This window comes from Eleutherodactylus coqui, chromosome 6 (assembly GCF_035609145.1).
Source record: "Eleutherodactylus coqui strain aEleCoq1 chromosome 6, aEleCoq1.hap1, whole genome shotgun sequence".
NCBI lineage: Eukaryota > Metazoa > Chordata > Amphibia > Anura > Eleutherodactylidae > Eleutherodactylus > Eleutherodactylus coqui.
In genome coordinates this window covers 119316511-119550584 of record NC_089842.1, presented here as the reverse complement: position 1 = coordinate 119550584, position 234074 = coordinate 119316511, and the positions used below count along the sequence as shown (strand labels likewise).

At 45.4% G+C, this 234074-nt stretch overlaps 2 protein-coding genes across 5 annotated transcripts; one reads left to right on the top strand and one right to left on the bottom strand.

Annotated features, from left to right (window-relative positions):
- The first annotated feature begins 73111 nt into the window (after positions 1–73111).
- On the top strand, positions 73112–155344 carry CDC42BPB (CDC42 binding protein kinase beta). 2 transcript variants are annotated; one of them, XM_066607488.1, is made up of 38 exons: positions 73112–73521; positions 94789–94880; positions 96412–96495; positions 97168–97263; positions 98621–98769; positions 103780–103873; positions 104684–104884; positions 106594–106842; positions 108332–108411; positions 108562–108728; positions 110324–110443; positions 110528–110661; positions 112979–113221; positions 113391–113501; positions 116867–117111; positions 117518–117623; positions 118416–118540; positions 118794–118899; positions 119983–120033; positions 122762–122910; positions 124619–124713; positions 124796–124869; positions 128957–129040; positions 130277–130339; positions 133615–133720; positions 135129–135265; positions 137130–137269; positions 138687–138768; positions 139348–139567; positions 140943–141005; positions 143312–143908; positions 147823–147920; positions 148006–148090; positions 148260–148380; positions 148457–148574; positions 150623–150740; positions 151107–151162; positions 152197–155344. In XM_066607488.1, the coding sequence occupies exons 1-38, from the start codon at positions 73347–73349 to the stop codon at positions 152326–152328; spliced, it is 5166 nt and encodes a 1721-aa protein (XP_066463585.1). In that variant the 5' UTR covers positions 73112–73346; the 3' UTR covers positions 152329–155344. The 2 variants fall into 2 exon arrangements, with proteins under 2 accessions (XP_066463585.1, XP_066463586.1); XM_066607489.1 differs by lacking the exon at positions 119983–120033.
- Positions 155345–156998: 1654 nt separating this feature from the next.
- AMN (amnion associated transmembrane protein) lies at positions 156999–219304 on the bottom strand. 3 transcript variants are annotated; one of them, XM_066605727.1, is made up of 13 exons: positions 219254–219304; positions 211613–211734; positions 210212–210256; positions 188115–188199; positions 186524–186759; positions 174981–175118; positions 174749–174857; positions 172832–172914; positions 164608–164794; positions 164265–164436; positions 161338–161458; positions 160791–160878; positions 156999–157912 (listed from the first exon to the last, which is right to left on the bottom strand). In XM_066605727.1, exons 1-12 carry the CDS (start codon positions 219291–219293, stop codon positions 160792–160794), a joined length of 1425 nt encoding a protein of 474 aa, XP_066461824.1. In that variant the 5' UTR covers positions 219294–219304; the 3' UTR covers positions 156999–157912; position 160791. The 3 variants fall into 3 exon arrangements, with proteins under 3 accessions (XP_066461824.1, XP_066461825.1, XP_066461826.1); XM_066605728.1 differs by lacking the exons at positions 210212–210256; positions 211613–211734; positions 219254–219304 and adding an exon at positions 190704–190739; XM_066605729.1 differs by lacking the exons at positions 210212–210256; positions 211613–211734; positions 219254–219304 and adding an exon at positions 190531–190642.
- Positions 219305–234074: the final 14770 nt, after the last annotated feature.

Below are 234074 nucleotides of genomic sequence, written 5' to 3'. Positions count from 1 at the left end.
CCTGCTCCGTTGCTGGCGTCCCCGTCGCCATGGTTCCGTCTAATTTCGGTGTCTTCTTGCTTTTTTAGACGTGCTTGCGCAGTCCGGTCTTCTCCCTTCGGCTCCGCTCGGCAGCATCGGCGTTTTGGCTCCGCCCCCTTGTACGCGTCATCGCGTAGCTCCGCCCCCGTCACGTGCCGATTCCAGCCAATCAGGAGGCTGGAACCGGCACACGTCATGGGGCGGAGCTACGCGATGACGCGTACAAGGGGGCGGAGCCAAAACGCCGATGCTGCCGAGCGGAGCCGAAGGGAGAAGACCGGACTGCGCAAGCACGTCTAAAAAAGCAAGAAGACACCGAAATTAGACGGAACCATGGCGACGGGGACGCCAGCAACGGAGCAGGTAAGTGAATAACTTCTGTGTGGCTCATATTTAATGCACGATGTATATTACAAAGTGCATTAATATGGCCATACAGAAGTGTATAACCCCACTTGATTTCGCGAGACAACCCCTTTAAGGACAAGCGTACAAACTAACAACTACTTTCATGCAGGCTGAAAGTCAGCAATAAACGACAAGTGAATGAATAGTACATGATGGATTCACATTTACATGTAATGGTTATCACTGACTTTCGCTAATTTAAATGAACCTTGAGCAAATCATTGCGTGTAAATGGGCCTTTAGCGAAAATACAGAAATTCTAAGTTACAATAACTTGTTTGTCAGTGTCTCTCCTTACAAGTGTTTCCATTATGTATTCAGTAACATAGTAACATGGTATGCTAGGCTGAATGAAGACAATGTCCATTTGGTTCAGCCTGTTTCAACCCCTAGTTGATCCAAAGGAAGGCAAAAAGAACCCAAGCAGCCATGTTGCTCATTTGGAGGAAATATTCCTTCCTGACTACATAATGACAGCCAGGGTAATCCCTGGATCAACATTTGAGATCAACAACCCGCTGGTTATTTAGTGGCTATATCCTGTAATATATTGCGCTCTAGAAAGGCATTTAGTCCCCTCTTACATTCCTCTATGGATTTTGCCATCACCACGTCCTCAGGCAGAAAGTTCCACAGTCTCGCTGCTCTTACAGTAAAGAATCCCCTTCTATGTTAGTGATGAAACCTGCTTTCTTCTACATGTAGCGGATGCCCTCTTGTTACCGTTGCAGTCCTGGGTATAAACAGATCCTGGGAGAGATCCTTGTATTGTCCCCTCATGTACTTATACATGGTTATTTGGTCGCCCATTAGTCATCTTTTTTCCAGGGTAAATAATCCCAGTTTTGATAGCCTCTCTGCGTATTCCAGTCCCGTCATTCCATGTATTACTTTAGTTGCCCTTCTTTGAACCCCTCCAGCACTGTAACATCCTTCCTGAGCATCGGTGCCCAGACCTGTACACAGTATCCATATGAGGCCTGACAAGTGCCTTATATAGTGGGAGGATAATGTTCTCATCCTTCGCCCCTATACCTCTTTTAATGCACCCCAAGACTTTATTAGCTTTTGCAGCAGCTGACTAGCAGTAGGTGCTCATCTAGCTTTTACTTATCTCGTTATATATTTATCACTTGCGTTTATTTCACAAATAACCCCCCCCCCCCCCCCCAAAAAAAAAGAAAAAAATATACAAACAAACCCTTCATGTAGTGTTCAGAGTTTACAATAGTGGCATTGAACCTGTGTGCCAGATGCTGAGAATGGTAATTTCAAGCAGCATTGTGATGTAAATGTAACCTTTCCCATAAATAAAGCCCGTTCCTTACAGTGACACTGTATCCGTCTTCACACTTCTGTAACTCGACAAGAATATATCAATTAACGGAATTGTGTAGCTTTAGTCATTAGAACAGTTAAACCAAAGCGGTTCATTTAAAGGGAACTGTCACCTGCCTAAAGCACCGTAGAGTAATGCAGCTGGTAGAAAGCCCACCACTGAAGTTTGCACGCGGGACGAAAATCTTAAGGCCCATTTAGACACAACGAATATCGCTCAAACTTTTTAAGCGATAATCATTGTGTCTAACTGCGCTGACATTGTGCAGCTTTCATTAACCAGTCACTGATCTTCTCTTTCAGCATGCTGAAAGACAACGATGAGCCTTATCAGGCTTTACAGCCTTTACAGCGGGATACAGATGATACTATAGTTTCAGTTTTATCCCACTCCCTGATGACAGATGGGTATGAAGAACAGAGCGGTCCAACTGTATTCTTCATACTCCACACGGAGCGCACAGCTGTATACCAGACGAGCGCTCTATGAACAGCCGGGGTATGAAGAACACAGCACTCCAGCTGTGTTCTGCATACCCCGCTCAGAGCACTTAACTGTATAACAGCCAGGTGCTCCGAGCAGAGAACAGCTGGATGCAGAAAACAAGTGGCCTTGCTTGTCTTCTGCATACCCCGCTCGGAGCGCTCTGCTGCATAACAGCTGAGCGCTCTGAGCAGAGAACACCTGGATGCAGAAGACAAGCGGACCCATTTGTCTTCTGCATTCCCCCGCTTGGAGCACAAAGTGATCGCTCAACATTTGAGCGATCACCTTGCCCTCTAAATGCACACAACAATTATTGCTCAAAAGTCATCTTTTGAGCGATAATCAACGTGTCTAAACCAGGTCTAACTCTTTTCAGAGTTCCATGTGCGCTCTCACATAGACTTGTATAGGACAGTGCGCGCACTGGACTCTGAAAAGAGTCAGATTTTCATCCAGCGCACGGACTTCAGTGGTGGGCATTGTGGGAATTTGGGAGAAGTTGAGTATTAAAAAAAAAAATCGCACAACATGGGCCGATCACGATATCACTTCGGCAAAATTGCGTCTTTTTTCCCTTGATTTTTGAACATCAGCACTGGTTTTTTTTTTGTTGCATAAACAACGCTGCTGTTTGCAATTCGATTTTGCCACGATTTTTTGGCGCAAAAATAAATAGGACTAATAGCACACTAGCTCCCGCCCCTCCCATTGCTGGCTGCAACAAGGGGCGGAGAGGAGGTGGGAGCTCAGCACACTAGCTCCCGCCCCATCCCGCCTCCTCCCCTTGCAGAGAGCCGGCGAGGGAGGGGGAAAGGGGAGACAGTTAAGCAGAACTAAACTGTCTCCCCCGCTGAACAGCATTGCAGGCTCGGTCTATATGCGCGGGGCACCTGCTGTCTGAACAGGCGCACAAACGTTAGCTTTGTGTGCCCTTTCACACGTTTTTACACTACCAGCAGGCGCACATAAAAACACCAACGGCCGAGTGAATAAGCCCTTATAAAGTATCAGGAAAGAGAATAGATTTGTGGAGATCATATCTTTAGCTCACAGAAGGTCACCTAGATTGTATGACATTGTAGCAAACCCTCAGCTGTCAAATACATCAGATCTGCACAGGTGTTCAGCTTTTATCTTACAATGATAGAATTTTGTTGACATAAGATGGAATGCTCCTTTAGGTTCCGTTCATATATTGCAGACTTTGGTGCTGCGGTTTTTGGTGTTGATCTGCACCAAAATCTGCACAATTTCTTATGGGTTTGATGTAGATTTGCAACCAATTGCACCCTTTCAATTGAAGGGATGAAGTCTGCTGTGGATCCGCATCATAATCAGGATCATCGGATTTTGATGCAGATTTTCCGCTGTAGAAAATCCAAACCAATTCTACTACATGTGAAAATACCCTTCAACTTCATTGAAGGTGGTTTTTGGACAATCACACGGGCGTATTTGTGTATGTTTTTGCACATGTAAAATTTATGTGCACAATATACATTTTTTTGAGCGCGTGCAAAAAATAGACCATAGAAGGTCCCCAAATAAGTCTATGTGCACAAATGTGCATACAATAAAAAACACATATAGAACTAAATAGCCATTTAAATCTGGGCACATTCATCTAGGTAAAGTGCCCTGGTGCAAGCGCCAAGTCATGACAGACTCCTTGGGTAATGTCACATTGTGACATTTTCTAGACACTGTTTTTTTTGTGGGGTGGTTTGCCATTGCCTTCCCCAGCAAGCCAGGTATTTTACTAACCTCAGAAGGATGAGTCAACCTTGAGCCAGCTAACCTGAACCAAGCAGGGATCGAACCCGCAACCTTCAGGTCATGAGTGAGAGCTTAGAACTGCATTTCTGCAGCCTTAACACTCTTCGCCACATGAGGTTCATCTACTATACACAAATGAACATGCCTGCACAAAAAGTACATTAAAATACACCACTACACACACAAAAATGATTAGTTTATAATGCAAATATGTTAGGTTGAGTTGTGCGCAAAGCCACATACGCCTGTGTGAAGGAGCCCTTAATCTGTGCAATGTGCTTACCTTACTGACGCCACTCCCCATCACCATTCTAGTGGGTCTTCTAACACCCTTATTGTTCCCCTCTGCCCATTGCTGCGCTTTCCATTGCGAAAAAACATGCGGTGACTGTGGCTGCCAATCAGCTCCAGCGGTAATAATACCACGGACTGCGTGTTGTCACTACGGGTGGTGCATCAGTGTGCACAAAGGAACTACAGGAGTGGCGGGGGGAATCGGCAAGGTAACTACTATTGCAAATCCAGGCTTTTAAGATCCTGGAAAAACCCTTGAAAAGTCAGTTCTACCCCATAACTTGCAGAGAACTGCAGCCTCCAAGCCCCGCACAGCGTCAGCCGGAGGAGATCACGAGTCGTGGGGGATTGCTGCCATTCTACCCAGATGGACTTTGCATAAAGCAGAACCTTTTGTGACTAATGTAAATCTTGGAGCTTGGCACATCGCTGCCTCATTGTTCCTTGCCATTTGTTGACACTTTCACCTCGGAAGAAATAACAGCCTGCTTAAAATACCAGCCTGGAAATGGCATAGCCAGGTATTATCATATCCCCTCCGAAAAAATCGTGTCAGCTCTGAGTGACGCTCCGGCCGCCAAGAATGGAACACATTGTCAGCAGCGAGGAACAAAGCTGTGATTAGAGAGCGAACCAATCTGGGTAATTGCAGCGAATTGAGAGCAGCTTCAAAAATCCACAAAACAAAAAGAAACACTTATTTCCTCTGCTTTTAAAATTGCTAATATAAGGCCGCTAGCACTTGTGCTTTCCTGGCAACTGCTGGGCTGAACCTGCAAGTGCAGCCCGGCAATTAATGCACTCCTGTAATAGCAATCTAAGGGCTTCTTTAGAAGAGTGTATGTACAAATACGCTCACCTTAGCGCAATTGGCGTATTTGCGCGTGTCTGCACACAGAACTGTACTTTTTTGTGCACACTAGGCATGTTTATATGCACGAGCAATGCCCCCCTGCCCTGATTTAAAAGACGATTTAGCCTAATAGGGTGCAGAGGTGTTCTATACTTCATGGAATTCGGCAGTGCATTGTGGATTTGCATGTTTTTGTCCACCTTTTATTAGGACCTTTGGTGCACAAATATGCAGAAAAAGCAGGTCTGAAAAAAATCATGCATGTGAAAGAACCAATCAATAAGGGAAAACATAAGCTTTTTGAATTGGGTTTGCAACTTGTCCCCAAGAAGGAAACATGAAAGTTGCATAACAGCCGGGGTAACTTGCAATTCTCGCACAATAGTCACATAGTGCATTCTCCGATGTTGGAAAAAGCAGAACTCTTGACACTAACACACAACTTATAGAAACAATAAGGTCCCATGATGGTCATGGTTACATGACCTTAAGGTTTCCCTATGGACAGCAAAAATGCATACCATGTTCTTATCGCCAATACAGAAGCGCTGAGTCTGCGTTACAGTCACAGCGGAATCCTGCAGATTGCTGCACTACTTTGTTGTTTCCCTATGGGAGGAAAATTTATGCAAATTTGCTTTAATTGAAAGAACTGCAACTACGTCGGCCTGCAATCCGCAGAGAGCTGTATAAAACAGTCTTCACTTACCTCCCCCTTCTGTTGCTGCAAACCAAGCTGAGAACCTTGGAGGTAAGTGTACAGGTAGCAGAAGTTTGCAGATTTTCCGAAGCAGAGGCATTAGTGTGGATTAGGATCTGCAGCTGATTTCCAGCCAAAATCTGCACCCATAGTGCAGATTTTGACTGTTTTGAAAGTAGAATGCTATGGAATTTGACGCAGAATGTTATGCTGCAGAAAGTCTACAGCATTTCCAATATGTATAAACGTACCCTAGAGAGGCGTTTCCATCTTGGTCCATCGTTGCCAAAATGAGAATAATCTTTTCTCTTCCGCAGCCAAGGTGGCCAGGAGTACAAACACGGCCAAGTGGGATGTGCTACACCCTATCACTAACTCTTAGGTCTCATGTCCACGAGCGTCGTGGGATATGCCCGCGGATTTACCCCGCAGGAGTACCGCAATTAAAAACAATAAGTGCCTGCAAATGATTGTGGATTTCCGCAGACTTTATTAATGCCATATAAATGAAGACCTCCCGCAATGTAAATCTGCGGCAAATAGAACATGCCGTGTTTGATTTTCCGCTGCGGAAATCTGCGTTAGAATTCTGCATATGAGCATTGGCAGGCAGAAAAGCTATTAGGTTCAATAGAACCTAATAGCTGTGGATTTCCGCCAGGGGAAATGTGTAAGAAATCCGTTTGTGGGCATTCACCCATATAGAAGTGAATGAGAATTACAGAAACAGAGTAGCACAGCAAGCTATGCAGTTTTCGTAACTTGGGAGTTGTGAATCAGCGTGGCTCTGTGCTATTTCAGTAACACACCTTTAGTGCTTATTCCGACATGCGTATATCGGGTTTTCACGCCCGGCCGATATACGCTGTCCCTCTCTGCAGGGGGAGGAGGCAGACCGGGCCAGGAATCAGTGCATTGAGCTCCCGCCCTCTTCTCCGCCCCTCGCCAATGTTTGCAATGGGAGTCGGGGTCGGGTCTAAGTTCTGCCCCCGTCCCGCCCCTTCCATTGCAAACAGTGGTAGGGGGCCGGAGAGGGGCGGGAGCTCAGTGCACTGATTCCTGGGCCGGTCTGCCTCCTCCACCTGCTGAGAGAGAGAGCGTATATCGGCCAGGTGTGAAAACCCGACCAATATACTCACGTCAGAATAAGCCCTTACTTCTATGGGAGTTACAAAATCAGCAAAAGACAGTCTGCTTGGCTGTTTCTGTAATTCTTGACCTGTCCCAGTTACAACATATAGCCAGATCAGAGGAGGTTGGGCCCATTCTTGAGATAGACTCAGGTCTCAGAGGTGGATATGCCATAAAAGTCTGAAATTGGAATACACCTTTAGGGCTTATTTATATGGGTGTTGGTGTTTTTACGTTCACCCACCAGCGACATAAAAATGCATGAATGGGCGCACAGATATGACGTTTGTGCGCCTTTTCAGACGGCTCAAGCCTGGTACATTTATATGTCGAGCCTGCAATGCCGTTGCGCAGAGGGGGGGAGACAGTTTAGCTCTCTCAGCAAGGGGAGGAGGCAGGACGGGGCAGGAGCTAGTGTGCTAAGCTCCCACCTTCTCTTCACCTCTTTTCAGCAGCCAGCAATCGGAGGGGCAGGAGTTTATCAACTAGCTCCGCCCCTGTCCCTCCCAACAGCCGACAAGGGGTGGAGAGGAGGAGAGAAGGTGGAGGGAGTTTAGCAGTCACGCTGCTAAACTCCCTTTCACCTCCCTTCTCTTGCAGCTGTCATAGACTCCCATAGGAGCCCATGCAGCGTCCAACATATTCCGGCCAAGAAGATAGTTCCAGGACTATCTTTCCTGGCCGACATAAAAGCGCCCGGCCAAAACGTGCTATCTTGGCCGGGCAGAGCACTTTTACACGGCGGAAAATCGCCTGTCTGATCTGATGCATTGAAATCCACTGCATCAGATGGTACCGTATATCAGCCGGCCAATATACACTCGTGTGAATAAAGCCTTAAAGGGTAGGTCCAGATGATGACAGGTGGATTTAACTCTACTGCATTGTAAATGGTAAAATCCACAAAGGCAATCTGTGGCCAAGAATGAGTATGCCCTGATTTTCGTGCATATTCTTCCACTATACACGGCCTCTTTACATGGCAGTATGTGAGTTATTATTACCGTATGCATCAATATTGCTAATCCAAAACCAAGAGTAGAACAAAACACGAAGAAAGAGTATAATGGGAAGATTTGCGCTCCTTCTGTACTTTGGACCCACTCCTGGTTTTGGAAACTGCTGTGAGTTTGGGTGGTTTTACACCTGCATCAGAGCCTCCGGCTGGAGGTTCCATCACTGAAGTGAAATTCCCCTTTGTAAAGACACCTCAGCTGGGAGAAGAATGGTCTTTTGTTGATTGGCACCACTGTTGGTCCAGGTTGGATCATATTCCTCATCTTCGCCTATTATTTGTTTATGGCCTTCAGCTGTTCCAGTAAAATAGAATTTTGCATTGCAAACCAGGAACGAGCTTCAAGAGAAAGAGAAGAGTCATAAAGACAAACCCGATCATGCAATGTTTAATGATATGTTCAGTTTAACCGCAGGTGTACACACTATTTGCATATCGCTTCCATCCGTTTACCTTGATGCCAAACTGTCCCTAGTTGCCGCGGCACTACAAGCATCAGCCATACTGATGAAAATATAATAGCTCTATCCATAAGTGGAGGCAGAGGAGGAACGGATTTTATAGAAATGATAGAATATGCTTCTGCTAACTTTGAATGCATCAATTTATTGACAGGAAACAGTGATCTGGAGATAGCATAGGACTGAAATACTTTCGAACCCCTTTATAGGTGCAGATGTACAAGTCATCAAAGGAATATCTGTCACTCCATGAACATCCGTACACAATTTGTGCAGTGCAACCCCCTACAATACAAAGTAAATGGGTGATTGTGCTATGCAGTATGTAAGCTGTCAGCTACAGGGGAGTCATCCCCTACGACTCACCATTGGCCCTCCATGACATGATCATGGGGTGCTGATTCGTGCGATGGTAACCCTGGGCCTACTGAAGGCTCACAGGGCCGCCATGTATTTAATCATATTAAAAGTTAAAAATACAATACACTGTAATACTTTAGTATTGCAGTACATTATAGAAACAATCTCAAGTTCAGGTCTCCTATGGGGACGAAAAAAAATGTATGAATAAGTCAGCTTTTTAAAAAATAAAAAAGGAAAAAAATATATATTTTTTTTCCTACAAAACAATGGAATTACTAAAAAGATAAACTAAGGCCGCCTGCAGACGACCGGGTCGGATCCCTCAGCGATAATTTTTGGAGCGGGATGCGGACCCGTGCCCCTGCAGAGACCTGCGGCTCACCCACTCTCCGCCTTCTTCAGTCTGTGCTATGCGCCGGCTGCCAGCCTGTCACTACTGACATGCGAGGCTGGCACAGAACTAGAGCATGCCGCGATTTGTTTTCCGCGCGTGTTTTCACGCGGACAAATCGCGGCTGTGTGCATAGGATTGCATTTTCTAATGCAATCCTATGGCAGCGAGCACGTGCGGAAATTCTGCAGGAAATCCCGCCGCAGAATTTCCGCCCGTGAGCAGGGGGCCATAATTGGCATCTCCATATCTGAAAAAGACAGGTGAATGCAGAAAAAAAGTATATAATGCCAGAGTTGCGGGTTTTGCTGAATCGCACCGTTTCTCAATAAAAATGGAATAAAAAGGTGATCAAAACTTTGTATGTACCTAAAAATGAAATAAAAACTACTGTTCACTCAGCAAAAAAGAGCACTGCCACATCTATAGAAACATAGGGCTACACTGACAGGAAAAAAAGTTATGCTTTTCAAAAGACGAGGATGAAAAAAACACAACGACTGGTAGATGAACATGGATCATTTTGGCCTTTTTTACCTATATAGGTTAGTTAGCATGAAAATGCCAACTCTAGAAAGAAATGTACATGGCACTATGGCATCCATATACAGTACCTTCAGAGGGCATATGGAAAGTAGTTTCATTATAATGCAAAAAGGGGTGCCCTATTCGGGATCCCCCTTTATTAGCTAAACCTAGGAGATGGCACAGCTCTTGAAGCTAGAGGATCACAGTTGTATGGACATCTATTTGATGTGCCACTCACAGCTGACTGGTGACTAGTGGAGATCATAGGGTGCTGAACAACTGTGCGGCGTCTGTAGAACTACAAGTCTCAGAATGCATTGTTGGAGCTTCCAGCTGCACGCATCACTGGAAAACACTGTCACACATCGGCCCCATTTCTCCTATAATAAGCTGCTTGCAGTTTTAGGTCAGATCACGGGGACGAGCGGCTTTCTAAATGTAATTTCCTCCCCCACTTTCCTGCCACCGCGAGTTGCCCAACATATATTTAGGCATCACATCCCGCTGGCAGCAGGCAGGTGCATGCAAGGTATTTATATCCCACCGGCCACGGACCACTACCTATTATCCGCATGTGTCACCTTGTCCCCAGACATTTGTGGTCCATCCAAGGAGCTTTTTTTTTAGGAGATTGCAGCTGCACCCAGCAACGGAAGAGAAGTTATGTAATTTTTCACCTCAAATGACCATTTTCGTATAAAACAAAGGTTTTTAAAAATAGCATGTGAAGCTGAGTAGATAGGAGTGTCCATACACAGATGTTCAATGCAGGCACGGGTCTGTAAGATGAACCACATAATATGCAGCTTGTGTGGGTTACATCAGACAGACTGTACTGGGCACTGACATGGGATGTCATATATACATGAAGCTTCATCATTGTGACAAGAGAACATCGGCAATCTTCCAATATACTGTGCATTTCAATTTCTCACCATTTACAAGGTTTCCGCTTGCTGTCAGTGAATGGGGGACCTTCTTGTTCATATCTAGAGGATGAAAGCCTATCTTAACACAATATTTCTTCCCACCGGCCATGCATCAAACCTAAGAGGAATTCCACTCACCTCGCCTGCAGCTCCGGTCTGGTGACCGCTGACCTCTCCCTCCCAGCTGTAGTGTCCCATAGGGACACCCCGGATACCTGACAAATGTGGGGAGCTGGGAGGGTATAGTGCTGGCTTGTCATGGCGGCACTTACCAGACTCCTTCCCGGAGGGACACACGCAGCCAAGGCCAAAGTATCACTGCAGGCCACCTGGGGCACCCTTAGGATAGGGAGATGCCCAACACGCAGGATAACAGGGGTAGTAGTTGTCACGGGTGATGCCATCGTTCTTTCACACACCGGTATGACCCTCAGCGGAGAATAAATAGAGCCACAGACAGTTTTTGAGTACCACAGGTCTCTGGGAATGTCTAGAGCCCAGTATAACTGTACGTGAACTTGAACAGATAATACAAGGCAGTTCAATTAAAGACTTTGCAGTGCAGGCAAATGACTTCAAAACGTAATACCTCCACACGGCTCTCATAAGCTTAAAGATGTACATGTGTGACCAAAGACTATTTTCTTGCAGTACCTCCACATCGACTTGAAGACATGTGGGTGTGACAGTTTGGGTGTACCTCTATGTGGTGATCCTGGCTCTGGATGGCCGCGTAGGAAACTTAAGACGATTAGATAGTACCACTGCACTGGCCTTAAGAAGAAATAGTTACTTACAAATGCTCTCTCACACTTGGGGGGGGCTCATTCCACTTGCATCCAGAACACAAGCAACCCGGGAAATCTCTCCTCTTCTTCCAGCTGAAGGTGCCTCCATGTGGCTCTGTGTTAAGTGGCACTCAGGTGACAGACAAGATGGAAGACCCTTTCCCGCTCTGAATCACTCCTATTTATACCTTCTCTCCTACCACGTGACATGACAAACTTGGTAAATTTACATGCAGGCTATGGATTTTATTGAACACTTAACCCTTCTAGCGCCGCAGCTGTGCAATACACACACTAGAAATAACAAGACAGCTTTGCACAGTCCATCAACATAAGACATACATGTATGACATTTATGGAGGGGACCAGGATGATGTACTGGGTCACTACACAGCATCTGTGGGGGCCATCCTGTACACAGCAGAGATACTGAGAAGAGAGGTCAGCAGTCACAGACTGCAGCGGCTGCTGTCAGTGGACTAGAGCTGCAGGCTGGTGAGTGGAAAACCTGTACAGGGGTTGCTATTACTTCTGGGACCACCATGGGAGACCCTATTGGTACTATTGTGTCTTGTCTCCACCAGAATTATGGGTGGAGACCTTGAGTGACAGCTAAGGGATTATTAACACCCCCAAAGGTCCTGATTGGCTGCAGGAGATTTCTACAGCAGGTCCTCCAGCGGTGGTGATGTGTGGCTGCCAGAGACACAGAGATCTGTGTTAGAAGCAGCAGAGCTGGAATTGCAGCCGCTAGGAGAATTGCGATCAGCCGCCAGACAAAGTTTCTGAGATCGGGTGGCGGCGGAGACGGTACTCACAGTGCCTCAGCAACCACAGATGGTAGGGGCACTGAGACCACAAACAAAAACATTGCCTCAGGGAGCTAAGATGGGACGTCACCGGGGCAAGCAGGGAGAACACAGCAGCAGCGTTCAGTCTCCCCGTCTGACGCAGCATGCACCACTGTAAGCAGTCCCATTGCAGAGCACCCGGTCACTGTGCCCTAGAGCAAGGTCCTCGCAGCATGGGGGCTGAGGCTTGCCTTGGTTGCAGGGTTAGGGTTAGTTTAAGTCTTAGGCTTACAATATTAGCTGATAAGGCTTCGATATGAATAAAGTAAGCCTAACACTGAAACTAACCCTAACCCTCAATCCCAGCCATAAGTAAATCCCCACGCTGCTAGGACCTTGCTACAGCCAGCCAATCAGTAGCTTGTAGGCATACACTGGGAGGATACAGCCCATCACTAAGTCTCCACCCATACTTGTGGTGGAGACATAATACAATAGTACCAACACTATTACTACTGGGGTCACTCAATTTGAGACACTATTACAACCAGGACCACTCTATGGGAGACACTATTACTACTGGGCCCACTCTATGGGAGACACTATTACTACTGTGACCACTATGGGTGGGGGTCACTATTACTACTGGGGCCACTATGGGAGACACTATTACTACTGGGGCCACTATGGTGGAGGGGGATCACTATTACTACTGGGACCACTGTGGGGTCGTAAGTGGTTACTATTACTACTGGGGTCACTATGGGGAGTCACTATTACTACTGGGGCCACTATGGGAGACACTATTACTACTGGGGCTACTATGGGAGTCACTATTACTACTGGGGCCACTGTGGGGGAGTCACTATTACTACTGGGGCCACTGTGGGGGGGTCACTATTATTACTGTGGCCACTATAGGGGCGTCACTAGTACTATTGGGGCCACTATGTGGAGTCACTATTACTAATGGGGCCAATATAGGAGTTGTTAATACGGCTCATTCACATGCTCTCATTCTTTAGGCTGCTCCAAGCCTGTGTGGGGAAAAAAAAACCGCACACAGGCCCATTAAAATGTTGCACAAATGTACAGTGAAAATGTGGATTCTCTGAGTGTTTATGGACAATTGCGTTGTATAATATGCACCAAAGCAGGTAATGTGGCAGGTTTTTTCATGCAGTTGCACATCGCACGAAAAGTATGCTCATTTAAATGAACCCATTGAAATCAATGGATTCTATTCACTGAATTTTCCACGTACAAAAATTGTACACGTAATGTGCCGCGCAAATAGTCTCATGTAAACAGGCCCTTACTTTACAATTAAAGTCTGCCCTTTCAAGGCAACCATAAGGCTGATGTGTCCCTCACAGTTTGACATTTCTCTGTAAACTAGACAGACAGGACTGTAGCCTGGTACTGGTTGGGGCTCATTCACATTAGTGTCACAGGTTCCGTTTAGAACCCCCATCATTGAATCCCGTAAAAAAAGAGGATGAAACAGCGCGGTATGCTGCGTTATTTCACTTAAGATATTGGAAGCAAGGCAGGTAACCAAAATGACCCCATTATAGTCAATCGGGTCGCACTGCACTATTTGGCCACTGGATGCTGTTTTCCTGCTCCCATAACAGAGCAGGAAAACGGAACACAAAAGTACCAATGTGAACAAGCCCTTACTTGAACTGGTACATTGTACATGACTACAGACAAAAAAAAATTACTTAGGTGCCATTAGCTCCTAAACTGAAAAATGTAGAGGCCCAAAAAAATCCTGGTCACCAAATTTCAATATATATATATATATATATATATATATATATATATATATATATATATATATTTAATGTTCTAATAAAAAAAATTAAGACTTACTGTACGGTAATATATATATATATACATACAGAGTGCCGTCCTTAATAGTATAATTTTCACAGATCATCCAAAAAAAAAAACACTCCTCCCTGTAATCCTCTACACATCCAGGTGCCTCGGCCTCAGTATAATCTGCATAGTGCCCTAGTATACACAACTCCAGCATGCCCCCTCACGGTATAATAATCACATCCTCTTGTAGTATAATTACATTCAAAACTCCCCTCTCCCCCACTAACAGCAGCCATGCCCACTTCTAGCAGCAGCCTATCTCCCTCCCCTACCATCCACACAGTATCACCAAGCAGCCAAGGAAGATGCAACAATACCTCTGCAGCGCCACCTATTGGATGGAAACATTCCTGCAAATGAATGTCTGACGCATTATACAGGTCTTTGCAACACTGATTGGGAATTGGAAACCAAGTCAGAATCCATACACAGACAGCTGTTTCGGGGTATTTGCCCCTCAAGTGTGCAGTAGGATCTGACTTGGCTAGTGAGAGGCCTGTGACGTGGGTCGGGAGGTGTTCTTCTTAAGGAGCGATGATACCCTCCCTGACTCAGCAAGCAGCCAGGCACCTGCATCATCCCTCTATCCCCCCTGTACACAGCTGTACTGTAGACCCTTCTTTTCCTGCCAAGGGAATACACAGTGCATCACGACAAGTATCTGACATCCTTGAGGACGCTTTTCTGGGCAGCCCTTCTTCTGTGCCTGTCTTTTTTGCTGCTGTCCTCCCATCTTCAGGGTGGGTTTCAGCAGTATCTTCAGTCCACACCATGTGTGGGTTATCTGCGCCGACAGCAGAAATGTTTGTAAATGTCAGTGGAGCAGGACTTTCAATTCCTGTTCCTCTTCGGCAGGCATCGGTTGGAAGCAGAAGCAAAAGGAAGAGCCAGTTGGGGTGAGAAGCAGGTCAGCTAGATCCAGGAGAGAAATGATTCATATTTTTCCTTAAAATTACAGCCGCAGCAGTGAAATAGTGGACCTAGTCACAAATGGCAACAAGACTGTAAGGGCTCCTTCACACTGGTGATCGCAATATCACTGTGAGGAAATTGTGTGAAAACAGCCTCACATCAATTCAGGGATGAGGGGAATCCCCACAGTGGCTGTCACAGCCGCAGCAGTGGATCGCAGAGTTCTCCCATTGAAAACAATGGGCGATCTCACAGAAACATGGAACATGCTGTGATCACACAACACACAAATCTCACACGATTTTAATGTCCGTGTGAAGGCCCCCTAAACGTTGCAAATTCTAGAGCTTATTGGCAACCATTCATAGCCGTCAAACTGCATGAGGATGGATGGAGTGCGTATGGAGCAGGTATCATTTCTCTTTGAAAGCGAGCTATAGCCATGATCAGAGATAGAATTGACCGTGGGATTTAAAGGGTTAATAGCCATGATCAAAGTTGAAGGCGGCATTTAATAAGTTAAGATTGATGGGGTCAGGTCCGGGTGTCATGGTAGCATGGGGACTTCTAAAGGGCTGCCATTATTGTTTGCCTATTAAAGATTTGCCTGGGGCACATCTTTAATAGGAAGCCTGTTAAAATATAGTATAATGCAATACTATAGTATTGCATTATATTATATAAGCAATCAAATGACTGCAAGTTCAAATCCCCTGTGGGCATTAATGAAAAAAAAAAAGATAAAATAAAGATTTTTTTTATTATAAAAAAATATATACATTCCTTTATATATTAGAAGTAAAAAAAAACTCCCAGTCATCGCATCGAAAAAATAATTTAAAAATAAAAAATGGGAGCATCAATCCAATATACCCCCTGCAATCCTAATATTACATGGAATATTTACAACTATCCTCTTTCCTAAAACCATCCCTGAACTTTACCCCACTCTTCATCTGCAGCAACTGGCAGTTCTCTGCAGTGAGCCTATCTGATAGATAGACTCACCGCGGAGAATCGCAGCAAATCGCAGCATGTCGTGATTTAAGTCCCGCGAGCGGTGAATTACTATGATTCTCCACTCTTGGACAGGGGGCTGCGCTTTGCATAGCGATAACTATGGAAAGTGCAGCATGATGTACACGAGAGGAAATCCGCTGTGATTTACCGCTTGCGATTTGCCGCAATTTTTCTCGATGAACCTATCATAATGATGGGTTCATCGCAGAAAATCGTGGTGACCTTAAGTGTTCTCCGTCGCAGAAATCCGCTTGCGTTACAACACAACGCTCGTGGACAGGTGGCCTTAGGCCTCCCTCACACAGCAGCGCTCCAAAGCGCCGCAACTTTACTTTTACTTTCATTGATGAGGTGCGCTAAAAGCCGAAAATAGAACAGACTCCGCTCGAAAATCGCGGTGTTGGAAAGTGCCACGATCGAGCGGCTGGCTGAGAGGCTCCATAAAAAAAATGGGAGCATTATATCGCGATTGACACGGCAAAAAGCGTCTGTGTGTGGGAGGCCCTATGGTTGCAGGGATTTGTCTAATGAAGAGAAAAGGGGCCAGTAATATCTTCACGTGACACAGAGGAGATCAGATCGCAGTGCCAACACACAATACACACAGAGATGCTGAGGGTCACATGACAAACGTATGTGGCCAACGACGGGTACTTGTTCAGTCATACTGGTCAGATTACACTTTTTTGTAGAGAATAAATGTTGTATTATGGAGTAAATCAGGAAATTGTAGACTATGCAAAAATACTATGAAATAATGAAAAATGCATGAAAAAACACTTTACAATATTAAATAAACATAAAATAATTGATAAAATACAGGAAAATGGATAAATAAGGTCTTTTAAGAAAAGAGGAGAGATCCATATTCCGTCAGGTCGATTCAGGCTTATATTTCACACATTGCACAGGAGTGTAAAGAAGGGGAGTCTCACTAACACCACAAGAGGCGAGATGTCTGCACACCCCATTTATAGAAGACACTCGTCAGTGTGAAGTAGGGCTCAGTGTCTGCCAAAGGTCCTGGTACCTGGAATAATTGTGCTTCTGTTTCCCACTATAGCCAATTTATTGGCTTGCTGTCAGTGAATGAAATAAATACCTAGTTCCTAGAACTGGAACTCTGTCACAATTGTATCTTATCCTGACAATCCTCAAGATTAAAGGGATTGTCCGAGTTATATATTTTTTTTAGTAAAAGTCTGCTCTGCATGCAGTAAAATTACAAGCGGCATATCCTTGTCCTCCCCTACAACTATTTGCAGGCTGCAGTCCCGCCCAGTTTACAGGATGTCACAGGCACTGAGCTCTGTCATTGGCTGCAGTGCTTGTGACATCCCATAAACAGGCTGGGACAGCCTGTAAACATGACATCAGAGGGGAGACCCGGAGCGGTGGCGCAGGACATAGCAGGTAGAGGCGAATATATGCCTATTTGTTATTTTACTGTATGGAGAACAGACTTTTACTAAAAAATATATAACTCGGACCACCCCTTTAAGTCTCTGTCCTAATACTTTGCTACAATGTATCTCTGGTCCTGATAGTTTGCTACAATGCATCAGTGTATGTAAAAATCTATCAACTTGAATACCAACCTGTACACTCACATAGGACTAGGTGATATTAGGCAGTTCCAATGACAGATCATCACTTCGCTCTGCAGATAAGGAAGATGTAATAATACCTCTGCAATGCCACCACTCATTGCTTTTTAAAGACCTGTATAAAGGGTCGGACATTGATTTGCAGGAGTGCTGCCATCCAATAGGTGGCGCTGCAGACGTATTGTTCCATCTTCCTTATTTGCATATTACACAGAGGAGCATGGATGGCCTTATAAGTCTCCTCCCTCAGCTTCTTGGTGCTCTTCTTAAGGAGTGATGATACCCATCTTGGCTCTGCAGGCCACCTCCTGCCTCTATAGATTCACTTTCTACAAGTTGTTCAGCAGCAGACGCCTTCTGTCAGGAAGTGACAATCTGCATGTACGGAGAGGCTCAGTTTCAGCTCTACTCGCTCCTTTGTTTCTGCAGAGAACCTGGTGTATTCTGGTTCGTAACAATGGAATTGGCCTTGATAAAAGAACACTGTACTGAACCTCGCTGCCTGGGGGACATTGCAGAAAAACAGCACAAACATCAGCTGAGCCACACATTCCTGTATGGAACGCTTTTAGAATCAATGAAAACAGGTTTTTAAAGGGGAAATGCACACAAAAAAACCCCAAAGCATCTTCTGCTACATCGTAGATCCTATCAGGGGCCACTGTCTGTAGAGCACTCAGGCCCCTTGGCTCTGCCCAGAGCTTTCAGTTACAGTCCCTGATGCAGACTTTAATAAATAGCCCTGCATTGTTGCAAGCAACTTGAAGTAGAAGCCATGAAAGACCATATGCTAGGCCTATTCTCGCAGGTCAGGATGGCCCGAAAACCTTTCTTGGCACGCAACAGCACAATCAAAGGCAAAATTGGGAAGGAACTGAACGGCCAACAGAGTATCAAGGATAGGTGTAGTGAATACTCAGAGGAACTATATGCCTGCAACCACATACCTGGACCATTGCCTGAGGTGGAGCCTGTGGACTTGGAGACCTCCAGTATGGAGTCAGAAGTGGTTATGGCAATGTAACAACTAGCCAAAAATATATAACGCCAAAGCTATTGCTGCCAGTACCAGTGAAAACCATCACAGTGCTGTGCCAGGCAGTATGGGCATCCACACAATGGCCCCAGAACTGGAAAAGATCTGTTTTCATCCCTCTACCAAAGAAAGACGACTCCCAGAATTGCTCCAACTACCGTACAATAGCCCTCATTCCACATGCAAGCAAGATCCTTCTCAAAATTATACAGGAAAGACTGAGATCAGTAGTTGAAGCGGCACTCCTTAATGCACAGGCAGAATTCCGTCGAGGACGCGGCACCTATGACCATATAGCAAACTTGCGATGAACCATGGAAAAAGCTTGAGAATACTAAAAGAACATTTACATGTGCTTCATCAACTACGTCAAGGCCTTTGTCTGCATTGACCATGACAAGCTATGGTAGGCCCTACAAGAGCTGGGTGTATCGGCACATCTAGTCAAGCTGATAAAATCACTGTATACCAATCAAGAAGCCACTGTGAGAACACAGTATGGGGACACAGATTGGTTTGGGATCGGCAAAGGTGTCCGACAGGGCTGCATCCTCTCACCCTTCTTGTTTAACCTATATGCGTAAATCATGATCATGCGTAAAATGGAATCGGAAATTGGGGTGAAAATAGGTGGAAGAAACATCAACAATCTCCGTTATGCAGATAACTCTGCTTGCCAAAACAGAAGCAGGTCTGAAGCAGCTGATATGGAAGATTAAAAATGAAAATGAAAAAATGGGCCTCTACCTGAATTTAAGGAAGACTACATTTATGACTATTCGAGAATGAGATCACAAAATGTATGCAAGACTTCATCCTCCTTGGTCTGAAGATTGACAAGGCTGGAGAATCTATGCCAGAGATAAAACGTAGGATAGCATTGGGGCGAAGCGCAATACTAAACATGGACAACATCTGGAAAAGTTGGGATATTGCTATAGTAACTAAATGCAGGATAGTGCAAACCACCGTTTACCCCATTGCCATGTATGTATGGGAAGGTGAACTGTGGAAAAAGCTGATAGAAGGAGGATTAATGCGTTTGAGCTGTGGTGCTGGGGAAAGCTGCTGTGTATGCCCTGGGCAGCGAGAGTAACAAACAGAGAAGTCCTGATCAGACCCGATATATCACTGGAGGTCAAGATGACCGGACTCAGGCTCACATATTTTGGCCATGTAATGTGAGCAGAGTCATTAGAAAAATCTATAATGCTTGGACAGATCAGTGGCAAAAGAAGACCTGGCCCCCAAAAGACACGATGGCTGATACTGTCAGAGCTGATACTGGCATGGATATCACACAACTGAAAGAAGCAGTGCAAAACAAAAGGAGCTCGCCTTTAGGGTCGCCGAGGGTTGTGAATTACTAACGGCTAACAACAACAACAACAAGCACGTGTAAACTGATCGCATTTTAAAGCAAAGGACTCTGTGATTGTTCGCTCAATCCAATGATTTTTACCTGTGTATAAAAGGACCCATAGTCTTGAAAATTGAAAGATGTGATTTTCTGATATGTTATAACGTGGCATTACATTTGGGGGAAATTCCTGAGTAATAAAGAAAATAGTATTGGTGGAAATTTTCATGGTATAAGATTTAACGCTTGATTAACTTTTTTGAAAAGCTTTGTTTTTACTCTATGTAGAAAAATGTGTTGATGAATGGAAACTGTGAGCAAGCAGGCTAGCTGTTGCTGACTGATCATATTGTGGCTTCTGATTATTCTTATTAACCTCCTCAAATGTTCTATTATTTAGACACAGAATATTTGTATGTTATTCTCCTGGGTTAACGCACCAGGATGCAACAGATATTATGTTATTTATGAATATCAGCTGCACAGCCGATTCACAGCAGGACACCATTATACACTCAACATATATCTAGAGACATAAGAATCAGTTAACATCATCATGTTGATTGTTTCCAGGTAGAAACAAATTATTTTACTGTCAGTAAAAGGTGAAGTTTCACTGCAACCAGCAGAGATTAGCTGGTTAACTCCATGACCAAAACCAAGGATTCATCTATAAACCTTGTAAAGTCTGACTAATATAAGAAATCTATTCCTTCAGGTCCTGTGGGAAAACATTTTTGTGGTCACAAACACAACATAGAACAGATCAGAGTTATCATACTGAAGGGCAACTTCAAGTCACAGCGTCACAGAAGAATTTGGGAGTATAAATTTATGCCATTTTTTTATACCCTCAAGAATGGAATGAACCTCGGAGCGGGGTTCTTGCATCAGTGGAGAATATGAAGGGTCTGAAGGAGGTCAAGAGGGGTGTCCTTAAGGAGAGCACCCAGGGAGTGTGTGAAGACACCTGGGGGTGAGTGGGTAGGGGGATGGCATCCTCTCTCTCCAAGCAGATCACCTAGGAGGGGTGCTATTCCCAATCATTGTTTTATAGACTTGGTAGAAATTCATACATTGATTTGAAGGAATGCTGCCATCCAATAGGTGGTGCTGCAGAGGTATTATACCATCTTCCTTGTTTGCAGGTCTGAAGGAGAGATTTCACATTCCTTGTCACTGGACTAATTATTTACTGTTATGGTCATCCCTCCCTGTTATTTATCTAAATGCTATTCATCCCACCATGTCTGTGTCCACTGTCTCTTGTATTTATATAGTGCAAATGAAGTTCACCATGTTCCTGCCCTCCCATGTGAACATGTGTATTTATTACATACGTCTGTAGTTATCTTCCATTATGCCTGAGGAAGAACCCTGAGACGTCCGAAAGCTTGCTATAACCTCATGTATTTTTGTTAGCCATTAAAAGGTATCAAGAACAATTACATTCAGGACCTAATGAATGGAAAAGAGATCCTAAACTACCATGAAGCTTGTTCTTACGTCATTTACAAATAGATATGAGGGTGGATAGATAGTTGCTATGAATATTTTCCATGTTATCACTAGATATAGCAGCAGCACACCCTGCACAGACCTTGTATATCTATGCATACAGTAATTAAATATCTCGCTTTCCTAGTTTAAAATCCCACTGAATTAACCCACAGCTTCCTCCCTCGGTGCAGCACTCAGTACAACAGTGCCCTCTTGTGGATTTCTGCTGCATTACACACATACTGTGGTCTACAAAATATTAGTTTACAATCAGAGGCTGAAAATCAGATTACTAAGCATCCATACAGAAAATCCTCTGCAAGCTAAAATATCACTTTTGTTCTAGACTCCAGACTGATAGCTCTTAGGATCCTTTCACACAGAGCAATTAATTGTTGGAATGCTTGCACGAGTCATTTACTTTAAAATGACGTTTATACACACAAATGATTGCTTACATTTTTTCAGAATTTTTTTTGCTCAGCTCGTCTGTCGGGGGAGTCAAGAATGATGAGCTTTTATGCCTGCAAAAAATGAAGACGGGTGATAGGCTAACGAATTATCATTTACTGTCCTATCATTGGCCAGGTTTACGCTGATTATTATCATTCATTTTCACAAGTTTCAAGGATTATTTGAATGATGTAAAAAGGCTCTTACCTACACTGATAGGGCTTATTCAGATGTGCGTATATCGGCAGGGTTTTCTCGCCCGGCCGATATACGCTGTCCCTCTCTGCAGGGGGAGGGGCTGGGAGTGGTGCACTGAGCTCCCGCCCCCTCTCCACCCTCTCTCCGCCCCTCAACACTATATGCAATGGGAGGGGGCGGGATGGGGGCAGAACGTAGCTCCTCCCTGTTCTGCCCCTCACATTGAAAACAGTGCTCAGTGTGCTGCTCCCGGCCTGTTCCGCCTCCTTCCCCTGCAGAAAGAGACATATATATATATATATATATAAAATCGGCCGGGTGTGAAAACCCGGCCGATATACGCATGTCTGAATAAGCCCATAGACGGAGAGACTATAGCAGTGTAAGCAGGCCTAGATCAATGTGGGTCACATTAGATCCTTCCATAAGGGACCTTTCACATGGGCAGATTTTGGCTTCAGGCTGCACTGCGACATGCAGAAAATTCCACACCGCTCCACGCCAATTTTGATGCAGAATTCAAAATGCCTTAATTTTACTGCAATGCTGCATCAAAATCCTCATGTAGCTGTGTGGAAATTTGGTGTGGATTTCTGTAACAGCTGCCTTAGCAAGTCAAAATCTGCCCATGTGAAACGTCCCTAAGGCCTCATGTCCACGGGGGAAATAAGAATTAAAATCCGCAGGATAAGTAATGTAATGTATGTGCACAGTGACTTCACCAGCAGAATAGTGAGTGCAGCTCTGGAGTATAATACAGGATGTAACTCAGGATCAGTACAGGATAAGTAATGTATGTACACAGTGGCCCCACCAGCAGAATAGTAAGTGCAGCTCTGGACTATAATACAGGATGTAACTCAGGATCAGTATAGGATAAGTAATGTAATATATGTACACAGTGACTCCATCAGCAGAATAGTGAGTGCAGCTCTGGAGTATCACACACGATATATCTCAGGATCAGTGCAGAATAAAGGGAAAAACAAATTTGCACCATAATCGTTGCGTCTGAGTGCACAACCATCATGCACTTTTTGCTTAAAGTTCGCTGGTCGCTCACTTTCAACCAGCATAAAATTTATTGCTGGTTCTCGCTGAGTGTAAACACTCCCCGCTCAGCGCTTCTCATAGATCTGCTGTCTGCACATGTATTAACAACCTTAGCGGTGACGTCAGCACTCATGCAGTCATTTAGCTGACTGCTGTTCTGTCTAAATGGGACATAAGTAATATATGTACACTGTGACTCCACCAGCGAGGAAGTATGTAGGTTCAGGATGCCTTATGTCAGCTTTTGACTATAGTGTACCCTCAAGAGGATCGTGGCTGGCTGACACTGTTAGGAACTCAGAAATTCCTGTAGCCCTATACATTGTAAGGGCAAGTGCTCCAGCTGCATTATCATTTAATCTGTGAATTGTTATTTGTGCATTTGTCTTTAGCAGGGTCCTATCAGTGATTGACAGCTTCCCTATTATGTACGGTCATACACAGCTGTCAATCACTGATAGCTCCGCCCATTGGACTGTTCAGCTCAGAATGAGAAGGGATGTAAGTGAGTAAATGACAAGTTATACTGAATCGTTCCCTATAAACTATATATCAGTCTGCTCGGCTCTTCCTGCTCTATAACATGATGCCTGCAGTTTGGACAGCATGTTCCAGCTGACAGACTCCCTTTACAAACAGTCTTCCCAAAATTCTCGGAGGCAAAGGTCAGGGGTAGAATTTTTGTTGGTTCCCAGGTGAGAAAAATAATGCAAAACTCCGAATTCATAACGGGACTGCTACAAATTGAAAGAGAAGCATGGATGAGTTTCATTAACCTAACAAATGGTTTTCGGGGAATCACACGGCAAGATAATTACAAGGAAGGAGAAACCAAAAATGGTAACAGCACGCAAAATAAATTTACTATCAGAAGTATACATACCTATAATCTAACCACATTAAATAATGCAAGGTTCTTAGTATATAATTTGATCAAATTACATTGGCCCATCTACCAACGTCCAGGTGACGAAGCTCTCAGATGGGTCCTAACATTAATACCAGGTGGTGTATCTTAACCTGGGAAAGCTGAGTTCCTACCTCTCAAAATGCTCCTCTCCCGGGACCAAGCCTACAAATAAAACCAAGGGAGGGTAGGATACCATATAGATGTTCCAATAGGAAGATACACCACCTGGTATTAATGTTAGGACCATCTGAGAGCTTGGTCACCTGGACGTTGGTAGATGGGCCAATGTAATTTGATCAAATTATATACTAAGAACCTTGCATTATTTAATGTGGTTTCATTATAGATATGTATACCTCTGATAGTAAACTTACTTTGCGTGCTGTTACCATTATTGGTTTCTGCTTCTACTGTATGTTGCAGCCATGGTTTAACGTGCACCTATTCATTTCTATTGGGATATGTTTCCAATGGGTAGTGCTGACCCCCTTTTTCCCTTTCTGTACAATTACAAGGAAGGGGTTCAGCATCTTCTTGAGACCTACAAGATGATGGGATGCAGAAGGTCATCCACTCGCATCTAGAAGTGTTCAAGTGAAATCTGGCCGTATGCTCAGAAGAGAATGGGGAAAGAGTCCACCAGGATGTTCAAGAGCAGCACAAAGAGTGGATACTTGGCGGCCACATCTGGAGATTAAACCAGGGAAAGTGAGCTCACCTACAGCAGGACGGTTAGGAAAACTGGGCATTTTTAAGATGGAATGATTATGTTTTCTATGCCATTGAAAGTGTTCTTGTGTGGTTTTACATTAATAAATGGAATAGCCCATCCACAGTAACTGTATGCAACAATGTAATCCCATTTATGTGTAAAACAAAGGCATTTTCAGAAACTTCAATAAGCTGATGTTTTATCACTAAAAATGATCTATCAGATGAAATGTAGTGTTTTTTTGCTGTTTTGAAGTCTACTAAATTAGAAACTGCTAACAAAATCCTTGTTACATAGTGTAAATATGTGAAGGGAACATTTACCAACTACTGGTATTATATATACTGTATGTGTGTGTATTTTATATATAGAGAGAGAGAGAGAGAGAGAGAGAGAAAGAGAGAGAGATATACTGTATCTTCGTGACTGGTAGTGTGACACAGGCCACCGGTGGGTGTCAGTAATATGGGGACTATGTTATTATTGGAGAAGAGCGGCTGTCTATGTTATAGGGTCACTATAGCTGACATAATGTGGTACTGGAGCTTTCATTATGGGGGCACTGTTCAGTAACATGGGAATAACCAGGGATTATGTGGGTAGTACTACACACCACATTGACATTACCTAAACTGTATCTATAAAGAACATAAGAATGACATAAAAGGGTTGTAATGGGGTCGGCATTGACCGTACTGCCCACCGTATACCATCAGTAAGTGAGTGCATGCTCATCTATATAGACAGGAAGGTGAAAGAAGTTCTGTAGTGCATATAATGCAGTGTGTGCACAATGACCGCCAGACGTGATATACTCCATTAGTGACCTGTGGAAAGAAGGCTCCAAACCACCCACAAAAAATAAAGGAGCAATATGCAGCTATGAACACAATGTATCAGAAGAGTCCCCTGGAAGGCTTCTATATGTTCCCATGGTTACAAATTACTCCATGTAATAATTTCTAACATACTGAGGCTTTCACAATGCTGAATGTTTTTCATCAGAGATAACAGCTAGAACACAACCCTACATATAATATAAAAATGCAAAAAAATATGCACAGAATGGCTATATACACTGAAGGATCAATGCATTAGGAAACCTACTCAATACTAATCAGTTGGTCAGCTTTTTAGACATTGGGGAACATCCTGCATACTCAACCCGCCGCGCGCCCGCTGCAGCAGCTCCGTCACTGGTGCACATTTTGCAGATAAGTGAGAGTAGATCTTACAACCCTTTCCAGTAGATCCCAAGCATGTGCAATGGAGTTACAGTCCAGTGAGTTTGAGGGACAAAGCAGTGTGGAGAATTCACTGTTGTGCTTATCAAAGCACTCCCTAGTGATCTGAACTCAATGACATGGAGCCTTGTCCTATTAAGAGATGGCACTCTAGTTGGGGAAGACTTGCTGACGATATGGGTGAAGATGGTCAGCTAACAGGTCCCTGTAGGGTTCATCATTCAAGGATTGTGGTATGACCAATGGTGCTGGGCCGTGCCAGAAAAATGCTCAACAGACCATGATACTGCCCCCACTGGCCTAACACTACACGCATGGGATACGGCTTCATGATGTTTACGCCAGATGTGAACTCAGCCATCCGCATAGTTCAGCAGGAAACTGTGACTAATCACTCCAGACAACCCTATGCTATGTGTCCAAGGTACATTGATGTCTTTTCTCAACCCATGTGAGACACTGTTAGCAGCAACGCAAGGGCATCAGGGTCATCTTTGTCAATGTTCAGCTACTGAGACAAGGTATACTGCATGGTCATTGTGAAAGTTTCCTTAACTTTCACACTATTGTACTGCTCAGTCAGTTGGTCCACTGTGGCACCGCGTTGCTGAGATGCCAGATGTGTCACCTAACATTTGCCTCCAGGACCAATCACAAGTGGCCTGCCGCTATGTGATCTTCTGTTGGATGTCTGTCCATGGTTCAACCTCTCTTGGTACACGCTTGATAACATGACTATTTCAGAAATACTGGCACCACACATCCGGGAGCAACAATCTGCAGTCAAAGTCACTCAAGTCACCATGTTTACCCATGACTGTCCAATGTTGCCTTCTGCCCTGCTCTGCCCAGAAAGCCACAAAAAACACTTCTATAAGGGTATACTTGAATAATTCCCGGCCAGAGAGGATTAGAATTGTTGAAAAGCAGACATGTGGATTACATGTAGGGCATATAGACTTCATAAGTCATACGTGTCTGTTCTGTGAGAACCTCGCCAATCCTGAAAATAGGAGTGCCTGTCCCCATGTTCCTACTAGACAGGTCGCTATCTATTGCAATTGCAGTCACTTTCTATTGAACGTCTTTTAGAGTTATGGACATTTCTAGTTATCAAATATCTTACAAATATCCAATTTTGAGAAATGGGAGAACAGACTTGCTGCCATAATATGCTGCCCTCACATAGCACAACAATATGATTGACACATCAGCATTAGGCTGCCTGTCCACGGGCGAGTTTGAATTGCGTTCCCTGCGGCGATAATCTGGCCGCGGGGAACGCAGTTCAAGCTCTTCATAGCGTTGCTATGGAGAGCGCTCCCCCACCCCCCGTCCACAATTCTCCGCTCGCAGACGGCAAATCACAGCGCTTTTCCCGCACGCGGACCCGCGCCTCATAGGGATGCATTGGACACCTGCAGGTAGTTAAATACCTGCAGATGTCATTTTCCCTTTAGGCGCGGATTGCGTGTGCAGGAAAACACCCGCAGCATGCTCCATTTTAGTGCCGGTGTCCCGCGGGGACGGCTCCCGCAGGCTTCTATTGAAGCCTATGGTATCCGTCCGGATCCGCAGCACACCCGCGCCTGAATTTCTGCTCTCCGTGCGCGGGAGAGCAGGAGTTCAAAAAGAAAAATGGAGTGCCCGACGTATGCACGTGGCACGTTGCCGGCGTGCCGAGCACATCCGCCGGGCCGAAGAAAGAAGATCCGGCCGCGACGGAGGGCAGGTCCACAGCGTCCGGACAGGTAAGTAAATTCTTATTTTTGAGCATCATGTCCGCGGGAAAGGAGGGACCCGCTGTGGGATTCTCCATGAAGAATCCGCAGCGAGCCTGATTTTCCCCGTGGACACGAGGCCTAAAAGTTACTAGCCTACAGTAAAATATTCAGAAGTTCTGAACATTCTAGAGAGCACCAGCAGGGGGCGCACTGAGATTTACAAATGCACAACAATGCACTTCAGATGCCACAATATGTCTAATACACTTAGTGTATATATATATATATACATACAGAGGCGTAACTTAAAGCTGCTGGGCCCCAGTGCAAAATCTGAAACTGGACATGCCACTATAAAGCTTCATTGATAGTATTGGTTTGCAATGTGGGAAGGAGAGACTTTATGGGCCCCCTAGATCCTAGATCTCCTGCAGCCTCTACACCCCTTGTACTTACACTCCTATGCAGCATACACACACACATATATATATATATATATATATATATATACTGTACATACGCACACTTTTTTATTATTATATATACTATTATTATATTATACACATACTAATTGTCAAAAAATAAAAGAAATCCCCAATCTAGAAGGAGTTGTCAAAATCAAATGATATTTTCTCTGTGTGACGTTGATATAATAAAAAAATCTTTATTTGTATAGCACCAACATATTCCGCAGCGCTTACATAGACAGGGGAATACAGAGAGACAAAAGTACAAAAATTACAGAACCACGGTTACATAGTAATCAGTTGATGGAAACAATAGGGGTGCGGGTCCTGCTCCAACGAGCTTACATACTACAAATAGTGGGGTGATACAGAAGGTAAAGGGCTGGAGATGTGCACGGTATGGCGAGGTGGAGAGTAAGGGATTCTATACACAGACAACTGTCGGACATTTAGCCATGTGACAGCAGAATCGTTATGGCTTCAGGAGCGGTTTATGGTGGCTAGCAGGGATTGCAGTCAGTAGGTCAGGGAGCATGTTATCAGGCGGAGTACAGAGGGGTTTGTTTTGGGTATGCGGTATGCCTCCCTGAAGAGGTGCGTTTTTAGAGCACGCCTGAAGTTCTGCGAGTCCTGGATTGCTCGGGTAGCCTTTGGTAGTGAGTTACAGAGGACTGGTGCTGCTCTGGAGAAGTCTTGGAGGCGGGAATGAAAAGTTCGAGTTAGACGAGTGCGCAGTCTAGTTTCGTTAGCAGATGGATTAAGATGAAGGAGGCAATATAGGGTGGCTCTGCGCTGTAGAGGGCTTTGTGGATGAAGGTAGTGAGTTTAAATTGGATTCTGTATTTAACGGGCAGCCAGTGCAGTGACTGGCACAGGGCAGAGTCATCCGAGTAGCAGCTGGACAGGAAGATGAGCCTGGCTGCCGCATTCAGGATGGATTGGAGAGGGTAGGGTCTGGTGCAGGGGAGGCCGATCAGCAATGAGTTCAATAATCGAGCCGGGAGTGGATGAGGGCAACAATAAGCGTTTTTAGCGTGTCCACAGTGAGAAAAGAGCGTATTCTTGCGATGTTCTTGAGGTGTAGCTGACATGTTTGGGCAAGAGATTGGATGTAGGGGGTAAATGATAGATCAGAGTCGAATATGACCCCAAGGCAGCGGGCATGTTGTCTGGGAGTTATGGTGGCGCCACACACTGAGATGGAGATGTCAGGATGAGGTCGGTTAGTGGAGGGTGGAAACACCAGCAGGTTTAGTTTTAGGTAGAGAGAGGACATAGTGTTAGAGAAAGTAGACAGACAGTCGGTGATGTTTTGGAGGAAAGGTGCAGAGATGTCACGGGAAGAGGTGTATAGCTGGGTGTCGTCAGCATACAGGTGGTATTGGAGGCCAAATCTCCTGATGGTTTGTCCAATAGGGGCTCTGTAGATGGAGAAAAGGAGGGGGCTGAGGACCGAGCACTAGGGGACCCCAACAGCAAGGGGAAGAGGAAGAGAGGTAGACGCTGAAAGAGTGGTCAGATAGGAGGAGAACCAGGAGAGAGCAGTGTCCTATAGGCCGATGGAGCGAAGCATACTGAGGAGGGGTTTGTGGTCAACAGTGTCAAATGCTGCAGAGAGGTCGAGGAGGATCAGTAGGGAGTAATCGCCCCTCGATTTGGTTGTCAGTAGGTCGTTGGACACCCTTGTAAGGGCAGTTTCTGTCGAGTGTTGGGGTCAGAAGCCAGACTGAGACTGTAGGGGGTCGAGGAGAGAGTTCTCTGATAGATAGCTTACAAGGCGGGAGTAAACTAGGCGTTCTAGTAGTTTGGAGATGAAAGGGAGGTTAGGGATGGGTCGGTAGTTGACTGCATCAGTCACGTCAAGAGTTGGCTTCTTTAGCAGTGGGGATATGATACCCTGTTTGAAAGAAGAGGGAAAGATGCCAGAGGTCAGAGAGAGGTTGAATATAGTGGTGAGGTGGGAGATAACCACCGGGGAGAGGGATCGGAGGAGGTGTAAGGGGAAAGGGTCACTAGCGCAGGTGGTGGGGCGAGCAGAGAAGAGCAATTTAGGTAAGTGATTACAATATCACAGCAAAAGGTGAATTTATGTGGAAATCTGAATTAAAGGGAAGCTCTAGTACCCTGTTGGGCCGCCTCTAGCTTGGATACAAGATATCATACGGGCAGTCATGGAGGCTCTAGTACCCTGTTGGACCACCTCTAGCTTGGATGAAAGATATCATACGGGCGGGCATGGAGGCTCTAGTACCCTGTTGGGATGCCACAAGCTTGGATACAAAATGTAATACAGGCAGGCATGGAGGCTCTAGCACCCTTTTGGGATGCCTATAGCTTAGATACAAGATGTGATACGGGCAGTCATGGAGGCTCTAGTACCCTGTTGTACTACCTCAACCTTGGATAAAAGATGTGATACGGGGGGACATGGAGGCTCTAGTGTTGTACTGCCTCTAGCTTGGATACAAGATGTGATATGGGCAGTCATGGAGGCTCTACTACCCTGTTGTACCGCTTCTAGCTTGAATACCAGATGTGATATGGGCAGTCATGGAGGCTCTACTACCCTGATGTACCGCTTCTAGCTTGGATACAAGATGTGATATAGGCAGGCATGGAGGCTCTAGTACACTGTTGTACTACCTTAAAGGGGTTGTCTCGCGAAAGCAAGTGGGGTTCAGCACTTCTGTATGGCCATACTAATGCACTTTGTAATATACATCGTGCATTAAATATGAGCCATACAGAAGTTATTCACTTACCTGCTCCGTTGCTGGCGTCCCCGTCTCCATGGCTCCGTCTAATTTCGGGGTCTTCTTGCTTTTTTAGACGCGCTTGCGCAGAAGGGTCCTCTCCTTCTGGTCGGTCCGGGCATGAGCAGCGTTCTGGCTCCGCCACCTTCTACGCGTCATCGCATAGCTCCGCCCCGTCACGTGTGCCGATTCCAGCCAATCAGGAGGCTGGAATCAGCAATGGACCGCACGGAGCCCACGCTGCACCATGGGAGAAGACCCGCGGTGCATCGTGGGTGAAGATCCCGGTGGCCATCTTGGAGAAGGAAGAAGTAGGAAGAAGGAAGAAGTCGCAGAGCGGGGATTCGGGTAAGTAATATTTTTGTTTTTATTTTAACACATCCCTTGGGTTTGTCCTGCGCCAAATGGGGGGGCCTATGCAAAAAAAAAAAAAAACGTTTTGGCGCGAGACAACCCCTTTAAGCTTGGATACAAGATGTGATACGGGGGGACATGAAGGCTCTAGTACCCTGTTGTACTGCCTCTAGCTTGGATACAAGCTGTAATACAGGCACGCATGGAGGTTCTAGTACTCTGTTGTACTGGCTCTAGCTTGGATACAAGATGTGATACGAGTGGGCATAGAGGCTCTAGTACCCTGTTGTACCGCCTCTAGCTTGGATACAAGATGTGATACGAGTGGGCATGGAGGCTCTAGTACCCTGTTGTACTCCCTCTAGCTTGTATACAAGCTATAATACAGGCGCGCATGGAGGTTCTAGTACCCTGTTGTACCGCCTCTAGCTTGGATACAAGATGTGATACGAGTGGGCATACAGGCTCTAGTACCCTGTTGTACCGCCTCTAGCTTGGATACAAGATGTGATACGAGTGGGAATGGAGGCTCTAGTACCCTGTTGTACTCCCTCTAGCTTGGATGTAAGATGTGATACGAGTGGGCATGGAGGCTCTAGTACCCTGTTGGACCGCCTCTAGCTTGGATGTAAGATGTGATACGGGCGGGCACGGAGGCATACAAGTTCTGTATGCTATCCTGCATCATATCTGTCTACATTTACTGTGTATTATTTTCAGTAAGAGAAACCAAGTAATCTTGTAGATATAGTACCTTTAAATGGCTAACAAAATTACATGATGTTACAGCAAGCTTTCGGGGATATCTCGCCCCCATCATCAGGTTAATGAATTAAACTAGTTTGGATGGCACATAATTATAACATACAGATATGCCATCTAAACTAGTTTAATTCATTAGCCTGACGAAGGGGGCGAGATATCCCCGAAAGCTTGCTGTAACATCATTTATTTTTGTTAGTTATTAAAAGGTATCAAATCTACAAGGTTACATGGTTTCTTTCACTGAGAACAATCACACATTGCTCTACTGGCTAACACCATACCAAATCTTTTTTTCGTTCTACATTTACTATAATTGAGCCTCTGGATCATGCAAACCTGTAGGCTTTTGAAGTTGGCGTCCCAGATGGTCCCATACTTGTTCTATTGGTGATAAATCTGCTGACTGGGCAGCCTCAGAAGTGTGCCAATGTTGGGGGACATTCCTGTGACCCCCTTGTGTGTGCGGCCGAGTATTTTCCTGCTAGATGCCTCTTGGAAGCCGCCATGAGAGGAAAACATGTGGCTCTCATTGTCCCTCGCACCACTACTAGGGGAGACCGACTGTTGTATGCGATGGCCACCCAGACCATCACACCAGCAGGGGGCAGTGTGGCACGCAACAGCAAAGGCAGGATGGAGGCGCTCACCCCTAGGTCTCCAGACACGAACACGGCTATTATAGTAGTTATATTCTTGTATATAGGGTACAGTATTGTAGTAGTTATATTCTTGTACATAGGAGGCAGTATTATAGTAGTTATATTCTTGTACATAGGAGCAGAATTATGGTAGTTATATTCTTGTACATAGGGGCAGTATTATAGTAGTTATATTCTTGTACATAGGGGACAGTATTATAGTAGTTATATTGTTGTACATAGGGAGCAGTATTATAGTAGTTATATTCTTGTACATAGGAGGCAGTATTATAGTAGTTATATTCTTGTACATAGGGGGCAGTATTATAGCAGTTATATTCTTGTACATAGGGGGCAGTATTATAGTAGTTATATTCTTGTACATAGGGGGCAGTAATATAGTAGTTATATTCTTGTACATAGGGGGCAGTATTATAGTAGCTATATTCTTGTATATAGGGGGCAGTATTATAGTAGTTTCATTCTTGTATATAGGAGGCAGTATAATGGTAGTTATATTCTTGTACATAGGGTGGCAGTATTATAGCAGTTATATTCTTGCACATAGGATTGCAGTAATATAGCAGTTATATTCTTGTACATGTGGCGCTCTACAGCAAAGGCAGGATGGAGGCGCTCACCCCTAGGTCTCCAGACACAAACACGGCTATTATAGTAGTTACATTCTTGCACATAGGAGGCAGTACTATAGTAGTTATATTCTTGTACATAGGAGGCAGTACTATAGTAGTTATATTCTTGTACATAGGGGACAGTATTATAGTAATTATATTCTTGTACATAGGAGGCAGTATTATAGTAATTATATTCTTGTACATAGGGGCAGTATTATAGTAGTTATATTCTTGTACATATGGAGCAGTATTTTAGTAGTTATATTCTTGTACATAGGGGCAGTATTATAGCAGTTATATTCTTGTACATAGGTGGCAGTATTATAGTAGTTATATTCTTGTACATAGGGGCAGTATTATAGCAGTTATATTCTTGTACATAGGTGGCAGTATTATAGTAGTTATATTCTTGTACATAGGGTCAGTATTATAATAGTTATATTCTTGTACATTGGGGCAGTATTATACTACTTATATTCTTGTACATAGGGGGCAGTATTATAGTAGTTATGTTCTTGTACATAGGGAACATTATTAAAGTAGTTATATTCTTGTACATAGAAGCAGTATTATAGTAGTTATATTCTTGCACATAGGGGCAGTATTATAGTAGTTATATTCTTGTACATAGGGGCAGTATTATAGTAGTTATATTCTTGTACATAGGGGCAGTATTATAGTAGTTATATTCTTGTACATAGGGGCAGTATTATAGTAGTTATATTCTTGTACATAGGGGCAGTATTATAGTAGTTATATTCTTGTACATAGGGAGCAGTATTATAGCAGTTATATTCTTGTACATAGGGAGCAGTATTATAGTAGTTATATTCTTGTACATAGGGGCAGTATTATAGCAGTTATATTCTTGTACATAGGTGGCAGTATTATAGTAGTTATATTCTTGTACATAAGGGCAGTATTATAGTAGTTATATTCTTGTACATAGGGGGCAGTATTATAGTAGTTATATTCTTGTACATAGGGTCAGTATTATAGTAGTTATATTCTTGTACATAGGGGGCAGTATTATAATAGTTATATTCTTGTACATTGGGGCAGTATTATACTACTTATATTCTTGTACATAGGGGGCAGTATTATAGTAGTTATGTTCTTGTACATAGGGAACATTATTAAAGTAGTTATATTCTTGTACATAGAAGCAGTATTATAGTAGTTATATTCTAGCACATAGGGGCAGTATTATAGTAGTTATATTCTTGTACATAGGGGCAGTATTATAGTAGTTATATTCTTGTACATAGGGGCAGTATTATAGTAGTTATATTCTTGTACATAGGGGCAGTATTATAGTAGTTATATTCTTGTACATAGGGGCAGTATTATAGTAGTTATATTCTTGTACATAGGGAGCAGTATTATAGCAGTTATATTCTTGTACATAGGGAGCAGTATTATAGTAGTTATATTCTTGTACATAGGGGCAGTATTATAGCAGTTATATTCTTGTACATAGGTGGCAGTATTATAGTAGTTATATTCTTGTACATAAGGGCAGTATTATAGTAGTTATATTCTTGTACATAGGGGGCAGTATTATAGTAGTTATATTCTTGTACATTGGGGCAGTATTATACTACTTATATTCTTGTACATAGGAGCCAGTATTATACTACTTATATTCTTGTACATAGGTGGCAGTATTATTGTTGTTATGTTCTTGTACATAGGGAACATTATTATAGTAGTTATATTCTTGTTGATAGAAGCAGTATTATAGTAGTTATATTCTTGTACATAGGGGCAGTATTATAGTAGTTATATTCTTGTACATAGGGGCAGTATTATAGTAGTTATATTCTTGTACATAGGGGCAGTATTATAGTAGTTATATTCTTGTACATAGGGAGCAGTATTATAGTAATTATATTCTTGTACATAGGGAGCAGTATTATAGTAGTTATATTCTTGTACATAGGGGCAGTATTATAGCAGTTATATTCTTGTACATAGGTGGCAGTATTATAGTAGTTATATTCTTGTACATAAGGGCAGTATTATAGTAGTTATATTCTTGTACATAGGGGGCAGTATTATAGTAGTTATATTCTTGTACATTGGGGCAGTATTATACTACTTATATTCTTGTACATAGGAGCCAGTATTATACTACTTATATTCTTGTACATAGGTGGCAGTATTATTGTAGTTATGTTCTTGTACATAGGGAACATTATTATAGTAGTTATATTCTTGTTGATAGAAGCAGTATTATAGTAGTTATATTCTTGCACATAGGGGCAGTATTATAGTAGTTATATTCTTGTACATAGGGGCAGTATTATAGTAGTTATATTCTTCTACACAGAGGGTGTATTACAGTAGTTATATTCTTGTACATAGGAGGCAGTATTATAGTAGTTATATTCTTGTACATAGGGAGCAGTATTATAGTAGTTATATTCTTGCACATAGGGGCAGTATTATAGTAGTTATATTCTTGTACATAGGGGGCAGTATTATAGCAGTTATATTCTTGTACATAGGGGGCAGTATTATAGTAGTTATATTCTTGTACATAGGGGCAGTATTATAGTAGTTATATTCTTGTACATAGGGGCAGTATTATAGTAGTTATATTCTTGTACATAGGGGCAGTATTATAGTAGTTATATTCTTGTACATAGGGAGCAGTATTATAGTAGTTATATTCTTGTACATAGGGAGCAGTATTATAGTAGTTATATTCTTGTACATAGGGGCAGTATTATAGCAGTTATATTCTTGTACATAGGTGGCAGTATTATAGTAGTTATATTCTTGTACATAAGGGCAGTATTATAGTAGTTATATTCTTGTACATAGGGGGCAGTATTATAGTAGTTATATTCTTGTACATTGGGGCAGTATTATACTACTTATATTCTTGTACATAGGAGCCAGTATTATACTACTTATATACTTGTACATAGTTGGCAGTATTATTGTAGTTATGTTCTTGTAAATAGGGAACATTATTATAGTAGTTATTGTCTTGTTGATAGAAGCAGTATTATAGTAGTTATATTCTTGCACATAGGGGCAGTATTATAGTAGTTATATTCTTGTACATAGGGGCAGTATTATAGTAGTTATATTCTTGTACACAGAGGGTGTATTACAGTAGTTATATTCTTGTACATAGGAGGCAGTATTATAGTAGTTATGTTCTTGTACATAGGGAGCAGTATTATAGTAGTTATATTCTTGCACATAGGGGAGGTATTATAGTAGTTATATTCTTGTACATAGGGGCAGTATTATAGTAGTTATATTCTTGTACATAGGGGCAGTATTATAGTAGTTATATTCTTGTACATAGGGGCAGTATTATAGTAGTTATATTCTTGTACATAGGGAGCAGTATTATAGTAGTTATATTCTTGTACATAGGGGCAGTATTATAGCAGTTATATTCTTGTACATAGGTGGCAGTATTATAGTAGTTATATTCTTGTACATAGGGGCAGTATTATAGTAGTTATATTCTTGTACATAGGGGGCAGTATTATAGTAGTTATATTCTTGTACATTGGGGCAGTATTATACTACTTATATTCTTGTACATAGGGGCAGTATTATACTACTTATATTCTTGTACATAGGAGCCAGTATTATACTACTTATATTCCTGTACATAGGTGGCAGTATTATAGTAGCTATATTCTTGTACATAGGGGGGCAGCATTATTGTAGTTATATTCTTCTACATGGGAGGCAGTATTATAATAGTTATACTCTTGTACATAGGAAGCAGTATTATAGTAGTTATATTCTTGTACATAGGGAGCAGTATATTAGTAGTTATATTCTTGTACATAGAAGGCAGTATTATAGTAGTTATATACTTGTACATGGGAGGCAGTGTTATAGTAGTTATACTCTTGTACATAAGAGGAAGTATTATAATAGTTATATTTTCTGTACATATGGGACAGTATTATAGTAGTTATATTCTTGTACATAGGGGGCAGTATTATAGTAGTTATATTCTTGTACATAGGGGCAGTATTATAGTAGTTCTATTCTTGTACACAGGGGGCAATATTATAGTAGTTATATTCTTGCACATAGGAGTCAGTATTACAGTAGTTATATTCTTGTACATAGGGTGCAATATTATAGTAGTTATATTCTTGTACATAGGGGACAGTATTATAGTAGTTATGTTCTTGCACATAGGGGACAGTATTATAGTAGTTATATTCTTGTACATAGGAGGCAGTATTATAGTCGTTATATTCTTGTACATAGGAGCAGTATTATAGTAGTTATATTCTTGTACTTGTACCAAAGCCGCCCTCTCCAAAAGTATCAAATGACCTGACGACAGCATAGTCAAAAGCCAACTTCTTCCTGTTAATCCTCCTTCTCCTCTGCATTTGACACTGTCGACCATAACCTCCTTCTCACTATGCTCCGCTCTATTAGCCTAAAGGACACTGCTCTCTCCGGGTTCTCCTCCTATCTCTCTGACTGCTCTTTCAGCGTCTCCTTCACTGGCTCTCTCTCGTCTCCACTTCCTCTTGTTGTCGGAGTCACCCAGGGCTCAGTCCTTGGTCCTCTTCTCTTCTTTATCTACACAGCCCCAATTGGACAATCCATCCGCAAATTCGGCATCCAATATAACTTCTACGCTGATGACACTCATCTTTACACCTCCTCTCATGACATCTCTGCACCCTTCCTCCAAAATATCAATGATTGTCCGCTGTCTCTAACACCATGTCCCCCTTCTTTCTCAAACTTAACCTCTCAAAAACTGGCCTCCTTGTCTTTCCGCCCTCAACCAGCCGACCTCCCCACAACATCTCCATATCAGTGTCTGGTACCACCATAACACCCAGACAGCACGCCCGCTGCCTTGGGGTCACACTGGACTCTGACCTCTCCTTAACCCCCCATATCTAATCTCTGGCCTGAACATGCCACCTGCACCTAAGGAATATTGCTAAAAACCATCTGTTCCTAATGACGGACACGCTAAAAACACTCGTGGTTGCCCTCATCCACTCCTGTCTTGACTACTGCAACTCCTGCTCATTGGCCTCCCCCGCACCAGACTCGCTCCACTCCAATCCATACTAAATGCAGCAGCTAGGCTCATTTTTCTATCCAGCCGTTACTCAGATGCCTCTGCACTATGTCAGCTGCTGAATTGGCTGCCCATACACCGCGGAACTAAATTTAAACTCCTCCCCCTCACCCACAAAGGTCTCCACGGCACCGCACCACCGTACTCTGCCTCCCTTCTGTCTGTACACCACCCAGCCCGCATACTCCGATCCGCTAACACACTCAGACTAAACACCCCTCCAACACGAACCTCACACGCTCGCCTCCAGACTTAACCAGAGCAGCACCGATCCTCTGGAACGCTCTACCCCAAAACATCTGGACAATCCCCGATGCACGAAATTTCAGCCACACCTTAAAAACACACCTCTTCAGGGAGGCATACCAAATCTCCTGACTTAGTCCCCCTGCCTCTCCCTTTGGCTCCCCACACCTTTCACCCTGCATATCGCATACGACCCCTAACCCTGCACCTCCTTACCGCCCCACGCCATTTGCTTCCTAATAACTAATTTCCACATGTATTTCCCGTACTGCCTGTGTCCCCCATACCTCATCTCCCCCCTTGTACCTCCTATATCGCCCCCCCCCCCCGTTTGTTTCAAACTGATTGTATATCACATGTAATTGTTGTATTTGTCAGTCTTCTCCCATGCTTGAAAGCGCTGCGCAATAAGCATTGCCCTTTTTTTTTTCACCATTTTTGTTTTTTCCTCTCCCCTTTAAAAAAATCGTAACTCCTTTATTTATCCATCAGCGTAGCTGTATTAGGGCTTGTTTTTTTGCTGGATGAGTTGTATTTTTCAATGATTCATCATTGCGGGGTAAATAATGTGTTACTTTGATATATCAGACTCTTCCAGACGCAGCAATACCACATATGTATTATGATTTAAATGCTTTTATTATAGATATGGCAAAAAGGGGGCAATTTAAACTTTTATTACTTTTTTTTTTTTGCAATTAGTAATCTTGTTTTTACTTTATTTTTTAGTCCTCCTGGGGGACCACAACTAGCGATGATTTGATTGCTCCTGCAGCATGATATAATGCCATAGCATTATGTCATACTGCGATCTGACAGGCAGTCTATCAAGGCACCCCACAGGGATGGCTTGATAGACAGTCTGCCAAGACAGTCCTGGGGTCTTACAGAACACCCCCGCTGCCATGACACCCACACACCTCCCTGAGATCTCATCACGGGTGGGGGGGCGTACAGGACCCCCGAACATAGTTCGGGGAATTTAAATGCCGCTGTCAGAAGTGTCAGTGGCATTTAAAGGGTTACTAGTGCCAATTAGCCGCGCAGTGTCAGCTGTAATAAACTGCTGGCGCCCACGCTGTATGACGAGAGGTTGCCTCTCTTTATACGTACTCCAACTTCGCAGGACATAACTGTATGTCCTGGAGCGGGAAGGGGTTAAATCCTACTAAAAATTTTCAGTGAGATTCCAGAACTTTCAAGGCTTCTTCTGCCACTAAGCCTTGCTGGACTTGGAGGTATGCTTGGGAGGTCCAATGACACTTACGCTTTATCTTCCTCACTGAAGGTTTCAAGCCTTCTTCAAGGATTTCCTGATACTTGATTGAATCTATCTTGCCCTCCAGGTGCTGCAGGTTTCCACTCTCAGAGGAAGCAAAGCAGCCCCGGGGTGTTATTTTCAGCGCATGCTTCATTCTTCCTCCTCCAGACATATTAATGCAAAACTACCAGTTTTGTTTCATCGCTCCACAGAATTAAATCCCCAAACTTCTGTAGCTTATTTACAGGGTTTTGGGCATATTAAAATAGACTTTTCTTGTGTTTTTCAATCCGTAGAGGTGCGTATCTTAGAGTTCAGCATGAATATCTTCTCGTTTAGTACCCAATGGAAAGCCCGGTGCCTGCTGCCACCAAAACATGCCGCAGGTTTTTCGCAGTCACTTGAGGGTTTCTGACCATCTGCCTCCTCAGGAGTCTGGTGGCACCTGGTGATAGCTTCCTCTTTCTGCCACATCCAGGTAGTGTAGCCAGTGTTTCTTTCACTTTGCTCTTACAAACTTTGCTTCCAACAGTAGCTCTAGGAACATTCAGTAACTTTGCTATCCTTTTGTATCCTTCTCCTTGTTTGTCCAAGGCAATGATCTCTTATCTTTTTGAGCTAGTCTCTTGACTTTGCCATATTCTGAACAGGCAATCAAATGTCACAGTCAACAAAACCCTAGCAAGTCCAGGTATTTGATATTTTATCTCAAGCACACCTGATGCCACTAATGAAGCCCTTGATTAGTGGAACCTGGTTTGCTTGAGACAACACCTGATTTGCAAATATGTGCTCTTAGGAGAGACTCTACTAAGGAGGTTGAATAATTCTGAGACTACAGGGGTCTTTAACCCATTCCGGCTATAGGACTTAGGGCTTATTTAGACGACCATATATAGGCTCGGTTTTCACGCCGAGCCGATATACGGTGTCCTTGTCTGCAGAGGGGGGAGGATGGAAGAGCCAGGAGCAGGAACTGAGCTCTTGCCCCTTGTCACTATTTGCAATGGGAGGGGCAGGACGGGGGGGGGGGTGCGGCGCTAAGCGCCGGTACTTAGCTCTGCTAATTCTGACAGCGACATTTAAATCTCCTGAATGATGTTCGGGGTCCCGTACTGCCCCCCCACGATGAAATCTTAGGGAGCCGTGTGGGTGTCATGGCAGCTATGACATTACATTATATTGCAGGAGCGATCAAAGCATCGCATGTTATGGTCCCCTGTGGGGACTAAAAAAAAAGTAAAAATAAAAACAATAACGTTTTACCAATTGAAGTAATAAAAGTTAAAAAAAAAACCTTTTGCCATTTTTACAATAAAAGAATCTAAATACTAAAATAAAAATACATATTTCATATCGCTGTATCTGTAAAAGTCCGAACTATCAAATTAATGCAATATTTACCCCGCACCGTGAATGTGTCCAAAAAAAAACAACTTTTTTGGTCACCCTGTCTCCAAGAAAAAAATGCAATAAAAAGTAGTATGTATTCACAAAATGGTACCAAAGGAAACTACAGGACGTACCGCACAAGATGAGCCCTCGCACAACTATGTCGACGGGAAAATAAAAAAGTTATTGCGTGCAGAAGATGGCGACATAAAAAAAATGTAAGTAGTACAGCGAAAAAAAGATATGTTTGGTATCGTAGTAATCGTACTGTCTGACCCATAAAATAAAGTTATCAGGTCATTGTTGTTGCAGCTTGTGTGCCGTAGAAACAATATGCACCGAAAGATGGTGGAATGTCGTTTTTTTTTTCATTTTACTGTACTTAGAATTTTTTAAAGTTTTTTTAGTACATTAAATAGCACCATTGAAAAATACAACTCGACCCGCAAAAAAAAGCCTTCATACAGCGACGTCGATGGATAAATAAAGCAATTACGATTTTTTAAAAGGGGTGAGGAAAAAATAAAAATGGGAAAAAAAGGGCCGCATCATTAAGGGGTTAAAGTGGCATTTTGTATTGAATTTGGAGAAATCACTTCTTATATTAGTTGTGTTGAGCCATTTAAATTGTTTAATTGCAGAAAAAAACAAAACAAAGAGCCGAACGTTTGTAAATTTGACAAATGAACCTAATTTGCTATTTTCTTTGCATCTGTATATTCTTGTACATAGGAGGCATTATTATAGTACCATGCCCCCCTCCCGAAAATAAGACATTGTCTTATATTAATTTTTCCCCAAAAGAGGCACTAGGTCTTATTTTACTTACCTAGCAGACTCAGTCCACGTTCCTCCTACTGTGCTATGGAACTTCGCCTCACTTCTTGCAGTCCTCGGCTGGCAACAGAAGATTCATAAATCCCGCCTTCAAGAAGCGATAGCTCTGATTGGTTCTTGAGCGCTACTCAGCCATTCAATGCAGTGCTCGCTGAACCAACGTGACGGCTGTGATTGGTTTTTTTAACTGCTGCATTGATTGGCTGAGCAGTGGTCGAAGGACAAATCATAGCCATTGCATTGTGGAGATGGAATTTATGAATTGGCCAATCAATGCCATGGCTCAGCCAATTCATAAATGCCGCCTCCACAACGCGACAACTGTGATTGGTTCTTCGACCACTGCTCAGCCAATCAATGCAGCAGTCGAAAAACTAATCACAGCCGTCACATTCGTTCAGCGAGCACTGCAGGAAGCGCGACGAAGCGGAAGGGACGTGGACTGAGCGTGCTAGGTAATATATTCCTTTTTTATGTAATGTAGCCAGGGCTTATTTTCAGGGTAGGGCATATATTTTAAGCCTCCCCCAAAGATACGGGTAGGTCTTATTTTTAGGGTAGGTCTTATTTTCTAGGGAACACGGTAGTTATAGTCTTCTCCATTGGAACTATTATAATAGTATACTCTTCTACGTCGAAGCAGGATTATAGTAGCTATATTCCTGTACATATGAGGAATTATTATAGTAGTTATATTCTTACTCATTGTTATCAAAATGATTGAACCTCAAAAATGACAATCATTGGTGTAAGGCAGAAATGTACTGAGCAGTTGTCAATTCCCCACCCCCATTCCATTGGGCAGTTTATAGAAAATACATAACTCAACAGGGGACATCAGTGAGTGCAGATGAAATGTCTTCCAAGGCCATGGAGAATATGGAACCTGTGACATGATGACGATCCCTTAAAGGGGTTGTCCCGTGCCGAAACGGGGTTTTTTTTTTTCAATAGCCCCCCCGTTCGGTGCGAGACAAACCCGATGCAGGTGTTGAAAAAAAAAACCGGATAGTACTTACCCGAATCCCCGCGCTCCGGTGACTTCTTACTTACCTTGCGAAGATGGCCGCCGGGATCTTCACCCTCGGTGGACCGCAGGTCTTCTGTGCGGTCCATTGCCGATTCCAGCCTCCTGATTGGCTGGAATCGGCATACGTGACGGGGCGGAGCTACGAGGAGCGGCTCTCCAGCACGAGCAGCCCCATTCAACACGGAGAAGACCGGACTGCGCAAGCGCGTCTAATCGGGCGATTAGACGCTGAAAATTAGACGGCACCATGGAGACGGGGACGCTAGCAACGGAACAGGTAAGTGAATAACTTCTGTATGGCTCATAATTAATGCACAATGTACATTACAAAGTGCATTAATATGGCCATACAGAAGTGTATACCCCCACTTTGTTTCGCGGGACAACCCCTTTAAGAGGTAATCCTGGTAACCCTGGAACAGCTATAACCCTATTTTTGGAATCATATTTGCTCCACTGTAAAAGCTAAGAGAGCACTTTAAGAGCAGATGACGGCTTTTACTGAACTGTCTTAATGCAATTACAAGTCTTCCAGGATAAATGGATTTTAGCGGACGGCGTTTCCTGTCAGCTGAGCACAAGAGGATTTCTTATCATTTAAAAAGGACCTAGACACATTTCATTTTGTAACTCCATCGCAAATTGACTAATCATTTTTTGGAAATTAAGACCTGATGGTTAATGAGCGACTAGTGATGTCTGGTCTGCACATATAATCTTCTCCCTTTGTCAGTAAAGTGGCAGATGCCCCATTACACGGGACGGCTCTCGTTTAAAAGAGCACACGAGCGAGTGACGTCACCGCTGGTTGTTCGCACTTGTGCAGAATGTTTAGACAGGCACACTGTTGATGAATATCGGTTACTTCTCACTCAGTGCTTCACATTCCTATGTGACACACTGAGCGGGGAGCGTTTAGACGTCACGAGAAGTGAGCGAACCAGCGGTTATTTTTATGCAGGCAGTAACTGAGCGGCAAACGAAAAGCGAATGAAAAGTGCACGATGGCTTTGCATTTAGACATAATGATTATTGCACATTTTCTTCACTTAATGAATTTTGTGCGACAATCGTTCCATGGGCCATAAGATTCACTGTTGGGCACAGAAAGACTAGAAAATTATCTTGAGTTGGCTTCATGAAAATTTTACTCCCCTGACACCAACACCCAGCCCATCAGTTGTGCTAGTGACCAGAGCCATTGTACGGCAGAAATACACAACTCCACACACTGCGCTGCTGCCCGAAATAGTACTGCAGGCTCCGCACCATTCAACTGAACCCAGGCTGCAGTACCATTCCAGGCCACTGCACAGTGTACATGGCAGTGCAGATCTGGGCACTAGCACAGCAGCTCTGCTAACTGGTGTAACTATGGGGAATGTAGAGGATGCAGTCGCACCCGGGCCCAGGAGCCTTAGGGGGCCCATAAGGCCTCTCTTCTCCATATAGGTCGTCAGTACTATGAATAAAGCATTATAGTTGGGGGCCCTGTTATAGGTTTTGCATTGGGGCCCAGGAGCTTCAAGTTACGCCTCTGGCTCTACCTTTTAATAATGATATTAATAACCTATCCTGAGGTCATCAATAGTATGTCGGGAATCCCCCTTTAGCCCCTTCAGCAGCAGAATATTTTTTTGTATTTTTCCTCCTTACATTCTAGTGGATTAAGTTGTTTATTTTTTGTTTGTATGAGGTTTTGTTTTATGGTAGGACAAGTTTTACTTTATGTATGTGCCATGTTTTGCTATATATACACATCGGGTATGAGCAGGACCGTACTGGATTCAAAAAAACTCACATGCAACATTCCCCACACTAAGGAAAAAAATGGCCCGCAACAAATTTTGCTTTACTGACGGAGCTGAAGAGTAGCCAGCAGTGAGGATTGTAAATATTAGCAGGCGTTATATATATATAAATCCAGTTGATTAGTGCTTCAAGGTCACAGGTTGCTACAGACTTGTTTCTTTTCTTCTCTATATGGTCCAGACCTTTATGACTTCTTCCAGCTATGACTGGTCTCTGTAGTTTGCCGCCCAGACATCTTTGACTCCTCTGAAAATAATACCACATACCGTGTCACCCAAAATAAAATTATAATATTGTACCCCCAGAAATAAAGTATAATACTTATTGTGCCACCAGAAATAAATTATAATATGTCCTGTGCTCACCTCACAGGCTGAACTAGATGAACATAGTGTGTAAAACTGGTAAAAGATCCATGCTACTATGTTCATGAAGTTCCTCAGCCTTGCAAGGCCATTGTTGTAAATTCTCACCCACACCCTGTCACTACTGCAGGCAGCTTTGCGGTCCCAACTTGCACTAGTGAACCCAGCCTTATTGTGTGGGCTCAGGTGTGAGTCACGTTGTTATAGACGCTATTACATGGTTAATAATATTAAATGATAGACACCTTCATATGGTAGTAGTATCAGCCACAAAGTAGCACAGACCAATTCAATAGCGCCAGCTACCTAGAGGTGTCTATAACATACTATAGCTCATCCAACATTACTCTCTTCCTCATTGGGCTTCCTGTTCCTCTTGACTTCTTTCATCCTCCTCTCCAACTGCCCCTGCACTCTGCACTCCTCTAGAGCTCTGCTCCTGGAGGGATGAGGTTCCGCTTGGTCTGCCGCTTCCTCCTCTGTCCATTCACCACTTCCAGTGCTTGCAAGGGGATATGGCCAGATGAAATTCCTTGGCTCACCAGCTGCTCACAGCTTTTCAGATTAGTCCCCCTTCAGCTAGTGTCATGGTCTTCGTCGCCTGGCCCTGCCATCTGAGAAACAAATATAGAACAAAACCTTGCCGAACGGCCCACCCTAGCGTGGCCCACCGGGAATCTGCCCAGCAGACTGCCAGTCCTGGCCTGGAGATTATTTTCAATCAGATCACAGGAATTCCCTGTAACATAATCAAATGGGAAGTCCCCTCCCAAAGTCTCTCCCTATGAATGCCAAAATCAGTGTCAGGCCTGCCTCGCCCGAGCGTAATTTAATTGCGTATTACTCGCACATAATACATGGTGAATGGAGTCAATGAAAGTACATTGATTTTCATTGAACCACTCACACTTGCGTATATTCATTGTTTAAAATACGCACAAAAAAAGGACTGCAGCATATCACAGTTTACCGCGTATTACGAGTGATAGAGCCCTATTGTTCTCTATGGGTGCATACAAAAATGCTGTACATTGCTTATGTGCCGTGTTTTTATGCAATGTCGCTAAAAGACAAGGGAAGGAAAGTTTAAAAAAAGAAAAAAACAGGAAGCCAGAACATTACAGTGTGCGTGAGATACACAGGCATAAACGATCACAAACACAGCGATACGCAGCTCCACACTCCGGTAAAGTGCTGAGATTTTTACCATACGGTTGTGTGAGTCCTGCCATTTTTGCAGCATTCAAAAGTGTAAATGGCAGAGATCTGATCGCTGCACTTAGAGCGTGGCGGACTGCTGCAGCCAATACTCTCTCCTGATCACAGAGACACAGTAGCAGGACCCACGCCATCAGCATCATTAGCATGTTCGTCCTGGGCTTTGTATAGGGTAGGGCATCTTCCACACCATCGCCATCTTTTCTGTGGTTTGGCTGCATCATAAGGGCGTAACAGCAAAAATAATGGAAATTCCAGATTTGAAATATAATGAGCATGAATGGTGTCTGACGGACCCCACTGACTAATAGGGTCCATCTGTTTTCCTTCACACAGCTTTAGGCCTCATGTCCACGAGGACAGATCCGCAGCGGGTCACCCGCAAGCGTGATCGGCGCCCCATGGGGATGCATTGGAAACCCGCAGGTAGTTTAATACCTGTGGATGCCATTTTCCCTTGAGGCACGGATGGCGTGTGCGGGAAACCACCCGCAGCATGCTCCATTTTAGTGCGGGTCTCCCGCAGGGACTGCTCCCGCAGGCTTCTATTGAAGCCTATGGAAGCCGTCCGGATCCGCTGCACACCCGCAGCTGAATTCCTGCTCTCCGGCGCAGGAACGCGGAAGAGCAGGAGTTTAAAAAAAAAGAGCACGGGAAAGGAGGGAAAGGAGGGACCCGCGGGAAAGGAGGGACCCGCTGCGTGAAAGGAGGAGGGAAAGGAGGGACCCGCTGCGTGAATCTCCATGATTTTCCCCGTGGACATGAGGCCTTACCGGACATAATAGCACAGAATGCTGCATCTTCTTTGTCTGGTACTTTGTGTTAGTGTAGTGGCCCAGCGGGTCCTACAGAACATTCATGCTAACACTTGTCCTGCCCCACCTGTCTATGTGCCATCCTTGGACATATAAGGTGCCGTCTGTAGGAGAGACCCCGTTTCTCCCCTTCTCTCTACTAAGCCTAGAGCTTAGCTCTGATGTCAGCTGGTGTCCTATTGGTTGGTAGTCAGCTTCAATCTCACTGGTGTAGAGTTCAAGGGTGGGAAAGCAACAACACAAGTCCCTATGCAAGAGTGGGAGGAGTCGAGAAAGTGCGGGAAAGAAAGAGAGGTGATAAAGGGAGGAGTCAGTGAGCAGTTAGAGGAGACACAGCCAGGAGTGAGAGAAGAGTGGTTGTAGTCAGGTCATGTCGGAGAAAGAGGAGGTACAAGTGCAAGAAAGAGCAAACAGTAGCAGCACGTTACTTTCCAGGGTGGAGCGAGAACTCATTCCGCTCCCATGGTGAGCCATCGCAGAGAGGAAGAGAACCTTTCCAAGGTCGGTCTTCTACTAAACAGTGAGCCTAAAACTACCCGGTGAACTCAAAGCCAGGATTAGTCTAACAGCCACTGAAAGGTCCATTTACACTGGACGAATGTCGGGCAAACAATGCCCGACACTCATCCCTATGTTTCCACGGTCCTGCACGGGAGTTAGCAGAGCTGGCTGGGTCATGGAGCAGCCAACTGGGGGCGGAGCAGTGCAGGAGATATCTCTCCTCTCGCTCCCTCGCCCCTCTCCATTGAGATAACACAGCTGCCGTTCACTACTAAATAGTCGCTGTTTAAACTGAACAATGAGCTGATCGTCCATAGTTTATGCTGCATAAACGATAAGCGATGAGCTCATAGTTCAGTTTAAACAGTGGCCATTCAGTACTGAACGGCCGCTGTGTCATCTCAATGGAGAGGGGCGGGGGAGTGAAAGGAGATAAATCTCCTGCATTGCCCCACCCTCCTACTGGCCGCTCCGCGAGTTAAACAACTCTGCTAGCTCACATGTAGGAACACGGGAGCGAGGAAACACAGGGACGAGTGTCGGCCATCGATTGCCCGACATTCGTCCAGTGTAAAAGGACCTTTACACTCAGCTTCAGCTACACTTTACTAAACCTAAATCAACCCTTCAGTTAGAACAACTAGTGAGGAAATTGTCTTTAAATCAGTTCAAAGAAAGGAAAAGAGATAGCATGGAAGTCAGTTCTTCATTAAGTCAATATTGCTGTATTTTACACCGTGTTGCAATCACTGCATACTGCTGTATCTGCTAGTACCGTCGTGGAGATTGTATTTTCTATTGTTACAAAAAGCAGCCTAGTAAATCTGCATACTCCCAGATTACTATCACAAGCTACTGGACTTGTCTCAGTTATTTCATCGGCATTCCATCCCGAGGGTCCAGTTGGAGTACTGGTGTCACAAGTGACAAAACAGGCCTTCCTCTTAAGCATACCATGGTACATTCATTGGATTGCTGCATAACCCCCGAGCAGAGCATTCATAGCATCACTGCCTGGAGAGACCACAGAGCCACCTGTGACAACCCTTCTGCAAAAACCTTGTGATCCCCCTCACTTTGGCGCAGTTTGGCTCTGGTCGGATGTGAACGGAGCCCTTAACTTGCGAATGGAAACAAGGTTGTCAATCTCTGGCAGAAACCAAATATCTAGAAAATAGTTAAATCGGTGGTACTGATTCTTCCCTCTATGTGCACAGTTCATGAATGAGGAAAAGCAGCGTAATCACCACATTGTAATCCATGTACTGGTTCACCTACTTATCATACAGAGACGATGATCCACCCGAGATCTGCAACAACACACGTCAGGTGCAGAATGCTGAACTATTCTAATAAGGAAGGCAAGCACATCATTTCTCTAATTACCTATTATATGATAATAGTGTGATTAGTGTTTGACACGCAAGTACGATTCTGAATTATCCTGAATAACCTGTATTTTACTCCAGAGTTACATTCAAGCTGGGTTCACATGGGACGGAATTGCATTTCTTAATCCCAGTATTAGCCAACAAAGTGGATGAGATTTTGGGAAAATCTCATCCACATGCTTCTGCCAAGCCACGCAGAAAAGGACATGTGGCGCGGAAAACAAAGAAACAGCATGTCAATTTTTTTTCTCGTTTCCGCAGCGGCCTCTCTCCTCTCTATGCCGACAGCGAAACAGCTCCAAAACCCGCAGCAAAATGCCACGGATCTTGAAGCTGCGGTTCTCCATCGGAATTCTCGCGGAATTTCAGTGCGGTCATTACGCAAGAATTCTGCTGAAATTCCGGTCCGTGTGAACCCAGCCTCACTATTCTGCTGGTGGAGTCAGTGTACATACATTACATTTTTTATTTTGTACTGATCCTGGATTATACTGCAGAGCTGCACTCACTATTCTGCTAGTGGAGTCACTGTGTACATACATTACATTACTTATCCTGTACAGATCCTGAGTTACATCCTGTAGATCTTTTATTATAAAAGTAAAAAAACACAACAAAGACAAACTGTAACAATAAGAATAACCATATAAAGCAATATAAGGCCCTTCACCCACAGTCCGTGATCCATAGTAAATGTAAATAGAACAAAGTAAATGTCCATATCCGGGCTTCCTCCCCAACGTACACACCCACACACATACACACTCAACATATAGCACAATATACAACTATAAACACAATATACAAGTATATACCTAAAATATAAAACTAAGGAAACTATAACTACACAAAACCCTGTAAACTATAACTCCAGGTCCAGCCGTGCCGTACTGTACCCACACAAAACAAATGTAAGCAATAACATAAACAGCATAAATAACTGAAATAGCAACATAAATAAGAAAATTCAAACAGAAAGACCGAGCCAAACTGGCATAAAAAGCTAACTAAAAATATGCTTTTTTTGGGGGGGGGGGGGTCCCCAGTGCAGCTTGGGGGCCAAGCCTGCTCCACCAGTCCGTGCCCAGAGTTCAGTTCAGGACGTGCCAAGCCACACCAGGGTTTTTGGTTTTTTTTAATAAATACCACACTGTGCCCGCCGCAGTCTGGGGGCCATGCCCGCTCCACCAGTCCGTGCCCAGAGTTCAATGTTCGGGACGTGCCAGGCTACGCCTCAAGGCGTGAATCCCACTCCCCCCAACTCCCCACCCAACCTACCTACCACCCAAAACCTGAATATATACAATATACAATATATACAAAACCATAAAAAACACCAATAACCAACATACCTAATATATACTATATACATAACCCGAAAGCCTAAGGTCGGCTCTCCTGCAGCCCTACTTCATTCCATTTTGCCCAAATCAAAACAAAAAGCTTCATGGTGCACTCACAGCCCCCCACCGGGATTGGAGGTGATAAGCCGGGCACAGACATCGCAATGTACAATCCCTTGAATTTAAAAAAAAGGTCTCCCTATTCTCTCCCTAATTTGCCCTAGACTGTCCTTAGTCTGCCCTCAGTCTGACCCTTCATGGAAAACTGTCCCTGCCCTATCCCTCCTCTCTCCCTATCCTGTCCCTCCACTCTCCCTACTCTGCCCCTAGAAAATTAAGAAAACACTGTCCCTAACGAAATACAAGCCCTCTCCATAGGAGAGAAGCTTTAAATGTGCCCAGCCTTTCATACTCCACAGAACGTACCTTCACCAGGTCACCCAGGATGTTCCTACTTACCGTATCCACGGGGAGGACTTTCAGCTCCGTCGAGATTAAACACCGTGCACTCCAGATGTGGAACCTGACCACTAGGCTAACTAGGAATAAAGTGCAGCGGTCCCTGCCACCAAGACCTCTGAAGGCTCCATAAGCCCACTCCGCATAGGAGAGGTGTGCCAGCTGACGCCAGCCTATGGAGACCCCTACCCGTTGGTATACCTCTGTATTAAAGGGGCACTGAAGCAGGAAATGCTCCATGCTTTCCAGCACGTCGCTGCACTCCTGACGGGGGCAACCCCTGTCAATCAGAGGCCTGCTCTTCAAGTTACCCCTTACATACAGTCTCCCGTGAAAGCAGCGCCAAGCCAAGTCCCAAAACTTCACGGGGACCCGGGTTGAATTCAGTAAACGTAACCCTCCCTCCAGGTCCCGACTTGGGCAGTCCTTGAGCGCCAGGGGCTTCTGGAAATGGGTCAACAGGACTCTTTTGTCGAGGAGCCTCCTCGACAGAGTTCTGATCTCCCACATCCCCAGACCCCACCAGCGTATCACCTTCAGAACCAAGGTAGCGTAAGCCGGGAGATATCCGTGCTGCGTGCGAAGGTCCTTCACTCGCCCTCCTGTCTCCCATTCCTGGAAGAAGGGCCGAAACCATCCCCGGCAGGAGTAGACCCACGGAGAAGCCCTCTCTTGCCAGAGGTTGCCTATGTTGATCTTAAAAAAGGTGTCTACAAGAAACACCACGGGGTTGACCATAGACAACCCCCCTAGTCTCCTCGTGTGGTATGTAATATCTCTCCTGATCAGGTTCAACCTGTTCCCCCACAACATTAGGAAGAACAGGTTGTAGACCCGGGTCCAGAGAGGCTCTGGCAAAATGCATACGCTGCCCAGGTAGATGAATAAAAGGAGCAGGTATGTTTTGATCAGGCTAACTCTTTCCCGAAGGGTCAAAGACCAACCCTTCCACTGGTTTACCTTCTGAGTGGCACCATCCAGCCTGTCTACCCAATTTTGCATGGGGTAATCCCCCTGGCCAAATTTCATGCCAAGAACTTTTGCTGAAGTCTGGGGCACCGGAAGAGTGTCCGGGAGATCAAACACAGGATCCCCCCTTCCTAACCAGAGACTTTCGCACTTATCCCAGTTGACCCTGGACCCAGATGCCTCAGAGTAGCCATCCACCTCCGACACCACAAACTCTGCCTCCTCCCTTGAGGATACGAAGAGCGTGACATCATCGGCGTATGCCACTGCCCTCAGGGTAGCCTCCGGCATCGCGCGGTCCATCCCGACCCCTGCTATAGGTCCACGATCAACCCTTCTAAGGAAGCGATCTATCGCAAACACATACAACAGGGGACTTAGAGGACAGCCCTGACGGACACTGGACCCCACCTCAAAAGGGCGGCCAAGCCAACCGTTTACCAGCGGGAAAGTCTAAGCCCCTGCATACAATGTTCACAGCCAATCAACAAACCCCACCGGCAGGCCGTATCTCAGAAGGACTGACCAGAGGTACTCGTGATTAACCCGATCAAATGCTTTGGCCTGATCCAAGGACAGCAAGTACCCCTCCCAGTGACCAGCCCTACCCTGCTCCACTGCCTCCCGGACAACAAGAACAGCGCTAAAGCTGCTACGGCCTGGAACAGAGCAATGCTGGGCCCCTGAGAGGAGCCGGGGTGCAAACGTGACCAACCGATTAAACAGCACTTTTGCCAGAACCTTCCTGTCCGTATTGAGAAGCGATATGGGACGCCAGTTCTCAATACGGCTCGAGTCTTTACCCTTTGACAGAAGGATCAAAGCTGACCTCCTCATTGACTTTGGCAGAGTGCCCGAGGAAAGACACTCATTTAATACCTCCGTCAAGAGGGGACTCAAGAGGTCCTTGTAGGTCTTATAATACTCGGATGTTAGTCCATCCGGTCCTGGCGATTTTTTGAGCCGGAGCCCATCAATCGCCAGTTTAACTTCCTCTATTCTGATCTCTCCTGTCAAAACATCAAGAGAGGTGTCTACCCCTGGCTCAGGGACAGTTTCAGCCAGGAAAGCCGACATCACTTCCGAATCTAGATCCCTCTTTCCCAAGAGTTGCGAGTAGTAGGATCTGACGACCTCCAGAATCCCTGATCTGGATCGATTCAGGGATCCTGTACTATCGATCAGTCCAGTGACCACTTTACTATTCACTGACATCCTACAGTTTCTGTAAGGGTTGGGCGAGCGGTACTTCCCGAAATCCCTCTCAAAAACCAAGGATGCGTGTTTATCGTACTGGCACTTCTTGAGCAAAGATTTCACTCTGGAGATCTCCTCACGGCTACCTCCAGTCGGAACGAGATGTTCGAGTTTCCTCCTCAGGCCGTTGTACAGGCGGTACCTGTCCAGGCATCTGAGGTTGGAGAGCTCTCGGAAGAACCTCGCCGCCCTCCTCTTGAACATCTCCCACTACTCTGAATTACTGCTACAGAGATCCAGTAATGGTACCTGGCTCTGCAGAAAATCGTCAAAGGACTGTCTTATCTCTGCTTCCTCCAGGAGTGATGAATTCAGTCTCCAAAAACCTCTGCCCATCCGGGGGGTCTCTGCAACATTCAGAGAAAACAATATTAGACAGTGGTCGGAGAATTCCACCTCAACAACGGACACTGGTGAAGAGATGGCTTCCTCCTTCAAATAAAACCTGTCTATTCTAGACCTGCTCTGACCTCTATAATAGGTGAAACCCTCGTGGCCTGGGGTGTTCCGGATGTGGACATCCACCAGGCGAGCCTTGCTAGCTATGCTATTAAGTGCGACGCTGGTCAAAAGTCAACCGCCTGTCTCCAGAGCCTCCCCTATCGCGGGCTCTTGTGACTGCATTAAAGTCACCTCCAAAGACAACTTGGCGGCTGGTAAAAAGGTAGGGCTTGATCCTCATAAAGAGACTCTTCCTGTCCTTTTTTGACTCCGGACCATAGATGTTGATAAGTCTTAATTCTTGTCTCTTCATGAGGACATCTAAGATCAGGCACCTTCCCATTTCTAATTCAATAACTCGTCGGCATTCAACCGCTGCGGTAAAAAGGACCGCCACTCCACTATATGGCTCGGCCGCAAGAGACCAGTAGGAAGGGCCTGACCTCCACTCCCTTTTTGCCTTATGTATGGCTGCCAAATCAGACAGCCTGGTCTCCTGCAAAAATAAAATGTCGGCTTCAACGCGGCCGAGAAAATCAAAGGCCGCACATCTAGCCGTATCGGACTTAATGCTGGCAACGTTAATTGATGCCAGAGTCAGCGGAGTGGGTGCCGCCATCATGAGTGATTAAATTAGACGGCTTTCTTCTTCACACCCGCTTCCTCGGGATCAGAGGAAAGCCCCTTGCCACTTTTTTTGGACACAGATGTGTCCATAGCAGGGGATCCCTCGACCCCGTCGTCCTTGTTTCCAGGTTCCAGAGTAGCCTCCACCCCGGAAGGAACTATGCCTCCACGAGGAGGAGACTCAGCGCCCCCTGTTGACCCTTCCTTTGCCCTAGGAACCTTGCCCTCCGCCTCCCCCTCAGAAGAGGAGGAAGAGATGTCTCGGAGGGCTCGGAACCTATTGGAGAGTCCAACTGGAGGTGAGCAGGCTTTTCCTTCCAGTACTTGGTCCGGGGTGGGAGAAGATCTTAAATCCCCCCTTCGTTTCCTCCTAGTGGCACCTAGCTTACGCCGTTTCTCTAGCCACCTCTTGCCTTCCTCATTCACACTTTCACAGTGGGAGGAATCTGCAGAGTTGGTCTCCTCCCTCTGGATCCTCCTGTCCTCCTCATCTAAATCGCTGTCCCTCAAAGCCTCAGCCGCGAGATTTGCTTCTGGAACAGGGGCCACCATCGAACCACCTGCTGTGGGCGCTCCTGTCAGCTCCCTGCTCCGTCTGCGTTTCTCCTGACGCCTCTGCTCCGCAGGCGTCTTTTGCCGGTTCTTCCCTGGCTCCTGAGCTCCTCCACCTCTGCTGGTCCCCTCACCCCCGGAGGCCGCATCATGACCCCCATCCATAGGTGCTGAGACCGCATTGGCAAAGGAGCGCGGACAGCGACTAAATGGGTGACCGAGGTCACCACACAGTTTACACCTAATCTCCACACAGGATGCGGCCAGATGACCCAGACCCCCACACAGAGCGCACTTCAAGGTCTTACAAGCGGCGCTCAAGTGTGAAGGGTCGCCGCACCTGTGGCAGAGCTTCGGCTGCCCCTGGTAAAAGGCCAAGATACGATCCCTACCGAGGAAGGCTGCAGAAGGTATGTGTGCCACTGAGTTACCTGAACGCTTCAGCTTGACCATGAACGTCCAGGACCCGGACCATATGCCATGCTCATCCCTGTTCTTTTTGGGCATCTCCATCACCTCTCCGTACCTGCTGAGCCACGTCATTATATCAAAACAAGAAAGCGAGTCGTTACGAGTCAAAACGGTCACCTTCTTGACTTCGTTCTGGCGAGACACCACCTGGACAGCAAAGTCTCGCCAGCCGGGCTCGCTTTTCATCAGCTCGTAATTCCCCCAGAAGAGTTCTAGACCCTCTGGGCGAACGAAACTGATGTCAAACTCAGACGTGCCAAAGGGATGGATCAGGGCAAAGATGTCAACCGCCCTGAAGCCCATCTTCAGTAGAAGCTCCACTACCCTCGCCCTCGGGGGCATGTATCATTGCCTCTCCAACGAAGACGGACCACATTCCTACGACCTGCGTCCTGCCCGGGTGTTGGTAGGGACCATACGGTCTCCCCCCTTTGCTCTCGGAAGGCTCCCAACCCGTGTCTCTCTGTCCAAAGAGATAGGTTCACCTCTCTTCCTCCAACTGTGATTGAACTCTCCCCCTTCCGTAGAGCCCCCAGGAAGCGCTGTTGCAATACGCCCTCTCTAGAGCCTGGAGACAAGGAGGATCCCTCCCCTCCAGCGGCGACACTGGCATAACTCCTACCAGCTGTAGTCGCCGCCGGAGGGGTGACTGGAACCTGTGATACGCCCTGATTATCCCCAGAACCTGTGCCTATATTTACAGTAGGTGCCCCTGTGCTGGGAACAGTAGCTTCAGCCCTTGCCTCCGAGTGGGTCGGAGCATCAGACACACGGGCCGCACCAGACATATCCACACTAGAGATGAGCGAACGTACTCGTCCGAGCTTGATACTCGTTCGAGTATTAGCGTGTTCGAGATGCTCGTTACTCGAGACGAGTACCACGCGATGTTCGAGTTACTTTCACTTTCATCTCTGAGACGTTAGCGCGCTTTTCTGGCCAATAGAAAGACAGGGAAGGCATTACAACTTCCCCCTGCGACGTTCAAGCCCTATACCACCCCCCTGCAGTGAGTGGCTGGCAAGATCAGGTGTCACCCGAGTATATAAATCGGCCCCTCCCGCGGCTCGCCACAGATGCGTTCTGACAGAGATCAGGGAAAGTGCTGTCTTCCTGGAGTTGCTATAGGGAGAGTGTTAGGAGTATTTTAGGCTTCAAGAACCCCAACGGTCCTTCTTAGGGCCACATCTAACCGTGTGCAGTAGTGTGGAGGCTGCTTTTTGCAGTGTTGTACATTTTTTTTTTTTTTCTATATCGGCCGTGCAGAGCATTGCGTCCTGCAGTTATTATACATAGTCCAGGGCCAGTAGTGGTGGTGAGGCAGGGACAGAAGACATATTTATTGAACATAGGCAGTGGGCCTTTCCAAAAACATTTGGGAAAAAAAATCTATTTGGGCTGCCTGTGACTGTCCTCAGTGTACTGGGTCTGTGCTGGGGGTAGTTGTCCTAATTCATACGCAGCCAGCTAAGTGTTACAGCAGGCTTGCGCAAAATTATTTCCTGGCTCTGTGTTAGCTGTTACATCACCGCTGTATTCCAGTCCACAGCGCAACAGTCTGCAGTTATTTTACATACTCCAGGGCCAGTAGTGGTGACGCAGTGAGAGAAGACATATACAGTGTATATAGGCAGTGGGCCTTTCCAAAAACATTTTGGAAAAAAAATCTATTTGGGCTGCCTGTGACTGTCCTCAGTGTACTGGGTCTGTGCTGGGGGTAGTTGTCCTAATTCATACGCAGCCAGCTAAGTGTTACAGCAGGCTTGCGCAAAATTATTTCCTGGCTCTGTGTTGGCTGTTACATCACCGCTGTATTCCAGTCCACAGTGCAACAGTCTGCAGTTATTTTACATACTCCAGGGCCAGTAGTGGTGACGCAGAGAGAGAAGACATATACAGTGTATATAGGCAGTGGGCCTTTCCAAAAACATTTGGGAAAAAAAATCTATTTGGGCTGCCTGTGACCGTCCTCAGTGTACTGGGTCTGTGCTGGGGGTAGTTGTCCTAATTCATACGCAGCCAGCTAAGTGTTACAGCAGGCTTGCGCAAAATTATTTCCTGGCTCTGTGTTAGCTGTTACATCACCGCTGTATTCCAGTCCACAGCGCAACAGTCTGCAGTTATTTTACATACTCCAGGGCCAGTAGTGGTGACGCAGTGAGAGAAGACATATACAGTGTATATAGGCAGTGGGCCTTTCCAAAAACATTTTGGAAAAAAAATCTATTTGGGCTGCCTGTGACTGTCCTCAGTGTACTGGGTCTGTGCTGGGGGTAGTTGTCCTAATTCATACGTAGCCAGCTAAGTGTTACAGCAGGCTTGCGCAAAATTATTTCCTGGCTCTGTGTTGGCTGTTACATCACCGCTGTATTCCAGTCCACAGTGCAACAGTCTGCAGTTATTTTACATACTCCAGGGCCAGTAGTGGTGACGCAGAGAGAGAAGACATATACAGTGTATATAGGCAGTGGGCCTTTCCAAAAACATTTGGGGAAAAAAATCTATTTGGGCTGCCTGTGACTGTCCTCAGTGTACTGGGTCTGTGCTGGGGGTAGTTGTCCTAATTCATACGCAGCCAGCTAAGTGTTACAGCAGGCTTGCGCAAAATTATTTCCTGGCTCTGCTGTGCGGTCTGTAAGTGAAGTCAGCCTCCAACCACAGGCCAATAAGTGGCACATTTAATTACAGCGTTCTGTTTCTGCACTACTGGTAATACAGCATGCTGAGGGGTAGGGGTAGGCCTAGAGGACGTGGACGCGGGCGAGGACGCGGAGGCCCAAGTCAGGGTGTGGGCAGAGGCCGAGCCAGTGCGGTGGCCAGGGGTAGAGGCAGGGCCAGACCGAATAATCCACCAACTGTTTCCCAAAGCGCCCCCTCGCGCCATGCCACCCTGCAGAGGCCGAGGTGCTCAAAGGTCTGGCAGTTTTTCACAGAGACGCCTGACGACCGACGAACAGTGGTGTGCAACCTTTGTCGCGCCAAGATCAGCTGGGGAGCCACCACCACCAGCATGCGCAGGCATATGATGGCCAAGCACCCCACAAGGTGGGACGAAGGCCGTTCACCGCCTCCGGTTTGCACCACTGCCTCTCCCCCTGTGCCCCAACCTGCCACTGAGATCCAACCCCCCTCTGAGGACACAGGCACTACCGTCTCCTGGCCTGCACCCACACCCTCACCGCCGCTGTCCTCGGCCCATCCAGCAATGTCTCTCAGCGCAGCGTCCAGACGTCGCTAGCGCCACTGTTTGAGCGCAAGCGCAAGTACGCTGCCACGCACCCGCACACTCAAGCGTTAAACGTGCACATTGCCAAATTGATCAGCCTGGAGATGCTGCCGTATAGGCTTGTGGAAATGGAGGCTTTCAAAAGCATGATGGCGGCGGCGGCCCCGCGCTACTCGGTTCCCAGTTGCCACTACTTTTCCCGATGTGCCGTCCCAGCCCTGCACGACCACGTCTCCCGCAACATTGTACGCGCCCTCACCAACGCAGTTACTGCCAAGGTCCACTTAACAACGGACACGTGGACAAGCACAGGCGGGCAGGGCCACTATATCTCCCTGACGGCACATTGGGTGAATTTAGTGGAGGCTGGGACCGAGTCAGAGCCTGAGACCGCTCACGTCCTACCCACCCCCAGAATTGCGGGCCCCAGCTCGGTGCTGGTATCTGCGGCGGTGTATGCTTCCTCCACTAAACCACCCTCCTCCTCCTCCAACGCAACCTCTGTCTCACAATCAAGATGTGTCAGCAGCAGCACGTCGCCAGCTGTCGCGCGGCGCGGCAGCACAGCGGTGGGCAAGCGTCAGCAGGACGTGCTGAAACTACTCAGCTTAGGAGAGAAGAGGCACATGGCCCACGAACTGCTGCAGGGTCTGACAGAGCAGACCGACCACTGGCTTTCGCCGCTGAGCCTCCAACCGGGCATGGTCGTGTGTGACAACGGCCGTAACCTGGTGGCGGCTCTGCAGCTCGGCAGCCTCACGCACATGCCATGCCTGGCCCACATCTTTAATTTGGTGGTTCAGCGCTTTCTGAAAAGCTACCCACACTTGTCATACCTGCTCGGAAAGGTGCGCCGGGGCAGCGCACATTTCCGCAACTCCAAGACGGACGCTGCCACCCTGCGGACCCTGCAACATCGGTTTAATCTGCCAGTGCACCGACTGCTGTGCGACGTGCCCACGTGGTGGAACTCTACGCTCCACATGTTGGCCAGACTCTATGAGCAGCGTAGACCTATAGTGGAATACCAACTCCAACATGGGCGGCGTAGTGGGAGTCAGCCTCCTTAATTCTTTACAGAAGAGTGGGCCTGGTTGGCAGCCATCTGCCAGGTCCTTGGAAACTTTGAGGAGTCTACCCAGATCCTGAGCGGGGATGCTGCAATCATTAGCGTCACCATTCCTCTGCTATGCCTCTTGAGAAGTTCCCTGCAAAGCATAAAGAAAACGCTTTGCACTCGGAAACGGAGCGGGGGAAGACAGTATGTCGCTGGATAGTCAGAGAACCCTCATGTCTATATCTCAGCGCGTTGAGGAGGAGGAGGAGGGGGAGGAGCATGAGAAGTTGGGGGAAGAGACAGCTTGGCCCACTGCCGAGGGTACCCATGCTGCTTGCCTGTCATCCTTTCAGCGTGTATGGCCGGAGGAGGAGGAGGAGGAGGATCCTGAAAGTGATCTTCCTAGTGAGGACAGCCATGTGTTGCGTACAGGTACCCTGGCACACATGGCTGACGTCATGTTAGGATGCCTTTCTCGTGACCCTCGCGTTACACGCATTCTGGCCACTACGGATTACTGGGTGTACACACTGCTCGACCCACGGTATAAGGAGAACCTTTCCACTCTCATTCCCGAAGAGGAAAGGGGTTCGAGAATGATGCTATACAACAGGGCCCTGGTGGACAAACTGATGGTACACTTCCCATCCGACAGCGCTAGTGGCAGAAGGCGCAGTTCCGAGGGCCAGGTAGCAGGGGAGGCGCAGAGATCAGGCAGCATGAACAGCGCAGGCAGGGGAACATTCTCCAAGGCCTTTGCCAGCTTTATGGCTCCCCAGCAAGACTGTGTCACCGCTCCCCAGTCAAGGCTGAGTTGGCGGGAGCACTGTAAAAGGATGGTGAGGGAGTACGTAGCCGATCGCACGACCGTCCTCGGTGACGCCTCTGCCCCCTACAACTACTGGGTGTCGAAGCTGGACACGTGGCCTGAACTCGCGCTGTATGCCCTGGAGGTGCTTGCTTGTCCTGCGGCTAGCGTCTTGTCAGAGAGGGTGTTTAGTGTGGCTGGGGGAATCATCACGGATAAGCGTACCCGCCTGTCAACCGACAGTGCCGACAGGCTTACACTCATCAAGATGAACAAAGCCTGGATTTCCCCAGACTTCTCTTCTTCACCAGCGGACAGCAGCGATACCTAAACAATACGTAGGCTGCACCCGCGGATGGAAGCATCGTTCTCTATCACCATCAAAAATGGGGACATTTTTGCTTCATCAATCTGTGTATAATATTCCTCCTCCTCCTCCTGCTCCTCCTCCTGAAACCTCACATAATCACGCCGAACGGGCAATTTTTCTTAGGCCCACAAGGCTCAGTCATATGATTTTTCTAAACAATTTTTATACGTTTCAATGCTCATTAAAGCGTTGAAACTTTCACCTCAACCAATTTTTATTTTAACTGGGCTGCCTCCTGGCCTAGTTACCAATTAAGCCACATTAACCAAAGCGATTAATGGGTTTCACCTGCCCTCTTGGTTGGGCATGGGCAATTTTTCTCTGGTACATTAGTACTGTTGGTACACCAATTTTTGGGGGCCCTCGCCTACAGTGTAATCCAATTAATTTTTTACCCACCTGCATTACAGCTGACGTTACATCAGCTGTGCTGGGCACTGCAATGGGATATATTTATGTACCGCCGGTGGGTTCCAGGGAGCCACCCATGCTGTCGGTCCACACGGAGTTGTAACTACATGTGTCCACTTCTAAAGAACCCCAGTCTGACTGGGGCATGCAGTGTGGCCCGAAGCCCACCTGCATTAAACATGACATTACCTCAGCTGTGATGGGCAATGCTATGGGATATATTTATGTGCCGCCGGTGGCTTCCTGGCACCTACCCATGCTGTCGGTCCACAGGGACTTCACAATAGGGAGTTGTACCTGCCTGTGTCTATGAATTAAAAAGCCCGGTCAGGTTGGGGCATGCAGTGTGGGCCGAAGCCCACCTGCATTTAATCTGACGTTAGCTCTGCTGTCCAGGGCACTGCAATGGGATACATTTATGTACAGCCGGTGGGTTCCAGGGAGCCACCCATGCTGTGGGTACACACGGAATTCCCATTGCGGAGTTGGGGATTCCCAGTTGTACCTGCCTGTGACTATTTATAAAAAACCGCGGTCTGACTGGGGCATGCAGACACCTTGACAGAATGAATAGTGTGTGGCACATAGGTTCCCCATTGCTATGCCCACGTGTGCAGCTCCTGATGGCGGTGGCACAGGATTATATTTCTCATTGCTTCTGTACAGCATTGTGGGCTATCGCCCCGCCCCTTTTAAAGAGGGTCGCTGCCTAGCCGTGCCAACCCTCTGCAGTGTGTGCCTGCGGTTCCTCCTCATGGCAGACGCACTTATAAATAGACATGAGTGTGGCGTGGCATGAGGGCAGCTGAAGGCTGCACAGGGACAATTTGGTGTGCGCTGTGGACACTGGGTCGTGCAGGGGGGGGTTTGGGCAGCATGTAACCCAGGAGAAGTGGCAGCGGAGTGTCATGCAGGCAGTGATTGTGCTTTGTTGGAGGTAGTGTGGTGCTTAGCTAAGGTATGCATTGCTAATGAGGGCTTTTCAGAAGTAAAAATTGTTGGGAGGGAGGGGGGCCACTCTTGCCACTATTGTGGCTTAATAGTGGGACCTGTGAACTTGAGATGCAGCCCAACATGTAGCCCCTCGCCTGCCCTATCCGTTGCTGTGTCGTTCCCATCACTCTCTTGAATTGCCCAGATTTTCACAAATGAAAACCTTAGCGAGCATCGGCGATATACAAAAATGCTCGGGTCGCCCATTGACTTCAATGGGGTTCGTTATTCGAAACGAACCCTCGAGCATCGCGAAATTTTCGTCCCGAGTAACGAGCACCCGAGCATTTTGGTGCTCGCTCATCTCTAATCCACACCTTTCATACCAAGACCTTTCATACCAAGACCTTCTGGACCAGACTTGGGGTTGGAAGCAGCTTTTTTATTTTGGGCCTTGGTAGACCTTGGGGGTGGCACTGCTGCCCCATCTTGCGCAGCTGCAACCACCGAAATGACCCCCCCATGGTCAGCACTCTGCATTCTGGCACTTTTAGTATTTTTATTTTTGTTTTTTTCTTTACTTTTGCCAGCAGCCTCCACATCCCTGGGTGCCTGGGACCTAGACTGGGACCTAGACTGAGGGACCCCTGCAGACCGACCTGTCGCACGGGGGCCCCTGATCCCGACCCTGCAGCACCCTCCGCATCACTGGCCTTACTGGCGCTGGCAGAATCGCCACTGCCAAACTCTTTTGCCACCTTGTCTTGTCCTGTGCTGGCCGCCCTGCTGGTTGTTTCTGTCACTGCACTAACTGAAACAGGGACAGAGGACCCGGCCAGTTTAACTCCTTTATCCCTGTTCCCATGTTCAAAACCCACTGCAGAGTCAGAAACCAGGGTTCTCAGGGTGGGGGTGCCCTGATCCGACTTTGCAGCCAAACCAGCGCCCCCCGTCACATACACATATTTCTCCTGCACCAAGTTCTTTTTTTTCCCTTTTTTCGCCTTGATCTTGACATCCTCCTCCGGTAGATCATCACCAAACTGGAGGCCACTCATATTAAGGGGGGATTCCAACAGCCGTATCTGCTGCATTATTAAAGCACCCCCATCGCTTTTGTCTTCCTCCGCATCTGAATCCCCGGAGGTTGCAGGCAGCTCAACCTGCTCCGGCCGGAGGCTGCTGGTGGTTGTAGTGCCACTCTGGGTCTACTCTCCTGAGCAAACAGGCTGCTCTCTCAGGCTATCCTCATAGGTATCCTCGTCAGTACTGTCACCACCGCTGTCTCCATCGCTGGAGTGATCAGCCTCCTTGTGACCACTGTATCCTGACGCCATTTTGGAAAATCTATCACTGTTAAGTAATTTTTCCCTAAAGGGACCACTTTGCTCCAGAATCCTGTCCCTCTCTTCCTTGCACCTTTGTATACAGTTTTTACAGTCCTGTATGGACTTGCTGATTGCATCTCTTTTGCCTTTAGCGGCGGTCTGGTCCTTCAGTGACCTGGCTGACCGCAGCTTCTCTTTCTGCAGGAGGATTTCTCTCCCCGCACGCTCATAATCTGCCATGCTGGTGGCCAGACGGGAGGCCAGCTCTACCACAGATTCCCCTTTCCGACGATCACTCCACTGCGGCTTACCTCCTTTGCCGAGCATTTGGCTGAGAGTTTGACTGCGGGTCATCATCTCGCTTCCGGCGCTGTCAGATGCGGCTGCACCAACCTGCTGGGCCATGTCACTGCGCCTGCGACCCGGACCCTCTCTCTTCGCAGCTTTACTAGCTGCTCCGGCTTTCCTGGTTGTTGCCGCTGAAACCACGTATGCCGCCAGCGCCGCTGATGGTGTTGTCGCTGCCTTCTCAGAACTTCCCCCCTCCGACCGAAGCCCGGGGGGGGGGGGGGGGAGTTGCAGGACTCCATAGAAAAGGAAGCCCAGCTACGTGCTCTGATCCTGGGATCCAAAACAAGCTTCCAGCTGGGACTGCAACCACACCCTGGTTCTCTGAGGAGCTCCAACAAACCACACCTTACTCCAGAGTTGCACTCACTATTCTGCTGGTGGAGTCACTGTGTACATACATTGTATTACCTATCCTGTACTTCTCCAAATAAAAAGTCTTGTACATACAGTAAATGGGAAGACTTCTGTTCCTGTCTACCACCTACCCTGTTCTGCACACCAGGCCATATTCAGATGACGAGATATTCAAGCACAACTGGCATCGAGCAGACACACATCCATGTGCTGTCTGACACCTGTGGGCAGTGGACATTGCATGTCTGATTCTGACCCATGAATCAGATCAGAATAGAAGAAGATGCTGCAATCTTTTTCCTGCAGACCAAAAAAAATGCTCATGTGAACAGCCTAATTGGCTACAATGGGTCCGAGTGCTGTCCATGACATACACAGCACTTGGATGGGGAAAAAAGCCATCTGAACGGACTGATAAGGAGAATGTGTCACCAGGTTCATGATATAAATGAGAAGAAAAAAAATCGCAGCATGCTCCATTTTAGCACGGATTCCACATGGACGGGCTCCGTTGATCTCTATGGAATTACATCGCAGATGCATTTCGGATTTGTAGGTGGATATTTCTCAGGATGCTTAGAGACCAGGCAGGGAGGTGGGGGATGGCACCATTGGGCTCTCGAGTCTATGATCGTCCGCAAGCATTTTAAATTCATTTCCATGATGAATCGCAGGTCTTCCACGGCAGAAACCTGCACGCGGAATCCGGACGTGCCGTGTGCAGGCAGCCTTAAAGGGGTATTCCGGTTACACGAAGTTGCTGTCAAATGAATGATAAAGATTGCAATGTGGTTCTGCTTTGGGTTTTGTGGCTGTAGCTCTATAAACCATCACTTTCTGGAACATCAGAAGTGTTTATTCCCAGGTTGTCCTTGGATACGTCCCGTCGGCCCTCCAGCTCTACAGGTCGGGCTTCCTCAGTAGGAACAACCAGGGACAGCTTTTTACCTCTGCAGCTCTCGGGGCCAGATTGCTGACCAATAGGAAGGCAGCGGTTAGTGTGGACGCATACGGGAAGGAATTGTAAACCTTGTAGTTTCAAGCAGTATATCGGCAGGGATGCGGCAGCCCTCTTGGGAAATAGCAATGTGGGCAAACATAAGAAATGGAGGACAGGATAAAAAGGTACAGTGCTTATAAAAAGTCTACACACCCCTGATAATATACCATAGTAGTGGTTTTTGTCATGTTAAAAAATTCAACAAATATGATTGTTTTCAGATTTCTTTCCACCCTCACTATGACCCGTTATCTGTACAATTCCACTGAAAAACAAACTGAAATCTATTAGGGCGGCAAAAATTTAAAAAAAGAAAGACAAGAAAATAATGAAGGTTGCATAAATCTGCACGCCCTAAAACTAATACTTTGTTGATGTACCCATGGTCTGTGTGGCAGCATTCAGTGTTTTGGGGTCGACGTCTATCAGCATGGCACATCTTGGTTTGGCAATCTATGCCCACTCTTCCTTGCAAAAGATTGCGAGGGCATCTCGTGTTTATCTCCCTCTTCAGGTCACCCACAGATCTTCAATGGGATTCAGGTCTGGGCTCTGCCTGGGCCATTCCAAAACTACTTCTGATGAAGCCATTCTTTTGGTGATTTGGGGGTCTGCTTTGCGTTGTTGTGCTGAATTGTGAAATTCCTCTTCATCTTCATCTTTTTATCTGAGGCCTGAAGGTTTTCGTGCCAAAATGGCCTGCTATTTGTAGCTGTTCATAATCCCCTCCACCTTGACTAAAGCCCCAGTTCCAGCAGCAGAAAAACATCCCTGAAGCCTAATGCTGCCCCCACCATCTTCACTGTCTTCTGGTGGTCTTCTGGTGATGCACAGCATTGGCTTTGTGATAAACATACCTGTTGGAATTATGGTCATAAAGTCCCTCCTTGGTCTCATCAGACAGAACACGTTCTCACACATACCTCTGGCAGACCTGATGGAGGTTTGGCATAGCCAAAGTTGGATGTTAGAAATGGCTTCCATCTTGCCCCCCTCCCCCACAGCCCAGACATATGAAGAATACAGAAGATGGTTGTCACATGCAATACACAACCAGTACTTGTCAGGAACTTCTGCAGCCCTTTTAAAGGGGTTTTCCAGGGAGAATACTATTGATGACCTATCCTCAGAACAGGTCATCAATAATTGATCAGCTGGGGTCTGTTGCTCGGGACCCCAACCGATCAGCTGATTGAGCACCCGCTGACAGCACCGCAAAAACAGAGGTCAGAGCAGCTGATCGGTCGGGGTGCCAAGCGACAGACGCCAGGTAATTAACTATTGACTTATCCTGAGGAGAGGTCATCCAGAGTATTCTCCCTGGAAAACCCCTTTACTGTTGCTATCGGCCTCTTGCTCGCCTCCCGAACTAATTGTCTTCTGGGCTTTTCAGCAATTTTTGAGAGACGTCCAGTTTTTGGTAACGTCACGGTTGTGCCAAATGTAACCCACTTCTTGATGATGTCTTCACTGTGTCCCATGGTATAGGTCAGTGGTGGCGAACCTATGGCACACGTGCCAGAGGTGGCACGCAGAGCACTCCCTGCTGGCACGCGCCGCCATCGGACGCTCACCACCAGTGAATGCCAGCAGGGGCTGCAGCTCCCCTGCCGGTATTCACTCAACTTCGCTGCTAGCCACGCTGATCCCAGCGCAGACTGTGACGTCAGTGCGCAGCCAGGATCCTCCTCCCCCTCCCCCAACGTCTCCTCTTAGGTTCCGTGAGAGCAGATGGAGGAGGCATCCGGCAGCACACAGACGTCATAGTGTATGCCAGGATTATAGTCGAGCAGAAGAGAAGCCGAGCTTCCAGGAGGAGAGGGTTTCACTACTGTACTGGGGGCTGCTGTGGGGGGGTCACTATTACCGCTGGGGCCGCTGCGGGGTGGGGCTGGGCTCACTATTACTGCTGGGGCCAGTGTGGGGTGGGGGTCACTATTTTCGCTGGGGGGGGGGGGCACTATTACCGCTGGGGTATATTTACATGTGGTGGAAATGGGCAGGGCTGTTTTAAAATTGACAGCATGCAGATTTTGACAGCTTTTTGGATGCGGAAATGCTGCAGAATTTTCCACAGTATTTGCTGCTGAGGACATTCTGCAGCATTTCCGCATCCAAAAATCTGCAACCTTTCTATTTTGAAGCGGCCCTGTCCTTTTTAGAATGACAGAGGTAAAAATTATACATCATGATAAGCCCCGCCCCCTGACATGTTGACACTTTACGATAAATAAGTGGGTTTTGGGTTGCAGTTTGGGCACTCGGTCTCTAACCGGTTCGCTATCACTGGTATAGGTGATGTCTTGGACATGCTTCAGTCATCTTTTCCTGACTAATACCTTCCAACAATGTCACCTTTGATGTGCTGTAAGATCTTAAGGGCTTTTACTAAAAAATGCAAATAAGAAGATCTCATTCAAATGAGCTTCAAGATTTTCGGCTGGGCCGTGTCACAGCCACAGCGTGGCCAAAAATTCCGTGAAAGGGCGTTAACGCCCGTTCAGACGGTCAAGTGCGGCGATTATATGCTGCACCCGGAATACCATTGGGCAGGGGGAAACAGTTTAGCTCTGCTAAACTGCCTCCCCCTCTCCGGCTATTGGCAAGGGGAGGGGACGGGAGCTCATGTGCTAAGCTCTTGCCCCCTCCCATTGCTGGCAGCCGACAAGGGGCAGAGAGGGAGCAGGAGCTTAGCACATGAGCTCCCGCCCCTCCTATTGTAGACAGCCCGGCAAGGGGTGGAGAGGGGGAGGGATGGAGGGTTGAGAGTTTTGCAGACACGCTGCTAAACTCCCTGCCACCTCCCTTTTCCCTGGCAGCTCCCATAGGAGTCTATGGGACGGCCAGCGTATTCTGACAAGGAAAGATACTTCCAGAACTATCTTTCCTGGCCGCCGTAAGAACGGCCGGCGGGAATGTGCACCATGTGCTCTATCTTTGCCAGCCAGCCATTTTTACGCATCGGGAATACGCCCATCTGAACTAATGCATTGGTATATCCACTAACCGCTGTGAGATTTATACCCATAACCAGCTGTGCATAAATATGGCGCAAACACCTTTCAGATCTGGAATTTTTTGAAATTCAGTTTTCAACTGGACTACCCATTCAATCCTGCCAATTGTCAAAACTGTGTGTGGCATTTCCAATGCATTACTGCATATAGTACTGACAGGTCACTACTTCACGTGGATCTGTGTGGAATCGCAGCAGAAATTTGGTATGCGGATTTTGGCCATTGACAGGAATAATTCCACGGTAGAAACACATGGCTTATCTATGACTCTCTATGTGATTGATCCCAGCAAGAGAAACCAGGTAATCTTGTACATATACCCTTTAATGGCTAACAAAAATACATGATGTTATAACAAGCTTTCGAATCTCTCAGGGTTCTTCCTCAGGCATAATAAAATAGATCCGAAGAGGCATGCATATATATATATACATACATATACATACTTATGTATGACTTATGTGATTCATTTGCACTTAAAAGAATACCACAACAGGATGAGTAGTGAAATACATACTTAAATAGTCCACTGATGAAGATGTGACAGTTTTATGGTCTCTGAATTAGTGTTAGGAGGTCACCAGGCCTGTGTGCTAGCTCTGCTATAGCTTTCTCATATTTCCCAGTCACATCTTTATCAGTAAAGAAGAACCCTGAAAGGTTCGAAAGCTTACTATTACATCATGTATTTTTGTTAGCCATTAAAAGCTATCATATCTACAAGATTACTTGGTTTCTCTTGTTGGGAACAATCACATTTTGCTCTACTGGCTAACACTGTACCAAACCTTTTTTCCTATGGATCTCTGTCATCGGTTTAGAGGCGAATCCACAATTCTGTGTCATATTTCACCGCGTGGACATATCCTTTGTGTGTAGGGGGAGACTGGTCAGTCTAGGCTACTGGGGGCAGGGCAAGGTTCTGCGTAGATTTTTTCGGATGCACCGCAGCGTTTCACGATGAAACAAACATGGCTGAACGGTTCATGCTATCCATGGTTCAGGCTGGCCACAGGTCCTCTTTAATTCTTAGGCGTCCCAGCCCTTGCTTCCCCCACGATCAGACATTGGTGGTATAACACAAAGACATGTAATTAACGTGATTTGGGGAAACTCCATTTACATCCAGGACTGGAGATGCTGTTTAAGATGATACCAGAGGACATTCATACTTTTCTCTGTACAGTGCATGTGAATGTTAATGGGAGATAAGCTTACCAGGAATGAATATCGTATTGCTTTTAACCCATTAAACCCTGTGCTGCTCTGTTGTCCATTGTATATTGTCCAGGGGCCATTTACTGACAGACTTCCATCCATGCATGAATTACTGGCGGTGAAGCGACTGCAAGGAGGGCCCCCCTGCCCTGCTTCTCTTGGCCCCAGGAGCTTCTGTCTCTTCAGTGTCACTCTACCCTTATGTCCAAGTGACAGGTTTACCTCCCCGGGGCTTCTGTGGAAGAAACATTTCTGGACAAATGAATTAAACAGAGGAGACCAATCAGTAATGTGGCAATATGGAAAATCTACAGTATAGCCCCCCCGAGCCGGCCTCCTATGTGGGGTCTACAAGGTTCCTTCAGACATGGGATTTTTTATTCTAGTATTTTTTGGTTGATGCTTATGTTTTTTAGGCCCCGTTCACACGCGTGTATGATCATATTTGCAGAATGAACAATGCTTTTTTGCGCGTGCATCGGCGTACTTTACTGTACTTTTTGCACCCGCGAGGCATGTTCGTTTGCGTGCGGCAACAAAGACGCACCGATTGAAAGGGCTAATTAGTCTAATGAGTTCCAGATGCGTTTATTTTCCCGCACAATTACGCAGCGTCTCACGCGTCTCCTTGCATTTTGCGCACTCTTTTTCACATCCCTATTGAAGTAGCTTATTTTAGGCTACATTCACAAGGGCGAGAATCTCACGCGTGTTTTGTGCCTTGCGAGACGCGTGAATATGGACGCCATTCTTTTGAATAGACTTATTCACATTAGCGTTTTTTTCCTAGCGATACTTTGTGGATAAATCTCACAGCATGTTCTATCTTCGTTCGCCCCCGCGGAACGCCTCGCCCATTGTTTCCAATGGGACCTTAAGAGACATCGCATGGCACCCGTACGCCGTGTGATGTGCGTCACTGAAATCAACGGGAAACACTTGTGATCCTCTGACACGTGAAATACACGCCTGCAGCTCGCGCTGTCACAAAAGCCACGCCAGGAGCTTTGGAATGAAAAACGCACAATGGCAAGCAGGATATCGGGCTGAGTTTCTCTAGTAAACAGCAGCTTCTGCTCGATGGACCCCGGCCATTATGGACTACAATGTATGGCTGCTGTGATGCCCGGGATGTATGGCAGCCTCAGCATTCCCTGAGAACAGCAGTTTGGGCAGGAGGAGGCAGAAGACCTGTCAAATGTACACAAGGTTGTCTGGGTGTAACAGCACACAGAATCACACATGATAAGCTTAGATACAGCAGCTGAACAACCAGTACCAGACGAGGCGGGCTTGGATATGGCGACTGAACAACCAGTACCAGACGAGGCGGGCTTGGAAACAGCGGTAAAAGACCGTACCAGGCGAGGCGGGCTTGGATATGGCGGCTGAACAACCAGTACCAGACGAGGCGGGATTGGATACGCGGCTGAACAACCAGTACCAGACGAGGCGGGATTGGATACGCGGCTGAACAACCAGTACCAGACGAGGCGGGATTGGATACGCGGCTGAACAACCAGTACCAGACGAGGCGGGATTGGATACGCGGCTGAACAACCAGTACCAGACGAGGCGGGATTGGATACGCGGCTGAACAACCAGTACCAGACGAGGCGGGATTGGATACGCGGCTGAACAACCAGTACCAGACGAGGCGGGATTGGATACGCGGCTGAACAACCAGTACCAGACGAGGCGGGATTGGATACGCGGCTGAACAACCAGTACCAGACGAGGCGGGATTGGATACGCGGCTGAACAACCAGTACCAGACGAGGCGGGATTGGATACGCGGCTGAACAACCAGTACCAGACGAGGCGGGATTGGATACGCGGCTGAACAACCAGTACCAGACGAGGCGAGATTGGATACGCGGCTGAACAACCAGTACCAGACGAGGCGGGATTGGATACGCGGCTGAACAACCAGTACCAGACGAGGCGGGATTGGATACAAGGGCTGAACAACCAGTACCAGACGAGGCGGGATTGGATACGAGGGCTGAACAACCAGTACCAGACGAGGCGGGATTGGATACGCGGCTGAACAACCAGTACCAGACGAGGCGGGATTGGATACGCGGCTGAACAACCAGTACCAGACGAGGCGGGATTGGATACGCGGCTGAACAACCAGTACCAGACGAGGCGGGATTGGATACGCGGCTGAACAACCAGTACCAGACGAGGCGGGATTGGATACGCGGCTGAACAACCAGTACCAGACGAGGCGGGATTGGATACGCGGCTGAACAACCAGTACCAGAAGAGGCGGGATTGGATACGCGGCTGAACAACCAGTACCAGACGAGGCGGGATTGGATACGCGGCTGAACAACCAGTACCAGACGAGGCGGGATTGGATACGCGGCTGAACAACCAGTACCAGACGAGGCGGGATTGGATACGCGGCTGAACAACCAGTACCAGACGAGGCGGGATTGGATACGCGGCTGAACAACCAGTACCAGACGAGGCGGGATTGGATACGCGGCTGAACAACTAGTACCAGACGAGGCGAGATTGGATACGCGGCTGAACAACCAGTACCAGACGAGGCGGGATTGGATACGCGGCTGAACAACCAGTACCAGACGAGGCGGGATTGGATACGAGGGCTGAACAACCAGTACCAGACGAGGCGGGATTGGATACGAGGGCTGAACAACCAGTACCAGACGAGGCGGGATTGGATACGCGGCTGAACAACCAGTACCAGGCGAGGCGGGATTGGATACGCGGCTGAACAACCAGTATCAGGCGAGGCGGGATTGGATACGCGGCTGAACAACCAGTATCGGGCGAGGCGGGATTGGATACAAGGGCTGAACAACCAGTATCAGGCGAGGCGGGATTGGATACGCGGCTGAACAACCAGTACCAGACGAGGCGGGCTTGGATACGCCAGCTGAACAACCAATACCAGACGAGGCGGGATTGGATACGCGGCTGAACGACCAATACCAGACGAGGCGATATTGGATACGCAGCTGAATAACCAATACCAGAAGAGGCGGGCTTGGATATGGCAGCTGAAAAACCAGTACCAGACGAGGAGGCTTGGATACGGCGGCTCATCAAACAGTATCATATACAGTTCAGGATAGAGTATCACACATCAAAGGCTTAGATATATGGCTCAGCAAACAATAGCACACATGGCAGGGTTAGATACACCTGCTCAGCGGACAGTATCACCCATGAAAGGCATAAATACAGCTGCAGACAAGATACTAGCTGAGCTACCATCCATGGGAAGCGTAGATACAGCCAGTGCCACCCATAATATTTAATGGAAGGCTTTCCACCCCCTCCTGACAGTCTGTGATTCGAGGTTGGCGCTCTTCTGTCCCTCGCGGCTCCCCGTCCTCCAGCCTTTATTCCCTATGGATGTGCAGTGCTGCCCAGTGACCGGAAGAGGGCTCTTCCAGCATTGTGGTGACGTCGGTTCGGACATTCCTTCCCTTTCCGGTGGGCTGGGTCAGCTCTCCCGGTCTGCTCGGTGATCCCGAATCCCAGGCACAGGGAGGGGAAGGCGGCGGGCCATGTTCCCGGGCAGCGGCAGGCAGCGGGCAGGGCGCCGGGGCACGGACTGAGCGGAGAGAGCCGCGCCCTCCGCCGTGCGGGGATTACAGCCCGGATTACTCTTCTCTGCGGCTCCGGACATTTTCTCGCACAACATGTCGGCGCGGGTGCGGCTGAAGAAGCTGGAGCAGCTGCTGCTGGACGGGCCGCAGCGGGACGAGGCGGCGCTCAGCGTGGAGACGCTGCTGGACGTGCTGCTGTGCCTGGTCACCGAGTGCGGCGGCTCCACGCTGCGGCGGGACAAGTATGTCGGCGAGTTCCTGGAGTGGGGTGAGTGCCGGCGGCGGGGGGCATGGGCCGGGCATGGTGGGTACCGGGGTGCTGCAGTGCTGGCATGGGACGGGGCAGCTAGGAGAACGGGCATCATCCCCGGGTTGATGCAGCGGGGTCTTATAGTGTAGTACTGGCATGGGACTGGGCACCTGGGAGAGCGGGCATCACCCCTGGAGTGCTGCAGCGGGGTCTTGTAGTACTGGCATGGGACTGGGCATCACCCCCGGGGTGCTACAGCAGGCTCTTGTAGTGGAGTACTGGCATGTGGCTGGGCACCTAGGAGAGCGGGCATCACCCCTGGGGTGCTACAGCGGGGTCTTGTAGTACTGGCATGGGACTGGGCATCACCCCCGGAGTGCTACAGCGGGGTCTTATAGTGTAGAACTGGCATGGGACAGGGCACCTAGAAGGAGAGCAGGCATCACCCTCGTAGTGCTACAGTGGGATCTTGTAGTACTGGCATGGGACTGGGCATCACTCCTGGGGTGCTACAGCGGGGTCTTATAGTGTAGAACTGGCATGGGACAGGGCACCTAGAAGGAGAGCAGGCATCACCCTCGTAGTGCTACAGTGGGATCTTGTAGTACTGGCATGGGACTGGGCATCACTCCTGGGGTGCTACAGCGGGCTCTTGTAGTGTAGTACTGGCATGGGACTGGGCACCTAGGAGAGCGGGCATCACCCTCGTAGTGCTACAGTGGGATCTTGTAGTACTGGCATGGGACTGGGCATCACTCCTGGGGTGCTACAGCGGGCTCTTGTGGTGTAGTACTGGCATGGGACTGGACACCTAGGATAGCGGGCATCACTCCTGGAGTGCTACAGCGGGGTCTTGTAGTACTGGCATGGGACTGGGCATAACCCCTGGGGTGCTACAGCGGGGTCTTGTAGTGTAGTACTGGCATGGGACTGGACACCTAGGATAGCGGGCATCACCCTTGGGGAGCTACAGCAGGGTCTTGTAGTACTGGCATGGGACTGGGCACTTAGGAGAGTAGGCATCACCCCTGGAGTGCTACATCGGGGTCTTGTAGTGTAGTACTGGCATGGGACTAGGCACCTAGAAGGAGAGCGGGCATCACCCCTGGAGTGCTGCAGCTGGGTCTTGTAGTACTGGCATGGCACTGGGCATCACCTCTGGGGTGCTACAGCAGGGTTTATAGTACTGGCATGGGACTGGGCACCTAGAAGGAGAGCAGGCATCACCCCTGGGGAGCTACAGTGGAATATTGTAGTACTGGCATGGGATGGGGCACCTAGGAGAGCGGGCATCACCCCCGGGGAGCTACAGTGGGATATTGTAGTACTGGCATGGGATGGGGCACCTAGGAGAGCGGCATCACCCCTGGAGTGCTGCAGTGGGGGGGGTGTTGTACCGGCATGGGACGGGGCAGCTAGGGGAGCGGCGTCATCCCCGGGGTGCTATAGTGGGATCTTAGTGTAGTTCTGGCATGGGACTGGGCAACTAGGAGAGCGGGCATCACCCCCGTGGAGCTACAGTGGGATAGTGTAGTACTGGCATGGGATGGCGCACCTAGGAGAGCGGGCATCACCCCCGTGGAGCTACAGTGGGATAGTGTAGTACTGGCATGGGATGGGGCACCTAGAAGGAGAGCGGCATCACCCCTGGAGTGCTGCAGTGGGGTCTTGTAGTACTGGCATGGGACGGTGCAGCTAGGAGAACCGGCATCATCCCCAGGGTGCTACAGTAGGGTCTTATAGTGTAGTACTGGCATGGGACTGGGCACCTAGGAGAGCGGGCATCACCCCTGGAGTGCTACAGAGGGATCTTGTAGTACTGGCATGGGACAGGACACCTAGTGGCAAGAGACTGGGCATCACCCCCGAGGTACTACAGCAGGTTCTTGTAGTGTAGTACTGGCATGGGACTGGGCACCTAGAAGGAGAGCAGGCATCACCACTGGAGTGCTGCAGTGGGATCTTGTAGTACTGGCGTGGGACTGGACACCTAGAAGGTGGCAGGAGGCCTGGCATCACCCCCGAGTGCTACAGTGGTATCTTGTAGTGTAGTACTGGCATAGGACTGGGCACCTAGGAGAACGGGCATCACCCCCGAGTGCTACAGCCGGGTCTCGTAGTGTAGTACTGGCATGGGACTGGGCACTTAGAAGGTGGCAGGAGACTGGGTATCACCCCCAGAGTCCTACAGCGGGGTCTTGTGCTAAATTGCAGGAAAATTATCGTTAAAATTGTGCAAAAACGATCATTCTGTGAAAACATGGCTGCCGGCTGTGCAGTGATGCGCTCGCTCATCTTCATCCGTCTTATGTAGGTGTACAGGGTCATTGTTCGCCCTTTTGTAGTTCCGTGTAAAAGGCGATGGATGAGTCGTCTGCTGAGCGCTGGGGGGGATGGGGGTGGCAGCGATCTGCGTGGGGCGGGCGCTGCTGGGAGCTAATGACTTGTTCCTCATTACAGAAATGAATTACATAATCTAGCATGCGTACCAATGTTGTACGGCGTGGGGCACTCCGCAGCGTCTGTGTGTGTAAGGGGGGTACATCACCACAGGGGTGCTGAAACTAGTAAAAGAGCACGGCTAGATGGTATGGGTGGCATTCTGGATTAGGCCGGGCTCACACCACCGTATCGGTATAGTGTAATACATTGTACCCATCTGCCATGGGCGGCCACGTTGGCGCGCACACGATTATGCTTTATCTTGCCACATATTCCACGCGTGTGCATGCCAAGATAGTACATGGCTATGGTGAACCACCTGCTTGCACCAGGGGGCGTCACCTTAGCTGCCCCTTTTACTGCAGGGGGGCTTGGGCACTGTGCCAGAACAGCCCAATGCGGGGTTGGGTATTTTCATGGAGGCATTATATGGGACCATTGCAGCAAGGAGTGAAAGTGGCATCGTTTGACATGGTTGTGTATTACAAAGGGAACTACTGGCACTGGCATAAGACAAGCTCCTGGCACATGAGGTGACATGGCACTGCAGGGCATGTGTTGGCAGGAGCTGGGTGGCAGCACATAACTAAATTCCATAGTAATTCTCCAGGATATCACCCACAATTATTTGGTTTTGGGCCCCATGGAGTACGGCCTGAGGTGTGGTCATTGGTGCCAAGCTGGTGCCAGTTGGCATAGCGCTGCAGATGTACTGCGGTTTATTCATTAGTTGGCATTAAACCTGCATAGAAAAAGGTGTAACTAATGCAGTGATCTGGTGAACTACAACTGCCAGCAGACACTCGGGTCCACAGACTGCAGACTACTGCATTAAATCTAGTGTGTAGGGGCAGACATGGCAGTTGGCATCCAGTTCTGCGGTCAGTGGGTGATGTAGGTTGTGTCACCCAGCTTTTTTAGAGTCCTGAATGACTCTTGTGATCCATCAAAAAGGGAGAGAAAAGTTCCCCCAGAACTGGCACTGCCACTTCTCAGGAGCCTGGCAGAAGATTATAGACGCCCCGTCACACAGGAGGTTATAACAAGCGGCCGGCCCTCCTATACATGATGACTGAGGGGTGCAGGACCCCCGACAGCCGCCCCAGCGATGGGCGGTGGTCGCCCAGTGACTGGGGTTGAAGCGGTCGGAGATTGTGCCCACCTGCCGCCAGGCTCAGCTGTTGTATTGCGCATGGCTGCGGTGGCTCGCCGTTGGTCATACGCACTGCAGTTTACTGTATTTCCTGTGCTGATGCTTGGTGATGACGCGGTGCCCCCAGCCTGTAGGCAATGAATCCGGAATCCGGCAAAATAGATCGTGTGGCTTTTTTAATTTTTTTCCCCCCGCTCGCGGAATACATAATTGTGAGTGATAAACCAATGCCCGTGTATGCCGCAGTGGGAATTCGCCGGTGTGAGCCTGGCCTGAACAGTCCGTAACTGAGCGCCTGCCGGCTACACGGGCCGATCGTTGTATGGTTATGTCTGCACCGTCCAAGCGAGGAACTAATGATCGTTACGATCATGCCAGCGATTACCACTGAGGTTCCCGCGGCCCGCCAGCGTCCGAACGATACTGTCCAGCGTGAAAGGCCCTATAATCTACGTGGTGATCCCACCCGGAGACGTCTATGAGCAGCAGGAGACATCTGTGCTGGGACTACAATGCCCAGCAGGCCCACAGCCAGCCCACTGAGTAGTAGCATCAGCACAGCTTGGAGACCGTGACTGGCCGCGCCGCACTCTCTATATGTCCGGGGGGCTCGCCGCGGCTCGGCTGGGGTTTTCCCTTCCTGTTTTCTGTGGTTGAGTATGGGACGATTGCATCCTCAGCAGTTCCCCCCTGCAGTCTATTACCGGCTGATGCGTGCAGCACTACCCTGTACTGCAGGTGACATGGCGGCTCGCAGGCGGTCAGGCACCGTACAGGTTGTTTTTTGGTTTGAGACCAGCGTTATCGCCATATTTCTTACGGACACCACTGATTTGCCTTGGTGTATTCAAAGGGGCATAAAAACTCCTGTCATCCATATTTACAGAAGTCTATGGGATCGCATGAAAACCGTAAATAGTCTTCTACATATTCTCTTACGTTTTTACGGATGTTGCCAGGAGGCAGCGGAGGACAATAATTGGACTATCTTGTGTTTTGGGGGTTTTTGGTGTGGGTGAATAACGCAGTAAATACAGATGCAGTGCGGACATAAACACACATACTAATGCAGTGAAAACTGGCACTGCTGACAGACCAAAACGTGTGTGAATGAGCCCCGAGGCCGGCGTCACACGGGCGAGAAGATCGCGCTGCAAGACACACTAATATTCTGAATGGGGTCGTACACATTAGCGCATTTTTATTTTCCAGATCGCACTGCTATGCAGGAAACAACTGACTTCATGCCCTCTCTTTGGCGCTGCCCTCGCATCACATCTCCTACTACCATCAATAGGGCGGTGGCGGCAGCATGTTGGGTGCGCGCAACGCAAGGTCTCCCATTGAAAACTCCCCCGAAGTGATGCAAGGCGGTCTTGAGCAAAAAAACTCCTCTCACCCGCAGGGAATATGCAAGTTGGCGAGCGCAAAATCGGGCCATGAATCCCAGCCTGATCGTGCTCGCCTGTGTTAAGTTAGGCTTAGGCTGGGTTCACACAGGGTGGAATCCAGACGGAAATCTCGCGGTTTTGCCGCAGCGAAAAAAAACGCAAGATTTCCACCAGGAAAGCGCAGCTTCAAAGTTTTTGGTTTTGGAGAAGCTTGGCCGCATGCTTTTTCATTGTGGCAGGCGCTCCCACAAAAAGGAGCGAGACCGCAACTGAAAAAAAAGTCATGCTGCGGCTGGGGAAACCGCGCTGGTTTCTGCGGCAGATTGGCCGTCCAATGTGGACAAGAGTTTTGACAAATCTCGCCCACATGGCTGGCCCAACCCAGGATTAGTGGCCGCAGGCGGAACTGCTCTAGCGGAATTCCACAGGGAATTTCCGCGGCAAATCTACGCTGTGTGAACCTAGCCTTAGTGTTATCCTGTTAAGCCCAACCTCTGGCAGGGTGTAATAGGCTTCTGTATATGGTAGGCTCATTGTTGGACCCCAGGCTGCCACGACAGTCACTCAGTACCCTGTGATAGATTGAGCAGATGAGAGCCCTTTATCTCTATGTAACCACTTGGTTGCTGTGGTCACTATTGGCTGTGGCATCCAAGGGGTTGGACCTCCCCAAATCCTCCCTTGTGACTCCCACCGCACATATGACTGCTCTCTTGTGTGTTGCTGTAGGTCTGGTATAAGGGTACAGAGTCTTGCGGTTGTGTAATGAGAAGTTCTACATGCTTACTCTGAGAAGTTCTGCCTTTTTCTGATATACTTTGTGTTTCAATCACTCTGAATCATCCAGATCTCTGCTTGCTTTTAATGGGTGGAAACGCTCTTGTTGGAACCCATCCTGTCTAATCCCTCTCACAGCTGACTGTAGCTGGCAGTTCTGTCCAGGACAATCCCCTGACTACAGACTGATACATTGTAACAAACTACTCGGATAAGGGACAGATTTTGGGTGTCTGGCTCACAGGCCGTTATCTAGAAACTCCTCAGCAATGAGTTCCAGCATCTGGATGTAAAGCAGAATGCTTCTGTCCTCTGGCAGCAAGCAGAGGCCTAAACGATGATGAACAACGCGGGTAGATTTAGGCCGTATGTACACGGCTGGGTGAGATTCTGGCTGTGAGATCTCTGACCCTGTGACCCCAGCGTACCTGTCTCGTGATGCACTGCGGATGTCCCGGCTGGTGCGCCGACGCATGTGCAGAGAATGACGCGGATCCGTGGTGATTTTGAAACTGACCTTTTGGAATCGCCGCAGGATGGACGGATTCCATTGACTGCAATGAAAGCCGTCCATATGAGTCTTGCACAAAAATAGAGCATGCTGCCATCCTTCCTCCGCAAGCATACATCGCAAGTGATTTCCGCTCGTGTGTGTGCATTAGAATAATTTTACATTGCATGCTATGGCGGACCTTGCTGCGGTATTTGTGGCAGGCATCTGGCCGCGAATTCTGCAGCAAAAATCCGTCAGTGTGCATCAGGCCTTATGTAACTAAAACTTGTCTGTTGCCGACGGCAACCCATTGTAGCGCAGCTTTCGTTTTGTAGTCTGCTCTTGAAAAATCTGCACTGATTGGCTGCTATAGGCAGTGGAGAGTTTAGTACTTGATGTTCTCTGATAATGGGCAAAATCCACGTGTGGCATCCTTCACGGTTATTTTGCCCATTGACTGGACTAAATCTGCGCACCAATCTGCGGCAGAAGGCCATTCCACAATGAATCTCGCCATGTGAGCGTACCCTTCAATAACTTCACATATCTGCCCCATAGAAAGCTGCAGGAGCCCCTACATGCACACTAGATGGATCGGCTTCAGATTTTCCTGTAGTCTATAAAAAGGGAGAATTGGGTTAAATTGGGCCAATTTACCATTCAAAATACAGCCGGTTTCTGGCACCAATTGCCAGCTGGCTGCTATAATGTAACTGGCCACTATATTAGAGACGCCCATCCGGTAACATGATGGACCTCCTCAGGCCTTCAGCGATTCCACAGGGATGTTGTCCAGGCATATTGGCCCCTGCGGACAGGATAGTGTCTCCTGTTAGATGGAGGTGCTGACGTGCCCTGGCCTGCTGACAGAGGGGCTCATTGATCCCTGCTGCTTGTGTCACACTCGGCACGCTGCGGCACAAATCTGGATTCATCCAACCAATGTTTTTCTGATGCTCAATGATCCAATTGTTTGGCTCTTTTGCCCACTGCAGTTTTGTCTTTCTTCGAAAGCAATGGCGCTGGGGCTGGTCACCTTCGGTTATATATTACAGCAGTCCTCTTGTCTGCGCCCCTCCCGTTCATCAGAGGCATACCTGCCATCCTCCTCTAGTACTTCTGTTGTCTACATCCCCTTTGGCTGGATGTTGTCCCTCAATCACATCGTTCTGAGAACTTCCCATGAGGCTTGCAGTGAAGTCCGGTCTAGTCCAGCTCCGATGACCGGGCCTCGTTGGAAGCTGCTCAGATCGCACTTTCTGACTTGATGTGATGTTGTACTCGGGGGTCACCGGTCTGAGTTCTAATCCTCAAAGGACGGGTGTCTCTAATGAAGTGGCCATCCAGTGTAAACGGATTCTCTAATCTGCATTATGTCAGTTTCTGCACACAACTCGCATCCGGTTTGCTGGTGCGATATTCTGTACATCATCTATGCACAAATGTGGCTGGTGTGCATTGCTGCGATGCTCTGCAGGAAAACATGGGGAGTGGAGGGACTTAGTCAGGAGAGATTCCTGTGTCGTCAGGTTGCTGCCCATCCCAGATCCGGAGAAGGTCTGTACTCTGAGGAATGTATGGCAGGAGTGCTGCAGTCATCCACACTCTGAACCTAATGACTGGGGATGTCTCTTGTACCACTCAGCTTTCCGCAGACCCTGAGTGACATAAAGATCTGCATTATCCATAATTAAACTTTTCATATTCGGCATTCCACAGACCTTACATACTGTGGAGACCTGCAGAGCTTACATGGGTTACAGTCCAGGTACCCCATGGCTCTGGTACCGTTACCCATCTTTTTCCATTCTATTTCAGTCCAACATATTCTTAAAGGGGTTCTTCTAGCTACTGTTGACCTAGCCTCAGGATCAGCGGGGATCCCCAGGGTCATCGTCTTTGTGTGCTGAGCTGCAGGAAGCATACAGCTCTGTACATTGCTCAGTGGCCCGGGTTGGTACTGCAGGTTAAGTACTATTGAAGTGAATGGGACTCGGGCCGAGCTCACGCCAATAAGTCGAATTTTGCTGCATATTTAATGATTGCAGAAGATTGCGGTGTGAGTGGTCTTCCACGTGGATGTACAATATGCACAGCTTATCGTCCACGGGGAAGAATGATCTCTCCCCTCCAGCTGGCAGTCTGGCTTTTCTATCTATTTTCCGCCACTAATACGCAATGTTAATGATGTATGGGTGAGGGAACACTCGCATCCATTGACTGCAATGGGGCCATCTGTGCGGAATCCGCGCAAAAATAGAGCATGCTGTGTTTTTTTTTTATAATTCTGCTCACATATGCACTTTGCACCCGCGAGTGTGAACAAAGAATCGAAAATGCATGCCTTGTCAATGCCCACGGTTTACCGCAGATTCTGCGATTAAAATATATTCATGTGAGGACCCCTCCTCAGTCTGCAATACCAATCCAGGCCACTGGGCAATGTACAGAGCTGCCTGCGGCATAACGGCTCAGTACAGACACTGGCTCAGCAGAACAGTTGATCCTTGGGGGTTCCAGATGGCAGACCCTCCTGATCTGCTATTGATTACCTTTCCTGGAGATGGGTGATCAATAGCTAGAAGTAGGACAACCCCTTTAAGTGGCAGTCGGGGGATTTAGGGAGACGTGGATACCCGTGCTGTCATGTCCATCAGATGAAGTGTTGGAGGAGATGCTGGGACTGTGATTTATCACATGTGACATAATGGCGGTGTCCAGGGACCCCAGCGGCAGCCATGGCTCCCAGATCTCCCTCCTCTGGCAGAGCGTTTCTCTGGTGCCGCAGCCTTTCTGTCCCAACCCTTGAGCTCCTCACTTCCACAAGTACAAAGCAGGAAACTTGATTTCCTGTTTATATGACCAAGAATAACTGCGTATTGTTGGGAGCCGCCTGCCAAGACTTTTATCTGGCGGCGGATGGGAAGGTGTCGGCCCGCTTCAAGGACGGCTGGAGTGAAAGTACAAAAATATTGAATCATGTGTTGGGAGGTCGGCAATCTCTCCAGCTCTTGTAGAACTAAAACTCCCAGCAGGCCATCTTCAACCTGAGGCTCTTTAGCAACTCCCAGCATGCTCTGTTACTCATATACAGCCTTTAGTTCTTCACATGCCATGGAACTACAACTCCCAGCATGCTCTGACAGCCATCTGCAACACAGGGTCTTCCAGCATAAATGGAGACCTTCAGCCATCTGCTACACAGGGCTTTCCATTTGTTGAGGAACTACAACTCCCAGCATCAATGGAGACCTTCAGCTGATGCTACACTACAACTCCCAGCATGTCCTTACAACCAACCGCAGCATGTGGGGATCCGAACTCCCAGCATGCTCTGCTGTACGCCATTAGGAGTTCTGCAGCTGTGACTGCCATCTGCACCCTGGGGCTCTTCGGCAGCTGTAAAACTACAAGTCCCAGCATGCCCTGCCGGCCAGTATAGTGTAGCTCTAGTTGGGTGACGGATGGGGCCGACAGATGGGGCCACCATTAAACAATGACGGGTTGTAGGAAATGACATTGGAGAATCTCCGAAGGAGGGAGGGAGCTGCCCAACCATGAGGGGTCTGTGTCCTGCCAACCGGTGGTCTGCCTACTGTTCTGCTTATATTGGGGTAATGCTTAAAGAGCAATTAAAAGCTTGTGATATTGTTGTCACTCTTCACTGCAGGTCTTGCATTCTATTCATTGATCGGGCAGTTTTCGGTCACAGACTGTAGCTAGCTGCACTGCATGGGATAGTGGGCTTGTTAATATTAATGAAGAGTAAGTGGACCATTTCCTGGGCAGTGTCCCTCCAGGCCTCACTTAATGCATCAATGACCCTGTGGGGAAGGTCACCTTTAATTAAAGGGCAAGTGTACTAATGCTGATATGGGGCTGGGAACGGCTTTACGGCATTGTCTGTTGGAGTGTGACCCTCAGATAAGACAGCTGATAGTCTGAGATCTACTTCACAGCTGTTTTCCCTTCCATGCTTTACACTGCAGCTCTGCTCCATCAGGGTACAGTCTTGTGGGGCACTATTACATTAGTGGAGCTACACTGGTTGAGCTGGCGAGGCCTGGCGCCGGCCACAATCTGCACTTCTCCCCCTGTGTTTTGCCCATAATATCGACCTCAGGCCGGCTTCACTTGAATTGCGCTGCTCACTTCAATGTATTTGCCTAATTGACAAGGCTTTTTGCATGCCTATCGGCGTATCTTACTGTACATAAATTCCTCATCATTTTCAAGATCTCTGCTTGCTTGACGAAGGAACATCCGTGTTTAGGTCCAGAGGCTGAAACCATGCCTGAGCAGGGGTGTCGTTGCAGTGTGCCAGCGCTTGTGTAAGGGGCTATGCCCATCTGTCAGTTGCCACCATCAGGACGTTCTTACCTCCTGGGTGTAGACTTCACTGAGAGCAAGCAGAGGTATGGCTGATGGTGAGACATGGCAGTTTTATCCTGTGGGATTATTAGGCCTTGTTCGGGGGTCTTATGTGTTGGTGGGGCGGGCCGTAGGGGTCTTGGGTGCTTTCACACGTTCCAACTTTGAAGCCAAAACTGTCATTCCGTTGAAATGGGAGACGTGGATAGGCGCTGTACCGTCCATGAATGGGGGCATGTTTACTAAGACCAAATGCCGGTAAACTGTGCCCACCTAGGGGCAACAAATGTAGGAAGAGGTGCCACCTACAGCCCCTCCGGGGATCTTTCTGACATAAGTTATAATAAATGTGCCGCCCCATGAAGCTCGGTGAAAGGATGTGGCGTAAATGCCCAAACAATCAGTTTTGGAATGCAAGTCAAAACTGTGACTTCTTGAATTGCCCCATAGAGCCTAGAAGATCCATCAGCAGTCTCCCAACGGCAGTATAGATCTCTACTATAGGCTAGGTAGCGTTGGGGTACGGGCATGTGTGCTGCGGGTTTACGGGCTCGCTCTGTCTGCACTGGGGTTTGAAGATGCCATCCAAATGTTGCAAAAAGTTTTCAAGTGGAAGAACGCGCACGCTGTGGATTGTCGTACCTGTAACGCGCACCTTGTGATGCAAGAATGCTGCAAACGTCGCCCCTACCTGTGAGAGCCGTAACGGGCTGCGGTATATGAGGTGATATCCCTCTATGCAGTAAAGGGCCGGGGACTAGTCTGCACTCGCCGGCTCTGCAGTAGGTGCGGCTCACCTTCAGCTAATGGGTACTAATAAGCGCTTTATAGCCATTTACCTCCATTTTACAGCACTTTTATATATGAGTCACCTGAGCACAGCCAGAGCTAACTGTACAGGACCCGCAGCACGGTTATATGCAGAGCAGCGCTCCTTAACGAGGCCGTTCTGTTGGATCTCATTGACCCCTGCAGTCCTCTCTTGTCACATTGGCCAATTTCTCCTTGAGCCTGTAGTGTAGCCACGTAGTTCCTAATCCGTACCCGACTCCAAGAATTGCCACTTTCTTGGCCAAGTATAGTGTGGACTTGTTGCCGACTAATATGGCTTCATGGACTTCAGCGATGGGCCGAGTAGTCAGAGCTGCCAGTCACAGCTTTCAGTGGACTCCTAGACCTCTGCTGAGCTACGAGGGGTTAACGTCGCTTCCCAGGAAGTAGGTACAACAGGAAAAGGAAGCAATCACTTCAGCAGCTGACAGCCTATGGCCTCCATTGTTTGGCCGGCCGCTGAGGCCTGTGTCCGTGGCGCATGCAGGTGGAGGGGGCAGCGATGCACACTCCTATCTCAGCGGGAGGCTTGGAAGAGCCGGATGGTCTCTGACAACTATTACACATTGTTATAGAATATATATAATATGGTAACATATAGAATATCACATGGTCAGTAACATTCCTCTCATCCAGGGTTATGTGCAGGTTTATCACATGTTACGGATTATCGGAATCTTAGGGTCTCTTACACGCTAGATAAATTGGAACAAGCGTGTGATGTAGCGTTTACACTGGACAACAACTGGGTAGTTTTGATCACTTATTGGATCCTACCCGCCGCTGGTTAACCCTTCTGTCGCCGCGTTGCACACAGCAGATTGCCATGACGCCTGTTTATAGCGAAGGATGCCGCAGCAGATGAACGATGGCGTTTATTTTTTGACTCCTGCTTTCCCGCAGATCGGGCGTCTCGCGAAAGCAAGTGGGTCTATACACTTTTGTATGGCCATATTAATGCACTTTGTAATATACATCGTGCATTAAAGGGGTTGTCCCGCGCCGAAACGGGTTTTTTTTTTTTTCAACCCCCCCCCCGTTCGGCGCGAGACAACCCCGATGCAGGGAGGTAAAGAAAGCTCACCGGAGCGCTTACCTGAATCCCCGCGCTCCGGTGACTTCTCTACTCACCGCTGAAGATGGCCTCTTCCTCCGTGGACCGCAGCTCTTCTGTGCGGTCCACTGCCGATTCCAGCCTCCTGATTGGCTGGAATCGGCACGTGACGGGGCGGAGCTACACGGAGCTACACGGAGCCCCATAGAAGACTGCAGAAGACCCGGACTGCGCAAGCGCGGCTAATTTGGCCATCGGAGGGCGAAAATTAGTCGGCACCATGGAGACGAGGACGCCAGCAACGGAACAGGTAAGTATAAAACTTTTTATAACTTCTGCATGGCTCATAATTAATGCACAATGTACATTACAAAGTGCATTATTATGGCCATGCAGAAGTGTACAGACCCACTTGCTGCCTCGGGACAACCCCTTTAAATATGAGCCATACAGAAGTTATTCACTTACCTGCTCCGTTGCTAGCGTCCCCGTTGCCATGGTTCCGTCTAACTTCGGTGTCTTCTTGCTTTTTTAGACGCGCTTGCGCAGATGCATCTTCTCCCTTCGGCTGGTCTTGGAAGCGTCGGCGTTTTGGCTCCGCCCCCTTGTACGCATCATCGCGTAGCTCCGCCCCATGACGTGTGCCGGTTCCAGCCTCCTGATTGGCTGGAATCGGCACATGACGGGGGCGGAGCTACGCGATGACGCGAAAAGGGGGCGGAGCCAAAACGCCGATGCTTCCAAGACCAGCCGAAGGGAGAAGATGCATCTGCGCAAGCGCGTCTAAAAAAGCAAGAAGACACCGAAGTTAGACGGAACCATGGCAACGGGGACGCTAGCAACGGAGCAGGTAAGTGAATAACTTCTGTATGGCTCATATTTAATGCACGATGTATATTACAAAGTGCATTAATATGGCCATACAGAAGTGTATAACCCCACTTGCTGCCGCGAGACAACCCCTTTAAATGGAAGCTGTCCTTGCAGGAACCGCATTGCCATGGAGCGTGCTGCGATTTGTTTTCTGGACCAAAGGATCCGCAAATCAAATCTGCACGCTTTAATTCAGGTGCGGACGCCCATGCCTCCCTATGGGCAGCTTGAATTGCGGTTCTTCCACACAGGTTTGCCTCTGCCCCCCCCCCCCCCCCCCCCCCCCCCCCCCCCATTGACATTGGGCCTGAGGCGACTGCACACAACTAGGTCGGACTCGGCATGCGGGATCCCACAGCAGAGCAGAGCCGGTGACCACCGCGTACCTGTCTGGATAATCTGTATTGCGGATGTGTCGGCCGGCGCAGTACAGATTATGCCACGTCTTTGCTAGCCAATGATGCAGATTATGATTGCCCAATGGCTGCAGATTAGATGGCGTCCATTGATTTTAGTTGAAGCCATCTGCACGGAATCCACGCTAAAATAGAACATGCTGTGATTTTTCTGTGAGCGCGCAAATGATTTCCCCCATTGTGGACAGGGGAAAGCCATTTTTCAATAGCCTGTTTATGGGCTGTATTTGCTGCAGAATCTGGAAGCGGGCACCCGCTATGAAATCCGCCCGTTGGCATTTGGCCTCAGGCAGATGCCTCATTGGCTCACTCACAGCAATCGTTCCGTCATCACTTTATGGGAGTTTTATGCCTAAATAAAAGTAAGTGATTTGTCCGAGCGTTGGCGGCGTTTACACTCAACGATTTTTTTGAACTATAAGGGTTCCGTGTAAAAGGGCCTTAAGGACTAGCTATTGATATCCGTGTCTCGTAAACTCTAAAGAGGTGTTAGAACCCCACTTGTGAACTCCTCTTCATTTGCCCCTTTTAGTTGCTTGCTCTGGCATTCTGGAATGTAAGGTTGGCACCATAGCGGTCCTTGGGGGTTACCACCTCTGCGTTTTTTATTCCACCTGTTAGGTGTCAGTCTTCACTGTAGCACTGGCATTAGATTTGTGAACTGTGCTTGGCTGTATCTTTATCAACAAACTTGTTATAATGTTTTTCCCCCTTCCTGTTCTACTGATGGGGGAAAAAAATATTCTTAATTAATAGTATATTCTAAACTCGCCTAGTTACACCGATCAACACGATTGGGAGATGGTGGGAGCGCCTAAACTTGAGTATCTCCGGCGGCCCCGTTGCAGTGCGGGAGGCGCTGATTGGTGGGGATCCCCCTGTCCTGCTTTAATGGTTGTCCTTTTATAAGCGGGGCTATCACATCGACCGCTTCAGTCCATCTTCTAACACAGTATATTGCTGGGGGCCGCGGTAACCCTTTATAAGCCAGAAGGCACATATCCCCCTCTGTAGTACATAAGGGCTCACTCACACCAGCGGATTTGGTCTGTGCATTAAGCAGTACTGAAACCCCATAGACGGGTATTCAAACACGCGCACATGAAGGAAATCGCAGCATGACCTAGCATGGTCCGTATTACAGAATGAAATAGCCCAGGCTAGTCTATGGGAGCAGTAATCGGCATGATACCCCAGAAAGTCAGTGCGGACCATGCAGCTGGATGTATGGCTGCACGCTGTGTACATACTCCCATAGCCATCAATGGGAATTTGTGCGCACATGGTGCAGCCAGCGGTCTGTGCTGACTTTTGGGGGTGACGTCGCTAGATCAGGGAGCTGGGTAAGTATAAGGAATACTTACTCCAGCAAGCAGACTTATTGGTGCTGTTCCCTTTAATTCCTCTTGCAACCTGGCTCTTTAACCCATAGATGCCCAGAGCAGATATTGGCTGATTTATATTATCAGGCTGCTTTGGTTTGTGTTTTCCTAACAACCCCTTTAATAACTATCAGATCCGCAGGGGTTAACGAGCCGGGTTGTCCCAAATATTCCCGAAGACCATAATTAGAATAATCAGCCATATTAAGGGTGCTATTAGATGAGTAGTAGTGGCTGCCACTTGTGTTCCCGTTAATTGCTGGCTGCACTTGTAAATCCAGGTGCAGCCCAGCAATTAGCGAGCAGTAATGGCGCTTGTGTACCTGAAGATCTATCGGCCTACTTTCTGACTGTTGCCAGTAAAGGCTAAAGAGGATCTGTGAAGAAGGAATGGCTAGTGACTGACGGGAGATGATGGATCCGACATCTGATCACTGGGAAGCTTCCCGGCAACTGCGGGCACTTAGTATCTTCTGGACTTCTAGTTTCCATCTTTACTGGTTAATTGACCCTTGTGATTTGCTCCGCGCTGGAGTCATTAACCAAGAGCCTAATGGGTCCTACACTCATCAGATCTTTATGGCTCTGGAAGGAGCAAGAGACCTCCTTATGGGAAGTGGACATGGTGTGACGAGGAGGAGGGGGGCGGTTATAGCAGAGCCAGAACTGCTGACCGCTTCTATAGCGGCATGTCCCTGTTGTCAGTCTGCAGATCCAGAGGCTCCATATATCACCGAAGGATCGTGGTCTACCCAGCTGACCACTACAGGGTGGCAGTGCCACGGGCAGGCATATGGTATTTCATGTAGATGGTATATCTGATCCAGAAGAGGAAATCCCTGACCGGCAGATCTGTGCCGGGGCATCATGGCCAGGAAGAGGGGAGGAAGCCAAATGCAACGTGCAGCTGGGGGAGCAAACAGGATACTGACATGTTAGAAGGAAGTGGCCATATATCTCCATTACTGGAGCCTTATAATGGCTCACTTAACTCTTTATCTACCAGAAGGGGCTTGAAGAATATTAGACACCATTTCTTTCAGATGGGCCTTGGGGGAGATGTCCAAACTGGACACTCCCTTTAAGAACAAAGTTGACATTGGACTTTTCATAAGAGTGAATTTGGTGGGTTTTCGCCAGCCAGAACCCCCACCAGTCTGGAGAATTACCTTGATGCAGTCCCCTTTTCCTCTAGGGGGTGCTGGTGGTTCCTGCCCAGTGAAGTATAAGGAATTGTGGAGGTTTTTATTGCTCTTTCCCATGGGGTGAGCTGCGGGGTGCAGGTGCCCTACAGGTCATCACAGCGATGAGTTTCTATGCTGTTACATGGGAGCTATCATCGCCGGCTGCCCGCTTACACGGCCCGATACAGCCTTCAGAAGCAAGCCAATTCTCGCTCGTCGTTCAGTCGGTGCCCGGGACCACGCTGGCAGATTATCATTGAGATTCACTCTGGGTGTCTGTGTACAAGGGCTCTTAAACGGGAAGTCAATCCCTTGCAAACTGGAGTAAGGCAGAGCCAATCTGAAGTGTGGTGATGGGGGGAGTCCCAGTTGCCAGACCCCCACCAACTAACTAGTATGCAGTAGCAAGAATAGTTGAAGCAGCATGTCCAATGAGGGATGTCCACTCCCCTTCATTGTCTACATCTGTCTCTCCATCCTTCCTGAGCTTCCTGATTCATGAATAGAATGCCAGACTGCAGTATGAAGTGACACACAGGCCGGGCAGAAGGAAAACGTATAACGGTGTGGATTTGTTTGGGCATCTAATACTCTATACACACTGACCGCTGTGATCTTATACATGCACATTACTTGCAGCCCCTGGAGAGTGCGATCTATAGGGTAATGCCCCCCAGTCATCGCAGATGCCGTACCATGTGCTCCGTTAGCAGCCAGCATTCTGTAGAAAGGACTGTGCAGAGAGTAGACCCGACTACGGCTGGCATTACATGCCTGGCGCTTTACAGCACCCTTCCAGCTTCAGGACAGAATGCTATTACCTGTACTTGGTCTTTTTTTCCATTCTGCCAGGTCCAGGTACCAATTCTGGGTGGCCAAGATGACCGTGCCATTTTCTAACTACAAAGCCTTGATTTTTAGATTTCTCCCTGCTTTCACTTCCTCTATGCTGTGCTAGTATTCCCATAATGCATCAGTACAGCATCACATGACTAGCTAGAGCCAGCCCCCCATGAAAAGCCTGTACAGCACAGTCCATGCAGGAATTGTGGTGAATGAAACGGTGACTACTTGAGTGCACAAAGCCGATCCCGGTGGTGACAAGGTCACATGACCACCTGAAGAGGCCGATGGAAAGGATTAATTACATCGGGTGATGCTAGCTGACTTCTGTATATTAGGGGACTAGTTACGCATCGAGGGGAAAAATGCACCAGAGGGGCCCTTTAACCCTTTCCAATCCACTGTCTGACAACTTCCTACATTCTGATTGAAGCCTGTGCAGCTCCGATGTCGGAAGATGTCCAGCAGGGTACTTTTAATATATATTGCCAGCCGCTTTGTCGGGGCCTCTCCGGCATGTCACATCATACTGCAGTACTGGCTCTAGCCAGCAGATGACGCCATTGTATAATGGCAGAAAGAGAAAGCCCGCTAGGAAACCCTGAATCCAAAATTGGATTACAAAGGGTTAAAAAGCTGCAAAAATGTAGTAGCTTTGTGCAACTTATACATGTTATAAACGGCTTGCAGTTGCCTATAGTAATATGTTGGGTTTAGCCCTGGGGAGAACATACATCACTCATCTCCGTTGTCCCATATAGAGCAGCTTCCATGCCTCCTGCTACCGGTGCACCCCGCTGGTGCAGGATGAAAGCTGGCAGCTCATTGTGGCCGGCTGGGTGTGTTCCTGAGCCCGCCATGGCATATATTGACATATAAAGAGCAGATTGCCCAGCTGCTGCCGGCACGCCCAGACTGATCTGCTATTGTCAGCGCTCCACCACAACGGCTGCGGGCTAATGTATGCAGATCTAACATCGGAGTATACATGGTAGGAGGATGAGGCCCCTGTGAGCTGGCCGCTCGTCCACTGATGAAGTGGCTTGTTTCATTGCATCTATTATGGTGGCAGAACGATGGTTTCCAGCACCATATTGTCCCGTGTAACCAGATGTGCTGCCGACATGAACATCCGCTCACAGATTGCTGCATCGGACAGCTGAGGGTTTGTCACAGTTGTATCCAGTCTAGACAATCTGTGAGCTGAACACATGGGCAGCACAGAGCTCTCTGCTATCCTGATGGTGTATTAGTCTGGAGTCCAGGGGGGTAGCCCACAGGATTGTCCACCACCGTTTCTTCAGCTTTCTAAGCAAAGTTACCCCGCCACCCCCTCCTAAAGAAACTTTATGCCAAGTATTCTCACAACTGTGTTCTGTTGTATTCCTACTGGGCGCACGGAATTGTACACCGCAATATTGGCATTATTGCAAATTCATTCATCACAAAGGGCATAAAAAGCGTACGGCTCCGTTCACACATGCAGCTCCAAACACCAGCCCACCGCATGGACGCAGTCCCTGCCGGACGCACGGACGGGTGCAGGTACTCCGTAAGCAGCAGTAGAAGCAAAGCTCTGGCATGTTCGTGGATTTCAGCAGAAAATCAGCATTTTGCATTTTTCTGAATAAGCACTCTTTTTGAACAATGGAAGAGCAATTTTCTGAATTTTTTTTATTTTTTTTTTTTTTAATTCCTATTGATAAAATGTACATAACCCTGTGTTTATGCTGTGATCCTGGAGTTTACACGGTTTCGGCACTGATATTCCCACGCTCATTAAGTCCCATTACATTGGATGAGACTCGGTTGGTCGTTCGGGCGGCAGGGGTTTAATGTGCGCACAATCCACGCTGTGGAGAACGTAGACTGAAGATGTGCATTCTTGACAGGAGTGACTGGGGGCTGCGCCCGGCCCGGCCTCCGCTGTCTGCTGCAAACACCATGTTTTTACACGCAGCGTCTTGCAGCACTCGTGAGCGGCGTTTTCAAACATGTTCAACAATTTTTAAACTAACATTCTGTTCTTGGGATGTTTTAGTTATTTTTAACAAGCGGTTTATTTCCTCTTGTGGTTTCTTAGGAGAGCTTCCTGCTTCCCCATGATAACTGCCTCCTATCTCCAGTGCTGAGCACCCACGGGGACTTTTATAATACATCTGCTTATTATAAGCTTCCTGCTTCAGGTCTGTGAGCGTGGCAGATGTCTCATCATTGGTCTATAAGACACCCCAATTCCCTGTATGGAGGTTTTTATAGAATGTGAAAAGTGCAAGTTATCCTTCTTGGTATGCCCCATTCTTGCCAGTTGTCACGCCAGTCTGTAAACTTCTAGCTGTGCAGACCAATGTTCACAACTGGTCCTGCAACCAATGTTTTGGGTGTACTGTCCCTTTAAGACATAAGCTATGACTTTGCAGCGCAGCCCAAGCCTCTAGTGCCGGGAGGCGCCGGCACCACTTATTACCTGTACTGCTGACTCACTTCACAAATATGACAAAAAATTATGATCAGTGTGCCAGGTCAGACGGTCCGCTGTACCATCGGGTCTGCAGACAGCTGCTGGGGAGTCCTGAACCCCAATAAACGGGGGGGTCTAACCAGAGTTCATAAATATCATCGAACTTCAGAAACCGTTCCCGTGCTGCTCATGTGGGCAACACAGGCCAACCCAAGAGGTGTCGTAGACTAATGCTGTATACTGGAGTGCAGCAGGTAGTCAGAGAGGCGGGTTGGACATTTTTGTTTAAGGGAACACTGGGCCTCCAGACTCATGTCTGTGCCATGCTCGGGGTAAGCCTGCTCTCATGTATGCCAGGGGCGGACCTGTCAGCTCTGGTTGTCCAATCATAGTGCAGGGTTTGTGCGTCGGACCCTCATAGTCCTTCTGGTGGCTTGAACACGCAGACCAGTGGCATGGTGTCGGGGTCTGGTAGGTGCTGTTCTACAGCCCTGTGCAGCTCTCCTCGTGTAACAGCCCGTGTCCTGCTATCTGCTTCATGCTTTTAATCTTCTTGTGCCCACATCCTGGAGGGGCATGACTACCCATGTAACCTGATTGGGCTGTAGATACCACCTCGTGTACCAGTGGTGATGGGACTGTAGCTGTCTGGCCATCACTGCCAAAACCTTCAAGTGTCCTGCTGTTGCTCCCCCGTCTCCTGTTGTCACTTTAATTAAGCTGCGGGCGCCTATGATTGTCTATGGACGGCTAGAACTCTTGATCATCCGCGCGGGTGCCCCATGCGGATCCCGGAATTTAAATCTGCCTGTGGACAGGAGCCCTTGCGCTGCTTTCACAGCTGCGTTGGGCTCACTTCAGGGTTTCCATCTCTCTGCTCCGTTTTTGAAGGTTGTAAAACTGAAATGAATGGATACGTTTTTTTTGTGTGCGTCCCCCCCATTGATTTCAATGAGTTTTCAAAAACCTGAAGGCTGTCAGTCTGCTTCAGTTGTGACTGGAACGAGGACGCAGAGAGACGGAAAGCGGGAACTGAGGCCTAATGCAGCTGTGAAACCACCCTATACCCAGGTTCTCGCAGCTGTAATTCGCTGTGGGTGAGCGTGCAATGACATGCGTACTTGCTGCCTGCCACCATTCCCCATGCAGTCTTGGCATGTATGTGTGCTTAATGTGGCCTTTCCTGTCTTGGCGATGTATGAGGATGTGTGCATGTAGTCCCAGGTATAAGTCATTAAAATAAATTTTTATTTATATATTTTTTTACATTTTTACCCCTAATAAGCTTATAGGGCTATTTCTTTTATATCCTGTTTTTTTTTTTCCTTTTATGTCATGGAGAAAAAATTCAGTAAAAATAAATTTGCTAGTTGAAGGAAGAAAAAATAGGGCAGTAAAACCCCCACATGGGTAAAATCCCTAAAACGTGTCTGGGCCTTAAGGTTCAGAACAGCCTGGTCCTTAAGGGGTTAATCAGGGAAGCTTCTATTCACTAATGACAAGTAAAGATTGTGAAAAGTTGCAGAACTCTTCGAACCCTGCTATAAAGTAGCTGCAGGTTGGGTGACATTGGCTTGCTGGAGACTTACGATTGTTCTTCTCTTGTGTTCACAGCGAAACCTTTCACGCAGCTCCTGAAGGGGATGCAGCTACATCGGGAGGACTTTGAAATTATAAAGGTTATTGGACGGGGAGCGTTTGGGGAGGTAAGTTGTATTTCAGTTAAACTGGCACAGGCTGCAGTGAACAGAGACCTTGCATCCGTCTGTTGCCCCCTACTGGAGTGGGACTCATGCGGAGGTCTCATCATGGTGCTCACCGGCTGGGGTTCTGACTGACAGGACATTTCACTCCTTAAATGTGCCGAAAAGTAGTCAAGCAGTGGTTTCCGCTGGTCTCTGAGGAGGACAGGCGCAGTTGAGCACATTCATGATGTAATGCTTTGGGCCTGCGTCTTATCAGTTGGCTCCACAGTGCAACTAAACCGATTGTCTTGCCAGTTTTTCAGAGTGTCTTTGTGATCTCTCAAGGACAACTGCTGTAGAGTTAAAGAAGCTGTTTCCTTTTTATGCAGTATTTAACATGTAAAACTAAGTTCTATAAAAATGTAATCATTGTCAATACTTCAGTCACTCACTATTCTGCTGGTGGAGTCACTGTGTACACACATTACATTACTTATCCTGTACCGATCCTGAGTTACATCCTGTATTATACTCCAGAGCTGCACTCACTATTCTGCTGGTGGAGTCACTGTGTACATACATTACATTACTTATCTTGTACTGATCCTGAGTTACATCCTGTATTATACTCCAGAGCTGCACTCACTATTCTGCTGGTGGAGTCACTGTGTACATACATTACTTATCCTGTACCGATCCTGAGTTACATCCTATATTATACTCCAGAGCTGCACTCACTATTCTGCTGGTGGAGTCACTGTGTACATACATTACATTACTTATCCTGTACTGATCCTGAGTTACAGCCTGTATTATACTCCAGAGCTGCACTCACTATTCTGCTGGTGGAGTCACTGTGTACACACATTACATTACTTATCCTGTACCGATCCTGAGTTACATCCTGTATTATACTCCAGAGCTGCACTCACTATTCTGCTGGTTGAAACCCTGTGTACGTACATTACATTACTTATCCTGTACTGATCTTGAGTTGCATCCTGTATGATACTCCAGAGCTGCACTCACTATTCTGCTGGTGGAGTCACTGTGTACATACATTACTTATCCTGTACTGATCCTGCGTTACCAACCCGAGCCACTGCAATGTGGACAGAGCTGTTTGCTTCTGATTCTGTCCTCAATGACAGTGGGCCATCGAGTAGCTGATCAGTAGGAATCCTGCATGTAGGACCCCTGCCAATCAGCTATTGATGACTTGTTCTGAGTATGGATAACGGTAAAGATGCAGACAACCCCATACAGTGCCAGGCTGAGCTGACAAAGCTATATGGTAATGCCTCTGGTTGTATATAAACTTACAGGCATCAGTTCTGTTTCATTTTATATTGTGCTCATCCTTTAGGTTTTCTACCCTTGCAAATAGGTTTTTATAAATGTTTGGTTGAGCCTGTCCAATAATCCAGAATATCTGGTAATCCAGGACACCTCCCATTTGATGTTATATTAAGGGCATTTTACATTGTGAACATCATTTTTTTTTCTTTCCATACAATATTCAGTCTTTTTTTCTTTTCCCTTGTTTCCGCAGGTCGCTGTGGTGCGAATGAAGAGCACAGAGCGCATTTATGCCATGAAAATCCTGAACAAATGGGAGATGCTCAAAAGAGCAGAAGTAAGAGCCCTCTTCCCGTTTGGTGATTTCATTCTGGGGGTCTTTAGGGGCCTTCTTGATGTAAACGTGTGCGGCGATTTGATGATGCAGCCATTTATTGATGGCACCCTTGCCGCTGATGTAAAGATGGTTTGTCAGTAACATATCCACATGTGAACGTTGGTAATGCAGGCAGCAAGAGGGGGAAATTGGCAATCATATTTAGGAGCAACCCATCAGTGGTCACATGTAAATGCAAGTCAGCGAGTATCTATCAACTCGCTCTATGGCCCGTCTGTGCTGCTTGTGTAAAAGGATGATTAAAGGGAATCTATCAGGTCTCTTAAACACTATCCAGCAGCCGGCGCTGATGTCGGTGGTCACTTACTGATTGCTGCGGGGGGGTGGAGGGTGGGGGGTTGTATCACTTACCTCTGAAAGGTTTCAGCATCGGCCTCTGAAGACTGAAGCACTTACCTATTCATGTATGTATGCCTTCAGCATTGTGGAATCGGCAACCTGCTTCTGGTGGCCACCTTTTACAAGGCACCAGGACAGCCGCCCTTTGTTTTAGGTGGTGGCACTTGTTCACCCAGTGGTCTTTATAGGCAGTGGTATAATGTATGCTGCAGTGAAGAACTTGTGGGAGGGATGTCTTGTTTTTCACTCCAACTCTTTTCCTTGTTCTTGCAGACAGCCTGCTTTCGGGAGGAGAGGAATGTGCTGGTCTATGGCGATTGTCAGTGGATCACTACATTACACTACGCTTTCCAGGATGAAAACTTTTTGGTAACTTTTAGATATATTTACGATGTTTAACCCATTTATAAACAAACCAGCTCCTGAGTGGTTTGTATCAGACAGGAATTTGCTTTATGCTGCACTTTCATTTTTAGAAATAGTTGATAAATGAGGCCTTATTTATGAAAAAGAAGCCTTTCTTTTTCCTCACCACCCCTCCCCCTTTTCCTTCCCCCCACTCCACTTCTTTTATTGATCCCCTTTTTGAATTGTGTCCTTTCAACAAGCTAATTCAAAGGGATTGTGGTCCCTCTTCGTGATCTCTGACCGCTCTTCAGGGGACACCAGTGTTAGTTTGAGCCCACGGACGCTTGTCATCTTTCAGAGCAATCCTAGCTATATCAGTTCATATCCTCGGCCATCCCCATCCCCCTACCATGGCTTACACATGCCCTGGCTATTGGCCATCCATCCCAGCTTGCCCTATTTAACAGGGTAATTCCCCTTTAAATGACGCCCATCAGACCCTTTATGCTGCCCTCTTGTATGTTAATGTGCTGTAGTTTGGGAGAACTTGGTTTTTGTTCCTTGCAGCACAGTGCCAGCACTGGCAATGAGGAGTCTGATGTATTCATGAGATTTGGGCTCTCCTGCCCCATCTCCTATGACAGACTTCTCCCTGTAGACAGAAATACAGCAGCGTACAGGGGGGATGGGTTCCTTCTAGTTGACAAAACAACAAGGGGGAATGAGGGGGTTCAAATAGATTTCATTGCATTTCAGCAAAATTAAAAATCCATCACCATAGCTTTTATATCTAAGTCAAAGCTGCTACACAAAACATGACCCCTCTATGCTTCTGAATGGGTGGAGGTTATAGCAGTGCTTAAAGTGAATCTGTCACCAAGTTCATGCTAAGCGAGCAGCATGAGCCCAGCACAGATATTCACAGTCCTCCGTGTATGTGGCGCTCTGAAACGCTGCGGTGTTTCCGAATAAACACACTTTGAAGCTTGCCTGTTGGACTCGGGAACAGAGGCTCTCCCCGCCCGCGGTATGTTGACTGACGGCTCTCTACCTGGACACGAGCTATCGGTTAACATACTGCGGGTGAGGAAAAGCCCGGCGCTGCCTGCCTCTTATTCGGCACTTCGTTCCAAGTTAAACTTCAAAGTGTGTTTTGGTCTGAAACTCTGCAACTGTTCATAATAACCTATAGAGGGAATATGAACCTACCTGCCCCAGGGTCCTGCTGCCCACGCGGTGACGGCTTCCCTTTTTAATAGTTTTTGTGGTTTATCAGCCATCTCCTGTCTTCATACAGCACAGTTGTATATCATTTTAGCTTGTTGGTATTTATGGCTCTTGTGTGTTTTGTTTATTTGTGTCTATATTGTGTTTGCAGTATTTAGTCATGGATTACTATGTAGGAGGGGACCTTCTAACACTACTTAGTAAATTCGAAGACCGCCTTCCTGAAGACATGGCCAAGTTTTATCTTGCAGAGATGGTGCTTGCCATACATTCGATTCATCAGCTTCATTATGTGCACAGGTAAAAACTCTTTCTTTCTAGCTGCGGAATACCGTGGGCAACCAAAAATACCAAGTTAAACTGTCTCTTCCCCTCTGATCGTCATTCTACGGTGATGTAGTGCTAATCTGCACTACCTGCCAAGTTCTAGAACGCCTCAATTTTTCCAATAATTTTTGACATTAATACAGTTCAAGTTCAGCAAATGTGAAACGGTTTAAACGTAAATTAAAAAACTAAAAATATTATGAAGTTTTAACCAGAAACACAATAGTCTGAATTTATGGTTTTAACCAAAGGGCTTTTGTTATGGAACACATTAAATAGACTGTCACCTACTTTTAGCAGTACAAGCCAAGCTTATGGGCTGAAAGTAGGTGACCCGCTGAGTGCGGGGATGTAAGTGTCATATTTGTCTCCCCTATTCCACTGGTGTCAGCCTTGGAAGCCGCCACAGTGCAGTGAGCGGTGCACGAAGTAGTCTGCCCATTATAAAATTAGAATGGGTGGACTACTTAGCGGCACTGCTCAATGCATTCAGTAGTGCCTTTAAGCACTGGGGTACCGACAGGGGAGAGAAGTAAAACACTCCTACTATAAGACTCCAGTCCTACTTTCAGCTCCTAAGCTTTGCCTATAGTGCTAAAAGTAGGTGACAGAGTCTCTTTAAGGACAGCTGCTCTGCAGCACGGAAGACAAATTATGGGTTGAAATTTAAATAGATTCTTCTTACAAGTGTCTCAACTTTTGTAAATTACTTTCAAACCCTCTATTTAACAATTGTTGGAACAGACTGCATTACCACGCGCTTTAGGACAGGTTTTGGACAATTTTGCTCTTCAGGACAGAACATTGCTATTATAATGGCAAGAAAAGGGCAATTAACAAAGGAGACCATTATAACCCTTAGAAGCGTAAGTTTGTCCTACAGAGAATAGCTAAGAAAGTCAAGGTGGCAGTCAGTAGAGTTTCCTATACCATCAGAATGTACTTGGAAATTGGAAGGAAGAAGTAGGGCAGACCAAAGGCCACTACGAAATCTGATGCCAAGCAGCACCTCCAGTGGACTGTCGTAGAGTGGAAGAAGGTCTTGCATACTAATCAAAAGTTAACATCCTTGATACATCATGTAGGGTTTGTGTGTACCGTTGAGTAGGTGAAAGGATGATTACTGACTGTGTGACACCAATTGTCAAACATTGAGAAGGAAGCATGGTTGTCTGGGGCTCTTTTGCTGGATCCAGTGTTGGCAACTTGCATCAGGTGACTGGCATACTGGACAAAAAGGGCTACCACAGCATTTTAATAGGCTATGCAATACCCTCTGGTGAACACCTAGTTGGTCGGGGGTTAATATTACAGCAAGACAATGATCCAAAACCTACTTCTAGGTTATGTCAGAACTACTTAAAATGTGAAGAAGCTGGTAGACTCCAACCCAATTAAGGGTTGTTTAAGATGAACTGGACAGAAGGGCGAAAGCAAAGTGAACTACAAGTGCAGCACATTTATGGGAACTTCTGTAACAATGTTGGAATAAAATTCCTGAAGAATATCTGAATGCAATTGTAGAAAGAATGCCTCGATAGTGTGAAGCTGTTATATCGGCTAGAGGTGGCTAGATTGATGAGTCAAAAATCTAGATTTAATTTGGTGTAACAAAGTTAGGCCGCTTTCTTACCTGCATTAGGGCGCAGTTCAGGGTTTCCGTCTCTGCTCTGTTTTTTGAGGCGAGAAACTGAAATAGAACTTGGGGGAAGGGGGAGTTGATCCATTTATTTCCCTCCATTGGGGAAGGGGGAGGGAATCCATTTATTGCCCTCCATTGATTCACCTCAAAAAAAGAGCAGAGAGCTGAAACCCTGAAATGTGCCCTAATGCAGGTGTGAAAGCAGCCTTATCAAAGTTAAGATGGAAATGAAAGCCTAGAACAAATCTATTTTTTTCATGTACATTTGAGACATTAAACTGTAAATATCTGTAAAAACTGAGGTGCTCTAAAGGTTTTACATGTACACTACTGGTCGAGTACTTTTATGAATGCATTACCTGTTCTGTAATGATCCTTGTTACATTCTGTATTCTACTCCAGAGCTGCACTCCCTATACTTCTTGTCACACACCCCTTACAGCCTAGGGGAGCTTCTGTCATGTGGTGGGTGAGAGGAACTTGGTTTTTTTCCTGCTACAGATGTCTGTATATGGTCTGTAAGGATGACACTTGCAGAATGCAAATGACTAAAGCTGCCTCTGTGCACACCCTGAACAAGAAGGGGATGCTCTTTTCAGAGACCTAATTCTCCATCCAGCACAAGACCTCTAGAAACTTACATTTGTCTTTCCTATATTGCACTTGTCTTCCCGGTGCCCCCTGACATTGTAATGTTTGTATAGGTCCCCCATCACAGCCCCGGCTCGTGGGGAGGTAGCTGGGGTCTCCATTCACAGAAGGGTATGAAGGCAGTCTTTACCGCAAACTAGATAAGGTGCAGCCTGTGACCTCTGGGTTGCTCTACAGTCTTCAGTGATACTGTTGTGGCGTGTCACAATCTATCTGCCTACAAGATGACTTACTGTGGAAAATCTCCTCGTAGACCTTCAGTCAATATTTGCACTAGCCTCCTGTTATTATTTTGCAATGCCAGAAACAGTTTGACGGCCAAGCGGCGTCAGTGACCACATTCCTCAAGACTCTTTAACGCTTTCTGTGCAGTCCCTCAAGAGTCCAGAGGATGTCTTCTGTACTATAAGACACAAACCTGAAGACTGTAGTTTCTAATGATGCAACAGCATTATATTAGCTAGATATATGGATGTTGTGGCATCACTAGTCAGCCTCTGAACTGACTGGTAACAGAGAGCAATTCACTGCATGACTTTGTGTCTCCAAAGGGGGGTACAGTTGTAATGACTATAACTGATGATTCCGATACTGCCATATTGTACAGGTCATCAGTGACTGCACTTTTTTGTGACTCCATCTTCCTATTGTTCAGTGCTGGGAAAGTAGAACGGAAAGAGGAGAACACTCTGTGCAGTTTTGTTTCCAACATAAAGTTCAAGGCTTTGTTGAGCAGTGTGGTCATTGTGCCAGATCATGAATCTTTCCTCTAGCTCTACCTCCTGAATATAATCTGTTCTACCTACATTAAAAGGGGTTGTCCAGTCGTAAATTATGAGTGACCTGCCCACAGGATAGGTCATCAATAGTAGGTCGGTGGTGCTTCCTCTTGGGACGCCTGCTAATCGGCTGTTTACCGTGCCGGGGTGCTTGTGAACTGATTTTTGCACGCAGCTCTGTTCCCACTTGCAGTGGCCAGACTTAGTATTACAGTCCATTCACTTCAATGGGAACTTTGCTTGCAATACCATGCCTGGCCATTGCAGAGAAAATGGAGCTGTCTGCTCTCTGCAGAAATCTGCTTACTGCACAAGCACCCCAGCACAGAACAGCTAATTAGCAGGGGTCCCAAGTGATGGACCCCCACTGATTTACTGTTGATGACCTAGCCTGCGGATAGCCCACCAATAGTTTATAACTAGACAACACTTTTAAGTGTAATTTAATTTGTTTAATTTAGCTAATTCTCATATACTCCATTCGCATCCAAAGCTGCATTGGGTTTTCTGTAGGCAACTTGTCCTCTCTGATCTTACTTCTCCATTAAGCAGTAGTGTTGGTTGAATGTCTGCACAGAACACGGTTTGCTGTCTCTAATACAGTGAGCTACCCTTATTCTACATTTCCCAAGAATGCCTTCCCGGAGGCCATGTTTTTCATCAGGCCTTTGAATTCTCCACAGTATTAATTGGTTCTTGGTCCCATTTGCTGGTTAGCACTGTTGTCTGGCATTCACATTTGACGGGCGCCACTGCTGCAAAGAGTTTGTATGTTGTTTCCGTGTTTCTGTGTTTTCCCTCCAGGTTATTTTGATTTTCTCCAAAACGCTAATTTAATTTAATTTATGCCCTGCCTACCTGTGATGTACTGTTAAATGGATGCAATATGAATAAGGGCAAAAGAATTATGTATTTCAAGTTGCAGCAATTTTTTCCACGCAGCTTTGGATGTGACTGGGCAGCTTCCTAGCCACTTTTCAGGTCCAATAGAAATTCATAGTTAGATTGGATAATTTTGAGGGTAAACCTTTGTCAGCCCAAAATACATGCATTTAATTGAAAATCCTCTTTACAATATGTATTATCTGTGCATGGTATGTCTTCTGCAGCTTCTACATATGGCTGTATAAAGAAACTGCAGTCTAAGTTTCAATAAGATCTGTCAGTAATGCTGGACCGAATGTTTTCCCCTGCTCTCTCCTCACCTGCACTCTATCAGCTAATTTAATAATCCCCATAAGGAATAAACTTTGCTGTAGTTATAAATTAGTTGATAAGGTGCAGGAGGGGAGAGCAGAGGGAAGCCAAGTCTGTCCAGCATTACTGACAGATCTTATTGAGATTTAAAGAGAACCTTTCACCAGATTCCTGCTGCTGGAGCCACAGGCAGCAAGTATGTGCAGTGCACCCTTGTCTGTCTTATTCTGAAATGCTGCGGCGTCTCAGAACAAACCTACTCTAAAGTTTGATTCTGCGTGATTTTCTGACGCTGCTTGCAGGATGGACAGCATGTTTCAGCTGACGGGTTCCCTTTTTTAACCCTTTGCAATCCAATTATGGATTCAGGGTTTCCTAGGGGGCTTTCTCTTTCTGCCATTATACAATGGCGCCATCTGCTGGCTAGAGCCAGTACTGCAGTATGGGACATGCTGGAGAGGCCCCTGACAACAGAGCGGCCAGTAATATACAGTAAGAATACCCTGCTGGACATCTTCCGACATCCGAGTTTGTACAGGCTTCAATCAGAATGTCTTTAGATGTCAGACAGTGGATTGGAAAGGGTTAAATAAAAAAAATATATATAATGCCCTCCCTAAAGTGTCCATACCCTTTAATTTCGCTGGTTGCTTGGCTAGACAGTGACAAGAAGCGTTACATCATTCACTTATTCCATCTCTCCTCTGTCTCCAGGGATATCAAACCGGATAACATCCTTCTGGACATGAACGGCCATATTCGCCTGGCGGACTTTGGGTCGTGTTTAAAGATGAATGATGATGGCACTGTAAGTGGGGCTTGACACTGCGATCCTCTGATCGATTAATACACTGGTTCTAGTATTAGGCTTGCATGCTGGATTATGCAGATTAGCTGGATATCTCATGTCAAATTGTAATTAAAGAAAATTACATTTATAAGGAAATACGCTAATAGGCAACCTATTGGCAGGGTGTAATAGGCCAATACACTTGACAGGCACATAGGCATGTAAGGGGTTAAACTGCCAGGATTTTAGCTTTGTCCTCTCCTGGTGGTTAGAGCATGCATGTGCAGGTTAAAAGCCCATTGAGTTCAGTAAAAAGGCATATTGGTCGTCATAAAGGGTCTAAGGTGCCCAAAATCAACTGAAACCCTTGACATGCAGCTACATTTTGCTATGGGAAGACGTTTGTCATTGTATAATAAGTTATGACTTTGCAATATCTTGTTTTTTAATTCCTCCCCGTTTTCAAGATTAGTGCATGGGGGGATATTTAAGGGCTGACGACTTGTACATGCTAATACTTGCAGCAAACCTGAGAATACACTAGTTTGCATATGAGTTGTAATTGCAGCAGCAGCATAGATCTCCTGCTGCAATACCTTGCTGCAGTGCATCAGTCTGCAGTCCACTGGGGATTGTCTAGACTTGATACAGTTGTAGCAACCTCTGAGCTGTCATTGTGCTGCTTCAACATTTCCACTCACTGATGTCAAGCTGAGATCTTGAAAATGGTGAGGAGTGTAAACATGCAGTGCAGCCTTTTATTGGCAACTGAAACCCTCTTTAATCCGCTGTTGCTTCCCTTGTGTTCATTCCTTTCCTCCTGTATAGGTGCAGTCGTCTGTGGCAGTAGGAACCCCGGACTACATCTCTCCGGAAATCTTACAAGCAATGGAGGATGGGATGGGAAAATACGGCCCTGAGTGTGATTGGTGGTCTCTAGGCGTCTGTATGTACGAAATGTTATATGGAGAAACCCCTTTCTACGCAGAGTCCCTGGTGGAGACCTATGGAAAGATCATGAACCATGAGGTGAGCAGTAGTTCCATTTATCGCTCTATTCGCTGTGGTGAAGTTCCCTTTGTAACCAGTCATCCGCAGCCTAGTACCCCTGGGGAACTGTGAAGCTACAACTCTTAGCATGGGTGTGCTGTGAGGTTCAGTTTCACAGAAGTTAGACAGTTGTCGCAGGTTGTTGACCACTGAAGCTTGGTTAATCTTGGATGAGAGACTGTGTTCGACTTTGCTCTTTAAGACAGCAAGCAGTTGTCTGACAGCCCCCATTATCAACCGTATTTGCTCTCATGAGGCTAATTTCTCAGCCACCTAATGGATCCTTCAGCTCCCTATCTTAGCTTGTCCTGGCAGCCAATCATAGTGACAGAACCCTCTGTCCCACGCTTCTCGCTGCCTATGCAATGACGGAATTCATTTAAAGGGGTATGCTGCCCGAAGCCTTTATTGCCTATCCACTGGACAGGTGATTTAATACTAGATCCGATAACCAGTGGTCAGCTGTTTCCATCAGTGCCATAGATTTTGAATGGAGTGGTAGGGTGCATACTCGACTGTCACTCCATTGAAACTCCTAGCCGCTGTCTTGCAGCTGCAGGGAATGGAGTGCCCTGTTCTGGTGATTGCTGGAGGGGGTGTCACAAGTGTCAGACCCCACTGATCTAGTATCCATCACCTATAGATTGGATAGGTAATGCTACTAACTCTATGTGCCTATGGGGCATTCAATATGACCAAATACATGTAGCAATTTTTTTTTGCCCACCCTAATTTGTCCTTGCCCTTCAGTCTCTGGTGTACCAACTATGAAGAACCCTTCCAACATTTGGCGTTGCCGTTAATTTTTACTAGTCTGCGTAGTCTCATACTAACTGGATAATTAGTTCAGTATGTATGTAATTAAGTGGCTCTGATTTTCTATTAAATATACACCTAACGCAGCCGGCTCCCTACCAGCCTTGGCAGGGCTCCAAGCTGATGATGAAGAAAATACAGCAGTGCTGGCGCTCGTTCATCCTGCCTGGTCTGTCGCTGCGCGAGACGCCAGTGTATTTTTCCTGTACAGCTCACATGCTGTGTCCGTAATTTTTTTACTTTACAGTTATAGCTGTAATAAAAAGGTAAAAGGGCGCTTCCTAGCGTAATATTGTCACATATACTTTGCAGTTATGTGACCATTATTCTATTTTTTTATTTCTCTGGGCTTTATGTAATAAAGATTACATTGTTACATTTTTGTTACTGGCTTCAGGATCTCTGCTGCTTGTCAGATAATAGAAATATTTATCTTTACGGTTTTCTATCTAGAGGTTCAAATGACTTCCTAACCTAATTCTTCTAATAGCTGAAGTTTAGTTACATTGTTTCCTGCCTAGACAATCATTTGGGAGCTCTGGACCTCAGACTGGTACATTTTACCTGCACTGATACATTGTAACACATTATTCAGGCAGGAGAATGATTTGTTCTGCAGATCTCTTTAGCCCACAGATGAGTCTGTCTAGGTTGGATACAATTGTAATTGAATATTTCTCACTATTTAGTCTATTTCTACAGGTTTTTTTTTACCTCCTAGGTATAAACAATGTTCATATTCACTAAATGCAAAGCAGAGATCTTAAAGTTGATGAGAAAGTGGTACAGAAATTATGTCTTCCGTTTTCTAATACATGATGATTGTGATTTGGGAGATCTGCTCTGATATTTCCCATTTGCCTTCATTGCAGGAGAGATTTCAGTTTCCCTCTCACATCGCTGATGTGTCGGAAATAGCCAAGGATCTGATCCAGCGATTGATCTGCAGTCGAGACCGCAGGTTGGGACAGAACGGGATAGATGACTTTAAAACGCACACTTTTTTTGAAGGGATCGATTGGGAAAATATACGGAACATGGAGGCTCCTTACATTCCCGACGTCAGCAGCCCTTCTGACACATCCAATTTTGATGTGGATGACGACATTCTTCGCAATCCTGTAAGTGTTGTTGGAAGGGCTTGTAATTATGATATGATTTTAAAGCGGCATTCCCAAGCTAGGCATTTATGGCCTATTAACAGGATATGCCACAAATGTCTGATAGATGCAGGGCCCCACCTATAGGACCCCCGTTATCCATATAGGTGAGGTTTCTGGAGATATAGACCTGCATCTATCCTGGTAATTATGCCATCAATGGCTGTTAGAGATAGACCCTTTAGTGATCACGACTAGGAGTGCTGTACATATTATGTCACATTTCCTGACCGAAACCTATTGTGCCCAAGTGAAGACTTGTTGCTGACATGGAAGATGGGGCGCAGTATATTTTAAAGGAGCTATACAGAAATTGCATGCCTCCTTTAAGACCTGTTTAGCTACTAGTGTGGTGTCTGCAGCCAGGTACCCCAAAGGGAGAGACTTATCCAGCACCTCACATTCACCGTAAAGAATAAGAGCGACATTTATTAACAATATTTCCAACAGCCAATACAAAATGCACCGGATCTATGAAAAGGCACAGGCTTCGTTATATAATGGGTTCATCCCTTCTCTGCCATGCCCTCACACAGAAATCTACACCAACTAGGGACTAGCTTAGAATACTTATATAATTTACACCAGCTTCTGGGGTAAATTTATAGATAATCTGTTGACCAGGGCAGCCACACACCCTACTGACCACCCTTCTCACTTTTCACAAAAGTGGCATGGCCAGAAGAGAAAAGCTACAAACTTTTTGTGCAAGCGCAAAAATGTGTGACTTTCCAATGCTAGAATTCTGGCATACAGTCCTTATAATGAATAAACACTGACGGGGACATTTACCAAGTATATGCCTACCGTTTCTTTAGCGGTGATTATCGCATCCATTGCTACCCCAAGGCTGCTTACACCTGGCTGGGAATCTCGCGCGACTATTAATCCCAGTCTTTTGAATGGGATCATATACATGAGCGATATTTATTTTCATCCCTTCCCACTGCATTGCATCATGTCCTAAAGTTAAGCGTTCCCTCGCATGGCTCCCGCCCACTGTTTTCATTGGAGCCCACAAAAGCATCACACTGCATTCGAGGTTTCTCATTGAAAACAGTAGGAAACCCTGAAGTGATGTGAGACGTTTGTGAAAAATGCCTTGCATCCATGGGGAAATCGCATGACGGCGAGCGAATGATCTGGAAAACAATTTTACTGCCGCCCATTACACTATTTGGAATAGTTACCACACTTTTCTCTCGATTGGTTAAGTTACTTGTAGGTATAATCATTCTGTACTTATTGTGATAGAAATCGTCTCCCCATATTCTATTTTTTTACATGTGCTTATACACAGCAGTCAGACAGAACAGGCAAAGCTGCAGTGTAAAGCATGGGGAGGAACAGACAGGACTAGACATACTTGTACTAAATGTTCTTATTTATTCACTGCTTCCCATTTCCAAATTAAGAAATGCATAAATATTATGTCCTTGATCAATTATAGGAAGTGGTCCCCCCAAGTACACACAGTGGATTTTCAGGGTTCCACCTACCGTTCGTGGGATTTACATACACAACTGACAGGTAAAGCAGGTTCACTTTGGAGTGTGCTTGTGAAGGCTGCATGCTAAAAATGTGTAAGGAGGGGGGTCTTCAACACCTCCTATCCTAATGGCTTATAACACGGCACATTCTTCCTATCTCCTCAGTCCAGTTGTTTCTGTGTGTTTTCAGCTGTTTTTCTGACCGAGGCTCCTTGAAGGACATCATCCACACAAACTCCATGACCAAAGATGAGGACGTTCAGCGCGGACTAGAGAACAGCCTGCAGATTGATGCCTATGAGCGCAGGATACGAAGGCTGGAACAGGAAAAGTTAGAACTAAATAGGAAGCTGCAGGGTTAGTGATTTACAATTGAGGTCTTTAGGGACGGTTTTAAAAGGGTTGTCCCAAACTTTACACTTAACCCCTATTTCCAGCATAGGGGTTAAGTGTCTAATCAATGGGGGTCTGACCACTGGGACTCCCACCTACCACAAGATTAAGAGTCCCGTATATCACCCATATGAATGTAGCGCTCCCCCGCCCCTCTCCATTGAGATAACACAGTGGCCATTCAGTACTGAACGGCCACCGTTTAAACTGAACGATGAGCTCACCGCTGATCTTTTATGCTGCATAAACGATGAGCTCATTGTTCAGTTTAACAAGTGAAAGGCCGCTGTTATCTCAATGGAGAGGGGCGGGGGAGCGAGAGGAGAGAAATCTCCTGCACTGACCCGCCCCCCTGCTGGCCACTCCGTGAGCGGGAGAGCTCTGCTAGTTCCTGTGCAGGAGCATGGGAGCGAGGAATCGCAGGAATGAGTGTCGGGCATCGTTTGCATGACATTCGTCCCATGTTGTAGGACCTCAAAGCACTCAGCAATCTCCTGTGGATAAGGAGACAAGTGTAAAACGTAACACAACCCCTTTAATGTTAGACTATGGAGGCTGTAGGACTCGGTTTTGTACACTTACAGCGTTTTCTTACAAGGAATATTTTGTCATTTAACAATTTGATAAATGTTTGGTCCGAGGGAGGCCAAGCATCTGGATCCTCATTGATTATGAGAACAGTGGATCTTTCATCCTCCATTCTCTACTAGGCCAAGAGATCATCTATGGAGCAGAAGATTCAAATCCTATAGATGGGTCATAAATGTTCCAGTAATAATTGAACTTTACGACATAGCCACAGTATGCATCATAGGTTGAGTCCAAATGGTAAAACCTCCATTGATCCTGAGAAAAGGTGCCTGACACCAGACTAAGCAGGGGCCCAGCAGTCAGAACTTAATCTGCTTTTTATGCCAAATCCATTGATTTAGTTTGAAATCAAGCCATAAAATCTCTTTACCCTAATCCTCAATTAGGCTGCAGCTAAAAGCCCATTTAAACCTCAAAGCTGTTTTGAGCGAGAATCGTTGTGTCTAACTGCACGGACATCGTGCCGTTTTCGTTAATAAGTTGTTCATCGATGTCTTTTAGCATGCTGAATGAGCGTAATGAGCCTCATCAGTGCCGTCCGCTGAGTTCTCAGCGGGATACTGCTGGTACTATTGTTTCAGCTGGTATCCAGCTGAGCGCTCCCAGAAGATAACAGCTGTATGCAGAACACAAGCCGCCCCTGCTTTTCTTCATACCCTGCTCAGAGCGCTCAGCTGTATACCAGCTGAGCTTCTGACAAACTGCTTCAAAAAATTCAAATCATTGTGATCAGCTTGTCCATTACTTACCTTGTACCTCCCTCAGAGAGGGCAACATAAAGGTGGTGAGATTTCCTTTTAACGGGCACTGGATGTTGAGACTTCACGTATTACTAAGACAAGGGGCTGTTGCGGCCTTCTCCATGCTATTATATGAAGCAGCTCTTGACTGTTTTCAGAGTGAAGTTGACCAAAAGGTTGTATTGATGTCTCCATTATTTTAATTATTGCTCTTATACGGCTTTCCAGAATCCACACAGGCAGTCCAGTCGCTCCAGGGTTCCAGTCGACCAATGGGAACCTTAAACCGGGACAAAGAAATACGGAAACTGAATGAAGAAGTCGAGCGCTTGAAGAATAAAATCTCAGGTATTCCCTATTATCAGAGCGGATGGAGATTTGATGATGTGAGCATTTTCTCAGTCGTACATAAGTCTGTGTCTCTTTTTTAAGATACAAACCGGATAGAGCGCCAGTTGGAAGATGCTGTTGCTCTACGACAGCAACTGGAGGATTCTGCAAGCAAGATTAAAAGCCTTGAGAAACACCAGAGGATCTTAAAACAGGAGAGAGATGATCTGCAGAAGGTGTGTTTCTTTTTTTTTTTTTTTCTCTGTGGGGGTAGGGGGGGTTCCTCTGCTGATGCACATGTGCAGAATGGTGGCCCGGATTTGATGATACGGCATCTGATGGAATGATTGGACATAAGTGATATCTGTGGATTTAGAGAGCTCTTCTTAGCCATAGTGTAAAGTTGGCTATTGACAGACTTGCTTAAACGTCACATGTCATTCAGGCCTGTCATGTGCTTGTCTGAAAAGACAGGATTAAATTGAGTAGTATTCCTTAGAAAGTTTCATGTAAATGATGGTTTTAAGCTTTAGAGAATAGAAATATCCAAATCCTGGATTTCTGCAGGTGGCACCATAGATGGCAATCATTTCCCTGCTTATTTATGAGGGAGAATTTCTTAAACAGCCTTTACAGGACCTTAATTTTGGTTTTGAGGAGGGAGATGAGCATCTAAAGCATTAGGTTTCATGACTGATGTCTACTCGCCACATGGTAAACATCCGCTGCTGTTGACTCGTTCAACCACAAATGTGTTCATTGTCTGACTTCTTTCCAAGGCTTTACTCTCTGAGCTTGTAGTACAACAGCAAAAAAAATGTGGTGCGCTGTTAAAGGGGTTGTCCCGCGCCGAAACGGGTTTTTTTTTTTAACACCCCCCCCCCCCCCACCCCCCCCCCCCCCGTTCGGCGCGAGACAACCCCGATGCAGGGGTTAAAAAAACAAACCGCTCAGCGCTTACCTGAATCCCGGCGGTCCGGCGTCTTCATACTTACCTGCTGAAGATGGCCGCCGGGGTCTGCTCCCTCCGTGGACCGCAGCTCTTCTGTGCGGTCCATTGCCGATTCCAGCCTCCTGATTGGCTGGAATCGGCACGTGACGGGGCGGAGCTACACGGAGCCGGCATTCTGCACGAGCGGCTCCATTGAAGAGAGCAGAAGACCCGGACTGCGCAAGCGCGGCTAATTTGGCCATCGGAGGGCGAAAATTAGTCGGCTCCATGGGAACGAGGACGCCCGCAACGGAGCAGGTAAGTAAAAAACTTTTTATAACTTCTGTATGGCTCATAATTAATGCACAATGTACATTACAAAGTGCATTAATATGGCCATACAGAAGTGTATAGACCCACTTGCTGTCGCGGGACAACCCCTTTAATTAGTATTTTTCCTATATCTTAAATTTATTCAGCAACACAGCCCAATGTGTCTTTAACTATAAAGCTAGAGTGTACATGGAGGGGAAAGGGGGATGGCGATGCTAGGGAAGGGGGTTTGCTGACGGTGATCAAATGTGCTCTCCACCCGATTCGCAGAAATGTAATAACTTTAGAGACTTTCTTGTACCTTGCTCTAATTTTTTTTTTTTTGCAATCCTATATTCACATTGAATACAGCCAGCAGTGTAAAGAATGGATGGTTTTTCATTCTTGCTAAGGCTATGGTTGCATATAAATACATGTTTACCTCTCATAGAGGATTCTGCTATAGTAAGCAGTTTAAATTTGGATACAGCAACCAGGATGCTGGAATAAATACCATATTTACTCGAGTATAAGCCTAGTTTTTCAGCTCTTTTTGTGCTGAAAAAGCCCCCCTCGGCTTACTCGAGTCAGGGAAGGATTTAAAAAAAAAAAAAAAACTCCATACTCCCCTCCAGTCTGCGTCTGTGTCCTTGGCGGTGGTGCAGCAAGCTGCTTGAATTTCTGTGTTCTCGGCGGCAGTGCAGTAAGCTGCTAGAACTCTCCCCACTGTCATCCACCGCCGTCCTCTCTGCTTGGCTCTGTCATCCCCTGCCGTCAACGCTATGATTGGATCGAGCGCCAGCCAATCACATCCAGCGCTCGATCATTCACGGCCAATCGCAAGCTGCTTTAGAATTCTCCCCACTATCATCTCCCCGCTCGGCTTTCAAATCCCCCGCCGTCAGCGCTGTGTAAGTAAGCGCTGTGATTGGCTCGAGTTCAGGCTGTGATTGGCTCGAGTGCAGGCTGTGATTGGTTGGCACTGAACCAGCGCTTACTTACACAGCGCTGACAGAGATAACCGAGTCGGGCGGGGATGACAGCGGGGAGAATTCACGCAGGTTGCCGCACAGACAGACGCCGGCTGGGAGACGAGTATGGAGGTTTCCTTTTTTTTTTGCCCAGTATATACTCGAGTCTAGCTCGGCTTATACTCGGGTTAATAAGTTTTTCCAATTTTTTTTTTTTTTTTTTTTGTGGTAAAACTTATTTACTCGGCTTATGCTTGGGTCAGCTAATACTCGAGTATATACGGTAACTCCCTATATAATATGAAACCTTATCTTTTTTTTTTTTCTCTCCATTTACAGCAACACTCTGAAGCCCAGGAGAGGCTGAAAGCTCAGACGAAGGAGCTGAAAGATGCGCACCAGCAGAGAAAGTTCGCTCTGCAAGAGTTTTCAGAGCTCAACGAGGGCATGGCCAACCTCCGCTCTCAGAAACAAAAACTTTCCCGACAGCTCCGGGACAAAGAGGAAGAACTGGAGGTTATAATGCAAAAACTGGACTCCATGCGGCAGGAGTTGCGCAAGTCTGAGAAGACCAGAAAAGAGGTGATGGGTTTTATGTTTACATATCGATTAGATTGACCCACACTGAGTCCTTGAGCTGCAGTCAGTAGTCAAACCCTTTCGCTCATACGTTACCTCTTTAAATCACTGTTGTTGTGGTTGGTACTAGAGAGTAAAACATTAAGCTGCATTGTCTTCATTTTGTTGACAGCTGGAGGTCCAACTTGAAGACTCCAGTGCCGAGGCCTCGAAGGAGCGCAAATTGCGGGAACACAGTGACAACTTTTCCAAGCAACTGGAAAGTGAACTAGAGGCTCTGAAGGTACCACTTCTACTTTTAAAGGGGTTTTCTAGGACTAAAACCTTGATGACCTATTTTCAGGATTGGTCATCTATACTAGCTCAGTGGGTGTCTGTTTGGGACTCTGGCCAACCAGCTGTTTAGAACAGGCTGTGGCGCTTCTCTGCATACAAAGCACAGCACTGTATATTTCTCATTTATTGCATTGGAGGATACAGCTGAAGACCTAGGTTATAGCTACTGTCACTAGGAGGCAGACATTATGCAAAAATATATATATATCTATATAAGCGCCTCCCTCCTGCAGGCACCTAGCTAACCAATTTCAGCTTGGTGTCCGTAGGAGGCAGACTTCTTCCTTTTACGGGTCTTCAGTTGTTTTCCTTTTTCTTCTGGATTCCACTGCAGAAACTCACGGGGCAGGGCACTTGGAATGTAATAAACGTGTATATGTAATTCTCCGGTAGCTTCAACACTTTGAACCCCTGCTAATGGGTCTCTCAGTTTGGACAACGCAGTGGCTGTCGTGTACATAATTCATCAAAATGCCGAGCTGCAGGTTCCAGTCATGGCAGTAAGCAGCAAAGCTCCTGATATTGGTCAAGGATCACCTTCCAGCGCTTTCCGCAGTCCACATTCTACGTGTAGACAATTGGATAGCCCATGTTCTAAACAGAGATAGTCGACTCAAGGCAATGAGAATTGCATCTCGACATGTTCCAATCAGTCTTTCGGAAAAGGGGTCTGCTAGACGTCTATTTTGATGGCGTCCAGAATCCACCACAAGCTCCCAAACTTTGTGTCCGGGTCTCAGGACCCCCAGGTTCGAGCAGTGGATGGATGGATCGCCATAAGGCAGGCACAATCGCCACCGGCACAATCGCCGTAGGGCAGGCGCAATGGCCTTAAGCCCTGAAGATATGTAGTAAGCCAGACAATAATGTGTGGAGGAGCAGCTTGTTCCTGGCAGGCTAATATGCAGTCACCCACTCAACCCAGCCCAGAATGGGGAGGAGTGACTGCATATACTAATAGCCTGCACATGTGAACGATACCAAAGATGTCAGCCATAGATGGGTGGTGACCCACCATACAGGATATCAACCCTGGCTGATATGACAGCGGGTTGCCCTGTATCTCCAAGGTGGGCCACACTGGCTGACATCTATTAGCCTGCCAGGAACAAGCTGCTCCTCCACACATTATTGTCTGGCTTACTACATATCTTCAGGGCTTAAGGCCATTGCGCCTGCCCTACGGCGATTGTGCCGGTGGCGATTGTGCCTGCCTTATGGCGATCGTGCCTATGGCGACCGTGTCTGCTTTGCAGACTTTCAGGTATTTTTGGCTTTTTCAGTGAATATGTGTTTTTTTCTTTTTCCTCACCTCTGTGATTTTATGTAATTTATTGTGAGTTAGCGTAGGTACTGACGGAAGCGGTGTGACCTCGACGCGGTCCGTCAGCCTATGCGTTTTGGCCAAAATGCAGTACTAACACCCGCATTTTATTAGTATGCATTAGTATCTTTGTATGTAGTTTGCTAGTTGGTGGGGGAGCCCAAGATGTCAGCCAGTGTGGCCCACCTTGGAGATACAGGGCAACCCGCTGTCATATCAGCCAGGGTTGATATCCTGTATGGTGGGTCACCACCCATCTATGGCTGACATCTTTGGTATCGTTCACATGTGCAGGCTATTAGTATATGCAGTCACTCCTCCCCATTCTGGGCTGGGTTGAGTGGGTGACTGCACATTAGCCTGCCAGGAACAAGCTGCTCCTCCACACATTATTGTCTGGCTTACTACATATCTTCAGGGCTTAAGGCCATTGCGCCTGCCCTACGGCGATTGTGCCGGTGGCGATTGTGCCTGCCTTATGGCGATCGTGCCTATGGCGACCGTGTCTGCTTTGCAGACTTTCAGGTATTTTTGGCTTTTTCAGTGAATGTGTTTTTTTCTTTTTCCTCACCTCTGTGATTCCATAAGTTGGACTTGGTGCAGGCCTTGTGGATATTCATCCTTCAGACATCCTCTTTTCGGCGCTCTGACTCTCATCTTAGATTGCCCGAGATGTGGCCTTGCAGTTTCCAAAACTGTCATGTCATATTGGATCAGATCAGCAGTGGTAGAGGCCTACCGTGCCAAGGGCAGGAAGCCTCCATTTCGGGTTACGGCGCACTCTACTTGGGTATTGGGTGCCTCTTGAGCAGTTTGCAATGGTGCTTCTGCTCTTCAAATGTGGAAGGCCATTATATGGACCACTCTGCACACCTCTGTTATACGGCGTGCACTCTTTTGCATCCACTGACATCTCTCTCAGTTAGAGTTTTGCAGACAGTGATATAACCCGCATATGTCCTTGCCTGTTTCCTCACCCCCTAGGGACGGCTCTGGAACGGTCTTTAGCTATGATCCCCAATTCAATAGACGTGTAAATAAGATTCCATAAAATCTGTCTTTCTTATCTTGTTCATTGGGGGGGGCCTACTCTCTGGAGTTGCATATGGTTCTGTTGTGGTAACATTTTTACTGTTCACTTTAACTGGTTTAACCTGTTTTTTTTTTTGGTCTTCTGTTTTGATCTTTTACTGGCTGCTTCCACCGTTTGCTTGTAAACTGGCTGGCTTGGTGCTGGTAGGAGGAGCTAACACTTTTTTTTTTTTTTTGCTTAGTGCCCACCTGCTAGTTGCATTAGCTATACTTGTGAACTTCACCAATGAATGAGACAAGAAACCATTTTTGTACTTGCTGTCAAGTCTTTATTCTTTTTGGCAGTAATGCCTGATATTGCCGTTCAAACTTATCCACTTGGATGGGACTGAAGCTGCTCTTAAACCATGTGTCGAATGAACGTGGCATCACTGGCATAAGATGGTATGGCCTCTTCAAACAGCTGGTTGGCAGGACTCTCTCATACAGTTGTGACTGGGCAATCCTAACTCGCAGCAGTGACCTCACTATTGACGTAATATCACCACGGGGTTCAGCAGTTGGTCAGCATCTTCGCATAGGGCAACAAAGTTGCGTTAAGTGAATGGGGACATTATTGTTTACATTCAGAGGCTGAAAATACATGCTGAACTCTTGCTTTCACAGCTGATTGTTTGCTACAGTTGCGTGCAGTCTAGGTAATCCTCTGTGAGCTAAATATGCCGACAACACAAATCTGTCTCTGCTATCCTGATCATGTGTATAGCTGCAGGTAAAAATCTAACAAATTATCAGTCTGGAGTCCAGAGGAATGCCTATACTGGATACAATGTAACAAACCCATAGCTGTACGGATATGTTTGTACCACTACTGCAGAAACAAGAACTGCTTGTATATAGTTTTCTCTTTGATCCACACCCTTGGTATTACAGTAGGATGTCTTGTGTGTTTGCAGGTAAAGCAGGGTGGTCGCACACCAGGAGTCACGTTGGAACACCAGCAGGAGCTGTCCAAAGTCAAATCTGAACTGGAGAAAAAGATCTTGTACTACGAGGAAGAGTTACTGCGACGAGAGACTTCTCACTCCTTAGAGCTAAAGAATATAAAGAAGGGCATCCATGACTCGGAGAGCCAGCAACTCACGTTGCAGAAGGAGGTCCTCATGTTAAAGGATAAGCTGGAGAAAGGAAAACGGGAGAGGTGAGACTTGCGGTCTGTCTAGGTGTAATGTTTTGTTACCTATTACATGGTTGCTGTTATCTTGGTAGTGTCTGAGGGTAATGGTGCTTGTCTCCTAGAATAGGAATAGCATGTATGATTAGGGCCAGGCTGGTGCCTCTCTAGCTTTTGCAAAACTACAACAACTTACACTTTTGTCCAAGCATGCTGGGAGTATTTTAGTTTTGCAAATGCTCAAAAGCCACAGGTTAGAGACTTATCTAGGCAAAACGTTCATATTACTAGAGGGGTCAAGGGTACGGGAGCTATTATTGAATAGGTTAAATGCTAGTGGACTAGTGATGACTGGTCTTGCATCATCGCCTGCTGACTATTTAAGCCTGTACATTAAGAAACATATAGACTCTGCTTTACCTCTGCTTTCCAGGCAAACTGAGATGGAAGAAGCTGTAGGAACTGTGAAGGAAAAGTATGAAAGAGAACGAACTATTCTACTGGAAGAGAATAAGAAGCTTTCTACAGAGACTGAGAGGGTAAGGCAGCTCGGGTTGCGTTATAATGGTCATCAAATACACTTTCAGGGAATTCTGTATTAATAATGTTGTGGGGGGCCTAATTTAGGATCCTTGTCTATTAGCCAGAGTGGAGAGCAGCTACAAAGAGTGTTGCCTCCCTCCCTGGAGGAACTGTCCTATCCTGGCTTACACAGACAGCCCAGTGATCTTCTTAATACTTTGATTCTCCTGTGGTTGCACTGCAGGGAAATTAAACATTTGCCAGGTATCCTAACAAATTCCAATTGATCACTGGGGGTCTCAGCAGCGTGACACCCGCTAACAAAAGGGTTTCTCCATAGCAAAGACCTCCTGTAAGGGAATTTTGTGAAAGGGGTTGTCAGAGTTAAGGAAAACCCCTGTCAATGGGTCCCCCCATGCCTTTAAAATAAATCAGCAGTTGCCCGCCTCTTCCTGCTCCCACTTTTACTCTCTACCGCCGTCTCCAGTCTCCCTGTGACATCACTTGGCAGGCTGAGCCTCCCTACAAACAAACTGCAGCAGCCAATGACAGCATTCAACAATCATGGCTGAGTGCTGTCATTGGCTGCAGCAGATGGTTTACAGGATATCATTGAGCCGGGAGGGGGGAGTAACTGCTGACTTGTTTTAATGCGTAGGAGACCCATTAACAAGGGTTCATTAAACTCAGACAACCCCTTTTAATGGTTTGCTGTCTGGGTATGATTATTATGACTTGCTCTGTCATACCCCTCACCTCTAGAGGGTATATCTTTTAACTAACTTTTTGTTTTGTTGCAATTTTTTCAGCTCTGCTCCTTTGTGGATAAATTAACTGCACAAAATAGACAAATGGAGGATGAGCTGCAAGATCTGACAACCAAGAAGGAGTCCGTTGCTCACTGGGAAGCTCAGATTGCTGAGATCATTCAGTGGTATGTGGCCTTTCACCTATTTTGTACTGTCCACCTCGGGGGCACAGATGCAACTTTCTGCACTTCTGCTACCTTCAGTTTTTGTCAAAGGGAGTAGCTAGCTTTACCCCATACTCTGGTTTCTGTGAAGCTAAACAAGTGATAGAACTATTTAAGGCATGGAATTATTCCCAAATGAATGTAGCGGCTTTGTCTGCCTGAGACAGATCCTGTGAAACATCTGATAAGTTGTATGTATGTGTCTGTTTTTCAGGGTAAGCGACGAGAAGGACGCCCGAGGTTACCTGCAGGCCTTGGCGTCTAAGATGACGGAAGAACTAGAGACGCTTAGAAGTTCCAGCCTAGGATCTAGAACACTTGTAAGTGCTGGTATTTGGGTCACATAGCCAACACTATTGGAAATGTGACTCCTTTTCTTAGTGTTTGTCTTTTGGTCTGTTTTAATTAAAAAAAAAATACTAATTTCCAATAATACTTAAACTAGCAGAAAATAAGTAATTTTAATATATTGTGCATCAACGAGTCAGAGGTATTCCCATATAAAAAAAAGTGATGGCATGTTACTAGGACTTCATGTTCCAATTTCTGGGTTGCCCATTGATCCTGAGAATGTCGGGGCCACAGCACTGGTTTAGCTTCTCTGCACATCGGTGCTACTCAGTTCAGGAAACTCCAGTGAGCGGGGTTGGCTGGGGTACCGATGGGCATTGAAAAAAAGTTAAATGGACAGTGCTAAATGTGTGCTACAGCCCCTTCATTCTCGAGATTGATGGGGATCACAGAGGTTGGTCAACGCTAATCATAGTGTGAATGTAAATCCAAGCAATATCCCATCACTTTGAAATGGGAATATCCCTTTATTATCACCCTAAAAGTGCAGAAACTGATGGATACTGTGCAGACTAGTCTTAGTAAAATCTTAGATTTCCAGTATTTAGTCTTCAGTTTTCCTTTTTCTTAAATTCCAATTGAAATGGGGTTAGGATATGCCATGGAAACGCTCAAAACGGATGAGTTTGCTGAATGTGGCAGTTGTCAACTTGTAATGATGATTCTGTGGGCAAAGCTTGATATAAGAATAGAAGCCAGCAGGAAGTCAGACAGTTGGAAGGAGTTGAGTACCTCAGCCTTACAGAGTATTTCAGGAGAAGTGTGTTGATCTTCTAGAAGGTGACAGGCTGCGTCATATAATGGAAGGAATCGAGTGCCATCGCAGCACTTACTAATTTGAGGAGATCAATGCACTTATCTTGTGGGAGGAATAGTTTTATGATATGGAGGGAATGTAAGTTTAGTGAGAGGAGCCGGGTCACCCAGCAGTACTTTAGAAGAGGAGGGCACTTATCCTGGAAGGTTACATCGTGCAGTTAGCAGGGTCCTCATGTACATTGTAGTTTGCTCTTCATTTCTGGTAATTTATTGTATTCTGATTGTTGCTTTAGCCTGAAATGTCATTCCAGCAAGGCCTGACCACTTACAGTTCAGATAGGCTGGTGAGTTATGTGCGGTCGCCCCTCTCCTAAGGCATCTGGTGACTGGTGGTGGGAATCTGTCTGCAGATGTAAGGCTTCCTTCACATGTGTCTACCTCCAGTGCCGCCTCTGTCTTCGGTTTTCATCTTCTGTGCAGGATAGTGCATTGGGACGGTAACCTTGACAAGAGCAAATACTGTTAAATGTGTAAGGCTGAAACGGCACAAGGCTTCCATTCATCAGTCTTTAGCCGGATAGAAGAGCATGGTCTGTGCTTTTCTATCCAGTCCAACTTGACTGGGACGGATACATTGTGAAACGGAGACTAAAGAGGTCCTGGTCTCACGTTAAACACCATGGTCCTGCGTCAGACCCTATGCGGTTTGCTGCACAGATGATGGAAACTTGAGATGCATCCAGTGCTGGAGGGAAAATGTCATTTAAAGGAAGTCTCAGCCGGCACAGCTGGTTAACAGTCTTGCATGTGGTGTTACTTCTGTCATTGCAATCTATTTATTTGTAGGCTAACAAGTCAAAAATAAAAGAAAAATCCCACAGCTTAAGAAAATTTGATCAATTTTGTTGCCTTTTTAAAAAAAATAAAATAAAAAAAATTCACTCTAAAATGAAAACCTGTCCTTGAATCGTCCACTTCTGTCAAGTGGCTGTAAGTTCTTGTCACTTGTCTGAGAAAGCTGAGTGACAACCATTGCTACACTCGGGGTTGTCACACATCCTTTTGCCTATCTGTTCAGGGATTCATGCAGTGCTGTGTAACTAAAGGCTGGTTTAGACACAACAATTATTGCTCTAAAAATCTTTAGAGTGATAATCATTGTGTTTTTACAGCACAAGGTGATCGTTGAAATGTTGAGCGACCACCTTGCGCTCCGAGTGGAGGATGCAGAAGACAAGCGGGGTGTCCCTGCTTGTCTTCTGCATCCAGCTGTTCCCCACTCGTAGCGCCCGGCGTTTGGAGTGGAGGGTGCAGAAGACAAGCGGGGTGTCCCTGCTTGTCTTCTGCATGCAGCTGTTCTCTGTTATACAGCAGAGTGCTCTGAGCGAGTATGGAGAACACAGCTGGACCGCTCTATTCTTAATACCCAGCCTGTCATCAGGGAGCGGGATATAGCTGAAACAATAGTATCAGCTGTATCCCCCTGTGAATTCCCAATAACTGATTGCTGATCTTTCAGCATGCTGAAAGATCAGCAACGGCATAACGAAAACTGCACAATGTCAGTGGAGTTACACAGGATTATCGCTCAGAAAACGGCTTTGAGAGATTTTTGAGCGAAAATTGTAGTTTAAAAGGGCCTTAAGGGCATGTGCCATTTGAGAAGATAGTGGTCAACTGTGTAGCAGTGGCTGTATGATCACCCAGCTTTCCCAGGAACAGATGTGACTTGTGCTGCGTTTAGACTTAACGATATATTTCAAAAAATTGTTCAACAAGCGGAAGTGAGTGATAATCATTCAGGTTTAAACACAACCAAGGACTAACAAGAATCATTCACCGTTCCTTTGTTCAGTATCAGTAGGACTAGGTCCTCGTTGGCTCATTCACTTCTCGTTGCATTTAAACACTCCCCGCTCAGTGTTGCACATAGAAAAGTGAAATACTGACCGAAAAGTGAACGGTTCTCAATAGTGATCTGCCTGTCTAAACGGGCTGAAGAAGTTCGAACATCTTAGCGGTGCCGTCACTCATTCAAACGAAAATCTGCTCGTCTAAAGGGGCATAGGGCACCGCAGAAGTGGATGACTCTAGGACCTGTTGTTACTGGGGATTTGTGATATAAAGGGAACATTTTTTTTTTCAAAGGCTTTTAATGAATGTTAATGAATTGCTTCTCCTGGAGGACACCTTCACCACCATTTCCAGGATCTTGTTCCTTCATTTCTGGTGATAGGGTTGCTGGTAATAATTTTAATCTTTTTTCATAAATCTGGTGGTTTTCTCAGAATTGTTCCACAATCTGTAATATATAACATTTTTTCACTGTGTATAAATGGCAAATTGGTTCAAGAAGCCTTTCACAGGGTCTGACTGGTGGTGCTGAGGATTCCTAGAGGTGGTATTGCTCGTTCCTGGAAAGGCCTCCACTTGCACAGAGAAAACAAATATGCGACTGGTGGACACTCCTTGTATGCAAAGTAGAGAACAATGTGTAGCGTAGCTTCTAGTATATCATGTAGGACATGTTCCCTCATTTCTGACTTTGCTCATTACCCGTGGGCTTACCTCCAGTGGGGTGAAATCACCATGAACTGTCCGGCAATCCCAATAGGCAGATCCCATCTAAATCAGAAGGGTCTTTGCCCATAAATATATTGTCCGTGGTTATCATAGACTGACACTGCAGCTATGATTTACATATCTAACCTTTGTAAAGCTAAGGCTGTCAGACCGGGTGACCATCAACAGTGGATCGCGGATGAGGAAATATTTGGATGACGGAATCTTAGTTTGTGTTTAGGCTGTATTAACCCTTTCCAATCCAATTTTGGATTCATGGTTTCCCAAAAGGCTTTCTCTTTTTGCTGTTATACAACGGTGCCATCTGCTGGCTAAAGCCAGTGTGTGTGCGCCAGAGAGGCTCCGACAGTGAAGTGGCTGGCAATAGACGGTAAGAATACCCTGTTAGACCTCTTGTGACATCGGAGCTGTACGAGCTTCAATGAGAATGTAGGAAGACGTCAGACAGTGGATTGGAAATGGTTTAACCTCACATATCGCTCTTTGCAGGATCCACTGTGGAAGGTCCGGCGAAGCCAGAAGCTGGACATGTCAGCGCGCCTGGAGCTGCAGTCTGCCCTGGATGCTGAACTACGCGCCAAACAGATGGTGCAGGAGGAGCTGAGAAAAGCGAAAGATGCAAACATCTCATTTGAGAAGTAAGGAGGGCTTTTCTTGTTTTAGTTTTAGACATTAGGTGGGGTCAAAAGGCAAGAAGATATCTGGAAGCAGAGCCCCAACATATCTTCCAAGGAAATGGTCATTTAGTCCTGGGATAAGCGTTGAGATCTGCTGATCTCCTCTCTCCTGTAACATGTATGAATGTCTGTTCAGACTTATATATTGTAAAGGTTTTTTTAGCTACAAAATGACTGGTTCCTTAACCCCTTAAAGAACTGCCATTTTTCAGTTGTTAGTTTATTTTTCATTCCCAGCTTTGAAGACCCATAACTTTTATTTTTCCATTGACATAGCAGTATGGGGGTGGTTTTTTGCAGGGGAAGTTGTATTTTTCAATTGTACCATGTAATGTATCATAAAATGTGTAATTTTTTTTAAAAAAAAAAAGGGCTGAAGTTGGGGGTGCGAATCGCACCATGGTTGGAGTTTTTTTGGGATGTGGAAGAGGCTTTGCTTTTACGGCATGCACAGTACAGCAGTAAGACGTTCACTTTAATCTGGGGGTCAATGCAATTACAGCTGTACCAATTTGTTTTTTTTTTCATGGGGGTTCTGCTTATAAAGAAACTTTTTAAAAATTGGCTTTCTGTTGCCATATTCTAAGACACAATTTTTTATTTTTATTTTTTTTTAATCTTTCCACCAATGGGACTCTGTGGGCCTTAATTTTGTGGAATAAGTTTTTTGTTTTTTACTGGCTCTATTTATGGGTTCATACAGGCTTTTAATCACTTTTTATTCATTTTTGGGGGGATGGCAGGGTGCTCAAGCAAGCACAGTTCTGGAATTGTGTAATTTTTTTTTTCTTTTTAATGAATGTTCACTCTGCAGGATACATAATTCAATATTTTAATAGTTGAGACCTTTTTATGAATGCCACAATAACGTGTGGTGGTGTTTTTTTGTGCTTATACTGGCAAAAGATGGGACTTAAATTTACGATCATCAGCTTGCTTATACAATATACCGCAATACTTCTGTATTGCAGTATATTGTACTTTTGCCAGCTGCAGAGCTTATTGTGCTGAAATACATGGCAGGTCTCTGAGCCTTCAATAGACCCAGACTGCCATAGCAATCCATCCAATCCCCACGAACACCCTGGCCAGCTGCTTGGACACCTCTGTCGGCAATAATCGCAGCATCTGAGCAGTTAAACGGCTGTGATTTGAGCTAGCTGCGATCGTGTCTGGCTTGCACCTACATGACCTATCATGTACAGGTCGTGATGTGGTTAAAGGGACATAATTATAGCAACCCATAGTATAAACCTACATTGAATTCTGGTGTAAATTGTTTAACTTCTTGGGGTGCCCATACACAATGCATCCCATTTGCAGGCATGGTGCATCCCAGCCATGGGTAGTGCATGTTTAACTGCTGATTGTCAGTCTCAACCTGTACTTGCTATTGTTTCCACTTGCAAGTGCAGGTGCAGCCTGGCAATTGGCAGTAAAACATGCACTACCCATGGCTGGGATGCACCATGCCTGCAAATGGGACGCACTGTGTATGGGCACCCTTGTACTGACTGTTAATTACAAGAGGTAAAAGGTTAAATTCAAAGTTCTGCTGGCTTCCAGTGTCGTCAAACTTGCTGACTCTTCATTAGCAACCAGCAAGATTGTATTGGTACTAATAACTTTTTATTTTTCGATTAAACTTTTTTTTTTTTTCTTTTTCAAGTAAACTGAAAGAGGCAGAGGCTAAAAACAAGGAGCTTCTGGAAGAAATGCAAAGTTTGAAGAAGAAGCTGGAGGAGAAAATGAGAGATGACAGCGGTTAGTAGATCTCCCAAGCATGGGGTTTATAAAGTGAACTTCAGGTTTTCTCCCAATCTAATGTTTCCTTTCTGCTTTTAAGGTCTTAAGCTCCCAGATTTCCAGGAGTCAATCTTTGAATACTTCAACACCTCCCCTCTGCCACATGACTTAAGGGTGAGTCGATGGGTAAATCTATAGAACATGCCTACCCAAATTTCCCAGCACTCGCATGACCACTCTTTGCCTGTCAGTTGCATTCAAAAAAAAAAAGTTGTGAAATTTTTTTATTTTTAGATCTATAATAGTACAGGCTCTCGTGGGTATGTTTTCGTGGCATGTGTTCATTGCGGAGAATCTGCGACAAATATGCTGCTGCATGCTTAACTAACTTTCCGTTCATTGTTATGGCACAATCGCCATCTGTCCCATAGAAGTGAATGGAGCAGTGGTGACTGATTGGATTTCAGCCTCAGGATGTAAACTAGAATATTCCCATTTACTGACAGCAAGCAGAGATCTTTAAAATGGTGAATAATTAAAACACAAATGGAAGATTTGTTACTGTAGTAAATGTAGACAAGCAGGCAGGCAGATTTGTCAGATTATCTTAGTGGATCACACTGTGTGATGGATTTGGTGCATCTTGCCAGGCATGTCAAGCACTCTTATGTCACCTTCTGGTTAAGTTACTTAAACCAATGTTTTATGCCAAAATTGTGGCACATACCATTTAAAGTGGTGGATTTTAAGACTCCTAGCCACATCCCCTCTTCTAAATACTTTTCAAAGCTGCCTGGTGAGACCCAAAAAAAAGCCTAAAATGCATAAAAAAGCACACCTCATACGCACCAGTGTGTTGGTGCATTTTATGAATAGTAGTATTAAATCTCCCCCAAAGTCAATTAGAAAGTTGCAGAACTTTTTACTGTACAAACATTAATCCTTACTTAAGATTTTTTTTCCATACTTGCTATGATCCCTGTATTTGTGGGGTGTATAGTACTGATGTGATGTCCTTCATATTTGTCCCTGGAAAGGCTCCAGTGTCTACATCATCCATGTCCTCACTGCTAGCCTACTGGGAAGACGTAAGTCCCATCACCTTGATGAATCCATGTAACTCAGTCCACAAATTAAATGACCCTAAACCTTTGTCTAGACCAAGACGTCTTTACTAATTCCCAGACTGATATTTATTTGCTCATTTCTTTAACAATACGGGGATCGGTCTCCTCGGTGAAATATCACTTTGTGTAATAGTTAACCTTTCATTGTGCAGAGGACGTGGCGCCCACCAGCAAAAGGTTATAGCATTCATTATTTTTAGCAAGTCTTTCCTAGCTGTAGTGCAATTGTTCCTCAGTCTGAGGGCAACGCGGGCATGAATGGCCATAGATATTTAGGGTTCTGTAGGCGAATCCCAACCTTTTTGCAATGAGTTCTTAGAACCAAAAATTCAACATGCTGGATTATAAGAGATCAAGTGTTTCACTGGGCAACAAGCTGCACCAGACCGGTCTATGGCCACTTATTTCTCTGCTCTATATAAAGTTAAAGGAGTATTTCCATCTTATCAAGTGATGAGATATTGCTAAAATATGCCATGACTTGAAGATCATGGGGTGTCGGGGGGGCCTGACCTCTGGGGCTTCCTTACCGCAGGTTTGCACTACGTACACAGTTACCTTCTAGTCGCCATGACGACCCTCAGTGGTATAGCGTTTGCTTCTGGTGACCGGGTCTGCCTTCCACTCTGTCTTTGCGTCAGTCTGGGTTAAAGGCCACATCCGAATGGGCAAAGCAACTCTGCTGAGGCATCCTATGCGGTGCCCCCCAGGAGGAGTGAGCGGAGCTGGCTCTTCAGCTCTCTCTGGAAGGAAAGTTCCTCTGAGGACTCACTGGATGCTGCCAGGCTTCCAGCTGTTTTGTTGGACAAAATTATTTCAGAGGCGACAGGCAGAAAAAAAATCTCATCTTCTGCAATACAGGTCCTCTCGGCATTACTGTGCCAAGTAAAAGCAGCCTAATTTTCGCCGCTCCAGCCCATGTCCTTCGGAGTTACGCCCATCCCCTCAGGAACACATAAAGCGCCAAACCTTCAAACCACACCATTACTTGCGTCTGTGTCTTCAAGCAACCAAGCACTCATTGACAAAGTCCTCGACATAAAAGGGCAGTCTCCACCCAGGTGATCCAGGGGGAGGTGTGTATGGTTCACTCACGTTAAAGATTCTTGGGTGCGCAAGATCATCTCTCTACCATTCAAACCAGATGCTCCCAGTACCTTCGAGCCAATCAAGATTTAGTCAACCAAGGTATCATTGTCTTCGTTTCGTCTCACAAGTGTTTCAACGGTTTTTTTACTACAACCTTTCCAAAAAATATAGATTGGTTCGCCTGATCCTAGATCTGAAACTCTCAAATCTCTATAGCAAGGTGCATCCTTTTCATATGAAACCCATGAGAGCTGTGATTGTTTCCATAGATTAGGGCGAATGTCTATCTCGATGGACATCAAGGACGCCTATCTCCACATTCCGATTCAACTGTCCAACCAGCGCTTTCTTCGGTTTGCAGTTCACTCGAATCATTTTCAACTTGTCACGTTGCCATTCAGCCTAGCAACAGCTCTTCCAGTGTTGACAAAGGTCCTTTTGGCTGTTGTGGTGATTCTCCATTACTGGGGGGTTCATGGCAATCCCTTATCTGGGCAATATGCAGATTAAGGCTCCATCCCTCATGGCCAACTTGGGATAGCCTAACCACGCCAGACACTCAATCATTTTGGATTGATCATCAATCGTCCGAAGTCCAACTTGACCCCATCACGTCAGTTCACATTTCTCTGCCTATTCTTCAACATGGTTCAAGAAAAAGGTACAACTTTCAAGGGTCAGGCTCGTGCTTCTGCAGCAAGGCATTCCTGTCTCCATCTACCAGGGCACACGGCTGCTGAGACTAATGGTAGCCTTGTTCAAGGCGGCTCTGTACCCTTGATCACTTCACCAGTATTTCAGGACCACCCCTGGGGACTGCTTTTGAACATCCTAAGATTTTAGCTGCGTCTCTCAATAACCGATTCAACAGAACAGGATTTTTCTGCTGCTCACAGTAAAATCTTCTTCCCGGATGTTCATTAGGGCAGATAGCACCCCCCCCCCCCCCCCCCCCCCCCCATTGTTCAGGGGAAGCAGCTGATTCTGTGTTCTGAGCTCCCTCTTCACTTCCTTGTTTAGTTGTATGTCGTTTCAAGTTATATATTCAATTATCCTTTGGGATTTTCCACTCCTCCTGCTCATGTACAAACTGATTTAGTGAAGTCTCTGCAGAAAAGCCATAGCTTGTAGGAGTCAACTCTGCCTTTGCTTGGTGTCGCCTCCTAGTGGCAGGAGATATACCCAAGGTCTTTGCTATGTTCCCCAATGAACATCCGAGAAAAGGGTTCTTATGGTAGCAAAAAAATCCTGTTAATGCAGTTACCTAGTACGTTAAAGGAGTTTCAAAGATTTAGATTAAAATGTAACAAATTTCTTGCACCCTACAGCTGGTAGGCAACCCACTCCTCTACCATTCAGTATTGTGACTTTACTAAATCGCTGTCATTTTTTTTTTTGCCTTTAAAGAAGCAGTACTCGGAATAGTTTGCTGCTTTTCCCCCCCCTCCTTTCAGAAGTTTTATAGGCAGTACTAAAAATCCTCCTTGATATCATATAGCACCAGAAAACCTGAATCCATGACTGAATTTTACAAGAATATTTGAGGCCTCCCTCTCTGTTGTTCCTGCTAGGCCTCTCTCACACAGGTATTCTTGTACTGCGTTTAACGGGGATTTTAAACGCTTGCTAAAAGCCCTGCTCTAAGCTGCCATTCAGATCAATGGGGCTTCTCAGATGTACGTTTTAGTGTAGCGTTTATAACGTTAACGCTGTGACCGCATTTTACAGCTTTTTGGAACACCGGGGGGGGGGGGGGGGGGGGGAATGGTGACATTGTCAGCTTACTCTGCCTGCATTGTTACTGCACAAAAGATTCAGTTAAAACGCAGGCAAGAGCTCACAAATGCTGCTCTCAACGCTGTAAAATGCAGCGTTTTTACAAACGCTTATGTGAGAGTGGCCTTAAACTTTTGCGGTCTCCTTTGAAAATAGTGTTTACTAACCTGATTTTATCCTGACACATGCTCTGATCAACACTGTAACCAGATCTGCAGTCCGATCAGATCTGGGTTCTGCCATTGTAACCAGTGATTTGTCTTCTACAGTCCAGTTTGATCAGTGATCAGGAGCTCTCTACTCCCAAGCCAGACGTCTCCCCATCCCCTCTAGCTCCAGAGCAGCAGCCAGAGGTAATGTTTGTGTATTTGTATGTTTTTTATCTGTAGCCACTAAAAGGCTTCATGATCCTCCACCCTAGGGACCACAGCGCTCTCCATGTATAGTGGAACGTCTTTAATCCAGCTATGTATAGAACTGCAACACGGAAGCATCCAAGTAAATGCGCAGCTGCTGGTCACTGCGCAGGGAAAATCTGCGAAGGAGCCACAGCTTCCAATTAGCATGTTGACCCTGAGAATTGGGGAAGATATAGCAATAGATTCCCACCAATGATGGCATGTCCTAAGAAAAATACATAAAAAGGGTTTTCATAGAAAGTTGTAGTGTACTTGTTGGATGGAATTGATACGTCTCCCTTTTTGGTATATCTAATTGGCTCATAGGGAAGGGCCAGTTACTTTGTATACTGTATGTGTAAACTTTTTAAAGGATCAGCTAATGGACAGGAAACGCACTGAGGTTATCGGAGAGGAACCCGCCACTGAAGGGAGGCTTTTCCTGTAGTGTCACATTGCACAGCATTTTATCACGTCCATGCGCTCCGGAGAGTGTGGTGCACTCCTTTCTGGCTTATATACAAGGATGTCTCTGGAAGTCCTTCTGTTACGTTAAAATGACTGAGCCCCCTATTATATTATTTGGTGCAGACTAGTGCAAGCCGCACTTGGGCAAAGGAAAATGATTTTACATTTTAATTCTGTGCTGATTTATATGTAAAAGGGAGCACGTCCTGTGCTTTATATTGTCCTCGCTGACTGCAGCATAAAGTATTGATGATGTACTGATTTCAGAAGTCCATTACTTATGGGGTATTGTGTAAGAACTCACTGGTTGTTCCTGCAGCAAGAGACGAGTCCAAATTATTCATGAGGTTCTGCTAACCTCGCCCATCCTCTGTAACTTACAGCTTTCTAGTTATAGCATACTGAGAGAACTGCCAATCACTGAGGGCAGGCAGGACCAGCAGCACCTCATGAATAAGCTGGGCTTGTCCCTTACTGGAGCTGCGGGAACAACTGGTGAGTTCTTAAAACCACTGCACATTCTCCCTGAAATCAGCATGCCTGTCACTACTTTAGGCTGACCTTGGTGAAAGCTGCATAAAGTACATGCAGGTACCCTTTAATGTGGTGTTTTGTTTGATATCTTATGTATGTTCTAAATTATAGTTATTGCTAACCCTAAACACGTCATTGCTAATGAGAAGCTTGCATGGTTTACTGTATTTATCAATGTCTTTAATGCAGGAGGTTATAAGATCTCAACCCCGGACAATACCCGCTCCATCCCTAACAATACCTGCTCCAAAGGTACGTTCTCTCTTAAACAGAAAATCTCCTTTCCTGCTGCTTGCTACTGGTAAATGAGTTATAACAGTCTAAGATGCCAGCTGAGACGTGACACCTGCCAGAATGCAAAGCCGCAAAATGTTTACAAGTGGAGCTTCCATTCTTAAGAGTGATTTGTGACTGCATTGCCTTACTGCTGCATGCCTTTAGGTATTATGGGACTTTGGGCAGGTTACTCTCATCCCTGTGTCATTCCAAGTCCTGGCTGATATCTTGTATAAGATCAGCTGATTACACAGTTCTTCCTCTCCTCTGTGCTGACACAAGGCTCTCGCCCATTACCAAGGGACCGATATTGTCAAGCAGGGAGGTGTGCGTCTTCCTGCCCTTCTGTGTAGTCAGTGTGGTCTCGGCCAGGAAGTTGCCTGTAAATGTCTGTCAGGAGGCAGTTCTCGTTGCTTCCCATAATTATATAACCTTGGCAGTCTGCAGCACTTTATCCGTGTTGAGCTTTTTCTTACAGCTCAGGCCATACATGAACAGTATTACCAGCATTTATGTGGGGGGCAATTGCTGCACATGCAGTATATTGTATATGTGCTGTCCATGAATGTTAAGCTAAAACACATTTCTGGAGGCAGTGTCCCTTTATCAGAAGTAATACGGGAAGAGAGATGGGTCACTGTAGCAATGATTAAAAGAACACTTCCGGCAAAACTGATACTGTGTGTTTTATTGGGGGTCAGCTTCAGGGTATACGGCATGACACTGGGATTTAAGGAAAAACCAAATAGACTACTGTCATGCTCTGTCCCTAAGGACCTTCACTGGGCATTTTCCTGTGTAACTAAATTTGGATATATGAAAGTCAAAAGAAACCGCGGAAGAACCGCGATTTAAAACTCAACCTTTATTATAACTTGCATATTCCATAACAAAAATACATTGAAAAACGGAGAAGGGGAAGAGGTCAGATTTGTCCTGACCCTATCACTTGATCCTTCCTATCAAAAACTACGATAACCATCATAAGGGTGATCCCAACAGGAACCTCCTAACATCGTCCTGTCAAACTCTATAATCCGGATGTGGGAGGAAAGTCTCATATAGCCCTTTTTACACGGGCCAACCGTCTTTTAAACGACTACACGAGCGCTGACGTCACCGCTGAGGTTGTCAGTGCTTTTGCCGAGCATTTACACAAAGACTTGCCGCTGGATTGCAGGCTTCTCGTCTGCTTCTCGCTCAGCGCTTCATCTCTCGTGTGCTTGCTCACTCACAACAGCAATTCATTGGACCTCCAGCTCTGGACAGGGTTGGAGCTGCCTGGCGACTAGCACCTCTTATCCCTGGTCCTCACTTACAAAGATCAGTGGACTAGCACTCCAATCTCAAGTATTCCGTAGAGAAGGTGACTATGACGTAATAAGGGAGTATTTGAAAATACAAAGGAAGGGACATAGCGATAACAGGCGTCCACACAGTCAGTCCGCGGCGACTTTATAAATATAACCAAAAGGCAGGATCCCTAATCCTAAGGGGGAGCGTCTGGGGGGAGCCCACAGGGGAAGATTACCATCAAGTAATCAAGAACACCATAAAACAACGTAGAAAAGAACCCCACGCTCCTATGCAATTTGGATAATGCAAGAGAAGTGAATCTATTGATGAAGATAACTTCATAGAAGAGCCCTGTAGACACACAGGACTCCTCTAAATCCCGGTATGTCCTCAAAGAACCAGATAGAGTCCTGGGAAGTTTCAGTTTCAACTAGCTTATTGGTAAACTGACATATGTAGACACAGACAGGGGTAAAGACGGGGACGATGGAGTACTACGTGTTTCAGAGCTAATCTTGCTCCTTTTTCAAACCCAAATCTAATAATTACAGCTGCTGGTGGGGCCCCCTGCTTGTCTCTTCGTCATTTCACACCGAAGCTCACAGACTTGTCAGTCAATGTTCAGAAAGACACCACGATGGCTGTTGCGTTCATAAATCGGGGCGGAGAATCGCAGTACAGCGGTCATGGAGGAGGTGGCAAAAATCCTGACATGGGCAAAGTCCACCTGCTGTGATCTCGGCGGTTGATATGTCAGACATCAATTGGGAGAATTGGAGCTCGACGCCTTGGCGTGTTTTAAGAACTTTTATTCTGAATACCATCGCATCGACATCTGACAATCGCAGGTTTACAACCCTTGTGTCCAGGTTACAAGGCTTGAGCAGTGGATACCTTTGTAATTCTGTGGAACAGCTTCCAGCTTCCCTACGTATTTTCCGTTTTCTCTTCAATTTCTCAATAAAAACAAACTGGAAGCATTTCCAGTGATTCTTATGTAGTACGCAGATCTGGTCAATCTACTCATCGGCTCTCGGTGGTACTTACTTCTTCCAGGTTATCTCCTTTTACATGGACACTTCTTCCACCTCAGTTTACCCACTGCATGGCGGTTGAATCTTGAGGGCCCCTGGTTGTATGGACCGGTCACCCAGACTGTGATAAAGGCTATGAAACCCTCTACCGCTTGAATTTACCACAGTGTGTGGAAAGCTTTCTTTCACCCATGTATTTTTTCCTCTGTCCCCACTCCTGTCCTTTTCTCCAAGAAGGTCTTCACATGGTCTTGGGCCTCATTTCCCTTGGAGGTCAAGGACCGCCCTGTTCAATCTTTTCCAGCATCCTTTGGTGTCAAAATCCTCCTCCTGCACTTTCATACAGGGAGTTGCGCACACCACCCCTCCCTAACATTCTCCAGTTCTGCCTTAGGACCTTAATCTGGTTCTAGACACTTTGCAGTTGCACCCCTTTAAGCCTCTGCACAACATCCCAGCTCACCTCCTGACCTGCAAGGTAGCATTTTTGGTGGCTGTTACCTCCATCTGCTGGGTCTCCGAACTCTCTGCCATGTCAGCCAAGCCCCTGTTCACCGTATTGCATCTGGACAAGGTGGTCCTCCATGTCATTCTTCCACGCCCTTATCAGGAAAGTAATCCCAGTTCTTGACCGGAAGGTTCATGTGATGGGGACAGGACAAGTCTGACCCCTTCCACCATTTTTTCCAATGTATTTTTGTCATGGGATATTTTAGTAAGCTGTGATAAAGATATAATAAAGTGACTGCTTACCCAGTGACTGTACAGTAAAAGTCCATAAACCTAGCATGAGAAGGTTGTGATAACCTGCTAATCCCGAATGCAGCAAGCATCCTCCTGGATGAGCGGGGGGGCTCGGTGGTCTAGCACAGACTTTCATTGACTTTTAGTGTACTTGTTTTCATCTTGTTTTGTCCTCAGCCAAAGGCTCACCAGCTTGCAATCAAGTCTTTCACAAGCCCCACACAGTGTTCCCACTGCACGTCCCTAATGGTTGGACTAGTACGACAAGGCTTCGCCTGTGAAGGTTGGTGCGGGATACTAACTATATAGATCGATCTATCTATCTATCTATCTATGTATATAAAGACGAAAGCCCTCACTGACTCACTCACTGACTGACTGACTCGCCAAAAGTTCTCCAACTTCCCGATGTCGTAGAAACATGAAATTTGGCACACGCATAGATTATCTCCAAAATAGGAAAAGTAATTGGGTCCCAACTCCATTATTCAATTCTAGCGCAAAAGAATTGGCGTCGCAATTTTACGTACGTAATCTAAATCTGTCACTTTCCAATGTCATAGAAACTTAAAATTTGGCCCGAGCATTGATTATGTCATAAATGGGAAAAGTTAATGGGTCCCAACACGATTATTCAATTCTATGCGCAAAAGAATTAGCGTCGAAATTTTACGTACAGAATCTAATTCTCTCACTTCCCGGTGTTATAGAAACTCGAAATTTGGCAGGAGCATTGATTGTCATAAATAGGAAAAGTTAATGGGTCCCAACTCCATTATTCAATTCTATGCGCAAAATTAGCATCCAAATTTTACGTACGGAATCTATCTCACTTTCCGGTGTCATAGAAACGTGAAATTTGGCAGGAGCATTGATTATGTCATAAATAGGAAACGCTAATGGGTCCCAACTCCATTATTCAATTCTATGCGCAAAAGAATTGGCGTCCAGATTTTACGTGTGGAATGTAATTTTCTCAATTTCCGGTGTCTTAGAAATGTGAAATTTGGCAAGAGCATTGATTGTCATAAATAGGAAAAGCTAATGGGTCCCAACTCGATTATTCAATTCTATGCGCAAAAGAATTAGCGTCCAAATTTTACGTACATAATCTAAATCACTTCCCGGTGTCATAGAAACGGGAAATTTGGCACAAGCATTGATTGTCATAACTATGAAAAGTTAATGAGTCCCAACTCGATTATTCCATTGTAAGCACAAGAATTAGTGGCCAAATTTTATGTACGTAATCTAATTCTCTCACTTCCTGATGTCATTTTATATAAAGGAAACATTGCATGGTTACCTCCACGTGGTATTTCCTGGGTAAAGCAGAGAACTATGTAAAATGGTGAACATATGTTTTTCCTCAGTATCTCTAAAGTAACCACGACTTCATAAGATTTTCCGTGTGAACACCAGATAAACACCAGTACCAAATTAACTCGGGCGAAGCCGGGTATATCAGCTAATTCATTACATATTGCCACTTTAAAATAAACAAAAAAAAAAAACAATGCCACTGCTATTCCCAGGTTTTGTGTGCTATAAGAGCTCATCCCCATTCACTTCAGGGGAGCTGGAAATGCCAGACACCCATGGTTACGTGTGGTGCGGTCAGATTCCGGATAACCTATATGTAGGTTAAATTGTGATCTTTTTTTCATTATTTCTTTTTCTATTCTATACAGTGTGTCCCTTTGCTTGTCACGTATCTTGTAAGGACCTCTCCCCACAAGTTTGTCCAATTCCAGCTGAACAATCTAAAAGACCTCTGGGGGTGGATGTGCAGCGTGGTATTGGGACTGCCTATAAGGGCTATGTCAGGGTAAGTATTCATCTTAAAGAAACAACACTATTTTTTCCTGTGATTTTATAACCTTCCAGAATGGATCCATAGCATGCTCATACCTGATCAGAAGTCCCAGTAATATTGTGGGATTACCATTTAATTTTCTAATAAGAACGGACACCACTCGGATTTTCTTTTTTGTGGTTTATGGGGTTTGAGGCTTATATAACACCATTCATACTTGCATGTCACCTAAGTGCACAAGCCTATTATAACCAGCCTGGGATCATTTTAGAGGCAGGTCAGCGGAAGAAAACGTACATCACTGGCAAATGCTGCAATGTTTTGGGGCTCCTCTCCCTTCAGGTATGTGCAGTGTGTGTGCTCTCACCACTACTTATACCATATCAGCTGGACCAATTACCAATCTGTTACAGACAAAAAATATATAATTTCACAAAATTCATTTTATATATCATTTAAAAGAGAGAATTGCCTTTTAAATGCCGATAATGTTTCACTGAACTATTACATATCAGATCATTTCTCCAACCGTAGGAACACCCTCAGAGTACAAACTCCTTTAGACTCCTAGGGGTAACTGTCGAAACTAACAATCCTGAAGGCTTCTAGCTGAAGCAAATTATTTTTTTTTTTTACCTTATGCTTTTCCCGTGAGGACAGTGGAGCACATATACGACATATTGGCTATTGCACGTAACGTATCCCTTAATATTGATCTTCTCTGCTTTTATTGGATGATATATCCCCCCTTTTGCCTCCCCGAGCAATTCTGACAGGATAAGCAAGGAGGTGTTCCAGTTCATTAGTCAGAGATTTACCAAATAAAATATCAAAACAGACGTGTTTGAGCACTCGAGAAAAATGGAACATTCTCCTGCCTGTCCTGTCAGTATTGCTCTTGTATCTTTAAGGGGGAGGGGGGGTTCATACATCATCTGATGAAAGGAGGGTATCAATTTTAAGGGATATTTTATGTACAATAGTCAGTATGTATTATTTACGCTCCGCTATCCTTGTGGGAAAACATACATAGAACAGACCTCGAGATCAGTAAAACATAGGCTGAATGGACATAGGTCAGCAATTAGGTTGTATGTAAAGGGGCAACTGAGGAAGCAGGAACAAAGTGAGCAGTTTAGTAAGATGGGTGTGGTGCACCAATTCTTTGAAATGTGTCACAAAATATGATTGTTCACTATCTTTGCCATTAATCTCTTCCAAGATGATGTGAAAAAGTCAGTTCTTCAGAAAGAAGCCTTCTGGATTGTTAGTTCGGACATGGTTGTCCCTAGAGGTCTGAGTTTGTAATCTGAGGATGTTCCTATAGGTTGGATAGATGATCTGATATGTGAAATATCAGCATTTGATTTTGTGAAATTATATTGATTTTTGTTTTTAACGGATTGCTAATTGCTCCAGCTGATAAGGTGTTAGTAATGGGGGCACATACTGTACACAAAGGTGGGGTGGGGGGGAAACGTTGCGATGTTTGACAGTGACGTGCATTTGGTGTTTGACAGTGACGTGCATTTTACTCCACTGATCTGCCTCTGAAATGATCCCAGGCTTGTTATAAAAGACTTTGTGCACTTCGGTGACATGCAAGTATGATGATATGTAAACTTCAAACCTCATGAAAAGGAAAATGCAAGTGGTGTAAGTTTTTAATACTGGAAGCTGAATGAGCTTGCAAGCTCTTGATCTGCCACCACACAGCCTGGTTTCTCCTTGTGTTGCTATTTATTGACACTGGTTACTAATTAATTCGCTACTATTTCCAACAAAGCAACATCCAATCAGAGCTAAGCTTTGGGACGTTTACACCAATTCCCCATGAGTTAAACCTGGCTTCCTTTTTTGATTCACCTTTTGACAGATTCCAAAGCCGACGGGCGTGAAGAAAGGCTGGCAGAGGGCATATGCTGTGGTATGTGACTGTAAACTCTTCCTGTATGATGTACCAGAAGGGAAGTCTACTCAGCCTGGAGTAGTGGCGAGCCAAGTGGTGGACCTCAGGTGTGTGGTGGTCCTCATTTCTTCACACTTTCTTCATTAGTGGGAGGATTCTCAGGTTGTAACAGTTGACGATAGAGAAGAGCAGATTGCAATAAAAAGTAGAATTTGTCTGGCAAAAATACCCCCGCACAGTTAACAGAAAAAAGTTAGGGGGTCTTTGAGAGAATATAAGTTTGTTTTCTTCTTAAGTTTGACGAAGTAGCAACATATTTTAAAAAATAATCTTGCCTCTAGGAGAAAAAAAACAATAAAAAATCATAGGTGTCATATGTTCCCAAAAATGGGATAAATTAATTACTAGAGCTCATCCTGCGGGAAAAAAAGCCCTCATAGAGCTCCATTGGTGGAAGAATAAAAACGTACATTATGGCTTTTGGAATGCGAGAACACACAAAGTAAAACCTTTTTTAAAAAAAGAATTACATATATAAACTTGATTTCACCGGAATTGTACTGACTCCAAATGTTATCACAGTATTCTGCATGCTGAACACCATAGAAATGAAATTTAGGGATGGTTGAGGCGTTCGTAATTGCAGAACACTCACTATAGCAGCACCCCAAAAACATGTCAAGTGGAAAATAATAAATGCAAGTGCATGCATATATAATCATTGTCATTATGCATGGATTTCCTTTTATTTCCACTTGACATGCATCTTGCATATTTATAATAAGGTTGATACTTTTTAGTTACCTTTTTGGAACAATCTTCTTTTGTTTCATGACTTAAGACTTGAGTATACTCACACATGGCGGATGCACTGTGGATTTGGCTGTGGAATATCTGCAGCGTATCATAGTGGTGCCAAAGTGAATAGGATTTTGAGAAATCTTTCACATGTTGCTGAAAACCTCTGCAGAGTAAACTCCCCTTGGGTGTGAATTTTAAACCCCCATCCTGTGAAGTTATGGAGTCACAGAGACAGATGGGTCCTCTCCCAAAAGTGTCTGTTACTGTAGAGAACCTTATAATAAGGTTCTCTACAGTGACCTCATCCTGTGATGTTATGCGGCAGATTTCACCTCTTCAGATGAGGCTGTGAAATCCATGTCAAAATCCACATGTTAAATTTAGATTTTGCAGATTTTTTTATGTGGAAGCGCACCAAAATGCTCAGCAGATTAGTTAGCACCAATACACTGTACTAGGTAATATGCATAGAACAGAATCTCCCAACCTGTGGCTCTCCCAACTGTTGTAAACGTACAACTCCCAGCATATTCTAGCAGCCTGAAGCTGTCAGGGCATGCTTGGAGTTGTAGTTTGGTAAAAGCTACAGGTTGGAAGACTGGCATACACCGTGCAAGCAAACAAATGACTTTTATATTAACCCCCACCTGCTGGGTTATAGATTGTGTTGCTACTTAACAGCTGTGACTTCCTCAAACTCCTTGTTTTCTTTGCTTTAATCAGAGATGAAGAGTTTTCTGTGAGTTCGGTCTTGGCATCGGATGTGATTCACGCAACCCGCAAGGACATTCCCTGCATATTTAGGGTATGTGTCATATAGACCTTTTTTCAATAACACATGCGTCTGAATGAGTGTCTTGACAGAAGTGTGAAGAATAGATAATTTTTAATTAGATTAGTCCCGCTGTCTGTTGGCAGGAGGGTTCAGGCCAGGTGTGGTCTGGATTTTTGAAGGCTGAGGTTTTACCTCAAAAAGGAGTTGCCCAACATCATTGGTGAACAGACAACTGAAAATGGCACACCCATGTAAAGTTAATGTTCACTAACCCTAAATTGAGATGATAGAATTCTGAAGGTGGAGATTCACTATTCAAATCGTAGTGACTTCGTAATTGCAGGATCGACCAGCACAATTGTGAATGTAGCTCTGAGATCTAAAAACCTATGTTACTCAGGGTTGGGTATTCCTTCTCACAGCTGTTTGCTCTACATGTGTCCACTATATATCAGCTTCTGTGAGGCTAAAGGTAAAATGTATCATTCTGGTGTCAGGATACGTTTGTAGAGACCCCTCCAGAAGTGTTGGCCCTGTACAGGTGTTATACATCTAGATTCTGTACGTTGTTAGTAATGTGTTCTTGTCTTTTGGGGTTTTTTTGTGCAGGTAACAGCATCCCTTCTAGGTGCCCCTTCCCGGACGACCACGTCTCTGCTCATCCTTACAGAAAGCGAGACTGAAAAGAGGAAGTGGGTTGGGATTCTGGAAGGCCTGCAATCTATTTTACAGAAGAACAACCTGAAGAACAAAGTAGTCCACTGCCCACAGGAGGCGTATGACAGCACTCTGCCGCTCATTAAAACCATAGTGGCTGCAACTGTTATAGGTATATAAGGGCAAACGCCCGCTAATGCTCCCAAAAGTGGCCCTCCTACTTAATAAGGGTTCCAAACTGTAGGGGTCACCATTGGTCAGTTAGATCAGTGGACTTGCAGTCTGTAGTATAAATTACACTGGTACGGATATCCTGAATATTGTCCAAACTGATTAACTATTTAGGGATGCAGGATGAGAATGCTTGTCCTTTTTCTCTCTCGGGCACAGCAACTGTGCCTGTACAATCCGGAGCAAATCACTGGTTGCAGTAGACGGCTGCAGCCTTGCTCGAATGGGGTATCATAGGAACGTCTTAGCTCCACAGTTTAACCCTTTGATTGGCAGGATCAACACTGATCCATGGCTTTTTATGGAGAGAAAATGAGGGACGGGTCCTTTGTGATCACATCATAGGGCATTTCTGCAATGTCTACCCATACCAGGCTTGGATTTTGATCGCAATACCAAAACCAATATATTTGTGGGTATGGCTAGATGGCTCAAGGTTCATTAAAGGCCATAGGTATGCCCTAATAATTGCCTGTCTCACATCATTAAAGGGAGTCGGAGAGCAGTCTAAACTGCCGGCAGCATGTTATAGAGCGGGCGGAGCAGACTGATATATAGCCCAGTCCAGTGGGCGGTCCTATCAGTGCTTGACCTCTCCCTCTCTCTCTCGTCATACACAGATTGCTGTCAAGCACTGATAGGACCGCCCACTGGACTGTTCGGCTCAGAATAAGCAGAGGTTTCAATGAATATAATACAAGTTATACTGAATCGTTCCCTATAAACTATATATTAGTCTGCTCCTCCTGCTCTATAACATGATGTCTGCAGTTTGGACCACATATTTAAGCTGGGAGACTCTCTACGTAATATACACATTTGCTATAGTCACGACTGTAACAACCTGCACAGTAAATTTCTAACCTCACTGATATTCAGTATATACTTAAAATAATAAACGGCCAAAATAAAAATTAAACACTAATGTACATGTAACAGAAGATAGCATCTCCATAAAGTGCAACTCTTCCTAGGTCAGCTATGTCAAACAAATCTTAAAATGATAACCAGAATGCAAATGGGGGAAAAACAGTTGTGGTCAGTTAAAGCAGTATCCCAGTAGAGCATTTCTAATCTATCGGCTGGATAATAAAGTGCTGGATTGATGTGGGCTTAACTGCTAGGACTTTTACCAGCTACTGTCACAGGAGACCCCACCCAGTCCCCCATGCTCCCCCGTGCCTACATTGCAGTGAAGAGCATGTATGCAGCAGCGATTAAGCATTCAAGCTATATGGGAGTTAGGATAACGGCAAAGTTCACGTTTTATCAATGGGAAATAGACCTTGGAATTTTTACAATGTGTTCTTGCTTAGATCGAGACCGGTTAGCTGTTGGGACAGAAGAAGGACTGTACGTCATAGAGGTCACCAGAGATGGTAAGTGTGTTGGCTAATTGTTTGTCCTCCTTTTTAATATAAGTAATCTGGATCAAAAGTCAAGTCCCTTTCTACGTTTATTGTAACTGAATTAAAACCTATACTCCGGAGCAGTATTCACAATTCTTCAATTTTAGAGCTGACTTCTCACAGCGGTCCCTGCTTGTTTAGAGTCTGTACAGGGCTTTCTCTGGGATATCCTTTTTGGAGATTATCTTATTGCAGTGGTGTAGATCATTTGTTGTAGGTAGAAGTAACTCTCCCCCCCCCCCCCCCCCACTCCTTGTATTTTAGGAGTTCAACTAAAAATGCATTTAGGAGGAACTATTGTAAAAAAAAAAAATTGTTAAAACGAACAGAAATGAATGACAATTGTTCAACACAAGCCAACGACTGAACGACAAATGAGTATCTTTCAGCTGATCTTAAAATCACCATTGGCCTGTTCACTTTTCACTGTTTAACCCCTTCCTGCTCCAGGATGTACATTTACCTCCTGGAGCGTCGGGGTATGTATGAAGAGAGGAGCGATCAAAGCATTGCATGTTGTAGTACCCCAGGGGGGCTTAAAAGTAAAAAAAGATCAATAAAGTTTGTTTTTTTTAATTGTTAAAGAAAAAAAAGTAATGAAAGTTTAAATCTCCCTCCTTTTGCCATATCTGTAATTAAAAAATCTAAATAAAATAAAAATACATATTTGGTATCGCCACGTCCGTAAAAGTCAGATCTATCAAAGTAGTGCATTATTTACCCTGCAAGGTGAACGTCGCCCGGAAAAAAATAAAGAACACCAGAAATGCACTTTTTCAGTCACCCTGTCTCCCAGAAAAAGTGCAATAAAAAGCGATCAAAAAGTTGTATGTATTCCGAAATAGTACTAACGGAAACTACAGGACATTTTGGAAAAAAATGAGCCCTTGCACAACTACGTCGATGGAAAAATAAAGCTATTGCGCGCACAAGATAACCGCCCAAAATAATTTTAAAAAATTAAATCTTTGAAAAAAAAAGTAGTATAATAAAAAAAAAAAACTGTACAAGTTTGGTATCGTAGTAATCGTACTGACCCATAGAATAAAGTTATCATGTTGCTTTTGTTGCAGTTTGTGCGCCATAGAAACCAAACGCACTGAAAGATGGCGGAATGTAATTTTTTTTTTTTCTTCATTTCACGCCACTTAGAATTTTTAAAAAGTTTTTCTGTACATTATATGGTACTTAAAATAGCACAATTGAAAACTACAACTTGTCCCGCAAAAAACAAGCCTTTATACAGCGACGTTAATGAATAAATAAAGGAGTTATGATTTTTTTTGGGAAAAAAGGGGCCGCGTCATTAAGGGGTTAAACACTTCCCGCTCAGTGTTGTACATAGGAATGTGAAGGACTGAGCAATTCTTAGTGATGATCTGCCTGTCCAAACGGGCTGCGCGAACGAGCTGGTGATGACGTCACCAGCTCGGGCAAACGAGAATCATGCATTTCTCGTTGTGTGTAAAAGAGCCATGAGCTATGTAGGAGCTTGCTGACTGGTTGCTGACAATCACCAGCAAAATTGTGATTGCACTGCTACCTACACCATTGGGGTATTCTCTAATTTAAAATGCTATTGTCAAATCACAACCTGTTAGGTTTCCCTTTTGGTAAGCTGATCACAGGATGTCACGCTGCTGGGAGTTCTAAGTAAGTTGTGGAGAAACTGAAGCACGAGTTGAATTTCCATAGGGGAACAGTACTAATTTCCCATTGAAGTTTCCTGTTTTGTCTGCGTATTGCATGGATAGACCACGTTCTTCAGAAAGAGGGAAGACCCTTCTTGCTCCAGCTAGAGGGTTAGGGTCCTGAATGGCAGACCAATCCCTCTTAAAGGTGATGATCAGTTGTCGGACAACATTGCCTCTGTAGCTCCAACTGCATTAAAATGAAGAGCAGTACTTGCTGCTCCTCTGCCATGAGGATCCTACCCTGCAGCCCGGCCATGGCCTCAGTGTTAGTTGTCTATGTAATCGGAAGTCACCTGGCTGCAGTGTCGCCGATCCAAACTCCTGGCATCCTGGCACCGAGAATGTGAGCGCAGATGCCAGGAGAACAAGCTGTGACTGCAGCGTCTGGTGAATCCCAATGGCATCAGCAACCATAAACATTTGGATGACAGCACGACTGCAACGTCGGATTGTTGTGGAAGAAAGGGGCTAGAGACTGTTGGACCTATAGGGTCTATGGTCAGTAACCAGACTACTCCTTTAACGCTGAATTTCCCTGTTTTGAGGTTCTGTTTTAAACCTTGTAACCTTATGTCCTCGCAGTGATCGTCCGAGCTGCAGACTGCAAGAAGGTATATCAGATTGAACTGGCTCCAAAGGAGAAGATCGTGATCCTCGTCTGTGGCCGAAACCATCATGTCCACTTGGTCCCCTGGTCATCTCTGGACGGCTCAGAAGGCAGTCTCGACATCAAACTTTCAGAGAGCAAAGGCTGTCAGTTCATCACCACAGGAACCCTGAAGAAATCGCCCACATCTTGCTTGCTTGTTGCTGTCAAACGGCAAATTTTTTGCTACGAGATACAGCGGACTAAACCATTTCATAAGAAGTTCAATGAGATCTTGGCCCCGGGGAACGTGCAGTGGATGACGGTGTTTAAGGACAAGCTTTGTGTCGGTTATCCATCTGGATTCTCCCTACTGAACATCTATGGAGATGGACCACTTATAAATCTCGTCAACCCTATTGACCCCTCCTTGGCATTCCTCTCGCAGCAGCCTGTAGATGCTATGTGTGCAGTGGACCTTGGTAGCGATGAATACTTGCTCTGCTTCAGCCAGATGGGAGTTTATGTGGATTCACAGGGTCGGAGAACTCGATTGCAAGAGCTTATGTGGCCTGCCACTCCTATTACTTGCAGTAAGTAGAGATCTTTTGGTAAAAGTAAATCTGCATCAGCCACTAGAGGGAGCTGAGGAGCACACTGCATACATATTTATAACACTCCCATTGAAGTCAATAATCGTGTTTTCAGTAAGTTTCTTCTAGTGGTTGCTGCAGGTATAGTCTGGTTTAAGGCGTTTTACTACAGTCAGTCTCCCACGTCTGATCTGGTTGATAACATAGAGCAATAGATTGTATTGAACTGCAGAGGAAATTATAGAATGCTATCCCCACACAGCCTGATGGATCTACCCAATGTTGCATTGAGGACGCTCACTAGCACTTAGGTTAGAGCATTTAGTATATTACTCAACAAAATTTGACATGGTCATTGGTGTCCACCACATTTTGGCATGTTCCTTCTCAGAACGGCTCCACCCAGTGGTTGGGTGCCTACATGATGTCACGGTATTCAACATGTGATCAGGTGAGGGTTCCACAATTGGCTGCCACAGTCATATAAAACGGCACTGGATGCTTAGTCATTGCACGGTGATGAGAAGTGACAGGAGCCATTGGTAGCCTGTAACACTGGTATTTTAACCACTTCAGGACTGCTGAATGGATGTAAATGTCCTGCAGTCATAAATTGCATATGAAGGGGGTATGGGAGCAGAGTCCACTCTATACCTGCCCCTCATAGCGCGATGGGTGCCAAATGGGCTAGTAGGGCAGCCTGGAGTCTATTGAAGGCTGCCTCAGTTAGATGCCTATCAAGCTCTGTCTCGGGCAGGATTTGATTGACAACTTCAAAAATCATATTCCAGGGCCTTTACACAGGCAAGCAAATCGGGTGATTTTCTCGCGATGCGCGAGTGAGAATGCATGATTATGAAACCAATTATTTTCAATGGTTTTATTCTCTTTGCAATGTTTTCACTCCTGCGATGCTGCATGAAAAAAATTGCAGCAAGCCCATTCTTTTTACGATATCGTCCATTGCTTTCACTACGGCCGGCAGCCGGCCGGCAGCAGCTGTGTCGGCCCCATTGAAATCAATGGGAGAACATTGCGATTTCCTGCCACGGCTGTGACACCTGCAGCAGGGGAATCCTTCAGCCCCACAGTGATGTGAAGCTGTCGCATCCACTGGTTTCAATGGGCACAGCAGCAGCGGCCCCCTTGAAAACAGTGGCGAACACCGTGATCTGCTGCCGCGGCTGTGGGATGCAAAGCGGTTTTCATATAAAAAGCCTGGCATCCAGAAAGATTGCAAGAGCGATATCGGGCCGTGAATCAAGTAGCCGTGCTGGTTAGCTGGGCAAACGATCACCCCTCCTCTCAAGTCGTTTAAAAGACTGAACGATCGACTGATTTTTAAACCTAATGACAAGCGAACGACTATTTTTATGTAGGATGAAACTCTGCAATAAACGACAAGTGAGTGAATAGTTCTTCGCATTTACACTTACCGATTATCACTTACATTAGCTTGGGGGTGGGAAAATTGACTAAGATTTCATGTGGTCAGTTATATAGCCATCTGCAAAATGCACTAACGGACCTCAGCAGATGCAAATGTGCGAACTTTGTAAAATTTTGCAAAGGTGCGTAGAGGATCACATGGCGGCCTTGCATATTTGAAAGCAGCAGCACCGTTGCGCACCGCCAACAGACACAAACAGCCCGAGTCAAATGCGCAGAAATGCGATTCCCTGCCCTTTGCATGGTACAACCCCACCACGGCTGACCTTTTTCAACATGAAATGATAACTTTAGAAGCCGCAAGGCTCTGTCTCGGACCATCCAAAATCGCAAAAAGGGAGTCTGAGCACCTGAAAATGAACGTTTTGAGACAAGTAAATTCACAGAGCACGGCCTAAACCCAAGTTATGGAGAGCTTGTGCCTTTGTCTAAGTCTGAAGCGGGGGTAGAACAATGTCTTTATTTATGTGGAAAGACTAGACTACCTTCAGGAAGAAAGGGGGCACACAACAGAGGACCACCTTGTCCTGATGTATCATGGTGAAGGGAGGCTAGTTTGGAGACCCAGCAAATGGAGATGACAGCCACCAAAAATGCCACCTTCAGGTCAGGTGGCAAGCTGGGTGTTGCACAGAGGCTCAAAGGGATGTGACTCCAAGGTGTCTAGGACCAGATTAGAATGCAAAGTCCATAATGTAGGTATGCCTGAAGGTTGGTTACCAAAACATATATATCATATTCAATGGATAGAAAGGTAAATAACACATAAATAAGCATGGTAACCACATACAGCCAACACAGGAACCATACCAAAGCCCCTTTGAGTCTTCCTAACTTTTTCACAAAGAATAGCTGCAATGTTTAAAAAGACCAGATAAAATTCCACCTTACAAAACAGTTTGGTGTAAATAGTTGTAGAATTTTTGTGAAATTCTACGACCAATTCAAGAAACTGGAACTGTTAAAATGGCACCACAACCCAACAAGCCGCGACATAATGCGATAATTGGTGCCGTGCTCTCGAAATGCCAAGCGGATTTGTGACAAAATTTAGCTAACTAATTTTGTTGGAATTCTATAAGCGCTCTAATAGAGTAGCTGCACTTTTTTCTCAAACCTTTGACCGGTCAGAGAAAGATGTCACGCGTCTTATCAGCAGGAGTCCCGCTTCTTATTACCCCTGCTATAAACCTCTATGAAGTAGTCTTCAGCTGCTGAGAGGAGCCGAAAAGTAGCAAAGACAGAGGGCAGAGCGCTTGGGTGAGCGATGCAGACCCCTCATTCTAGCGACCTGGGAGTTTCAGCAGCAGGACCCCACTGATCAAAACATTTGACATATATCTCTGACATGTCAAAAGTTTGACACGTGTAGTTACTCTAACAAAGACAGTGGGTACATATCTGCCATTTTTATTGCAATCTAGTAAGATGTTGGTTCTATGTTTGTGCAGGTGTTGGAACACGCTTGGACCTGATGACTGCATGGCATCTGCATAGTATTGATTTAATTGCTTGAACAGAAGTCTCAGTTGGTATTTCGGACCAAATTTCCCCCTGTCCCCAGACGCGTACACGCACACCAATTTACCATTGTGTTACTAGTAAAAAGAATGACCTCCTAATTGACGCCTGATGTAATCCTGCAAATGTTGAGCTTGTGTCAGTAGTTTTTTTGTGTAAACTGCATGGCATACCAAGAAAAACCTGACACATGGATCAAACATGGAGGCCACACAGCGCTGTACCTGTGGGTTTTTGTTTTTAAAAGCTCATTTTTTTTGTGGACATAATACTTTTTTTTTTCTTACCGTAAGTGTGGCCAGCCTTAGTTGAATTTGCTCTTATCACTCATTAGCAGTCCAGTTAAGTTAATATGCTCCTTAGCGAGCTCCAGCTGAGCTGATCTGTTTAAAAACAAGTGGTTTCTTACATGCTTGGCATGAACACAATATTATATTCATCTAGACGGCCGGCGGTCCTGCTGCTAATGGTTTTCAAGAACCTGTTTGTTTTTTTTTTTAATTTCGGAAGCCGTCTAAAATGTATTGTATTTAGAGAGCCTTGCAGCTTGACGGTCTAGCTGCCTCGTTTCTCACAGTTTGCCGGTCTGTGGTACCGGTTAACTGTTGCAGTTTCTTGAAATCCATCATTAACTTGTTTTGATACGATTCACACCAAGCACTTAATTTCACCTTATTTTTATATAAAAACTGAGGCAGAAATGCAACAGTCAGATGTTAAAATGTTTATGGCCTCCAGAATGCTAAGGGGCCATTGCAACATTCTTTTGGTCTTCAAAGGGTTAATATATCGGACAGTCTATGATAAGGGCTCACAAAATGTTGATCTCAAACTTCTTCCTATGCCTTTGTATTCTGCAGACTAGAGAAGTGAGGGGGCACTCACTTACCCCAAAAGTATACTCTAGTGATCACTTATATTCTTTTGTACCTATTCCCCTCCAGGTTGTAGTTCTTCCTATGTGACAGTCTACAGTGAATACGGCATTGATGTGTTTGACGTCCACTCTATGGATTGGGTGCAGACTATTGGACTGAGAAGGGTACGTCTAACCCCCAGTGACTCTCTTTACACCATCTGCCACATCCATGATTCACAATATATATATTTTCCTCTGCCCTTTACAGATCAAGCCATTAAATGTAGAAGGTACTCTCAACCTGTTGAACTCCGAGCCACCACGCCTTCTGTATCTGAAGAGCACGTACTCAGGTTGGTATTTCATCCCGACCTGAACAGTATGTACATGCATATACACTCACAGTACCTAATAAGGATCTACACAGACCTGTTAGCAGCCGATAACCTGTTGGCTGATGGTTTCCAACACTTCTCAAAGTTACATGTCCTTGTAAAATACCTTGCTTGTTCTCCCTTTTAGAAGGGCCTGTACTCGCAGTCCCAGAGACCTCCGACAATAGCAAGAAGCAGATGGTTAGAACCAGGAGTAAGCGCAGATTTGTGTTTAAAGTCCCAGAAGAAGAGAGATTACAACAACGAAGGTACGTGCTGTTTATATGGTGGGGGTTTATTCACTTGTTTGGATTTGACACTAATTAAATCATCCTTCTATTTTAGAGAAATGCTCAGAGATCCCGAATTGAGGTCAAAGATGATCTCTAACCCAACCAATTTCAACCACGTGGCACACATGGGTCCAGGAGATGGGATGCAAGTGCTGATGGATCTCCCACTGGTAAAATATCATTGTCAACCACTTGCTCAGATTGGGTTCTTATAAACTCCAATCACATCCAGAAATACATTGTTGGGCTGGTCACAATGCTTGCATCATATACAATATAACCCAAAAGCAGCCAAACAGCATTATGTAAAACTGTAAAATAGTGCTGCAGAGCAACCTTGCACTTCAGTGTTGTCAGCTCTTCTTCTCTTGTTTCCTATGAACACGACAGAATGAATGTCCTCCTTTACCGTGCTCTCGAAACTCTCTTCTCATCTCACCTCCTGCAAACTTTGAGCACGTCTTTCACATGAACCCTGTCTCGGCAAACGTCTATCTCCAGAATGAGCTTAGCCCTCTGTCCTCTTCCTCCTCTTCTCCCTCTTTACCAAGGGTAGGAGTAAAGCAAAACGGCAGCAGCAAACCCCCTGCCCTGCTGGCCGAAAACACAATGACTAACCAGCCACTGGATATATTTCAATAGAACTGAAAGCAGCATGATATGTTGGCCATGACCTACAATTAGTGTGACAAATGCAGATCGCCACTAGATCACAAAGATCTACTGGCCCAAGGGCACATAGTGGATACGATGGGACACTCCGCTTTTTTTACAGTAGTTTTTTTTTGTTTTTTTTTAGAACTGTATTTAGCAAAAAATGGTACCCCCGCCTTTTGCCTGTTGGCAGCATTGCCACCACTTTAGGTACACTATATACACCAACCTACCGTATACACATCATCATGCTGCTTTCAGAATATCAATGGTTTTGAGACTTTTAACCTCCAGTTTGCTGTAACCTTGTGCTTTAGTAAAATTTCTTTAATTCAGCATTCACTTGTATGCTCAGTGCTGCATTATTGGATGTTCTGGATTATCCGGCTATCGTAGAAAAGTATGCAGAATCTGCAGGTGGCAGCCAACATTAAACTGCTCAAAAAAGTGATAGCAGCAGACCTTTATAGTGAGTCTCCTAATTCATTATCTGCTCTGCCTCCTGCAAGACTACGGATTATATTGCAGGTTTCTGCTGAACGATTGTATGTTGGATTAAAGGAAATTTACTCAAATTTTACTAAAATATAGCAGTTTCTTCTTACCAACTCTTTCTGCTGTTTGCATCCTATTTTTAAGTTCTGATTTTTTTTTTTTTTTTAGATGGTCTTCCCCATTTTTCTGCTGTTTGCAATCCACTTTCAGGGAGGGGGCATGTAGTAAGCCTAGTAGTCTGCCAGTAGTTCGCTGTCCTGCACTTCCTTTCCCTCACTTCCTATGCCACATTACTCTGTCTCTGGTCTAATCAGCAGAATCTGAATGCCCACCCCTCTGCTTTCCCAGGACGATTAGAAGAGGCATTCAGAGACATTCTGCCCAAATGGTTAGTAATCATACACACTCGCACACAGGTGCTGTAAGATCAGGAAAGGCAGAGAATGTGGAGATTGTTTACGCAGTGTCTACATCTGTCAACCTGTGAAGATCAATCCTCCCCCACAGCTAAAAAGCATCCTAGTAACTACAGAAGCTCAATACCAAACAGGCAGTGGATTGCGGAGAAGCTGGAAGGGGAGACCCCTAGTGGTAGCCAGTTCAGCCTTGATTTACAGTGGTAAAATGGGAAAAAAATAATGAAAGTATATTAGAAGATTAATGAGACAAACAGGCTATGAGATGAGCACAAATTGTGTGAAAAGCTAGTGCCCCCTTTTTAACCACTTCAACCCTGGTCTAATCCTATGAGACCTGTTATGTAGTACAGAGCGTGCTGTTAGTGTTGAGGTTTGAGGTACTGTAGGCTAGCTGGCACTCTAGGAGTTTTATCGAAAACATTTTGAGGACCGTATAAGTGTAGTTATACACTGGATGAGCAGAGGAAGATTTAGGTTCTGCCTCCAGAGCTTCTAGTAGTGATTACTATATAAAGAGCCATGTCCCAAGAGCAGGGTGCAATAAATCGGGACCCTTCCTTCCTCCATAGCTTCCAAATGTGGCAGTACTCTTAACACAGTATATACCATGTGCAATAACTAACACCAGCCATGTGATTTCTCCTCCATAGACCGTCATGCCCTCAACACAAGAGGAAAACCCTCGAGAAAAATCACGTCCACCCTCCACCAACCTGGCTCGACAGCAGCAACTGAGAAGCAGGTCCTACATCTCCTGGCCGTCTTCAGGTAGGGGAGTCGCTCTTCACTACCCCTCCTGCCCGATCCAAAAACTGTAATTTATAGTACAGCCAGATACTGGCCCAATTTTATATTTTACGAGGTTCCATCCTGAGGGAAAGAGGAACAAAAACATGACCGGTACAAGAAGTGTCCTTTATAATGTTCTACTGCTATCATACCATTCTGCACGTCCATTGACGTCACGCTGCTGTTGGCTAAACTACAGCTCCCATAACCTCTCTGTAAATATGTAGCTTTAGCTGCTAATAGAGAAGTGAACTTCTGACATCACTTAGGGAAGCGGAGATGTTGTGGGGCTGGCTGTGGCTTTAAACAGAATATTCACTAAATTGAAATACGTTTGCCCCTTAGGTACAGGCGATTCTTCACGGAGTGTATCAGACGCTGATCAGGACCTGGATAAAGAGGTAACTCTTCTCACAACAGGTTGTCTATAGACTGCAGCATGTGGCTGAATTAGTTTCTCTGAATGCACTACTTGTTGCCTTTTGTCTTGCACTTAGTCACTTTTGGCATCCTCACCCACCATAGCAGCTCACTGACAGGTGGTGGTATTATTTCACATGGCAACTATTAGGTAACAATTTAGATTATTCTAGAGTAGTGTAGCTAACATTTTAGTCACAGCTTCACTGCATCTGTTGCCATTTAAAGACTTAAGAGTGAAATGGGTACATTTTTAGGTCCAGAGTCCTGTGCTGGCTAAAGGAGTATTCCCACTACACAAGTTATCCCATATGCACAGTGGAGATCCGCTCACTAATCCCGAGGTGTGTGCAGCAGAGGATGCGCCTGGGGTGGGAATACTCCCTTAATGTCCTAATATATTTTTAGGCATCAGAACTCCAAATCCCCCAGCTTCCATTCACACCGCCAAGTACTTTATAAAGTTCTGCTTGAAATCCCTTAAGGGGTTGCTCAGAGTTTTTTAGACATATTAAATTGGGTAGTGACATCATTCAGCCTGAATTGTATCATTAAACACCATAGCTATGTGAAGATGGGCAGGGACTTTGAGACTCTGTATAACTTCTATAAGGAAACTGCTTATAATACAATTACCTGATTTAAGGAGAACTTTTCATCAACTTTAAGTACAGTAAAACAACTTTTGGTGCTTCTAGTTCAGATGACATGGGGAGTCTTTTCACACTCGCCCTGTCACCCTGTTTCTGCAATGTTGCCCGGCAAAGGCGCACGGCTCACAGCAAGCTTGACTCTCTTCAGAAAGCTATGCCCACACATTCCCATTCATCTCTAATCTCTGAAGAGTCAAGCAGACCGAGTATGAAAAGAGGCTCCTCAGACTCCACGTCACCTAAACTATAAGCATCATAGCTTGGTTTGTGGTGCTTGTAGTTGATGACGGGTTCCCTTTTTAGCAGAGCTGTAAGTATATGTGAATTTTGTATTTTTTTTTTTTTCTCCCTTTATCACACAGCCGGATTCAGACTCAACAAAACATTCCACTCCTTCAAACAGCTCAAACCCGAGCAGCCCACCGAGCCCCAACTCCCCGCATAGGAACCAACTGACTCTGGACGGCCTGGATCAGTCCGCCTGTGATGCATAGCATTTCGTATTGGCGCTCGCTTTCTTCGGAGATGTGATCTTTTTAGTGTGTCAGTCCCACGCAATAGTGCCAAGATGTGTTGCACGGACTCCCTAGTCCCCAGCCCCTTACTCCATTTATTGTAGATACAGCGTAAAGGAAAAAAAAGGGGGTTTAATATATGTGATTTGAGCTTTTATATGCAAAATGAGTTTCTAATATCCGTTCCGCGCTATTTGTTTTACACTACGGAGACCTGATAGGATGTTTTTATTTTGTACATTTTTTTTTATATATAATTGTCATCCTTTTGTATGATGCTGCTAGTTTCTGGGACACAACAAAGGAAATTATGAAAGCTGCTGCCACTATAAGTAAATGGTATCAGTGACGAGAGGTCATATTAGGAGAAAGTGTGACTTAGGAAGAATTGTTTTTGTATAGGAATTTGTAGATCAATATAACGCCGTCGCCTATAGCGATATTTATAGGGCTGGGGTTTGTCCCGGAATGACATTGCAAATAGGAAAGGAAGAGACACTAACTCAGCATTTTGTCAGATTGTGGAGCGAGGGGTCTGCAGCTAGTGTGCAACTACTCCTCGGGCATGCTGGGAGTAGTAGTTGTATCTGCTCGTAGACCACTCTCCATGAAATATGTTCTCTCAAATCAGTATTTAATGCCTAATTCAATTTAATGAAATTGCACCATAGTTATAATACATGAGGAAATGCTAGGTTTTTAACTTTTATGCCTTTTTTTTCCCTTACATGTTGAGGTATTCACTTACCTACACGCAGCAAAGCAGCCATTTTTGTTTGTGCTCGCTGAGGTAAGAGGTATTCCTTTGACTCTTGCCTCAGTGAGAACACTAAGCTTGTGGTTTTTGGCGTAGGCAATAGATATGCACCATAAAACTTCAGATTGTGTAAACTGTGGTCTATCTTAAAGAAAATGTATTCACAGTAGCCCCAGTGTCTTAGATGGTAGCTATGTATGGGGGAGTCTTGAGATGGGAAAATGCAGGTTCACCTTTTAACGTATTACAGAACTAATCTACCACTAGGCTCACGTGACCGGGTCTGATTCCGCAGCGGAGGGCCTGCAATACATCGTGGAAAGTAATTGCGGATGCAATCGATTTCTGCATGGATGTAGCATGTATACAGCGTATGGTCCGATAGGAAGAAAGATGGTAATGTTGGCTGGGGTGAAAGCGAAATCTTTCTTCCTATCAAGTTGAGAGCGTTTCTGCCGCTTGTACGCAATGTTAACTGCTTATGGGTTGCAGATCGATCTCATCCATAGACATCTATTAAGGTCATACGTGCAGAATCCACGATAAAATAAAGCATGCTGCAATTCTTCTTCCGCACACGGAATATGCAAGTGTGAAGGAGAATTTGAAAATACATGCCTTTCAATGCCCACGATTTACCGCAGATCTTTGCACAGATGGCGATCACAAATTCCGCAATTGAAATCTGTGTTCATGTGAGATCCCCCCTAATGCCAAAGAGCAAGTGACATCAACACTAATTCCTTTGCACTCGTGGAGCCTGTTTAGACAAGATATGATAGAACAACTGAGAATCAAGGCAAAAGTGTTTTAAAAGTTACTCAACATCATGGCTATGGTAAAACAAAATGTAACATGGCCAGAAGTGAATCTGCACTCTCCCCCAGCTGCCAGGGCTGCTCAAGAAGTCTCCATTCCAAGTCCTGACGCTTTCACATAATCAGCAGATCCATCCTACCTGTAAATCCGCCACTCACTACACTGCATTTCTAGCTTTAGAATTCTTGCTTTTGTTCTTTCCCATGCCACTACTATTCAGTACCTATCCTACATAGGACAAAGCATTACTTGGTGGATCATTTTTCACTGCCATTTGGACCCGCAGCTTGTCTGGATGTTTTTTAGTTTTTTTCTTTTGTTTTTTTTTTCTTGCAGGGAAGCATGATTTATGCTGTTCTTTTTATTAGAATTAAATATGGCGATCATATTTTCAGCCACGGAGGTCCCCACCCCCTCCCCCCCATTTTACCCCCCAACACAGAAGCAGTACATTTTTAACCTATGCTTGCATGAGGACACGTGAGTATTATTGTCAGATTAGATCCTGCACCACACATGTATATTTTGCTTCAGTCGTGCTCCCGGCGCGTGGCATCCTTACCACCCCCGTGTGCAGAATCAATCTTCATGCTTCCATGTATAATACATTTTATAATCCAAGACCATGGCCGTGTTCCATTACAAGCTTGTAATTCAATTTCTTTTTTCTTAATTGTTTTTGTATGTGGCATATCCATGTTGTCACTGTCATTACTAGCGTGCCTTTTGTGCCAATTCTCTTTTGACAGTCGGATTGTCATTAATTTAAATTTTCTTGGTTCCATTGGGCTAATGATGATTTTTTTTTTCTCTGAAACACTGTATAGGACTTGCACTTATTTTTAATTTTTTTTTAAATAAAGTGAGGTAGTCTCCAAAGACTTCCGTTGCGTGATTGGTCGCCCCTGTCCTTCAGGCTGAGGGAGGAGAAGGCTCTAATTGGGGGCCACACACTACTGCTATGGAGGGGTCTGGTTTTTACTTTGTGTTTTTGTGTTTTGTTTTTTTTTTTGTTTTTATATGTCTGCAATTATGAACTGTAATTTGTTTTGTTTTTTGTGTTTTTGTTTGTTTTTTCTTTTTAAATGTGACCTGTTAATAAATTGGCAGTGAGCAGTTCTGAACTTCATACTGGTGTGTCTTGTCCTATTAAAAACTATTACATGGAGGCACATTTTGTTTTTTTACATTTTAGTTTTTGTTTTTTTTCATAGTAATTAATTTGTGTTGTATATATCTAGCAGCGAGGGCTCGGAAACCTGATAAATCATGATGGAAGTCTAGAGCATTTTAATAAGAAAAAATTCACGAATCACTGAAAAAAAATACAAAAAATACCGTTTAAGAAGAAATGTATTACGGTTTTCATATGTTGTCTAAAATTTAAATGTAACTTATTAATAAAAAAAATGACAGCTACATTTTGTCTTTTTGTTAGGATGTCCGTCCTCTTTACTCTGCGGCCCTTGACTTTTCTTAGCTGTGCGCTCAGGGATAATGGCTGCCTCCTCTCTATACACAAGAGCAGAGAGTCGTCTTTGGACATCAAGTTTTACTAATACCATGCTAAAGTGACCCTGTGGCTTCGGGAAACCATTCTGTCCCTGGGACTGGAGGGGAGGAGAGGGTACATTACCTGCAATAATTGTTCTCTGCTAGCCCTCTGATCCTATAGTTCCAGGTCTTGCTTTCGCTGCCGCAATCTTCAGGCTACCTAGTGCCCACAATGCATTGGTAATGTTAGACTAACAGTGCACTTGACCTGCTCTCTGATTGGCCAGTACAGCTCACATGAGCAGTTCTGACTAATCGGTGTTCATTAGGTACCCTCTTGCCCTGACTGTAAGGCGTGCCCTGACTGTAAGGCGTGCCCTGATTTTCCAGAATTTTTGAGGCTGCTTGAAATATAAGCCCTACTCCAAAATTAAGCCCTGCTAACAGTTAATTTTAAACAATTTAAATAGTGTCCAGGCAGTTATACATGTAAAAAAGTTAAACCTTTGTGAACAAAAATTAATATGACGCTGTCTTATTTTCGGGGAAACACTAGCTAGAAAATTGCTACAGCCATGTTGGGCGGCTGAAAACAGGACCCAAAACTGTCAGATTGGAGGGGCAGCAGAGAACTGCAAATATACCCTTCTTCTTTCCCTCCTGTGTCAGGACAGAATTTTGTCCCAAAACCGGAGGGTTGCTTTAAGAGATATGGAGGGTCCCACAATACAGAACCAATAAAGCAGCAGTAACTTCAATTTGTAGGACTAAGGCTATCCATGCTAATTACCCAGATACCTATTGATTTAAAGGGGCACTCTATGCTTCCACACTGATCGTAGTGAGGAAGAGAGTAGACGAGCTGTAGGGCCCCCTGCTTATCAGACCATACTGGAAGTTGTAGCTTCACAAAAGCACATATTGCAAACCACTGACCTAGACCTTACAAGACCGATAGGAGTGACTCTCTCTACTGGCAAGATATGTGCAATGACCCAGGTGAGAATCTTCATTGGCAACTCTCCCTAGTGCTCCTGCCTATGTAGCGTCATCTTATGGACCATGTGATAGTACAACTTACTGCTTTCTTGTGGGATGTGACTATCTGTTTCACTAACTGCAGTATAAGGTAGAGATGCACCTTACTGCAGCTTTGACATGATTGCAAACCCTTATGATTCAATGGAAATGAATGGACACCCAGACAATTTTCTGTTACCTCAGGGGACGTTGTGTTTGTGTCATCCGTCCGATCAGGCAGTGTATGGAAATTTTCACTAATAACATATAAAAAGATCCATACAAATGACGCCATTAGAAAAAGGAGGACCATCAAAGCAAATTGGCATAATTGGCAGCAGTGTTGGCATTTGAAAGAGAAGGGAACGGTCTTCATTTCATAGATTTCAGGTGGTGCTGCAAACAATCTAAATATATTGTGAGTACATGACGGCACATTTTGGAGGCATCACTTCTCCCCCCTACCCCCCCCCCCCCCCCCCAAAAAAAAGTGCAAAGACAATTCCTTTATATATCATTAATGATATAAAGATGTCCTATTAAAATTTGAAAACTTCATTTCTACAAAGCGGATCCTGACCATTACGTGTTACAAGCCCAAAGCCTGTCACCTTCTGACTCTTACAGGTGCAGAGCCGTCATAGAGGTCTAGTATAGATCCACATCACCATCAATGATGTCTGGCTAGGATAGTGGCAGGTCACACTGTGCTTGAGATGACAACATGCCAGTGTCATAGTGCAGACATTAAAAAGGTTGGAAACCACAGATGTCCTATCTGCAGAATAAGTAATCATTAGTAGATCTGCAGGAATCTGCCACCTGGGACTGGCGCTGACCAGCTATTTGCCACAGCAGTACACATGCACTGACCTAATTTCTGCAGGAAGCAAACAGCTCTGTTCTCACTACAGTGGCCTAGTCTAGTATTACAGGCAACGTTCCTATTTCTTTCTTTTTCTCAGTCTTTCTTGACACATTAGCAGCACCCCATTTGGTTTAGGGTGGTGCCCATTTTGCTTTGTCTTGTCTGCTATTAAAGTGAATGGGAACATTGCATGTGCTACCATGTCTTGCCACTGCAGTTGGAACTGAGCTGTCTGCTTCCTGCAGAAATTGTCTCAATGCCTGAGCATCCCAACAAACTGCTGATCAGCGGTAGTCCCAGGCAGAAGACCCCTGACAATCTACTATTCACCTATCCTACGAATTGGCCAGCAATAGTTAAGCAGATTATTCCTTTAAGCCTGTAAAATCAAGTGATGAGATATTTAACATAGAACCAGATAACCCTTTTAACATTTCATTTCTGATATTGATGGCCAGCCTATCCTCATCAATATCAGATTGTTGGGGTCTGCCTCTCCAGATTCCAAATGATGTGCTGATTTGAAGACGCCGCGGGCCTCTTCTCAGCCCTGTAATGTCACTCTCATTGGTTACAAGAAGGCAGCAAAGAAGCACTAAAAAAACCTATAAAAGGACAAAAAAATATGTAAAAGGCAGATAAAAGCAGCAGAGTAAAACTTAACTGTAAACTGTTCAATTATATAAATAGTAAAAAAAAAAAAAAAATACCTAAGGTTTTAGCTTTAAAAAATGCATGGAAATTGTAGAGGGTGATGAGACAGCAAAACAATTTTTTTTTCTACAGTCTATTCTCAGAGTAGAAAAAGCTGAGATGCAGAAGAACGTAAACTCCACTAAATGTCACCAGTCTAACCCAGGAAGAAGTACGCAGCCGCCTTAAAAAGAATAAAATGGACACATTGCCAGTCCTGATGGCATACACCCCCGGGTTCTAAGGGAATCAACTAATGGGATTAGACTATTGTTTCTTACCTTTAAGGACTCAATAGTGTCAGTCTGTTCCACTGGATTGGTGCATAGCTAATGTGTTGCCGATACTCAAAAAAGGGGTCAAAAGGTGAACCTGGAAACTACAGGCCAGTGAGTCTTACTACTATTGGGGTAAAATGTTTGAGAGGTTTCCAAGAGTTGCTATTCTGTAGTACCTTAAGAAAAATAGTGGTATAAGGGCCCACTTAAACTATGCCCAATAGCGTATCCCAGTGAAGCTTGCTCCTGTGCTGCTACACAGGAGCGAGTTTTCCTTAGAGCATGGAGGTGGGGTGGCCGGGGAGCGTTCTTCCCCTGCCCGCCTCCATTCACTGTAAGCAGGAGTTCAGAACTGAACGGTTGCTGTTTACACTGAACGGCTAATCATTGAGGTTTCTGCATACTGAAACTGAATGACTCTCACTCAGTCATTCAGTCTCTGCATGCATTTACATGGGACGACTATCGTTCAAACTCCTGCGGGAGCACGAGGGTTTTGAACAACCAACAATCGTCCTGTATAAAAGGGCCTTAACTCTATATCAGCATGGGTTTATGAGGGGTCGCTACTGTCAAACCAACCTGATCAGCTTCTACGAGGAGGTAAGTCCTAGACTGGACCGGGGAGAGTCATTGGATCTTCTATATCTTGACTTTTCCAAAGTGTTTGATACTGTGCCACATAAAAGGTTGGTATATAAAATGATAATGTGGGTAAGTAATCGGCTCAGTGATCGAAAGCAGAGAGTGGTCATTGATGGTACTCTGCTTGGGTCACTGTTACTAGTGCGGTACCCCAGGGGTCAGCACTGGGCCCTATTCTTTTTAATATATTAACCTGGTGGATTGTACATTAAAATATCAATATTTGCAGATGATACAAAACTATATAAAGTAATATGAGAGGACCAAATGCAGTTGCAAATGGATCTGAATAGGCTGGGGGTTTGGGCAGAAAAGGGCAAATGAGGTTAATAACTGATAAATGTAACATTATGCACATGGGCTGAGGAAATACATGTCTCCATTACATGCTAAAGGGGAAACCACTGGGTAAAACTGACATAGGAAAGGACTTGGGGATTTTAGTTAACTGTTAGCTTAAGTGTAGCAACCAGTGTCAGACAGCTGCTGCCAAGGCAAATAGGATTATGGGGTGTATCAAAATAGGTCTAGGGGCACATGACTATACCATTGTTCTTCCTCTTTACAAGTCAATGGTCAGACCACGCATGGCATTATGTACCGTTATAGGCACTGGTACTCAAGAGGGACATATCGGAGCTTCACTGGGTACAAAGATGGGCAACTAAATTAATTATTGGAATGGGTAGACTACAATACCCAGAGGTTATCAAAATTGGGGTTATTCACTTAAGAAAAAAGATGTCTGAGGGGGCGACCTAATAACTGTTTACAAGGTCTATCGGTACAATACAGAGATCTCCCATCTATTTATACCCGTGACTAACAAGGGGGTATCCTAGATCAGGCAGAAACCTTCTTTCCTCTAGCTGTAGAGAAGGGGGTTCTTTACTGTAAGAGCAGTGAGACTATGGAGCTCACTGCCTGAGGACGTGATGACAAATTCAATGTGTTTAAGAGGGGCCTGAGCGCATAACTTGAGTGGTAGAACATTACATGTTCTGGTCACTAATCTCTTTCGAAGTTCATGAAGTCTGGCTTTCCTTTTAGTACCCAGTCATTGTTACAAGGCTTGTATAAAGAGTCTGACTTTGGCTTGAAGGAATGCTGCCTTCCAATAGGTGGCACGGTGGAGGTATTATTCCATCCCCCGTCCTTTGCTTTTTTTTTTTTTCCCCCAGCCTAACATATTACATGGCTTAACCCTTTCCAATCCACTCTGACCTCTAAAGACATTATTATTTAAAGCTGTACAGCTCCGATGTTGGAAGATGTCCGTCGGGGCTTTCACTGTATATTGCCAGCCTCTCTGCTGTTGGAGCCTATCCAACGTGTCACCTCATGCAGTACTGGCTTTAGCCAGCATATAGCGCTGTTGTACAATGGCAGAAAAAGAGTAAGCCCCCCCTAGGAAAATAAGCATACAAAATGGATTGGAAAGGGTTAAGAGCAGCTTTAAAGTGAATGAGCTTGAGCTGCTGTTCCAGGCATAGGAAATGTATGGTACTATACCACGTATGTAGTGAAGTGGCTGCAGGTCTCTCATAAGTCCTGCAGCCATATCAGACAGCAGCCTGGCAGAGTCCCTATCTATTTGACATTAATGACCGGTCCTGAGGATACATCATCAGTATCTTAGTCCTGGAAAACACCTGTCACATTTTTATTCATTAAAGGAGGGGTTTTTTTGTTTGTTTTAGTTTCCTTTAAACTTAAGAGAACAGGTCAGTCATAGATGGAGGACATACAGGTTACAGCGTATCTAATACAAAGCACATTGATGTAGATTACCACACATTGGGGCAATTGTTATCTCCAGATTTTCTTTTTTCTTTATTTTCAACCTACAATCCATGATGTAAAATACCTTATGCATCAAAATTGGAATCAAATACAGGGTTGTCAAACTGAAATCCAGTGCCTGCCTTCAAGTCCTCTTCTCCACCAGTCACAGCCTACACAAAAGAAAAACAATCTAAAGCATATGTAGCATTAACTATCCTATGCCTGTGGAGACGGAGAATTATTCCGATTGGCATTTCATACGACTGTGTTGATCTGGCAGGACATGTGCCAAATGTTTGAGGAACATGCCTTTTAATACACTTGGCACGTCCTGAGCAGTGCCTGTGCCGATCCTATGAAATGGCATAGAGTTCTACTAATTTACACCAATTCCTGATCCTATGTTGGGCTGTAAGTAGACACTTTAACTTTTTTCAATGTAACACCATGTTTACCCCCTTAAAGTACATATTTTTTGCCCAATCTATGTACCCCATAGAATACTAGAACTATAAAATGTGAAGAATTTTCCTAATTCGAAATGAGACCCAATGTCCTGATATTGGAATGCTGCTGGTGCTAACGTCTGTGTATGGCGACTGAAGTGACATTGCACTGTATACACCTACCTGCTTATTTTCTGCTGCTGGCTCATAAATCACATTATCAAATCCTCCATGACCCACAGGCTCATCATCCTCCATTCTAGATCCATTGTTCCAGAAGTGGAAAAACCTAAAGTACTGGAGTCTATGAGAGAGATGGAGCATATTTAACTTGTTTGAGTCTGTCAGAAGGTGGAAGAAACTAACATGAAAATCTGTCAGTGATAACTATTTGTGATCCTCCAATGATGCTCAGCTTTCATCCACAAATCGTTCTGTGCTGTTGAATTTTGTAAAATATCATTACAGTGGTCAGCAATTCATTTTTCTGATACAGCTCTTAAAAGCTTGGCCCAATCAGGAAAAGTCTGCTGATGTTCCCCCCTGAGCGCTCACCTAAATGTTTGTCACGCTTAAGGTCACTTTCACACAGACACAAAATCGTGCAATTTTCTCACGATGTGACAGTGCTATAAATGGCATGTATGTGAAATCCAATGGGTTCTTTCATATTAGCCATGTTTTGTAGGCTGCTACAGTGCGAGAAAAAAGTGTCAGGGCGTGCTGTATACAGCTGCGATTTGCGATGTTTTGTAGCCCATGTTTTCCTATGGAACCTTCCTTTGTGTTACATGCATCAAAACAAATCGTGTTTTTTGTGCAGTGCAGCTTTTACAGTAGCAAGTCCTACTGTGTGTCCTTAAAATAAGCCATAACTCCTTTAAAAAAAAAAAATACAGTACCTAACAGGTGCTGTCCGCTGCGCCGCACTTGTTTGCAGTCTTCAGCCAGCACTTCTTGGTCAGGGGTTTCAAAAACCCACCTCCAGGAAGTGCTGACTGTGATTGCTTCATCGAGCGCTGCAGTGATTGGTTCACAAGTGTCGTGGCTCATCCAATCAGAGCCAGCACTTCCTGGAGGTGGGATTTTTGAACCCCTTGACCAGGAAGCGCTGGCTGAAGACTACAAATTAGTGCCACAGAACTGCCAGAGGAGAAGTGTGGCGGAGCGGACAGCGCCTGTTAGATAAGGTATTGTGTTTGTTTTTTTAATTTATTTTTTCAAATATTGCTAGGGCTTATATTTCAAGCCCCCCACCGCCCCCTCAAAAATCCCAGGAAAAAACGCCACAATATCGCACAGAACACAGCTGTGATTTTCTCGTGGCTATATCGCTGTCGCTCATGTGAATAACAGCCTAAATGCTATCCTGTGAACAGGGACTAAGTGTCTGATCAGTAGGGATCAGACCTCTGGGGCCCCATGAGAATGGTAGTTCTGTGTCCCTATGAATGGACCGTTAGTCAAGCATGCACGTTGCCTATCCATTCATCTACATGAAACCGCTGCAGATTACTGAGTGCAGTATTCAGCAATCTCCAGCAGTCCTATAGACATTTTGCACCTCCATTAGTCAGGACAATTTCCGTATTTTTGACATTTAGACATAAATGCCAGATTACAAAATAATAAAAAACATACTAAACCCGCATACTCATTTTCTGAAAGTAGATATCATGCACTTTGTAAAAAATGCAACTCAGCCCTTTATATAGACAGCCACCTTCACCTAATTTTGTCCAAAAACATAGTTTGTCCTTAGAAAAACGTTAAAAAAATTAAGTGGCTAAAACTGTGACCTAAGCAGAAAATTAGATGCATAATATAGATATAAATATAAAAACAAGATTCTCATGTTTAAAAAAGGACCACAGTCAAAGCTCTAACTGCAATGCAGCCTAAGACGCACACTGTAGAAATACAGCAAGGAGTGACAGCTGCAGGCTGTTGATTTTTGGTCTTTAGAGATTTTGCTCTTGCTCTTGGTTTAACACCTTAGTGACTCGCCATATGTCCTATGTCCTTTTAGGGAAAAGGTTAAGCTTTGCCTAATCATTTAACCCCTGATGGATGAGGCCTATTTTGGTCATAATGATGCAACAATTTGGGGGGGGGGGATTTTCGTCTAAATATGTATTTTTTTATGTCCCTGTAGGAGATTTGAACCATAAAAGCTCTGATCGCTATGATAATGCATTGTAGTACTTCTGCAGCCGCTTCGGCTGCAGGATGGTGTGGGCTCACCTCTGAGACTGGGCCATCCACAGGACATAAGTTTGCATACTGTTGCGTTAACTACCACCCTGCCATAACATAAGCTTACGCCTTGTAGAATTAAGGGGTTAAAGGTATTATGCTAAGCGTTAATGAAACGCAGAGAGAACTGTGTAGCTATACACTTATACAGTTCTGTCTATCTACTCATGCAAATCTCAGATCAGTGCATGAAAGAAATGGGAACCTGAATTATCAATGTGCAGCCGCCTGCAATATGGCAAACGGAAGGTAGAGTAAGAGAGGGGCGAGCAGTCTGTGTAATAGAGGGGGGAGTCGCATGGTGAGCAGTCTGTGTGAAAGAGGGGTTGATGTCTGTCCTTTCTAGTTTTATTCTTTCTGCCACAGGGACACTGATGAACCCTGGAGGGGTGAGTAAACCACTGGACACCAGGTAACCATTAACCCTTTCTCTGCCCTAGACCACCAGTAGTATTTGACATTAACCCCTTTACAGCCTCAGATCCTAGCACTGTCAGCATAAACCTGTTACCTACCCCAGGAAATTATAGCAAATTATTGGAAGTTGTTTTGGGTCACCCAATTTACAAGAAACGGCGCCCAAGTCCCAAACATCCTAGATCACAAACTACAACAGCTTAGAGGAAACATTGAATACTCGTATAGTGCAGGGTTTCTCAACTCTGTTCCTCAAGCCATATTCTTAAAGAAACCTTCCATGGTTCTATATTTTAGTATTACGGACCTTGTACATGGACACTTATACCCCTTTAAGCTGCGTCTTGCCGAATAATTCTGCTTGTGTACAAGTTCGCTTACAATGTAGATCTGTGGGCATGTAGTAGTCAGTGTCTGTATGAAAGCATTTTAATTACCTGCAGGCATCCAGTTTGTAAAGGAAGTAGGAGGCGGCCAACAATGACAACCCAAGAAAAGTGCCAATGACTATTCCAGAAATGGCACCAGCCGACATGGGAGCTGTTTGGGGACTTGTAATGCTACCAGTGGCAAACTCCATCTCTGCCTTTGTAATACCAAAAGACTCTCCTGTGGAGGGGAGAACAAAAATATTTTATATTGTGGGAATAATTAAAGCTTTTTCTTTCAACTTCGCATTTTATAATATTTATAAAAATTGCAGATTTCTTGGTCCTGAGACATTATTACAGCGAGTGAAATATACAAAACAAGTTGAGACAGATTCTTTAAAATATTTACCCTGTGTCTCAATATCAGCCATGATGTCATAACCGAGCTGCAGAGCATCACTTCCTGCCAATGACCCTTCCTTCCCATCAATCAGTACAATTTGGATTTTTAGGTTTTTGCCAAAGCGCATTGAACTCAGGATGGGCAATGAGCTCTGCACTTTGGAAATCGCCAACTTGATGGAAGAATATTTATTCTGCAGTAAGGAGAAGAAAAAAAAAAATCACTCTTTTTATCACCATTTCTATGCAGATTAATTTTTTCATATACATGTTCAGCATTAAAAGTTCCAATTGCCCTGCACAGACAAAATTCTGGCTGCCTGTAGTCCAGCTAGGGGAAGTTTAGTACATACTCATAATTTGTACTCAAAAGTAAAATAAGATGCAGTTAGCTCCCCCTAGTGGCAGCTTTAATCTGCCATAATCTTATTATTGAACTACACAGGAAATAAAGTAGCCATTACAAAAATATAACAATGATAAAAAAAAAAAAAACAACTATTGTCATTGTGGACTAAGGGTCCATTTACACAGGATGAATGTCTGGCAAACTCATCCCTGTGCGTCCTCGCTCCCATGCTCCTGCACAAGAGCTAGTAGTGCTGGCTCGCTCACATAGCGGCCAGCAGGAAGGGGGGGGGGGGGGCAGGGAGGCTGCAGCAGATTTCTCTCCTCTCGCTCCCCCGCCCATCTCCATTGACATAATACAGTGGCCATTCAGTACTGAACGGCTGCTATTTACACTGAGTGTGTATGCTGCATAAACGATGGACGATGAGCCGATCGCTCAGTGTAAAGAGAGACAGGGATGAAAGAGGTGCTTCAGTTCCCTGTCACATAGAGGACTTCTGGCACATATAAAAATCTTTGGACTTGTGTCATCCCCAGGCATCCTGTCGTGTTTAATCCAGTCGAACTGACGAAGGGGCTTGATCCCGAAATGCGTATTAACTTGCTGGTTCTCTATGTTGTTACATAAAAAACAAGGGCTTTCACTGTCGCATCTTGGACCTTTAGCGTTTATCTAGCTTACAATATTGCGCCCTAACCACCAGTATTTTACCACATTATCTTTCGCTATACTCACACCCACCTTGGTGGAGCGTTATCTGGTTGGCAGCACCTCCATCATTCGTAACACTTTTTACTCCAAAACTATTTCATCGCTCTCACTGGGTCTTCCTCAACCTTCCATTTTTATCCTGGTTACTCCCTATTTCCTAGGTGTCCTACAACCTGCACCCCTGTTATTCTGTAAGGTCTGTTGGTTAATATTAAGTCCAAAATGGCCATCCCCCTAGTTGGGTCCTGTACAAGTTGGGAAGACAGGAATTAGGTCCTACCTGTTAATTCCTTTTCTTGAAGTCATCCTGACAGCATACACCTGGAGGATGTCCGCTGGACACCTGTTGGGACAGGAAGCGGAAAATACAAAAGGTAACCCCCACCACCGGCTCACCAGTGTGTACCAAATAACTACAGTGACCCGGCTTTGCTTAACCAATCATTTTTAATACAGAAACCATAGTACAATAAGTTACTTCACGTAAAAATAACTCAAGGGGAGGGAAAAGCCCCTATGGTGTCAGGATGACTTCAAGAAAAGGAATTAACAGGTAGGACCTAATTCCTGTCTTCCCCTCATCATCCTGACAGCATACACCTGGAGAAGTGCCAACAACCAAGGGCTTTAGGGAGGGACCACTGCCTGTAGCACCTTCCGCCCAGAGGCCATATCACGGCTGGCCCCCAGGTCCAGGCGATAGTGTTTAGTGAAGGTATGAGTGCTCGACCATGTGGCGGCTCTGCAGATCTGGTAGGTTGTCGCCTGGGCTCTCTCCACCCAGGAACAGGCGACCGCCCTAGTGGAATGGGCTCTAACGTCGCCCGGAAGTGGGATCCCCTGGGATCTGTATGCCTCTTCTATGGCCCTCCTGACCCAACGCGCTAAGGAGTCCTTAGTAGCGGCCCCTCCTCTGCGTGGACCCTGAAATTGAATAAAGAGATTGGTAGACTTCCTGAAGGGATGTGTGACCTCCAAATACTTCAGGACTGCCCGTCTAACATCTAGATTATGGAACCTCTGCTCCGTGGTGTTACGGGGTTCCTGGCAGAAGGAGGGAAGTACTATTCGCTGTTCTCTGTGGAAGTCTGTGAGAACGTTCGGTTGGAAAAAGGGGTCAGGCCTGAACTCTATTTTATCTGGGAAGGTGGTCATGTACGGGGTCCTAATAGAGAGGGATTGGATCTCCCCGATCCGTCTGGCGGATGTGATGGCGACTAGAAAGGCAACCTTATAGGAGAGGATCTTCACTGATAGATCTTCCCGGAGCTCAAAGGGGTGTGCGCAGAGGGCCTGCAAAACAAGGTTCACGTCCCATGGGGGCATGGTTTCCCTTATAAAGGGGTGGAGTCTAACTGCCCCTTTCAGAAACTTTTTAACTAGCCTAGGGTTGCCTAAGGGAAAGTCAAAGAAGGCCCCAAGGGCGGCCACCTGGACCTTAAGGGTACCAGGTCTTAGCCCCATGTCCAAACCATCCTGTAGGAACTCCAATATCTTGTTAATTTCAGGCTGTTGGAGGTCATGTATACTATGCCCCAACCACCTAGAGAAGGTATCCCACACCCTAGAGTATATATTTCTGGTGGATTTTTTGAGGCTCTCACATAAAGTAGTGGTCACCCTCCCTGATAGGCCCTGGCTCAGGTATTTTACCCGCTCAGCTTCCAGGCCGCCAGTCTGAACTGTCGGACCTTTGGGCATATCAGGGGACCCTGCTGCAGGAGGTCGTCTCTCTGTGGCAGATGTAGAGGATCCTGTGTCGAGAGAGCGGCCAGGAGCGGGAACCAGGGTCTCTTGGGCCAAAATGGGGCCACCAGGATGACGGAGCCTGGGGACCCCTGAATTTTCCTTAGGACCAGAGGAATCAGGGGGATAGGTGGGAAGGCGTATGCAAGGTCCCAATCCCAAGCCTGGGATAGTGCGTCTATTCCCAGGGAGTCCCCGTCTGCTCCCCTGGAGAAAAAACAGGGACACTTGGTGTTCTCCCGGGAGGCGAACAAGCCCACCTTTGGTGTCCCCCATCTTTCTATAATTAGTTGGAATGCGTGTGGATGTAGAGTCCACTCCCCGGGGTCTATCTTCCTGCGGCTGAGATGGTCCGCCGTGGAGTTCTCTGGGCCCCTTAAGTGGTACGCTGTGACGGAAGGTGTCCGCTGCTCTATCCACCCGAGAACTTTCGCCGCCAGGTCTTGGAGTCGAGGGTTCCGCGTGGATCCCTGGTGGCGAATGAGGGACACAGTTGTTATGTTATCCGAAAAGATCCTAATGTGTCTACCCCTGATCTCTGTCTCGAAGCCCCGAATGGCATTCCAGACAGCGCAAAGTTCTTTGTAGCTGGAGGATTGAGTAGCTTCCTCCCGGTTCCAGCCCCCTTGGATGTAATGATGGCCTAAGTGGGCCCCCCAGCCAGTTGCACTTGCGTCAGTAAAGATGGATACTGGGGATGCGGGGTACCAAACCGTGGCTCTGGCAAGGTTAGAGGTAGACATCCACCACTCCAAGGAGGACTTTATCTTGTGGGTAAGGACGACGCTCCGATCCAGGGAGGCGGGGGATTTATCCCAGTTGCTTAGGATAAAGTCTTGGAGAGTTCTACAATGTAACTGGGCCCAAGGGACTACCCCGATGCAAGATGTCATGAGGCCGAGGACCCTCATGCCTCTCCTAAGGAAGACTTTGGTGGTTAGAGAAAGTGCCTGACACTCGTCCTGGATCGCTTTTTGCCTTTCCAGGGGAAGGGATGAGCACTGGCGGTGTGAGTCCAGAATCACTCCCAGAAATGTTTTCTTTTGCTCGGGCAGAAGACTGGATTTTACGGAGTTGATGATCCAGCCTAATGACTCGAACAGACGGAGTGTGAGGTTGACCTGGAACCGGAGTTCTGAAGCCGATCCTGCTACGATCAGGAAATCGTCGAGGTATGAGACAATCAACACCTTGTCAGTCCTTAGTGCCGCCACCATCTCTAACACCAGTTTGGAGAACACCCGGGGTGCGGAGGAAATCCCGAACGGCAGACACGTAAATTGAAAGTGAGAGACAGACCCATCTATCACCAGGGCGAATCGCAGAAATTGCTGGGAATCTGTGTGTATGGGGACATGGTAGTAGGCATCCTTTAAGTCCACGGTGGCCATGACACTATCTGGCGCAATTAAGGGGATTGCTGACCGCACCGATTCCATTTTAAATCTTTGATAGGAGATAGATTTATTCAGGAATTTCAGATTAATTATGGTCCTATAGGACCCGTTAGGTTTTTTGACGAGGAACAAGGGGGAGTAGCACCCCTTGAACAGTTCTTCTGCGGGAACCCGAGTGATGGCCCCCAGGGACAACAGCTCCTGCACCCCCAACTGGAGGGCCTGAGCAGATGAAGGTGACTGGCAGGGGGTGACCACGAACCTCCGGGGAGGAGGGGAGGAAAATTCAATTTTATAACCTTCCGAGACTAGGCGTAAGGCCCAGGGATTGGAGGTCACTTCACTCCATCTAAGGGCGAACCCTCTCAGCCTACCCCCTACTTGTAGGATCCCGGAAAGCGGATTCTCACCCTTTCCGCCTTTGGGATAGGACCAGCGTCCGGTTTTTCCTTTCCCTTTGTATGTTCTAGAGGAAACAAAGGGAGGAGGGTAGGAGGAGGGAGGCCGCTTGAAGGCTTTCTCTGACGGTAGTCCCTGGCTCTTATCCGATGCCTTCTCTAGGAGTGTATCCAAGGAAGGCCCAAAGATTCTGTGTCCTTGGAAGGGCAGGGAACAGAGTCTGTTCTTGGAAGAGTTATCCCCTGTCCAGGCCTTAACCCAGACAGCCCTCCTGGCTGTGTTTGAGAGGGCTGCTGAGCGGGCCCCGAACCTCACCGACTCCATAGAGGCGTCTGCCAGAAAGCCGGTTGCCTGCTGGAGGAGGGGAAGGCAGTTGGAGATGTCTTCCCTAGAGCCCCTCTGAGAAATCAGCGTCTGGAGTTGGTCCAACCAGACCGTCATAGATCTCGCCACAGATGTGGCCGTGATGTTGGCTTTAACGGTCAGGGCCGCAGTCTCCCAGGCCTTTTTCATTGCGCAATCCACTCTGGTATCTAGTGGATCCCACAGTTGGGAAATGTCCTCAAAGGGGAGGGCTGCTTTCTTTGAGACTCTGGCGACCGCCAGATCTACCTTAGGGACGGTTTCCAGGAACTTGATATCTTCTGGTGTGAACACCATCCGATCCTTGAATTCCTTGGACAGGAAGAATTTCTGATCTGCCTGCTTCCACTCCGTCAGGATCAGCTGTCTTAAGATGTCATTAACTGGAAATGACGGTTTTGGCTGTGGTAGGAGCCCCCGGAACAGGCTATCCTGAAAGGATAGCTGCTGCGGCACCTCTTCCTCCACCTGCATGGTGCGCCGGACCGCGGTTAACAGCTGACCCAGGTCCGCCGATGAAAAGAAATACTTCCTTGCATCCTCCATGGGCGGCATGGATTCTGAGGGAGAATCTTCTAGGAGTCCTTCCTCAGAGTCTGACTCATCCATTCGTGACCGCCTTAACCTTTTCGTGGGGGGCGGTAGAGAAAGAGATGAGAGAGAGGCTTCAATCTTCTCGCGGATCATGGATCGGATGTCCGACATGCCCAAGGAGCCCTCTTCACGGACCACTTTCTCCGTACAGTCCGCACATAGTGGCTTGGTGTGGCCCTCTTCTAGCCGCCGCAAGCAAACCGGACATTTGCGCACTCGCTTTTTGGCCTCTCTAACCTTTTGAGCCTCTCTGTCCTAAGAGACGGAGACAGCAAAAGGGACTTCCAGCACCTGACTTGTTTTCTAAATCCTCCCCCCTTCCCGGTACAGACCCCAAAGGTGGTCTACTCACCAGCAGGCTGCTTTCAGCGTCCTCTCTGGCTGACATCTTCAGTAAGGTGCAGACAGGAGAGATGCAGGGGAATCCAGCCTTTTAAATTTTCAAATTTGGCGCCGACACGCCCCCCATACCTGTCTTCTGTGCTGGATCCCCGCTGGAGACGCTGGCGTCCCAGCTCTGCAGGTACCGGGGCTGCTTCCTACCAGCACGACTACCCCACTGGGCAGCGTACTGGGGGAGGGTTTTCCCACAGGGGGAACAGTGCTGGGTAGATCCTGCGGGTGAGGGTCCCCACGTAGGGTCTCACCCGCGCAAGCCCTGCCAGCCCGAACAGAGAGTCGTCCCCCCACGGGCGGACAGGCTGCATGGGAGTCTTCTTTCTTCATTTTACCTCCAGCATGCACCTGGAGGCTCCACTTGGACTGTCCTGTAGGGACAGGAAGACACACTGGTGAGCCGGTGGTGGGGGTTACCTTTTGTATTTTCCGCTTCCTGTCCCAACAGGTGTCCAGCGGACAACCTCCAGGTGTATGCTGTCAGGATGACGAGGGAAAAGTAATTATGTTGATATTGACAGAAACTAATTTTCTTTATGAGATCCGTAGGTTTCGGCTTCCCAGTTTACATATGGACAGCTGAAGTCGCCATAATAATTACCTCATTGTGATTTGCTGCTTCATCTATTTGCTTCAGTAATAGATTTTCGATGGCTTCTGTTATATTTGGTGGTCTATAGAAAACTCTGATAAGGATTTTATTATTGTTTTTTCCTCCAAGTATCTCTACCCATAGATACTACACACAGTCATCTCCCTCATATATTTTCCCATAATGTTGGCTTTAAACAGGACTCTACATAAAGACAGACCCCCTCTACCTTTTCATTTTTTTACCCATTCTAAACAAACTATAACCCTGTAAGTTCACTACCGAGTCACAGCTTTCATCCAACCAGGTCTCCATTATTCCCACTATGTCATAGGTTTCCTCAGACATTATTACTTCCAGTTCGTCATCCTTATTGGTCAGATTTCTAGCATTAGTCACCATACAGTTTAGAGAGTTTTGGATATTTTTAATTTTAGGTGCATCTCTACTAAGTGTTCTGGCAGTTCTAACCCCTCCCACTGCTCCACCCCCATTCTCGGTACTTATGGCCTTTTTACACAGGCCGACAGTCGTTTAAACAACGACACGAGGGCTGATGTCACCGCTAAGGTCATCAGCACTTATGCAGAGAGTTTACACAGAAATACTCGGGCTTCTCGCCAGCTTCTTGCTCGGTGCTTAACCTCCTACATGAAGCGCTGAGCAGGGGACGTTTACACAGGATGTAAAAACAGCGATCTAGCGTTGGCCATCCAGAGGACTGATGAACATCGTGCTTTACAGAAGTGTCTGACAAGGAACATTCTCCATGATTTCTGTTGGGACCAAAAAACCTTTGGAAAGCACCTACCTCCTATGTCAACGGGTTAAATCTAATACATTTTTTGTAGAATCAGAGAGTGATTAATCATGATACATCAGTAGAAAGGGGAAATAGTGACTTATGTGATGGGAATTGACTGACCACTACCGGAGATGACTTCCTGACCCATCCATCTGAGCCACACATGAATTCATGACATGAGGAAGCGAGTAAAGACACTACGAAGAACTAGAATGAAGTTTTGTGAGGGAGAAGCTATTGGTCTATGTATGATGAGCAGTCAACCACTGACACAGAACCAACTGTTATTACTGGTTTTATTAGCTTTTGGAAAAGCTGACTGACGATATAGGCACCACAACAGGTGACATCACTCAACTTTCCTAGACTTCTAGAAGTTAGGGTCATATCTCTACCTGCTCGCATCATTGCATAACTGGGCAATATTGCCTTTCAGGACTAGGAAGCTGGGTGATGACTCTTGTGAGAAATATTAATGTAACTCTTAGGTTGTCACAGCTTTGCTGAATGGCATAACTTGTTTGGGGATATCCCTTGCTCTATAGTGTTACTGTAGCATAAGTCGGCAATTCGGCCATTCTGGACTATATTCTTAGGACAACAGGGGTGGTTGCACAACTTTCCTAGAGGTCTACAGTTGGGAATAATAAATTTGTCTAGTTACCCAGAGATGGGGAAGGGGGTAATACTAGACAATATGATGGGTTTCTAAGCAAGCAGGGTGGATCATTGCAGGAGTGTACAGTAATAGGAGAAGAGTAACTGTCTCGATAAAGAGCGCTGGGAACGCGGAAGTACCTGGATCATTTTTATGAGACAATAAATAAAAGTTGATTTTTAACAGAAGTGCTGTGATTTTTACAAGAGTAACTGTACCAGACTGAGGAACGTGTGGATGAGACGGTTTCTGTAAGTCTCCAAGTTGAATGTAGAGATGTATTCTAGGGAGATGATGACACCTATTAACAAGTAAAGGATGGGAAGATTTGTTTGAGATTAATATAATTCAAGTACAGCACAAAGTAAGGCCTCATGTCCACGGGGAAAATCAGGCCCGCTGCGGATTCTCCATGGAGAATCCGTAGCGGGTCCCTCCTTTCCCGGGGACATTAGGCCTGAAAATAAGAATAAACTCACCTGTCCTTGACGCTGCGGGTCTCCCCTCTGTCACGGACGGATCTTCTTCCTTCGGCCCGGCGCCGGGCACATCCGCCAGGCTGAAGAAAGAAGATCCGGCCGCGACAGAGGGGAGACCCGCAGCGTCAAGGACAGGCGTGTTTTAATTCTGGTACGGGTGTTCCGCCGATCCGTCAGTCATCACTTCCTAACAAAGATCAAGGCTGCTTTTGATTAATATAGAATAAAGTTGCCAGAGTTCATTTTGTAGGCCTGCGTCAAAGACAGAGGTAAGTCTCCTACAGGACAGGTACACCATGTAGTGTAGGGACTAGAGATGAGCGAGCATACTCACTAAGGACAATTACTTGATCAAGTATTGTCCTTAGCGAATACCTGCCCGCTCGGGAGCAAAGATTCCGCTACCGGGGCGGGGGAGCGGTGAGTTGCGGCAGTCAGCAGGGGGGAGCGGGGGGAGGGGGAGAGGGAGAGAGAGATCTCCCCTCCATTCCGCCCCGCTCTCTCCCGCTGCTCCCTGCTCCCCGCCGGCAGCCGAATCTTTTCTTCCGAGTGGGCAGGTACTCGCTAAGGGCAATGCTCGATCGAGTATGCTCGCTCATCTCTAGTAGGGACTCATCTTGGTGAGGTCATCTTGCCAGGAATAAAATGTACACCAAGAACCCCAAATATAAAAGTAAATATTTTTATCATCTTCAACTGCATTTCTATGACATCACATGACCTCATGACTGCAAAAACCTTGGCGTCCGCAGGATGCTGCTGCAATGTCATTTGTATTCTGTGGATCAGTACAATTACAGCAATTAAAAAAAAACTATATGTAGTACTACTTTAAAAAGTGAAATAACTTTAAAAAATAGTTTTCTGTCACCATATCCTGACCTCATAACGGTTTACATTTCCATTGATGCAGCTGTGTGATGGCTTGTTTTTTTGTGGGGTGATCTGTGTTTTGGGGTACATATAACTTTTTGTTCATTTTTTTTCTTGGAGGCGGGGTGACCAAAAAGGCACAATTTTCACTTTGCATATTTATTTTCAGACAGGTGTTTACTGTACAGGATTAACAAGGTGATATTTTAAATTATTTAGACTTTTACGGATGCAGCAACACCAATAGTTATTATTTAAAACATTTGTTTTAATTTTTTGATGCAATGGCTGGGAAAAGGGGGAGATAAGCTGTAGATTTTTAAAATTTTTGTTCTATTTAAAAAAAAAATCTTATTTTACTCATTTTTTATTTTTTTTTAGTTCCCATGGTGAACTTGAAATCGTTTGATTGCTCATATAGTAAAATGCAATGCTACAGAATGCCATTACACTGTATTCTAACAGGCATCCTATTAAGATGTCCCACGGGCGCGTCTTAATAGACAATCATTCATGGCAGCCCTGGGGGCCCTCAGTGGGCCCATGGTTGCCATGACACTTGAACGGCACCTTGAAATCTCGTCGTAGGAGGGCTGTTTGGGACATCATAGGCCTGACCACAACATTTAAATACCACTGTCAGAACAGAAAGTGGCATTTAAATGGTTAACAGCCATGATCGGGAAGGGGTTAAAGGCTTACTGCATACTACTTTTGATTAATAACACAGTATGTACTGGTGATGAGGAGGGGGATAGTGTTCGGTCTTCTGTGTGCACCTACCACAGATGCCGCAGCAATGTCCAATGGGCTGCAGGGGACTCGCACAGGTCACTTCTGGACACTTATTGCCAGAATACTGGAGACGGGCAGAGCAGATTTCTTGGAGCATCTAGAAGGAAACCGCAAAGACAGGAATTTGTACTTTCCTTGTAGATAAACACGTGAGCAGATTATGTGGTTTTCACGAGTACAAGTTGTTCCATAGTGTAAATCGAGCGTACCGTGCCCTTACCTCATCATTGCCGCACAAGCAGCCCGTGTCATCCTGGCATCTCAAATTCATAATCTGAGGTTGGACAGGTCCGGGGAACTGCAGCTTCCCGGTGGGTGACTTAAGATATTGTGAAAAGTCTTCATTGTTGGTGAATTTCTAAGAGTGGAATCAAGAGAAAAATAGGAAAATGATCATTTAATTCCGGAGACCAATGTATTTATTGTTTAATAAACCTTTCTGAAAAAAGTGCAAAAGTCATTAGTGCAGAATCGCTCTCTTTTGATTTATCAGAACAGGGAGCCAATACAAAGAATAATAATCTGCACATAGGGCCAACATATTCCGAAGCACTTTACAAGTCAGAGTGAAGGTGCACAAATAAGACATTACATATAGTATTAATCCAATAGTTTGAACAATTAGGCCGGGTTCACACGGGGTGGATTTGCTGCGGAAATTCTGTCCGGAATTTTGCAGCGGCAAATCCGCCTGCGGACGCTAATCCGGGGATTAGCCAGCCATGTGGACGAGATTTCTCAGAAATCTCGTCCACACGGGACGGCAAATCCGCCGCGGCAAAGCCGGCAGAAGCCGGCACTGCAGCGCGGATTAGCCGGCCGCAGCATGCTCATTCTTTTTCTTCCTCCGCTGCAGCCGCGCTCTCCTCTATGGGAGCGCCGGCCGCAGCGGAAGAGCGAGCGGCCGGGTCGCTTCAAAACCCGTGGCTAAGTGCCGCGAGTTTTGAAGCAGCGCTTCTCCTGGCGGAAATCTCACGGTTTTTCGCTGAGGCCAAATTGCGAGATTTCCACCGGGATTCTGCTGTGTGGGAACCCAGGCTTAGAGTGAGGGTCCTGCTCATAAGAGCTTGCAGTCTATGAGGAACTAGGGGTGAACAAGTGCTTGTTCAATACAACGATCCAGCCATCCTTTATATAAGTAGGGTACTATACATATATACATAAAGCTGTGTGATCTGCTGTATCTGTATATATACAGGTAAGAAGTGCAATAGGGGTGCGGGGAATACCGTCGTATGAAGGCAGTCAGCTTTCCAAGGGGGAATATAGAAGCCAGATAAATGGAGAAGAGTTGAAATCAGGTCTGTGGCAGGTCTCCCTAAAAAGATGTGGTGCTAGGGCACACTTAAAATTGGGCATTGGGAATTAACCTGATTGTCAGTGGTAGCGCATTCCAGGAAATTGTTGCAGCTTGGAAAAAATCTTAGAGATGGGAGTGGGAGGTTCCGATTAAAGGGGAACTTAGTCCATTTAGGCAAAATGATTATCGTTCAAAAAAAAATCGTTGGACCGCGTGAACTTGAACAATTGTACGACAAATAAGAATTTGTTCGCTTCTCATTTGTCATTCATTTTATGCAGGCATAAAAATAATAGTTTGCTCATTCGCACATCTTTACGTGTGAACTGCGATCATTTGTTAGTTCACATTCATTGGTACAGTGAATAGGAATGATTGAGTGATTTGCAGATGTAATTCTGAACTAAATTGCGAACAATTTATATGCCTGTATAAATAGGCTGCACAAGCGAACAATTTATCGCTCCGTGTAAAAGGAGCCCAAGGTCACTAGCAGAGTGGTAGGGTAGCGTGGTAGACAGAGATGAGGGAGGAGATATAGGGCGGTGCAGCACTGTGGAGAGCTTTATGGATCAGAGTGATAAGTTTAACTTCTATATTTGACGGGCCACCAGTGTAATGATTGGCACAGGGTGGAGGTATCAATGTAGCGGATGGACAAAAAGATTAATCTGGCTGCTGCCTTCAGGATGGATTGGAGAGGACAGAGTTTAGGGAGGTGAAGCCCAATCTGTACTGAGTTGCAGTAATCAAGCTGAGAATGGATCATGGTAACAATCAGAGTTTTTGATGTCCCCACAATGAGAAAAGGGCGGATTCTGGAGATGTTTTTGAGGTACAGCTTACATAACATGAAAGTATGTGAATATAGGAAGTGAAGGAAAGATCATGGTCAAATATGACCCCAAGACAGCAGGTGTGCTCCTGAGTTATGATGGTATCACACACAGAGATTGAAATATCAGAAGTAGGTTTGTGAGCAGATGGCAGAAACACAAGAAGTTCAGTTTTTGAGAAAATTCCATTTTAGATAGAGAAACAACGTAGCATTCAATATAGCAGACATGAAAACACTGGTGTTATGTAGCAGCGAGGGTGAGAGGTCACTGGAAGAAGTATATAATTGAGTGTGATCAGCTTAGAGATGGTACTGAAAGCCAAATCTGTTGATAGCTTGTTTAGTAGGGGCTGTGTCAATGAAAATAGAGAAGACTGAGGACTGACCCCTGAGGGACCCCAACAGCAAGGGGAAGAGGAGAAGAAGCGAGTTGGCAAATGGATACACTGAATGAGTAGTCAGAGAGGTAAGAGTAGTTTTCTAAAGGCCAATAGAGCGAAGCATACTGATGAGAAGTTGGTGATCTACAGTGTCAAATGCTACAGAAAGATCCAGAAGATCAGTAGAGGTGGTTGTGCTGTGACCCAGACCTAGGAGGCGTTTAAGCAGCGGTGCAGAAATAAGATGGTAGTTACGGTGGCTCTGCTGCTCCTCCTGGCAGAGTAGAAAAATGCCGTCCTAGGGTCTTTCTACACCAGTGGTAAAAAATAAACAATAAAAGAAAATAATATAGACAGTTTTTGTAGCCTGCTACACTTGTAGTCGGGTAGAGTAAGGTGTTACTTTATCATGACACCAGCCTTCCTACGGATAGTGACCCGTTCGAGGCAAAAATAATAAATACAAAAAGTGGATAACTAAACAATAAAAATGGGAGTAGTAGTCCTTGTCCCTGAAGCATTAGTGTGGTACCTCAGTGTAGGAGTTCGATGATGGGAAGAGACTTCAGGCCACAGACTATAGATAGTGAAAACAACTTGAACACTTATTTGCAAGGAGACAGAGAGTACTTGGATTTTGAGTAGTTACATTACTTGCATTACATTCACTTAAGGTAGATCATAGACTTTCATTATACTTGCAGACACAAAATGTTGCTGACACTGTTTTCAGGGGACTGACATTAGCTTCCAGCTTTTCCTCCCTAGCTTTGACTATTGCTTAACACTTAGATTACGGACTTGATTTCTCTTCTTTCTCTGCCTCTTTCTTCTCTCTCCTTCTGTTGCCTCTGCTAATTCTCCATCATATTTGGTATCGTACTCACACTTTTGATGTTACCTCCCAACGCACCGGATAGAGTACATGGTTGCCTTCTTCCTCCCTGGTCTCTATCTCAGATGTGTCTGGACTAGACTGGTTCTGATGAGTGATATGATATTCTCCTAGTTCCTCCCCAGTCTCTATCACAGGCTCCCTGGACTAGGCTAGCTAACCCCACCAACTCTCTATCTTTTATACTTTCACTGCTAACCAATCCTGAGCTGGGGAAATCTGTCTACCCAATCACAGGCTAGGTAGGGGGTGAATGTCAGGTGCTAGAGCAGGTTAGGGTGCATTCTGCAAAGTCATACCATGTTAGGTGGTAGGAACACCAAAAGTTAACCCTTAATTGACCAAATACACTCCTAAAACGCATAATTACACACCTTTCTACATATATCTATACATTTACATCACATATTACCGGCAATGCTGTGGGACCCCAACTCTGGGGCACTACAGTTGCAATTAAATTTAGCCATCAGGAGATCGTTTCACACTTTAGCAAAAAGCGATTTCTATAGAATTTAGAGTAAATGATCCAAACTGTAAGGGGTCAAGAAGAGAGTTATCAAAGAGCTAGCTTATTAGGTTCAAAGAGTTTGGAGATGAAAGGGAGTTTAGAGATGAGTCGGTAGTTGGCCTAATAAAGACATGGTTTCTTTAGTAATAGGCATATGACTGCATCTTTAAAGAAAAGTGAACTAGATGAGGTGCAAATAATAGATTTCACTCTGTCAAATAGCCATTTACTCTATTGGGCAGCATGCGGTAACTGGGCACTGCTGTACACTGTAGCTATGCTTTTTCTGATAGTTTAACTGGAAGACAATATATAGAAAGAGAACATCTATTAAAAAGAAACAGAATTATAGTAACATAGTATGTAGGCTGAAAAAAAGACAAATGCCCCTCTAGTTCAGCCTGTTTCCACCCCCCACCCCCAAACTCAAAGTAACTAAACCCCAGTGAGAAAAAGAATACTTTCAGGTATCATAGACACTAAGCCACAGTAGTCCAGTCAAATTAGGAACAAAAAAGGGCTCAACCTTGCAAAAGGTCATGTAGTACAAATTGTTTTATATGTTGTTAGAACCTAAGCCAATAGTAAGAAACCAAGTCTGGAGCTTTGAAAGACCTGTGTGAGCTACGTAGTACCCAAAAAACAGTGAAATTTTTGCAATTTTCACTTTTTGCTTAATATTTCCTAAATATACATCTGATAGAAAAAGTTACACATACCTTTTTGAAGTAGATTCATATCTTGTCAAATATAGCAAAAAATACTCATCCAATGAGGACAGTCATAGTTAATGAATTTGATATACATTTAGCTTTGCATGAGGTGCCTACCTTGTGTGAAATATAAAGTATTAAAAAAATCTTTTGGGCTTCACTATGACAATGGGACTTGCCAGATCTTAAGAGACAAATTAAAAACTGCAATGGATAAACTGGAAGGCAGTGATCCCACATCAAAGCTGTGGGTTCAATATTTATGCATTGTCTACCCTCATGAAGCTATTCATCCAGGCAGAGCGGATGATTGGAAGCTTCACCTGGACACTGTCCATTAAATGCTACCACTCTTTCATTCAGCCGGTCACTTGTTCTATGCAGAGAGTGCCCATCTATACCTGCAAGATATGATGGCTGTAGAGCAGCGATGGATCCAACGGAGTTTGACATGTTCACAAAAAGTTTTGTTCTGGCCTGTGCACAGATTTGACCATCGAGCAGAATCTGATGAGGTTGATGAAAAGCTACGGCGGACTGACACAGGGGTGGTGAATTTCCAGCAGTGTGCTTGCACGGTGGACCGTAGGAATGGTGAACATATGTGAGGAAGTGGAACATTTCTATGACATCTCCTGTCCTACTGCTGAACATGTTGATATGAGGCCTTCTCGAATCAATGCTGATATGGAAAAGCTAAAAAACTGGTTCAGTTTTTCAGTTCTCTACCATCCATTTCCCATTACTGATAAGTTGCTTTCCATCAGTAGTGGAATTGTAGGAGGTCAAAACATAAATTGCCACATGGCCCAAGAACTGGGAACCGAAGGAGTGATGAAAATTGTTGGTAACAGATTTGGTAAAGTAACCTTCAAACATAAGGACAAAGTAGCCACATGGGCATCCATCACCAGCTCCGTTAAAGTGGCAAACAAGAGAGTAGTCGTCGATCCACTTACAATTTTCTAGAGGGTGTGCATAACAAAGAAATCGGACGAGGAATTAAAAAATCATTTCAAGTATGAATTAGCCCCATTTCCAATGTCTTTGTTCAATGAACAGGGGATGCGAAAGGGAACCAAATCCAGTCTCTACTCTGCTTTTACCTCACTTGCCAGCCACACGCCAATTGACACCAATCGACACCAATCTGCATGTAGTTGTGGATGGTGGATACTTTTTACACAGGGTTGTCTGGCAAAGGAAAAATTCCGTAACAGCCATTGTCTCAGGTCATGTCAGCTATGTAAAAAAGCACTTTGGCAGCAATGTCTCGATTGTTTTCTACGGTTACCCTGAGGAGGCCGCCAAGAAAACACCAAAAGTGCTGAAGGACTGTGACTCTGTGCTGCTAACTTCTGCAGTGACATACTTTTTGAGATCTCCACAATCATCCAACTACCTCAGGAAAAACTATTAGCCAATGAAAACAACAAGAGGCGCTTCCTCACACTTCTTTGTGATGCATTTGAGCAGCGGGGTGTAGAAGTGAAAGTAGCCAAAAGAAGATGCTAATCAGGACATCACTGACATGGCACTGTCCAAAAAGTACAATATTTGACCGTTTGATCCCAGTAGGAGATGTGGACCTCCTCATCCTCCTCTATGGTTTGGGCTCAGGCGCAACAAACATCTACATACAGAAGAGTAGCAGAGATGAAGCCGTCTCCTACGAGAACAAGGAAGAAAACCCTATGTTTACCGAATGACGTGAGAAGCCTTCACCTGCTCAAGAGGAAGATTTCTCGAAGCCAGGGCCGTCAAAGCAGATGAAATTATATTGAGATATATTGATTTTTACATGTACATATTCATTTTTTATTTCACACCTTCTTTCTTGAAATTACATTACTACGTGAACTGTTTTCATTGATTTTTCCCAAAATCATTTTTTCCAGGTTTTTAGTTATATGCTATTTTTGAGAGAACCATTGACCATATGGGTGCCAGTTAGAGCTCAATTGAAAGCAAAATAAATTTATTTCAAAATCATTAACTATGACTGTCCTCATGGATGAGTATTTTTTACTATATTTGACAGAATACATGACTAAAACAAAAATCTTTCACTTTTTGGAACAAATGCCCAAGGAGAACATACAAACTCCATACAGATGTTCTCAATCAGCCATGAACCTAGAACCCCAGTGCTACAAGGCAACTGAGCCATCAAACTTCTTCCTGTTTCCTCCTCCTGCTGCTTCTTCTCCAGAGCAGAAGATCATTTTATTATTCTTCATCTGCCCTTTCTCGTCTTCCTTCTAGTTCTTCTCTTTTTCCACTGGGGAAGAAAGAACAAAGAGCAAGCATGGTGGCTCAGTCATTAGCACTGTTGCCTTGCAGTGCTGGGGTCCTAGGTTCAGATTTGTGCAAGAAAAACATCTACATGGACTTTGCATGTTCTCCGTTTCCTCCTCCAGAGGACCAAGCATGGTGTGGTAGCTCAGTTGTTGGCACTGCTGGAGTTGTAGGCAACAGTGCTAATAACTGAGCACATTCATAGAAGCAAATGGAGAAACAATACTGGTAGTCTGATGCCGCTCTCCAATAAATCTCAAGAGGCAGTGGGATAAAATTTATCCAACTTCTCTTTCTATTGTGTCAATTAAACCATCAGATACGTGTTTTGGGGTAGGCCCCTTTATAAGTCAAGCTGGGTTAGACATAACTCTTGGGGCTGGAGAATATACCTAAAAGTGCTGATGTTACTAGGAGGCGCTGTAAGCCTAACCAGGGAACACCATGAGAAGTGGTAATGACTCCAGCCTCAAGCGTGACACCTGTACTATCTGCTCTGGGGAAAGAACAACAAGAATAAAACTTTAAAAAAAACATCCGAATGTTGTCTTCGGTCAGATTTGAACCTACAACTCTAGCACTTCAAGGTAGGAATGCTAACAACTGAGCCACCATGCTTGGTCTTCTTTTTTTGGGGAGGAGGAGACAGAAATACAGAACATACAAAGTCCATGCATATGTTGTCCTTGGACAGATTTGAACCTTGGATGCCAACATGCAAGACAACAATGCTAATGACTGGACCACCATGCTTGATCTTATCTTTCCTTTTTCCTCCAGTGGAAAAGGAGACAAAGAAGGAAGAGGATAAAGGAGATGAAGGAGAATAAGATGATCCTCTTCTCCTTCTTTTACTCCTGCTCCTCCTGTGTGGAATTTGAAGCAGTTGGAGGAAGAAGGAAGAAACTTGGTGGCTAGCACTGTTGCCTTGTAGCTCTGGGGTTCTAGGTTCACGGTTGCTTGACAACATCTGCATGGTGTTAGTATGTTCTTTTTGGTTTTATTCTTCTTCTCCTCCTCCATATTCTGCTCCTCTAGAGAAGGTAGAAGAAAGAAACGTGGGGTGGCTCAGTTGTTAGTGCTGCTGGTTTACAGTGCTGGAATTGTAGGCTCAAATCTTACCAAGGGCAACATCTGGATGGAGTTTTTCAAAGTCTATGCAAATATTATCCTTGATGGGATTTGAACCTAAAACCCCAGCACTGAAAGACAACAGTGCTAAAACCTGAGCCCCATTCATAGAAGAATGCACATGATGATATTTAGAAAGTCGGGCACTCCCGACCCGAATATTTCAATAATTGCTCAACATGATCCTTCAGGGAGGGTAGTAATATGAATCTCTACAAAACACAGTGGCATATCAGCCACAGGAAAAGGGAGGAAACTGAGCAATGTTCTGCAGATGTGTAAAGAATTCACCGATGAAACAATCTGCAGACCATATCAATATGAATTTGTCAAGGGTAGGGGGGGGGGCAGAGCAATGTTCTGCAGATCTCTGGAAAGACCAACAATATAATAATCTGAAGGGTACATTATTGAAAGACAAGGGGAACTGAGTAATGTGCTGATGTGTTAAGAAAACAATGATGTAATAGTCTGCAGACTATATTATTTGTATCTGTCATAAGATGAAAGCGCAAGGCAATGCTCTGCAGATCACTAGAGAGTCAGTAATGTAATAATCTGCAGCATATGGCAATATGTACAAGGAGGTAGAGGGAAGAATACAATGTTCTGCAGATGTCCTTCAAGGTCAGTGATGTAGTTGGCAGAACATATCTACATTTATGTTGCTTTAGGTGGGGAAAGGGTTAAAACTGCAGCAGAGAACTTGCTGTTGTATCAACAGTCGAAAAGAAAGATCTTTAATTAATGTCTGAAGAAAACGCCCAGAAACCTGAGACATGTTTGTGAAGTCTGAAGACGTGAGTCACTCGCGATTCAACAAAAAGACAAGTCAGCGCAGGTGAAAACGTCCCAACCAGAATGATGGCACCGAGCAGCCGCTGTACTCTGCTGCAGGTGGAGGGCAGCCCTTCGATGGCACAAGGGGCACCAACTTGTAACCAGGCATATTGCTATGAAGAAAGTAATCTGTTTTGTGCACATTTTAATGTCAAGATCCAGTTTGGAACCACTTTGCAGACTATATTAGACAATTACATGACCTGCGGCCGAATTATCACTGCGGGTAATGCAATAAACAATCCCCCGTGGACAGGCAGCCTCACTGGTGCAGATTTGCAGTGGATTTGATGCGCATTTTACATCAAATCTATGCATATTTGCGCAGTGTGAACATACCCTTATCTGCATGTACTGTGGCTTCTAGGGTAAAAATTCCGGGGATCTCTGACCCCCACCCATTACGGCAGAGCCTAGCTGTCAGTAACCATTGGGTTTATGTGTGACTACGATTACATACATGAACAACAATTTGCGCAAATTACCTCATTTATGCAATTCTCCATTTTCCTGAAAGGTAAGGTGGTGCTTCTGATAAGGAAAGATTCTGCAATTTCTCAACATTGTTAATACCTCTGCTTGTTGTCAGTAACTGGAAACCTTTCCGTTTATATTCAGAGGCTCAAAACCTATACAGACCTAATATGTTGTACAGCTGAGAGCCTGCCACAATTGTATCCAGGCCCTCATTGAGTTCAGTGGGAATCTGCCCCATAGTTCATACAGTATGGAATTTTCCACGCCAAAGGAAAAAAAAAATGACATCTTCATTCGTGACACAGTTTCCATGCTGAAAACGTGCGGAATCATCATTAGAATATCTGCATGTGGATTAGCCCCATTGTGCTTATCCATGTGTGTATCTGCATCATGCCGAAATGTAAATCTGCATCAGAAATCTGCAAGAACCGGAAAGATTTCTGAACTAGATTTTCATTAAAAGTCCCTTGGATATTTCTAATCATGTGACAGGGGCCTAATGATATCAGGACTGGAGGGAGACTTGTGTATTTAGCTCACAGAGAGTTGTCTAGACTGGAGCCTGTTGTAACAAACCCTCAGCTTTGAGAAGAATTAGGCTGGCTGTCCACAGGCGTGGTGTCATTGCGAGATCCGCGGCGATAAATCGCAAGTGGAGCTCGCATGACAAGCTTTCCATAAGATAACTATGGAAAGCGCAGCCTACAGCACATGAGCGGAAAATCATAACGATTTTCCGCTCGAGTTATTAAAATTGTGGCATGCTGTGATTCTCCGTGGTGAGCCTATCATTAATATAGGCTCATCATGCAGACCTTTTAGTACTCCCCCCTCCTCCCCTGCAGCGGAGTATCGCTAGCGATATTCCGTTGCGGCCGTGGACAGGCGGCATTAGGTCAGGGCAAGTCTTCAGCTTGATGCCTTTATTATGAAGCTAAACACTAGAAGAAGGGGGCACAATCTCAGATTAGTCGGGAGAAAAACCAGAAGAAGTGTCAGAAAGTAACATTTTCCTGGAAGAGTAGTAGATGCATGGAACAAACTTTCAGCAGACGTGGTTGGAAAATCAACAATAAGTGAATTCAAGCTGCCTGGGATAAACATGTCTATCCTAAGAGAGAAATAAGAGGAAATAGTGTATGGACAGACCAGATGGACCACGTGGTGTCTTTCTGCATCAGTCTTCAGTTTCTATAAGAATGTCCACATTTATTCTCAGCAAGCATAGATCTTAGATCTGGTGAGGGATTAAAGCTGCAAGTATATTAGTAAGTTGCCGGAAGTTTCATTATTGATTAAACTTCTTTTACATAAAACGAGACAAGCTGGGGTCACAACATAATATTTGTATCACTTGTGGCAGTCGGCTGTCAATGGCTGGGCCATAACCCTGTCATTTCAGGGCAGCCCAGTGAATTTAGGGACCGCACTACACTAAGGCGATGTGCTGGTAGTAGTGAACCTTTTATTATATTTGGGTTGATATAAACTCCCAGCATCCCTATGTTGACACTGCTTGATAATACAATACATAACTCTATGTGATATTTGGCTTCGTTGCTCCCCCTGCAGACAAACTGTGGTATAAATATGTAAAGCAATGCTCTAGCAAGACGGATACATTGGGGTTTTCTGGAGCACGACACAAGGAACAACAAAAAGGCAGATAGAATATAGATTCTATATGTTTACTGGTTTGTCCCGTTAGTATAGACAGAAGATGCAGATATCTCATGTTGGAGGACCATAGTCTTGGTAGTGCCAGCTGCTGAGGTTACACCACATGTGGCCCACTTGTCTGTAGTGCCCACAACTTCCTCCTTTAAAGGGTACATGCTAATTGTATAAAATGACTCATTTTTGTGTGCATTTTCTATCTTTCATTCTTATTTTGAGATGATATATATTTCTGTATATGATTGTTGATGCAATGGAAGCATTATTGTTTGTATACATGTACAAAACAATGGAAATTGAGAAAATAAAGGGTACTGTATACATGAAGTTCTAAAGCAGGGGTTCAGGTTCTAACCTGCTGCTGTGCAGCAGAAATGCAATTCCCAGCATGCTTTGAGGCTGGTTGCATGCTGTGTTTGTGGCATATGAAGGCACCTCAATCTGCATAGGAGCTGTATACAGAAAGCAATGCATTGCAGCCAGAGGCGTAACTTGAAGCTCCCGGGCCCCAATGCAAAACTTGTAACAGGGCCCCCAACTATAATGCTTTACTCATAGTACTGGGTTCCCTATATGGAGAAGAGAGGCCTTATGGGCCCCCTAAGGCTCCTGGGCCCGGGTGCAACCGCATCGCCTGCATCCTCTATACGTACGCCCCTGATTGGAGCGATACAATACAAGAAGCCTTTGATGAACTTACTTTTCCCAGCACAGAAATGCTCCTCAGTTGGACTTCTGATCCGGTCTCCTTGAGGTGGACCCGGAAAGAGGTTTCAGGTGAAAAAATGAGATCATCATAAAGACACGGAACATGTTCTGCATCCACTGAGAAGAGGAATCTGCCCATTTCTAGGTCATCGGTGGACTGGGCAGAGCTCCACAGTGTTGGGTCAAACCATTCATGGCCTTCTGCATCATGAAAGTTGATATGTGTTCCTAAATGTAAAGAGATCAAAAGTCATGCACCATTCCATACATTTATGCAATCTACTGTATATATAAAACGGCTTTCTGAATAAAATGCACTACAGCAATGTCCCCGTGCCAGCCACGATGCCCCCTCTCTTGCAAAGCCCACGTCTCTGATATTATCTACCCTATCGCTACCTAATGTGTGGGTTCATGTCCCCAAGACAGATCCAGTAAAAGGTGTTGGCGCTTTTCAATTGTATCGGCGCTCTAAAGATATGGATACAATTAAAAGTTACTTTTGCCCTGTAGTTCAGTGTTCCTCATCTCCAGTCCTCAACAGGTCATGTTTTCAGGATTTCCTCAGTATTGCACAGGTGATGTAATTATTGTTGGTGCCTCAGACATTGCCACAGGTGTTCTTACCATAGGATATCCTGAAAACATGACCTGTTGGGGTCTCTGAGGATGGGAGTTGGGGACGCCTGCTCTAGAGCATAAGTGCGGTTTCAGATGCTACAGAGCATAGTTGCACATGAACAAGTGTTTTCGGGTTTTCTCCCTCCGGTCATTCAAACTCTGCGCCATAGCGCAGGTTGCAGGAGTATGAAAAAAATAGCGGGAAGATAGTGAAGTCCTATCTTTTCTTGCCACTACAATTAACAGGCGAGAATCTCACTAGTGAAAACGAAACCCGCTATGTGGCTGTGATTATTATGACCACAAAATGGGACTAAAACACGTTCATCTGTTAAGCCCTCAGGCTCAAGACCCGGGACATGAGTGCCTGGGCCTAACTACACGCCTGCATTATACAGTACACTGCTGCTTATAGGTAGTTCCACACGGGCATATGTGCATTTTCGTGCGCCATAGCGCTGCATTTCAGCAGAATGAACAATGCTTTTTTGCGCGCATATTTGCATAAATTACTGTACTATTTCTGCCCGCGGCGCATGTTCATTTGCACACAACAAACAAGACCCTTCCATTGACTTCTATGGGGACCTTTGGTGTGCTAATGCATAGAAAAGTAGAGCGGGCTGCCTTTTGCGGGACTGAAATGTGCCCTCAACATAAAGCATTGCTTCATTTTCAAAAAGATGTTCTGCTGCCGCTGAGGTTTGTTCTGTGAGCTAGGTATGCATGTTGAGGTTCTGCAGCAGCTGAGGTGTGTAGTCTATGGAATATAATCTCCCACTCCCCCCCAATCACCAAAGATGTTCTGAGTGACTTCTGTTTTTCTTATAATTTACTGAATATCATTTATGATCCCTTCTGTAATGTACTGTAGGTTCTGTCCACTAGGGGGCAGCAGAACATATGTCATACCCATCATACAGAACTCTATTGCTTTTCCAAGAAAAAAATGTTTCCGTCACCTGGAGTGCAAGCTGGATCATCGTTGGAAGCAGCCATGAAGCCGGCACCATCTGCCAGGATAAACTCTCCATCCAGGGGCATGTACTATATACAGAGGCATAAAGGTATATACATTGATGCAAACTACAATCTCCCAATACTAATAATTAGAGATGAGCAAACGTACTCGGTAAGGCCAATTTCGCAATCGAGCACCGCGATTTTCGAGTACTTCACTACTCGGGTGAAAAGTACTCGGGTGCACTGTGGGTGAGCGGGGGGTTGCAGAGGGCAGTGGGGAGGAGAGGGAGAGAGAGAGAGCTCCCACCTGTTCTGCGCTGCTCCCCTCCGCTCCACCACGCCCCGCCCCACAGCGCCCCCGAGTGCATTTCACCCAAGTAGTGAAGTACTCGAAAATCGCGGTGCTCGATTGCGAAATCGGCCTTACCGAGTACGTTCGCTCATCTCTACTAATAATACATGCAACCTGAATCCTGGATATGTTCACATTATTGCATCTGCATCTCTTGTCAGGCTTCTGCAGATGACAGTCTAACCTTCGTAAAACTATGTTGGGTGCTTCGGGTCCATACAGCCCCATCCTCACCAATCCCCCATGAGTGCACAGGTCACTCAGCACACTCCTCTCCTGAAATACTCTAGGGATGAGCGAGTATACTCGCTAAGGCACTACTCGCTCAAGTAATGTGCCTTAGCTGAGTATCTCCCCACTCGTTCCGAAAGATTCGGGGGCCGCCGCGGGGCGGGGAGCTGCGGGGGAGAGCAGGGAGGAACGGAGGGGAGATCTCTCTCTCCCGCCCGCTCTCCCCCACTCCCCACCGCAACTCACCTGTCAGCTGCGGCGGCCCCCGAATCTTTAGGGACGAACGGGGAGATGCTCGGCTAAGGCACATTACTTGAGCGAGTAGTGCCTTAGCGAGTATACTCGCTCATCCCTAAGACGCTGCTGGGGAGAAGCGGTCTACTAAGTTTCTTCTTATTGACCTGATGCAATATGATATACCCTTGTGATAATATGAGGTATATTTTATGCTCTACTGTTTCTTTAAATGCAGGTCCGTAAAAGGGTGGTCAGGTGGACACATAGTGCAGCAAGTGAAGAAGTGGAAAGTATTCTCCTCTGAACCAGAGCACTGGTAGCAATAGCTGAACTGTATCCTCAGTGACCAACCGGACTGGTGACACCTAAAGACTAAGACCAGATTCACACAAACGTATTTACAAGCATATTTGTACACGCACAATGCACAGAAAATAGAACCCATTGATCTTTTAATGGGTTTGTTCACGTGCGCGTATTTTGCATGTGCATTTCAGTCACAAAAATATATATACAGCATGTTCTATTTTCCTGCGTATTTGTGCAGGAAAAGGGAACATTGTGAAGTCCTGAAACTAATTATCCGTTTCAATGGCGGACAGCGTCTTGTAATTTGTTTTGCGCGTGCAAAAATACAGTAGAAACCACAGTTGCACGTGCAAATACCCAAAGCCCATTCCACAAAAATGCATGCAAATACACATGCACTCGTGTGAATCAGGCCGAGAGCTCCACTCAGCGCCCACACCCTGCAAGGACTATGAATGTCCATAAACGTTTCAAGCATGCAACGGCTGTATGAATCCTTTTGTAAAGTCTCTCGTCCGGGAAGTTGTAACCAGGTCTACTTAGCCCAATATGAAGCTGGTCCGTAGCTGTACTATGGCCACCCGGTGACCTCAGAGCCAGCTGTGACAGCTGCCCGGGCAAGGGTAAGCACCAATCTGCTTACACGACAGATCCCCCTACGTTTATCTCAGCCCTTCAGAACCCCATCCTTGCTGTCCCCGGGGGACCAAGACTGTCCAATAGGTGACCCTCAGCCTGTGACCTCCACACTTGTCTCCATTGTGCCCCTCACATGATGATACTATGCTATCAGATGCAGCCTGCTATGGATATTACGTTGCTTGAATGTGTGCATTATCTCAAAAGTGGAGAGAAAACTTCTGTCAGACATTTCTGGCGCCATTTATTTCCAGAAGAAACGATGGATTTGATGGGTAAAAATCCAAACAATCAGACATTCCCCGCAGACATTAGATTGTCAGCAGAGCCTCCTGGTGCAATCAGTGGCTCCACCAAAATAAATCTAAGGGGGCTTCACACTTGCGATCACGATATCGCTGCGTTTTTTTAACGTGGGTGTCAATAGGACTTTCTAATGTTAAAAACGCATCACACAAAAATTGCAAAGCACAAATTTGCGATTCTTGTGCGATGCGTTTTTAACATTATAAAGTGCTATCGACATTCACGTTAAAATAAAACACAGCGATATCGCGATCGCAAGGGAGAAGGCACCCTACAGCCCCCTGGACAGATCACGGCTTCCCATGAGACCACCAATACCCCAAGGTAGAGAATGACCTTACCTAATGCCCTCAGACAACGACTAGTCTCACACCCCAACATACAGAGCGCCTATTCCAGACAGCAGAGACTACTTGGCAGTGGTGACAAACGTGGGAAAGAGGTGCAGTGCTTAGTAACAAGTGTGAGTAGAAGTGTAACAATGTTACCCAATGACATAGGTCATTGCATTTACCGAATCTGCTGCCTGTTCCTTGAACATGAGCCACACTTCCTTACAGCTTCCCTAAACGGATGTCCTCACAGCTTTTTTTTTTTTTTTTTTTTTTTTTTTTAAACTTCCTTTTCTTTTTGCCTTCCCACACATCCTCCAAAATCCCTGTTCTTAGTAAATATCACTCATCATACACAGTGTTATCCCACCTGAGCAGAGGGCAGCTGACATCTTCCATAGCGCCATTGCCCCCTTAAAACTAAGCATCTGTTATGTGTCGGTCTTAGAGTTGTCCTCTGCTGCTAAGTAGTTAAAAATTCCAATCAGTCATATCTTGATTACGTCTCTCAGAAAACTGTCCACAGGGGCATCACCCAGCTTTCCTAGTGTGCTGCATAGCAAATCTGCCTAATTCCAGAGCTTGAGGTCTTCTCTTCTATCACTGCACGACTTGACATGTTTAAAAGGGGTTTTTGGAGTAGTTTTTTTTTTTAAAAAACCCTGTTCCCCATTCAGTAAAATAACTAACAGCTGTATACTCCCCTTTCCCCCGTGTCCCGCACCACCGCTTTGGGGGGGAGCATACAGCTAGTTATTTTACTGTGTGGGGAACAGAGTTTTACTTTAAAGAAACCTACTACTCATGAAACTCCTTTAACACTCTGGAGTCTGAGAAAGCTGGGTGGCTTCTCTACAAAGTAACTGCTCAATAGACACGTAACTGTACACCTTTATAGGGGGCTTAGTCAGATATTAAATATTTTCACACAAATAAATCAGGAGCCTTTCTATAAGAGCTATAAAGTAGGTATATTATGGAGTCGATACACATAGCAAAGCGGATATTCAGACTCCTCCCTCATATTGAGGCCCCTCCCTACATTCTACAATTTTCTAATGTCTACCTTACTGGATAAACTTTTTTCTTTCCTTAATTCCTTGTATTTTATTATCATTCAGTCCTTACTATAATGAAAACGGAGTTCATATGCTGAGCTTGTGTTTATACGTAGCAGCCAGTCTAAGCAAACAGAGTTGCAGTATAAAGCATGGTACAGAAAAACAGAGCAACAGCTTCTAATAAAACACGGAGTGGACTTCAGGCATCTTCAGACTCCAATTGGCAATGCAACTGTTTAGCTGGAGTCACTGATCTTAACTGTACCCTAGTAGAGCAGAGCTAATATATCTGTCCAATGTTTTAGTGGCAAGAAGTTGATCTAGACTCATAAAAAAAAAGTTTTAAAGGGGGTTTTCTGGCATTTGTATTGATAATCTATTAGGATAGGTCATCAATATTAATCAGCTGGGGTCTACTGCTCAGGACCCCAACTGATCAGCTGTTCCAATACACAGGGTGCGGAGTAGAATCAGATTGCTCTGACCACCTTGTAGTAGGTGGCGCTGGTAATTGCAGACACAACTGTCAATGATTTTAATGGAAGCTGCACCTGCAATTACCAGTACTGGCCACTACACAGGGCTGGGAGCAATCTGCTTCTGTTTTGCACCCTGTGTGTTTTTCTGGTAACAGTGGGCGCCAGACCAGTTGATCAGTTGCCATCCCAAACAGTGGACCCCCGCCGATCAGCTATAGATGACCTATCCTGAGGACAGATCATTAATAAAAATGCCTGGAAAATCCCTTTAAGACCAGAACCTCAAGACACAATCAAAGCACATATAACAATGAAACTGAACAGTCATTTCCATGCATTCCGCCTTTTGCCAATAGGTGGCGCAGTTCTCTGCCTTTCAGGCAGGTTAATCTTGGAGGAAGCGCATCAATAACCTCATGTAACCGCTGCGGAAACTACCCAAGCTTTTTAATAAAGAAATTCCTTGACTGTAACCAAATCAGATCACAGAAGCCCCTGAGCTCATCGTCTGCAGCACAAGCCACCTTCCTCCTTTCAATATCATTCATTATATTTCTTCCATCTCATTTCCAGAGACTTCTAAAAGTTTCCAACATTTCAAATGAGAAACTGGAAATTCCAGAATATTCCAAGCGCTCAACGGATACAAATTATGACAAAGATGAGAAACTCACGTGCCCAAATCATACAGTAGGATAGTGAAGGGAATAAGGTAACCGTAAGATGAAGACTGACGAGCGCCAATCACAGGCAAGGAAAGGCCAAGTGTTGTGGGCAGTGCTTGTAGAAACAAGGAAACCCGTCATACTAAGGCCTTATTCACACGAGCGTTTTTACGGGGCTATTTAGCCGCATTTTGACGTTGGCCGAAAATCACGACCATCTGAAGCATTGGCTTCCAATCTATTCGTTCAGATGAGCGACTTTTAGCCACGTAAAAACGTTGCACTGAAAAAATTGCACATATGTGACCGAAATCCGAAAATTTGCTCTATCTTTTGACCAATATACGCCAGCGACCGTAAAAATGCATACGCTGATGTGAAGGAGCCCTTAGGCCTCCTTCCCACGAACGGATTTCCGCCGCGTAATTCGCGGCGAAAATCCGCTGCGTTGCCCGCAGCTATTAGGTTCTATTGAACCTAATAGCACAATGCTCACGATGCGTAATTCCACCGCGGAATTACGCACCGCGATTTCTCCCGTCCTCACCCGCAGCATGCTCTATTTTCTGCGGGTGAGGACGGGCTGTACGCACTGACGGCTTCCATTGCAGTCAATGGAAGCCGTCCGTTCACGCTATCTCCCGCTGTAACCAGCGGGAGATAGCGTGAAAAAACGCTTTCCCGCCCACCGCCGCGCGTCATATGACGCCATATGACGCGGCCGGCCGCGTCACGTGACACGGCCGGCCGTGCACGTGACACGGCCGGTGACGCGGCGGCGGTGGGCGGTGACGGGCGGTGACGCGGCGGCGGTGGGCGGGGAAGCGATTTCACGCTATCTCCCGCAGGTAAGTATAGGGGCTCTGGGGGGCGCCGTGACGGGCTTCACAGCGTAATATTACGCGGCGGAGCCCGTCACGCTCGTGGGAAGGAGGCCTTAGGCTAAATTCACATCTGCGTTGGAGCCTCTGGCATAAATGCAGCATGAAATGCCAGACGAAAGTCGTGCATGCTGGACCTTCCATCCGGTAAAATGCCAGCCAAGTTCAGAAACTGAACAGACCCCATTATAGTCAACGGCGCCCGTTTGGTTCTGTTATGAGACGGATCATTTCATCCAGGGGATTCAGTTTTCTGCTCCAATAACTGAGCAGGAAAATGGAACATCTAGCGCAGATGTGAATTTAGCCTTAGAGAAACACTCCAGGCGTGAATGATACACCGCATTACAAGTACTGCAGGGCCTGTGGAGCAAGTGAGATTCAAAGATCATGAAAGAGCGAATCACTGTGACATGCTCAACCTCCCTCAAACCCTGCACTAGGCGTAACATAATGTATCAGCTTTGCCTGGAGTGTTGCTTTAAAGCAGTGTTTTCCAACTCCAGTCCTCAGGGACCACCAACAGGTCATGTTTTCAGGATATCCTATAGTAAGAACCCCTGTGGCAATGTCTGAGGCACTGACAATAATTACATCACCTGTGCAATACTGAGGAAGTGCTGCTTTAAAGCCTGTGTCACATGGGCATATTTGTGCACACAATATGCAGTGAATAGATCCAACTGATTTCAATGCGTTCGTTTACACGCGCATAATCTGCATGCGCATCTTGGCTGTTCAAAAAAATACGCAACACATTCTATATTCGTGTGCATTTGCGCAGGGAGATGGAACATATGGAACTAATTACACTAATTGGCCATTCCAAGACCTGGGACTGTGGTTGTGTGTTTTTTTTTTTTTGTGCGTGCAAATGCACATGACTTGCTTGCACAAAAAGTACAGTAAAGACACAGAGGGATGTGTAAAAATGCAACGTCTGCTGTACAAATACATGATGCAGATGCACGTATAAATGCGCATACACAGGCCTTAGGGTGAAGTCACACGAACGTATATCGGCTCGGCTTTTACGCCGAGCCGATATACGTTGTCCTCGTGTGCAGGGGGGGGGGATGGAAGAGCCAGGAGCAGGAACTGAGCTCCCGCCCCCCCTCTCCGCCTCCTCTCCGCCCCCCCTCTCCGCCTCCTCTCCGCCCCTCTGCACTATTTGCAGTGGGAAGAGGCGGGGCTAAGTTCCGAGAATTAGCCCCGCCCCGTTCTGCCTCTCCCCATTGCAAATAGAGCAGAGGGGCGGAGGAGGCAGAGAGGGGGCGGGAGCTCAGTTCCTGCTCCTGGCTCTTCCATCCTCCCCCCCCCCTGCACACGAGGACAACGTATATCGGCTCGACGTGAAAACCGAGCCGATATACGTTCGTGTGAATGCACCCTTAAACTGGTTTCACATGTATGTGCAACTGCGTATCCCTTAGCGCAGTGGTCCCCAACCTTTTTGGCACCAGGGACCGGTTTCAAGCAAGACCGTTTTTACAAGGCCCAGCAGGGTTGGGCGGGACATGGGCGGGGCTTTGGTTATATGGGGCGGGGCTATGAAGGGGGTTGGAGTTTAGTGCATTCTTATTTAATGATGACATTTAGAATGTCCTGGCAGTACACACATAGGGCAGTATATAATCTATCCCCCCTCCCCAGCACACACATAGGGCAGCATATAATTTATCTCCTCCCCCCAGTAATAGACAGCCCCCACCCCTCAGTAATAGACAGCCCCCACCTCTCAGTAATTAGCAGCCCCTCCCCCTGTAATAAGCAGGTCCCCCCAATAATAAGCAGGTCCCCCCCATAATAAGCAGGTCTCCCCCCCAGTAATAGACAGCGCCCCCCAGTAATAGGCACCCCCCAGTAATAGGCAGCCCCTTCCCCTGTAATAAGTAGCCCCCCCCCCAGTAATAGGCAGCCCCCCCCCAGTGATAGGCAGCCCCCCCCAGTAATAGGCACCCCCTTCCCCTGTAATAAGTAGCCCCCACCCCCCCAGTAAGCAATCCCCCCAGTAATAAGCAGGTCCCCTCCAGTAATAAGCAGCCTCCACCCAGTAATAGGCAGCCCCTTCCCCTGTAATAAGTAGCCCCCATCCCCCCAGTAATAAGCAGCCCCCCCCCCCAGTAATAAGCAGCCCCGCCCCCAGTAATAAGTAGCCCCCCCAGTAATAAACTGCCCCTTCCCCTGTAATAAGTAGCCCCCACCCCACCACCCCCAGTAACCAACCCCCCCAGTAATAAGCAGGTCCCCCCAGTAATAACCAGCCCCCCCAGTAATAGGCAGCCCCTTCCCCTGTAATAAGTAGCCTGCCTCCCATAATATGCAGCACCCCCCCGTAGTAAGCAGCTCCCCAACCCATATACTTACCCTCCTCCCTGCTGTCAGCGTCGCTCTCTGCCCTGACGTCAGTGTGCAGCCCGGAACGCTTCCTCCCCGAGTCCTCTCCTGCGGAACTAATGAGCAGGGGACTCGGGGAGGAAGCGTTCTGGGCTGCACACGTCAGTGTGCGCCGGGATCAGCGCGATTACCAGCGGGGAGCTGCGGTGCCCCCGCTGGTAATCGCTTCAGTGGTGAGCGGCGTCGGCACGCCGCGGGCCACAAAACACAAGGCAAAAGTTCCAGGCGGTGCAGCGGACCGGCGCTAAACACCCAACGGCCCGGTGGATGGGGACCCCTGCGCACCGTTTTTATGCTATGTACGATGCTTTTTTGCACGCATGTCGGCGTATTTAACTGTACTTTTCTGCCTACGGAGAAGGTTTTTTTGCGTGCGGGACACAAACACACACCGATTGAAATGGCTGATTTGTCTGTTCCAGATCTGTCCCTTTCCAGTGGAATTACATAGTTTTTCACGCATTCCCCTGTGTATTGCACACAGATTTACCCCCCCCCCCCTTATGCAAATCCGTCCTTATGAATCCGGCATAAGGATACCTACACACAAGCAAGCATGATATTGGGCTGAGAAACTCGGCCTGATATCGCGCTCACAAGCGTGCGTTTTCACACTAAAAAAATTGCATTTTTCTGCCAAAAACACCTCCCATCACTTCTGTGACGTAGCGATCCTATGGCGTGGCTTTCAACCGCATTAGAGGATTGCCACGTGTTTCCTATTGTTTTCAATGGGAAACCTCGCGTTATACTCCAGTGTACACCGCATGCTGTGCGATATGTTTTACTGTCCCATTATAACAAATTAGAGTTGTGCTCAGAGGAACGTGAAAAGATAGGACATCGCTCGTGTATAGGAGTCCTTTCAAAAGAATGGGGTTCGTATTAGTCCATGATTTGCGCATCTCGCAATGCACAAACCTTACGCGACTTGTCGGCCGTGTGAAGCTGGCCTTAGGAACTCACTACCATCTGCAATCTGCAAAGAGAAACTTGTGCGGACTTGATAGTCTAACAGCTGAAGGGCAGCTATAATTGTATCCAGTTTCCACAATGTATATATTACCCAGCAGCACAAACGGTCCCCACTCTGATGGTCCTCTACAATGTATCTGGTAACATGTAACACTATGGAGGGCAGCACATTCAGCTCACAAGTTGGCCTAGACTAGAAGCAAGTGTAACAAATCCTCAGCTATGAGCAGGACTGGGTCGGGTCATTAAGGCCGGGCGGTCCTACGCAATACAAGAAAATCAGGTACGTAGAGTCGCCGGCCGGGCTCACAGCCGGAATCTGCCCAGCCTTATGATGCCAATCTTAATATGATCCCCTTAGGCGCACAATGCACCTGATATATGAGGAGGAGCGCGCCTCTTTATGTATTGGGCGTATCTCCACCACTCCGTGCACATGTCAGCTAGGAGCTGGCGTAGGTTTATGATATAATTTACACCAGTTTCTGGCATAAGTTATACATTACTGTGCCCGCTCCCTGCAGGCCATGCACACTTGTCAGAACATGAAGGACAACAGCGTAACTAAAAGGTCAAAAAGTTGCACAATTTTTGCACAAGCTGAGCTTACACCAAATTTTATAATTTTTTTTTAATGCCAATAAACTGTAATAATCTCCCCCTAAGTACTGACTTGCATCATAATCTAAACTGTTAGCAAGCTTGTCATCAGACATTGCCTGACAGTTTCTAAAAGCAACCAGCAGAATATTGAGTGCAGCTCTGGAGTGTAATGCAGGGATGGCTGCACATGGGTGTAAGTGCATATATGCTCGCTATCGCGTGACGTATGCAGGGCGCAGGATTGCATGCTATAGCGCCTGTATCAATGCTTTTAACTGTACTTTTTGTGCTGCTGGGACCGCTCACATGGGCATGGTCCTGGCAGCACTATGTTTGAGTAGGCGGGGCAGTCTGCTTAATAAATGGGTCAGCTGAATTAGTAGATGGGGCAGCCTAGTTAGTAAGCCGGTCAACTGACGTTGTAGTCCCAGGTGCAATTGTTTAACCCCTCAAAATCAGTGCACAATTTCGGGCAGACGAGGACCTTCAGTGCCTAATTGCACACCAAAATAGAGCAAGTCACGTTTTTTTCCCCACGCCTGAAAAGAGCATGGTAAAAAAAAACACATGTGAAGGAACCTATTGATATCAATGGGTTCTATTTGCTGCGCATTCGGCACGCAGATTTTGCGGATGAACATGCACCAGTGTGCAGACTCACATGAGCATAATTTCATTGAATATTATGCGGGCATAATATATGACGAATGGGGTCAATAAAAGTACATTGATTTTTATTGACATTTAACACAGCATGTTCTATTTTACCACACCGAACACGCCGGCGGCAGCCGTATAGGTTCCTATGACAGCTTATGCTAGCTCCCAGAGAAGGGAGGTGTGAGGGAGTTTAGCGGCATGACTGCTAAACTCCACCCCCCTTCTTTTCTCCTGGCTGCCCCTTGCCGCTGTTTGCAATGGGAGGGGTGGGGTGGAGCTAAGCTCCGCCCCTCCCGTTGCTGCCTGCGGACAGGGGGCGGGAGCTTTATAGTGGAAATGCTGCTGAATTTCTGCTGCAAGAATTGTTATGCAAATTCCACAGCGCTGACAGTACAAGCAATGAGGAAGGTATTTGAAAAATCTGCTTCACATGGTGTGGAAATTTTCCATAATGAATCCGCAGCATTTATGAAAAACGCTTCATATTCTAAATCTGCAGCGCATCTATTTATGCTGTGGATTTTAGTAATAACTATAATTACTGCGCGTTTTCCATTGAAGGTGGCTTTACATTTTTCGGTCTCATTAATACATAATATGATGTATCCAACCTAATTTGCATGATCCTGTGATTTACGGTAATATACCATGGGACAGCATTAGGCCCTTGAACACAGATCAAGACCTATCTTTTCCGGACGTGTCAGAACATCGGCCGGCATCTTTGGCTGCCGATGTCCTATCTTCGCCGGCCGGACGTTTTTACGTGGCTAATAATCGACCATGTGAACGAATGCATTAAAATACAATTAAAATTAGTCGAGTAAAATGCTTGTATGAAAGAGGCCTTAAAGGGGTTGTCTGAGTTAAGGAAAACCCTTGTCAACGGGTGCCCCACGCATTAACATAACAAATCATCATTCGCCTCTCCCCACTCTCCCGTTTGCCCCCTGCCACCGGCTCCAGTCCCTGCTGTTGGTTTACAGGCAGCTGTGATGTCACATAAAGCTGCTGTAGCAGCCAATGACAGCACTCAGCCATGATCACTGAGCGCTGTCATTGGCTGCTGCAGCTTATTTGTAGCCACATGATGTCACAATGACAGCAGAGCCGAATGAATGAGGGAGTGAGGAGAGGTGAGCATGGGGGACCCATTGACAGACGTTTTCCTTAACTTGAACAACTTTAAGGGCCAGTTAAGTGCCTTGCTTAATGATTGGTGCTTACTTAACGGTGATATCAGTCATGCAAAAGCAATGTCAGTTATTATATATAGACTTGTATAGATCCCTTTAGCTTCTATGTCCATCACACTGCATGGTCGTCCTCACACATTCGGTATTCTTATCATTCCTGTATTTCCTTTAGTCTCCAGTCTTACTGATGAGTTTCCTATTCAGAATGTGATAGATTAGAGTAGATGAATGATTCATTAGTGATGGGAAGGGTCTGATGTCACTTGGGTCATAGCCAGACTACATTGTACATGAGACAAGAGACACAGACACTATACACTGAGAGTCCCTGTAGTCTACATGGATCCTGTTACTCCCAGGCACATTTCCCTGTGTCAGTCACAAGATGATGACCAAGAAGATCCAGTAACCCATTGGAGGTCCTAAATCTTTACATCTTGCATACGATGTGGCTTTTATATGGCATCCCAGTGGAGAACCTACCGTAGAAGTTGGGAATGCGATTGCTATGAAACCCATTGTGGGAGCTGGCCAACGACTCAACTGCATCCCTTGCTTGGCTTGACACTGCATAGTGGCTACTTGCAGCTGCCACTGTGGGGCGAACGGGAGAGCTCAGGGCAGGCAAATTTTTACACCTCCCATTAAGTACAATACTGGCTATATAAATTCATATGCAATGAGCTCCCTCTAGTGGTGGCTGAGGCAGCCAAAATTATATCAGTTATCAAGTCAGAAAAATACAGCTCCCCTATACAGATATATTATGAAAATATGCACATAAATTTTAGTTCATGAAGAGCGAGTCCTTCTCTATTTTTCAGTGGGACCCCATCATTTCTGTGTACAACCCTGCTGAGTTCCCTGACTATGAAATTGTTGGGGGGAAACCACCCAATATTAGAAACTCACCGCAAGTCTTTGAAAATGGTGAGAAATTGAAACAAAGTTGTAAAACGTTTTACAGGAATTTCATGTAACTATAAACCACCTTTAAAGGGGTTTTCAATTAATGTAAAACCTTGATGGCAGTGGGAGAAATGTTGTAATAAAAAAAACCCCTGTAATAGTCACCACCTAGGTACCCGTTGCTTCCGTACCACCCAACTATCTTCACTACTGGTCTTTGTTCACATTGGCTGCAGCAGTGATGTATTTGTATATACGTGACTGCTGCAGCCCATGTCCTACTAGCAGGTGCCCAAAATGGAACGTCATCAGTGATGTCCTATAAGCGGCTACACTAAAGGGTTAAATTAAGGAGTACAGGGTCAAATAAAAAGGACAATTCCTGTTGCACCATCAGGAGAGAGTGCAGGGACTGTGATAAGTGAGCTGAGCTGCTACTGGAGAGCTGCAGAGTTTAGTTGCAATAGACTGAAGAGAGGAGAGAAGCAGCAAGAGTTGCTTAGAGGACATTGGGGCCACTGGATTGAAGACTGGAGACTGCCTGAAGCTGCAAGAGGGGAGACAGTCTGTGTTATAGCTCCATACCAGGGGAAGCATCAGTGCCATGACTTAGATCCAAGGAAACCATGGTAGACTGTAAGTGAGGCCAGCCAGAGACTGGCAGTGTGCACACTACTGACAACAGATAGCCCGCACGGCTCATGGAAGTTTGGTGGACTGACTCATTATACAATCTGAGAGAGTCAGACACTTCTTTTAGGTTACAGCACTGTGTTCTTATTAGATAAAGTGTTACTTGGAAAGGATTTTTGCCATTGCTCACGGTTAGAGATAAGCAAGCACGCTTGGATAAGTCAGTTACTCGAGCGAGCCTCGCTCTTCTCGAGTAACTGCATTCCTGCATTCTTGTCCGAGCGTGCTCGGGGGGTGGGGGGGGGAGAGAGAGATCTCTCTCACTCTCTCCTCGCTACCCCCCGATTTCCCCCGCCGCCCCCCCGAGCACGCTTGCACAAGAATGCAGTTACTCGAGAAGAGCGAGGCTCGCCCGAGTCACTGACTTATCCGAGCATGCTCGCTCATCTCTACTCACAGTAGCAGACTGTGTGATTTGCATTTGAATTCAAGTGTTTCCCATTGTTTTCAATAAGAAACCTTGCATCACGTGCGCCTTGCATGCCGTGCAATGCTCTTCCCAGCCCCATTGAAAACAATGGGCGAGATGTTCCGAGGGAACGCCCAAAGATATGACACGTCCCGATTTTTTTTTTCCCCCGACACCGCATTGAAGGAAGAAAAAATATCACACATGTATATGACCCCATGCAAAATAATAGGGTTCACATTCGTGCGTCTCACAAATCTCGTGGGATTTTCTCGGTCCTGTGAAATCGGCCTAATGGGTGCAGAGGATGCTCTTCCCCATATATAGAAACCAAACTATAAATGAAGCATTAGAGTTGGGGCCCACTTACAGATTTTGGGGCCCAGCAGCTGCAGGTGATGTCTGTAATGAGTTGGACTGAGGATGTAGATACATGAAACAGAACGTCCCTCATTAACTCGCGCATACTGGAGACTTGTCTGCAATCACTGACGGCTGCTGACATAAGCAATATGTTTCCATGGCAACTTGTACCTTGAAAATTCATTTTTGTTACCATCCGCATCAGCAGCGAGAGCTACACAAAGGGGGAAACATCACTCGGCTTGCAGTACTTCATACAAGGTGACCACGTATTACACCCACATGAAGCCTATAGAATCATTAACAAGACAGCCGCTGCCTGCTGAGAGCAATACTGCTATGTATGCGCCTGCACTTGTCACTTTCCTCCCTCCATTCTTTAAACATTGTGGCAGGGGTGACAACGAGCGCAGTAGCAAGGCCCTAGTATCCTGAAAAGAATATAAACTGCATCCTGGAGATGTATCCACTTTTGGCGGGTCATACTGGCCCATCTTGTAACAGAATAGTGGAGCCCAGGAGGGCCGGCCATGGACTACCCCTTGTGAAGCTGACAAGTGGGGGTCACTTACTGATGAGCTTTATGATAAGTTTTGTGGTCACCTATATATAGTGTCAGTCTCTATTGATATAGCCCACTTAATGATTCAGGGAGCATGATATAAAGGGTCTGGAGGGGTACTGTTTCTCCATGTGAAGATGATGTAGGGAGTCTTATAGGTCATGCAATCTTCCCTGCTAAAAGGGTATGCGAATGGGAGATAGGTTGTACCACAGAGGCTTTTTTTCCATCTACATCAATTAAAGGGGTTCATTAAATCATACAATGGTAGAATTGGAAGGGACCTCCGGGGGCATTGGGTCCAACCACATGCTCAATGCAGGATCACTAAATCATCCCAGACAGATGTCTGCCCAGCCTTTGTTTGAAGACGTCCATTGAAGAATAACTCACCACCTCCTGTGGTAACCTGTTCCACTCATTGATTACCCTGACTGTCTAATATCTAATCCGTATCTCCTCCCTTTCAGATTTTCCCATTGCTTCTAAGATATGCAGATTTTTTTCCCCTTGATTTTGACTTTTGAGCTTAGTGTTACATATGACATCTGACTATACAGAAGGACTTCCTCACCCACAGAAGGCTGACCAACAGCTCACGAGGCTGCAGATAATGTTAGACCTGTAGCAACCTGTCTGTGAGGCAGCATCTTGTCACCTGCATTATTCAATGAGCTCACAATTGTTCTAATGATGATGGGGAAATCTCCAACATGGCTCATGGAGGAAACGGCTACAATATAACATTCTTCATTTTTTCGCAAACTTGTTTGCTTCACTTATCTGGGGAATTTCCAAACTAGCAGGAAAATACACAGGTGAGAAAGATATGATGACCGGACTCTCCTTATTGGCGATGCACAAAACTGAGCTCAAGGCTTCCTGTTCATGAAGTCAGGGATGATTTGCGTTCTTTGTTAACATTGCAACATCATATTCCCCAACCTTTCCAAGATGACAACATTGATAGCGTGACACCAATGACAACAATCAGCAGTTCAGGGTCTCTAGAGCCCACAGAGGTCAGTTTGAAGAAATCAGGAGAATATTGACCAATGTTGGCAGACAGTTGAGGTGAAGTTTAGAATTGGGGGAGTTTAGGCCTGCTTGCCACCTGTAGCAGAGAGCAGTAGCGGGAAAACCGTCTACACAAGTTTGTGAGAAGGAGGGGAAAAATTGCTGCTCACCCCGGCTTACCATGGCATGTTGACCACTGCAGCCAATAACTAAGTATAGCGGTGACCTGGAGGTCACTACTGTGTGAAGGAGCCCTTATAGCTATATGTGCAAAGTCTTTTATCTTACAGCTGGTCATACAAATAACATAAAGATCTACCACGATGTGGCAGGTCAACCACACATAGGATCATTCGTATGAGAGAATCCACCAGGAAAGCCTAAACCAGCCAATCCGTGAGCCAGTTTATTTTAAAAAAAGAGAACACAAAACAGGGGCTATCACATTTTTGGCAAATAAAAGTGTGGCCTCTGCAAAATTTCAAATAATGGTTGGCCAAAGTGGCAAAAGTCAGCCGTTTCAGCCCCCTTATTTTTTTCTGTTTTACTTAAGGGGGCAGGATATAACAGGTGGCATCGTCATACGACTATCCAGGGTGGGAGATATAGAGCAGTTGCTAAAACTTTGCAGCATTGCTCATTTTGGTGACCTGAAGATTCTCTATATGAATGGTGATCTTGTACAACTTCTATTCTGCCACTTAATAAAATATGCCAATGATGAGGTCACATGCAGATCCTAACACTATACAAGACCCGAGAGATGCAGCTGTGCCCATATCTATGTATATTATGGCCAGGAACAGATGAGTCCACACTATACTACAATCATTCACAGTAAGGGCTTGGTCAGTCAAGCGGTTTTTGGGTTTTTTTGCGCGCCCATGTGTGCACATAAAATGCTCTCCATGGATGTGCAAAATGTGTGTGACCAAAGCTCCGTGCATTTTTTTTTACATGTGTCCAAAATAGTGTGTGCGGGCCTTCAACCATTCACTGGAGCAGCTGTGCTTGTAGAGCACAGTGTTCAGTGATGAGGGGACACCCCATGGGCACGAAAGAATCCCCTGCCCAGCTGTCGCAGCTGTGGCAGAGGACTGCAATGCTATCCCATTGGCGCTGCTACTACCCCATTGAAAGCAATGGGATGAAGGCAACCCCTGCAGCGATGATTTTCGGGGGAAGCTGGGGGGGATAGGCTTGAAATATAAGCCTTACCCCGAAAATCAATAAAAAAAAAAATGTAACTCCCCTAGAAGCGCTGTCCAGCTCTTCTCCCCATGACCAACAGTTTTCATCTGTATTCTGGTGGTCGGTGATTGAGAAGTTATGCCTCTGATTGGCTGAGTGCTGTGACCAATCAGAGGCAGCGCTCAGCTGTCATTCAATGAATGGATTCTTTCGTCCCTGCTGCAGACCCCTCATCACTGAACACTGTGACAGTGTTGTCACAGTGTTCAGTGATGAGGGGACTCCCTATGGGGATTAACGGACATCATATAATATCTTTAAGCACAGCACGGACCTTACCGGCACGTGTTATAGGCACACATGTCCTATCTTTTGCAGGTGCAAGTATTTTGCGCCTCCAAAAAAAGGACATGTGAACACTTCATAGGAAACCAATGGTTCTAATAGACGCAATTTTTTTGTGCACATAGGCGTGCAAAAAAAAAAAATCACTCGTCTGACCGTGGCCTAAGGTTACCTACATACAGGTGAGCGTAATAACGGGCCAAGAAACCAGGCACGATATCGCGCTCACCAACGTGTGTTTTCACGATGATGCAAGGCATTTTTCTGGCAAAACTGCCTCCCATCACTTCTGTGAAGTAGCGATCCTCCGGTGTAGCTATCGGGCACGTTAGACGATCAGCAAGCGGTTTCCATGTTTTCAATGGGAAACCTCTCATCGCATGGTGTGCACATTATACGGCATGCAATGTGTTTTACTGTCTCATCGAAAGCAATGGGCGATGAGTCCTGAGGAACGCGTAAAGATGGGACATGCCATGGTTCTTTCCCGCATCGCTCGTGTATATGACTCCATTCAAAAGAATGGGATTCATGTTGGCGCAAGTTTTGTGAGTCTCGCAATGCACCAAACTCATGTGTGAAATCGGCCTAAAGGTTACAACATCCAGAAAAAGCTGCTAGTTATAAAGAAGGCTGGAGCGGAAAAGTAGCAGAAAGTTACATGGCGCAGAAAGAGGCAACATTTACAATGCAGGTGAACAATGCTTCACTCCGTACAATGTATACCAGTAGTCTGAGACCATTACAGCCTTTAATCCAAGAGAAGGAGGGGTGCACAGGTGCCAGACTATCAGGGATTCTGGATTATCGGTCAGCTAAAACTGTGTAGGTGATGGCACATAATCTTAGAGCAGAAAGGCCAAAGTAGCATGATGACACAAGGTATGTCAATGGTTTCAATTGCTCACCTAAGCGCATTTTGCTTCTGCATAACAATACGCCGAATGCTCTATTTTCTTGTGCATTTGCACACACAAATAGCACACATTGAACTGCGCAAAAAGTATAGTAAGACACATATGCGCCTGCAAATACACAACACCCATTGTGCAAATGCACACGTAAATCCCCTTACGCCCGTGTGACACCGGCCTTAGGGCTTTCGTGATTTTTGTGCGATGCAATTTTTAACATTTGAAAGTCCTATTGAAAAAAACGCAGCGATATCGCAGCATTAAAAAAAACGCTAGTGGGTAGAAGCCCTAAGGCCTCATGCCCACGGCCGTGATGGACTCCACCAGCGGAATACCGCAGTGGAGTCCGTCACGGCGACCCCCCCCCCCACCTTCCCCACCCAAAGACCCCATACTTTCCTCCCGAATCCGCTGTGCGAGTCCTGCATGACGCGCCAGTGTGCATGCGCATTACAGCGCATGACGCGCTGGCAGTCTCATTTGACGCGTTTGGCAGTGGGCGGGGAGGTGTATTCTCGCTATACTTCCGTGTGATACAGCAGAAGTCTAGTGTGACAGCCGGCTTCCATTGACTACAGTGGAAGCTGGCTGCGCGTATTCCTGCGGCAAATAGGACATCCCGCGGGTTATTTCATGCTGTGGAATTCCGCGGTGGAATTTCGCAGCGTGAACATTGAGCTATTAGATTCAAGAGAACCTAATAGCTGAGGTGTAACGCCGTGGATTTCCGCCGCGTTTCATGCGGCAGAAATTCGGCCGTGGGCATTAGCCCTAATGGTGGTTTTTATATCTGTGGCGGGGATTCCACTCCCTGCTTTGTTTGGGGAGCAAGAAGGGGGAATCCCTGTGGTCAACCGATTCTGTCCAGCTGTCTGGCTTTTGGATGAAAGGAAAAGCGCTGCATGCAATGCTTTTTCTTCCGTCCTTTTCAGCCAGGTTTCCAACAGACCCTCGGACCGGAGATCCCAGCGCAGATGTAACTCCAGCCGTCTCCTACATATCTGACATTATTTTGCAGGTTTATGAAACTTCTAGATCATAAGCTGCTGGATTGTAAGGACTTCACCATGTTAGGAGCACAGCTGTGGTACATTTGTCTTTTATGGTTTTGGTTCATTGTTTTGCTATTCTGCAGAGGGATTTTCCACTTTTTGGAGTTCATCACCTCTTTGTTCCTGTTGTTTTGTCTCCCCCATGTAAGACCAGAGGGTTTTATCTCCAATCCTCACTGCTCAAGAATCCTAGGGAAATCCCTCCGAGGGGGAACGAGGAAACAAGCATTCTTTGTGGTCCTGGATACCTCCCCTCCACACACATACACGCGCACACAGCCCTATAAAGGTCGCCCTCCTCTCCCCGAGCCATCAGTGAATAGTCCAGACACATACATCATATTTATGGTGGATGAGGTGCAAACACCATCCTTTAGTTGAAGCTTTTGATCAGGCACCTTTCACACAGGATGGAATAGGCGGCACGGCGCAACGCAAGACGTGGTAAATTCTGCATAAAAATCCGCAACTTTTCATGCGGAATTGAAAATGGCTTAAAACCTGCCTGCAATTCTGCATCAAATCCGCAGTTAGACCTGCAGATTTTGGGTTGGAATTCCACAGCTGCGAATTTGGCTGCGTCCTGCGGCGTAATTCCGCCTCGTGTAAAACGTCCCTAATGCAGTAAATGGAAAAATGAGGGCGTCCCTGAACAACTTTGATGAACCAAGTATGCAGGATATCAAGAGCCTTATCATTTTGCATACTGATAATTATTGCACATTGTACACTATGGTTTGTATTGCAGCCTGGGGGAGAGATATGGGCCCGTATTCTTGTAATAGAAGGACACACATTACCTTTGGACAGATGTAGCAGAGCTGGAAAGGTAATTTCACTGGGGTTTTACCTGCAGTGCTATGAGAAGCAGGTAACACATTGTGATTTCACTAAAAATGTCAAATGACAAACCCAACTCTGCTACATCTGTCCATTTGTGGGCTTCAAAATTATATATGGGTCACTAGTTATGGCTAATGCTTACCTAGTTAGTCACCGACAGCTGCATTGATTTTGGGCTCTGAAATCCACCTACCAGTAGGTCTCATTAGAAGCTCAGGCTGCTACCCTGTCCCTCCACCATGCTTTACACTGCAACTAACAAATTAGCTGCTGTTTATAAACACAGGCTCAGCAGGAAATTAGTATGTGGAGTAAAGACAGAATGCTTAATAACTACAAGCAACTAAACTGCCAGCAAGGCATTCTGCAGCATATCTGTCCCGTGTGAACATGTCCTAAGGCTGCCTGTCCATGGGCGTAGCATTTTCCCGCAGGAGATTTCTGCCATGGGAGCTGCCACAGGAGAACACTAAGTCTTTTCCTGCGATGAACCTATCATTAAGGGCTCATGCCCACGAGCGACGCGGGATACACCAGCAGATTTACATCTCAGGAGTACTGCGATTAAAAACAAAAAAATGCCTGCGAGTGATCGTGGATTTCCGCGGCCTCCATTAATGCTGTATTAATGGAGACCTGCAACGACCTAAATCTGCAGAGAATAGAACATGCCGCTTTTTTTCCCACTCGCAGAAATACGCTGTAGAATTGAGCATGTGAGCATTGGCAGGCAGAAAGCTATTAGGTTCAACAAAACCTAAAAGTTGCGGAATTCACACACGTTTTTCTACAGCGGAGAATGCGTAGCAATTCCATCTGTGGGCATTCATCCTAATGATAGGTTCATCGCGGCCAAATCACGGCATGCCGCAATTTTTATACATGAGCGGAAAATTTTCCGCTTGTGTACATCGGGCTGCACTTTCCATAGTTATCCAATGAAAAGCATTCATTGTGTTACCCGCGCGCGGATTATCGCCGCGGATAACGCAATGATATATCGCCTGTGGACAGGAGGCCTAAAGAGGTTAGACACAATCAACATAATAAGCATAATAAAGAGCTTATAGAGCTCCTACTCAGCATTCCCTGGGTGGTCCATTCACTGGCTTTGGGTCTCCTCATTGATGACATGTTTACCTGCTGCTGCAGCCAATGACAGAGCTCAGTGATGATGGCTCAGCTCTGACATGGGCTGCAGCAGCCTGTCTGCAAGATGGCTCACGCTGACTGCGGCCTGTAAACATGACGTCAGTGAGGAAACCCGAAGCCCATGGAGGAAGTCAAGCAGGGAGTGCTGATCAGGAGCTCTATAAGCTCTTTATTATTTTTACACGTTTGTGGACCCCTTTGTGAATAATATTTTATGTCGGACAACCCCTTTAGGATGGACCTGGGGCTTACAAATTATAACACCTCCTCCCAATTAATCATCCTAGTCAATTATGTCGTGATTAGTGTTGTAGAGGTTGTAGAAGAAACGTCGGTCTCTGGAGTAGTGTAATGCACAACATATATCATCAGAAGATGACCAAGGGACAGGTCTTGGCTCGAAACACGTAGAAGAGAGTATTTTATAAAATAAAAGTTTATGTATTTACTCATCCTTTGACAATTCGCATCAGAAATTGTGCCACTCTATAGGAGGCTTGAAGTAAAAAAAAAAAAAATTATTAGAGAAAAAATTTGACCCCCCCCATCCTCCCTTTACCCATATTAATAATAAAAAAAATAATCGAAAAATATGAAAAATATTCGACATTGCTGCGACCATAAAAGTCAGATCTATTATTTATCCCACAGAGTGAACATTGTCCCCAAAAAAATAATTAACGCCAAAATTGCGCATTTTTGGTCATGGTGTCTCCAAGGCAAAATATACTAGAAAGTAATCAAAAAGTCATATGTACTCCAAAATGTTCTAATAAAAACTACAGGTCATCCTGCAAAAAACGAGCCCTCGCACAACTATATTGACGGAAAAATAAAAATGTTTCGGCTCTCAGAGGATGGCGGCAAAAAATATAAAAGATATTTTATTTTTTAAAAGTAGTGCAACAAAAGTAAAACTTTATAAGTTTGGTATCATCGTTGTCGTACTGACCATAGAATAAAGTTATCAGGTCATTTTTGCTGCACCGTAGAAGCTGACCCTCTCCCTCAAAGTTGGCGGAATTGCGTTTTTTTTGTTCCATTTCGCTCCACGTAGAATTCTTTTTTTTCCAGTTTTCCAGTAAATTATGTACCATTGAAAAATATAACTTCGTGCCACAAAAAGTAAGCCCTCATGTGGCTATGTAAATGGAGAAATAAAAAACGTTTTGATTTTTTTTTGAAAGCGAGGAGAAAAAACTGGGAAAAAAGGGCAGCGCCCTTAAGGGGTTAAAGGGAAAATGTTCTTGAATGGGACTGTGGATTCAAAAACTCAAGGATGGTCATGGATTACATGATGCCTGTAATATGTAAATTGCTTACCAGATTGGTCAGAGAGTGGGGCGACTGTACAAAGACGGAGACTTTCTGTAGAGAGAACACATCACATATTCCGCTAGCAGACATTGTACAATGAGAACATATAAAATACATGAAATCTCTACTCCCCCATCTTCACTGCTACTCAGGGAAGTTTCTTTCCGGGCAGCAAAGTGTTAAGACATTTCCATTTTTAGGTACCACCATTAAAATGAAACTAAATACAACAGAGGCTCATAGTCAAATGAGGGCAGAGAAAATCACCGAAGATTACACCAGGGACTATTTATGGAAAGCTGTGGTCACCATAATTGGGGTGAGTCTGCCCGGTGGCCGTTTCTGCTTTTAGATGTGATTAAAGGATCTTGTATGGTATTCGAAAGACATGGATGCATTCTTCTAAAACTAGCGCCACAACCATCCACAGGTCATGTGTGGTATTGCAGTTTAGCTTTATTCACGTCAACGGAGCTGAGCAGTAATGCCAGACACATCCTATGAGCTGGAGTGGTGCTGCTTCTGTAGGAAAGCAGCCATGTCTTCTTTTCTTGTGCAGTTTCCTTTAAGAACATGCCATTACCTGGATTCACCACAGTATTCTGGGTATCCACAACCTTCAATGTAATAATTTAAGCATCGAAGCCAGTTAGTTGGGATTTTCTGTTTTTATGCAATTCCAATGAAACGTTTCACAGCCTTTTAATATACTTTGTACTTAAGTTCTTCACTATTCAAGATCTCTGCTTTCTGTTAGTGAATGGAGATATTCTTGAGAAAATCTGTCCTGTTGATATCCAGGGGACACGACTTACAGCACTTTCTTGTAACAAGGCATGCAGCGATGTCAGAAGGATATGACCAGGAGAACCATTCAGTGTCTGGATGTAAACTAATAATGTTTAGATTCACTGACTGCAAGCGGATGTGGAAGAAGGTGAAGAATTAAAACACAAAGTCTATAACAACTTCCTATTAGACAATAATTAAAGTTTATTCACATAAAAGTTGAAAGTGCCTCTCTCTTATTTTAATACCCAAAACCGTCAGCAAGCTGGTGTTGAGGGATCCGTTACTTTCATTGTGTGTCCCTGTTTTGTACTCTTATAGAATATCAGTGTGCTGCCATGAATGGGTCGGGGGTTTATTGTCTCATTAATCTTCACTGTAGCCCAAGTATTTAAATACTCATGTGTTAATATGCTGACTGGGTATTCACACAAGCAGTAATAGTAGCTGTTAGCAGCAGTCAACCTGCTTGTTGATGGTTTCCAGGCAGTAATGGGAGATTTTTAGATGGTGCTCAGTGTATAAGAAATAAAATATGCGACAAAAAAAATAAGTAAAGGAAAAACGATATATTACACGAATGCTATATTTTACATTTTAAACATATGTAGGAGATACCTTGTCTCTTGGGAACATCGCTGTATCCTGGGAGCAGGGAACTCTACGCTCGTTCCAGTTGGAGGCATTCTCAAAGTTTGTATTGGGAATCCAGCGTTTGTAAATGGCTTCTGATACAGCAACTGGAAAGTTATAAAAGAAAATAAAGTATTTATGGCCATATTATTACTTGTGTCAAAGGTGCCATGGACGTAGCAATATTGACCGCCAGCTTTGGTTCACAACAACACAGCCCATCAACCTGCTAGGAACAATGACGAAAGTTACTTATACACTTATGATAGCCATTGGCCAAATACTGTCAACCTGACACCCCCATACACAGGCACCAATGGCTTGGTTGACCATGCATGTGTTTTCAGTGAAGGAAAATAAGTCTCTGATGAACCCCACTGCAAGCAATGTATCTCCCGTGAGATTGAAATCCAACATGCCCAATTGTTCTTTCCACCAACATATACCATCAGGAATGCATAGGACACATCATAGAGTCAGTTGATCTTGCTGGATTCCAACAACTTACATCTAATGTGTTTGAGCAACCAAGCAGTAACAAGAGAATGGACCATTATGACTGGTGAGACATCTGCTTGTGCTAGGACCTCTTAAGTGCAACACCTCCCGTTCTCTAAGATCATGTTCACTGTAGGTACCCAATACATGACATACAGTAAAACCATGTTTTATCTCATGAGGTTCTAGTTGTCAAAGCTGATCATAATCCACCGATTTTGGTGATTCACCTTTCAGCCATTTTATGAAAAGTAATGAACCCCAAAAGCTTCAAGGATTGCAAATATTATACACGTACAACTGAGATATTTGTGAACAGGGAAAACAATAAATTAGACCCTTAATCAGATCAGGTTGAGCCACAAATGACCAGACTGAAGCTTTATCTTACTGTGGATGTAGTAGAAGAAGGCACAGCTTATTGGCGAAGGCAATAACAAGGAAAAGGGAATGGGCCACAGCAAGATGGTTGCAAATGAACAAGAAAAAACAGAAGCTTCATCGTATTCTTCTTTATGAGAAGACCCAGCTCATTGGAGAAGACAATCACACTTGAAGAGGAGAAGTCAACTGAGGATCAACAGCAACAAGGTGGAGACAACCACATAAATCACGAATTTCACTGAGAAGCCTGAAGACCTAGACGCAAGACAGGACATTTTGAAAGGACATTGGTCATATGGTCACCAGGAGTCTAAACTTATGTCACTTTTAGCTATTCTATTGACCATATAGCTACTTAAGTATGTTCAGGCCTCCCCATGGAGATTGGGATTTGTCACCCATCACATACGCCCTATGTTTCTATGCTATTGAGCAGATAAAAAGCTGTCATCCACAGAACTGCTAGTCCTAACTTCCATCATCAGGAGCCAGCAGTGGATATTCACAGGCAAGTATACAATAGTCTCGATGGACTTCTGGGCCAGTAGGAGATTTGTACCAGAAGGCTGAAACCAAGGAGGGCCCAGAAATCGACTCTTATCTGCATTATTTAAATATCTCACACCAAAATATCCCATAGTGTCAGGGAAGTATACCCTGAGCCCACCAGAGGAATATAGCTGGACAGTTAGGTAGAATATAAAGAATACATACATGGCAACCAAAACCTCCCATTTATTCTAAGAAGGGAAATGGAGAAAATTGTCATAATAACCTCCATAAATCAGTAATATAGTAGTAATATACAACAGGTACATAACAATTCTATATATAGTGATGTCAAACTGTTCCTACATAAATACACAGCTGAAACTATTAAATACGTTTGGGTAGTGTTAAGGGTAGTAAAGGCCATGGGGGCAAACATGCCTCTGACTTAAAATTTGGTCCTCGTAATTTTCTTTGTTTTTTCTGTAACCAGTAAATCCCCGCTGCACATAACGAGGAATAAGTTCTTACTGTTAAACAGGGCCCAAAAGCATCCCCGGGTGGGCTGGTTAGTCTCTGGGCCATACCATTTTGAGGAATTTCTTTTTTCTACAGGACAAGCCATGGGGGCAAGATTTGGTTTACTTTTTGAAGTCTGATGGTTTATATCACTTTCTTTCTCGAGCTGTATTTTTTTTCTGTCTTAGTATTACTAAGTATTGCAGATCACGTCCAGTCATTATAGGAGTTTACATATGAGAAATGATCAAAGACAAAAAATCCCTGCATATAATTCCCCTCGTGTCACTGTATCAGTATTGATGGGGTCATTATTACGATCACTATTGTGGCACTTTTCACTCACCAGTCAGCTCCTGAGGGAGCACAGATAAAGGCTTTGGGGCTGTAATTTCGCATGTACAAAACTCCCCTATAAAGACATTTGGGACTGAACCTGTGACCTATAAGCTTCTAAAGAACCTCTTCCTCTTTTACAGAGCGACACCCCTAATAATATCGAAAATGTTCACCGGAAATTGACGTAACAAGCCCTGTTTCACTATTTAGATCAATGCTTTGCTTTAAGTTCAATTTAAAGGGGAACTGCCTATTTTCTGAGTTATTGTCAAATATACATATAGGAAACTAACTGATACACCCGGTTTTGCCCAAATTAATGTGGTACAGGTGTTTACTTCAGAGGAACCGAGAAATAAAATAAGTATACACATTGAGGACCGTTAAATTGTCCTCAGACTGCATGTACTGATGTCCCTCTGCAGAATGTGGCAACACTCCCACTCTCCTCACTTTTTAACCTTAAAGCTAATGCCTATTTTTATTCAAATTTAACCCCAGACTGGAGGTTGCAGCCCTGTCTTAGCCTTAAATGCATGCTCCATCCCATTTCACGTTACATAGGGGGTCACTTACTTTTGCACTTAGAATTGAATAATCAAGTTGTGACCCCTTACTTTTACTTTTCCTAATTACAACCTAAACAATGATTGTGCTAAATTTCAAGTTTATAAGACACCGGGAAGCTAGAGAATTAGATTTGTGCATTACATAGGGGGAGGACACTTATTTTTGCACTTAGAATTGAATGATTGAGTTGTGACCCCCTTTACTTTTCCTATGTAGGACGTAAAAAATGCTTGTGTCAAATTTCAGGCTTGTACGACACACGGGAACTTACATTACATAGGGGTGCACTTACTTTTGCACTTACCATTGAATAATCAAGTTATGAACCCTTTACTTTTTCCATTTAGGACCTAAAGAATGTTTGTGCCAAATTTCACGCTTGTACGACACCAGGAAGTTACATAACATAGGGCTGCACTTACTTTTGCATTTAGCATTGACTAATCGAGTTGTGACCTTTTTACTTTTCCTATTTAAGATCCAAAGAATGGTCGTGCCAAATGTCATATTTATACGCCCCCGGGAAGTTAGAGAATTAGATTAGGTACATAGGGGTGCACTTACTTTTGTACTTAGCATTGAATAATCAAGTTGTGACCCCTTTACTACTTCTATTTAGGACCTAAAGAATGGTTGTGCTAAATTTCAAGTTTGTACGACATCGGGAGGTTAGAGAATTAGATTAGGTTCATTACATAGGGGTACACTTACTTTTGCACTTGGCATTAAATAATAATGTTGTGACCCCTTTACTTTTCCTATTTAGGACCTAAAGAATGGTTGCGCCAAATTTCACGCTTGTACGACAACGGTAAGTTAGAGAGTTAGTGGTGAGTCAGTCAGTGAGGGCCTTCAACATATATGTGTGTGTGTGTATATATATATATATATATATATAATGCAGCTGCGAAACGCACATGTAGATGGAGTCTGCCACCCATTTAAATCAAACTAGTGGATGTGATCACAGCCAGTAATGGGTAGACCAAATTTACACTTGAATATGGCATTTACATGTACAAAAGCTTTACCCTGCAGTGACTCCTCTCGACCAATCAGAAGAGCTGGAGGGTGATCCACGTAACTAATAAACAAATATATATCACTTTTCTAAATCTATAGAAATACTCCTTTTCCACTGCACTTCAGAGAAGGCTCACTAAGGGATGGGGGCCAGTCAGTACGAATCTGCAGATCTTAAAGGGGTTGTCTTGCATTTAAGAAAAAACCATGTCTGCTTTCTTCCAGAAACGGCACCATACCTGTCCATGGCTTGTGTGTGATAGTACAGCTCAACCCTGTTTAGTGGAACTCAGATGAAATGCCTTCTTAAGAAAGCAGAGTGTTTTTCTAAACTTGGGCAACATCTCTGATTGAGAGATAAAAGAGATTGTGACTGAAACCTGTAACTCAAAGATAGAGGAAGTGGTCTCACTACACAGATGTTTCTAACTGAAACCTGGGAGTGGGTTAGGGGTGATATCTCCTTACAGGTCCTTACTTTGATTACCAAATTGTTGGGTCTCTCTGTGTTGAACAATAAGGACAACTTTTTTGCCAAAATCAAGAGTGCATCTTAAACACATGAAAAATATACTTTACTTTCTTCATCCAACTCCAGTTTTTGCCACAAAAAAAGCAACAATTGCGTGGGGCGAGTGAGACAATATCAAGAAATCCAACCAGATATGAAGACTTGTGATTATAGTAAAGATTAGAGATGAGCGAGTATACTCGCTAAGGCACATTACTTGAGTGAGTAGTGCCTTAGCCAAGTATCTCCCCGCTCGTCTCTAAAGATTCGGGGGCCGGCGCCAGTGACAGGTGAGTTGCAGCGGGGGCGGGGGGGGGAGAGAGGGAGAGATCTCCCCTCCGTTCCTCCCTGCTCTCCCCCGCCGCCCCCCGCCGGCCCCCGACTCTTTAGAGACGAGCGGGGAGATTCTCGGCTAAGGCACTACTCGCTCGAGTAATGTGCCTTAGCGAGTATACTCACTCATCTCTAGTAAAGATTTAGCCATGGATCCCTACAACATAAAACTTTTTGGAACATATAACGCTCCACGTGAACTCACCCGAACATCACTTACCCAAAGTTCATAAAAACCTGATTGACGTAATGTTCACTATGCGAAAATAAAATGGGTTCATTCACATTTACTATATTTCCCTGCATGGTACCGCGTTGTGATGCTATGCAAGGAAAAAATTGCAGTATGCCCTTTCATTTTGCGCTATCGCCCACGGTTTTTAACGGTGACAGCAGCATCTGTCCCATTGAAAACAATGATAGAACATTGCGATCGCCTGTGACAGCCATGCCATTGGGATTCCTTCAGCTCCGCAGGGATGTGAGGCTGTTTCATGTGAAAATGCGTCATATCCAGGAGTTTCCACATGGATTGCGAGGGCGATATCGGGTCGTGAATCACCGCCAGTGTGAAAGAGCTCTGACTCTCCCATGCAGCACTGTTGGCACAACAGCGACGGGGACTTAACAGAGGAACTTTGCCCCAGCCTGACAGTCACTCAATGTATCACACTCAAATATTATGGTTTTACGGCAGTGCTGAGGATGTAACAAATCTAACGACACCAAAATCATCCACCAAAGGTCATGCAAAGGCGTCAAAGTGTGGTGCAAGAAAAAGCCTGTAGGATTTTGGATTTATCCAGAAAAATGATGAAAGGCAGAAAGACAACATATTTTTAGGTACATTTCATAGATGTGTACATGACTATGAGGATCTGTTCTGGGCATGCAAAGTAGTCAAAGAAATAGGTGAATTCCCCTAGAAGCACTTCCCTGAAGAAGCCAGTTCTTGACTCCTAGACTAGGGCTCCTGTCCACGGGCGATAGTGCATTGCGTTACTCGTGGCGAGTAACGCAGTGCACGCTTTCTGTAGAGTTGCTATGGAAAGTGCAGCGATTCTGTGCTCACGGGAATCAAATTGCAGCATGCTGCGATTTGCCACGATTCTCCGTGGTGAGCCTATCTGTCAGATAGGCTCACCGCAGAGAACTGTCAGTTCTCCACCCTGTGGCCCCCTTATGTTATAGGCCCCCTGTCTGTGGGCTCCTCACCCATGAACAGGGGGCCTATTACATAAGTATTAGGTATTTTTCCTATACAGTCTGACTACAACTGAATAATATATCATTGCTTATGCTGTACTTACAGTGAAACCTACAAGGTCAGAACCCAGCTGCATACAGTATGGCCATACCAAGGCCCAGATATGGTAGGCGGCGTTCTCACATAGCTTATTAATTGGCTGCCCAATTTTGCCCGAAATACTGCAGTCCTTCCTACAGCACCACATGGCCTCATGCATTAATAGTAATGCAGTTTTGCAGATAAAATGGTAATATTACCAGCTAAATTGTGTGTCCGTTTATGAGAATCCCACCGACTGTGTGTTGGAGCAGCAGCCGTATGCGCCATAGTCGGTGCTCTTACCATCAAGGTCTATATAAAAATCTCCACTAATGTATCTGATAACATTTTTTACCTTCTTGCATTATGTGATTTCGTTTTAGCCATAGAAATCCTGTCTGCAGTCACTTCTATTGATAGAAGCCTGGAATCTATTTCTGGAATGTGCTCAAGTACTCTGCGCTTATTTCACTTCTATTTTAAGCTTTATCGCATTGCAGTATTTCCTGCCATGTATTTTTATACCGGTTACTATTTTACTAGTCTTCGTTGCCAATTTTCATAGGTTCCATAAAAAAGGAATAGTTTTGGAATATTCCATCATGAGCAGATATTCTGCAAAGGTTTTTCAAAAATGATTGGCCCTTATGTAATAATACAGAAATCCCATGCCCAAACTGCTCCAATATATAGTTATTATCCTCAATATAAAGCCTAAAATCTGTTTGTTTGTGTCGTATACAAATCCACAGTTCTGGTCTGTTTTGAGTGTAATTTTGCATGAGCGTTCTTCAGCAGCAGGCAACGAATACTGGCGGAATTAAAAACTCACTGACCTCTCCTGTAATATCTGTTGCTAATGGCAACCAATCACAGCTCCGCTTTCATTTCTTGTACTGTTGAGGTAAAATTGAAGCTGCACTGTGATTGGTTTATATTTCTCATACTGCTAAGGTAAAATGAAAGCTGCACTGTGATTGGTTGATATTTCTCATACTGCTGAGGTAAAATGAAAGCTGTGCTGTGATTGGTTGATATTTCTCATACTGCTGAGGTAAAATGAAAGCTGTGCTGTGATTGGTTGCTGTTTGTCATTTGCGCTGTGATATGCTATTTGAAAGCTGCTGCACCCCTGTTGGTAATAACTTTAATGGTGACTAGATGTCCTGAAAGCGGGACAAATGGCTGTCCCGATAGTGTCCCAACGGAAATCGAGATGCAGGGTCCCAAAGTTGGATTGTCTCGCCTAAATCTGGTCACCTTTGCACTCGCTTCTGGAAATATGACCTCATAGTGTATCCCTCGCCACATTTGCATTTTTCTAAAATATTTCACAGTTTTAAGCATTTTGAATGTTACTTTATATTTTTCTTAGCCCCCCTCCCTGCATCCCTGTGTGAACCCAACTGAATCAACAACTAAAATACTGCAGAATGCTGGGAAATTGTAAAGGGACAAAAATGTAAAATTATTTTTGGTTTATTGACAATTTTTTGTACATGCATTGCGGTACCATTTAAAGACCTGGATGATCCATCTTGGGCAGGAGTAAGAGGAATCCAGGCGATGGACCCCCACAGGCAGCTGACACTTGTGATGTCTACTCATTCATATTGCTATCATTGACCTTTGTCACTATGATCTGATATATGTTCATAAAATCCATACTTACTGACGGCCAGGAGTGACAACAGGATCTGTATTGTACACATTTTCTCCGAAGGAGCCTTGAGTAGTGATTCCTGCACCTTGACCCATGATGTGTCATGTGATGAGAAAGGGAGCCAAGAATTCTGCAGCTTCAGCACAAATATTCACTGTGTGTTTTTCCTACAAGGTCAAATGGGAGTTTTCTTTTTTTGCAATTTTTTTTATATATATATATATATTTGAGTTTGTTGTTACTGTTAACATCATGTTTAAGCCACAGACTTAAGATGTACTAATGCTATATTATAACTGGTAGGGCAGACAATAGCTTAGTGGCAGAGGTGGCCAGCAATGCGCAGACATAAAGAAACACCCAATATTATTATTAAAGGTGTTTGCCGGGACATGGAAAAAAGTTAAATGGGCTTAAAAGGAAGGAAAAATTGAATAGTCACCTATCCCGGCCACTCCCCATCCAACGCTGCAGCCCCAGTGCCCACCCCTAGAACACGGAATAAGCAGTGGGCAGTTACGTGGCGTTCATTGTGCATGTGACTGCTCAGCCACTCACAAGCTTCAGCGGCCATAGAAGAATCACCGCTGGAGCCTATGAGTGACTGAGCAGTCACATGCACAATGAAAAGCATGTGACCGCCTGCATGTTCTACTGGGTTCCGTACAGCGGGCATCAGGGCTGCAGCTGCCGAGATAAGTGACTATTCAATTTTTCAGCATCTTAAGGTTGTCCCGCGCCGAAACTGTTTTTTTTTTTTTTCAACCCCCCCCCCCCCCCCCCGTTCGGCGCGAGACAACCCCGATGCAGGGGTTAAAAAAGAACACCGGACAGTGCTTACCTGAATCCCCGCGCTCCGGTGACTTCTTACTTACCTGCTGAAGATGGCCGCCGGGATCTTCTCCCTCGGTGGACCGCAGGGCTTCTGTGCGGTCCATTGCCGATTCCAGCCTCCTGATTGGCTGGAATCGGCACCTGACGGGGCGGAGCTACACGGAGCTACACGGAGCCCCATTGAGAAAAGGAGAAGACCCGGACTGCGCAAGCGCGTCTAATTTGGCCATTAGACGGCGAAAATTAGACGGCAACCATGGAGACGAGGACGCTAGCAACGGAGTAGGTAAGTGAATAACTTTTGATAACTTCTGTATGGCTCATAATTAATGCACGATGTACATTACAAAGTGCATTAATATGGCCATACAGAAGTGTATAACCCCACTTTGTTTCGCAGGACAACCCCTTTAAGTCCTTTTAACTTTTCTTTCATGTCCCAGAAGACCCCTTTTAGGGCGCCTACCCACTAGCGAAATTTTTTTCTTGCGATGCAAGAGTGAGTGAAAACGCAAGCCTCGCAGCGCTTAGAAAACTCTGATATCGCTCATTTCTTTAAATGGGGCTGCGGCAGCAACGCCAGCCCCAATGAAAACATAGGGATTACATCGCGGACTTCTGCCACAGCTGTCACAGCTGTGGTAGAAGTCCGCGATGCTATCCCACTGCTTTCAATGGGGCCGGCGCTGCTGCAGCCCCATTGAAAGCAATAGGTGGCAGCAGAGGTGTAACTTGAAGCTCCCGGGCCCCGATGCAAAACTCTTTACAGGGCCCCCAACTATAATGCTTTACTCATAGCACTGGGTTCCCTATATGGAGAAGAGAGGCCTTATAGGCCCCCTAAGGCTCCTGGGCCCGGGTGCAACCGCATCCCCTGCATCCTCTATAGTTACGCCCCTGGTGGCAGGCAATCTCCGCAGCAGTGATTTTCGGGGAGGGGCTTGAAATGTAAGCCCTTCCCTAAAAATCAGCCCTAGCTGAGAAAAAAGATTTAAAAAAATGTTTTTACTCACCTAGAAGAGCAGTCCGGCTCTTCTCTCTGGCCCGGCAGTCGTCTTTTGTCTTTTGGAGGCCAGGGATTGAAAAATCTCCACCTCCTGGCAGCGTTGCCTCTGATTGTCTGACACTTAGCCAATCACAGCCAGCACTTGATGAACCAATCACAGCCATTCACACATGTGATGCTACAAAGCGCACAATTTTGTAGCACTACGAGAAGATCGCTGCAATATTCTCACGGCGATGCTGTGTCGTTTGTGTGCAGCAGGCCTTAGGGCTCCTGCACACGAGTTTTTCTTGCGTGTTTTTTTTACGCAATTGTCAATGGGACTTTCTAATGTTAAAAACGCATTGCACAAAAATTGCAAGGCACCAACTTGCAATGCGTTTTTAACATTAGAAAGTCCAATTGACAATCGCGTGAAAAAAATGCGCAAGAAAAACGCTAGTGTGCAGAAGCCCTTGAAGTGATATATGTGCCCAGCCTTACAGATTTTGTATTAGGGCCCCTTGAGTCACTTTCTAAGAACATTTTGATACATGAGCTCAATGATACTCTTGATAAAACTGTAGACAACAGTGCTGGAGTAACATCACATACCCAGGTGGCCAATGCACCTACAAATATTCTATTGCAGACTAACTTTTTGGATTTTTCAGTATTTTTGTGTATGAAATCTCCCAGTAAAATGGGCTTCTCTGGATGGCTGCAGTCTTTTTAATGTGTCTACGAACCAGCAACCCAACAAAAATTGCACTCAGCCACCTTCTTTGGTGGGTTGCTGGTTTTTAAACATGGATTGTACGTAAAAACATCTTTGCCACACCAGGTTATTATTGTATATGATGGTGCCCATCTTTTCTCCATCTCTGCTTTTGGTCTCTCATTTGTGAGTTGTACGTGGCCTACGGCATCATGGCTTTGGGTCTTTTTTTATTTTATCTTATACAATCTTGTAAGCCCCACAGAAGGTTGAACATAAGCAGCTTTGACCAAGGCTTCATTCAGACAGCAAGATCTTATAAAGTGAAATTTAAAAAGTCCCAGATAGAGATGAGCGAACGTACTCGTTACGAGTACTTACGCACCCGAGTACCGCCATTTTCGAGTACTTCAGTACTCGCGCGCAAAGATTCGGGGGGCGCTGGGGGGCGGGGAGAGGAGTGGCGGTGCGGGGGGTGGCAGCGGGGAACAGGGGGGAGCCCTCTCTCTCTCCCTCTCCCCCCCACTCCCCACTGCTGCCCCCCGTGCCGCCACGCCGCCCCCCGAATCTTTGCGCGCGAGTACTGAAGTACTCGAAAATGGCGGTACTCGGGTGCGCAAGTACTCGTAACGAGTACGTTCGCTCATCTCTAGTCCCAGAACCTTGGTGCCAAGACTGCAAAGACCAGACTTTGATGAGATATGTTGACCTTTGGTGCTATGTGCTAAGCTAGCTGTGCATAGTAATGGGTCAATGAAGATTCCACAGGCCTGGTGGACTCTTCCATCCATGGGTGCTCCATAGTAGTCAGCACATTGAGAATGGATGTCCTGTGTATTTCCTGTGTAGTGTTCCTTTAAGAAAGCAATGCAGGTTTGTGTCTTCAGTTGACAAGATTAGTATAATCACTTTGCAAATTGGCTTTTCAAAATTAATTTGCATTTTAAAACCATGTTCTCCAGCCGAGTCTTCCAGACACTCCACAGTCATCTGAGCTATGGAAGTCATCAAGCACTTTCTAAATTAGTCTCCTGATTTCACTCGAGAAGAAGGCAAGAGATCTTTTTCCCATTGGGGTGTGTCACAATATTAGAAAGCCTCGCTCTCTCACACTTCTCTGCAGGCTACGTATGAGGTATACCAGCTGTTGCAAAACTGCAGCTCTCAGCATTCTGCCAAAATGAGAAGTGAATAAAAAAATAAAGGAATTTGTCTTTCCTTCAATATACGTTTCTGCTATTTAAGACCAAAACCAGGTTTTATGTCAGGTTTAAAGCTGAAGGGTGGTTCTTATGGATGCCTTAACTTTTATAATGGCTGGTCAAATATGACTTTTATAGTTATCAGTCTGTTTCAGATTAGTCAGATCTTCAATTTAAGGCCGCATTCAGACGACCGTATATCAGCCGCGTATTCACGCCGGCCAATATACGGCGTCTCTCTCTGCAAGGGGAGGAGGCTGGAAGAGCCGAGAGCAGTGCTTTGAGCTCCCGCCCCTCTCTGCCTCCTCTCCACCCCTCTGCACTATTTGCAATGAGAGGAGGCGGGACGGGGGTGGGCTAAGTTCTGGACATTAGCTCCGCCCCCATCCCGCCTCTCCTCATTGAAAATAGTGCAGGGGGGTGGAGAGGAGGCAGAGAAATGGCGGGAGCTCAGAGCACTGCTCCCGGCTCTTCCAGCCTCCTCCCCCTGCAGAGAGAGACACCGTATATCGGCCGGTGTGAAAACCCAGCCGATATACGGTCGTCTGAATGCGCCCTTAGGCAGAGTAGCTGCCATACAGAGGAGAGTAAAGAAGCATAGGAAAATTTAGGGCTACCTTCCAACATAGGGCCTCAGAAAAAGGCAAGACTTCTCACAGAAGAGTTGAAAGTTTTCTAGGTACAGGTGACATCCCCCTAATCCCAGACAGCACCTTAGTAATTTGTGCTGATTCAGCGCAGCAGATTTTATGCAGCAAATCCCAACTCCTCATCCTCTCATCAGGACTTCAGTGCAGAGAAGGAGAAATGGTGGATTACAAAAGAGGCAATAGGGGTGGCTGCCCTGGGCCCAAGGCTCCAGGAAGACCCACGGCCACCCAGATTCCCACTAGTGAAATTTGAAAAAAATAAAAATTAATACTCATCTGTGCTGCTCCTCCTGCTCCTGGCCACTGCAGTCTGCACTGCCCACACTACTCATCCACTGCGTTCCTGGTAAAGCTATCATATGAGGCGCACATATGATGGCTATAGCCAGGAATCGGCCTCAGTGATCACACAATCACTTTATCCAGAAGGCCCTCTTAACAGTCCCTCTCAGCTTGTGTAATGGCCCTCCCTGGTCGCTCCCCAGTATGAGGATATAGCCTACACTGCTTCTCTGGACAGGCGCCCTCCGCCACTTAACAGCTCACTGGGCATATTTTGCTGCATTACTCCTCTTTGTTGCTGCCCCTCTAATGCTGCTTAGGCACCCTTTACAGTATAATACACTGGCCTAAGATAGATGCTGCATCACCTTGTCTGCTTATCCCTATGGAGAGCCTTTTCTTCAGGGCCACTAGTGCACTAATCGCATGAGCTCCCACGTTGCTGCGTGAGGTGATGCCTCTCCTCCTGCTGATCAGCACAGTGAGCACTCTTACTTACTGGTGCTTCCAGGCGCCTGTCTTCTGACGGGAGTGGGGGTGGTTAGGGATAACATCCGGGGCTCGATCCAGAGTGGCAGAACTGCTGTCATTAATAAGAGAGGAGCTGGGCATTGTTCACCCCTCTCACACTTTAGAGCAATCACATGGACCATAGGAAGTAATAGACTAGAGAAGACCCATTGCCCTATATAGAAAAGTGCTCTAGGCATGCCCAGTGACATGTAAATAAGTCACAGTTCAGTGAGGGGGAGGAGATAAGCTGTGACCATTACCTGTTCTGAATGATGTTGTGATCCTATATAATATGTGTGTTATCTTTCATTGTTACCCTTCCTGTATCAATAATGCAATCATAAGCATTTTTCCAGTGGCTTTAGGTTGTCTTGGTGAGCACCATATTATTGTTTATATGTAGCTTTTTATTTGTTTTCCTTTTTTTTTCTGTATCTGTATTGGTGGCTATATTTTTTAGTACACCTATTCAGTAGTGTTTTTCCTGCTTCTCAATCCCCCTTTTTTCTACTCCAATGTTAGGGCTTACTAAGGTTTTTTAGGTGCAGATTTGAAATCAGGGTCACCTTTTTCGGGGCAGATAAGTTAGTCACTTAGGGGTTTTGTTAGTTTACTAGGGTCATTTTGTACAATCATCTTATCAATACTTTACATGTTTTATTGGTTTATAACTGTGGACCAGTGATGTTTCTTTCTATGATTAAATTGTATGTATACTTCATTTACTGGCTTTCAAACAAGGTTTTCTAAAGGCCATAACTTTGGAGTCTGATCCATGTGAAACCTGCAAAATATTAAGTACAAGTTTTAATTTTTAGGTTCACAAGTTCCTGTATTGTGCGGCAGTCGGGTGCACACGTGAAAGCTACCAGTCTGAGTGTGGATGATGTGACCACAACGTTGTGCAGGTGTAAAAACGTAGAAGTTTTTAGAGAAGACTGAAACTTTTTAAGATTCCCCCTACATCTCCAGTGATAACCACTACCTCTTCTGAAACTACTGGCTGTCTTTCAAAAAGTAACAAAGTTTCCAAGAAACATAGAACTTCACTTTCGGGACACATTTCCCCACCTAACCTCGCCAAGGTTGCTGTCAATTGTTGTGTGGCGGCTACAGAACATTCACATACTTCACATTGAGAGGCCCAAATCGCTGCAAGAATGGATTATGGCTGGAATGTGTAACTACTCCTTTGGGCCTTATTCAGAAGACTTGATTCAGGTCTTACGACATGAACTCAGAGCATCAAGCTTCTTTAACAGTTTTTTTTTTTGTGGTCTTTTTTTCTAGTTTATAAAAAACAATGAATTTCATGTGTTCTTTTTGATTTTAATACACACAGACCCAAGAAGGTCACCATAAAAAAATGTTTGAAGTGCATTTCATTACTACCTATTGGCCTACAGCTAATAGCTGACCGCAGCACTTTTACTGAAAAATATATAGCAAAATGCTGGGAAAATCTGACATTTTTCTAAAAACATCATGTGACCTGTTTATCTAGATCGACATTTCATAAACTGGTCTAAGTAAACTTAGCGCCCGGCTAACTGTGGCTCACACCCTCAATAAACTATCTGCATCTGGAGGCAACTCTATGCTCCAGACTGAAACATATGCCAGATCCCAGCTGGCGTAGGGTTCAGCTATAATTTACGCCAGACTTTGGCATAAGTTATAATAAATCAGATTTCCCTTGTTTGGACATGCAAATGTAAGAAGAGATTGTCTGCCTTTCTAAAGGGCTGTGTTTTCGGCAGATAAATCGAGAGCATTCTTCTGATATCTAAGCCATGATGTCTGTCTTCCTCGTCCTTCTGTTGATTGGGGAAGAATACGGTAGAGAAATCGCCTGATTAATGTTAACAGCAGAGAAATCCAGGCATCAGCCTCTGTATTAGGGAAGATATGGAGATATGGTTCTCATACAGTAAGGCTTGTAGCTCACTCATCCTCTTGGTCAAGGTAGTAGCAAGAAGAAATACTACGTCCTGTTTATCAAGCTGTCCGATCTCCACGGACCCTGCACGTTGTATGTCTTTTTCCATGAAGGCAGATGAAAATAGGATATGCAGTGACTTTTTTCACACAAACTCGTACATGTGAAACTCCTCGTGCCCCCTCCAAAAAACCCAAAAAAAACGGTATGCAAATAGCTTCCCAGGCTATTATGGGGACATGTGCTATCTGTGACAGCAAAAGCCATGAATATACACCCATGTTAATGGGCTCTGATGAGCACATTTACCAGCCTGTAACACGAACAAGTGGCTTGGCCTGACCAAGGGTCTACTGACCCAATCTTAGAGCTTCATAGATCCTTAGTTCAGTAGACCATAGTCGGGCCAGGATACTCGTGTTTAATACAGGTTGTGATGCACTCATGTGAATCGGACCTTAAAGGAATTTCTATAAGTTTAGCAATAATTCTGTAAGGTAAAGGGTCATTGAACCCACTATAGAAGTCTGTATAACTTGTTATGCATACATATATACTGTATTTGGAACTAACATTTTGCCCTCCGTTTACAGCTTATGTAAAATTTGTTCCTGATGCAAGAAGCCATGTGGTGACCGACACACGCTTAATGATTGTCATCATATTTATTTATTTAGTTATTTTTACACTGCGGTTTTGTGACTTTACAATAACAGCAAAAAATTTCACATGACTGGAGCAAATTACAGTTGCACTTTTAGGGTGTATTCCCACGAACGTATATCGGCTCGGTTTTCACGCCGAGCCGATATACGTTGTCCTCGTGTGCAGGGGGAAAGGATGGAAGAGCCAGGAGCAGGAACTGAGCTCCCGCCCCCTCTCCGCCCCTCTGCACTATTTGCAATGAGGAGAGGTGGGGCGGGGCTTATTCTCGGAACTTAGCCCACCTCTCCCTATTGCAAATAGTGCAGAGGAGCGGAGAGGAGGCAGAGAGGGGGCGGGAGCTCAGTTCCTGCTCCTGGCTCTTCCATCCTCCCCCCCCCCCTGCACAGAGGACAACGTATATCGGCTCGGCGTGAAAACCGAGCCAATATACGTTCGTCTGAATGCAGCCTTACACCCATCATAGACAAGTGTTCCAATTGATTGGTCAATTGATTCCTATTATGCAGTGAATTTGATCCGGTAGACTTGTGGTTGGGCTATGACTCTCACCCTTGATATGAGTGCAAAGAGGCACCTTTAGTGCCCTCATCTAAAACTGGCCAAAGTTAATGAAGCCACACGACCAGGGTCGCTAATCTGAATTGTTTGTTTTCCTGGACAACTTCTCCAAAAATCATGAAGAGACAACATGTTTTACAAACATATTGGAAAAACCATACTGAATACTAAAGATTATATGTAATACATGTCTATAAGTCATATCATGATATGAACTCATTACCAGCATTTATTGCAAAATGAGGATTACTGTCAAAATGACCTGCTAAGGTACCACCAGCCTCAAAAAAATGTACAGATGTATCTAATATTTTTTTCATGGACACTAGAAAGTAGTCTTTTTACGTACTGTCCAGGAATCTCTGAATGGTGGACAACCCTATTCATGAATGGGTGAGTGCTGCCTCTGATTGGCTGAGTGCAGGGACCAATCAGAGGCAGCTCTCAGCTGCCATTCAATAGCTGAGAGCTGCCTCTGACTGGTCACAGTGCTCAGCCAATCAGACGCAGCCCTTTCAGCAGGGGGGATTTAAAATCCCCGCCTGCTAAAAAATCCCCAGAGCAGTGCAGGAGAAAAAGCCGTCTGGACCTGGCTGAGCCCCAGCAGCTGCAGAGAGGTGAGTATACTTTTTTTTCTTTTTTTTTTTAACACATCTTTTGGTTGATTTTCAGGGAAGGGCTTATATTTTAAGCCCTTCCCCGAAAATCACTGCAGCACTTGCCGGCAGCCCATTGCTTTCAATGGAGCCGGCTGTCACAGCCGCAGCAGGAGATAGTGGGCAGCGCTCTTTTTGAGTGGATAAACGCTGCTAGCAGCATTTTTTCTGCCATGACGCCCGCTTCGGTCACATGAGTTTTTGAACTCATAACTGATGCATTCAAAGATTTGTGCGTCACAACGCCTGTGTGACTGAGCCCTGATGCATCAGCACAGCATTACATCAGCAGCTATTTTGTGTGGCAAAATGCCAATTGGAATGCCAGACAGACCCCATCATAGTCATTGGCTCACAAGCCTTGTTTGTAAGTCCTATTCAAAAACAACTGTACTTGGTCAGTGGTTTGCATCAGTATTTGAAAGCCGAGGGTAGGAGTGGGTCCAAATTAAGTCACAGATGCAAATCTTTCCATTATACTTTTTCTCTGTAGGTTCCACTTCTGCTTTTGGCTTCCAAATACTGATGCAAAATACTGACAGATACTGCCATCTGAATGGGGCCTTAAGAGTGTGACCCTTCAAAAGGGTGTGTGCAATTGCCAAAAAAGGGGAATGTCAGTCTCAGTAAGTGGAACATATTTTTGGGGTCTGGAGCCAGAATCTTCACTTTTCAAAAATAAGAAGAATTTTGCAACTGACCATTAGTTCGTGCACAGCCTGGCCCACAGGATTTCTATAGGCCATGTGGTTAAACACTGAATTTCTTGCAACAATAAAAAAAACAAACACTTTTTTAAAAAACAAAAAGATTCTCTTTATTGTTTGCACATACAGACATGGCCAGACACTAAATTACAAAGGAACTGCAAGCACAGGAGATCTCCCAGGGAGAGGCACAGGTAAGCCGTAAATTATGTCCATAGGGTTTTTGTCAATAATTGAAGAGGAAAGGGGGTGGGGGGAATGTGTAAAAAATTATGTAAAAAAATGACAATGGGGCACACTTTTGCTGTTTGCAGCTGATATAAGCAGATATAAAATACAGTCAATTCCGATATAGCAAGTGATACAGATTTGCAAGAGATTATAAAATGTTATATTTTCAGTGATGCGGTTCCATTATTTATTCCATGTACATTAAGACACTGGTTTATAGGAATTCATCAGCAGACAAGCCACAGTTTCACTACCCACTTCCCCCACCCTTGCACCATAATCAAGTATAGTAGATAGCAAAAGGTTACAAAATTGATACAAAGTAAAGAAACAAATGGTTACATATATGCAACAAAAAAAAATACAAAATCAAATGGCACCAGAGAGGGTCACTGCCACTCCTATGCCCAATAAGCCTATCTTCAGATCTAGTGAGAATTAACCCCTATGTCCACACTACCATGCAACAAGGCATGCCACTGAGAAAAGAGCGTTCATATTTCACCAATAGGGATTTTGTTATCTACAGCGCCAAATGCAAGCAAATATGGAGTTTTAATGGCAGTAAACACATAAAATATGCAGTTTCAAATAGCCAATTTATCTGCAGAGGTGCGGTGCCGATATAGTAAGGGCTGGGGAAGGGGTATGGAAAATAAATTCCATAATTAATTAGCATTATAACTCATTTACATATTTTTCAATAAGGAATGGATTTCATCCATCCATCAAGTATGGAGAGAAACTTTTTATTGGGAGAGGTCCCTTTAAATTCTATTAGCCTGGGGTACCGTATTGCAGTCACAGTTTTTATCCTGGTTTTCCAAAATCACTGCAAAATCAATGTTTTTGCTGCAATTTTGGAAAATTGCAGTGATAAACCATACAGTTTCTGCAAAGTGAGAATCCAGTCTTATAGATCTCATTGGACACATTAGAGACATTTCTATAAAGCCGGATTCACACAGATGAATTTGCACACAAAAAATTTGCACATGCAATGCGTGTATTTGGTGTACACAATTCGGTTGCACAAAAAAAAAATGCTCTATTTTCCTGTGCATTTGCGCACGAAAGAGAACATTTTTTGAACTCGTGAACCTAATTGGCCATTTCCATGGCTGAGAGCATCGGTGTGTGTCATGCATGACCTGCACGCACAAAAAGTACAGTAAAATATGCTGATGCAAGTGCAAATGTGCAACGCCCATTATGCAAAAACGTATTGCAAATACGTATACGCTCGCGTGAATCTGGCAGGTCATCTTTAACCCCCAGAGAATCCTTAGGGTATGTTAACACATAAAGGATTTGCTGCTGATTTTCTGCATTGAAAAAAAGCCACAGATAATCCGTACCAAAATCCGCACCATTTTGTGTAAATTTTGACATTGATTTTCAATTGGTGCGGATTTGCCAAGGATTTTTTCTGCTGTGAAATATATACACAGCAAATCAGCTACAAGTTAATGCATCCTAAGGGTGACTACCCTCTACAGTTTTTTTTCACTGTGAAATTCGCAGCGTTTTTTTTCCTGCAGGGGTCTATGGGACTTGTAATGTCAAAATCATGATTTCAGGGTAAATAGACCCCTGCAGAAAAAAAAGTGAAGAAAAACTGTAGTGGGTAGTCACCCTAAGGCTGGGTTTGGATATCCTGCAGAAATCTCGTGGCTTGGCCGCACCAAAAAGCAGCGAGATTTCCGCGGGACAAGCGCAGCTGCAAAACCCCCAGCATTCTGCTGCAGCTTTCTCTCCCCATAGAGAGAAGTTAGGCCGCAACAGGAAAAAAAAAAAAAAAGAATGGACATGCTGCAACTGTCAGTTCCGCGCTGCAGTGCCGGTGCCGCCCGGTTTTGTGGCAAAAGATTGGCCACCCTGTGTGGACAAGATTTTTCCAAAATCTCATCCATATGCCTGGCTACTACCGGGATTAAGAGCCACAGGCGGATTTGCCGCACAGACATTCCACACGGAATTTCCACACAAATCTGTCCCGTGTGAACCCGGGCTTAAAACTCAGTATTTTCCACCACACAGTTGAAAAGGTTAAACAAGTTCAGACTGCTTTTTCAGACTGTTCTATTAATATTCTGTGTGTTCCATGTGGGAGCTTTCCCACAAAACAAAAGTTATAAAAATTTTCAAAAAGTTACCCCCTAGGCAATGAACGCTTTCGCTTTTCTTAGTGCGCTCTTTTGCAGGACAAAAGGGAAATTCTCAATACAATTTACAAAACAGTCATTTGTGTTCTGTATAGATTCTAAATGTTATTATTCCCATAACTGGAAGGAAATTTACAGAAAGGAAACAGATGGCGCAGATCTCAGCTCACTCATTGTGTTCGCATTGGCGTGGTTTTCAAGTATATATTTTACGTCATTCTAAAGAGCAATGTTACATTCGCTGTGTTTGGACTCAGTCCCCTATTACTTAGGCTCTGGTCTATTAAGGATCTGAGAGATAAGGTCCCTGGTGGTGATATTATCCATACAACTACCTCGCATGACAGAAATTAGTCGTTTTTCCACTGACTCGAAAATTATGGTCGCTTAGCAACAAGTGTATGGAATATTGAGCAGTGCTTTTCATATTCTGGGGGTGCGTTTGACAATTCCAGTGTACAAAAACATTTCCATCTACTATATATTATTACATCAATGGAATCAGCACCATGTAATAATAAAGCATTAGCATTTAAGTAATACATAATTACTCATGAATGCCATTTTCAGGGTCTCCTAAATTAGAACTATGATGCTTTGTGTTCAGGGTCAGGAACGATATCCATTCTCCTTAGGGAGAGCACCTAGAAGGTGAGTGAGTGAGGAGACTTAAAAGGCCATTCACGCTCCTCTGGGTAATATGCAAATAAGGGAGATGGAACAATACCCCTGCAGTGCCACCTATTGGAAGGCAGCATTCCTGCAAGTCAATATTAGACTCTTTATAGAAGCCTTGTAACAATGATTGGGAATTGAAAGCCAAGCCAGAATCCATACATTCTGGCTTAGCTTTCAATTCCCAATCATTGTTACAAGGCTTGCATAAAGAGTCTAACATTGACTTGCAGGAATGCTGCCTTACAATAGGTGGCACTGCAGAGGTATTGTTCCATCTCCCTCTTTTGCTTGGTGTTTGGGCACTGCAGTCAAAGTTTTCTTATTGTGGGATTTCTTCTGGTGCTTATTAAGACAGCAGTATTTTTCATCAGTATTTTGTAAGCCAAAACCAGGAGCGGGACCAAAATATGGAAAAAATAAAAATCTTTCCATTATACCTTCTTTCTGTACGTTCCACTCCTAGTTTTGGCTTACAAAAATACTGACCTGTGCCCCCTTATCTCACTGATGCAAGAAAAGTGAAAACCTATAGAAGCAACTTAAAGGGAATCTGTCACGGGGTTCATGCTGGGCAGTATGAACCCGGGACAGCCATGCACAGCGCCTTCACATACTTGTTATTCCGAAACGCTAAGCCATTTCAGAATAAACACATTTTTTAATTTGACTCAGGAATAAAGCTCTGGAGTCAGAAGCATTTTTGACCGACTGCTCTCGCCATGCTTGTGTATAGGGAGGGAGTTGTCAGTCAAAATTCTGCGGGAGGGGCTCAATGTGTCCGCCTCTTTGACTTGAGAGCTCCATTCCAGAGTCAAACTTTAAAGTGCATTTAAACTGAAATGCAGCAGTGTTTCAGAATCAGGGTGAGTTTACTTCTGCGTTAGCGCTCAGTTCAGGGTTTCCACCTTTCTGCTCTGTTTTTAGAGGAGGGTAACTGAAGTAAAACTGAAAGTAACTGATCATTTTCCCCCATCAATTTCAAGGGATTTAAAAAAAAACAAAAAAAAACTGCCTTCAGCTCCATTTTGATTCAATTTTTTTTACTGACTACGTTTTTGTTCCTGTAAGAAAAAAAAACTGAAGCAAAACCAAAACTGAAATTTTTTTTATTTATTTTTTTTTAAACCCATTGAAATCAATGGGAATAAACGGTCAGTCCTCCAAAAACAAAACAGAGAGGTGGAAACTCTAAACTGAGCCCTAACGCAGGTGTGAAAACACTTCCATAGGGGAACTGTTCATACCTAGGTTACGTGGTTCGGGCAGCATGAACCAGGACACAAGTTCCTTTTAAAATGGCACTCACAAGAGCGGTCCCTTTTTTAACACCATGTAATGTAACCCATGGGGAAACGTCAACTAGATATATTCATGATGTATGATCTCAAAAAGGTTGTCGAGGATTAGAAAAACATCTGCTTTCTTCCAGAAAAATCAACATACCTGGCCACATGTTGTCTGGTGTTACAATCCGGAAAAAATCTGCACAAAATCTGTAGGGGATTTAACATGCAGTGCAGATTTTAAAAACATGTCAATTTATGCTGAAGAATCCACCCATCAAATGAGGTAAATCCATCAAATCTGCCGCATATTTTTCACTGCATACAGTATGCTCCATGTGCACATAACTTAAGCCACTCTCATACTCACACTGTAAAATGCCACTTACAAACACCTGTAAGAGTGGCCTTAATCTTATCGGAATTCTTCTTTAAGGTTATCCCCTAGGGATTGGTTGGGGTACAACTGCTGTGACCCCCACTGAATACCAGAATGGAGTCCTGCATTACCCTGAGAGACTGGCAGCATGAATGTTGCAGTAGCGTGCATGCTCGGTCATGGCTCTATTCATTTCAATGGGAGTGCCAAAACTAGCCAAGTTCAAGTGCTCAGCTATCTCCAGCGCTCCCATTAATTAAAATAACTACCGGAGATCGCCAAGTGCTTGAACTCAGCTATTTTCGGCACACCTTTTGAATTAAATGCAACAGTCGCCAAGCATATGCATTGCTGCTCCATTCATTTTGCCAGTCTGTCAGGGTG

Coding starts and splice junctions, on each gene's coding strand:
- CDC42BPB (XM_066607488.1), top strand. CDS start 73,347: ATGTCGGCGCGGGTGCGGCTGAAGAAGCTGGAGCAGCTGCTGCTGGAC. Junction 130,340..133,614: donor TAACAATACCTGCTCCAAAG/GTACGTTCTCTC, acceptor TTTTGTCCTCAG/CCAAAGGCTCACCAGCTTGC. Junction 135,266..137,129: donor CCTATAAGGGCTATGTCAGG/GTAAGTATTCAT, acceptor ACCTTTTGACAG/ATTCCAAAGCCGACGGGCGT.
- AMN (XM_066605727.1), bottom strand. CDS start 219,293: ATGTGTACAATACAGATCCTGTTGTCACTCCTGGCCGTCA. Junction 211,735..219,253: donor GTTGTCACTCCTGGCCGTCA/GTAAGTATGGAT, acceptor ATAACTTTCCAG/TTGCTGTATCAGAAGCCATT. Junction 160,879..161,337: donor CAGCAGCAGAAAATAAGCAG/GTAGGTGTATAC, acceptor TCTTTTGTGTAG/GCTGTGACTGGTGGAGAAGA.